Source organism: Stegodyphus dumicola, chromosome 1 (assembly GCF_044657685.1).
Source record: "Stegodyphus dumicola isolate Sdum_Otavi_A_Nest chromosome 1, ASM4465768v1".
Taxonomy (NCBI): domain Eukaryota; kingdom Metazoa; phylum Arthropoda; class Arachnida; order Araneae; family Eresidae; genus Stegodyphus; species Stegodyphus dumicola.
Window position 1 is genome coordinate 9,132,845 of NC_140768.1, and position 235,403 is coordinate 9,368,247.

Genomic DNA, 235,403 nt, shown 5'->3' on the forward strand with positions numbered 1-235,403 from the left:
TGACTTCAGTTTCACTTTTTCGTTTGCCAAACATTTCTAAAGATGGATATATTTTCTAGAAAATAACACACAGGAACTCATGAACAAGTAGTAGCTTTTAATTCTTACTTGTTAGAATATTAGGTTAAGAATATATTCTAAGAATAAGACGTGTAATAAAATGCTCTTAGAATGTTTACTGACAATAGTTATCGTCTGCTTGTTTACTTTAATACAGCCATGGTTGCCAGATATAAATACTAAAGAAACATCTTTCATTGAATGGTTAAAAAGCACAAATTAAAAAAAAAAAAAAAAAAAAAAAATCGTCATAACTTTAAAAAATGGGAATTCGATAATGCAAAATTTAAATAATTTCAAGTAGAGCCTTAGTTTCAACATGTTCGTGCCTACTCAAGATTTTCTGAATCTTAAACTTATTAAACCCACAGCCACGTACAAAAATTATATATGATGAATTTAATAAACATATAAAAAGTCATTAGTCAGATATTAAATAACAAATATTTAAATTCAATTAATGTTTAAATTTTAAATTAGTAATGTAAAGATCGTAGCAGAAAGGTTATATATTATAAGAATATTTTAATAATTAATTTTCTAGAATTATATAATATTTTTTAAATAAATACAAATAGAAAATAATGTTTAATCATGTCTTGCGACGACATTGAATGTTTTAATTCAAATACCATTTTTTTTATCTGGCAATAGTTTTTACCGAAACAGCGCTTCTAGTTTCGAAGTAAACTGAGTGTGGTAAACTCTGTTAAAGTTTTGAGTGAGAACATGTTTGTTTTTTTATTTCAAAATCAAAATTTATGTAAACATGGACGTATTGAGAAGTTATTTTCGCTATAAATACGTTCTTGTAGCTTGTATTATTGTGACTGTAGTTGGTATTATTTCACTGGAATATGTGTGTACAGAGTTAGCCTGCCCGTTTAAAAGTTGGACATATTCCCACTTAAGTTCCAGAAATTGGAATTCATTAAATCTGAAGCATGTCGTTGATAATATGGGAAAGCCGGTGTCATTTCTCTCCCATCCTCTTATTACAAGTTCCGATAAATTTGATAAGAGTAAATTGTCTTTTGAAGATATGTTGAAAGAACCAAACTTTGAATTTGATATCGAAGTAAACGACGTTATTGTATTTTTGCATATTCAGAAAACTGGAGGTACTGCATTTGGTCGCCATCTTGTGAAGAATCTAGAACTTGAACAACCATGTTCATGTAAAAAAGGTCGTAAGAAGTGTAAATGTTCCCGGCCACATTCAGAAGACAAATTGTGGTTATTTAGCAGATACTCTACTGGTTGGAAATGTGGTCTTCATGCAGATTGGACAGAACTTACTAATTGTGTTGACAGTGCTATGGATCAGACTGAAAAAGAGTCTTCCAAACGAAGGTATGATGTAAATTTCTGTATAAAATAAAATTGAAATTAAGAACTAGAACAATAAAAATGTAATGCATTGTAAGGGTTAATTATTGTCCTTTGTACCTCTTAAATTCCATCTCACCTTTCTGTTTTTCCATTTAGTGAATTCTTTAAAACCTTTGCATATCTCAACCTTTGTTGTATTCATTAAAGCCCCGTTCACATGCAACGCTCCTTCGCACAGCTGCCATTAGCAAGAGGAGAAAAAGGAGACATGAAAGAGTTTCGCCTTTAGGACCCGTTCAGAAGACCACCGTCTTTCTTCTCTTTACACCGAAGCCTCTGTGAACAATCATGTCTCCGAATTGGCACATTTTTAATACTGTTTACACATTTTTAACATTGTTTACGAAATTACAGATTACAATTTTGTAATCTGTAATTTCGTAACTGGTACCTGTACTTTCGTAATGGTTCCTGAAAAATATATGCTTTTTAATTATTATTATTATTTTATAAGCTGTTATTTAGTTTACTCTTGGTGCTTGTCGCTATGGTTAAAAGATGGTCATGGATTTTTAAACTACTTCCTGATAAGATGTAGAACTCAAACTTACCCAAAATCCAGCACACACTTTCCAAATTTTTTCCCATGATTCAAATTCCCCGCAACCAATTACATAATAATAGGATTTCCATAGCATTCAACTACTCAGATTGTCATAAATGAGACAGCAACTTGGCAATAAATGAAACAACAATTTCGCGATAATAATACAAGGGGTACCCTAAAGTCAACTCTAACCTTAAAAATTTTATAATAAAACCTGTATTCCCCCCCCCCATGAGTCACAAGGTTTTAAAAGTTAAAAACACTAAAATGTGAAAAATAATCTTTAGCTCTCATGGCAGTTGGATTAAAATTTCTTGGGCTGTTAACAATGATTTATTTTAAATCAAAATTGTCAAAGAGATTTGAATGAATTTAGTGTAATTAATTGTTCATACATATGTCATTTTGATTCTGTCACTTTTTTTATTTTAAAATTCCATTTCACCTTCAGTATTGAGATAGCTAAGATATATAAGTGTATTTATATGTGTGTGTGTATTGGTTTTTTAGTGCATTTAGTAAAAACCTTGTTAGTAAACAGCAATTTAAATGATTATGTATGTATTATTTTTTATTATTCTTTATTTTAAAACAACATGATAAAACTACATTAAAACATTGTTAAAATCAGAACTTTCTTATGTGGCCGGTCTGCTTCATCAGCTAGATCTGAAAGAATGGTTTGACTGTTGACTGTGATTGGACTGTGGGAAGTTAGTTGCAGCTTTTATCTATAGTTGATGGCTGCTTTAAAACAACTGGCAGTTCAAATTGTCTTGTAGGATTTCTGTAGATTTGTGGTTTCAGCTAATGATGCAAAGCATCTGTAAAAGCTTCATCTTTAATAATGTCTTAACATAATTTTTTAACATGTGAACCAGGGCAATTTTATTTCGCTTTAATTCAGTTTTTAAAGAAGGAAGATTTGTTGCATAAAAATGCAGCTTGCATCAAAATTCATGCCATAAGTTCACTTTTTTTTTTTTTTTTTTAGCAAAAGGAAAAAAAATTAACTCAAAATTTCTAGTTTAAATGCTATGTAATTGCTTTATTATTCAATATTTCATGCTGCAAACAGTCAATGTATCCAGCACTGGAAATAAAATTTTGTGAGCAAATGATTACGCATTCACTTTTGCTTTGAGCATATCTGCATTTGTGGAAATAATTTCACTGTGTATAGCATCTTTTAATTGACTTAGGAATGACAGATTGCTGGTATACACCCAAGGATCAGATAGCCCCAACCAAAAATCTAAAGCCATCAAGTCTCTAACTGAAGAGGCAAGGCAGCATAGCATAAACAACTACAGTCAAAAGTCATTAATTCGGACACCAAAATTCCGGAATGATCTATAATCCGGACCTCAAAGCTAAAAACTTTCGGTACTTTTCTGTTTCGCTGGCGCAAATCTCGCCAAGCAGACTTTATTGGCGACATCATACAGTATACACATAAAAAAATATTAAAAAAATGTTAGTTCTAAAAATTCTTTTTTTTTTTTAAGGCATAAACATTTTAATATCGCTTAAAATTTTACAAAAAGCCAATAAATAAAGACAATAAATTTGTAAAAAGACATTAATTTAAGAATTTACTATGCTTTCATGGTTCAACATCCTGTTTCGCCGGTTCATATCACGTGACCCCAAGCGATATCATTGCACGTAAACTACTCTACAAAAATATAATGCTCTCAGTAATTATCTACATTAATTTCAAGTTAAATTTTAATTTGGAACACAAGTTTAAATGCAAGAAATACTTCAATTCGTACGAATAGCTTACTCAGAAATTATGTAAAACTGCAGTGCTTTACTTCGCTAATGCATTCTCATTAGAATTGATGAATTAAAACCCTTGACTTTACGTTTTCTATATTTTCGGCTTCGGGTAAGCGCTGTGATTGCATCTTAATTGATTTAATTACCGAAAATGGCCTTAGACATAAAACTGAACTATCTGAATGAGGCGTAAAAGGTTACCAGTGAGAATATTCGTTTGGCATCAATTGTACCATTATTGGCGACTTTATCGCTTGCCCCGGCAAAACGGAAAAGTACCAAACTTTCTGCGCATGCGCCACGTTGACACATGCGCATAGGCATTTACGTGTGCACGTAAGACCTTTACGACCGCGCATATGCATGTGCACAAGTGCAGAATACGTTTTCGCGTGCGCGTTTAATGTATAACGGATGCTATAAGCTAAAATGATCTATTTCAGTTAATGTTGATAATTGTGTTGTTCCTTAATCTTCGAACTGGATCTGCCTTATTACTTTTTTCAGACTGTAAGAGCAATTTTATAAAAGTAAACTTGAACTTTCGATTATGTCAAATAGAATTTCCGATGCTAGAGCTTCCAAAGGATCTACAAAACGAAAGTATGTTTCGATGTCCATCAAACAAAAAGTGGAATTGCTGCAAGAAATGGATAAAGATATGAAGAAGGTGACAGAGAGGTTAGTGAAAACGAAAAAATTTCGATTGACAAGTTAGTCGGTATTCTCGGCACAGCAATTACGGGACTTGAACAGCGGAACTTTGTAACTGAACAAGAAATTATGTCAGTTTATAGAATTAAAGAGAAAGTATTATCACATAAAACGAAGCAACTTAAATAACTTACATTGAAAGAAATGTTTATAAAGTAAACAAATAAATATTAAGCTTTTTTTTTTTTTTTTTTTTTTTTTTTTTTTGTAAATTTTGATACCCTTTAGATCATAATTGTTCTTTATTTCATAAATTACAGTTTCATATTTTTAATTTTAGAATTTCTGCATGTCATTTTACCAGATTTAAACTGATGATCTATAATCCGGAATCGCCGAAGTCCCGACGAGTCAGGATTAATGACTTTTGACTGTAATCAGTTTCTCAGAACATCAATTTCTCAAGTGCTGTTATGTGAAAATGCATCACGGGATTTATTACGTGAAGGGGTGCACCATCTTGCATATTCATTTCAGCAAATGTGATATCATAGTCTCCTGTAGCATTTTCAATTGTATTTGTTAACACTTCCACACAGTAAAATGTATGCTTCATATTAGCAAATAATGTTTACAATCACTTGTGTATCCATGTATCAGAAATTGTTTTCACTGTGCAGTAGTGAATTCCTCTCACTTACATGGATATTACTTAGTTGCACTGATTGCAACTTTCAGAAATAAAATTGCAGCACTACGTTCGCGATTCACAGCTCATAAATTTGATAGATTTGTTCTTCCTGTTTTCCAGACTCTGCTAAAACCACTTGTTGAATGTGCTTCTAGAGTCTCTATCCTTACTGACACACAGTTTACGTAGGAATCAACCAACAAAAGTCTGCTATGTAATCTTTGGCTTGCTGCAGGTTTTTCAGCACTGTCACAGTTATTGGCCCTTATCTGCTTCTGTATATGAAATTATCATAAAGCTAGAACAGCTAATTCTCCACTGTACCATTAGTGGTTCACATACTCCATACCATGTGTAAGGTGTATATGAACCACTTTCAGTCATAGTGGGCTTTGTCATAATCAAATTAATCAAATCAACTCCGTTGAAGTAAAACAAGTATATCAGTAATACCAACCTCGATTTTTAGTGAGTCATCATTAAAGTCCATAAACATAAGTCGTTTCTTAAAATTGAAATTTTGTAGGTGAGCAACTTTCCATGCCTGTGCTTCCAATGTGCAGTTCCATCTATCAGTGACAATTTTAATTTATATAATTTAACTTGAAAATATTCCAGTTAATTACAAGAAATTTGGTGCAAATCACACAGAGAGCAACTTACTGATTTTATATGAATATCTAAAATTTGTAGGACTTTTGGTGTACCCGGCATCAAATTTTGGTGCACTTAAGTTAAAAAATTCTATATAACATACAGAATTTTGTAACTCAAGCTGTCTTATTATTTTCCATTGGAGCTCAAGTAATTTTTTATTCTAGATACTCAAGTTCAGTAAAATCAATGTTAACTGTAAATATGTTCTTGATTTATGTGCTTAAATTAATGATGGATTAGTTAAATTTTGCACTTTTTATATTCTAGGTACTTTTATATCACATTATTACGAGAGCCAGTTTCTCGTTTTCTCAGCGAATACAAGCATGTGCAGAGGGGAGCCACTTGGAAGACGGCTCGTCATTTGTGCGGTGGTCGAACTCCGACAAAAGAAGAGTTACCACCGTGTTTTGATGGAAAAGATTGGAGTGATGTAACACTACAGGAATTTATGAATTGTAAATCAAACTTAGCAATGAACCGTCAGACCAGAATGTTGAGTGATTTGACACTAGTAGGTTGTTACAACCACTCTGTAATGACCCAAAGGCAACGAGAGATCATTATGCTTGCCAGTGCCAAACAGAATTTACAACGAATGGCATTTTTTGGTCTCTGTGAGTATCAAAAAATTTCACAGTATTTGTTTGAAAATACATTTCACTTGAAGTTTTTACAACCATTTCAGCAACTAAATGAGACACGAAGTAGTATGACGATGAGCGAGATAAGTACTGAAGATCTGAAAAAGATCCAAGATTTGAATAAGCTAGATATAGCACTTTATAATTTTGCAAAAGCTCTATTAATGGAAAGGTATAAGCGTTTAAAAAATTCAAAACCTAACTTAGAAAATGAAATAATTGATCAGATATTTGATTCTGAAGTTTAATATGAGTTTTTATTATTATTATTTATTTAAGGAAGCCAGAGAACTCATGTGAAAACATCATCTCTTTCTTTTTTTCAATTTGACTTATTCATAATAAATATACATATTTATTATAAAAACATGTTCAAAACTAACACATGTGGTCTTGCATTATCTTGATGGAAACCTTTTTGCACCTGAATTCAGTTCAATGTTTTTCCTTGACTAGCAGCGTCAATCTGAACACCTGGATCGTATGGCAGTCCCACCAGATACAAAGCATGTTCTTTTTGTTATTCAAATTATGCTTTGTGACACTGCTGATGGGCTCACCGGGTCGAGACCATCCCTCGTTTTGGCCTGTGTTGGTGAAGTAAATCCACTTTTCATCACAAGTGACAATCCAGTGCAGAATTTTATCCTCGCATTGATATTCAAGCAGATTAGTGCAGGCCCGAACATGCTTGAATCAGCTTATGCAGCATCCAGTTATTGAATTTGTTAATGCGATGCATAGTGCAACTAATGGACATGGCACTAATGTCTAACTCCTCAGCAAGCTCTCGAGTGATTGCATACTGATCTCCTTCCACAAGTTCTTGCAGTCAGGCCTCATCAACATAAGTAGGCTGGTCACAGTGCTCTGCTTCTTGAATCTTATAGTCCTTGTTTTGAACCTTCTACATTCTGTAGCTGCCTTTTTGTAACAGAAGTGGAAATGATGGTTCTTATCTGGTAGTGTGGTAATTCTATTTCAGACACCTTGTACTTAATGATAACGATATTTTTTTATAAATTTCACAACACGGTGTTCTAAAGCAAGTCTCTTTCAAATGCCAAAAATCATTTGACAAAATATGAATAAACATGCCAGTTCAAACTGTTTGCGCAGATGATATTTGTCGTAGCAGAAAACTTTCATTAAAATCTGATACAACCTTTTATTTTGTTACACTTTTGTTCTTAAATTTTTATTGTTTTTGTTTGCTTGTTAGTTTTTTATTGATGTTAATTCATAATTCCCTTGTATCCTTTCTTCATTTTTAATTCGTAAATTATTTCTGAAATCAATAATTTGTGTTTGTACGTATATCTGTAGACATTCTGTAAACTTGCATATTCTACTTTGAAAAGACCAAAAGCAAGTTGTTTTCGAATTCAACTGATTATTAATTATCATTTTGGGGTTGCATTAGTTAGAAGTCATTTATTTGATTTTCAATTTAATGAATGTTAAGTTTCAATCTAAATTAATTCTGCATTTACTTAAATTTAACAATCATTTTATGAAAATCATTACATTCACTATATAATTTACAAAATTCAATTCAAATAATTTTAAAGTTTTAGTCACAAAATCAGTATGAATGGTTTTTTTGTTTTCCTTGAACTGGAAAATGGAAACACAGTAAATATTTTTCCATTAAAGGCATACCATACATTTGCAGCATTATATTAGTGCCTATATATATTGCACTATATTTGCAGCACTATATATATTGACTTATTTCTTTCTTCATAGTTTTGGCTGGATACTTAACAAAATGGAATGATTAATAACAATATATATATTGCACTATATTTGCAGCACTATATATATTGACTTATTTCTTTCTTCATAGTTTTGGCTGGATACTTAACAAAATGGAATGATTAATAACAATAACAAATAAACATTTTCTAATGTTATAACAAAATCTTCTAAAAATCCATTGTGGGAAAAAGAACTACCCAAATCCAGTATAGTGGTGACTGCCCTACCGATAGGCCTGGAATTAAATCTTGGAGAAGGTGTAGATGTTTGTAAGCAAGTAGTATCTGTGAGGTAAGGGACAATTAAAATGCACAGTCAACTTATAAGTCTTCTCAAGAGGTTAGTGTCAAGAGAAAAGGGGTGGGAGACTCTTGGATTACTCCCAGGGATGTTATCCTTTAAAACAGGGGTGGAAGCTTAAGAGTTAGGGAGCTCTGGAGTAATTACCGTATTTGACAGCATATAAGACACTTTTTTTCTTAAATTTGGTCTCAAAAAAGTTACCTGCGTCTTATAGGTGAAGGACATAGGTTAACTTTCAATACTGAATGCTATTTTTAGCCCGAATAAAGATCTAGACACACATAACTTTTTCTACATGTGTGTGGCCTAAATAAGGGTGTGTCTTATATGCCATCAAATATGGTATATACCTACAGAAAATGCACATACCTTGCTTCAACTTGTATGTATTGTGGAAAAGCATGGCTTATGTTACTTTTTTCTTTTTGTGAGTAAACTTTCATTAGTGTGCAAAATTTTGTGGCATCTGTTGGTTTTAATGTATGGATGATATTAGGTTGATTTTAACGCAAAACAGTTTAAGGATTATCTGCCTCTGAATTGGGATGCCTTGTGAAAGACTTTTAAAAAGAAACTGTTGTATTGATTCTCGTTATGCATGAGGAAATTCATGAAAACTCGTTGTACCCAGCTCATTTGCTGGGATTTGAACTTGGGTCTAATTAGGACTGTTCTGTGATTTTATCCATTGACCATTGGTTAGCCAATAATAGGGGCGAGATAACAAGGAATTGGCACATACCACTCTTGTGTTATTATTCCAATCAACTGTTGTGTTATGATTAATTTGAAGCAAGCTCAGTAAATGCTAATTCAAGTCATTGTAAGTAAATGAATTGTACAGGAGTAGCAAAAGGAATAAATGATAATCTTCTTGAAAAGTAACTGGGTAACTGATATGGCTTTAATATAAATGTACCATGGTTTTAACCAGTTGATAAATTAATTTAAAGGACTGTAAATGATTTGTGTATGATCTGATCCATAGTTGGATTAGCCTACACAGAAAAGCCTCTAATGAAAAGTATAGGCTTAATATTCTTTCCTTAGCCACGACAAACGCTTCTTTTTAAAGGTATTTTTGCTTTGTATAGCAAGTATAATTTTAGCTTGGATTATAAAATGTAAAAGCAATTCAACTTGGTTATTTTTAAAAGTATATATATTTTTTTTTACTGAAGTACTATAAGATGATTAGGCTTTTAATCCAAAATTTTGCAGTATCTAAATGTCTTTTGATGATAAAAGGTACAGTTAATATGTACATGCACGAATATGTAATATTAAATTATTCTTTTCTACAGTCAGTTTGTTCTAAAGCTCACCAGTTTTAATTTTTATTAATAATTAGCTGTTACCCAGCATATGTTGCTGTGCTACATAAAGAAAGTGTTTGAGTTTTAATTCTATTTATTGAAATGTATTTATAAAATGACAGTATTTTTTCATTTTTCCATCTGTTGCAAACACGAATAAATCAGGTTTCCCAATGTTTGAGCAGGCCACATACAGCTACCCATGTGAAAAGTGTGCGTTTTCCAAATTTAGTCCACAAACTTCTAGTGATTGTCCTTGTACTCTGTTTATGGTCATTGCAAATGAGAGTTGCCCAGGAAACTGCAAACATTTAAATTCGAATAGCATATCTGTCGGAATCCTTGGGATATGCAACTGTTGGCATGTGTTACAGTGCTATTTAAAGGAAAGAAAGTGTTTGTGTTAAATTCTGTGTATTAAAGTGCTTTTGGATATACAGTCAAAAGTCGTTAATTCGGACCTCAAAGCTACAAACTTTCTGCGCATGCGCTTAAGACCTTTACGAATGTGCGTTTAATGTATAACGGACGGTATAAGCTAAGCTAAAATTATCTAATTCAGTTAATGTTGCAGATTACGTTGTTCCTTAATCTTCGAATTGGATTCGGCTTATTATTTTTTGCAGACTGTTAGAGCAATTTTATAAAAGTAAGCTTGAACATTCGATTATGTCAAATAGAATTTCTGATATATATTTACTAATACGTAAAGGATCTACAAAGCAAAAGTATGTTTCGAAGTCCATTAAACAAAAAGTGGAATTGCTGCAAAAAACGGATAAAAGCATATCCTTTGTTTATCTAAACTTTAACGTTTGTTTATCTAAACTTTATCTTTAACGCCACAGCGTGGCGAGCAATGAATTGGAAGTTGATCTGTCAGCACTATTCTTATCTTCAGGGCAGATGTTTTTATTTTATTTGGCTAATAATTCCTTACTAAATATAGTATTTCATCTCGATGTACTCCATCTTTGATATGATTTAAATCAAATTCCTTGTCATTATAAGTAGGTTATTGAAAACGAAAGAATTTTGATTGACAAATTAGTCGGTATTCTCGACACAGCAATTCTAGGACTTGAACAGCGGAACTTTGTAACTGAACAAGAAATTATGTCTGTTTATAGAATTAAAGAGAATGTATTATCACATAAAAAACGAAGCAACATAAACAACTTACATTAAAAGAAATGTTTAATAAAGTAAACAAATAAATATTAAGCTTTTTTTTTTTTGTAAATTTTGATACCCTTTAGATCATAATTGTTCTTTATTTCATAAATTATGGTTTCATATTTTAATTTTATAATTTCTGCATGCCATCTTACCAGATTTAAACTAATGATCTATAATCCGGAATCACCTAAGTCCCGACGAGTCCGGACTAACAACTTTTGACTGTACAATATTTTTGGTTTTCCATGTGGTGTGGCTAGTTATACTATTCCATCTGTACAGCACATTCCTGGTGCTTCACTCTTAAATTTGAGGGCTCTGCAATATATGATTAATTTCATAAATTTTTCCAACAGCCACACTTAGACAAAGACTGTAATCATAATTAGCTTTATAATGGAATACACCTAGCTTTAAATCAGCAAGCATGTAGATCAAGCAGTGCATACTTGAACATTTTCCAGTCTTACTTCCTATTGCTCGTTTGTTTTTGAAGCTTGTGTTGCCTTTTTCTTTCGTGCTTAAGGTGTAAATCAAGCAGTCAGCTTTCGTTTTTGTTGAATAACTCATTTCACAGTGAAAGTAATGCTTTTTGACAGCTATTACGAGTTCAATTTCAAAAAGCAAACAAATGAATATGATGCGACAACATGCATGTTAAGGCATGAAAAAAATAAATATTTTGTGCTTTGCTGAATTATAACACACTTTAATTTGGACGTTGGCAACATATTTCTCTTAAATAGACGAGTTTGTTTATTAAATTCGAGACTAATTTTTTTTACATCGCCAAGTTTTCTGATTAAATTTGAACCATGTATATATCTTATGGTTTGCAGAGTCAAAGCTTTCAGATTCCGAATTTTTAATCAGAAGTTTGTTGCAGAAAAATAGAGTTGAGTTGCTAGAGAAATTTTGCAAGTCTACCTTTCCCATATTTTCATCTGCATTCAAAATGTTCAAATTTTTATTTAACATTCAAGATTGTTTTATGACTAGCAACAATAACCATTTTAAAAAAGGAGAAATATTTGAATTTTTTAATATTTTCTAAAATTTTCATTTCAAAAAAAGTTTTTATGGTTTACTTTTTTAAAAAAATATCACACTATAATCTAATATGGTCTCATAACATAAATAATCATACAAGTTTAAAAAAATTTTTGGAGATGGGAGAGAGTGTTATAAAAACATAATTGAAAATTGAGGCGATTGTGAATAATTATACCAAATGGAATAATAAAATTAGTTTATTTTAAAAATTTAATAAACTGCATAAAAATTGTAGATACCTCTTTGACAGAATATTCTTAAATGACAATTTGCATGCATTGAAACATAAATTTTATTGTTAATCATTTTCAACAATTCTATCATAACATCAATCTCAGATTTATGGATCTCATATTTTTATCAGTAGCCTCTTAAGCCTTTGAGTATTATGACCATTTATTTTACCAGTCATTAGATTTGTTACTTGAATGTATTACCTTGTTATTTCAAATGATTTCTTCCTTATTTTCTTTAAGAATTAAACAGTATAAAATAATCATATAAATCTAGTAAATAAATTCCATTTAATCAAAAATAAAAGGCTTAAAATGGTTGCTTTCATATTTTAGTACATAATTGGAGTTTTACTATATTATCTTTGCACTTCAGTGTCAGAATTTGTTTCTCGAGAATGAACTATTTAGTGTTCTAATTCATGTACATATATAACAAAATGCAATTTTCAGACTCTTTTACATAAGCTCTCATCAGTGTAGGAAAATTGTATTGTTGCATTAATGACAGTTTTGGGTCCGAAGTTCTTCACTGGGTAGGTAGCTGACCAAAATATGAATTTTGTATACAGAGATATCAAATAAGTAAAAAAAAAAAAAAAAAAGTTACATTTTTGTAATAAAACTTACTGCAAATATATTTATGTAATTATTTTTATGTATTTTTTCTATTTATTCATGCAGGCTGTGAAGTGTTTGTATAATGTATTCTATTAATAAAATTAATTTCATATTAAAAGAAATATTTTGTGATAGTCTTTTACAGAAATAATTTATTACGATGTTAATTTTTATTATTAATGTGTCAATAAATATTTGTAAATGTTGTAGTAGTTATTTTGAATCAATAAATTTTTCTAAGAAGAACACTTGTTGACATTGGAAACATTTTAGCAATTTTTCCAGAGTGAGCAGTACACCTCTCTGTGATAGTCATTTGTAGCTCGGAGCCCTCAAGGATTACTGTGTGCCTTACAAGTTAATAATACTACATTTAAAACCATCCCCAGAAGGAAGTTATAACCCATCAAAAATGCTGCTAGCTCTATACGCATTTCCATCAAACTAGTCAACTTGTTTCCTCAAAACAATAATCCTCACTTTGCATAACCAACTTACCCTACGATTGAAGATATCTTGGGAACAATGATACTTATTAAAAAACGAAAATAAGCAAAAGTTTGCACTTGCAAAGCTCTATCATTTAAAAAAAATTTTTTTTTTTTTTCGTTTTGCCTATAACAGAATCGAAGTTAGCATTCCTAATGTTAAAAAATGTAACATTTGATCGAAGATATTTTCGAATCTGTTATAGTTAGAAGCAAATTAGAGTAGCCAAAATGTTGCATTTGAAGAGCTCTTTCATTTGCAAAAAGAATTTTCATTATACCTATACTAGAATGGAACGGTACACCTTTGATCGAAGATATCTCGGGCACTGTGATACTTAATAAAAAAAAAATTGATTATGCCTATAATAAAAGTTCCATTGGTGAACCGTCTACGTTGTACATATGATCAAGCATAACTCGTGATCTATTAAAAACCAAGAATAGCTAAAAGTTTGCAATTGAAGAGATCTTTCATTTGCATATATAATTTCTATTGTACCTATAATAGAAAGCAAACTAGTTGATATACCACTTACATTGTACGTATATAAACCAAAAGTAGTGATCTAATGAAGTTAGACTTATGAATTACGTGCAAATGTCTGCTCTTAAATAGATGTAGTTAGAAAGAAAGAAGGATACACTTGAGCAAACATATTTACTATTAAAAGTATACAGGATACCATAGCAGCTTACCTATCCAATCTTATTCAAATGATCATGTACTGTACTAATTGGAATATTTCGACTGTCCTAAATTGCCTAACTTGGATTATCAGCAATATTTCTTTAAACAGATCCTTGTATACAGAGGATGCAGGGTCCAGAGTGCCATCATCTTCAAGCTCGGAATCACCACGCTTAAGTTCTCAAACAACACTTTGTCGTATAAAGAACAAATTTTACAAGCAGTCCAACTAGCATTTTTTCTTTTTTAAAATAAGACAGCATAATATGACGAAAATAATTTTGGGATTCTCCATTCTTATCATTGTATTGAAATAAATGTTACAACTCATGATAGAGTTATGGTATATGAGCAGAAAGATCGTATTTAAACTACTGTTTCAATCAACCAGACTCCTTGTCTGAAGTAACAAAATCTTTAGAAGAAAACAGTTTTGATTTAAAAAACTGAGCATAACTTGGTCCACACAAACCAGTTAACTTTAAAAAGTAATTCACAGAGCTTCCTCATAAACAAATAGCCCTCAAGAATTAACTCAAAACTTTATATTTGTTGCATATTACAAAACAGGCAGTTGAGATTTTTTAAATGTTCCACCTATGCTGAAATTTAATTGTTCGCTATTTACAGCAACAAAAGACTTATCGCAAGGAATTTTTTAAACCTTTACATTAACCTTAATACAAAATCAGTTTCATAGAAATATTCTTAATGAAAGGAATCTTTACGTCCTAAGAAAATATCCATTATGCTTTCAGCTTAACTCTTTGATGGTTATGAACACGTTGAGCTCGCAATCGAATCGTGCTTCATAATGCGCACAAACGAGTTCCTCTCGGGAGCAAGATTTCGAACGAAATGGTTTAAAATGAGCACTACTCGCGTAGTGAAATTTTCTTCCAATGCGCACTGACGAGCTGAGCTCGTTTGCCATTATTATTCTGCATTGATTATGTTACAAAGGAATCTTACTCGCGAAATTCAATTAGTTTTACTGTCTACAGATGGCAGTATGGGTTCCATGAATTTCTTTTCATAATGAAGGGGGAATTTCTTTTTTACCTTGTTCTTTTTGTGCGTATTTTGGCACATTTTTTAGAGTGTTTGTAAAGTAAAATGGCTCAAAAGCGAAAGTTAGATATGATTGTGATACGGAAAGCTTATCAAGTTTTGAGTCTGATGAAGACTTTGCTCACAGTATTATCAAGCTCAGAAGACGATTCAAGCGATGAGGAAGATTTTCCGAATGTTCGACTGTGGTGTAAAATTGATTCAAGTTCTCATGCTCCTAGTCAATTTAGTTTTACTGGCGATGGGGGCATGAAAGCTTGCGTGACAAATATTTCTGATCCACTAGTGTACTTTTTTACTGTTTTTTACTGATGAGATTGTAAATCATATTGTTACTGAAACCAAAATTTTTGCTGCTGAAAATTTAAATAAATTTAACAGTAAAGAACATTCCCGAACTCATCATTGGAGTGAAACTAATGCGAATGAATTCAGAGTATTTCTTGCAACATTAATTTTGCAAGGAATAATCACTAAACCAACTGTAAGAATGTATTGGTCAAAAAGAAAGTTAATTGAAACTCCTAGTTTTTCTAACCTCACGAGTTCGAGAAGGTTTGACCTTATTATGCAATTTATTCATTTTGATAGGAATAAAAACACTGCTTCTTCTCATCCTCAGCCAAAACTTTAAAAAAAAAAATATGTACCATTTTAAATTACTTACAGAAAAAAATTTTGAAATTTTATACACCTGAACAAGACATATGTATTGATGAAAGTCTATTGCTGTATAAAGGGAGACTTTCTTGGATAATGGATATGTGTGGTCTATTATAATTTATGTTGATAAAGGCACAAATATATCTGAAAAAAATAAAAGAATGTTTGTTTTCTAATCAGGTAGTTTTTCACATTGTCTAAGCCGCTATTAAACAAAGAATACTGCCTTACTATGGATAATTACTACAACTCTACCGAGTTAGGGGAAATGCTATTGAAATCTAAAACTGATTTTTTTGGAACATTAAGAACGGAAAAGATCTACCAAAGGAACTGAGAAAAGCTTAAAAATAGAGACTTACTTGCCTATCAAAGAGGTAAGATGATGATCATGCGATGGAAAGACAAAAAATATGTTAATTTTATAAGCTCAATTCATAATCCTGAAATCGTAAAAGTTCCAAATAAATTGAAAAATGTGGAAATAGGAAAGCCTTAGATTATAATAATACGATGGGCAGTGTAGATCGCATTGATCAGCAAATTAGATACTATCACGTAACTCGATCTTGTCAAAGGAAATATTTCGCTATTTATTGAACATAACAATTTTTATTGCTTTTCAAGCTGTGAAAAAAAAAGGGGGAATAGAAAATCAATTTTGAAATTCAGAACTGAACTAGCTGAAAGAATTGTTGAAAAATATCACACTCACAGACATTTGAAATCAAAACCTGCTGAAACAGATTCAGCACGCCTTTCCTGATTATATTCCACCTGCAGAAAAAAAGAACCTACTAGACAATATGTGGTATGTTGCAGCAAAAATGATGCCAATGGAAAAAGAATTAGCCGTGAAACACATACTTACTGCAAAGACTGTAATGCCCCATTATGTGCAATTCCATGTTTTAAAGTATATCACACACAAGAAGATTTTTAGGTAATTACTGTATTTAATTGCTTCATAAAGTTTTACAATAGTTGTATTTATTTAGTCCTGTCAATTTAACATTTGTCTTACATTTATAATTAACTATTATTTATATAATTGATTACAATCATTTATAATTTACTATTTAATAATTATCATTTATTAATTATGTTAAGTATGTAAAAACTGTTATTTATGTACTACAAATACTTTAAGAAATTTTTTTAATTCATGAGGCGAGCTATACGGCATCGCCAGAGAAGGGTGACATTTTTGGAAGAACAGCGGGGGAAAACAGCAGCCACTTTCGACTACTGCTCGCTTGTAATACTGCACAAATTACGAAAACGAAAACTGCTAATTTCCCTAACCGTCAAAGGGTTAACAGTTAAAAATGCGTTTAAATGTGAAATTCTTTCATGTCCAATTATTAGATTTCTCTTGGAAAAAGGATATGTTGAGTTTCAGCTTTCATTCTGTCCAACAGATATAGACTAGCAAAAACCTTTTTATTAAAACTGAAATTACGAGTGACAATGATAAGTACTTAAAACTGGAAAGTAGTAAATCAGTATTTAAGGCTAGGTCCTTAAATACTGATCACTGTCAGAACCTTCATCATCACTAATGAAGCGTCTAGTTTGTCTTGGTTTTCTTTTGCGTGTTTTTTCTTCTGGCTCTTCATACATATCACTATCACCTTCATAATCACCACCTGCAAAAGACAGATCTCCATCTTTCTCTAATCTCTCTCTTGCACTTGTAAACACAGATTGTAAAACAATTGAATCTTCATAAATAAGTGAACCTTCAACATTATAATTTTGGGCATTTTTGCAAAGCAACATGAAATCAGCTTCCAAATCATCCAAAGAACGATATCTATGTTCTTTAATGCGGTTTTTAATTTTCTGCAGATCTACTGGTTTCTTTATGACTTCATAATAATCTGGTAATTCACGTTTAGATGGCAGTTGCATAAATGCTTGACTAAGAACACGTCCATCACTGTCTTTATAGTGGATCACAATATCTAAAAGTTTTTTCATCTGTACTGTCAAACGAGGAGGATTAGGCTGCATCTTTTCCATAGGTGGCCTGCCACGTCTTTTCTTTTTACATTCAGGCTCTACATCCGGATCTATATCTTTTTCCTTCTTTCTTTTCTTGCCTGAAGATGTGCCAGGTGTTGTTCTCTTCTTCTTAGTTTCAAGTTCTTCCAAATTACCTTCTTCAATAGCTTTCAACCATTGCTTGTCAGTAAGAGAATCAGAATAGTCTACTTCTTTTCTTTGACGAGAGCCACGACCAAATAATTTATCCTCCTCTTCTTCATTAGTCAATCTTTCAACTTCAGCATCATCTTTTATCAACCAAGCAGGAAGTTCGTCTTCTTCCATCAAACGAGGTTTACGTTTAGGATTCTGCGCTTCTTCTCTTCTACGAGCTATATCCATTTTTTGAAATAATTCAAACTCGTCTTCATTTCTAGCAATCATCTGATTAATAGTTTCATCATCTGGAACTTCATTTTCTTCTTCCTCATCAACTTCATCTTGCGCAAGAATGGCTTGTAAAAATTGATGACGATCAGTACCAGTAGATTTCTGATCAAACATACCTGCCTGGATAACTTTTTCATCTAAATTCAATTTATATTTGGCAGCAGCAAGAATACGTTCTTCCACAGAATTGACAGTTACTAATCTGAGAACTCTGACTTCATTTTGTTGCCCAATACGATGAGCTCTATCTTGAGCTTGCAAATCTTGATGAGGATTCCAATCAGAATCAAAAATAATAACAGTATCTGCGGCCTGCAAATTCAGACCAAGACCACCAGCTCGGGTACTTAATAAAAAGAGAAAATATGGTGAATTTGGGTCATTGAAAAGCTCCAAAAGGTGCCCTCGGTCTTCTGCTTTAGTAGTGCCATCGAGCCTGAGATAAGGATGCCCCCTATAACCTAAATAATCTTCCATTATTGTCATTAGTGTAGTCATCTGACAAAACAGTAAAATACGATGCCCAGTTTTGTTCAATTTAGGCAAAATACGATCAAGCAATTCAAATTTCCCAGATGCTCTGTATAAATCAGGTCCAGAAATCATTGGATTAGATAAGCCAAGGTGTTCAGCATATGCTTCTTCTATATTTTGAAACATAAATGGATGATTGCAAATTTTACGTAATTGCATAATAGAATTCATTAACGTTTTTGCTCCACCTTTACCTTTTTTATCTTTCTCTGAACCATCTGTCAAAAGAACTCCTTTTGTTTGCATATGTCTATATAATAAACGCTGCAAGGCAGACATGTCACATTTTACAACATATTCAACTTTCTCAGGAAGTTGGGATTCAACTTCTTTCTTAAGACGTCTTAACAAAAATGGTCGCAATACTTTATGCAAACGCCGAATAATCAAAATGGTTTCTTCTTCATTCAATTCAACTTTTTCACCAGTAGTAGCAAAAGGAGCATTAAACCATTGTTCAAAAGTGTTGCAACACTTGAAAATGCTTGGCAGCAAAAAGTTAAGAAGAGCCCATAATTCAGGAAGTTTATTCTGAAGTGGTGTTCCAGTAAGTAACAAACGATGTGGAGCAGTATAGTGAGTATTCAGAATTTGAGTTAGCTTGCAGTGCTGGTTTTTCATCCTGTGTCCTTCATCAATGATCATATATTTCCAGCGAACTTTAGCAAGAATAGCTTTATCTTTTATTACATACTCATATGTGGTCAGCACAACATTAAATTTTGTAGCTTTCAAACTTGTTGCAATCTGACGCCTTACATTAGGAGAACCTTTGTATGCATACTTAATCACAGATGGGGCCCAACGATCAAACTCTAGCATCCAATTGGACAATGTAGATAAAGGTACAATGATGAGATAAGGACCATGTACTCTTTTCTTTTCAATTAAATATGTAATTAAAGCAATTGTTTGTATAGTTTTACCCAAACCCATTTCATCAGCTAAAATTCCGTTTAAATTATTATTATACAAAGACACAAGCCATTCCAAGCCTTTAATTTGATATTCTTTCAATTTACCATTAACCATAACAGATGCTTGCTCTTTAACCTCTTCACCAATTGCATGAGCAATGTTATAATAATTTTGATATCCACCCATGTTCATATATTCATCATCTTCAGCAGTTGCTGAATTCAGAGCTTGTTTAGCGTCTTCTCCAGTTCTTTCTATTGTAGTTTTGGGTGGTTTTGGCTGTTCGTCTTCTTCTTCAGAATCTGATGAATCATCATCACCTTCCTCATCATCATCACTTGCTTCTCGAGGTGCAACTTCATATCCTGGATGCATTTCTAACCATGCTTCAAGCTGACTTGCTAGAGGAGCATTTGCACCTGTCAGTGTTTTGCCAGTAGCTGTCTCAATGACATTTACTCTGAGGTCACTCTGCTGAGAACATTCATCTAATAAACCTTCTTGAAGAGAATCATTACCATCTGGATTTTCACCTTGTTGCTGCTTCTTTTTCTTTTTCTTCTTTGCCTTTCTCTTTTCTTTCAGTTTTCTCTTTTGTTCTAACTTATGCTGTTTGACCATATCAGTTAAATTATGTATATACTCATCTGTTTGAGAAAGTAGAAATGCAAGACGTTTATCCTTCTTTTGATCAATAAGTTTACGGTAACCTTCTTCATCTTCTGCCATTAGACGTTTCATTCTCTCTTTATCAATTCTTTCTTGTTCTTTCTTTTGCTCACGTTCAGTATTAGCATGATAAGTAATTACAGCTTTGTTAACTTTGCCAATTTTACCCATCATGTTTCGATGATACTCCTTGAAATCTTTAGCATGCTGTAATACAGCATTTAAATATTCTTGATGCTTCTGTCTTCTTTTCCGTTCTTGCTCTAATTTCTGTTGTTTCTCTAATTTTTCTGTAATCCTTGCTTCTCTTAATCCTTGTCGTTTTACACGCTTGTATAATTTAGGATACAATGCAGTTTCTAAATTAGAGTCTCGTCGCATACAACTAACAACTTCCGCTCTTATTTGTCTTTGAAAATTCAATAATCGCAAGCCAATTAATTCACTCATAGCTTTGGTACGAATATCTTCAGAAAGGTCACCAGGTAATGCTGATAATTCTTGTATGCGGTGAGCAATTCTGGCTGCTAATCTATTTTCTCTTTCCTTAAGAATTTCGATAGGATCTAGACCCTGAGGTTTTGCAACTGGAGTAATGCGGTTCTGCTTTTGTTGCTGCAGCTGCATCATAGCAGGAATAGGCACAGGCTGAGAATTGGTTGGTCCTTGTGGACGATTTTGAGGACCTTGCATTGCCATAGCTGATGCAGGTGGTGGAACATTTCCCATCTGAGGGTGCTGAGACGGAATCTGGGCTGGAGCTGCTTGCTGAGATTGTGGTGGTGGCATTGAAGACTGAGGCATATGGGGATGCATGGGCTGTGAAGGTGGCATCTGTTGAGGCATCATTCCACTACTCATATTTTGGGGCTGTGGCTGAGAATGTGGGCCTGGTCCTCGAATAGGTTGAACAGGGGAGGGTGCACCGGGAGGCCTTTGGGAATACACAGGCTGATTCTGCATTGATCTTTTACCTTGAAGTGCCATAATGATACTATCTGGAACAGGCTGATTTCGTGATAAAAGTCTATATGCCATAATTTGAGCTCTCAGCTGAGATATTTGGGCTTGAGTCAAAAGAGAAGGTTTTTGGTTTGGAGCAACTGAGGGTTGATTTGGCATTGGACTGCACACTGATGGTGGAACTGAGTTACTGTCAGGGTGAGGAGATCCTTGTGAACCATTCATTGGACCTGGTCCATAGCCAGAATGTGAATGATGAGGTTGTTCATTCACTTCCATATCTTGAGGCAAAGGATTTGGTCCAGGTCCCATATGTCCTTGCCCACCGGGTGCAGAATGGGAAGCAGACTGATGGTAATTTGATGGAGAAGCCACATAGTTTTGAGAATGTTGCTGTGCATTTACATGCGACTGAGGTCCCATATGGGATGTATTTATCATGGTATTTTGATTTGATGGCATATAATTCATATTTGTTCCTGAAGGTGAAGGAGGAGGTGCCATATGCTGTGGTGGTATCTGGTAGCCCTGATTACTTTGCATCTGATTTTGAGATTGTTGTGGAGGCACATTTCCTACAGTATGAGGAGATGGTGGCATTTGTGATTGTTGAGGGGGAGGATTACAGTTTGCATTTACTTGCATACTATGAGGACCAATTTGTTGTGGAGGGGGAGGAGGCCCCATACTAGGGCTAGGTGCTCCTGAGCCAGGATGCTGGCCAACACCAGGACTATGCCCGCCTCCAGCAGAAACTCCAGGACTTGGAACCGTTTTTCTGGAGTTAGCCATGGCCATTAATTGTGCATATCTTGGATCCTCCTGCATGCCTTTTTCTTCCATTGTATTAATAGCTTTTTGTAGCATATGCAAATTATCTTGAGGATACGGCTGCTGCTGTGGAGGAGGCTGCTGCTGTGGGGGCATATGCTGTGAAACTTGTTGTGGTGGTTGTTGCTGCTGTGGAGGCATCCCACCTGCAGGCATTCTCATAACTTGTTCTTTATTTGACATATCGAAGATAACTGATATTACATCACTCAGATATTTCCAAAACCTGCAAAATAAAATATGTTCATGAATATATCAAAAAATATGTTGCACAACAAATAAAGATTCATTGTGTCATGAATGATAAAATGAAGAGTGTGAGTTAAGTACATTTAATAATAATAAACTAACACTAATCACAGCTAAAATGATTATAGCATAATTATTTATATCTTAAATAAAAGCATTATTTAAAAACCACAGTGTTGGTTATGATGATTAAGCTGACTAAAATTCTGTAATTAATCATTATTGACTACTGAACCATGTCAATCAAAAACATAATTTAATGCTACGACATAACCTTTGCTCAAAGGGAAAGAGCTGCCTTGAATTTATTTAAAGCAAAAATTCCTTTTAAAAAAATGCATCATCAATGTCATGCCCAAGATTTGATGTTCCAAAATGTCACGCCTGAGTTTTTTTTTTTTCGTGCATCATAATGTTGTACCCGAACATATATCGAGAGACATTTATTTTGGCTTCAATTCAATACATGACAGCACTTTAGGGAAGGTTTCAAAGGATAGAGATTTACGTTCAAAGTGCACAGCATTTTTTGTTGCAAAATGGCACCCAGTTCTTTGAAATGTTAAATAGATGATTTAGATTCTTCATCCCATATTCCTCCTACCCTTACGAAAAGTGAGCCTGCAAGACAGTTTCAAAGTTTGTTGTTCAAAAAAGGAATAAAATGGGAAAAACATAAGGAAGCATGATTGTGGTATACTGAGTGTGGAGTTGGTTTGTGCTTGGTAAAGTGTTTCCAGTCATACCACACAAAACTGAAATACTAAACTACTAATAGGTATTTATTATTTTAGAATATAATGCTCCAATAGAAACGATTTTTAACACTGCTTAAGCGAATATGCAGTGGCTACAAAACCTTAAAATTTATATGCATGTAATTCAAAATATCAATTTTTAACTATTAAGTATATTTTATTTTGTACTAAACATTTGATTTTTGGAATACAAAAATGACAATTTATGTACCCAAATCATCAAGACAGTTAAGTGAGAACTAAACACTTATAATAGCGCCCAAGGTTTGAGGAAGGAGAAAAAAAAAAAAAAAAAAAAAAGGTTATCAAAGTGCATACATAAATTAAAAATAAATGATTAAATATGTTGATTACACACTCAATTATGAATCACATACTACTCAAGAACCAAAATAAAAATGTTTCACTTCAATATGGGCACATTTGATACTCAGCACATAAGTATATATATATATATATTCAACATGGCTTGATAGATTGTAGGGTTTATATTTATTTTAACTAACATTTATTTTAAGTTTAAACTATCTTTCCTGTCAAGCCTTACTTTCCCCTGGAACTGCCAATGCCAGAGTATGTAAATTTTAGTAGAACGCGCAAGGATTCAAATTATCAGCAGAAGTATTCTGAGTTAAATAGAAATGAAACGAGTTCGAAGTGTGCTTTCTTGCTTCACGAGTGTGGAAGTGGCTAGTTAGAAATGGAAGAACCACGCGTTTCGGCCTGTGTACTTGCCTCGGCCAATTGTTAATCTTTCAACGTAATATTCAGAGTTTGCTGAATTATCAGCGGTATTGTAAAACGCGGTGAGGTTAGTTACGTTTAGAGAGCCTCGTAGTTAGTTACTTGTTAGTATCTCTTTTTAGTTTCTTATTTTTATTTTACCGCCGGGTCGGCGTACTTTGTGAGCGTGAAGAGCATGCAATTGTAATTTCTAAAGTTGAATAAAAAGGGACTTAGACCCTTCTCAAGACTCTGTCTAATTTCCAGTTTTCTGCAGTCACCACTTTGTTGCGTGCAGGTTGGAAGCGCGCAACTTTACAAGATAATAAAATAATCATGATCTACTAAATAATTGAGTTCTCTAAGACAATATATCAACTTATTAACTACTGGATTTTCATGTGACTGAAGGCCTTCAATGAAGCTGAAATTAATTAAATAATATGTTTAAGATATACTTGTAAATTTGCATAAAGTTCTGTTAACTAGAACTAAAATACTTAATCAAAAGACGAACAGGTTAAAATATTCGCATAATACAGTCAAAAGTCGTTAATCCGGACTCGTCGGGACTTCGGCGATTCCGGATTATCGATTTTTCCGGATTATAGATCATCAGTTTAAATCTGGTAAGATGGCATTCAGAAATTACAAAATTAAAAAAATATGAAACCGTAATTTATGAAATAAAGAACAATTATGATCTAAAGGGTATCAAAATTTACATAAAGAAAAAGCTTAATATTTATTTGTTTACTTTATTAAACATTTCCTTCAATGTAAGTTGCTTCGTTTCATGTGATAATACTTTCTCTTTAATTCTATTAAACAGACATAATTTCTTGTTTAGTTACAAAGTTCCGCTGTTCAAGTCCTATAATTGCTGTGTTGAGAATACCTACTAATTTGTCAATCGAAATGTTTTCGTTTTCAATAACCTCTGGGTCACTTTCTTCACTAGCGGAAGCGAATTATAATGACATAATGACGAATTATAATGACATAATGACGAGGAACTTGATTTAAATCATATCAAAGACTGAGTATATCCAGATGAAATACTACACTTAGTACGGAATTATAAACCAAATAAAATAAAAACATCTGCTCTGAAGATAAGGATAGTGCTGACAGATCAACTTCCAATCCCCAGTGTGAAATTGATAAACAGATTTCGGATTTCAAAACATACTTTCGCTTTGTAGATACAAATTAATCGGAAATTCTATTTGACATAATCTTTCTAATCTATCATAATCTAATAATGACGTTTCTGCCCCCCCTCTGCCGCAGAGCAGCGTGAAATTGATAAACAGATTTCGGATTTCAAAACATACTTTCGCTTTGTAGTAAATATATATCGGAAATTCTATTTGACATAATCGAAAGTTCAAGCTTACTTTTATAAAATTGCTCTAACAGTCTGCAAAAAATAATAAGCCGGATCCAATTCGAAGATTAAGGAACAACGCAATCTGCAACATTAACTGAATTAGATAAGTTTAGCTTAGCGTATAACTCCGTTACACATTAAACGCGCATGCGCACAAACATATTCGCAGCTGTAAGGGTCTTATGCGCTCTCGTAAACGCCTGTGCGCATGCGTGAACGCGACACATGCGCAGAAAGTTTGTAGCTTTGAGGTCCGGATTATGGGTGTCCGAATTAACGACTTTTGACTGTATGCAGGAAAAATACATTAATCCTAAAATTTTCAAGAATAAAACAATAATGACAAATACATTTCAGATTTTATTAATAATTTTATTCAGATTAAGCTTTTAAGAATGCCACACATTCTTTGATATGCATAAGATGCTCAACAACATGCAACAGGTGTATTTGACAATATTTTTCTTAGTAAGGTATTAGTATAAAGAAGTCATAGTATTAGTATACAAGAAAGACATGTGGTACCCACATCAGCGGTATTGTAAAACGCGGTGAGGTTAGTTACGTTTAGAGAGCCTCGTAGTTAGTTACTTGTTAGTATCTCTTTTTAGTTTCTTATTTTTATTTTACCGCCGGGTCGGCGTACTTTGTGAGCGTGAAGAGCATGCAATTGTAATTTCTAAAGTTGAATAAAAAGGGACTTAGACCCTTCTCAAGACTCTGTCTAATTTCCAGTTTTCTGCAGTCACCACTTTGTTGCGTGCAGGTTGGAAGCGCGCAACTTTACAAGATAATAAAATAATCATGATCTACTAAATAATTGAGTTCTCTAAGACAATATATCAACTTTTTTGTTTTTAAACACAGTACTTTTTTATTGCTGATGTCAGGTTTGACCACTATAACAGACTTCAGTTAAATATGTTGTGAAACATTTATTTAAGCAGTAAAATTTAACAGAAATTTCTCATATACAAAAAGAGTTTATAAATAATATTCACAGGCTAAAAGATTACATATAGTGCTGTCAGAATAAAGAAAAGCTGATTTATTATTCAGATAATTCTTAAGTATATGCAAGAATTTATTTATTCAGGACTCAGATGAACCTTATGCAGGAAATAAACATAAGTAACTAAAGTAATACAATGCAGGCTTGAACTCAACAGTGTGCAACAGAAACAGCACAAAATTTAACAGAACAACATGTCTGTAATTGTCAATCTTATTTACATCATCAATAGTGTACAGAGGAAACTAGCTGAGCAGTAAACTATACTTAACTGATATTACTTTAGAAATCTGTAGTATGGTTTTAAATGCAGAAAATATTGCTACCAATAGTGACAAAAAGCTTGCTGAGAACAAAACAAAACAAAAAAAAAAAAAAAAAAAAGATTGACATTTAGTGGGTATTCTCAACTTAGCAATTACAGAACTTTGTAAGTGAGCAAAAAATTATACGTAGTAACTTGAACAACTCACATTTAAAGAAATGTCTGATAAAGGAAATAAATAATGAGATTTCTTTTCTTAATTTTTGATTCCCTTAAGACCATAAATACTTCACTGTTTCATACGTATTATTCTATATGTCATCTTACTAGATGTAAAATGATGATTTAAAACTAGGAAAATTCTGAACAGCCAACGTTAAGTCCAGATCTCAGACTTCCTAGTGTAATTCTTCGACATATCAGAATATTAAGTTCTAAATAAATTCAGTTTTAATATGGGTAAAGTGGGATGAAGGAGACAGATTTAAAACAACAAAACCATTCGACTGGTTAAAAAAATAACAATTCTGAGTAATTACAGAGAAAGGGAGAGTCAGTGGTAAACCTTTGTAAAATTTTTTAATGAACTACAGTAAACAGATTTTTGAAAAAAAAAAAAAAAAAAACGTACTTACACATTAGTGCAACCATAGTGGTACAGTTTTGGCAACTTTTTAAGGGGGCAGGAAGATGACTTAAGACTGCAAAAATTTGTTTTCCCGATTTTTTACTTAAAAAAAGGGGATTGAAAATACATTTTAATTATAAATTTATCCAAAAAAATTATAACAAATCTACTTAAGCTTTTTATTTGTTTTGTTATAGAGAGACAATCATTTTAACACATTCAAAGCAAATGTTCTCTTAATGATTTTAACAAAATATTTATTTCTCAAGAACTTTTATCTCTTTCTTCCACTGCAGGTTAATCTAACCTGGTGTGGTTAGATTAATGTTAGTTGCATAATTACAACTGAATTTTAGGGGGAAAAAGGCCATTTGTTTACAAAAAAAAAAAAAAAAAAAATTACAGGACATACGACAACAATGCTGTTTGTTAAAAATAAAGGATTGTTATATATATGGGTGCCAGATACCGATGCATTTTGTAAGTATGGAGACTTCCGTTACAATGACTGCTCTAATATATGCAGACTATTCAGAAAGTAACTCACATTTTATAATTTTTAAAAAATGTGATGTGTACACCACATGACTTCCTTGTATGGAATATTAAATTATATGCATTTTTTCTTGCATTTTGTTTAAACTTATTGGATTTAATTTTATCTACTTTGCCGACAGTGCATTCTTTAAAATTCACTCTATTTATTTACCATAGCGACACCCTGGCGCTAGGTTCACTTAAAAATATTAGATTTCTTTCATATTATAACTCAGAATGCACAAAATTTGTATCATTTAAAGAATTATCTAATCATTGCCACATGTTCTATTCAAGTACTATAATAAAGCTAGAACAATGTATAAAAGAAATTAAGCAAATAAAACAAAAAAGAAACAGTTTTTCACAGACGATTGAGTATTTCTCATTCAATTAATTCAGTTCTCACTTCGCGGCAAGGCAAAAATACATAAAAACTCAAAATATATCTACTAAAAATTACTAAGTATTAAAAATTAAATTATTAAAAATTAAGTAAATCTTAAACACTTATTTCCTCGAAAAAATTCCAGAAAGGATTACGCATGATTTAAATTGCAATAATAAATGAAGGCGTTTATCTTTGTTGTTGCAAAGCTACATTTCTCTAGATTGGCAACAAATTCACTACTCAGCTGTTTCAAATGTAAACAAGCAATGGCCGCCATAAAAATAGGCTTAGCGGCACTTAAACAACTTTAAAATTGTTAATAATTCTAAAAATATTGCATACAGATTTACTAAAGGCGTAAAACCCTTAACTGGAAGATAAAAACAATATAATTCAATAATGTTTAAAGAAAAAAATGTACAATTTACAAACATATAAGAGTAAAGAAACTGAGATCACTGAGCTGGGTAACAGAGTGAATATATTTACAAACGTTTCGCGCGGCCGATTGAAACCAAAATACGAGGTGCACATCTACATGTTATAGTAGTCCTATATACAAAATTTCAAAGTTCTGAGGCTACTCGTTTTTGAGTTATGCGAGATACGTACGTATGTACGTTCGTACAGACACCACGAAAAATTCTCTTCAGAATTCATTTTAAAGCAGTTTTTTAGTTTTTTTGGAGGAAAAGAGTCTTTTATTCTGTCCTTACGTACAGATATCACGCAAAAACATCGTTAAATTGCATTCAAAAGCGATCAAAGTGGATATTTTTGTTGAAATATGCTGCCTGAAGCTTTTCGCGATTACAATACTTCCTTTTTACTTCGTAGAAGGAAGTAAAAAAAATTAAAGTAAGCATTTTTTATTACTTAAATTTGAAAGGAACTTTATTCAGCTATTTTTTTTATACAATCTCTGTATACATTTAAGACATTTATCATAACAGTACATAAACTTGTTAATTTTATCGTCACAGAATGTTGCTGCCTGTACTTCAACCATGAACGGATGCTTACATGCAGTTCCTCGTCATTGTCAAAGTGCTATGCTGCAAACCAGGTCTTCATGAGTGGAAACAAGTGGAAATCGATAGGAGCAAGGTCCGCACAGCACAGTGGAAGATCAAGTAACTCCCATACGAAAGCCATTGTGCTTGAATGGCCGCGTGAGGGTGTTCATTGTCATGAATTGGAAAAAAAAAAAAAAACCTTGGAACTCAACTTTCCTTGACACTTGTTTTATATATCACTCTTCTAAATTTCTTTAATGTTTCACAATATCTCTCACTATTTACTGCTTCACCACATTCACATTCATTTTGCCACAAGTTATGAATTTTGCCAAAGTCTCATCTTCTGTTACAACACAATTGAGAAATGATTCACCATCTTTGTGGTACATCTCCAGAAATGTCAGAACTGCCGTCATGCTCTGCATTTTGTGGCTTTCCGACAAGAATTTTGGTACCATCTGGCACAAAACTTGTGACAGTCTAGATCTTTCATAACAACACCAAACAACAACATTCATGAAATTGAGAAAACTCTAATCAGAGCTCTGATGGTGGTTTTTGTGAATCTTTTCATCAATTTTCTCTACCAGGTCAGCATTAACAGTGCTTGGCTGGCAACTTCGTGCTTCTTTGTGAACATTAGTGTGGCCATTTTTAAACATGATGCATCACTGTTTCACTCCGGCTTCACTCATTACATCATTTCCACATACTGTACAAAGTTCCCGATAAATTTAAATTGGTCCCTTTTTTTTTTTTTTTTTTTTTTTTTAAATCTTATCACTGATTGAACTTCACAAGTGGCAGGATTTTCTAACCACATATTTTAAACATTTACAATGAACAAAGCAGAGGAAACAATACCACTAATAATTACAACTGCATACATACGGATTCAGTAGACATTCCAACACTAAATGGGGATGCTAGCACTCACTGCGTAGCAGGGAAACGTAAATTATTTTCTGAACAACCCTTGTATTAAAAAAAATATGATTTTTAACTAGATTTTCCATTTATATATAAATTTTGTATTATTCTATTATCAGGACCAGATTCAGAAATGTATAAGTATGTATGCCAACAATGATGCTTTTAACTATTTAATTTTCTTCCAAAATTTATCCCAAATTCAAAACCATATACAGTCAAAAGTCGTTAATCTGGAACTCAAAGCTACAATCTTTCTGCGCATGCGTCAATGCAAATTTGTGTTGATGCATGCGCATAATACGTTTATGCATGCACATTTAATGTATAACCAACGGTATAAGCTAAGCTAAAATTCTCTGATTACCTATTTCAGTTAATGTTGCAGATAGCGTTGTTCCTTAATCTTCGAATTGGATCCGGCTTATTATTTTTTGCAGACTGTTAGAGCAATTTTATAAAAGTAAGCTTGAACTTTTGATTATGTCAAATAGAATTTCCAATGCTGGAGCTGCCAAAGGATCTACAAAGCGAAAGCTTGTTTCGATGTCCATCAAACAAAATGTGGAATTGCTGCAAAAAATGGATAAAGGCATATTCTTTGTTTTTCTAACCATTCTGAAATCTGTTTATCAATTTCATGCTGCTCTGCGGGGAAGGGGAACGTCACGGAGCATAATGAACTGGAAATTGATCTGTCAGCACTATCCTTATCTTCAAGGCAGATGTTTTTATTTTATTTGGCTTATAATTCATTACTAAATGTAGTATTTCATCTCAATGTACTCTGACCTTGATATGATTTAAATCAAATTCATTATAAATATCACGAATACACATCAAATAGTTTTCTGGTTGCAATTTTCTAATTTCGACTAATGTATTCGGCGTAATGTATGCTTTATGCAAGCATGCGTTGAAAGAAATGTTTAATAAAGTAAAGAAATAAATATTAAGCTTTTTTTTTTTTTTTTGTAAATTTTTGATACCCTTTAGATCCTAATTGTTCTTTACTTCATAAATTACAGTTTCATATTTTTAATTTTATAATTTCTGCATGCCATCGTACCAGATTTAAACTGATGATCTATAATCCGGAAAAATTGATAATCCGGAATCGCCGAAGTCCCGATGACTCCGGATTAAAGACTTTTGACTGTATAAGCTAAATGGGAGACGATCCTGTAATGTTTAACCATGTTGCCAAGCAGAGAAAATGTGTGGAATATTTTCCAATCAAATCACTGTGTCCGGGGGAGTATCAAATCACTTTGTCACTAAATCCGGGGGAGTGTTAAATCCCTTTGAAACCAGATGGCACTGCCATTGCTACTGAGTGCAAACAAATTTTATTATTTTACTTTCTTTAGAGTTTGCTTCAATGGCAAAGCAGAGAGTGAGTGTGGAAGCCTGAGTGTCTTTCACAAATTAGTAAAATAATGATAATGATATATTACAGTTTAGTCTGTTAATTAGTTTAATTAAGAGTTACATTCCACTGAAACAGCCAGACCATTTTCAGTCGTCCTGTAGAGCCGCAGCGATATCGGCTAAGTAAATAATTTTTGTTTCTATGGAATTTGTGTCTGTAGATTACAGCCAGTTGCTGAAAGAAAGGGGTAATTAAAAAAACCCTTAAACCTTCATTCACTATTAACTGCTGCATTTAGTACATTTTGAATTAAGTTTGTGTGATAATTTGATATTATTTGTAAGTGTAGTGAAAACAGCTACGAAATTGAAAGATGTTCTAACTAAAATGAGAACTCAGAAAACTATCTTATCGAAGTTGCAAAAGAAACATTTTGAGCCAGATTCAAGTGTTAGTAATTTAGAATTGTTAAAAACTAAATTTAATAATTTGCAAAACGAATTTGATAATATTTTCGATTCCATTATTAATTTAAGTGGTGAAGAAAATATCGTCAATGAGCAAGATGAAATCAACAGTAGTATTGTTGATATAGAATTTCAAATAAATAATAGACTGTCGAAAGTTGTTAAAGAGAATAAGTAGAAAATATAGTAATTTCTGGAAATTTTGCTGTGCGTTTACCTAAAATTTCATTACCCACATACTAATAATTCATTTTCAGGAAAAATGCATTCTTGGCTTTCCTTTAAGGATATTTTTAAAGCGAGTATTAAACAAAACCCAAATTTATCAGATGCTGTAAAATTGCTATATTTGAAATCAGCACTGAAAGGACATGCCTTTAAAATTATCCAAACGATAGCTATAATGGATAATAATTATACGTTAGCATGGTCTCTCCTTGAGGAAAGATACTCAAACCCTAGAAAACAATTTAGTTGTTACAAATTGTTCTCTAGGGAACAGTAGAGAGTAGTAGCAGAACAGTAGGGAACAGTAGTAGAGAGTTCTCTAGGGTAGAAACTTGATCAGAATACTAAGTTATGGTGGGAAAGGAAGTTAAAGAAAGAAGAAATAGCAAGCATCACAGAGTTATTAGAATTTCTAAAGGATCACGCAAAAACATTAAATGCTTCTAGAATTCCAGTAATGTCTAAAGTCAGTCAAAGGTTTCTTCATTGGTTACATGTGTGACTGAGAAACGTGCATTTATTTGTAAACTGTATAATGTGGAACATAAACTATTTAAATGTCCTGAATTTCAAAAATTCAGCTTAAAGGATAGAGTATGTAAAAAAGCATAACTTACGTTTCTGCTGTTTTGGAAATTATGGAGTGAGAAATTGCCCTTCAAATTATTCTTGTCGGCTATGCAAAAAAAAGCATAATTTGTTGCTGTGTTAAGAACGAGAAAAAGTTTCGATTCCCAAAATAGAAACAGTTGCAAAATAGCGTCTCCATCGGATCAAAAGTCAGACGCCAGTCAGTCTATGAAAACCCCGAAACTCAACTTTCACACCGAGCCATTCATAAATAAGGATAATGAGTGTTTTATGACAGCTAATGTAAATAAAAATTGTAATGCAGTTAATAGAGTCCTACTATGGACAGCAATTGTTTATATTAAGGGAAATGAAGGCGAAATATTTCCAGCCAGAACCTTGCTTGACAGTGGAAGTATGATACATCTTTGTTCATCAGAATTAGCTGAAAAGCTTTATTTGCAAAAAGAAAATATAAACTTATCAGTAGGATGTTTAGCTGGGATTTCAACAACAGTGGAAAGTCAGTGTGGTTATTTTAAATAGAGAAAACATGTACAGTCATAAACTAGATTTTTTTGTAATTCTGAAAATTACTCATTTGATGCCTTTTAGACAAACTGATGTCTGTAATATCGAGATTCTGCAAGGAGTTACATTAGCTGATCCAAACATTCACAAACCGAGTAAAATTCAGTTTCTTTCTTGGATCCCAAACATTTTTCGATTTAATACAATCCAGGCAAATTTATGTACCAAATACAAATTTAGTGTTACAAAACTCAGCATCTGGGTATTTAGTGAGCAGCAGTATTGAAGATTTACCACATGAGAAACAAACAATGCATTGTGGGTTAATTTATGACAATGCCGAAGCACAGTTGAAGTTTTTTTATTTGGAATCAACTGGTATTAGAGATGATCCTAATTTTTACGATGAAGATAAAGTATTAGAGATATTCAATAAAACTGTTAGTTTCAAAGATGGTTATTATGTTATTAGCCTACCCTGGATGAAAAGTTGGGAGGATTTAGCTGACAATTTTGGTGTCGTCGAAAAAAGAATAAAGATCTTGATGAGGAGAATACAGCATGATAATGCGTTATACTCAAAATACAGAGGAACTTTAGAAGAGTACCTAAGGGATAATATAATACAATGAGTATCTGATTCAACATAACCAGTAAAGAAGCCACTATTTTATATGCTGCACCAGGCAGTTTATATAGAAGAAAGCATTATGACAAAAATGCACATTGTATTTTATGCGAGCTCACGTGAAATAGGTAGTTTGCCCTTAATGATTGTTTGTGGCCTGGAATTAATTTGAATCAAAATATATTTCACTTTCTGATATAGTTTAGACTTAATAGAGTTACTATCTTAGGAGATATCGAAAAGGCATTTATACAGATCATGTTAGCTGAGAAAGATCGAGATGCAGTTAGATTTTTATTTGTTAAGAATATTGATACACCTTTACAGAATACTGAGGATTAGCTAAAGGTGTATAGATTTAAGCATATGCTCTTAGGTGTTAATTCCATTCTCTTTTTTGTGGCGGCAACTACAAACCTGTACATCCAAAAGTACAGAAACGTGTATCCCGATACCTTTCAAATTCTTGATACATATATATATGTTGATGATCTTGTTACAGGAGCAGATGATGCATCAGAAGCCTTAAAAATTTCAAGGAAAGCAAGGGAAATTATGAGTGGAGCTGAGATGAACCTATGCAAATAGGTTCCAAATGTAATCATTTAAGGCCAATTTACACCTGTCGGAACAGCTCATAGCGAGTCGCTCGTCAGGGCGCCTTGAACCTAGTGAACGGACCTGTACTCTAATAGATTGTTTACACCAATCAGAGTGGATTGACAATCTCCGTTTGTTTACAAAATGGATACGGGCGTGGCAGCTGCAGTGCTTGAAGTCCACGAAGCAGTTTCAAACGAATGAATTTCTGTTCCTGGGGGGGGGCAGTAAGAAGAAGAAGAAAAGGAAATGGGTATGTGACTGGGTAGCTTGTAATGATGAATTAGGAGTATCAAATCAACTATTAAATGAATTTCAGGACGAGGATGTCCAAAGTTCTAAAAATGTTATTGTATTTCAGATTCAAGATATTTCAGATATACATTCAATATATTCTGTAAATATAATTGAAATTTATTCATTTTCAAAATATATTCATTAATCAATTTAAAATAAATTCAGTTTATTGAGGGAAATTAAAAGTAAATCAATTTAAAAGAAACTCAGTTTATTGAGGAAAGTTATTTAGTCAACTGTGGTTACTGAAATGCAAATTAACAAAAGACATAACAGGTAACTTAAAAAATTTACATTCCTTTGTTGATCGTAAAGGAATAATTCGTGTTGGTGGTCGTCTTGAAAAAGCTTCTTTACCATTTTCTCAGAAATATCCTGCAATCCTCCCAAAAAATTCTAAGCTAAGTAAGATTTATTTTTCTAGTGTGCACAGAAGATTATTGCATGTTGGCCCTCAAGGACTACTGAATGCAGTACGTTTGAAATTCTGGCCATTAGGTGGTAGAGATTTGGCACGAAAAACAGTAAATCTTTGTGTGATATGCTTTAAATGCAAACTGATTTTTGTCTTCATAGATTATGGGTAATTTACCATACGAGAGAGCTAATAGATCACCCCCATTTAGTGTTTCAGGCTTGGATCTATGCGGTGCCTTTTATGTAACTTACAAGCATCAGAGAAAGGGTATGTTAAATAAAATTTACATTTGTGTATGTCTAAGTTTTGTGACCCGAGCTATTCATCTTGAGCCTTTGTCAGATTTGACTTTTAGTGCTTTAATTGCCACTCTTAAGCATTTCATGGCTAGACGTGGCAAATGTGCAAAAATATTCACTGATAATGCCCTTAATTTTGTAAGAGCAAATTCTTTGCTGAAGAAATTTTACAAGGTAAATTAATTTTCCTGACAAAACTATTCCTGACTAAACTGGCCTCATATTTCCCGTCCAAAAGAATAGACTGGAACTTTATTCCTCCATTTCGGAGGGCTATGGGAAGTCGGTGTAAAGTCCGTAAAGCATCACTTAAAGAGAACGATAGGAAATTTACATTTTACGTATAAGGAGTTTGAAACTATAATTGTGCAGGTAGAGCGAATACTAAATTCGAGACCTCTTACACCCATTTCCAATGATTCTGATTGTTATGAAGTTTTAACCCCAGTCATTTCTTAATAGGTAAATCGATACAGACGATTCCAGAGCCAATGATAATCGGTTTAGGCAGTGGCAGAGAACAACAAAAGTAGTTCAGATTATTTGGAAGAAATTGTCAAATGACTATTTAGAAACTCTGCAGCAGAGAAACAAGTGGATGACAGAGAAAGACAATATTTCTGTTGGTACTATGGTACTCGTCAAGGAGGATTATCTGCCAGTTTGCAAATGGATATTAGGTTGGGTTATTAAAGTCTATCATGGATCTGACAATAACGTAAGAACTGCTAAAATCAAAACAAAATTAGGATAATTAAAAAAAGTGCTTCCTATAGAAAACTAAAATATTTTGCATATGCAAAAGGACCAGCGGATGCTAGCGCCATCTCTCGCTGCATAGTGGCGAAACCTAAATTACTTTCTAAACATCCCTTGTATTAAAAAAAAAAAAAAAAAGGTTTTAACTATATTTTCCATTTATATAAAAATTTGGTATTATTCTATTATCAGGACCAGATTCAGAAATGTATGCATGTGTGTGTGTGTAAATAAAACATATTTTTAAATATAAAACAAACATAGTTTTTTTTTTTTTTTTTCTATAATTGAAAGGTAATAGTCAACAAAAGAACCTGCCTGTGGATGAGTATCTATATTTTGTGAAAAAGTAATTTTAGTAATTTTCTCCCAAAATTATGAACTTTATGAAAAGCAAAATGCCATGAGATGTAGCTGAAATGTGTAGTAAGAAACAAAGTTACATATAAATATGTGTTTTTTTCTGCGTACGTCATAGAAAAATCTAATACATGTAAGAAACAGAAAAGGATGTCATTATTTATTCTTAAGTTTTGTCCTTTTATGGAAGTTTTCAAATGTCTCCTTTTGGTTTAAATTAAAAGTAAGTTACTTGGTGATTACTTCTACCTATTTAAATTATTTAACCCTAGAATACTAACCCTTACATTTAGTACAGTAATACTAACTATGCGTAAAACATAATTCTTGTATACGAGTATACATTTGAATTCTACTCAAAAATTTATTTATTAAACATATCTACATAATAAAATTCAGCAAAAGCATACTTAATGAGTAAAAAAGGAAAACAGGGAGAAAGGAAAACATAAAAATGAAAATTATACTAATGTATTGCTACAAATTAAACAGAATTTCTGCCGATGTTCGCCGCATATTGGCTTTTTACATTTACAACAATATGTAGTAATATACCTTCGTTTAAAATATGAACAAGAACAATATTTTTTAGGCGCTTTCTTTGCATATTGATGAGCTTGTGTTCCTTCTTGTATGACTTCGTAATCTTTATGAACGCTTTCGTCACTTATGACATTTTCTATTATTGAACATAAATACTTTGGCATAGTTGGAGTTTTAAGTTTATTTATATGCCATTCTCCAGTAAGCTGTCGATGTAGATTTAACATATATTGCAATCTTGATGATGGCTTAGCAGAATTTTGTTTAGTGTAGAAGTTGTAAGTATATGTTATATACGAATTGATGCATGCCATATTTAGCATATTATAAAGAAAACATAAAGGCCATCTACGTGTTTTTGTTCCACAATTACTATGGTGACACATTTAATCGAAAGTATCAACGGCTCCTTTTGATTTGTTATAGTCACATACAACTTGAGTTGTCAAAGTTTTATCATCAATTGATGGTTCTTGATATGCCGATGATAAAAGCAGCATGAATTTGTCTACTTTTTGTTTATATGATAGTGCGATTAAATCCTTATGAAATAAAAAAAGCAAAGTTCCTATGTAGAGACATTAGGTATTTTTTTTTTAAAGCAGGAAAGATGAAAAATGAGAAACGCCTTCGCCGGGAATCGAACCACGGACCTCTGGAATACGCGCCCAGCGTGCAGCCCACCACACCTTAAAGGCATGCTAGGAAAGCGGGAGAAATATCTTATATACTCCTACTTTTAAAGAGCGACTGGGGTTTTATGAGAACCCAATTGCCAAATCCTGCATGTGGAGAATTATTATCCACTACCCTTTTAGTTTGGAGGCCACTGTAGACATTAGGTATATTTTTGGAAGCAGGAAATTGAACCACAGACCTCTAGAATACACGCCCACCACACCACGAAGGCATGCTAGAAAGGCGGGAGAAATACCTTATACCTGGAGCCTTTTGTAGAAATTTTATATCAACATATTCTTCTGGAAATTCACTTTTGTTCTTTTTTACAGTACCTATTACAGTCAAATGATCTTCATTTAGAAGTGATTGAACTAATGGTACATTTGTAAAGCAGTTATCCATACTTATATTTCTGTATGAATTTCTTAAAGTTTTAATTAATTTTTTTTTATGAAATAATCAGCAACTGGTTGCTTATTTGGGGCAGTTCCTTTACCCAAATAAGAAATTGCATCAATCATATATTTTGTAGTACTATCACACATCATCACTAATATAAGTCCATATTTATCTGGTTTGGAAGGGATATACATCTTAAATGGACAATTTCCTCTAAATCAATATTAATTTGTTGTTTTATTCATTTTTTCAAGAAGCAAATTTTGAACACACATGAAACATTTTATTTAAAACCACTCAGCAGCATATGCGATTTCTTCTCTTCTTTTGGCCATTTGTTCTCGTATATAAATTGTATTTTAAACTGCTTTAGGTATATTTTAATTAATTTAAGAGTTTAATGTTTGTTCAAGCACTATTTCAATAATGCTACAGTCAAGAATTTTATCATTTTTACTACACCGCCTCTTTCTGTACGTATCTTGCGACAAATGATTACAATTTTTGAAGCAGCATAGCAAATGAAATATTTGCCAAGCTCAATACAGTCAAAAGTCGTTAATCTGGACGTCCATAATCTCGAATGATCTATAATCCGGGCCTCAAAGCTTAAAACATTCTGCACATGCTCATATGCATTTACGCATGCGCGTTTAATGTATAACGGACGGTATAAGCTAAGATAAAATTATCTAATTATCTATTTCGGTTAATAGTGCAGATTGCATTGTTCCTTAATGTGTGAATTGGATTCGGCTTATTATTTTTTGCAGACTGTTATAGCAATTTTATAAAAGTAAGCTTTGAACTTTCGATTTATGTCAAAAGAATTTCCGATTCTGGAGCTGCCAAAGGATCTAGAAGGCGAAAGCACGTTTCGATGTCCATCAAACAAAAAGTGGAATTGCTGCAAAAAAATGGATAAAGGCATATCCTTTGTTTTTCGAACCATTCCGAAATCTGTTTATCAATTTCACGTTGCTTTGCGGGGGGGGGGGGACATCAATGAAGTGGATGTTGATCTGACAGCACTATCCTTATCTTCAGGGCAGATGTTTTTATTTTATTCAGCTTATAATTCCTTACTAAATGTAGTATTTCATCTCGATGTACTCCGTCTTTGATATGATTTAAATCAAATTCCTCATCATTATAAATATAACGAATACACATCAAATAGTTTTCTGGTTGCAATTTTCTAATTTCGACTATGCATATTGTATGCTTTACGCATGCACACGTTGAAAGAAATGTTTAATAAAGTAAACAAATAAAGATTAAGCTTTTTTTTTTTTTTTTTGGTAAATTTTGACACCCTTTAGATCATACTTGCTCTTTATTTCATAAATTATAAATTACGGTTTCATATTTTTAATTTTATAATTTCTGCATGCCATCTTACCAGATTTAAATTGATGATCTACAATCCGGAAAAACCGATAATGCGGAAAAAACGATAATCCGGAATCGTGCAAGTCCCGACAAGTCCGGATTAAAGACTTTTGACTTTATATGTATATAAACTTGTCAGTTTAAAGAAGAAAAAAAATTCCTAACTTTGTATTTAAATAAATTAGTTTATACACACAAACAGAGTTTACTGATAGCTGCATTCATATTTAATTAAACTGATTTTTTTATAAGTTACTGAAAAAATTCAGAAGTAAAAAAAAAATTAAGCACTGAAGGTGTATAGCACTTAAAAAGCTGTTAAAATTTTTAAAAGCATTTTTATACAATTTGTTATCATCAGATCATTTCAAAATTTCTTTTCAGTGTAGTAAGAGTATTAATGTATTTTTCTAGTAAAAAATTGAAAAATCAGTAATTTCGTCAATTTTGGGGTACCAAGTCCTGTTAAAAATTCATACACATTCCTAGTAGCACTGATTGTATCTTTTCATGTATTCTTTAGCTAAAGGGCTTGCAGACCCCACAATATTACAATATTTCATCTACAATCTGAAAATATATTCTTGTCCAACTGAATGCTAATCTCTAATATACACATAACTTTTCATTTTCACAGACTTACGATTACTATCGATGCATTTATTCATAATTATTAAATTAACTTACAATTATTATTACAAGTGTACTTCATACACACATAGCAATGCCTTGCAGTGTAATTTGGCTTTGGTCAGCCCAAATTCACTATTTAAAAATTTTTTAAAAAGGGAATTAAATTTTAATCAACATTTAAAATGGTTGGTTTAATCCTAGTATCCGGTGCACACGGGATTTGGCTAGTTTTGGCGACTTTAGGATGAGCAGTAAAAACTGGACATATACGATGAGTAGTAAATGGGTCATTCAAAGAATATATATCGTCGTATACATAGATCTACTCATCATATGCATAGTATATACTACGGTTATAGTGTATAGTATATACATAGATGTTGTTTGGGTCATTTTTGGTGTTGGCGATAATTTTCAAAATCGCGCCAAGGCTGAACCGTATACTAGGATTTTACCAAATGGTTTGATTGTTTTTCCCCTTTCTAAAGGTCACTCTTTTTATGCAGTTTCTGGGATTTTCCTTTACATGAACAGATCATTCATTCTGGAGCTAACAGCTATCATTAAAGGAGGTGGAATCATTAATAACCAAGCAAAAATTAAACAGCAACTTGGTTTCAATAAGATTATGTCAACATAATTCACACATGAATCATGTCAAACCCTAATGAATTAAATAATGAAACCTATGTTAACACAGATTAACTATGAGCTTATAGAGAATATGAGGACAACTTAGATAATGATGAATGTTATTTGAAGTGCCTAATTGAAAATTAACAGCTGAGTAACCACAAAAATTATTGAATGCTGAAACATTTTCTCAGCATATTATGGAAGTTAATATTAAACGTAGACTTACAATTTGCCATTAGATAAAAAATGCAATTCCCTGCAATAAACACATGCATAAAAATGCTAGAGAAGAAAAATGTTCATACATCGATACTGCAACATTGAGAGGGAGAAAAAATCATACATTTTTTTTTAATTGCTTCTAGGATTAATTTTTGTTATGTATTTGGTACCTCGATTATTTCGGCTGAATAAATTACCTAAGCTATGAGAAGTGCTGCTAAACTTATTTATTATATTTTACCACAATATTACTCAGCCTTTCCCCCCCCCCCGATTATTGTATGTTAACAACTATATGTATATATATATCAGTCGCAATGCTAAGTAGTTTGGTAACAAATTAGGAAAAAAACTATAAATTTTGAACGGCATTTGCTTTCTCGAAGCAACCGTAACAAGTGAATATTGAAACATTCTTAGAAAATTTTATTAAGAATTCAAATAAACGATTTAAATGTTGCCTATACCTCCAAATCAAGTTACAAACCGCTTACATAGTAACTATAGTAAACGATTTTCTTTATTCTCTCACTAGTAAACAAAGAATTTTAAAAAATGACCTTACCTCCTAAATTAAAAGACGGTATTTTTGGAAACATTTTTATTACAAAATGATGCAAAGGTAACTTACATGCTTCTGAAAAAAGCGCATGCTACAGTTTTACTTTAACGCATGCAAAATTTTTTATATTATTTCAGAAATTAAAAGAGACCGAGTTTCAAAAAAGAAAAGACTTTTGCTAGACACTACGACATCACCTACAATGCTTCGATCATTTATGTCGACCTAACAGAGTTCCTAGCTGTGAAACAACAACGTGAGAGTAAGTAAATAAACCGATACACAATTAAATCTATTTGATGATGAAAATCATAACATATATAACCTCAACTTACCTTTTAATGGCACATCGGGAACGACGCCATGTTGAATTTCCAAATAACACTGTCAAAAAATTCAATATATTAATTATGAAAGTTTACACCCTTACAATTTAAAATCGAAAATGCCATAATATTTGAAAACAGAACACAACAACAGAAAACCGTATATATGTTCATAATACTTACATCAAATTACATTGTTTAGCAGAATACATAAATCTACCAAAAAACGTCTATATAATTATACATATTCTTTGGCTCTCTACTTCCTCAACGACAACGCACTTGTTGCCACCTTCAGCAAAAATATCGTCACCCGAAATTGAGTCAAAGTTATGTTTTCGGTATCAAAATTTTACATTTCTTTTAAACTTTTTCGTTTTTTCTTAGTATATTTATTTAGTAAGAAAGCATGTAATCTCAAGATAAACTACTTTTTTCATACCAGCTACTTTATCCTAGTTTTAATTCTTACCTAAGTATCAGTTATTTTCGATTTTATTTACTAGTGATGCATATTTATTTGAAGCATATTGATTTTTTTAACTATTTATATCATAAGAAGTTAACAGACAGCTAAAGAACATAATATACTGTTTCAGTTTTTAGTCTATTTTCAACAAGGAGGTTAGAATAGAAGGAGGGAAGGTTCAACTCAAACGGTGAAGCTTAGCGGCCATCTTCCTGTTATCACCGTGACTTGTGCAAGGAAGTCTGTCATTGCAACATTTTTTTCTTTTCTTTTTGAAGCATGTCAGCTTGTATTTCATATGGATGCACAAATAGATTCTCGAAAAAAATTGCGGGCATTATTTTTCACACGTAAGTATTAATTTTCTTATTTTATGTAATATGACAACTATGTCAAAAAATATCACGTCATGTGGTTTTCTTTCCAGATGTGAAAAAAAGGACTTAAAATAGGTTATTTAATATAACTATAATCAAAATATATTAAATACATTTTAATGTTTCTGTTTATAGCTGGTATCTTCGTTCCTTAAGATACAATGCTATATGGTAGGATTTAAATTGTATAATTTGAAGGTTTTAGTTAATTCGTTTTATAACTTTCATGAAAAGTAAGAAATCAATTGTTACTATTTTTATTAATTGTAAAGGTGTTAAATAAAGCAATGCTTTTCTTTATATATTAATTATTATTCATTTTTTTAAGTTAAGATAAACTGTTCTGTTATTAAAAATTTTTTGCATAAACTTACAAATTTCTGGGCAGTATAGTGATAAAATTAAATAAAATATTTACACAATTGAACATGTGGAAAGATGTATCCAAAAACTTATATAGGTGTATTTCTGTAATTTAACTTAATTAAAGGCAGTTTCTTTGAGATTAATAAATATGAAATGCGCATAAACTGAAATCAATGAATTCACATAAATCTGTTTTATTTTATTAAGATTTATTTTCTAACCTAAGCAAGTTCGTGAAATATGCAGAAACATCATTTTTTAAAGGCTTTAGTGTTATGCGCATGCATTTAGATTTCGAACTATTTCTTAATAATTTGCTGTACATAGTAAATTATGGATATCATCTTTATTACTTTAAAACGAAAATTCAACAATAGCGAGGGATTTCATTATAAATTTAACATATTTTTACTGGAAAATAAATGCACGGAACAGGTTAGAAACACGTACATGTCACTGCCGTAATGCAATGTTTTGAAGTCACAAACATGGACGCCGCTTGTTCGGCGGAGTTTCATTCCCCGATAGTGGAGGAAACCGCGAACCCTCCCTCCTTCCATTCTAACCTCCTTGATTTTCAACTGTTCTGTGGAAAAAAACGCAACCTTGTGTATGTGTGTGCGCGCGCGCGTGGTATTTTCTTTTTTTTTTTAATGATAAAATAACTCTGTGTAAAAAGTTTTTTATGTTTAATTGCATGTTTGTAAGAAATTTGCTGTAGCAAAACAGCTATCGCTCTAGACTTATCGCTCTATGACTCTATGACCTATCGCTCTATAACCATAAGTGTCGTCTGCTTTGAATAAGAAGCGGGAAATACTACCGTGATAAATTGAAATCTATCAAAAAAAATTGCTGAAAGTTTCCACTATCTTATAAATTGTTACCTAACTTCAGAATATGCGTGCCAATTTAAAAATGTAAAGATTAAGTTTTTGTTTTTTGCTGAATGATTATCATAGTCTGTGCGAAAGAATGTCATGTCTTATTAATGCTACAAATGTCAAAAGTGAGTGCTTATGTGTAATATTCTGTATGTTTCTGCGTTTCAAAATTCTGAAATATTTAAAGTATTAAGTTATTAAATTTTATGTATCATCTTCTGGGATATGTTTTAAATTCTGTAAATGCTGTGTTTTGGGTATTATAAACTTTATTTTTCTCTCTTTGGCATTTTTTTTTTTTTTTTTTTTTTTTTTTATAATATTGTTTCTGTTTTGTGGTTCCAGATCATTTTAGAACTTCTGAAGTTCCAATACACACGAATAGAACTCACAGAAATTAAAATATGGTACTATTTTTATTATTTTGGAAATATCCTAATAATGAGGATCATCTTCTGTCACATAGTATAATTTCTTGAATTTAATTTTGTATTCCTTTAATCTAAGAGTTTGCCATCTGTTCTAAGTAGTACAAGAAAAATATCAGGAAGATTTTCCTCACTTTGAATATGAAGCTTTTAAATGGAAGGTTGAATTCAAGTCAGGAAGGAATAGATTATGAGGCTTTTCATTATGTGTTATTTGGTCAGGACTGTGTGCTGCTTTTAGACTTTTTAGGAAAAAAATTAGTGACTTATAAACGGCAGCGAGATTTTTAAGGTTTATTGAGTAAAGTATTTCTTTCAGAAGTCATATGAGAGAGGGGGGAAAAAATTATGTGATTACTTTTTGGATATTGTGAAGGGTATTTAATGTGAAGCATTTAAAATTTCAGTTTAGAAAATGTTTTTTTAATTACGTGAATAATAGTCTAAATGTTATTTTTATATAAAGAAAAACTAGGATATTTATATAAGAAAAATAGGTTTGAATAGTAGTTTGAATGGTTGATCAAAATTTATACATTGTGCAAGTAATCAGTATGTTTAAGAACATTAGCCATATTCTATGCTCTTTCATTGCATAAAATAATTTTGGTGAGTCTGATCACCAAAATTCCTCGAATTGTAGCAATAGACCAACTGTTTTTGTAACCACATTTTAAATTTCATGTTAAAGGTTACAAGATATCATTTTCTAATTTTGCTGACTAGGTACAGTGGCCGCTTTTGCAAAGAATTACCTAACCCCTTAATGCACCAATAAAAATTCAGAAAGGTTTTTATTATTATTATTATTATTATTATCATTATTCTTTTTTTAATTTTGGGTTACTCTTTGGGTTGTTTCTACACACATACACACATGTGCTGAAATTCCATTAACATGCAATTCGGGCTGTATTGCCAAAGTAAAAACTGCTGGAATAACTGGCCTTAATTCTGAATTTTTGTTTACAATTTTGGAAGCACTTCCGCAGAGAACCCGGTAAATGTAAACATCACTAATTTTGGTGATAATAGTTCAAACCTGGTAACCCAGCGCATTCATCCTATTCGCTTGTTTGAAGGTTGCAACCATTCCAAAAATTCAGAAAAAATAACGTTTACGATTAGCCGCGAGCTTGGCGAGTAAAAATGCAAGGGCGCCAACAGGTTCTTTCCTGAAACGGTTCTCTGCAGATGCAAACCCACAATTTTGCTTGTAAAGAAAATATTATAAATGATCTGATAATAACCGGCTCTACCTTAATTCTGTTTTCATTTACTGAGAGAAAATGTTCCAGATCTTTTAGGCATGCATAGATTTGTCCAAGCTCTGTCTCTGTTTATATTTCTGTAATTAATCTTTCATTCAAATCTAAGATCACAGAGTTAAGAGGTTACAATTCATTTTATTTCTATTTTCATCAGTACTAATTCTACGTAATGTGATCATATTTTCTTTTCTCTAGCCTGTGTTTAAATATGAGATTATATTCTTGCAATTTTAATGCCCTAGGTGTTAACATTTTTGCATTTAACTTTGTCAGGGCTGTGTGGTCTGTGAATATTTTAATGGGTTTCTCCGAGAGACTGAATTTTTTAATTGCACATAGATGTGCTCATGCATCCCTCTTAGTCACTAAATAATTATTAATGTTAATAACTGTTTGACAGTTCTTTATAAAAATTCATGTGAATACAGTCCAAGAAACAAAGCTGGCTTTTTGGCAGAGTTATATGTCAAAAAGTTTATAATCCACTCTCTGTTCTTTTGGGAAAAACTACAGGTAAAAATACCTCTATTTAGCCAGTATTTATTTTTCAACTTTTGACTTTATATTTCACGGCCAATTCAAAAAGCTCATTTAAATGGTTTTGGATTTCTAATTTCAATAAAACCTTGAATTTTCGGCAAGAAATAGTAAAAGCACTATTTCTAGGATTTTATGTTCATCCTATCTGCCTAAAACAAGTTTCAAATTCCAATTTTTCTTATAATAAATTTTGTCAGGTCTTTGCTCTCCATTAGAAATTTAGGAACTACTCTTATATATGCCCTCGCTTGGCGGCAAATTTCTCGCCAAGTATTTTTGGCGAGAAACTCCATGGTGCCATTTTACTATCTAAATTTTTGTCTACATTTTGAATTTTAAGCCTAAAATGTCTCCAAAAAGGTGTTTTTCGCACATGCAAAAACCACATTTTGAACACAGAATTTAAGCTAAAAATTCAAAACAAAAAATTTATATAGCAAAAATGTCAAGTTTCTAACCAAAAACATTTGACAAGAATCCATGTACAGAGCAATATGTTTTAACTTGAAAAAAACACCACAGAATTGCACAATCTATGCAGCGAAGGAATTTACAAACTACCTAGCGTAAACACCTAGCGTAAATAAATTAAAATAACAACAATAAATTTCAAAGAATACGATGTACACAGCATTCTTTTTAAACTTAAAAAAACATCTACAAATTGCATAATCTAGGCAGTGAAAGAATCTACAAACCACGCATGCCTCGCTTTAATAAATTATCATAACAACAATAAATTTCAAAGAATACCATGTACACAGCATTCCCTAATTAAATAATTCATTCTTACCCCTCAGTAAGTATATAAAATAGCCGTTCCTGAAATGTTATTCTGTACTAATCATGTTTGACATTAAAAAGGTTAAAGATGTGAATGAAAAATAATGTCTTGTTATTCACTAAAAGTAAGCATTATTTTATGTATGAAGGTTAATTTAAAAAAAATAATGATGTTATTACATTTATTTAATTATCATAATGAGTAGATGCTTTTGTTATTATTGTTTATGATCTAAAATTGTGTATAATATGTAAATAAATACCTAAACTGAGATTAAAAATTACTTTAAAAAAAGCTGAGGAAGAAGTTTTAATAATCATTAATTGAAATTATTATAAAAAATAGCTCACTAATAATTTTAGATATAAATATAAGCTAGGGATGTGAGAGTTCAGAGATTAAATAGATAAGGAATTAAAGAGCAGACAGAGATGGTGAAAAACTACCATATTTCCCCTCTCCCGAGATTGCACCAACAGCTAAGTGAATATTTTGCTGAACACTGGTAGTTCTACCTGGGTTCACTACCAGGTGAATGGGCTAGCTGCATGTGCAGTTTCATGATTTTTCCAATATGTAATGTGGTTACGAACCAGTTTCCGTTAGAAGATTCTGCACTAAAGCATCTCTCCCCTTAGAACAATAGCCCTAATATGCTTTTCCATAATCACATAAACCAAACCCATCTCACTGCCCCCTCTGGCATATGATACTGAGATAAAGAGGACAATAGAAGAAATGAGGAAAAGATACTCCTCCACAAGTAACAAGGGGGAAGGAGCATTCTAGCATTCTTTCTGTTATAGTGGCATTTTAACTGTTTTACCTATTTCATTAGTGTACTGAGAAATAAATGATCTTTTTCTTCTATCATCCTTTGAAATACTGTATTATACTGTTTATTCAGGGCTTAAATTCAACTGGAGCCCAGCTAAGATGTTTCTTATGAAATTTAATTCCAAATTCAACCTCAAATAAAATTAGATCCGATGTTTTACAGTCAAAAGTCTTTAATTCGGACGTCCATAATCCGGACCTCAAAACTACTAACATTCTGCGCATGCGTCTACATGTGCGCTTAATACCTTTACACATGTGCATATGTCTTTACGCATGCTTGTTTAATGTATAACGGATGGTATAAGCTAAGCTAAAATTATCTAATTATCTATTTCAGTTAATGTTGCAGATTGCGTTGTTCCTTAATCTTCAAATTGGATCCGGCTTATTATTTTTTGCAGACTGTTAGAGCAATTTTATAAAAGCTTGAACTTTTGATTATGTCAAAAGAATTTCCGATTCTGGAGCTGCCAAAGGATCTACAAAGCGAAAGCATGTCTCGATGTCCATCAAACAAAAAGTGGAATTGCTGCAAAAAATGGATAAAGGCATAACCTTTGTTTCTCTAACCGGTGTGGGGGGGAAGTCGCGGCGCGCAGTGAACTGGAAGTTGATCTGTCTGCAATATCCTTATCTTCAGGGCAGATGTTTTTATTTTATTCGGCTTAATTCCTTACTAAATGTAGTATTTCATCTCGATGTATGCCGTCTTTGATATGATTTAAATCAAATTCCTCATCATTATAAATATCATGAATACACATCAAATAGTTTTCTGGTTGCAATTTTCTAATTTCGACTATGCGTATTGTATGCTTTACGCATGCACACGTTAAAAGAAATGTTTAATAAAGTAAACAAATAAATATTAAGCTCTTCTTTTTTTAAGTAAATTTTTATACCCTATAGATCATAATTGCTCTTTATTTCATAAATTATGGTTTCATATTTTTAATTTTATAATTTCTGCATGCCATCCTACCAGATTTAAACTGATGATCTATAATCCGGAAAAACCGATAATCCGGAATCTCTACTAGTCTCTACTAGTCCCGACTAGTCCGCATTAAAGACTTTTAACTGTATTTTGTTATTTAACATAAATATGATAATTTATTAAATTTTTTTATCTTGTTGCATTTTATTGAATTTTAATTATTTATTATTTTAATTGTTAATTTTATTAGTCCAAAGGGAGTTTGTCCCTGGAGGACTATTGTTTTCGTTTTGCAATTTTGCGTTGAATCGCTATAAATGTCCATTTCATTTTTCAAACTGTTGCCACCAAATGTTAGAGTCTTGCATTATATTTGAAGAAATTAAATACTGAAAAGTCTGCATAAATTTATGTCTATTTCTCGCATTGTGATAAAACAACGGTACCTAGAGCCACCAACTTTTCTATGACTTAATCCTACTACTAATATGGGGATCTGGAAACCCAAATTTGAAATTTGGAATTTTTTTATGATCGATTTCATATTTTGTAAACCTTTAACCAATTTTTGATTAACAAATTCAAAGATTTCAAAGCAAGTAATGGCAATGTTGTACAGAAAAAACATTTTTATCTCCTGTGCATGATCTAAGTAGCAGAAATTCTAAAGATATGCTCAATTTAAAATTATTCTGCAATATTGCTCTGGAACTGAATTTTATGGTTTAAGTACGAAGAACATGATACAGTCAAAAGTCGTTAATCTGGTCTCGTCGGGACTTTGGCGATTCCGGATTATTGATTTTTCCGGATTATAGATCATCAGTTTAAATCTGGTAAGATGGCATGCAGAAATTGTAAAATTAAAAATATGAAACCATAATTTATGAAATAAAGAACAATTATGATCTAAAGGGTATCAAAATTTACAAAAAAAAAGCTTAATATTTATTTGTTTACTTTATTAAACATTTCTTTCGATGTAAGTTGTTTAGGTTGCTTCATTTTTTATGTGATAATACTTTCTGTTTAATTTTATAAACAGACATAATTTCTTGTTCAGTTACGAAATTCCGCTGTTCAAGTCCTGTAATTGCTGTGTCGAGAATACCGACTAATTTGTCAATTGAAATTTTTTCGTTTTCAATAACCTCTGTGTCACTTTCTTCGCTATCAGAAGCGAATTATAATGAGGAGGAATTTGATTTAAATCATATCAAAGACGGAGTACATCGAGATGAAATACTACATTTAGTAAGGAATTACAAGCCAAATAAAATAAAAACATCTGTCCTGAAGATAAGGATAGTGCTGACAGATCAACTTCCAATGAATTGCACGCCGTGGCGCCCCCCTTCCCTGCCGCAGAGCAGCGTGAATTTGATAAACAGATTTCGGAATGGTTAGATAAACAAAGGATATGCCTTTATCCATTTTTTGCAGCAATTCCACTTTTTGTTTAATGGACTTCGAAACATACTTTCGCTTTGTAGATCCTTTACATATTAGTAAATATATATCAGAAATTCTATTTGACATAATCGAAAGTTCAAGCTTACTTTTATAAAATTGCTCTAACAGTCTGCAAAAAATAATAGCCAGATCCAATTCGAAGATTAAGGAACAACGCAATCTGCAACATTAACTGAATTAGATAATTTTAGCTTAGCTTATACCGTCCGTTATACATTAAACGTGCATTCGTAAACGTATTTTGCGCATGTGCACACGCATATTCGCAGCTGTAAAGGTCTGCGACGCAATGCATGCGCAGAAAGTTTGTAGCTTTGAGGTCCGGATTATGGTTGTCCGAATTAATGACTTTTGACTGTATTTAATAAATAAAGGTAACACACAAAATGTTAAAAAACGCCCCTTTGGACATAATTTAAAACCTGAAATCCTTCAGATTTTTTTATTTATATTTTTTATTTTATATATATATATATATATGTTTTTTTTTTTGTTTTTGTTTTTGTTTTCTTTTTTGATGGCCTTATGTGAAACTTTGGCACTTCCGATTTTAGAAATCAAGCCCTAATGTTTTCTGGTGGTTCAGTGATTTCTGATTATTTTAAATTGGCATCAAAAAGAAAAAAGTAAATGGATAAAGACTGGCTGTGTAATAGGAAAGTTTATGAGAAACCAATTTAAGTGTTTCATATGCTGTTTCTGTAATTTATGTATGTTCATTATCTAACTAAATAAAGAGAACTCTCTTTTTGTTCTATTTCTTGCTTTAGAGCACTGTGCCTCACTACAAGAAGTTTGGCGAGATCTCCGTCAATTTTTATGTTCGGCAAATTTTGTTGTTGAATACATTGTTTTACAAATATGTTGTTATATATGAAATGCCCCTTTTTCTTTTGAAATCTAATTTAAATATAGGCATTGGTATTCAAGTTGATACCATATAAAAGAACTCTTTTTATAATTTCACACGATTTTTTTTCCATTTATTTGGGTTTTCTACCTTGAATTGCATTTTTTTATACACTCAGTTATTCGAAATTTGGAATTTCTTGTACTATCTGGATAGTCAAACTTTTCCTGTACTTTTAATTTTTAATTTATATAGCTGATAATTTATGTGATTATTTGCAATATTATTTTAATTAATGAGATAGATGTAAAGTCATATATTAGGTATATAATACACAGTTGTTCAGTTTTATTTTTTTGTGTCAGGTTTAGAACTATTTTATTAAATTACTATATTTTTCAGAATTAAATTCAAATGATGGTTTTTAAAAAAGCAGCATTTGTTTAAAACTTAATATTAAAATTAAATCACATATAAAGAGAATCATTATTTTTTATAAACCAGAATAACTAAAAGATAACTATATAAAAACAGAATGGATTTAAAGGGATCTTTTCTTCACATCGATTTTTTTTTTTTTTTTCAAGCCTTTCTTGTAGTGCACTAGTTTTATCAAGATAGAATTACAAATCATGAAACTTTTATGGGCAATAATTACTTTTAAAACAAGGATATTATTATAAAAAATAAAAGCAATACATTTAATTTAACCCTTTGACGCGCGTGATATTATTTTTATAATTTTTTTAACTAAAAACTCTAGAAATTGAATATTATGATCCTAGAGACAAATAATATATGAATTAAAAAAATCTACTCTTGACATTGTTCTGTGGGTGGTGGTCGCACAGTGAAACCACCGCACGTCTAGGACTTTGAAACTTACTGAGGTAGTAGGGAAAAAAAACCTACCTTTCTCCGTGCACGTTTCCAATAAATGACGAAATTTATGAATTTTTTTTTAAAAACGTATGTAGGAATTGCATAACATATTTTTGACATTTTTTTACATTATTTATTATGCGCGTTTCCAATAAATTTACGAATTTTAAAAAAATGTATGTAGGAATTGCATAATATTTAATTTTTTTACATTATTTTACAAAGTAAATCATCAGAAAAAATTAAAAAATAAACGTTTGTGTAATTTTTCTATAGCAGTGAAAATATAAGTACCTACATTATAAGGACGTTTGACTAAATGGATTAAAAAACTCAGTAAAATAAAGATTTAATTTTTTTTTTTTTTTTTTTTTTTTTTTTTTTTTTTTTTTTTAACTTCAAAGAGCAAATATTTTTTGTGACACTGTTCAAAGCATGTTTTGTCTTTTTGGTATATGCATAGACCCACCTTGTACGTTTCTCACATGTATCTTCTTGTATGAGGTTTCTTCCTTGTGCTACAAAATGTACACTGCCTGTATCTAAAATTCACTGGTATATGTCCAGTGTTATTTAATTTCTTTTCATTTGGCACATGAAATTTGTGGTATTTTTTATGTTAATGAGGGGGGGTTGGTCTTTCTGGCTTTGGGACGGATCATTCGTTTCCCATTCATACTTGTTTTATTCGTATTTCGTCCCAAAATATTCAGGAAATATTTTTAATTTAAATAAAACTTTACGCAATTTCTATTTTTAATTATAGCAAAGTATATTTACATTAAATATAAACCACAGGAAATGATTTATAAAATCACAATACTAGTTTGGGGAACAAGTGTGTTGAGGTGAGAGAAAAGTCTCTGGAAATGAAAGATCTTTTTACTGGGCAGGTGCATGTATTGTTTAGTAATAAAATAACTCTGTGGTTTCATACCCCCTTATCTGTATCCGGGTAAAAATAAACATTCCTATTTGGGAAGCAAGCAAACGCCATTGTGAAGAGCAGAGCAGTGGTTTCAAGGCGCGACCACCGAGCCTTTAGAGCATTGTTAGTATTGTGACACAATGCTCTAGTGGTGCAGTGGTCGCGCCCTGAGACCACAAAGCAAATGCCATATATATAGAGGCTTTTTTTTATATATGTAGTTTGATTATTGCTATTTTTTATTGTTTATGATAGAAATCATGATGTGCGATGAATAACTTTTGAAATTTAAAGTTGTTTATATTAATAAAAGGAAGCTATTTTGTCTCATTGAAAACGAATTTTAAAAGGCATCCGATTTGAAGTACTAAGACCTAAAGCATGTAAGATTCTGCAGTCATTTTGTGTTATTTAGAGGTAAAAGATCAGTAATCAATTGATTTTCACTCAAAAATTTCGGAACGAAGAGGAGAAAAAAATTCGAAAATTCGTGGTTTCAGGGCGCGACCACCGCGCGTCAAAGGGTTAATGGTAGACAGTAGGCAACCTTGGTGCATATGTCTATTAAAAAAAATAGGGTGTTTTTTTTTGGGGGGGGGCTCGTATGTCTTGCGGTACAACAGGAAAGATCTCAAAATTGTTCCGGTGCTAAATATCATGTTATATACTGTAGTTAAATTTAATGAGATAAATCTTATTTTATGTATGCATTATATTTATTTATATACTGAGTTCAAATAGATAATAATTATCCAATGTAGTAAGCACCTATATTTTAATATTTTTTATTAAATTTGGTGATAGTTTTTGGAAAGGCTTTCCATGCTTTATCCAGGATTGCAGATGACTTATACATTGAAGCTTTACCATCAGGAGTAAGTATATTTATATATATTTTTTAAATAGTACCATTTGAAATTTATGTAATAGTTTTCATTTTGCATCTTTGAAATTATTTCTGCAAACTATTACAAATTTATTTTTGTCACCTTAGCTTGTTTTCCACACGGTGAATGCATCCAAATCTGCATATGCATGTTTCACTTTTAAACCTGAATTTTTCATAACATACAGAGATGATTTAATGGAAAAACGAAAAGTTTTAATAAAGGTAAATTTTCCTTTATTGAATTAGTAATATGTTTTCTGCAGATGTATTATTACTAGTTTAAATGCATTGTTTGTCCTTTAAGCAGAGTAAAAAGGATTCCTTTGGGGGAATGCGATATTTTCTTCGAAATCTCAGGTAGACAATAGTTTTAGTTCAAGGTGAATTGTGGATATTTGTTTTTTGTTATGCTTTTGGTGAGAAAGTGAATTTGGCAGATTTCTGCCAAATTGGCATCAGTGGCTGCAGTGCCATTTTAACAGTCATGCATTAGTAGTAAAATGTAACTTTATCTTGTAATTTTTTTAACACTTTCATTATGGATATTTCCTTTTTCCTGAAATAACTGAATTGCAGACTTTTCGTCATTTGGCAATTGTCAAATTATAAAATCCATCTTGGTTCCTTCTTAAAAAAAAATCATTGAGATCAAAATCCCTATGAGATTTTGATCTCAATGATTTTATGACTTGCCTGGATTGAAAAAATATGAGTAGCATTGTTTGGTGTGGTTCATAGATAAGGTTTCTGTCGTTGGTGCTCTTGTGCACATTTTTGCTGCTGTCTCATCAACAGAAAAATACTGAAATAATTTTTTAGAAATGCAGTGATAAATCATGTGTCTAATAGATTGGACTAGGAAAGGAAACCCTTTGAAAGGAAAGCTCTTTTGAAAAGTCTTTATGAACCCTTTGGAGGAGACTACCATAAGAGGACCACTTTTGAAAATGGCCAATATTTCTGAGAACATAAACAAACATAATGCGATCTCTATAACAGGACCATCTCTATAGACATTCAGAATCATGTAGGACTGTGGATGGTTATATTAGAGAGTTCATTGTAGTTTAAAAGTCTCACGTTCATTCATCCATCATCAGAAAAATAAAAGAATTGCTTGATGGAATAAAGAGGAACAGTTGTCAGCATCAGGACTGTTTCTAGTAGAATTTATGTAGCAGTAAAATATCTAGGTCCTTTTGATTGAAATTTCGCTGATTATAAAAATCTTCTAGTCTCTTAAATTTTAAATTGTTCTTTAATCCCACTGAATGTTAAACACTAAAAAAGTTAAAAACACATAAAAGTTTTTGTTCACTCTTTGTGATAAATTCACATATCTTCATTTTTTGTAGCTGTCCATATATTCTACATATATTTTAATAACAGACATAAATAAATTGATTTGTTTCTAATTGCTTTTAAAGCTTTATTTTGCTTACTCTATTTTTTAATATGTCATCTTTAGTCAACTATTTATTGTTATGCAAAATCTGAGACTGTGTCATTATTTTGTCCCTTCTGTTGAGGGGAGGGGGAATTGATCATTTAAGATGGTGGCATTAAGTGAAAAGTACCATAAATTTTGATGATTTTTAACATAAACTATATTTTTTACATACAGGCATGTTTGATGGCTTTCCGTTCATTACCAAACCTGGAAAAAAATGTGGAAAAATGTTTATTTGATTTGAATAGTATGACAGATTTTTTGTTGCTGAAGTTTTTCTGTAAGCATGGTAAGCTAACTATTTCTGATTCTTTCTTATACGTTTACTCATTTTACTTGCACACAATTGTGTGTTTTGAAAATATTTTAATGAATGTCATTCTGTTCTTTGATGAATAACAGATAACTGAAATTATACTAGCAATATCTTTAACACAGAAAAATACTTGTAATATTGAGGGAAAATATTGTTTTTCTTTGTCAGTGTTCATTACTGATAGAGACCTTTTTTTATATCAAAGATAAAACACAGTTTATCTTTATGCTACTTAAGTTTGACAATTTGCATACAGGCCTTTTTATATTGAAGGAATTAAAACCTCTGTGATATTAGATATTTTCTGTTCATCAGATTTCATTGTATTTCCTGCATTTATGAGCATTTTTTATTCAGAAAATACGACCAGACATTTTGTAAAATGTAAATATTGTTACAGTAATTTTTTTTTAAGCAGATTAGCTTGTTTGCCTGACAATTTCCCAACACCATAATTGCTCAAGCCTATGATTCTCTTAATTTCATTTTCAGGGAGAGAAGGCATAAAGTTAGGATTACTGAAGTGTTCAGCTTCATCAGATATTCTAAAAGTAGAATCCCTTTTTACTAATCATAAAATGATTGACATGTGTATTTATACTTTTAATGATAATTTGTTAAAAAAATATTTTCTAAATTCCTATATCTTCTCTTAAAACAATAATCATATTTTAGTGTATAATTTCTAATGTATAATTACTCTGTTAACTATCATTTGGCTGTCGCCTCTGTGTTTTAAAATGGGCTGAAGATAGTTCAGCATTTGTTTTTTTTTTTTTTTTTTTTTTAACACTTTTTATATGCCATACATTGAAAATGTTCAATTTGCTCTTACAAGTTACCAGTTTCTAAAATTCTGTTGTCATATTTAGTAATCTTAGAGAACTCCAATTTTAATGCTTTTCATTTCTCAATTTGACAATGCTTTTCTCCATGTTGATAGATATTACAGTTGCTCCTGCAGACAATGAAACTATGTGGCTCTTAAGCTTGAGTTTGCTTTTCTTCAGAAATTTGTATAAAATAATTGGAAAAGAATAAACTTTGTGAATTAGTTAAGCTAAAATATCTCGCGTACTTTTGAACTCGTATATTTTTATAGTGTTTAGTAGTCAGCTTTCTTAAGCCCACTTTCTTAGTTCATGTTACTGTCATTCGATGATTTAGAAGGAAAATGGTTGTTTTGTGATTTAGAAAAACTGAATTTTAATTGTGCTATAATTTAAAAGTATCGAATCTATAAGTAATCTCTGGCCCCTTAAATATAATTTGCTTGCAACAAATAGTAATTTTATTTTGGAAATATAATTGAATTTTGAAACAGCATGTTTCTTTATCAAATAACATTTTATTTCTTAAATTGCAATGTATGTGTATCAATTTCAAACTGTCAATCTCTGCGTTGATAATAAAAGTAACATATCAAATGAGAGATAATTCTATTTCAGTAAATTACTATGATTGCCATTTTGCTCTTAGAACATTTAATCGCCATCAGCATAGTGCAAAAGACAAAGACCAATGTCTTTTTAAAAAATGCAGTCTATTTTTTCCTCTCGCATTTATTTTATTTTGGGCAGTTTTCTTTACTGTACTTCTATTTAGCCTCCTTGCTTCTAAATAGCCACTATATAATGTCTTAAAAGATTTGTTATTCCTTCTGGGAGACTATTTTTATTCAAATCTCATATGGTTTGCATAACTACTGCAGAGTTGCCAACGCTCCCATTTTCTGACCGTATTCCCACCAACTCGATTAACATATTTCTCTCAACTTTCTCTTATTCTTAAAATTCCCCACGATTTTTATATAGCTTGGCTTAATACTTCATTATTTGCCCACCAAAAAGTGATTTTTGGTGTCTGGAAGTATTTGATTTTCTCTAGATGCATATAAAAAAGAACTGAAGTCATTTCATCACCGAGATATGGCATGTTTCTGCTTTGTGTATGAGAATCCGAAACACATGTCCGAAAATGTTGTGTTCCAGTTCTCCAATGAGAATCAAGCGCTGCTGCGGATCATCTAGTATATATTAACAAATAAGCACAAAGCAAAATCAAGGTTCTTTATCGATTGATTGTTATTGATCAAGGAAGAAAGAGAAAATTAACCTAGCTATTTTATTCCCAACATTTGTGTATAATGGATTAAGGTGCGTATTTTGACATAATATTATCATGATAAACCAGGAGTAAGCTGATCAAAATGGAGGCTTATATTATGCCTTATGGAGGCTTTTACCTTACAATAGGTGCAGCCACATACCTTCATGCAAGCCTGGTACCAGATAGCAAGAGAAAGGAATGTTTTAATCAGTGGCCACCTGACTTTCTTCAGTCGATTTGTTATTGAGAAGAGTAATGGAATTGATTGGACTGTAATTACAATAATAAAATAATTAAAATGTAATTATTTTTCACTTTAATGGAATGTTAGAAATAATTACATACTAGCTATTCATAAACCACCATATTATTACAAGGATAATACTTTACTTGACCGGTAGAAATCGTTTAACAAACAAGAAAAGGGAACCATGAGTTATACAGAATGTTCAGTGATTGAATCAAGTTTACAGAAATTGAGTGTTTAAGAATTTTGCAGCCATCATGGCTCTATTTTTCTGCCAATAGAATTCAGCTATGGCTGATGAATTCCAATTTGTTCATTCAAATTTGAATTCTTGTTCTTTTTTACTTCAATGTACGAAGTAAAAAAAAGATATTGTAATTGCAAAAGATTTTTGGGCTCATATTTCAACAAAAATATCCATTTTGACCGCTATCAAATGCAATTTAAAAATGTTTTTGCATGACATCTGTCCTTAAGGACAGTATAAAGGGCTCTTTTCCCCAAAAAAATTTACAAAACTCATTTAAAATGAATTCTGAAAAGATTGTTTTGTGGCATCTCTCAATCTCGCATAACTCAAAAACGAGTAGCCTCAGAATGTTGGAATTTTGTATGTAGAACTTCTATAACATGTAGATGTGCACCTCGCATTTTAATTGCAATCAGTCGCACCAAAAGTATATAAGTATATGTATATATATATAGAGAGAGAGAATTTGTTACTCGGTGAGCTGTTTCTTTACTCTTATATGTTTGTAAATTGTGCATTTTTTGCTTTAAAAATGGTTGAATTATGTTGTTCTGGTAAAGATTTTTATGCCTTTAGTTAATCTGCATGCAATAATTGTGGAATTATCAACAATAGAAAAGTTTTTTAAATACAGCTAAGCCTAATTTTTTATTATCATGGCGACCATGTTTGTTTACATTTGAAACAGCAGAATAGTGGATTTGTTGCCAATCTAGAGAAACTAAGTTTCGCAACAACAAAGATAACGCCTTTATTTATTATTGCAAATTAAATCATGCTTAATCCATTCTGGAATTTATTCAAGGAAATAAGTGTTTAAAATTTACTTCATAATTTTTAATATAGACATTTTGAGTTTTTATGTATTTTTGCTTTGTCGCGAAGTGAGAACTGAATTAATTGAATGACAAATACTGAATCGTCTGTGAAAAACTGTTTCTTTTTATTGTTTGTTTAATTTCTTTTATACATCATTTTAGATTTATTATAGTATTTGAACAGAACATATGGCAACGATTAGATAATTCTTCATATGATATAAATGTTGTGCATTATGAATTATAAAATGAATGAAAGTGAACCTAGCGCCAGAGTGTCACTATAGTAAACAAATATAATGAATTTTAAAGAGTGTGTTTATTCTATTGTGGTTTATGCACTATTAATGAAGTAGATTTCATTCAATCCAATAAGTTTAAATGAAATGCAAGAAAAAATGCATATAATTTAATATTCCATACAAGGAAGTCATGTGGTGTACACATCAGATTTTTTCTTAAGAATGCCTCACTGTATTGGGAAAATGAACAATGGCTCAAAAGTTTTAATCATGCACTTCATTTATTTAATTTTATTTGTATCTTAATAAACATAGGTGCTTCACCAGTGGCCGACTGATTAAAACCACGGAATACTATTAAGTTAACATGGCTTGAGTTTGATCCCAGGTGAACAGGTTGGCTGCATGGTTTTTCCCACATGTAATATGAATATGAGTCAGTTTTCCTTAGAAAGATCTCCATAAAGGCATCCCTCCTCTTAAGCAGATAGTCCTTATGTCTTTGCCATGTTCAAATTACCTAATCTAAACATACCTTAATAAAATATATGTATTTAAAAAACTGCAGAATTGTTTTTTTAATTAAGTGTAAATTTCAAATTTTGCTTTTATTAAGAGTATTTAGTAGATTTGAAAGATCTGAGAACTATTTAAGTTCTGGATTTAGATTTGAGAAAGTTTATGATTCATATCACCTTTAGTATTTTTTAAATGCCTAATGAATGTTAATTAATATATTAACTTTAAATATGTTACTACACATTAAAAAATTGCCACAAGTAACTCTGTGATGCTACTTTGCCACATGAGGTAAAATAGCTAACCATAACTGAATACTCTATGTTTTTATGCAAAGAAACTCATGTTCTTTATAATAACCATGGCGATATAAAGTTTCAGTGCTAAAAACTGATTGGTTGAAAGGCGAACAGTCACTTTTTCAGAAGGAAGGAAAATAATCATGTGTTTTTCTTTGAATGATAAATAAAATAGATTTGTTTAAATGATTGGTTGTCTGAATCGAGAATTATGTGATAACACTTTAACAAATCTAAAAATAGACTTGAAACATTGACCTTCACAGTTAAAAGTTTTAGGAACTATAACTAGTACAACACGGTGTGAACAATATTCTTATAAACCCAAATGCAATAAAATTTATTTAAAAGAAAAAAAAAACTCTTCAGAAATGCAAATAATTTTATGTTGTAAAAATTTTGCACTAAACTTATGATGATAAAAATGGTTATGTACTATTTAAATTAAATTTCATATAATTTTCTTTAGGTATGGTGAAGGTGTATCAATTACATTTTATTGAAAATGAAACAGTCCAAGGATCCTTTCCTAAAACTGGCTTCCTTTGCAAGTTGACAGCTTCATCTAGGTAATCTTTTGTTAACTATTTTCCAAGTCATTCATTTATAAAAAATAGAAATAAAAAAAAAATTTTAAAAAAAGTTGTTGAAAACTTTAAATGTTTTCTAATTGCATTCATGTTTTTCATATTCATTATTTTAATAATCTCACATTCCTTAATATTTTTAGATTGCTTCATGATGGGATACAAAATTTCAGTAATTCTGTGGAAGAATTGACTTTAACGGTGTCTTCAAATAAAGTGTATCTTCGAAATTATGTTGATGATGAACCAGGTATTATATTGTTTTATAAAATTATTTATGTATGATCTTAAGTGACCAGTTGCAGATTCTCTGTCAATGCATGCAGCTCAGCATGGCTATTTTTTTTATGATTCCACTCCAAAACTATTAAACCGCTTTGATGAGCTTTTATGAACAAGGGAGGCTGCATCTCTCCCTTCAGGTTAAAACACATCGAGAATTGCAGTCAGGCTGTATCTGAACTTGTCAGTAAACAGTACACAGCCCTACTCTTCTTGGGTACTTTGACCATGGCTATGACAGCATCTTAAATGAACCCATTTTGAAGATAAAATGAATGCCACACAAACCGTCAATTTTCTTGCATAAGTTTAATCTTGTGAATCATTCATAATATAGTAAAATGGCTTGATTCAAGCTCTTGTGGAAGCCTAAATATCTAAAACCAACTATCTTGTAATTTTTCATCGAGTTATAGATAATTTAACATGCATATTTACAGCACTGAGCATTGACTGAAATCTTAAATAGTGATTTAATTTTGATGAGCAGTATACTGTAGGTGAAGCAAGTAAGGCAATGTATAATGCTGAATTATTCTATGACTGACCCTTCTTTTAATTTTTTCTCAAAAGTTTCTGTATGGTTATCATCAGCATCAAGCACATTTTTCAAGCATCTGGCAATAGAACAGTTATCTTTTTAAATTTTATTCAGGACAGCAGCATTAGGTTTTGACAAGGCTGCAGTAAATGTTTTACTTTTCTAATAATAATGATATTACTTATCACTTCAACCACTTGTAGTTCCATAGTTACAAGTAGCCTATCTAGCTATTACCCTTTTTACCTTTATACATTACATTAATTTTGTATCCTCAAAGCTTACATGAATTTCTTCACAGCTGAAATTAGAGCATTTCAAACTGAGTCAATTTCCTCTCAAATCTAGTATATTCCTGATGAAAACCAGATTATTTGAACTCAAAGAAAATTAGAAGAAACTGAATATGAAGTTGATAAAAAACAACCAGTACATCTTTCTAAAAATTCCAGGTTTACTGAGTTTATTGTAAAGAGAGAATATAACAGTATCCTATATGCAGGAGTGGCTGTCTAATATATTGAAAATACACAGTAAAACCAGCAAAACAAATGAAAGCTCAGTTGCCTAGAACTCCACGTTTCTGTGTAATTGATGTGGTCTTCATTGGCCTTGCTTATGCAAATTTGTAAATGACGTCCAAAAATCATACATTGGATTGTTCACAAGCATTACATTTGAAACTCGTTTCCAGTATATGTTATTCAGACAACATATGCGCTGCCAAAAATTTGAAATATTTTACAGCATAATTAAAGGAGCAAATTTTCTAGCAAGAGAAGACTTGATCTGGAAATTTGCCATGGTGGGGATGGTTCCATGAATGCTTTGTAGAAAGCATTAAAGAGCCGCAGCATAAAATAATAGCATTCTGTTCTCAAACAATACAATTTCTTGGGAAAACAAGGACATATCTGATGACTTTTTTAATCAAAAATAACTAAAATTGAAAACTAGTCTTTTTTTTTTTTTCCCCCTGTACTTGTTGATGAGAGCACCAATATACACTGAGCTTTTTGAGATCAAGTCTTAATTTTTGTTTTACCTTAGTATATGTGAAGTTATATATTAATTCACTCTAAAATAGTTATAGATGTAATGTTTTACTGATGTGCAACACTATTTCAAGCATGCATAAGATTTTAGTGTGAGCCTGGATCTAATCAAGAGTCAATAAATTTATCAATTCACTCCCTCCCTTTTTTTTTAAATTTTTATTTCTGTTTTTGAAAAGCAATTTTCAAAGTAATAATGGCACATTGATAGCATTATGTTTTGGCTTAAAATATATGTGTCATTACTGAAGTTATTTGAAATAAATAATGCAATACTCAGTCTTTGTAAAATAATATTGCAGGAATACCGTGAGGGGGTCATAGGTCTGAAAGGGGAGATTTGGGATACAAAGTATGTGAAAGGAAAATGGCAGAAAACTGCTGATAATGCAATTAGATCAAAATGTCCAATTATGCAGTATTTAAAAAAATAAAAATGGCATAAATTAAAAGCTAATATGTGAATAGTTTGATGAAAGCAAGAAAAGACTGTACACCTTATTTCCATTTTAGTTTAAGCCCTCAAAATGTATAAAGCAATAATATCTAATGAATAAAACTGATATTACAATGTAGCCCAGAGAAGACATTACTATTCAAACTTTATAAAAATACACTGAATATATCTTATCATTTGATTTAGAGAAAAACTCTTTATTCACTTTCTAGATCCTAATAAAGTTGTACATACTGAGCTCACTTTAGAATCTGAAGAATTTGAATCCTTTGAAGTGGAGAAGGAAATGAAAATCACGTTTTGTCTAAAAGAGTTGAAAGTAAGAAATTCTATTTCATATGTTTCCCGTTTTGTTTCAGTCCCCCTCCGCTGACTGTGTAATGGTATTATTGATTTGTAAGTTTAATATTGCTGCTGTCCTTTACAGTTTTTAAGCTGACTTGTTCCTCCTGACTAATGTGTGTTATAGATTAGAATTAAATTGTAATGCACATAATAATAATAATAAAGGTTATCTAATTTTAGCATTTTAAGTAATAAAAGTAAAATATTAAAAGAAGTTTATAGGAAATATAAGTTTAATAATAAATAGCAATAAAGCCTTTTTTATCCAAATAATTAAATTAGAGTAATTTATGTAACAGGTATTTTGGGGGGTTAAACTTTACAGCCAAGCTAGTTTTCATAAAAAATGGAAATATTTCTGTTCTGTATGCTGTTTTCTATAGCATTGTTTTGTAAATATTTTGTTGAATATAAACTTGAAAATTTCACTTTCGGTTGTTTTATTTTCATTAATTTGCATAAAAGAAATAAGGTGTGCTAATAATTACGTAAATGTTAAATTTTTATTCTAGTTGTCATTTTTAAAATATTAAGCTTTATCTTAGCAAAAAAAAAGATGAAACTATGGAAATGTGTGATGAAAATCAGTAGGATTGTAATTGTAGATAAATACTAAAAAAAATAAATAAATAAATAAAATAATTTTATGTAAATCAGAAAAAATAATTAAAAACTCATAATATCCCTTAAACAGTGCAGTAATTTTTATCACAGGAGAAAAGACAAAATTCATAACATCATGATTGTATAAATTTCATGGTTGAAAAATAATGCTAAACCTTGACTGAAATTTTTGCCATTCTATGAAAGTGTTTTTGAGATGTGCGAGTGTTGGTTGCTTTGTGTATAACAGAGTCAATGCTTTGTTTTATGTTTTTTTTATGTTTTTATGTTTAAATTTATTTTATGTTTAAATTTAAATTTACCTTAAAAGTTTTTATTCATTGAAAACTTAAAAGATTGTGCATTGCCTCAGCCAGTGAGTTTTTTTTTTTTTTTTTTTTTTATTCTATTTAATAATTAACAGTTTTTGAATTTGTACTATTTTGTAATTAACATTGCTGCAGTTAGCAAATTTCTTAATTGATATTTCAGGATTACCACCTGGAAAATCCGAAAAATGAAAATAGATCAGGGAAAGTCAGTGAAAATATGAATTTTTTTTAAAAAGTCAAGGAAAATTAGAATTAAGACCAGAATGTCTGAAAAGTTAAAAAAAGTGTAGATTAGTCATCTCAAATTAATAAAATGCCTATGTTTTTAATAATTATCTGCTTGTTAGGCTATCTGCCTGAAATAGTAATTATAAAAATAAAAAATATATAAAGCTTTTAATGAACCCATCTACTATAATTTTATAAAAATATTTAATATTTATAATTAGACATCTCATGATTTATTTTTTATTTAAATTAATCCGATTAAAAACATGTCTACAGACAGATAGATGTAGATACATACAAAATCTATTTACAGATTCTTCATTGTTTAACAACAGAGATGTAACTAATAAACAAAAATTGTCTGTGTTAGTAATGAAATAAGTGAAGAGTTACCATACTCTTAAGTGTCTTAGTCTCTGTGTAAAATATTATACTGAGCTCATGTCTGATATTGTATTATTTATTATCCACAACACTTCTCTCTACTTGTTATTGTCTTTCTATTGTTCTCTCTATTTTTAATGTAATTGTTCCCTCGCCCATTTTTTTTAAATGTCTTTCAAAGAAATATAGTGTAATTTCACTGTATTGTGTAATTATATATTGCAATAGATAACCATATTATTTTAAACTTTTCTAATCCAGTTTAATTCCTAGCTTCTCAATTTTATTTTCAAATCCTACAGAAGTAATATTTATTATGAATGATGTACTGTTATAAACTAGTTTTGCAATGCAAACTGTTTTTTCCAACATTAGAACTTTTTGTATTACCCCATATGGAAACTATTTAGCAGGAGATAAATGGAAATACAGTCGAAAGTCGTTAATCCGGACTCGTCGGGACTTCGGCGATTCCGGATTATCGATTTTTCCGGATTATAGATCATCAGTTTAAATCTCGTAAGATGGCATGCAGAAATTCTAAAATTAAAAATATGAAACCGTAATTTATGAAATAAAGAACAATTATGATCTAAAGGGTATCAAAATTTTCAAAAAGAAAAAGCTTAATATTTATTTGTTTACTTTATTAAACATTTCTTTCAATGTAAGTTGTTTAAGTTTTGCTTTGTTTCATATGATAATACTTTCTCTTTAATTCTATTAAACAGACATAATTTCTTGTTCAGTTACAAAGTTCCGCTGTTCAAGTCCTATAATTGCTGTGTCTAGAACACCGATTAATTTGTCAATCGAAATTTTTTCGTTTTCAATAACCTCTGTCACTTTCTTCGCTATCGATAGCGACTTTTAATGACGAGGAACTTGTTTTAAATCATATCAAAGACGGAGCATATCGAGATGAAATACTACATTTGGTAAGGAATTATAAGCCAAATAAAATAAAAACATCTGCGCTGAAGATAAGGATAGTGTTGACAGATCAACTTCCAATTCATTACGCGCCCGCCGCGGCGATCCCCCCACCGCACAGCGTGAAATTGATAAACAGATTTCGGATTTCAAAACATACTTTCGCTTTAGATCCTTTACATATTAACAAATATATATCGAAAATTCTATTTGATATAATCGAAAGTTTAAGCTTACTTTTATAAAATTGCTCTTACAGTCTGCAAAAAATAATAAGCCGGATCCAATTCGAAAATTAAGGAACCACGCAATCATCAACATTAACTGAAATAGATAATTAGATAATTTTAGCTTATACGTCCATTATACATAAAACGCGCATGCGAAAACGTATTCTGCACTTGCGCACACTCATATGCGCAGTCGTAAAAGGTCTTACGCGCACGCGTAAACGCCTATGCGCATGTGTCAACGCGGCGCATGCGCAGAAAGTTTTTAGTCTTGAGGTCCGGATTATAGATCATTCCGAATTATGGGTGTCCGAATTAACGACTTTTGACTGTACATTGTGATTTTCGAAGAAGCATGGGTTTACATAAATGATTGCTACTAAGTATATTTTTTTACGAAAAATGAAGAGAAAAAAATTACAAACCTTATTCCGTAATGCAAAGAAAGTTTGAATAAGGGGTTTCTGTTTGTCTCAGAGTTCTTTTACACTGGAAGAATTAAAAATAAGAAAAATGGAGGGAGAGATGTTCAAATCAACTCTATGTACTATCAAGTGAAAGTTTTGCATCCAATATTTACAGAAGCCATTCCATTTCTTTATCCCAGTGACTTTCAGAGAGTGAAACTTTATCAAGACAAAGCAACAAGTTGTACTTCAAAATGTACCACTGCATTCCTTGAAAAAATGAATACTGATACAGTTATTACATACTCTTTCAGTGTATTCCTGCGAAGTCCCCTCACTTTTCACCTGCAGACTATTGTGCCTTTGGTCTCTTGAAAAAAAGTTTTTTTTATACCCACCATAATTGATGGACTGGAAAGTAGTGGAAGAGGAATGGAAATCAGTATCTCTGGAAATTTTATGAAAAGCCCTTCTATTGCAGAAATCTAGATGCAAATTTATAATCCAGAAAAAAAAAAAGGCTATCAAATCGAACATTTAAAAAAATATATTCTTTACATTTTAAACATTTATTAAAGAGCCCTGAAATCATTCCAAAAATGTATAAATGCCATATGTAGGTAAATTTTAATGCATGTGCACATATATGTATCTAAATAAATTTAAATACAGATCAAACATGATGTAAAATAATGTAAATTGGTTTATAATGTGTGAGACTTTTGTATTACTATAATCATACAAGTATATTAATTCCACAGCATTCATAGCATATTTATTCAAACACTTTCTAAATCGATACCTTGTAACCCTTAAAATATAGTAAAAGCTGAGATGATTTGGTTGAGGTACAAGCTTCTCATTCTACTACAAACTCGTGCAGATTTACTTGCTTTCAACAATGTCTTTCATGTACATCATTTTGTCCTTTTCTTTCACACAAATGCATACTTTCTCTATATTTCTGTGCAATACAACCCACCCACTTTCATACATCAGTCTAACATAGCTTTCTTCCCTTATTATCTCCAAAATCATAGAAAAAAGTAGTTGTATTACCAAGTACCAAGATTTAGTACTTAAAATATCTGCAGAAAACATTAAAATCATAACTGTTTCAGGTAAAATTTTTATCCATAAGAAAGATTACAATCATTGAACAAATTCAAATCAAACATCTATGCAGTTTAATTTAAAATATATTAAATTGTTTTAATTAAACTGCATAAGCAGTTTAATTTAAAATATATTAAATTGTATTAATTAAACTGCATAAATTAAAAATTTCTGTGTTTTAAGTATCTTTTCCTCTCAAAACGGGTTGCCCTGTTGATCATTTAGCTATCAGTAGCATCACCATCAGAGATGGTAAGTTTTCTTCGAGGGAGGAAAAAAAAAAAAAAAAACACTGGTTAGAAAAAATTAACTAATTGTTTAATTTTTTCATAATTATATTATTATGTTTGTCTTTTATTCATATGAAGTACTGTTACATTACTATTTTGTATATTTTAATTTTCTGTATGATTTAACTATCATCTGTATGCTTTCATTAACCTTTATGGGTAATATGTACACATATCAAATTGAAACTTAAAGTTGAAGAAAACAATATGTATTGCAAGCTGCAGTCTAAAAATAAGCTTTAATACTGATCAGAGATGACATAAAAGAATGAAAATTTAGTAGTTCATATTATGAGATTTTTACATCACTGGAAGCATACAAATGAAGGTTGATAAAATAATTTGCTTTATTATTATGATGGTAATTTTACTGTTGACCTACATGGAAGAAATCCAGCCTTTACCATATCAAAATTCTTAACCCCTTCCCATCTCTGTAATTGGTCTAAAGTATCTGTCAATCATTAATCAAATACCCTAAACTCAAAGAGATTAAAACTGCATGTATGATCTCGCATATACTTTCCTCTCTTAACACCAAGAGCTTCAGAACATAAGGATTACCAATGTCGGTACGTTCGTAGCTCAAAATTGTTTTCCCCAAGCCTACACTGCATTCCACCCTAAAAGGATGTTGTACGGAACTTTTTCATTATATTTTGTTTTAAATATCAAATATATAACCTAATTATAAGTTTTAAAGATCTATGTGTTCATCCTATGTATGCAAAGTTGCATTCAGAAGGAATTTTATGAATGAAGGTCCAGTATTCTATCTTTCATAACTAATAGTTTGATTTCATTGATAGGATTAAAAAAGTCATATTTCAAACATTTAATAAAGAGACGGCTGAAGATGTTTTTCTACCATGAGCATCACATGTAAGAAAGATCTTTCTAGAGCTTCATGTCCTTCTAATTTAAAAGTTTGAAATAAGAACATTTCTATTGCTACCACATATTTGCCCTTCCTCCCTAAATTCAGGCATAACCTTTCTTATATTTTTCAATTAAGAACTTATTTAGTTTTAAATTGCTTAAAATTATCTCTTCATAATATCATAATTGTGATACAGTTCTAATATATGAAAATATTTGATCAAATATAGTGAAACCTCTCGCATTGATCATAAACCTAATACAAGCCTTTTAAAGTGGCCAATAAGTCAGAGAACATAAACAAACATCATCTCCGTAATATCACCTTCTCAGAAAATCAAAATCATTTGGATGATATGTGATAATTTTAGGGAGGTTTCACTGTATAATTTGAAAATGCTATTAAAGCAGTCTGTATAGTTCTTTTTTAAATTTATAGGCAATACTGAATTTCTGTGAAGGCTTCAACGTTCCAATCACAATCAAATGTCAAGCTGGAGGAAAGTGAGTACTTTCTATTCATAATGGTATTTTTATAAATATCTGAAAATTTTGTCTTAAAAATATAATTGAAATAGATAAAAAATGTGTTAAAAATTAAGACAAATGTTAAAGAATCTTTAAATTTATTAGTTTTGAGGTACAATAAACCCTTGCCATGGAGTTATGTCATAAATACGTTTCATATATGGGAAAATCATGTTCCGCAAAGTTAGTTCCCTGTAGAAAAATCTGGTTATGTATAATTCAGATTAAAAAAAGTATGTATTTGGTGGTAAGTATAAAACCTCTACATTTGGATGCAGTGTTGTGAGTGCCTTGGACCATTAGGAGAACTTTTAAGCTCAGGTTTTGTTTTTTTCTAAGTGATATTTGATTTCTTAATGGATGAATTTTCAAACCAGTCTTAAAAATGGCTATTGCAACCAGGGCTGTGGAGTCGGGTAGATTTTTTGGGTAAAAGGAGTCGGTGTTGGAGTCACTAAAAAACATGTCGACTCCGACTCCAGTTTTTGTTGGACATTTTGAATTTGAAATGAAATTAAAGTGAATTGAAAAAAAAAAATTAATGACAAACTGAGTTAGTATTTTTATTTATGAACTATATACATTAATAAATAGTTATTTTCTATTTTATTGACATATTAGTAAATAAATATAAGGGAGTAGGATGGATGTGATATTTGCCATTATTGATTAAACTGATTCATTTAGTTACTAATCTCATTGGTGAATTGAGGTAAGCAGGAAGAACTCCCAAAATTGATGCCATTCTTAGGAAGTGAGCAGGAAAAGGAGCAACGCAATGCAGAAGTACATATCTGATGATATAGTGTTTGTTAGGATTAAGAACTTTTTCAGAAGATGTAAATAACCCTAATATTTCACTAACAGAAAGACTGTGGAGTGATCTTGCAGAACTGGAAATCCTTCTTTCAACACCATATATAGCCACCAAAAAGCTACTATCTGAAGAATTCACAAGAGGCAAGACTGGAAAAATGCGATGTTTGTTCTTTCTGAAATGGAGGAAGGAATCATTTTTTCAATGAAGAAATGAGAAACTGGTTTGTTAGACAATAAGTTCGCACTGGGTTCAATATATGTAGATAGAAGACTGAATTTTGTTGGATGACAAACAAATTTAAAAGGCAAAGAAAGCCGTCAATGAACTTTCATTAAGAATGAAATTATTCTCAGAACAACTGGAATATTCAAATCAGGACAGTCAAACTGCAGATAATGCAATTGAATCTCTATCGTCTTCTTTCAGTGATGAATTAGATTTTGAGAAATGGTTTTGGATAATATTGAAAAGGCTAAGGCAAAGCGAAGGAAAATAAAGAACCAAGAGCCTTTAGATATAAAAATAAAAAAATACAAACAAGATTTATACACGGCCTTTGAAGATATAAATAAATATGATTGCTCTTACAAGACACCTGTTTTAGAACTTATAAAATTCTAGCCTGAAAAGTTAAAAAAAGTAGCACTAACAGTAACAGCTCTTCCTCCTACTCAAGACAGTGTGGAAAGACTCTTCTCAGCTCTCACGTTCATCAAATTGGATCCATGGTCCTTCATCAAAGATCTTGCTGATGCTACACTGTATCTTAGAAATTATTAATGCCAGTTCTTCCATTTCATAATAAATGCTAATTAATATAAAAAATTTGCTAGGCATTAATTTTTATCTGTAGCATCTACTACTTCTTTTATATTAAAAAAATAAGCTGTACCCATGCTTATATGTTTACATATATGTGAAGGAGTCGGAGTCATTAAAATTCCAGGAGTCGGAGACAGTCATTTTCCCTACCGAGTCCACAGCCCTGATTGCAACACGGCCAGCACTCTGTAACGTACCGCATATAATTGAAATTCTCTCATTGCACAAATTAAATGGAAAAAAATTAAGAAATGGCATATACGTGAAATTACATTCTGCAAGTCTGCGTTCAGCAAGGGTTTATTGTATTCTAATCATTTTCAATAACCATCATTAAGTTGTTGGATTTTGAGAATAAATTTCTACTTGATGAGCCTAGTGTGGACCCTGCAATGAATTCTCATGGATTTAATGGTTAATGCAATCACTTTTGTCATCAGTGTGAAAAATTCATGTCATGCATATTACATCTATCATCATACTTGGAAATATGACATGTTTTATTCACATATTACTTCTGTCATCAGTCTTGGAAATAAGATTTTAATATGCATTCATATTGTTACCATCAATCTGAGAAGCATGATTCATCCCTGTATTCATATTATTAGTCTTGGAAGCTTGATTTCCACCTGCGTATATGTTACTTCTGTATGTTATTCTACCTTCGATTTCTACCTGCAACGATCTTATATATATATATACACACACAGGGTAGTTAAAATTCCACTGTAGCTGTAAAAAAAGAACAACTGCTCAGAATGACCTGAATATATGTGAAGCACTGGAGATTTGTCTGGTGAAAGAAAAAAAAATAAATCAAAATTTTATCAAAATAAAAATCTGTTTTAAACTGTCTGTAGACCAGAAACCACATAAAAAGAAATCGGTGATTTGGTTTTAATGGCCTATAGACCTTCTTAAGAAATGTTCGACATGCCGTCCACCATTTTCCATCATGAGCTGAAATTGTAAAATAGCCTGTTTCATGACAAGGTGCATCTGTGCTGATATTGTGAATGTGGTGCATAATTTGTGTCTTCAGTTTAGCTAATTGCACCACTGTGAATGACATTTTTCAGGTAATCCCAAAGCCAGATGTTACAAGGATTAAGGTGGGGGTGATCATAGTGGTGATGCTGTTGGAAAATGATGGCTGATAATTATGTCATTTCTGAAATGGTAAGTAGTGGCTTACACAACATATTCATCTTGCAATGTGTTGAGGAGCATCAACTTGCATAAAAATTGTGCTACCCACACACGCTATAAAGTGCTGAAATGGTATGGTTGTGCAAGAGATTCATACTGTTTGCCATTGACAATATAGGTAACAGACCCCCAGTATCTGCTGGAAAAAGAATAGACCAATAAGAAACATTGTCATAAATCTACTCCACATATTGACCTTTTCAAAGGCTGAGGCGATTGCTGTGGTGAGAATACATTATACTTTGTCCACATTTCTGAATTTTGAATACAGAGGCTGTTTGTACACAATTTTCATTGCAATTACAGAAATATTCTATCTATAATTTTTATATTTCAAATGTTCTATTAGATAACCCTTATTCTTCACTATCTTTATACAATGTAATTTCTAAGGCAATAAAGGCTTATCGGAAGGGGTATTTTATCCCATTGCCTTCGAACAACTTTCCTAAGGAAATTCTAAGTTGATGTTTGAATAACCTGCTTTTCTGAAAGAAAAAAGTCTGAAAGAACAAAAAAAAAAATTGGATGAGGAAATTTAGTAGGGGTATAACCGTAATACTAGTGAATTACTATAATTAGTAGCGAAGTATGACCTTGATACTTGTTTCATTTTTTATGGGAAATTATCAGTAGATTTGGATGTGTCGCTACTTGATTTGTCTTGATGCAGTTCTATTGATTGATGGCAGTGTGTGTGTAACGTGAAGGTATTTCATATTTGAAAATTGGGCATAAAACATGTTTCTGATCATACATGGAGTTGATCTTTATATATTATCTATCATATGATCACATCACATACATTTTTCTCCATTCTCTTTATTTTTTAATTTGCAATTATATGAAAAACCAGCAACAATCATACATCTCTAAGAAAAAAAAACTTTTTTGAGATTCCTTGAACCATGTTTTAAGATTTTTCTCCTCTTTGATGATAATAAATGGATCTGTCTCCCCCCCAGTCATTATATATACTCAAGATTAACCTACTGTGACAACATTTTTTCCATTTTTGCCCGGATAAACATTTCTCATAAAGAATTCCGCAGCATGTTTTGCATTTCGGAGATATGCCATGGAAAAAGATGATACACATTATGTTTTTTCACCTTTTTAAGATTCAAATCACTCTAAATGAATCACTTTGTTTACAGTTGATACTGAGCATTTTAATGATTTTGCAGTTGTCCTTTGAGTTGGCAGATTTTCTTTTAACATTACTTTACAACTTTTAACATTTTTTCTCCCTTGGATACGTATTTGGAACAATTTTTCCTTTTGAGGCTAAATTTTGACGCTTTTTTCCTTTATTGTTAACAACTTCTTTAAAAGTGACATTTGCCTGAAAACAAAACTGTCAAGTAGCAGGTGATAATTTATACTTTCAAAAATATAGTTGCAGTCAAAAAAAAAATCCAAGCAGAAGTTTTTTTTTTTTTTTTTTTTTTTTTTTTTTTTCTTACAGGAAAGCAAAATCATGTAAAAAAGGTGCAGACAGCCTCTGTATTAAAAGAACCTTGCAGCTGGAAATGAACTTCAACCATCTACAAACTGTTCCATGGCCATGCATTTTGTACTTCGATCAAAGCAAGAAATTGTTTTTCATGTTGGCAGGTCACTGGGATTCCTGTACCATGTGTAATTTTGAATGAATAGCATTGAAGGATTAATTTTATTAACCATGCGGATAGGCATGTCTAAAAGTCTGGCTATTCACCTTGCACTGCATGTTCCCATACCACTACTCAACTTTTCTTGCACTGCTTTAGCCATATCTTCTATTGACATCAAAACAACGGCTTTCCTCCCTCTTCCAGATCTCATGTTAAATGAATCGGTCTCTTCAAAATAATGAATCACCTTCCACAAACCCTTGATAGACATTGGACCAGAGCCATGTCTTAAACCCATTAATGTCTGGAACTTCTCCAAGGCAGCTGACACAGAGTAAAAATGCTTCACAAGCAGAACCCAATTATTCATTGATAGAATTCCCATTATTCTGAGATGCAGAATAGTGGGAACTGTATGCACCCAGTGTTTTTATTATAAATGCAATGTGTGGTGTGCATGTCTTTTTTTTTTTTTTTTTTTTTAAATTAGCATATCATGACAAATACAATGCCATCTCTTTACAAAATTTCTACTTATTTTTTCCATAATACAAATTCCCATTGCTGTACATATATTCAGATCAAATTTTGGGTCATTCGGACCACTGTTTCTTATTTTACAGCCTCTTGAAAATGGGGCTTTCATTATAATCACCCTGTATTACCATGCCTTTGTTTTATTTTTTTTTTTTTTAATCATTGTTCATTTCATGACTATTGATTTTAGGAAAGCTAATGCAAGTTTTCTTACTGTTATGTTTAATTTATGAAACTTATCTGATAAAAGGTTTGGTGTAGAATTTTAAAGGTTACATTATTTTCCTAACTGTGTTGTCATGTTGTTTTTCTTTTGAATCAATCTGCAAAAATGTTGTTCTGCTTTTTTAAAATTATTTCAAGCAAATTTAAAATTTTCTTTTTGATCATTCCGATTTATATTATTCCAATGTACTTTTTTTTATCATTTGAGTTATAAATTAAACAGTTGCTATCTAGAACGTGCTAACCCAGTGGTTCTCAACCTTTCTTGCCCTAAGCATGCATCCCTTTCACAATTCCTAGAAGATCAATACCCCCTCCTTTCCAAAACTCAGAAAATATGTATATACATTTATTTAGATACAGATGATTTTTTTTAATGTTTTGTAAATTAAACAACAGAGAGTGCAGAAAAGGTTGATAAATGCCAAAACTTGAATAAAAGTTGTTTTTTTATACACTTAAGATGAAACTAAATACTTAAATAATTCCTTAACTGTATTCAAAAGTTACAAAGTGGAAAGTTTTATAAATAAGTTTCTGGGTTAGTCTGTTTTTCTTTGAAAGAATTCTTTGGCACAGTTTGTGATTAGCTTAAATGCAGAACACTGTAACAAAATACTACAGAATTTTGTTATCTTATAGCTTCAGGGTTCTTAGCTAGACATTTTTAATGCTAGATGAAGCCCCTTCTCTAAACATATATTATATTCAGCAGTTGTTGAAACAACATCTTGCAAAAAAAGCTTAATGTATGTTCTTAAAAAGCTTAAAGTGTTACAAAATATGAAATCAATAATTATATTGCCAGCAATCTGCCAGACTTAAAAGGTAGAACTGCACACATCAACACAGTCAGCTACATTTTGTAATAAATTTGTTGCTCGATTTTGGTCATATGCATTCAGAAGTATTTTTAGTCTTCCTAGAAGTTATCTGGAACATATTTTTTGACTTAACAGTAATGATATCCAGCTTATGCTAAAGGCCATATGCCACTTACAGCAAGATTAAAAAAACCTACTATTATTGATTGTGGAGTTTCTGATGCTCGTAGATTTTAATAAGAATTTCTGACAACATGCAATACACATGTACACAATGCATATTTCTCATGGCATTTAGTTGATTTTGATTAACTCTTTAACCTATGCCCCAGTAATCTCACTATCTATTGCAAAGTACTATTCAAACAAAATGCAGTGAACCTTTTTGTTGTGCCCACCCCTGACAATTACTGTCTACCAGCATCTGTGTGAATATAAATTATATCTGTACTAAAAATGAAAATATAAGAAAAACACCTCAATGGGGAACCAGAATCATCTGAAATTATGGTGATCTTAAAAAAATTCACTAAGCAACTTGCAACATCAGCACTAATTTTAAATTGGCCATTCCTTGAACAAAAGGCCCACCAGCGGCTGAGTGGTAAAGTCGCTGAATACTGATAGTTTGGTCCGAGGTTCGAATCCCGCAAACGGGCGGGCTGCATGGGCGTTTTGGTGGTTTTCCCCATGTGTAACGTGTATACGAGCCAGTTTCCCTTAGAAAGTCCTCCAGGAAGGCATCCCTCCCCTTAGGCAGATAGGCCTAGTGTGCTTTGCCATAATTAAATACACCACCACCTTGTACAAAAGTTGATCATCACTGGCTTTATGATATCAGTAAATATTTTAGTACTTTTCCAGTTTGGCAGCAGTTAATAACAAATGTAAATATTTAAAAAAAAAAAAAAAAAAAAAAAAAAAACCTCTGAAATAGCAGTGCTAAACCCTAAAAAATATAAATCTAAAAGTTACATTATGCCCAAAAGGGTTTTTTTTTTTTTTTTTTTTTTTGTGTGTGTGTGTGTGTGTGTGTGTGTTTGTTTGTTTTGTGTGCTGTTTTTATTTATTAAATATCAGCACTTAATCCATAAAATTCAATTCAACAGCAGTATTGCAAAATAATTTTAAAATGAGCATATCTTTAGAATTCCCGATACACACCTTGTGCGCTGGAGATAAAAATTGTTCCCCCCTACAGTAATGCCATTGCTCGCTTTGAAATCGTTGATTTTATTAAATTTAATAAAAAATTTGTTAGTGTTACAAAATATGAAATCAATAATAAAACAAATTTCAAATTCGGATCTCTAGATTCCAGATGCTTCATAGGAGGATTACGTTATTCAAAATTGGATTGCTCTAGGTAATGTTGTTTTATCACAATGCAACACATTTGATGGCAGCAGTTTGAAAAGTGAAGTAATGCAAAATTCCAAAACAAAATTAATAGCTCTTCTGGGCTAACAATTCACAATGCACTGTTGTTTTATAATATAATCATACATGAGTAAAGAGAGTGTTTACACACTTTTGTAAGGATTTTGCAAAGATTTTTATATAAACAAACCTTAGAATTTATTTTCGAATATGTTCAGCCTGATAGCCCTTTTGTTGAACTATCATATTGCATCTTGATTTCCAAGGTAAAAGTCCTTTTCTTAAAACATCAAGGATGATTTTATTCCACTCCTCCTTTATAATCTTTCAGACAATCCAATGTTTTGGGATGCCGCTTACAAAGAGCTTGTTTTAAAATTCCAAATGCACAATAATTCATAGGAAATATATCAGGGAATTTGGGTGGGATGCATTTAAAGGGAATAGCTTTAATTCTGGTTTCATTTCTCATTTTTTCAAAAAATAGAACAGTAGATTTTGACTGGAGTCTTATCCGGATGGAATTTAACCCAGTGAAGATTGTTTGGATAAAAAAATGGAATTTCTTTAAAAATAGGTGTTAAATCATATTTCTGATAGCAATCCAAATTAATTTTGACACTTTTTTCTACTTTCCTTATTTCAAGTTTTCTGTTATAAGACAATCCGGTAATAGCCATAAAACCTTTAGAAAAACTTTCCTTGTTTTCTCTGAACCAAGATATTAAGTCCTTTTTCTCCTCTTTTTCGGTAGTAAATAGATATTTTTCTATTGCAATTAGATAAGTATGTCCAAGTCTCATCAATTGTAACGATATATTTCCATTTTTCATCTGCCAAGTAATTTTCATATAGCAATCTGCATGTAGTCTTAAGGTGAAAAACATGTTTCGGCGTTTGGCAATGAACATCATGTTTTTTTTTTTTTTTTTTTTTTGATTAGTTTTAAATCAGATTTTATAATTTTGTCCACAATTCCTACAGAGATGTTTAAAGATTTTGCAATAGCTCTTTTGGGGGATGGATTTACCTTTAAAACATAAGATGTGACTTTAGATTTAATAAAAGCTGTATGTACCCTTGTTGGGTATGCATTTTTTGCCTTTTCCTCAGTAATATGTAAACTTTGACATTTCTTTCCTTTCATATGAATTGTGTTACAGTCAAATGTCGTTAATCCGGACTCGTTGGCGATTCCGGATTATAGATCATCAGTTTAAATCTGGTAAAATGGCATGCAGAAATTCTAAAATTAAAAATGTGAAACCATAATTTATGAAATAAAGAACAATTATGATCTAAAGGGTATCAAAATTTACAAAAAAAAAAAAAAAAGCTTAATATTTATTTGTTTACTTTATTAAACATTTCTTTCAATGTAAATTGTTTAAGTTGCTTCGTTTTATGTGATAATACTTTCTCTTTAATTCTATAAACAGACATAATTTCTTGTTCAGTTACAAAGTTCTGCTGTTCAAGTCCCGTAATTGTTGTGCCGAGTATACCGGCTAACTTGTCAATCGAAATTTTTTCGTTTTCACTAACCTCTCTGTCACCTTCTTCATGTCTTTATCCATTTTTTGCAGCAATTCCACTTTTTGTTTGATGGACATCGAAACATACTTTCGTTTTGTAGATCCTTTGGGAGCTCCAGCATCGGAAATTCTATTTGACATAATGGAAAGTTCAAGTTTACTTTTATAAAATTGCTCTTACAGTCTGCAAAAAATAATAAGCCGGATCCAATTCGAAAATTAAGGAACAACGCAATCATCAAAATTAACTGAAATAGATAATTAGATAATTTTAGCTTATACCATCCGTTATACATAAAACGCGCGCGCGAAAACGTATTCTGCGCTTGCGCACATACATATGCGCAGTCGTAAAAATCTTACACGCACGCGTAAACGCCTATGCGCAGAAAGTTTTTAGCTTTGAGGTCCGGATTATGGGTGTCCGAATTAAAGACTTTTGACTGTACTTATTTTTTGTGTTTAAAAGCATGCTTTTTTATACCTTTTTAAATAACTGAATAAGAGTATTTCTCTTCGGACAGCGCAAAAATATAGCCTTTGATTCATTGTTTATTTTTCAGAGACATTTTAAAGAAAAACATATTTTTAATGCTGCAGGTGACAATTAAACCTTATTCCAATTTGTATTTTAAAATTAATATTTAAATTCATGGAGAAAATCAAAATCGTTTAAAAAATTTGTAAACACCCTCTGAGAAAAATATTACAGAATTTTCACACTTTAGAGAATTATATGAATATTTTGTTACACTTAACTATGTGATTCATTGATCCACCCTAGAATTTGGAAATGTGTCTTCTTTTGGCATGTTTGTGAGCTGCAACTCCATTTTCATGCTGGGCTAGTGTTAAAACATAACTTCTTCATATGGTTATTTGAACAAAATGACGGATGTATTTTGTCTTGCTGAAAACTTTTAAAGTCATTCTTCATCTTTTGGCAGCCACCAAATCAAAATATCCTCAAAAAGTGAACAAGTAGTCAAAATCTTGCATAAAAGGCATGTTTAGATTGAAAAGTAATGAGTCACAATGTTTGGCACAGTTTGCAGGGTAAAGTCACTAACATTGGTGCATTGCATTCTTGTAGCTCGTTCCCAGAAACATATGCTCACTCATTTTAATGACTTTGGATTCACTTGTCCATTCTACAAAAGTTTTTAAGCTTAATCTGATACTCTGTGTGTATTAATGCTTGATTTTTGTATTTATTATAGGACTTTGCATATCTTTCTAGGAAATATATTCCTTCAACATTGCTTTTTTCATTTAAATAAATAATGGTTTTGAAGCAAATGTAGTTTTCTGATAGAAATTTTGGTCATAGTCTAAAGACAAGATAGACTGAGTCTAGAAGATCTAGTAGACATAACTCTTAAGATTTAAGAAATTTGTTTACAATTTTTATTAAAATGTGTGTTTATTTCTGTTATTCCTCCAGACCAGTAACATTTAGTATAAGTGCCTTAAAGGGAGTTGATGTGCACTTTGTACTAGCAACTTTAGCAGATAGAGACACACAATCTGTATCATCAAGCATGTCACTTCTAAGGACTTCTGTTGCACAGTGCAGCAAGGACAGAGACAAGTAAGTAATTTTAACTTATTAAAAAGGGGAAAAAAATCAAGTGCAGTTAAAAACAACTGCATTAAACTGTAAAAATGTAATTTCTTTAACCATCGCAACATTCTTGGTCATATGTGTTAAAAATAAAATTATGTTTTTCTATAATCTGAAGTTTACAGATTGCTCTCCCCAACTGTTTTCTTTTACTTGCTTACATATTATAATTAATTTTCAGGCAGCTTGAATTAGATAATAAAGAAGAAAATGGTATTTCAGCCAATCATAGTTCTGATACTAAGAGCAGTGGAAATATTAATGCAAGTGTTCAAAGGTTACCCAAATTTGCTAAACAAATCACATTTAGTGATGATGATGATGATGATGACACTGATGATGATATTGTAATAAATCCAGAGCCAGTGCCAGCTGATCATTCGGACCAAGATGAAGTGCCTTCAACACCTCCACATAAAAAGGTATTAATTTTAAAATATATTTGGGAAAATGTTTCCATTTTTATTCAAGATATTACTTAAATCCATAAACATATAAAATTATATACATGCACACTATTAAAAGGTCACAATATTTCAATAAATACAGATTCGTAAGGCTCTTAATAGTATTTTGCTCATCTGACACTTCTGTCTCCTCTCCTCCCCCCCCCCTTTTTTTTTGTGTGTGTGTGTGTGTGTGTGTGAGTTATTAGGACTTTTTTGAAACAGGAGACATGAAAAATGAGCAATGCCCTTGCCGGGACTCAAAATTAGGACTTCTCAAACATGCACCATTGTTGTTTGTGTTGCCATATAACTTTGTTGTTCATGATAATTATTCAGTCTCACAATCGGAGTTTTATATAGAAAAAATAAGGGCAAATTTGTACATAGTAATTTTAAGAAATTTTCTGCTACTTTAGAGTTTATTATTTTTACATAACAGTGTTTGTCATTATGAATAAAAATCAAAACTTACTGTGAATCAAGTAGGCTTAAGATTCTTTCATATTATAAAAGTCTATCTGCATCAAAAATAAAACTGAATGGTAATAATGTGTGTGTGTGTGATTATGGCAAAGCCTCGAGAGCTATCTGCCTAAGGGGAGGGATGCCTTCGTGGAGGACTTTCTAAGGGAAACTGGCTCGTATACACATTACACATGGGGAAAACCACGAAAACGCCCATGCAGCCAGCCCGTTCGCGGGATTCGAACCTTGGACTGAACTACCAGTGTTGAGCGGCTTAACCGCTCGGCCGCTGGTGGGCCCCTGGTAATAATGAAATTTGGTAGCATAAATAGCAGTTCTAATACTTTTTTAAATTTTATTCAAATTTTTGTCATCTTCAACATTTTGTTATTTTTCTATTTCTATTATGTTCAATAAGAAAAGGCTGTAATTTTAATCAATTTACAGTTGAAATTTTTTATAAACTAAATTTAAATTTTGTTGAACAATATAGATTCTTTTTTATTTGGCGACAGTAGATGTATCATTTTACATTTAATGGTTTATTCCATGATATTACTATCATGGACTATCATGGAATACTGAAATCTAAAAAATGTACTTTTTTTGGCAAGCAAAAAATGTCAGAACTGAATATTAAAAAAAGTAACCTGTTAAAAGATTTTGCATTTATTTAACTTTCTGAGCAACATGGCCTAGCAACTAGTATGCAGTCTGCATAAAAACTGCATTGTGTACATATTACCCAATTATTCAAAATATTTTGCTCTTCAATTTTCTCTTACCCAATTACCTCTTATAAAGAGAAAAAATTTCTCTTACAAAAGACCTCATTACTCAGAACATTAAGATTATCACAAGGAAGTATGACATTTTTATATTTCTGTTTGTTGAAAGGAGTATGCTGTAAATTTAAAAAAATTCTTCTTTTTACAGTTTCGTTCTCTATTTCTGGGTCTGTCTCAAGCAACATGTGCATCAATGGCTGCAGATCCAGATGAAGTCCTAGTTCCAGATAGTGATGATGAAAAGTAAATTATTAAATTTTAAATTTAATGTATATTAAAGTTTTAAACAAGACCATTGTAATTGCATTTTTATGTTTCTATCCTTTAAATGCATACGGAAAATGAGAAAATTATCTTTTGAGTTAAAAAATCTTTCTGCAGCAAACAAATTTCATTCAATTCAATAATTTTTAAAGTAATAATGAAAAATCTGTTAATTCAATGTTTGTGCAAGCATTGGTTTTGATTCTAAAAGAAAATAAGGTCACTGAACGTATGTAAAGTGTAGAGATGTGTAACATACATTTAATTTCACAGAAATAATATACTGGATAGCCAAGTGATACATTTACTTGTCGGAGGTATTGGTAGTTATCACTTGGCTTGTCGGATTTTGTGTAGTGCTTGCTATGGCATGATAACAAATTGTTGGCTATTTCTATCATCTCATGTTACATACATTATAGAAGGAGCTCAATCGTATCATTTGCATATGATGCCTATGACAGCAATTTAGAGAGATAGAAGGTGTCAAGAAAAATAAAGGAATATTAAAAGGTTTAGTGAGGGGACTCTTTATTACTTACAAAGCACAACTGAATTCTGGGTATCATAAATTCAGGTATTTGAATGGTGTAGAGATCAGAAAACTGTTTGAAGCATAACCTTTCTTTCATGGATTTGAAGCACAACATATTTTACATACTTGGCCACCATTAAAGTCGCTGGTTTGGCTTGGGTTCTGTTCCAGGTGGACAGGTTGGCTGCATGGGCGTTTTCGTGGTTTTCTCCATGTGTAACATGGACACGAGCCAGTTTCCCTTAAAAAGTCCCGCATGTTTTTTCATAATCAATTAACTCATTCATGGAACTTGATTAAGCAAGCATATGCAGGTGAGGTACTTTCAAGAAGTTGTGTTTCTGAGTGGCACTAAAGATTTTGTGGAGCCAGAGATTCAGTGCAAGATAACTCCAAAACTGAACACCCATCTACAGCACATACCTATGCAAACGTGGAGCATGTAAGGCAGTTATTGCAAGACCGTTGAGTTATTGCATATGATATCAGAAGAACTGAATTTGAAACGTGATGTGTGTCATAAGATTTAGGGAAACTTAATGCAAGAATCATCCCTCACTCACAGATGAACAGAAAGAGGCTAAACTATTGGATAGAGACAGATGTGATCTCACATTTGAGTCAAAGATCATTGAAGCTTTATCAGTATTACTGCAGACATCCAACGGGCTGTGACAAATAAGCTTGCAAGCATCACAGTTGAAGATTTCCCTGCTTGCTTCCAAGTCCTCAAATGTTGGCAGTTACGCATGATGCACTACTTGGTAAATAGATTTTTTTTTTTTTTAAACCTTTGTTCTGGAACTTTTCTGACAAAGGATGTATATACATATCTGCAAAGAAATTCCTTGTAAATGCAATATGCAAAAAGTCCAATTTTGTATTAAATGAAACCTAAAAATTTGGCACCTTGAAATTCAAATCTAATTAACAATTTTATTTATTTGCAAGATCCATGAAATGAAAACAAAAACTAAATACTTGAAATTACTTTATTTCCCATAAAGAATCATCGCCATGCTTTCTATATATAAATACATCATTCAATACCTTTCACTCATATAAAATTTTTACTCCTATACCAGTATTTTTATACAAGGTCAATGGAATAATATATTTCAGATTTAAAATAAAATTATATACAGAAAGTTGGAAAAAAAATAATTACACTTAATGAATTTTAGTAATTAATACTTATTTTTAGTAAATTAAGGGAGAAAATTAAATTCACAATATTTTTTAATTATAAGAAAAAGAAATGTAGAGCTCACAAAGCTATCAACTATTATAAGATACCACATTCAGTATTAGGATGAATCTTTAGAACCCAGGAAACCTAAAGCTCCTCCTGTTAAGTATTAACAGTAATGATACATTTTATCAGCTTATTAAAATGCTGATACACATGTGTGAAAATATATGTGCATTTGACATAAATCTTTAATACTGTACGATTGTGTATTTTAACTATCTTTTTTACCATTATTTATTTATTTGTATATATGCATCTATTTTTCTTTTAATTAGACAGACTTAAAAATTACTATAAATAACCATATACATGTAAAATAGGAAAATAAATCTATTAAATTAGTAACTTAATTAGCAACAGCTCTTTAAATTTCTTCGTTAAATTTTTATATGTCCTTCTCCTAGCATCTCCAATCAAAATTTCTCTCAACTGCTTCATTTCTAGATCAATCCATACATATGACTGTTCTGTGTTTACATATGACATCATCTGTGTTTTTTGCTATAAATTACTAAGAAATTTTAAATAATATTAACAGTTTCGAGCTAATTTTCTTGATAGATTCTTATAGCTTCATTTGTAATCCTCATTCTCTAATTCATACTTTAAATAAAACCATAATTGTAATAAAATAGCGCCTATTATTCTGATTACTCTCAAAGATAATTCTTTAGTAAAAGTTCAAACAATGCTGATGATGTAACTAATTCGGAACTTGAGCCGAAACTTTCTCTGGATGAGCTTCCATATCAGATAGCTGCGCACTTTAGCTTCTACCTTTCTTCTACCTTAGAAAAAAAATCTTTCAAAAATAAAAGATGCGTTTACGCACAGCACAACCGTTGGCATTCACCCTTCTACTACGCAATTATGCCATCACAACCTGGTTAACAATCAAAGTTCATTCCATCACAGGAATGCAGGAATTTATTTTGAATGAAAATTATAAAAATTTATTCTGTTTTGGAAAACAGTCATGTTTTATAACTTATAATGTGTAATTCAGTAAAAACTCATCAATAGTTTTTTTTTTTTTTTTTTTCCCTCCCAGAAGAACATTTAAAACTTTAGTGGATGAAAAATTTTTCTACATCAGAACTTCCCGCCACTGTTACCTTTCAAATTTTCAACAGTTCTTTTAGTTTTCATGTACATCCCAGACGGTGTAGTGGTTAGGGGAGTTGACTGCGATACCAAAGGGCCTGGATTTGAATCCCAGAGAAGGCATGGTTGTAACTATGCGTTCCTTCAAAGGAGGCCCACGTATTAGGAACCTCCATTATAAAGTGAGCACCATTTCTGGCCTTAGTAGTGGCCAAGCAGAAATCGGCTGATGGCCCACCATTGAGGAAAAAACAGTTCTTTCATGTGTATTAAATGTCTTGTTGGTTTATGTTTATAATACGACATAGAAGTATCACATTTATCCTTATGTACTTGAATAATTTTCACTTTTAGAAATAAACTGATTCATATCATCAGAAAAGCATAATAGTAAAAATGCACTTTATCCAAAATAAATTAACAGCATTTCATTATATTCTAAGAACAAATCAAAAAAATAGAACTTCTAAACAAGGCAATTACTGGTTATAAAATATTCAACCCTCAATGCTAGAATGTATTATACATTAGCATAAGTCTCACATTATTCTTTCTAATTAATTAAGCATCCATATTCTTGATTCCATTCATATTAGCAGACTGACAAAACTTCCATCCATCCACTAGGGATGTCAAGTTAAAAAAAAAAGTACACATCTGAGGTGTTTCAAAAACATGATTTCACAAATAAATTTAATTAGTATGTAGTCAAAATATAGAACAGTATTTACATAGCTTTTATCAAATATTTCTTTTATTAAACTATCAGCTTATGAAGAAAATCATTAAAAAATGAATCTGCCTTACTAGCCACACCTATCCATCTTCTGATAAGTCTCATCTAGACTGGATACGAATCTAGGCTGGACAACTGCCATGAGACCCTATTTTCAGTTCACTGGATATGCTTAATAGTTGACAGCTTTGGTTTTATAATACCAATGTTAACATAAATATAAATAAGGACTGCTTTGCCAGTTTACAAAATATAATTCTTTAACAACTTGATTCTGCAAATAAGCACTTGTTAACTGACTTGTTAGGAAGCAATATAAATATCTTAGTAAAACATTGCACAAACTGAGCGTGAATACATCAGTATTCATTTGGTCCCTTGTGCTTCCTGTTTAATGTTCAACGTAAAGAAAAGCTTCACTGACCTAAAAAAATATTGCTAGATAATACTAGAAATTGTACGTTTAATAAAAAGTCAGACAAAGAAATTGATAAAAAAATGACACCCTTTAAACATAAAAATACTAATAAATATACTACAACCTTACAAACTCTGATTCTACATGATTTATAAAGCACAATGAAACCTCTCATGAAAAAGAAAAACATTAATAAATAATGGTGTTGAACATTATCAATAATCATACTATAATTACATCTACAAAAGAATAAAACTGTCTAAAACTCTGGTTGATTTCCTAGAGAGATTTCACTGCACTCTTTAAATAATAAATGCACAAATATTAATTGGGAACGTTCGTTGATTGTTGAATATACCTATCACATGAACACACGCTATCAACACTACATGCAAACAAGAAGAGTTCCATACTAGTTGATATAACTGCTCATAAAATGATGAAACAGATGATACAAAATGGGCATGATGTTAAACATATTCCATTAAACTATACAATGCTAAATTATAAGTAGTTGTTGCAGATAATAACATTTTAAACAAAATTTTGCGTACTCTTCTTTCAACCCACTGCAGTGACAGATTTTTTTTCTCAATATTGCATAATCTCAGAATTCTGCTCATTTTCATTACACTAACTTTACAAAGAGAAAATGTCCTATGCAGAAATTTCTATAAAAAAATAAAATGTAAAGAAATAAATCCGTAATCATACTGAAATCAAACCACAGGTTACAGCTAAATTTAAAACCATCTGAGCTGCTCGGGTTTTTGGATCTGTCACGAAAGACCTCAAATTCAAAAAGCCTTTATAAATAGCCTCAATAAATTCAAAAAGCCTTTATTTATTATTTTGTCTTCTTATCTATTTAAGGATAAAAAATTTTTAAAAACTCAATTTCGTAGCTGTTTATTTACTAACAAATTATATTGATAATTCTTAAAATGTTTATGTATTTGGTGACATATGAACCATGAAAGATTTTAATAATAAAATTCTAAATTTCAATTGCATAGCAAATATTAACACAATCACTATCACATGAAAGCTATAGTGACTAATGACAGAGTTTTCAAATTATGCATTACCAGTAAACATTCACACTATCTGCTTGACACCTTATCGATAATGGCATTAACACATTTTTTATCATAAATGACTTCAACCATTTCATTTATTCCTATCCTGAGGAAAACCTTTTCATTCAATAGGAATCATGCTACTAGCTTAGCAAGTCCTTATTTAGAGCATTATCATCACAGTATATAAAGATTTAAGGTAAAGCTAACTTTTAAGCTCATATAAAATGATTAAACAAAGTTGGGAAACAATGCAATGAAAAATTTTTACTTTCAACTTTAATATACTTAACATCCATAATCACTTTGCTTAAAAACTGCCTGGAAATGGATCTTTATTCAAGGAAACCAGCCTTGTAGACACGAGTGACAACTTAAATGCCCATACAAATATACATGTAGTGCATGAAAAAATTATTTTTGTATTATTTTCAGTTCACGTACAGCAAATCAGCCTTTCCAAATTTCATTAATTTTGAATACTTCAAAATGGAAATAATAAAATTATACATTTTATTTCAATTTCTATAAAACAAGGGAAGCGTAACAAAAATAACGGTCTGATTGGTTTTCGTGAGTTCAACAAAATTATAAAAAGTATAAACTGCACGTTAATATGCATCACTAAACAGCAAATAACTATTACTGTATTACTAAATTATCCAACAGCTTCAGAAAATTTTGTATGTATTGAATTTAACATGCATAAAGAACAACTTTTATTTCAATGAAAACATTTGTTTACACAATTATGCAAATGAACTGAACTTTTATTTCATTTAAAAGAGTCCAGAGGTTATCACATCTAGTGACAGTCCCTACTAGACGGAACTATTCTGAAAAACGAGATTCTGATAGCACTGGTGTAAAATAGGAAGATTTCTAGAAAGAGCTTCGGTTGAAGCAAAGGTCCCGCCTAGCTACAGAAACGATGTACCTGCTATGCGGGATTTTTTTAAACTTCGCGGGAAATGTTTCGGCTTGGAGCTTTGTCCCACTTAAAGATCAAGCAATCAGACAAAAGTTCTGGTTCTGAAGGATCACATGATCCGAATCTGAGCGATAACCAATTACTGTTTGACATTCAAGTCTTTGTAGTAAGTGAAAATGGTAACCTAGCTACATGGGTTTCCTGGAAATGTGCGGGTTCTGAGAATTGTCCCTTTCGACATAAAGTCCGACGTAGCCGAAATATAATGCGATTGGGACCTTAAGAGTGATTATGAAAACATTTGTTTACACAATCAGAAATGCTGTTATAATAGTGAACAAGCTTTCAAATACTTTAGTTAATTTTTAATTATAATTTTTTACACACTTAAAAGAAAATCACATATTCTAAAATTTCACCTGTAATTGTATTTTAAAACACACATTTTTTTTTTATCTCAATATATTTTTTGAATGACAGTCAATTCCCAATTAACTAGTTGCAGATAAACTAGGCCCTGTCTAAAAGTTCTTTATAGCACAATGAAAGAAAAGCTGCTATCACAAACCATCAGCACAACAAAAGTCTCAAAAATACAAGAATGAAGACAAAACTCTGTGCAGCAGTGACAGATGGCATCTGCACGATAAACACAAAAAGTTCCAACTGTAATCTTTACACAAGTGTTAATTCAATGACATTTTCAAGTTTCGTTATAAATATCCGATATCCGAGCATTCAATATCCGGAATGATTCAATGTCTGAACCACCAGCCTTTTTTTTTTTTTTTTTTTTTTTTTTACAAAATTATGGAATGGAAAATCCAGAAAAAAAGTCTCATAAAAGTGATTTTTCTGCTGACTAAATGAAATTCCTGTATGTCACTTTCAAACAACCGCAGGCTAGGGAATCGCACCATACAAACAACAATAGTTTGTCTGACATAAGCCACAACCATATTTTCGGCCCTTAAGCTGTTGTGAAGTTCGGGGAAGGAGAGATTAATATTTTTTTTTTTTTTTTTTTTTTTTTTTTTTCCATCTGATAACTGAAACTCCAAGATAAATTTGTTTGGAGTGTGATGTTGCTAATACTGGTTTTCTTTTGTTGACATAACAATGAGAAGAAAGAAAGAATTAGATCTAGAAGAAATGCATTTAATGTACCTAATTTCACTTTTCCTTAACTAATTTGATCCAACTTATTATTTTTTGAAGACTATTATTATTACAGCTATCTAAGTTCAAATTTTGATTACGTCCAAAATATTTCCTAATTCTGGAGTTGATTACGGGGCTTGCAAAGCAAAAGCATATTTAATATTTGTCTTCGAAAGTGGCATTGGCACAATTTGGGCTTAAAAAAGTGCGATTGCAAAATTAGGCAAAACAACAACTTTGTTTTGTCATAAATTTTAAATGTTATAGAAGGCAAAATTTTCCATTTAATAGAATTTGTGGAGAAGTGATAATAAATGCAGGTTATATAACAGAAGTTTCCTATTGTAATGACAATGTTCCAAATAGCAATCAAATAATGGACTGCAAAATCTGTAGTATGGTTTTAAATCAGATAATTTCACTAATGATGGTGAAAAAAAGACACTATAAGGTCACTGAGAATAAACAACTCGATTGATATAGTTTAGTGGAAATTTTTAACACAATTACAGGATTTGAATGATGGAATTTTGAAAATGAACAAGAAATTATGTCTATATAAAAAACTACACAGAAAGTAGTAACACAAAAAATGAAAACTTATGTTGAAAGAAATGTTTAATAAAAAATATTTACCTTTCTTTTTGCAAATTTTGACTCCCGTAAAATCTGATAATAAAAAGGCTTCTATGAAATAATAAATGCTTCATTATTTTGACTATATTATTGAACAACTATTTTATGTTTTCAATTTTATAATTTCTACATATCATCATAGATTCTGATGATCTAGAATCTGGAAATTTCCAAAAGCAGTCTCAATGATTCTGAATCTCGGACTTTGCAGTGCATTGTTCTTTAATGCCACTTATAATTTAAGAAGATAGCAACTGATTTCTAATGATAAACAGAAGAGTTTCACTCTTTTCCTCTTTGTTTTAAATATTGATTTAATTTTCATAGTCAAATGAACTTATAAATCTGCTTAAAAGTACAGGTAAATTGTTGGTAATATTTTTATATTGATAAATATGGAGTATTCCTCATTCCTGCAATTTTTTGAACACCCTCCAATTAACCATTATTTTGAGTTAACTGCAGTTAATGTCCCCAATTGTATATTTATCTGAAGAAATAGCTACAATTCCATGTATTCCAAGAGCAAAAACATACACAAATTAGATTGTTAAAAAAAATTACATGAAGATAAGCTCTCTTGTTTTAAACTGTCTTCAATTCAAAATCCAGCAATTTTAAACATGCTAAGAATATCGTGTAAAATTTTAAAAAGTTATTTAAATAAAGAATTTTATAAAACAATATTTTTCAAAAATTTTAGCAGAAACAGGAAGGAGTACATATGTGAAATTTCATTGGCCTAAATTCCCATTTTCATACAACTTTTTCAAATTAGTTGGATTTGCATCAGTTTCTATTAAAAAATACACTGAATATATTTTTCTGATTTTTCCCGCACAAAATTGGCAGGTTTGATACACTGTTAATGGTCATTTTTAAAACTGTTTCATAATTAGACAACTGATTTGCATGTAAAAGGTGATTTTGCACTGAAGACAACCTGATTGTTTGGAATATGATTCATTCCCCCAGGACAAATACAGTAAATATCTTAATCTAAGGTTAGATGGATGACATTTACCATATTAACATTTGAACCATTTCACTACATTTAATGTGTATACATATTTAAAATTTGAGGGTCCTTCCCAATGAACTCATGTAATATACTCGCTTCACATCACACACAATAAAAATACATTAAAAATAAGCCTTTCTGAAAATTAATGAGACTTGTAGAAATGCTAATGATTTTAAAATTTGGCATATAATGGTATAGCAAGTCTCGTATCACTGATGTGCAATAATTTTTATCACATTAAGAATTTAACAATAATTAAATATTTTTGAAATTTCATGAATTTCAAATAAACACCTGCCAAATTTCAGTTTTTCCACAATCATTATTTGTCAATAAAATTATTAATTTTTTTAAAAATTTTAGTTAATAAAGCCTTCATATGTTTAAAATTATGATTAACTAAAATGTGAGTTTTTATCATATAAAACTGTAATTCCACGGACCTCTAAGTATTTTGGGGTGAATGGAACCACAAACACTGTCGCAGCTCAACAGTTCTTTCCTAAAATTATAAATCTGTTATAACGTGAAAGAAAAATTTGTCTGGGTATGATATAATGTGTGAACACATTGTCCACTTAAAGGTAAAACTGATCTTGCATAACGGCATTTTAATACTGCCAGAATTTTACAAGTTAATATATACAAGTAATTGTCTAAAAATATAATGCTTCTTTACAAACATTAGCATATATAAGGCTTATTACTGTTAGTTCCTTGTATTACTGCTTCATCTCTAGTACTTGATTAGGAAATATTAATGTAAATTCTTTAACATAAAACTATTAGTACACTATGAATATTTTGCGACATTTTACTACTTAACTACGATTGACCCTGCAAAAAAATTACTACCCTATATATAATACTAAACTTAAGTAAAGTCTTCACAGGGAGATGCAATCAATAAAACAAAAGATTTATTAAATTTACTGGGAAAGTAAAAATGCCAATATGCATGTTTAAAGATTTAAATTTACTACAGTGAGTTAAGATTATTAAAGTTGATAATGGCAATATTTTCTATTATTGCTTTTGCAGTACTCTGTTGTCAAAATAATAAACATTTTGAAACCTGATTATATTAAGACATTTTGCTTTCAGTTTTGTGAGAAAAGGCAGGTAGTAATAAAAGAAAATTAAATACATTGATAAAATTAATAAAACATACATCTAACAGATGCTATGAAAATCTCAATAATAATAAAAAGTAGCTCTTCATTTATTCTACTAATACTTTCATTACTGTCTAGTGTCCAAAAGTATTTTCCTAGCATATCTTCAATCTGAAATACCATTTACCTACATTACGATTAATTTAAAAGAAAGAAAAAAGTTTTTAAGCTTTCATAATTATCATCCATGGTCAGAACAACTACGCTGGGCAATAACCGCAGGTATAGGAGCACTTTCATTAAACAGATTAGTAACAGCAGCCAACAGTACAGTAACATCATCAGGTTTACCCCCTAAAAGGAAAGTCAATAAAACATCAAATAATGTATTTATATAAAGTAAAACATAAATTATGAAACTAATACCAGTTTAGTATAGACTATATAAAATATAGTTTAAAATAGTACAAACAAATATCAAAAGTCATGGTAAACTGAAATAGTTGTGCTGGTAGTAAAAGTTTGATTGAAGTACTTTTGAGGTTAAATGCGCTTATGAAGTTGAAACTTCTTTTACACATTTCAGTTTTAAGCCTTTAATAATTTAGTACCCTAATAAATGAATGTTTTAACAGATACAACTAGAACTAACATGCCAAAATACTGAGCTTTAGATGTATTAAAAAATGCTAGAAGTTGCAATGTTATAAATTACATGAACATCACATATATAACATAGAATTATTAACACTGAATGTACACAACAAAATACAAACATCTTTGTAAAAAGCTAACAAAAAAATTATGTTACGATTTCACAGAAATAATTTAAGAAATTTATTTTAGTAAACTGAAAATAAAAATGAGATTATGTATTTCATTCTAAGGTCAAAATTAATAAAAAATCAGAAATTCAGATACATTAAAAATAAATTTTATTGTTTCATTAGGCTGGGAAAAATGTTTTGCAAATTTTTATATATGGAAGGAAATAAAACTAACTTGTATAGGGTTGAAATAAACAGATGCCCTCCAAAATACTCTCACTTGCTTTAGAAGAAAATGCATATCTATAGCCTAAACCAGAAATTTTGAAACTTAATACCTCCTTTGTCTGAACTTTTTCCTGGTTATTTCTCTCATCTTTTCTTCATGCACATATGTGTATGTATCACACACCCACATGTGCATATATATATAACAGAAATTTAGCATATGGGTGAAGAAAAGGAATGATACTAACTGGTGACTCTTCCTATGAGCCCTCATCTACCAAAAGGCAGATGTGGACTTTCAGATCATCCTTGTTTTAGGCATAGTTTATAGCAGAAAACATAGTGAAGCAACACAAGGGCTCATGTGACACATCATTTGTTCAATGATTTCATGTAGACCTTGCACAAATAAAATGGGGGTACAATTCTATATGTCTCGTTCGACTGAATTAAATTTAACTTGTGTTTTCCATGTCTCAAAAGTGTGACTTAGGATATATATTAGATTTATACATAGCATTCTGACACAGGTATTTTGACACGAAATCAGACTTTTTCAAATAACATACCAAATTTTTTCCATATTTTAATTCTATGATGCAAATTATGCCTAGATATTAAATTTGGAAATTTCTGGTAAATGTTTTTGAGAAATTTAAAAATTTATCTTGGCGCATTTTTTTCAGTTTGTACTAAGAATAATTCAGCTGGTGAAATTTTTAATTTATGGCAACCTATTTTCTTTTCCCTTTCTCACTGTGCACGAGTGGAGGGGGGAAGGCACATCAATTCATTCTTTCAAATAATTTTGATAAAGTGCGTAAACCACATTTGGCATTTTTAATCGCTTATAACAAATATGCCAAATTTCAAAATGTGCCGATATGTAAATTCATGTATATCTAGGGAAATTTTGAATAAAAAACTAATTTTTTGAAGATATACTTAGAAATACTTCTACTTTAAGATGGTGGTAAAAATGTTACAGTTTATAATTCAAAATCTTTTTCAAAAATTTATAAAAATTATTTAAAAATACAAATTTGTAAAATAAATCATAAAAAATGAGCGAATTTTATTTGCAGTGAGTGAGTGAGAGATTATGGCGCAAAACCAAAGATGATCATAGCGCGCCAAACACGAGATGGGATGATTACAAATGATGAAATTAAAATACAATAATTAAAAACAAGTATACAAATGTACCAAATCCAAAGGATGAAGTCATATAAAAACAAGTTAAAAAGCACACATTAAAATTCAAAACACAGTCTTCAAAACAAATTACATTAGATAATAAAAGCCAGTCTCTTTTAAATAATAAAATAAATTAATATTGACCTCTCTTCCGATTAAACGGTCGAGAGGTAAGTCACAGCTATTAAAATATTTCTGACGAAGACTATTAATACTTGGACACTCAATTAAAATATGACGGACAGATAGACAAACATTACAATTTGAACAAACAGGCTCATTCTCAGCTTTTAAAAGGTAGTTATGTGTTACTCTAGTGTGGCCAATTCTGAGGCGAGTCAAAAGAACTTCCTCCTTACGATTTTTGGTTAATTCCCAATGCTCAATTCTAGGCTTTACATGTCTTAATTTATTTTGAAGCTGAACATCCCAAAGTTGCTGCCATTTTTTTCGGATCTTGTTTTTCACAACACAACAGATGTCTCCAAAAGGGATGAGACGACTGGACAGTTCAACAGCACATTTCGCTGTGATATCTGCCAGCTCATTCCCTTTTATTCCCACATGCCCGGGAACCCAGCAGTACAGGACTTCATATCCACGACCTGTTAAGTTTATATGTAACTTAAGAATATCCACTATTACTGGATTTTGAGTGTTAGAAAAAGCTTCTAATGATTTAAGCGCACTATACGAGTCTGTATAAATTATAAACTTTTTGTGGCAGAGCCTTGAGATGTACAAGAGACTATAATATATCGCAGTTAGTTCGGATGTTAAGACAGAGAAATCACGGTGCAAGCGTCTGCCCTCCATGTGATCTTCAATTACAAATGCCATCCCAACATGATCTTTTGACTTGGATCCATCTGTATAGACTGGAAGATAACTGCTATATTTGTGCCTGTGCTCAGCGAAGAGTTGTCTGTATACGATCTCGTTAGTGCTTGCCTTCACGTGATGTTTGAAAACATCAAGAAGCTGAATTCACGAATTTTCTCAAGGTGGTATTTCAAAGTTCTGTACTGCTTGGGGGCGCATATCAGAGAGGGAATGTTCCTCAATGATAAGGCGAACTCTTAAACGAAAGGTAGGAATACAGGATGGACGTGTTTCAAATAATGTATTACACTCATTATCAAGTAAGCATAGTTTATTAGGATGTTCAGGTTGAGATAGAATATTAAAATATTGCAAAAGGTACAATTGCTCACGCCTCAGATAAAGTGATGGTTCGTTAGAGTCAACATATAGGCTCTGGACAGGAGAAGTCCTGAAAGCTCCTGAACAAATCCGCAGAGCTTGATGGTGAACAGGATCCAGTTTTAACAAAACAGATGAGTGAGCGGATCCATAAACAACTGAGCCATAATCCAGTCTAGAGCGGATAAGCACTCTATAAATGCGAAGCATGGAGTAACGCTCTGCACCCCAGGAGGTGTTCGCCAACACTTTTAAAATATTTATGTTTTTAGACACTTCTTTCTCAGGTTTAAAACATGAGAAAGGAAAGTCAATTTTCGGTCGAACGTCACTCCTAAAAATTTTACTTCAGGCGCAACTGGAATAATTGTACCATTCAGATATAACTCAGGTTCAGGATGGAGACCACGCTTCCTACAAAAGTGCACACACACAGTTTTCTGTTTTGAAATAGTAAATCCCTGTTTGTTTGACCATTCCTGGATCTTATTCAGAGCCATCTGCAATTGCCTCTCTATGTATCTCGTCTGCCCCTCGACAGCTAATCTGTAAATCATCTACATATAGAGATCCCAAGATGGTGGGAGGAAGTTCTTTTAGTACAGAGTTTATTTTTAGGCTGAACAGCGTTACACTAAGCACACAGCCTTGAGGCACACCCTCTTCCTGTTCAAAAACATTCAATAAAGCAGAGCCAATTCTTACTTGAAAAGTTCTATTGTACAAGAAATTCTGAATAAAAATTGGTAAGTTGCCGCTCAAGCCACTCTCGTGGAGATCGCGAAGTATACCGTATCTCCATGCCTTATCATAAGCTTTCTCAATGTCAAAGAATATTGAGACAAGGTGACTTCTTTTGACAAAAGCTTTTCGAATAGATGTCTCTAAAAGAACCATATAATCTACGGTCGTTCTTCCCTTCCGAAAACCACTTTGATAAGGTGATATAATATTATTCTTTTCCAAGAAGTAGACTAGGCGGCTGTTTACCATCTTTTCAAACAGTTTGCATAGGCAATTGGCCGATAGTTGGAGGGATTCCTTGGGTCTTTCCCTGGCTTAGCAATAGGAATCACAACAGCTCTCCTCCATGCACTGGGAAAGGTACGCTCCTTCCACACTCTATTGTAAAGAGTGAGAAGGGCATTCAGTGACTTATAGGACAGATGCTTTAGCATTTCGTAATTCACGCCATCAAGACCCGGAGAAGACCTATGTGTCTGCAATAAAGCTCTCTTTAATTCAAGCATAGTAAATGCTCTATTGTAAGGCTCAGATTTGGAAGAGTTGAATGCGATGGGATTTATTTCAGAGTGCTGCTTCATAGAGAGAAATGCAGGTGAATAGTTTCTGCTGGAAGAAACGGCAGCAAATGCCTCACCAAATAAAATTCATGAAGAATTTTATTTGGAATGAACCTACATTTTGAAATGTAAAAGGAAGAATCAAAAAAGTTTAATTAAAAAAAAAAGACATACTAATAAATATATACCAAATTCAATTAACATGGAGCTAAACTTTTGAGAGCTAATTTTTTAAAAACTATTCGTGCGATTTTTACAAAACTTCGCACTTTGGCATAATCCAAGTTGTAGAATCGAAATATGGAAAAAAATTTATATGTTATTTTAGAAAAGTCCGATTTTTGTGTTAAAATACCTATGTTAGAATAATGCTACATATAAATCTAATATACATCCTAAGTCACACTTTCGAGACATGAAAATGCAAGTTAAATTTCGACAATCGGCCCAATAGAACAGGAGAGATAGAACTGCCCCATTTTCTTTTGTGTACACATATTTACATATTTAGATAAAATGAAGCTGCAGATATGAAAGTGAAGACAAGCATAAGGGAAAAAACAAGATTACGTTGATGGACCTTTCATGAATCGTTTCACAGAAACAAACCTATGTCAAACTACTTATAGTCAGTGGTTTCATTGCTCAGCTACAGTTAGGTTTTCATACCTGAAACGTGTAATTTGAATCAGCTTGCTAATTGCAGCTGGTGTTGAATATATCACCACTTTAGTTATTTATTTATTTATTTATTTTATCTTTGCCAAATTTTCGTTATATACTCCATTCACAGTTAGCATATTTCTTATTGGCTGATCTGAAAATCCCTGCATTTTCCCACATCAAATTGTATTTTCTTCCAATTATTTTGTTACTGCTAATAATAACAATTAATCTTGCTCAAAATAGATGCTTTAGTACGGTCTTTTCTACTTATGCAGCATAACTCTAGCACATACTTTGGAATAATTTTTGTTCCAGTGCAATGCTAAGAATGAAGAATCCAAAAGTTCGTTTTTGTTCTATTATGCTCTTTTATTATAAAAAGGGGGGAGAAAGCAAATGAAATTGCTTATAAAATTTGTGCTATGCACAAAAAAAGTGCTGTTTTTCTGATGACACAGTTTGAACGTGCTTTTAAGAAGTCATGAAAATTTCAGCCTAAAAAATGATGCCCACTCTGGAAAACTGTCCATCAGCAAACCAGAATCTGTTAAAAGAAGTACTGTTGAAAATTCATGTTTTACAGTTCAGGAACTAAAGTAAGAATAAATATTCCGAAAAGTACAATACATGATCATCTGAAGAAGACTGGGTATGTAAAGTTGCTATGATGTATGGGCACCTCATACTTTAATGGAGTAGAATATGCTTGCTTGAATTTCAGCATGCGATTATTTGCTCAAACAAAATAAAGAAGCTCCTTTTATGAATTAGCTCGTAACTGGAGCCGATAAGTGAATAATATAATGAATACTATAATCATGTTATGAGAAAACCTAAAAATGCTCTGTGTACAGTGGAACTACAAAGGAATTATATACTATGAATTGTTGCCACTAAATCAGACAATATTATTTAAAAGAATACATAAAATACTGTCCCAAATGCCAGTCTGCAGAAAAAAATGAAAACACTCCTTTTTGAAACATTACTAGGGAGAAGATACCATACAATAATATTATTAGAAAAAGATCATAGGGTAAGTCAAAAGAAAATCCTCCAGTAACATCGAGACTACTGCATCCCAATAAAGTAATGCTTTGTGTAAAAATAAACATAAGAATTTTAACAGAAGAGAATTTATTGGAATTCATGGACTGGATCAATTATTTTACAGCCACATGTTACTTCTGGTTGTTTATGGTTGATTTATTACTTTCGTGTGAAGATTTAAAAAAAAGACTATCTCAATATTTATTACATATTGCAGTTCTGTAAATTTCTAAAACCATTTCAATAAAAATTGCAAAATGTTATTGATGCACAGACATAAATGAAAAAAATACATCACCAGCTCATTAAAATTTCAAAGCTTTTTATAGGCTTTTGTTTTTAAAATTTCAAACATATTAGCCTAAAAACTAATCTAAGCATTTTCACTCTTGCATCAGTACTTATGAATTGTAGCAAAAGTATGTTTTTCATACATTTCCCTTACATTTCTAAATTACTTAATTTTAGAAAAGAATTACCTAATATGTTTATTCCATTTTCCCAAGCCCGTTTGGCAAATGGTGACAGGTAGTTCGCATCAAATGCTAAACGATGTGCCAGAAATGCAAGAGTATTCACCATATTCTGCATATTATCCAAATTGGGATCCTTGAGGGAAAATTATTAAACATAATAAGTAAGTAAATTATATAAAATATATTTGCATTCTTGTTTTATCTATGCACATTATAAATAAAAATGATATAATATAAATATTTCTTAAATGCACCAAAAATATCTCATAAAAGCACATTTTTAAAGAATGAAAATATCTTAAAATTCTTACTCTGAGATTTGCTAACTGTTGCACGATGACAGATTCGGGAAGATTGTCAAATAAGCCATCTGTTGCTAATAAAATAAGATCTCCTTCTTCTATTGGCACTGAAGAAGTGTCTGCTGATTCAGGACTAAATGCAAAAGAATGAAAAATTCTTTCAATTTACATAACCTATATTACTTCAAGTTACATGCTGAATTATTACATCCATAATTCAGCGAATAAATGATGGATAAATACTGTACAAAAATATAAACTGCTTAACAAAAAAACTGCGAAAAACTACTGTATAAAATATGAGCTGAAGTTTTATACATAATTCAGAAATAAAATGAATTAAAAAATCCAGTATTCCATCAATTATTATTTCAGAATTACAAATACAGGGTTATGGCAACACATAATTTAAAAGAAGTTCTTATATTAAATACATTTTAAAATATGGAGGTGAAGGATTTCCCTATCATGAAACCTGAAAGGTTATATAGTGTCGAACATATGGTACTGTACATATCCAAATTTGTATAAGTGAAACATAAAATTTAAGAAAATTTTTAAGATAATTTATTAATGATAAAAATTTGAAATGGAACAAACTTACACAATCAACTGCTGATGAGAAAATGTATGAAATTCACAGAATTACTGTAAACATAAAAATAGGTAAAATCTCAATACATAAAAGTATTTAAAACAGATTCAAATTGATGGATAAAAATCAATCCCCTTTAACCCTCTCGGCATTATGGACACAAAATTCTGTGTAAAAGGGTGGCTTTCTTATTCATTACACGTGAAAATTTATGCTAGTAGGTATCCAATTTTAGGTTGGGAAAATTGGAAGAAAAGAAATCAAAGTACAAAATGAGAGAGTTGTTTTCTTTTTCGTTTCAGAGAAAATGTCGGGGCTAAACCCATAATGCTCAGAAGGTTAAATACTGAAATAAAATTAATGTATTTTCCAATTAAATGGTCAACACTTATATACATATATATATCAGAACCCTTAAAATATTTCACATGGGCATTTTATCAAATGTGTTACATCAACAGCACATTACAATTACAGCATACGGGTTCTACGGGTTCACTCTCTTTTAACAAGCAATTGTGCACTGCTTGAGAGTGACAAATTTGGAGACGAGTTAAAAGGACATCTTACTTCCAATTTCTGTTTACCTCCCAACATTGCACCTAGAGTTTTATGTTTCTCAATTTATTATTCATTTGCATGTTCCATGATAATTGCCTTTACTTCGACTACTGCAATGTACATCAAGGGAGACAGCCAACTACATAATTCATTTAGCACACTTTACTATGATGTCTACTAGCTTGTCACCTTTTATTTTTACATATCCAGGAATGCAGCTGCGAAGAATTTGGTACCCATGACTCCTGAAGTCCAGATGCAGTTGCAGAACTTTTATAACTACAGGATCAAAGAAACTTTCTAATACTCAGTTTTAGTGCACAAATGCGATATAAATTTTTATTGGCATAGTTTCCATATAAATAAAAAAGCGCAATAAAACGCAGTTGTTTCAGCAGTAATTAGGGAGCAAGCATTATGCAGTCATCTGCCCTCCATATGGTTTTCCAATTGCAAACAACATTTCTACCTGACCAGCAATTTTTCAACCATCTGTATCTATCACAATATAACTGCTTATTAATGTCTGTGCTCAAGAAAATCTTACCTGTATACTATCTTGCAAATGTTTCTCTTATTAAGTTAGTGGAAAACATTCACAAAACAAATTTCTAGATTATCCAAATATGTTATATATAGATGCTTTACTGCCTTCAAATCAGACATGCAATATTTTTGTATCATTGGCTCAGCCCCAACAGGCAAGGGATGCATATAAAGAAGATAATAAAAAGTAACAACAGCCGTCAAGCAAACAGTGGTAACTAGAAAATGGTCAGGTTGTGACATTATACTAAAATAATAACGAACAGATGACTGTTAATATCCCAAATGAAATGATAGTTCTAAGCAGATCTAAAGCCTCTGAATAGAAGATGTTCTGAAGGCTCCAGAACAAATCTGCATGGCCTGATGATGAACAGGGTATAATTTTAATAAAACAGAAAACTAGCAATCCATAAATAACTCAGCCATAGTGCAGTCTACAGCAGATGGCAGTCCTAGAAATATAGAGCAACAAGCTAAGCTTTACACCTCGGAAGAAATTGGCCAGTACTTTCAGAATTCTGAAATACTTCTTCCTCAAGTAAAGGACATTAGGAGTAAAATTGGCTTTAATCTGAACATCACTAAGAACTTCACTGCAAATGAAGTTTTGCTTCCTACAAAAGTACATGCTTATGTTTTGAAAACAACAAATCCATGTGTCTCTGACCATGTCTCAATTCTACTCAATTCTGTTAGAGCAATTTTAAACTCTGTCCCAACATACCTTATATCTACATCTTGGCAACTTATAGGAAGTCATCAACATATAATGATCCTGAAGTAAATAGTGAAAGTTCCTTTACAACAGAATTTATTTTTACTTTGAAAAATGTAACATAGAGAACACAACCCTCAGTTACACCCCCTTCTTATACAAAGGTTATCTGACAAAATAAAGACAATCCAAGTCTGTGCCTTAAAAAAATTCTACATAAAAACTGGAAAGCTGAGGCATTAAGATCACATAAAATATTATATTATATTTTTTATGATAAGTATATTTGTATAAGCATATACTGTTGTAAATTTTTCTGTTTGATATGTTATACTTAAATATTTGTGCTGACTCAACTTCATCTGTACTTGTAGATCTTTGAAAATGGACACCTTGATAACAAGGAAAGGTCACAGAAAGCCAGATAATTTTGTTTTCACTACTTTTTTCAACAAATTCTCAACAAAAGCAACATGAAAAACTCATCATACTTTTTCTGCAAAATGCATCTGTTCTGTGTTAATACCCTTAATATATTTTTCATTTTATCATCGGCCTTTTCTGGAATTTTAACCATTAAAATACCTGCCAACTCTACAAATAAAAACCAGATTTTAAAAATTCAGAAAATAAGCATAAAGTGAATTTTCCAAAGAACACCTACTTTTGTATCTAAGTATTTTGAAAAAACTGCTCAGTCAATTACATTATAAAAAAATTAGAATAAATGAAATTAATCTGAACATGATTACAACAACTTTTATTTTTGCTTAATTCAAAAGTTCTGTTTATCATATACATTATCTACTTTGAATTTCAGAATTAAAATATTCAAAAATCATAAAAATGAAAGACAAAGCTATTTTAAAACACTACAGATGGTTATAAAAGTACTGTAATTTTCTTTTTCTGAAAAACTCAATAGTAACATACTGGTGTTATTTTAACAACCCTGTCATAATATATTTGTTAAGAAAGTCATGAAATTCACATTAATAATTATGAAAAAAATTTTTTTTTTTCCCAAATCATTTAAATTTACAAGAGACACATATGTCATAAATTTTCTCCAAGACGACCACTCATAGCTCTAGATGATTTTAGCTTCCCATGAAAGAATAATTTTCATTATGGATAGTTATCTACATTCCCACAAATTCATGTCATTTTCAGAGACAGTTAACATCATATATCGAATTTATTAAAAATTTGTTCCTCAAAACATTGCTATAAACATAAAATGATACAGAAATGCTACAATGATGAAAACTTCTTAGAATCAGTTTCAGAGTTGTAACTTTTTTAAATTATGTAGCATTTTTAATTTAATAAATTATACTTTTCTTTAAAGCATTCGTAAATGTAGGTAGTACATATAATACACATAGTAGGTATGAAAACTTCTTAAACTCAGCCTTAGAATAGTAATTAATGAAAACTGCTATTCTAAGGCTGAGTTTATTACTAGAAAAATAACTTAAAACTAATAAATGACTTAAAACTATCATATAAATCAATAAATAATACTAGGGAAATGAATAATTTTCATTAGAGTAATATACAGATGGAGGACAAAATAATGCGAACACCTGTGAAAAAGTATGACTTATTTCACACCTGCAGTACAGCCGTGCCACGTGCAACATAAGTCTGCCACCTAGTGAGTGTGAAGAGGAAGGTATCATTCTCTCAACAGCAGTCACCTGCGTTGCATGCTTCAATGGAACTGTCTGTGAGAAATTGAAATGTCAGGCCTGTGAAAGTTCCAAAAAGAAATGATAGTTGGAGCGCATTTAAGTGGAGCATCGGTTATGGAAACAGCAAACCTTGTGGGGTGGGCAAGGAGTATGGTATCAGCTGTTATGACAGCGTACACAAAAGAGGGTAAGACGACATCTTCAAAGCACAACAATGGCCGAAAGTCAAAGCTGGCTGATAGGGCTTGAAGCGCATAGTAGCCCGAAAGCACAAGCAATTGTTATCCATGATAACATCCGAAATGAACAGTCATCTCCAGGACCCCGTTTCAACAAAAACTGTCAATAAGGAACTTCATGCTACGAACATTTATGGCAGAGGGGCAATTAGTAGACCCTTGGTGACAACAACTAATGCTTTCAAGCGACGTCAATGGTGCAGAGATCACAAAGGCTGACCCCCACAGCAGTGGCAAAAGGTAATATGGCCAGATAAATCGTCATTCACCCTATTTCAGACGACTGCATGCGTTTATGTCTGGAGAACACCCAAAGAAGAGTTTGACTGCCTCTTGCCGACTGTGAAGCATGGGGGGGGGGCTACTATTGTGGTATGGAGTGCGATATCATGGCACAGTCTTGAGCCATTTATTATTCCGCATGGGAAGATCATATCCAATCACTATCTAAGCATTCTAGGATATCATGTCTATCCTTTTGTCCAGACTGTATTCCCTGGGAGCGACCCCTTTTTTTCAAGATGACAACACCCCTAGCCACACTGCTAGATGCATTCAAGAATGGTTCGAATAGGAAGACGATACAATGGAACATCTCGCTTGGCCCCCCCTCAGTCTCTGGACTTGAATATTATTGAACATTTATGGGCATATTTGGAGTCCAAACTTCATTCCCGATTTCCACCTCCATCCAGACTTTTGGAACTAGAGGTCACTCTGCAGGAGGAATGGCTTAATATTCCTTTAAATATTGTCCATGACCTTTATGCATCTATCCCACGTCACATTCAATCTGTACTTCAGTCAAAAGGTGATCCAACCCCTATTAATAAAGATTTGTGTTTATTTCACAGGTGTTTGTATTATTTTGTCCTACATCTGTAATTAGCAGACAAAATTACAAATAGTAATTAATCATTATTCGTGTTTAGAATAGACATTGTAGTGACAGATTTTGATAACAGGATTATCTATCAATTGTTGATTTTCATAAAATTTTTTGGCCAAGCTGGTAGTAACAAGTCCTTAGTAGTTCGACTTTTATTATTTCCAATTATTTCACAAGTGTTCGTATTATTTTGTCCTCCATTTCACCTTCCATTTATCAAGTATATTTTAATTTCTTTTCAATAAAATATTACATTTAATATTTAATAAGAAATCTCATAGAAAACAACATAGTAAAGATCTAAAATAAATTACCTGTCACTATGAACACCGGTAATATTAGCTGGAGGTAAACAAAGTTGAAATGGAGTGTTAAAAGTGTGCTGCTGTTCTTCTGATCTATGTACCACTTCACCATTACGCATAACCAAGAAGCCACTATCACCGATATTAGCAGTATACAACATCTGATCTGTTCTATTTAAGACAACAACACATGCTGTACTACTACCTGAAATTAAAATGTAGTATCTTAAAATTCATGTGCCTTGATCTCAATTTACCATTCTATTTAAAGCTGATAATATAACCCATTATAGAAGAGGGATAAAATGGGATCTAGAAAAATGTTACTTGTATTTTATATGAACCATTAAATAAAAAATAAATTTCAAAATAACAATCAATTTAAAATACATTTTTAGAATAATAATCTTCCCCCAGTCTACCAAAATCACTTTAGTGCCACTTATGTTTTTAGCACAATATGCATTAGTTTAAGTTAACTAGCAGAGAAACTATCAAAAATAGATCCTAAAGTCTCGCAATTTTTTATCGAAAGAAATGTATAACAATACAACATAAAATGTCCATTTTATTTGTACAAACTGTACAGAACAATACAATAATCACAGCATTATTATTATTGTTATGAATTTTGCATTTAGATAGCTAATTCTAGTAGAATTATAATAAATGTGATGTACATGATAAATTTTAAGGGAAAGCTATGCCGAAAAAATAAAAATATAAGAGCATGTGAATTTAACATTGAATAAATGGATATCTCTTTTAATTGTAATGAATTTGAATATATGTAATTGACTACTGTCTTAGCCGTAACCGTAATTCCATCGTCTCGTTGGTTTCCAGAAATCTCGAGAAGCAAAGATATTGCTAGCGATTGAACGCTTTAAAAAGCTGAAGAGAAGAATCTTAGCTCAGTTGTTTAGCTAGCTAGCTACTCTTGTTATTGTTGATGGGATTAGCTTTCTCTGTGCTGTGCTTTGCATTCTATTTAACATTTTTTTGTAGTTTAAAGTATAACTACTGATTATTACTGCATGATATTGTGAACACTTGTACATTTCCGAGAAAAATTCCAGCATTCTGTTATATTTTTTTTCACAATAATAAATTTTATTAACCTTTCATCAGACTTGTGCATTCAATCTGTTATAAAACTGTACACACGCAACATTATGTAAATAATCAATATTAGTTTAAAAAAATACAACAAAATCTTTTACTGATATTGTGCTATCATTAAGCACAAAAAAAAAAGGGAGATAAAAATAAGCTAATTTTTAGATTAAATTACATTAAAAATCTTTTTGATGATAATGAGACAAATCCGACATTTTTTTTAAATCAACACTAATTCTCACAAAGTTAAATCCTAGATGAAAATTTCTAGTGTGAAAACATCTTGCATTGTTAAAAGCAAGATGCGCTTGCTTTTAACAATGCTCCCAAAATTTTTTCATTTCAAGTCGGGGATATGTTAGGGACATTATTTGATTTATATTATTTGATCAATTTCCTGGTTACTCTAACAACAGGAAAATAAACATTCATTTTTTGTCTAATTTACAGAGATTTGGCTTAATTCTCCTTGTGTTCTTATTATTAAAAAAAAAAAAAAAAACAGTCAAAAGATGTTAATTCGGACACCCATAATCCGGACCTCAAAGCTACAAACTTTCTGCATATTGTCACATATTGACACATACTTACACGCATGCGTCAATATGACGCATGCGTGTAAGCCCTTTACGGCTGCAAATATGCGTGTGCGCATGCACATAATACATTTACGCATGCGCATTTAATGTATAACAGACGGTATAAGCTAAGCTAAAATTATCTAATTATCTATTTCAGTTAATGTTGCAGATTGCGTTGTTTCTTAATCTTCAAATTTGATCCGGCTTATTATTTTTTGCAGACTGTTAGAGCAATTTTATAAAAGTAAGCTTGAACTTTCGATTATGTCAAATAGAATTTCCGATATATATTTACTAATATGTAAAGGATCTACAAAGCGAAAGTATGTTTCGATATCCATTAAAAAAAAAGTGGAATTGCTGGAAAAAATGGATAAAGGCATATCCATTTTGGGGGGGGGACGCAGCAGCGCACAATGAATTGGAAGTTGATCTGTCAGCACTATCCTTATCTTCAGGGCAGATGTTTTTATTTTATTTGGCTTATAATTCCTTACTAAATGTAGTATTTCATCTCGATGTACTCCGTCTTTGATATGATTTAAATCAAATTCCTCGTCATTATAATTTGCTTCCGATAGTGAAGAAAGTGACACAGAGGTTATTGAAAACGAAAAAATTTCGATTGACAAATTAGTTGGTATTTTCGACACAGCAATTATAGGACTTGAACAGCGTAACTAAAGAAGAAATTATGTCTGTTTATAGAATTAAAGAGAAAGTATTATCACATAAAACGAAGCAACTTAAACAACTTACATTGAAAGAAATGTTTAATAAAGTAAACAAATAAATATTAAGCTTTCTTTTTTTTTTTTTTTTTTTTTTTTTGTAAATTTTGATACTTTTTAGATCATAATTGTTCTTTATTTTATAAATTACGGTTTCATATTTTTAATTTTATAATTTCTGCATGCCACCTTACCAGATTTAAGCTGATGATCTATAATCCGCAATCGACGAAGTCTCGACGAGTCCGGATTAACGACTTTTGACTATATTAGCTTCAACAGCTATTAAAGTAAATGCTGTTGAGCTGAGTCATGATTTTAGACTCCCTTTTTTTTTGCTGATGTGCTTGCTTTTAACAATGCTCCCAAATTTTTTTTATTTCATGTCGGGGATATGTTAGGAACATTATTTGATTTATATAACTATCAATTTCCTGGTTACTCTAACAGGGAAATTTGAATGATAATACTTAAAAAGCCACACCTGAAATTATTATAATATATAAAATTTCATTCATCATCTATAAGCTTCTGCCCATATTGGGATGAAATAAATGCCTTCTAAACTTTGAAGCCCCCTCCTTGAATTTCTCGACCTCTTATATACTCCGAGAGTATTTTTATTCAATTTATTTATTTATGATTTTTAAATGAGATCAGTTTTAACTTGATATCTTCTCTTTTTGAGTAGCTCGATGGACAAAAAGGTCTGACTCTTCAGAGAACTTTTGTTTAAAAAAAAAAAAAAAAAAAATTCATATTCTACTAATTTCTTTTTTGGATAAATTTTTCCAAATTTTTTATTCTGCGATCTTTATACAGTTTTGAAACTAAATAAATAACACGACATTTCACATGGTTCCAGCAATTAAATAACACTGCTATTATTCTGAAATACATAGCATCTAGAAAAATTCACCTATTTACCTACTAGCTCACAGTTAGTCAATAGGATTGTCTCATTCCTATCTGGGACAATTTCTGACAAGCCTAAATTTTTCCTAATAAATTTTACGAAATATTTTTTATGATAAAAATTAATTTATATGTCTCACGATAGTGATTTTTTTAAAACTGAGTCATTGCTTAGTCCTCGATTAGCATTTTGTTATTTACAAGCATTTGTTATTTACTGATTTACACTTACCTACTATCTGATCCTTATTTTCTTTTAGTTCATAATAACTATTAGCTATAAGATTTCCAGGACTTCTTGGATTAAAACGTCCAGTCACAACAAGTCTTTCACAAGTTTCCATCAAACTGTATGAAAACCGTGAAGGATCAAACCCATAGTCTCTCCACCCTCCAACACCATCAGCTACACCTATAAAACGTACAAAATTAAAGTTTTTTTCCCCTCCTCAAAATAAATTTAATAATAAACATAAAATAAACTAATTCTTAATCTAAACAAAAGAAAACTGCATTTTCACTGTACTGCAGTTTCAGAAACAAATGATATATAAGCAAAATACATTTCTTATTAACCATTTGCACTCTAAATCAGTTACTTTTTATTTATTTCTCCTATTAAATTACAATGAATTAAAGGAAAATACATAATTATTATAATCATGAAATTTCCTAATTAAATTTTTACCTCAAAGATGTTACTTCTTCATTCTGGAATGCAATCCTATCCATAATAAACAAATGTTGCATAGCATTTTGCATGTAACTTCAATATTATGAAGGCCAATGTTCAATACTACCCAGAGTTAATGATTAACTTAACCTTTCCTGGATTTTTTAACTTCAGACCATAAATATTATAAATCAAAATAAGCTTTTCACTGTTGGAAGGAAAAAATATGAAAAATTATCTTAGAAAATTCAGTCTTATGTCCTGAATCCAGGATTACAGAGAAATAATAAAAACCATGATAGTTACTAAATGCAATTTTTGTATTGCAGAGGTTAGTTCTGAATTTTATTATACGAGGTTGGTGAAGTGCAGAAGGTTGCCACTGCAACTGCCATGCTAAGAGGTCATGGGTCATAAGGTCATCAGAAAGAATCTACTAGGATCTTCTAGTGAGAGTTACAAATTTGATGCATTTAAGGTTGCACTGTTAAGAGTATTTCCTCATCTTAGAGACGAAGTTGGAGTCGGGGGTTATACGGTAAATATCATATCGGAACAAACAAACCGCCTCTCAGATTCCAATGAAAAAATAGTTTTGGTTTAATAAATGAAGAACTGCCAAATAAGAAAATCATATTAACAAAATCAGTATAGTGGCTTTGTTAAATACAAGGAAGGGTGTAGAGTAGTCTAGTGGCTGAAAAGTTTTTCAAGAAAAACTTTACAAAGTGTAGGTTGTGGGAGGCTACAGGAACAACAGTGCAAATATTGTGAATTCATTAAGGCATGTGATGCTGAATGTGCAAGTTCAGAATAAGCAGCAGAAGGTGATATTTTTTGGAAAGCATATTTAGGAACTAAATCTTTTTAAAGCAGCTAGTGTGTGAACTGATTATTAGGAGGATTCTAATGAACTGATTCACCAATGTAATCAGAGACAAAACATGTAAAGAAAAAGGAAGTACAGCCACTAGCTTTGGACTTTAAAGATCCTCTGATGGAGAAGAAATGGCTAGAACAGCTGGTAAGTTAATGAGACTTTAGGATTACTCCATGTGTGAGTCCCAAAACTACCCAGAGAACAGCCCCACACAAATAGAGCAAAAATCCTATCAGTACGAAAAGGTCAAAGAAGACACAAATGGGAAACATATTTCAGAAATGAAAACAAAACAATCCACACAAGTAGACATTACACTAGCCCTGTAGATTTATGTAGAAAGAAGAATAATTCACCTGTCGCCAATTTTAAGGCATGCAAATTTCCTATCAATTACAGGAAATTAAACAGTACAACAATATAGCCTATTTACCCCTTACCAATAATTGAAGAAATAATTATAAAAATCAATTATAAAAATCAAGTCCACAAAGTATATGATCACACTGGACCTCACTTTCAGATACGAGTAAAACCTGAAGATCAGTATGAAAATGGCATTTAATATTAAATCAGGGACGTATAGATATCTCATGATGGCATCTGGCATTTGTAGGGTGTCTACTAGATTTCAGACCACCATAAAGGCATGTACTAGGCAAATTATTTATATATTTGGATGACAGAAGTCATTAGTAACACAACTGATATGCATACCCAGGATTTACACAATGTTTTTATGCTTTTAAAAGAAGCAGGTTTAAGAGTGAGAGTAAAAAAAAAGGTGTGAAAGTGAATCTGCAGTCAAAGAACTTCAGTACCTGGGATATGAAATATCAGAGCATGAAAAAAACAGAAGAATCAAAATTACCTGCCACCAAACACTGCCACAGAAATCAGCATTACTTTTGGGTTTGTACTCATGTTATAGAGAATTCATTAAAAGAGTCCTTCAACTTCAAAAATAATAATAATTATAACAATTTATCTTTTACATATTTTTATCTACATAATATGTAGAAGATAAATCTTAATTTAAATTAGCAATAACCTCTTAATGCTTAAATTGATTTACCCTCTCTATTCTAAAAATAGTAATCTCTTTCTGCACTGCCTCATTTCGAGACTAATCCATGTCATATGACATAATGATGTAAATAGAACTGAAATTCAAAAAGCCAATAATAATTTTACAGCAGTATTAATTATGCAATCAAAATACACTAAGAATCAAAACTATATTTGTCTGAATTCAGATTTCATCCTGAACATAATGCACTTCCTTTCTCTATACTTCGGCCTAGCAGGACTGCTACTTCCTTCTTACTGCAAACTAAGGAAAATTTAAAAATTGTTGGAACACACACAAATAATGTGCCAGGTTGTGCTGCTCCATTCTTACTGCAAACTATCAAAATGTCATTTTGAAATAGACACAAGTAGTGTGTCAAGATGTTTGTAGCTGTAACATATTACTGAAGTAAAAATATTTAATCTGCTAAGTTCCTCTTATTTATCAAACACTGATAATGAACAACATATATGCCATCAATATTGCTAAGTTTGTTTCATTCTATATATATATTGTTAATTATATTCTGTTAACATCATTATAATGAAATATATTCATAATATATATATTATGATGTACATATTCTGTACAACAGTATGAAACTATTTTTTTTTTTTTTCATTAACATGAAAATTCCAAGTTATAATTTTTTCCTTTTTTACATCCTAAAAGATTCATTATAAATTCAAACACCTTTTTAAATACATATTTTCTAAATAAAAATACTACTTATCAAACAACTTATTAAGTACTTCAAAGTAAGAAATAAAAGTTATTATTTATTTGACTGAAATTACACCAGGCATATTTTTGAGACAGTAAACAATGGCTGACGCATGGCAACAACTGACTTGACGCCAACTTGGCAGCATTTCCAAAAAAAAAAAAAAAAAAAAAAAATGGCAACTGTTTAAAGTTAGCAACCACACCCTCAAAACTAGCCAATCATTTTCTTGCATCAACAAGGGTGCTACCACTTAAAAAAGTAGTTAAATGGAACATTGATTACACAATGAGAAAAACCTCTCGACTATCATAATCAAATTTTGACCTTCAGAACTTCAGATAAAATTCCACAAATGTTGTTAGTTGACATATTTAAACTTTGAAACAATGCTATATACTTCATTAAATGAAAATATTGATAATAAGTACTGTTTAATTAAATGAAAATACTGATAGAAGCAAAGTAAAAATTTCAACAACTGAAATTTTGCTTTATTTCATTAATTATACATTTATGTAAATTAACATTAAAAATATAGCAATAAATCTTGCAAAATGATACACAGGGATACATAAATTAAAAATTTTGTTTCATGGAGCTACATGGTGTTTTTAATAATTCTATTTAAATTTTAAAACATTAATTATAAATATCAAAATATGTCTAATATTTAATACTTGAATTTTTTAACAATCATTTCAGAAACCTAACCTTTGTGTGAGATATATATATTTCACAGAAACAGAACTAGTCCTATTCGATTAACCCCAGCTACACATTGAGATCCAATTATAAGGATCATAAATTCTTCTAGGTGAAGTAAAATTTAACTTGTTATCAATTAATGCATTTTTTATCGATTTAGATATATAAAAGTATAAATTAATAATTACTATTTAAAACTAGACCATACATTTTTAAAAAGCAATTCACTAGTTGAAAATGTACAATATACAAGTTTATCTACAATACTTATATACTTATACAATATTTATTTTAAGGCAATCAAGAGAAAGGATTGTGTGTTCAGTTCCGTGGCTTATATAAATCTTCTCTAACTACATAAAATAATAAGTTCATCACAATATATTTATCTGAAAATGGAAAAAAGAATTATAAAAAAGATATTGGAAACTGATGTATTACTAACAACAAAGCTCTTTTCAGACATTTTTTAAAATCCACAAAATCTTCCATACATAATATTTATCGGTCTATATATATTTATTTATTTATCTATAAAACCAATTTATTAAAATCTTCTATTTATAACAGCAAAGACAAAGGGAAAATTAACCTCCACAAATAAAAACTGCATTGTTTAATTCTGCTCAAAAAGTATATTTTATTGTACAAAAATAAAAATATGCTATATCTAACTGCATAATTTTCTAAAATGTAATATATGAAAATACGAAATCTCACATTGTGGCAAAATACATTACAAATGTCCTCGAAATGCACTGTCCCTTGAATAGGTATAAATCTAGGAATTTTAAATTAGTAAAAGATGAAAAAAAATTATAATTTATAAAAGAAAGGTGGAAGCTGCATGTAACTTTAATGATATTTTAACATGCTGATGGCAGCACGGATATTCATTGTTCTTTTCGTGCGGCGGCGCTTGAATTAGCAATCCGTTTCGTGGTCTGTCCATTTTGTGAATCTCCCTAGTGAAGTAATAATAACAAAAAAGAAAAAAAAATTTTTTTAATTCGTACAAAGGATCTGCGAGGAAGACAAGAAAGTGATGCAAAGAATGCTATAAATACTTAGCAAGCCTAAAAGGTACTCAGTACGCCACAAATAGAGCAAAGAAAGTAACAACATATTGCGATAATTGTAAGGGCAAGCCGGCACTTTGTTTAGCCTGCTTTAAAAAACTGCATAGAAAAAATTAATAATTATATTTAATTTTTAAGTTACTTGTTTTGTATTGAATGTTTGATTATACTTTTGAAATGTTAATATATACTGTTGAATAATTCAAATAAAATATAATTTTGTACTACATATTTTTTTTATATACGAGCATGATCTATCGGCGAGTCATGCTGGCCCGTGAAACAATTATGCATGACCCACCGGTGGGTCATGCCGGCGTCAACGTGTTAATTTCAGTGTACGTATTTTATCGTAGTAACACGTAATTTTTGAGGTCTTAGATAGTAATTTCATTAATATAACTTTGCATCATCAGCATCTTCATAACAAACCTACTGAAGAACACAGTTTACTTTTCAACATTCCCCATTCCCAGCATATTTGTTGATCAAGTTCTTTGATTTCTACATTATTTTTGGTGACAGCTCTCCTGAAAGATAGTAATCGTAAAAAGAATCTTTGCCAACAGATAAAAGACAACGTAATTATTTATATTTTAGAGTTATCCAGATGTATTGTTATTCTAATTAATTATAATCACATAACAAAAATTCTTAAGTCATTATGTCATCTTTTTTTTTTTTTTTTTTTAAACGAAACAAGTGTTTCTTATAATGAATGAACTATAAGATCATAAATCTTTCATAACAAAAAAACCTAATGCAAATGTTAATGACACTGTACTTATATAATATCCACACAACTTGATGACTAAAGCCGAAATGCAGCGAGTTCAGTATTTTTAAGTAACAGATATTTTAGTTGTTTCACTTAAATTACTACCACCTAGTACTTTTTGAATTGATATGGCGTCATGCTTACATCACAAACCACCTATTCTGGACATGGTAAGTACAACTTTACCATAACAAAGTATGTTAAATGGACACATAATTTTAATTTAATTTTTTTCCCTACTTAAATATTATAACCAATGAAGTAAGAAAATTTATTAAACAAAAAGATGACAACCAAAACATAAAATAAATAGTTTTTATAAATTTAATCTGAAAGAAAGCTGTAAGCACTTTTATAATTTTTAAATATTTAGATCTATAATAGCTACCCTTTAAATGCATAACTTCTATTAAAACAAGGCAGACTTAAGAATTCAGGTAATTTCAAATTATACTCCAAATCATACCAAAGGTATGATATGATATCAAAAGTGGCTGATTATTCAATACCAAAAAGCTAAATCCTTATTTGCAATTTCGTATTTGTTGAATAACAAATTTTCCCAGATACACAACACACACTTATATGGATGGAGAAATGGAAATAGCTTACCAAAAAAAAAAATCTTTCGCTTAGCAAATTGAGAATTTTCATTAAAATAATTCAGTATTACAAAAAAAAAAAAAAAAAAAAGTCACGATTATGAATAAACGCATTTTTGTATATTTAAACACTTTCATCATATACTTTTCAGATATAAATGTAACAATGTGGTCATTAATAAGCTTCCGAACTGAATAATATCGTATAATGTGCACTAACTTCATACGTAATTACTCACATATATTTACATGCCAGTTCTCTTTTAAACTTCAAGAAAACAACTAGTTTCAATTCCTAAAGTATCGAAAGAAAATTTTTGTAAATAAATGCTTTTTATTGGATTAACGGAAACTAAAAATTAACTTCCAAATCTTAATTTATTACCGACTTTAAAAACATTACTAACCATACTACTAGCAAAGGACATTCATTTTTTCTTGAAGGTCACAGTCTGTAACTTCGTGTATATATAGCGATTCTTAAGTACAAGGGCTATTCTTTTTAACATAGACAATTACAGAAAATCAAAATTGCTTATACTAATAAGTAACGACTTACCTAATACATCAGCTGTTTTATACCTTGCAAAAAAACTTGCATCGTCCCCATAGCGTCCTCTACTTAGCCGTGCCGAAAATCGTGAAGAAACTTTAGGAAAACCACAAGCTGCTGTTAAAAGTCTGAAATCTCTTTCTCTTTTCCTATTTACAGCTGCTTCAGTGCTGCTGGAATAATTATACACTCCATTAAGTAGAGCACGAGTTAAAAATCGTCCATAAACAAGTACGGACTGCATTCTATCAGACAGTCCATAACATTCCCCTCGTTGGAAGGAGATCTCACAGTGAAATTTATTACGGTTTCATTCGCTTTACTATTGCGCAATATTGGTTTAAAAGTTTTCATTAAACACTGCACTATATTTTCATAAATCTTTTCGAAAACTAAGATCACACAGTCAGATGCGCTTTCATTCACATTTATTCCCACACCACGTGGTACGAATATATTATATAATATTACGCATTACATTCGGCAGAAACTCAATTAAAAAAAAAAAAACACCCGAATTAATACGAATAAAAAATAACCCCGAGATTCAATTAAAATTAAAAATATGTTAAACTAAATTTAAAATATCATTTGTTTCAAAAGAAAAAAAAAATAATCTCTTTTCCACTAAACTTTACAGAGATTCATTTTTTCAATAAATATAAAGGTTACTTAGATTTAAAATGTATTTAAACTAACACAGCGGACAAATGCATTTCTGCCAAATTAATCATATTTTTCATTTTTCATATATCTTCCCTCATTTAAGGTTTTAATGTAAAGAGACAAAAAAATACTCAATACGACTCATATGGAGATCTAAACCACAAGTGCTTTGTGAATATTTAATTAATTCTTCTTTTTTATAGCCAAGGATGTTCTTTATTTTCTAGCAACTTTTGGTAGACTGCTTTTTAATGACAAATCTAAGGAGCATCTGCTAAACTAAATAATAAAACGCATTCATAAGCACACTATTACTGGTTTTCATGAGTAGCTCAAAATGCCAGGGAATACTGCTCGAAAATCATTGCATGCTGTAGCATTTTAGAATGTAATCTGTGAACGGCACCAGAAATACACAAAAGAATTTATTTTATAATTTTTGCAAGCTTGCACTTTGTTGTGCATTATATTCATAAAAACGTTTCGCTGGTCAAACCAGATACCTCTTTCTTTCTAAAATGGAGAATTAAAACATCCATTGTGGATTAGATTTAAAGAAAATATCGCCATCGGAAAAGGTGGCTTCAGTCGTTGGAAATTTATGAAATGGCGATTAGGTGTATGATAAATAAAGGTTTTCTCCTCGTAACAGGAATCTTTTTTTTTTCCCTCATATATAACAAAATTATGAAATTGTTACAAACGCATCCTTCAAATCCTACGGGTGCAAAAACTTAACACACAATAAGAAGTGCACAAACAAGAGTCGCTATCGTTGCAATCTTAATAGATCTGTAATTTTGGTTTACAAGAAAAATGAATGGTGTTAGCGAGCCGCCGAATGAGAATAAAGAACCTTCAAATATTCAAGAAACGAACGAAGGTACATTTAATGACCCAGAAAGTGAACTTGAAGTAAATGAAACTTTTGAAAAGAGCCAAAATGATCATTTAAATAAGACTCTATTATGTTCATTCTTGGAAAAGCTGAACCAGACACCAGTGGAATCAGTCGAAAATGGTGTTGATGTGAATGAAGATAACGAAGATGAATTCAAAGATGAGGACGGTGTTTGAAAATTTCCCAATATTTCAATAAGAGGGAAATATTTGGAAAAAAAAGCTGTTATTTTTCTTCAGAGTTTTGTCCCGTCTACCATCGAACTGCATCGAAACTGCTATTAGTGTATGTTGCACTTAAAATTCAGCTAAAAAAAAAAATCAGAAGTTTATAAAATGTGTGTTAAAATGATTTGAAATTCATTAATATACACTAGTTCAGTAGAGAAAATTTGATTACAGTTTGTAACAAGTTGTGATATATGTCTAAATTACGAAATCCATTGCATGCGTAATTGTAATAAATATAAATAATACAAATTGTTCAATATCGTTGAAAATTTAGATTATGTGAAATTGATTTATTTGAAAATTATAAATCATTCTGTTTTTGAGAATTTTAAGGTAGCAGTATATAAATTTTACAGAATAACATAGATTTTACATGGGTGTTTAAATGTGTATACTTTTTTAATTGTCAAAAATTCATTTTGTAGTGTGAAACATTCTCATCTAACAGTGTATCAAAGGGGATAAATCAAAAATTTTTGTACATGAAATTAACTTGTTTCATCAGATTACGTATAAATAATAATTTTGTGTTTTCGCTTGAAAACGGAATCAGGCTAAGAAATTGGTGAAATTAAACAGAAAAACCAGTTAATAGGCTTTAAGACATTCCCCCTCCCCAAGTAAATTAACACAATGTTTCTTCTGTGGTTTACATATTATACTATTATACTGTCTGTTTCTGCCAAGAATGTTACTTATAGCACTGTGATTGGAAAATAATCTGTATGCTTTGCCTGCTTGGCAACACTTTCAACCTCTGAATGTTCGCAAAAAACATTTTTGAAAGAACTTATGTTCAGAAATGTATGGTATCTGTTTATGTTTATTTAATTGAATATGGTGCACTTAAGGGGTACCCTTTAAATTAGTGGTTATTATTTCACCCCTTCTCTCATTCCCTCTCCTCTTTTTCCAAACTCAATGAATATGTATTTACCTTTATTTTCATACATTAAAAAGTGTACAAATTTATGATAAATAACCAAAACATGAGTAGTAGTTTTTTTTTTTTTTTTTTTTTTTTTCGATATTCATGAACTAAAATTAAATAATAACCAAGTAAATCTCTCTCTGGTTGAGAACCCCTGCTTTAAATTCTTGACAAGCATTATTGTAAAAAAATAATACGAATTGCATAATAATGTATTTAATAGAATTTCAACCCTGGATATTTTTGTAACAATGCTTATATTTTAAGATAGCTATTGTGGATAGTATAGAAAACTAGCAAAACTTCCATTAATGGATAGTTTCTAAATTTGTAGATGCTGAAAGCAGACCACCAAAAGATTCTCTCACAGACTTGATTTGGTTCCATGACTTGCACAAACAATCAACATTTAAATGCGATTTCTAAGTGGAAAAAAACCCACCCTGCAGTCTTCCCATTTAGATGGCCCTACTTGTACTTGGTTTGTGTGCATGCATTGCGACTTTCGGTGATGTAACAATTTTAATAGCCAGCAGTGTATTTTTAGTATTTCAAGTTTTAAAAAATGGCAAAAATTATGTAACTTGTTATTTTTTAACATATCTGTATGTATTAGTTGATTAATAACCTGTAGCATTCAAACTGTTGCTTTTGATATATTTCGATAGGATTAACTATCGATAAAAATCATAGCTTCAGTCACAGTAAATTGTTTGATGCATACATAACACGTATTACAAATTACTGATTTGTTATCGATCTTCATGCATCTATTTTGATTTTCTTTGACATTGATAAATAAGCATAATGCAATAGTATATTTAATATTATTAAGTGCCAAGCCTGTTTTTTGCCTCTGTATATTTAACTCATGATATCCAGTTTTATTGATAAGCTGACGGTCAGAGTTTCGTATAGAATTTGACAGAATATAATTTCTTAAATTTTATATCACAGTAATAAATATGTGGCCTAACAAAAGTACACTGAGAGTCATCAATGACTAATGCAGCCTGAAAATGTGTCAGTCAGAATTGATCGATGTGGTCCAAAAGGAAAGTATAGTGTTTGTCACCGGAGACTGACATGACTCATCGTATTAATTTGTCAGCCTTTGTGAAAAATAAAATTGGGTTAAGTATTTGCACCTGGATATTTTTCAACAATTTGTATTCTTATTTCTAAAGCAATACAGGTTCCTAAAATTTAGGATGCAAATCGATAATTAGGATCATAGTTCTTTAAGTACACAGAAGTGGATAACGTAATTACAGCGGTACCTCATATAACAAACCAAATCCAATTCAGAATGGCATTTGTTACTCTAGTTTTCCAAAAAAACTGAAGGAAAATCACAAAAACATATTATTCAAAAATTAAAGTAAGTTAATGGGTTAATAATAGGTAGTAATGTATAAATACAAAAATAAGATGTTTTATTTTCAAAATTAACTTATGATACGTTTAATTATTATGGAATGTGATTACCTTGTACAGCAACGTTCAAGGGGCATAGCTAGAGGGGGGGCAAGGGGAGGCATCTGTCCCCGGGTGACAAACTGATGTTACGAAATTTTAGAATTAAATGTTTTCCATCCTTGGTAAGCAGTAGGGGTCACGAAATCTTCAGTTGTCCCTGGGCACTGAAAACCCTAGCTACGACTCTGGCAACGTTTGATGCTGAATTCCTTTTAGCTCAACAATGGCCACTGAATTGGCAAGCCTCTTCTAAGTGCATCAGTCTGAGGATATTTCAGAGCAGCAACAGTTTTACAAAAGCATCCCAGATATGCCCAAAAGGATGAAAATCTGGACTGAGTTAGCCATTCCATGTGCACTGTTCTTTCTTACTAAGGAATTTTTCTGTTATACAAGCCATATGCAGTGCATGCTACCCTAGCATTTTCTCTGATTGCACTACAGTCAAATACCACCGGAAATCCACGTTGGCTCTCGGAATATAAATATTCAGGTTATAGGATCCGGAAACACAACTAGTGCTGCCTTTTTTTTATTCGGATATTTTGTGGATAAATTAAAAATATTTTTAATTTCAGCCGTTTTTAATACAATATCAGATTAGAAACTCACTCGTGATTTTACTGCTTGCAACGTTGAAAAACGTAAACACGTTATATTGACAGTAACGCAAAAAGTGCAAATTCTGCAAAAGATGGAAGCAGGTGCTATTCCTCGTTTTATAGCAGAATGGTATGGAATTGCAACATGATTGTGTATGATATACCGAAAAATAAAGAAAAGCTGTTGAAATTTTACAGCAACAGTGATTCTAACACCGGAATCCGAAATTGAAATCTTTTTACGAGGCGAAATCGGCAAACCTCGATGCTGTGTACATATAATGCAATGAATAATATAATCAATTTATATATGTAATAATAATTTAATACATATAATAAATTATTGCAATAATGTATATAATAATTTAATTAAACATATCTAATACGCCTCATTCATTTTGCACTTTTAGTCCGAATATTATGCTTTATCTTTTCTGCCTTGAAATCCGAAAAATCCTAAAATCCGCGCAACCTCCGGTCCCAAGCTTTGCAGATTTCTGGAATTCTACTGTATATATAGAAGGTCAGTTATTTCGATAAAACCAACTACAGAATGTTTTCAAATTAAGATAAACGATAAAAATTTCAATTGTGCGCTTCTCATGTAAGTTGATGAAAATATGAAAATAAGGATAAATGATAAACAATGTGCTTTAGCATCAAAGTGAATCAACATATATTCTAACAAGAGGTTCTCAAAAGTAATGCGAGTACAGCTCCCTTTTTCATAACTTGCCATTATATAATATTAAGAATTATATTACTTGCCATCTCTATTTTTACACATGACATACACCTAAACACAGACTAAAACAAATTTAGCCTTGCATTTAACATGCTAATAACAATAAATCACAATATTTGCTTTTTTGGGGCATTTTTTGGACCATGATAATGAGTCATTATGGAAGTCTGCATTCACAACCTTCTCCAATTCAGTTTATAAGGCTGTGGTAAGTAAACGTCCCACCGACTGCATTAATTTTTAAATGTCAATGGGAAATTATTTTCCCACCTATGATCTGTTAATAATAATAAATACTAATGACAAATTTGTTCACATAAGGGTAACAATGAAGGTTAGTGTAGAGTCAAGATGTCTATACGGGGGAAGGGGGGAGTAATTTCCTCTTGTGTGTTATTGATAAGTTCAAGTTTATGTCTAATTCTTAAAGGTAGGTAAAATTTTGAATTATATTCGACCTCCAATGGAAATCTCTAATTTGTTGTAGTCAAATTATTTTTTGCACTTGCTATGGAAATATATAAAAACACAAGAAATATACAGCAGAGAAATTTTTTGCCCTCCCAAACGATCCTGAAGATTCAAGACAACAATGCACATGATGAAACAGATGAAGAATTTTCAATCAAGGAAAATGTTGATGATTTACAGCCAAGCAATAGTAAAGGTACAAATAAAGCAACCAAAGAAGTGGACATGAACCAAAGAATTGATTCAATGTCCAAAATAATTTTAGTGACACTGAAGAATACAATGCAAATGATGAAGATGAGGGCTGGTCTGATGACACCAAGCATTTTGATTCCCATGTTATTTGTATGGAAAGAGAAGGAATTATCAATTCTAGTCTAACACAAACCAATAGAGAGACTTTTCCCCCAAATATTCAGTGAGGAAATTTTTATAACATATTGCTGAGCATAAATTTATATCCCTTCATTCTCTGGAAAGTAAGTAGAAGAGATTCGGAACCTCAAGAACAATTAATTTTCAATTTTGCCTAGCACAACTTATTTCTGTATTTTTCAAGTCACAATCGCAAAGGACGCCCCATAAGGTCCTGAGCAGCAAGAAAATGTTCCAGATGATGTACAGTTGACTAAAGTTAGTGACCATATGCTTGCTTTACAAAAAACATATATAAGTTGCCGTTTGTGATCTATGAAAAGAGAACAAGATAAATTTGTACAGCTTGCAATGTCTCACTATGTGTTGATCTCTGTTTTCTGAAATTCCTAAATTTTTTAATACAAACTATATCTAATTTATAATTTCTTTTGTAGATTTTAGTATTTACAAATTATAAATTATGAATATCATGTAATTCAATATAAAAAAAATGCAAATCGAAGATGTCCTACGTTTGAATAGCTACCCAGCGGGCAATGGGAAACATACTTCCTTCCCACCCCCAAAAAAAGAGGGCTTAAAAATCAAATTCATTTTAGGTAATAAGCTAAATGAATTTCAATTTCCTTTTATACACTGGTCTCAATCCTAAAAATATTTTAGCATAACATTACTAGGAAAAAATGGCCCTTAAAAGGGTTAACTAGAAATACAGAATAGTGAAATTGCAAATACTCCATAAAAAGGTAGTTAAAAATTGTAAAAAGTAATGAGATTTGGAAATAAGCACCTTTTCAAGATGCAGTTTGATTGCCACAAAAGAAATCTAATAAATAATCGAATAAGGAAATAAAAGCAAATAATGTATTCTGGCTATTATTTTAAAATAGCTTAACCCTCACAGCATTACAGGTTTCACATTGAAATTTAATTTCAAAGTTCTCTAAAATATCAGAAAGAATAAAAATAATTTTCTTAATTATAATTCCAAAATGACACTTTTCTTTTACATCCAACATGAAATCAGAACTTTCATGTGCTCGCAGAAATTTTCATGTACCGAAATTCCATAATCCTTGGAAGGTTAAAATGAAAAGATCAAAAAACTGACAGCAATTTAATCTTTGCAAAACTGTGCCAGAATATATGAAATTCTATACCTTGTGGAAAAATATTGCAGTTATTTTAGCACAATACAAAAGTACATATTCTATGTGATAATATATAAGCTACGCAGACATAATATACAGTAGAAATAATGTAGTAGTATAATCCAAGCAGTAATTAATTTTACACCAGCTGGCAGTTAAAGAACTGAAATAAATTAAATTTTAGACATACAATTTTATTAGCAGCAGAACTGAACTCGGATAATTTGATACATTCAAATTCTAGAAAATTAGCTGTCTATAATGGGAATTCTTCCTATGGATAACATTAATAGAAGACACTTTTTAAGCTCTTTCTACCAATAAAAGTAATACAAATTTTCCACTACCTCAAATTTACATCAGTAATTCATTATTTGACAAACTTCCGTAAATATCTTCAAATGTGTTTTCCGATTCATTTCCAGTCTCATCAGTTAACCCCTTAACTACCGCGAGCGTATATATACGCCTTGCTCAGCCGATGCGTTAACTGCCCCAGATGCGCAGCCGATGCGTTAACTTTGCGAATAATTTTAGGTGTAGCAGCGCAAAGCAAATGATAGCAGTTTGGAAGGACGTATATATACGCCTGGGGCAGTTAACGCATCGGCTGAGCAAGGCGTATATATACGCCCGCGGCAGTTAAGGGGTTAAAGTAACTGATGTGATAAAGATATGTTATTCATCAACCATCAATTCCCTTTAACTTTCAAAGTTTTTCAAAATATTAGAATTTTATTTAATGCCCTCTTGCATAAGACCTGTTAAACTTCAAGGCAGTTAAGTGAATAAAATAACTTTAGGCATAAAGAACTTGATTATAACTTCGAATGACAGACTTCAGTGTTTTGCAGATGAAACTGAGAGAGTATTTTCTTGATCTAAGACTACTGAAGCAAAAAATTCTTTAGTGCATCAAATCATAAGTGAAAATTTGCTTTTAGTGATGAAAATCTTTCTTTTCTATTTCACCTATAGGAATTTAGCAGTTAATTTTAGTGCATATAGTACTTCTATTAGATCAGTTTAAGTATAAATTGCAGGTTTGTTTTAAAAAAGTTTGATTAAATGCTGAAATTATTGGAAATAGAACAAAATAAAAAAACTTACAAATGTTCCTGGCTATTTGGAAGTATATAATGGTAAAAAAAGTTAATTCTTAAACCTAAATAGAAAATGTACAAATCTAACTACACTAGGCAATGCTATTATAGTTCTTTGAATTCTGCCAAATTTCAGCACTGGCTATCAAAAGCTATAATAATTTCTAGAAGAGAATTACATATAGAATATTAGCAGCTAGTTGTTTTAAGTATTTCTAGGTGAATAGATTCATATACAATTCTTTTAAGAAAATTGAAAGTAAAATCAAAGTCCTTATGTGAAAGAAGATACATTAGTCAAACTGGTAACTGTCTTTTCATTTAAAATTACAGGTAATGTTCACATTACTTCTGTACAATATAGATTTTGCTCAAGAACCTGATATTACATATTTACAGGGAACAATCAGAAATGCACTGACATTCAAAAACCAACAGACAAAGGATTTTTTCCCTCATACATATTTTTTTAGCTGTATTTGATTTAAACTTATTTCCTTGAATTATTCCAACTTAAATAAAAGATCCCTCAAGAAAAGCTGAAAATGACATCAAAAACTGCAAGTTCTGAAACTAAATATCCCATTTTCTCGTATAGGAATCAAACTTCTTGTATTTTTTTTTATGATGAGTATAAATCTTTCCCAAATATATGTATAGGAACCAGGAGACCACATTAGATTTCATTACTTGTCCTAAATTTCTTTTGTTTTAAATTTGATATTGGTAAAACATGAATAGTCATTTAAAACAATTCTACAATCAAAAGTACATGACAATGAACAAAGAAGAGCAGGGAAGTGGGTGGAGATCAAAACATTATGACCAGTACTTACAAACAAACTGCATACCTGCAACTGGCCTAACCATGCATGCCACAAGTTCTTGGTAGATGATTCGATGCATGTAGTACCGAATGTCTAAGCAGTGTCACATAGAGTCGATATCCAACATGATGGCATTTGAGCTCTGAGCTTCCGCTCCATGACATCCCAAATGTGCTCTATTGGATTTAAATCTGGCAAGTTAGGTTGACAGGATATTAACTGTAATTCATTCTTATGCTTCTCGAACCATTCTAACAAAATTCGAGCCTTGTGACATGGCGTATTGTCCTGGTGGAAGATTCCATTTCCAGTTGGGAAGACAGACACCCTGTAAGGATTCAACTGATCCGCAATTATATTCAGACAGTCCGCAGCTTTCATGGTTTGTTCTACCACAACTAAGGGTCCCAGAGCTGCCCATTAGAATGTACCTCAAAGCATATCATCACCATTGAGCTGTGTATGACCTGCTGTACAGGGGGGAGGGGGAGCAACTGTCCGTATATATGATTTTTCATGCATCATGCCATCTTCCAAATGACATATGACCATCAGAGTGTTGAATGAAAAATTGGAATTAATCAGACCAGGCAACTGTCTTCCACTTATCCATGGTCTAATCTTGATATTTCTGAATTCACTGTAGGCTTAGTTGACAATGACACTTTATTAACAGAGGCATGCAAGTTTATCGTCTGCTTAACAGTCCCATATCCAAAAGTGTGCGCTGAACTGTGGGTTGCAAAACACTCGGACCTGCACTGTACTGGGCTTTCAGCTGAGCCACTGTCAGGCGCCAATTTTGCTGAATCGAACGGAACACTTTACATCCTTTTTCTTTGATGATGCAGGGGCGTTTGCTGCTGGTTTCACTGTCATTTATCCACTTTGCTTAAACACTAACAAGAGCATATCGTGAACAACCCATCAGTCGCTCAATTTCACAAATAATCGTTCCGAGTCTTCGAGCCATTACAATCTACCCTCTTATCAAATTCATTTAAATCAGCAGCCTTTCCCATTACTCATAAAAACGATTCCTTACCTTCTCCAACAGCAGTTACATATCATTCTGATTTAATCATGTGTCCTCTACATCACATAGACAAGTTCACTGAAAAATGTGCAGACAGTCATAAAGTTTTGGCTCATCAGTGTATACAATATTCATCCAAATTACAAGATAATGACAGAAATCAAATGTAATTTATACTTAATGAAAAATTAACAGAAATTTGTACAAAAGCATTAGTTCATATAAATTACAATGTCTGGCAATTGAATATTCTCAAATGTTCTCGTTATTTTCTAAAATTTGCACAATAATTAGTGCGCGGAGTCAGCCAACTTACAAAATTCAGTAGTTTCTAAGATCTTAAAAAATTAATCAGTTCACAACTATGTGACTACACTGGGGTTCTATTCAGTGATTGTTGCTTTAGAGTTTGCTGTTAATGATGTTCTGATATTTTTGGTTCCCAAATGCTGTGATTTTATTTCAATAAGGTGTCGATGTCTTCTTATTAATTTGGCATAGTTATTAATCCTTTCCAGTGTTTTTTGACTGATGATGAAAATTTTGTCTCAAACATAAAACCTTTAATTGTCAAATTAATTTTAAAAACAGTAAAAATGAAATTATACAATAAAATTAATAATTAATGCACATACTATTGCTGCAAAAACTTAGTAGTGTACCATACACTTTCTACCTCTTTACCACATGCTTTCATGGTTAAATTGGAAGCACTAGCAATGAAAAGTCTGGCTCAGAGACCCAGAAAAGGAACAGTACATTTTTCACATCTCCTGCCTCAAAACAAGTCAAACAAATCACTATAATGGTGCTAACTAAAATGTGGTGGAACATAATTTTCCCTGCCAGGATTTGGCGGCTAGGTTCAAAGCCCTCTGTACCTTTGTGGTGTGACTGGATGTATAGCTAGCAATAAGGAGGTCCAGATTTCGAATCCCAGCGAAGGCACTGTACATTTTTAATGTTTCTTGTTCCGAAAAGGATCTAATGATTCTACATACTGATGTAAAACAAAATTGAATACAAATATTCACGGACTAAAAAATTGAATCCTTATGTAAATTCTATAAATAGCTATATAAAATTACAAAAATTTACATGAAATAAAACTTGATTTAAAAAATTACGCTGACGATCACTAAGGGTTGGGGTGGGAATGAAACTTTGCCAACTTAAGCTTCATTAATTCAACTGAAAAACACTGTCATTAGTAAAGGATAAAAATTAAAAACCAGAAGATGTACTGAAAAACTGGAAGATTCAGTAACTACGGTCTAGAAAAAACATCCCCTTGTTTTGAGATGTCTGGTGCGTACGTGGAGAATACTATAATACAATTACCTAGATTTCAGTTCAATACCTGAATATTTCAACTAAACACATTGTAGCTTAGAATGTGTAAGTTCATCAAAAGATCTCAACTCGTGTTTTATGATATAAAATCCTTACTCACACATATAAATATATGTAAAACTTCATTCATAAAACATACTAAAAATTAGCACCCCAGACTAAACTACCTCCATTTTAAAACTACAGCCAAAAGTCGTTAATCCGGACTCGTAGGGACTTCGGCGATTCCGGCTTATCGATTTTTCCGGATTATAGATCATCAGTTTAAATCTCGTAAGATGGCATGCAGAAATTCTAAAATTAAAAATATGAAACCGTAATTTATGAAATAAGGAACAATTATGATCTAAAGGGTATCAAAATTTGCAAAAAGAAAAAGCTTAATATTTATTTGTTTACTTTATTAAACATTTCTTTCAATGTAAGTTTTGTTTAAGTTTTGCTTCGTTTCATGTGGTAATACTTTCTCTTTAATTCTATTAAACAGACATAATTTCTTGTTCAGTTACAAAGTTCCACTGTTCACGTCCTATAATTGCTGTGTCAAGAACACCGACTAATTTGTCCACTAATTTGTCAATCGAAATTTTTTCGTTTTCAATAACCTCTGTTACTTTTCTTTGCTATCGGAAGCGAATTATAATGACGAGAAACTTGTTTTAAATCATATCAAAAACGGAGCATATCGAGATGAAATACTACATTTGGTAAGGAATTATAAGCCAAATAAAATAAAAACATCTGCGCTGAAATAAGGATAGTGCTGACAGATCAAATTCCAATTCATTATGCGCCCGCCGCAGCGGAACGCCGAGCAGCGTTAAATTGATAAACAGATTTCGGATTTCAAAACATACTTTCGCTTTAGATCCTTTACATGTTAACAAATATATATCGAAAATTCTATTTGATATAATCGAAAGTTTAAGCTTACTTTTATAAAATTGCTCTTACAGTCTGCAAAAAATAATAAGCCGTAACCAATTCGAAAATTAAGGAACAACGCAATCATCAACATTAACTGAAATAGATAATTAGATAATTTTAGCTTATATGTCCATTATACATAAAATGCGCATGCGAAAACGTATTCTGCACTTGCGCAGTCGTAAAAGGTCTTACGCGCACGCGTAAACGCCTATGCGCATGTGTCAACGCGGCGCATGCGCAGAACGTTTTTAGTTTTGAGGTCCGGATTATAGATCATTCCGAATTATGGGTGTCCGAATTAACGACTTTTGACTGTATAAAAACACGCAATTATAGTTAAAAGCAATACTCAAAAACAGCATCTAAGGTTGAAAATTTTCTTAAATTTTTTTATTAACAGTTTTGGTAATTAACAGTTAGTCTTCTTTGCCAGTGACAGATGTCTTTCCACCACGGATACGACCAGTACGACGGGCAGCAATGAGACCAACCTATTGAAAAGTAAGAATTAGTAACAGAAATAGACATTTTTCTTATTTCATTGACTTACAGTGATTGAATTTTAATGGTTAGTCTTTTCCCACAATAATTTATGTTCAATTATTATATAATTTATAAATGTGTATAATTATCATTTTACACAATAACACATTTAAAAGATTTTTATAGGAAAACTATAACATACATGTATTCCCTAAAGTTAATATCCCCCCCTTTTAAATGGCAGATAGACTTGTTCAAATTAACTGATGCAAAAACATTCTGGTACTAACCAATTCATCATTGTTGAGTATAATGTGGTAATTAAGACATTTAAAAATATATGTAGAAAACATTTAAAAAGTCATATATTGGCAGAAAATGTTAATTAAAACTGAAAATGAAGCATATTTTGTAGGCTTATTAAAACAGGTTAGAAATGCCATATTTTTATACATGTAAGAAAAAATTGTAAAGCAAAATTCTAATTTTGCAATAGTTCCTTAATTCTATTTTAATTCAGATATTTTCCTTTCTATCCTAAAAACAGTACTCACTTATGTCTTTCTAAACTGTATCACTTCAAACTTAATACCCATCAAATTATTCTTATGTAAAACTCATGATGCAAGTACCTTAATAAGGCTTCAGCCAATAATAATTTTAGAAGCTTAAATATTAACTAATTAGGATAAAACAAATAAAGATGATTAATTTTACTCTAGAACAGCCATGCCTAACCTTTTAACTTCTTGTAGACATGCTTAATGAAGATATATTTGGCCCACAGAAATTTTGTCTGCCATCAGCAGTGCCAGCTCGTAACTTCCAAAACAAGTAAATAACACAACTGTGTAGGTTTCAAATTTGCTCAATGTGTACTTGAAGTAAATGAGTGATTCACTTGATTCATATGATGAGCTGTCATTGCCTAACATTAATGTTGGCTGGCAAGCCATAAAAACATAGTGTCAAATAACCCAAACATCCATTTTGAAAGGCAGCACTGAACTCCGATCGGAACAGTAAAATCAGCAGAGTGGGGTCTTGATATTTCTCATGTGCTTCATGAGCTACATTAATATTTTGCTTTGGGCTGCATACTGCCCACGGGTTGGACAACCCTGTTCTAGATCAAGAAATATATTGCCTTAGGAAATGCCACTTCCTACATTTTTTTAAATAAAGAGTAGTGCCTAAATCCTTTGGCAGTCATGCAAATTTTAAGTGTATCACATGATTTTCTCAAACTTAAACATGCATAAAATAAAACAAGCACAAACAAATTATACATACCTTGCGACCAGCAGAGGCATCTCTCCTTACAGTTGAAGCTTTACCAATATGTTGATGGTTACCACCACCGTGAGGATGCTCAACAGGCTAAAAGATATAAATTTAAGCTTAAAATAGTGATAACTACAAATTAAATAAAAATATAAAAGCAGCATTTACATATTAATACACTTCAAATCAAATTTTCCACCAGCTTATGCAGTGAAAAGGTTCTGAAAATAAATTAAATTTCACTCTTATTACTCCAATCAGTTTAAGCATGATAAAGAAGGAGTTTAAAATGTTAGATTAGTCAACCACAAAGAAAAGTTATCAGCAAAAATTTAAATATTAGGATTTTTTTTTGGGGGGGGGGGTAGAAACGGCAGTTCAATTTTTGTATTCAAATCTCAGTTTATTATATAATACAGTTTTGCACTTAATTGTTCTGATAGAACTGTCTAAATGAATCATGAAAAGTTTAAGATGCAGAACATAAAATCATGTACTCAAAATAGCAATGCCAGATATTTGCTATGGTATTTATCTTATAAATTAAACCAGTGTGGAGACTTCTGAAATTATTTAATTAACCCCTACCTTCTCGATCCTGTCAAAATGACGGGGTGAGGTTTCGCCCTCTATTTTTCCGGGCCGGAGAGTTCGAAAGCAACGTGCTAAAAAGATTAAAACCTATTCATTTCTTTTGCCTGGAAAAAGTTTCTCATTTTACACACCAGATGGCAGTACCAGGATAATATTTGTTACAATTAGAGATAGTTTATTTTAAACTAGATGTCAGCACTAATTAAACGTATATTTATGCTATGTGTTTTGTAATTATGTTAGCTCAGTCACTCAGTCATTGTGAATGCATGTGGTTTCTGTTCTGTGATAAAATATACTTATATTTTTATTCTGTAAATTATGAAGTCAGAGTCAGATAGTGAATTGGATTCTGATTTTAGTATAAATGGATCTGAAAGTGATTCTGAAGTAACTGATTTTTTTGAAAGTTCGGTTAGTGAATCTGAGAGCAGTGATGATGGATCTGTTCTGTTGCCTGGACGAGCATGGACTAAAATTGTGTCTACTTCAGCAGATCACACACCCCCATATTTTAAATTTTGGGGAGCACCAAAGGTAAATATAAATTTTGATCCAAGTTCTGGTGTCTTACAATATTTTTATTTTGTGAATGACAATTTAGGGAATCTCATCATTTCGGAAACATATGCCGAACAATGCCAAAATTCTCCAGGATTCCGCTTATCCAAAAATAGAGAACCTTAGATAACTGCCACAAAGGATGAAATTCTTAAATTTCTCAGTATTGTTATTTTACAAGGTATTGTAAAAAAAAACAGATACGAAAATGTCTTGGAGCAAAAAACATTCAATTTCAACACCTTTTTTTCAGACGCATAATGCCTCGTAGTAGATTTTACGAAATACACAAGTTTCTGCATTTTGTAGATAATGAAGCTTTTGATTATAACATACATCCAAATCCCAAGCTGCATAAAATCTGGTTAATGTTTACACAACACCTGAATTAATTGTTTCAAAGAGCTGTAACTACTGGACGTGATACTGTAATTGATGAAACCCTCATGCTTTTCAAAGGTCGTTTAGGATGGCGACAATATATATGACGAAAAAAATATCCCGTTTTGGAGTAAAATCGTATTTGTTATGTGAATCAAGTTCAGGTTATACATGGTCACAAATTTTATATACTGGAAAAGGTACAGTTTTTGACGCAAAATATAAAGTTCTGCCCCAATCAATTCAAGTTGTGATGTCACTTATCAAGCCTCTGCTAAAACAAGGATATTGTCTGATAACAATTTTTATACCTCACCAAATTGGCAGACATCCTTTTAAAATTTCAAACAGACACTTATAGAACTGTGAAACTAAACTTAAAGAAAAAAAAAAAAAAAAAAAAAAGCCTCAAGAATTAATAAAAAAGAGAATCACAAAAGGTGAAAATGTTGTTTTTCGTCGAAGTAAAGTTCTTGCTATGAAGTGGAAAGGTAAAGATGTTACAATGCTATCTACAGTTCACACAAATGACATGGTAGATGTGCAGTGTCATAACAAAGTTGTCAAAAAACCTACAATTGTCACAGATTACAATAAAAATATGGGAACGGTAGATAATGTAGACCAATATCTTGGAGATTACTCTATTGTTCGAAAAAGAGGAAAGAAATATTATAAGAAAATATTTTTTCATTTGTTAGACCAAACTATTTTGAACTCGTATTTTATTTACAAAAAACAGGGCAGAAAAAAAAATCCCATTTGATGCTTCGTTTATCTTTAGTAGATGAACTTTTTGAAATGTATCAGTCATCAGACATCATTTCAAAAAGAGGCCGGCAAGCTTGGAGGATAATCCAAATCGTTTGATTGAAGACATTTTATTAGACAGATACCCCCAACTAATAAGAAATGGCAACCACCAAGAGAATGTAAAGTTTGTTGTTCCAAACGAGATGAAAACAATAAGAGTTGTAGGAAGGAAACTCGGTACTACTGTCCAGATTGTGACGTTGGCCTTTGCATCTCATGCTTTGAAATTTATCACAAGAAAAAATTACTAAGCTTTGTTTATATTATGCATAAGTTTATTAAAATTTTCTTTTAACGTTTAAAACACATATTTCTGAAATTTTCCTGGTTTACTGGAAAACCAACATTCAGTCAAAATAAACCTGAATGTTGGCTTAAATTTTCAAGCTAAAAAAAATCCAGAAATTGAAAATGAATACATATATATTGTACATACATTTATTTCTATACAATTTTCTTCAATTAAAAATATTGGTAACCGTTTTCTTGAAAATTATTCGATCGTTAAGGGGTTAAAAAAGAATTATTCAAAACATAGCCCGACATTGGATTTTATTGGATCATCATATGCAAGTTTTGTGGGGGGGGGGGATTTAGTTTGATAGGACATGAAATCTGCATATTGAATATAACAGCAGGTTCCTTACTCAAAAACTCAGGAAATTTTTTCAGCAAAAAAATTTACTTTGAATGATAAAAACTCAACCAATTTTTTAAAAGAAATTGTCAAAATAATTAGATTTTATACGGCTGATAACAACTGAGACAGATTTTACATTTTACTTTAAGAAACAAGAACGGTAATTTTATTCACAGCAATTGCCATATAAGCCTATTTCGAGTACAAAAATTTTTCATGCAATGTGTGCTTAAGAACATTCACCTTTCCATCAAAGTAAAAAAATCTGATGTTTGCACCACATGACTTCCTTATACGAACTATTAAATTATACGCATTGTTTTCTGCATTTCATTTAAACTTATTTCCTCAAATTTATATATTATTAATAATATATAAATTTGAGGAAAAGAATATTTTTCATTCAATTAATTCAGTTCTTACTTTGCAACAAGGCAAAAATACATAAAACGTCAAAATACTTTTATTTAAATTGAAAAATATAAAACAAATACATTTAAAACAATTTAAAGATTAACTTTTGCAATTAAAATTACAGTTTCTTTGCAAAAACAAGCAATTCAGTCAGCAGGTAAGAAGGCAGATTTATTGCCACACAAAACTTAAACTTTACTTTTGTTCTCATTAGACACTCAAGACTAGAAACACTAGAAACTGACTTATTTCAATTGATGAATTGCTTTCAGATAGTGAATACAATACGGATCCCAGTACATGTGCAAAACATGCAATATTGGGTTGTGCTTTTTTAAAGGTGGTGTCCCTTTCTCCGAAAAGTACCACAACAGAAAAATAGACAGAAGTGTAAACATGAAATGTAAATACATATACCCAAGTTACTTTTTCCTATTCTTACACATGTAATCATCATATAACCAAGAAGAGCATCAGTATCAGGAACAGAAGTGTATAAGTTCTACAATAGGTTTAAATAAGGGTGCCAAAGCACTGAAGATAAACCAAAGATCAGGTGCCCTTTAAAGAATGAAAAATATGAAAAAAATTCATTCGTTGGTAAAAGCTGATAAATGTGTAACAACTCGGCAACTTTGAGACATGCTCAGGATAAGAAAAATAAGCTGTAGGTTAATTTTAATTGAAAATGAGAAAGTCTGTGCTCGATTTGTGCACTGGATTTTGACAGAACAGAGGAAAAAAGCCAGATGCTGTAAAGATTTGCTGACTTGTTAGACAGGGCAACAATTTCTTAAAGGGTATCACAGTGGGAGATGAGACCTGGTATCTATAATACAAGCCAGAAGTGAAAAGACAAATTGCATATTGAAAAGGACCATCTCCTCCCATGCAATTAAAAGGGGGGGAAGTATAAATGTCAAAATCAAAGATTAATGATTAAATTTTTTGATTACAAAACTTATTCATCATGAATTTGTCCCTGAAAATCAATCGATCAGTATTTTTACAAGGAGGTGGTTCCCACCCCCTTACTATTTATTATTAAGAAACAGGAAAAAATGAGTTAAGATGGAACTTTTGATTCTGGGCAATGGTTTCTTTTATAGTTATTATATTAGGCTTCATACAGCATTGTCTGTACAACAGTATCTTGACAAGCATTTAACTGCAGTGATAAATCATCCACAATATTTTTTCAACTTATCGGCAGCTGATTTTTCCTTTTTCTGAAACTGAACATAAATGGACAGATATGAAAATGTCTCGGTTATTGAATCAAATGTTATGCAAGTTTTACTAATGAACACCTATCAACAGTTCCCCCCCCCGATGGCCTGAAAAAACATCATTAAAATTACATGAAATTAACTCCTCTGATGATTATTTTGAAGGAGATAAAATTATTTTAAGACTAGTAATCATTTTCCTTACTTGTAAAAAATTGTTCGGTTACTTTATGGGCACACCCTGTATAAACACACAGGTAAAGTTACGCAAAGATGCTGGTTAAAAATATTGCACAATAAGCTTTCACTGTTTTACGTGCCTCAAAGAACTACACAAAAACATAATGGCACAGCATAAATTCAGCACATACACATTATAATTAAATTATTTAATCTGCATATCCTTCCTTTAAACTGTTAATTTACTGCTGAAAATAAACCACCTTAATGTTTTTTCAGCATTACAAACCTTGTGCTATACACAATTAAAATTTTGATTCCTTTTTTGTCAACAGAGTGCCAGTTGTAATTGTGCATTACATTTGGAAGCATGTTCATATTGTTGTCATGAGTAGCTATGCATTGACAACACTGTGAATAAGCAAGAAGAATGAACATCAATCTATAGATTAGGCCAAAAGTCACTTTACCATTTAAAAATGAAATTAATTTTTTTTTTTTTCTTTTAACATTATAAAGTCCCCATCTTGGAGATGTTGACCCTATATCATTAAAAAATATATATAAAATATGTAAAAAAGAAGTCATTTTTTAATGGTAGTGATTTTCAGCCCCATCCTGTAATAATTTTTTCCAAGCTTTTCAGTTGCTTTTTTTATTCTAATGCAGATCTTTTTTGCAGAAAGAATCAACACGGATTAAATGATTTTCCAATTGCCACATAATGAACAGCATTAAGCAGTTAAATGTTCTTAATCTGGATTTAATGAAACAGTCAATCTTTACATGAAGCTGTATGTGTGATCACGGTAGCAATCTTGCAAGATTTTGTGCAAACATTTTTGCCTGGCACCTCATTAATAGAAAAGAATGGAAGTTTTAACCACAATTTTGCAAACTGTTTTCATTAAATGATATATATATGATGTCATAATTTTGGGAACATAGATCATAATTAAATAATCCAATTGTAATGAAAATTCGATACATTTCTACGATTCTCATAATGAAATATGATAAAATGCTATTTACATTGATTCTTAAAATTAAGACACAGGCACTTTAGACAGGGAAGCAAAGTGAGGAAATACTAGCAAGGTAGGAGCTCGCAGAAGTGACATAATCAGCTGCCAAGGTATTTTATACCACAGTAGGTGCGATTTTAGAGATAAGCTATGATTGGTTAGTTATTAGTTTTGGTTACCCTTTTCAAGCAGTGTTACGTAACGGCGAAAAATCTCGAATTTCGGACATCACCAAATCTAGAATGTTAATTTTGAAGTCTCCAATTATTTTTCAAAGCAGCTACCATATTTTGTAATATCTTATATTACAATGGCTAAAATAATATAAATGTATCCCGGTAATACTCACGTTCATGGCAACACCTCTGACTTTAGGCCATGAATTTCTCTTAGCTTTATATTTATGATAGGCACGACCGGCTTTCAGAATAGGCTTGTCAATACGTCCACCACCAGCAACAATGCCTAAAAAATTATTTAAAGGTGTGAGGTACTGTTCCATTGTTAAATAATAATAATATAATGAATAAAAAACTTTCAGGATGAAAATTTACTTATTAAATAATGCTGTAGTGTAATACTGAAATTAATATTAAAAGCATGTTATTTCTAGAAAACTATAAAATCATTGTAAAATGAAACTCCGAGGACACTATTTCCTACACATACTTTTCTTCTAAATCTTCCTTCAAAATTTTTACAAACTTATATATCATTACATTTGAGCATTTGATATCATTACATTTGAACACATAACATGCAGATTTCTTTTTATAAATAATCATTACAATGGTGTGATAAAAAATCTCACTAATGGATCGAAAAATACATCATATTTGTAATTATGCAACTGCAAACAGTTTTAGAAAGATTAACAGACTGGAATAACGTACAGAAAATTCAAATATTTTCCATATGCATTTCTATTTAGACATCCCAAAGAGCACAAGAAGTATTTTAAAAATACAATTTATATAAATGATTACCCAAAATCTACTACAACAGTTTTAAATTAAAGTTATAAAACATCTTAGTTCTAGCATCATTTTAAAGTGTCTTGCATAAAAAAATTATCATGTGCGTTATTCAGAGAATTAATCTGAAATGGCAAATAAAAGTTTTAGACTTTTTTTTTTTTTTTTTTACCTCAGAAGGGCTATTAATTTCAAAACGGGATTTTGAGTGTCGAATCACTTTTCAAACTACTACAACCAAATATTATCGCCATTTTATATTTAAGGAAATTAAACAATGAATAATCTGCATGAATGTATGTTTCTCATACTGTGAAAAAACAGTGGTAGCTAGTCATCAAATTTTGAATAACATAGTCCTCCACTTGAACATGGATATCTGGAAGCCCAAATGTTTTGTTACCTATACCATTACCACAGATTTCAAAGACACTGAAAATTCATTATTAGAGACAAATTAAAATGTTTATGCATATGAAGTATAATTTTTTACAGCAGAACCTCAAATACTAGTGCAAATGCTGGAGGTACCTTTCAGCCTTGATACCAAAAGCCACAGTCATTTAAAAACTAAAATATTAGATCGAAATATAAAATTTTAAAATTAAACTAAGATTGGAGTTCAAGCATTAAGACAATTACTTTACTAAATGTTTACTATCTGTCTACCACAAGAACAAGATTAATTTTTTAAATGAGCATCTCTGAAAATTGTATTTTAATTTGCCATTCTGTGCACTTAATACTGAATCTAACTTTTGAATACTTTTTGATTTTTGCTTTAAAAGTAAAATACTCATTAAAACCTCATTCGCAAATAACAAACTTTTACTTGACTCTAACTAAAACTAACTAAACAAACTTGACTCTAACTTTAGTGTTTTTTGTAGTAATTGCCTTTAGTAGACAAACCGAAGAGTCATTTTTGTGGCACAGACAGATAGAACTTGGATTTCTAGATGACATATTATTGTTCTTGGATACTCAAGATTTTATATAGCTTTTATCATGTTTCACTTCTTTTTTTCCATTAAAGGTCACTCACTGCACCAAGTTAACTCTCGATCAGGAATTCTTTCAGAGCATTTCATACATACATGTATTTATAAATTTTTCTTATTCCGGCCCCAATAACAGAACAGCACCTAAATATGCTTTCAAAGTTTACATTAAGTATCTTTAAAAAAAAAATCTGAAAGGTTTCAGATTTTAAATTACATCCAAAGGGACTTTTTTAAAGTTTTGTGTGTTACCTTTATTTATTAAATATCATGTTCTTTGCACTTAAAACCATAAAATTCAGTTCAATAGCAATGTCGCAAAATAATTTTTAAATGAGCATATCTTTAGAATTTCCGATACACAGTTTCATGCACTGGAGATAAAAAGGTCCCCCCCCCCTCGGTAGCGTTACCATTGCTTGCTTTTAAATCGTTGAGTTTGTTACTCAAAAATTCATTAAAGTTTAAAATATAAAATTGATAATAAAACAAATTGCAAATTTCAAATTCAGTCTTTCACATGCCCATATTCGTAGGAGGATTAAGTCATTCAAAATTCGATGGCTCTATGTACCGTTGTTTTATCACAATGCGAGAAATATACATACATTTATCCAGATTTTCCATTATTCAATTTCTTCAAACATAATGCAGGACTCTAACATTTGGTGGCTTCAGAGACAAAGCCCCTTTGGACTTAAAAAAAAAAAAAAAAAAAAAAAAAAAAAAAAAATAATAATGAATAAAAAAAAAAAAAAAAAGAGAGAGAGAGAGAGGAATCAAACCATCTCTTACACATACTGTTTGTCTTTAGTTTTTAAAAAACTCATTCAAAAATACTTCCTTGATTTGTGAATTAATTTTTTTAATATTTTCCCTCATAACTGATTAATAGATCAATAACTGGCCTTATTTCATTTTTCAGGTACAGACAGCATTTGAACGCTTTGTCACCTCTCCACTCTCCAACATTTCTCTATTCATTTCATTCAAGACACTACAGCCAGATTTACAGGTCCCATTTTGTTTTTTCAAAGCTATTTTTTATGAAGTTACAGCTGCAGAAAACAATACAATAAAACTGTTTTCAGTTGGATATTATTTAACAACAAGGACAATAATGGTATTTATAACTAAAAGCCAACTTTAATAACATATGGAATGGACTTTAAGTCAATTTTTTCTTAAAAACAAATTAATAAATAACCAAGCGTAGTGGCTAAGAAATAGTCTATTGATAATAAAAGTATATTTTCATGTAATGACTGAAGTAATTTAAATATGCATTTAATTTTGCAATAAGCTTAAATATTATTCAATTGCTAGTACACAAATTTAAACTTCGGCATGTGTGTGTCTGTGTAAGCTTCCTTTGCTAAACAATAATTTTGCATTACATATTAACAAGTTATATAACAAAACAGTAAGTTTTCATAGCACTATGGATTAAAAGTTGCACTTCACATGTTAGATGAAGATGACACATACTCAAAATATACTCTTCGCAAAAACGAATGGCAATACTTACCAACCATGGCTCTGTTAGATGATGGTAAAACTTTTTTTGCTCCTGATGGCAGTTTAACTCTTGTTTTCTTAGAGTCTGGATTGTGAGAAATGACAGTGGCATAATTACCAGAACCCCTGGCTAGACGACCACGGTCACCAGACTTCTCTTCCAAATTGCAGATGATTGTACCTTCTGGCATTGTACCGACTGGCAGCACATTTCCTACTTGAAGTACAGCTAAAGGCAGAATTTTTGAATAAATTATACTGATTCTATTAAATGCAGATTAATATAATTCAACATTACTTTTATACAGGTCAATTTTCTAGCAGCTAGTATTTTCAGCCTTTTTCTGTTGAGAGCAAAGTAGATGTTATCAAATATAAATGGTGAGAAAAGTTGCTCAAAATATAAATAGTAATCCTACACCAGAAGATGCGCCATTACTGCTTAAAAATATAACCATACATAAGAAGTTGAGAAAAGTATTAGAATTTTATGAATTGAATAATTAAATTCATTGCACATCTATACAATCCATCATATCAGTTTTGAATTTATAACCCACCTTTCTTTTGGCTTGTGTCCCATTTTAGTGCATTAAAACATATTTTCACATTGAAATTATATGATCAAAATGATACATTTGGAAGAATTTAAGGCAGGCACTTCATCACTTTGCAACTGCTGAACTGTAAAATCTATCTCAGTTCCTAGGTCAAAAAGTTAAGTAATGAGTAAATCTCCCATTAAATATATGCCTCAATCAAAATATCTTCTTGATGAATGGCATAATTTGCAGTGTAAGGCAGCTATTACTGGCCAGGCTTGCATACATTTTGGCTGCAGCCACTTCATCTGAAGAAAACCATTTTACCTCAAGTGAAATAAATTTAATCAATTCCAATATTATTAGCAAAGAGAAGAAAAAATGTAACAATGTACTCACATCAACAGAAAAACAAAAAACAGAAGAAATTATGTAGCAATTTCCTAACAGAAAAATCTGACGCATACACCATATAACTTCCTTGTATGGAATATAAAATTATACGCATTTTTTGCTGCATTTTATTGAAAATTATTTTCTCAAATTTCATTAAAGATATATTCTCATTCAATTAATTTAACTTTACGGCAAGGCAAAAACACGTTTTACAACTAAAATTACAGTTTCTATGCAGAAACAAGCAATAAGGCAGATTTTACGGTGCACAAAACTGAAAGTTTACTTTTGGTCCCACTCAGCAAAAAGACACTTATTAACTAGGATAAAAACTTTAACTGGAAGACAGGAACAACCTAATTCAATCACTTTTAAAGTAAAAAATGCACAATTTACCAAAATATAAGAATAAAAAAAAAGCAGCTAACAAGAGCCAAGCACAGAATGGGTATATATACACTTTCCGTACAGCCAACTGCAACAAAAAAGGGAGAGCACAATTGCATGTTATAACAGTCCTATATACAAAATTTCAACATTCTGAAGCTACTGTTTTCGAGTTATGCAACGCATGAAAAAATCCTTTTTGCAACACATTTTGGGAAAGTCCTTTATTATGTCCTTACGTACAGAAGTCACTCAAAAACATCATACATTGCATTTGACAGTGGTCAAAATAGACATTTTCGTTGAAATACGATACCCAAGAATTTTCATGATTACAACACTTCCTTTACTTTGTACAAGGAAGTAAAAATGTGACAACATACTCAAATGAGTGATATCTTTTAATAATGAGCAGTTTAATATTCAATTTTCAGCAGAAAATTGTTTAGAATATGCCAAATTACACATGAATGCTTGTTAAGTATTATACATTTCTAGTACTAATACCACCATAGAAGGATGACAAAAACATGTTTGCTCAAAGCATTTTGTTTAAAACAGTGTTTTCCATACGCCTTTATTAGGAAGTGAATTGTCTCGTATAAGCAGCAATACTTGAGAACAGGAAAATACTTTATCTTAAGTGGAATTAGCAATTAAAAATGTTACATTTATAGATTAAGAGAGAAAGAAGTACTATGAATGATTTACAACACTAATTCTAGTGAACATTTTTTACTTGGGAAAACTTTCCTAAAATTTTACTTAAGAAAATTTCCTAAACTTTAATTCCATACAGTAATTTAAGCATTAACAAAATCATGAGGATGAAAGAATTATCTCTGCTCCCTAGACTACAAGAAAGATTCAAAAATACAGCAACTCTGAATTGATACTAACTCATGAGGGCATATACAGGAACATCAGCCCACTGCCAAGGTCACCGCTAATTGCCTCTAATTCCTTTTCAGAAATCTACAAAATTGTTTGTTACTTAATCTCTTAACTATGACGGGAAATTATTAACCTTTCACTTCCTAGTACCACTGTTTTTCATACAGGTGTACATAGTTATGTGATGTATTGGGGGGGGGGGAAATAAGTGCTAGTTTTACTTTCTAAAAACTGTTTATTTTCACAAAATAAAGAAAAAAACAAAAGCACAAAATTTAATGCTTAGAGTAAAAGTATAATAAATGTATTATAAAAATGATGTTTGTATAATTAAAAAGATCCCTCAAAATAGAGTTTAGATCAATTTATTTTTAGACCAGTAAAATGTTATAACAAAAGCACAATATTTAATGCTTAGAGTAAAAGTATAATAAATGTATTATAAAAATGATGTTTGTATAATTAAAAAGATTCCTCAAAATAGAGTTTAGATCAATTTATTTTTAGACCAGTAAAATGTTATATCAGGTTTCAGTGTTATACCTTGTGAAATCAGTATACCTTAAAAAAAAAAAAAAAAAAAAAAAAAAAAAACATTATTTTGACTGGTTGATTGCTCCGATTTTTTTCTTGATTTTTCTTTTGAAGGATATTAGTTCATATAATGGTCTCCAAAATGGTTAGTTTCAGTAACAATATGAAGCACGAGCAGTTCATAAAAAATTAATTCAAAAAAGATAAGTTTGTTTGAAACATCCATTACATCTTTCTTTATTCCTGGCACATACTACAACAGTAAACAAAAACGGAAGACACAGAATTAAAGAAAATATGTTTTACTCAAACAAAAACCAGAGCAACTACGTCATTACTTTCGCCATTTCAGAAACATTCCCCTCTTCTCTGAAATAGTATTCTCCTTCGCATACTCTGTCAAAGTCACTCTGGTGTTGCTTTGCAAATAATTTTACTGGTAGCAGCGCAAGCAAACGAGAATATTTCGGAAGGGCATATACATATGCAAGATATAACAAAATATGATAGTTGTTTCAAAATATAATTGATGACCTTAAAATTAACATTCTAAATTTGATGATCTACCCCTAAATTCATCTCTTCTCACAGGTTCCAGAGTTTTCTATCTTACGTAACGTTTTAATGCAGATACCTCGTGTCCAATCAAATTAATTCTAAACCAAAACTCTGAACTGAAACTTTTCCACTCCCAGTCTTCTTCCTATGAAAGTACTATAACCTTTCCCCTTTTCCACGTTAGCTCTCCTGTTGGTAAGACGCATTTCATCCATGCTGCTGCCACTTACTTGCTTAAGATGACGTCGAACTTAAAAATGGGAGTTATTCTATTCAAATATTATTAAGAAATATCTTGTCTGAAAAAAAATTATTTGATACGCATTGAAAAAATAAACATTGTGATTTTTCAAGATATATTGTGCTAAATTGCGTCATCATGCTTTCCACTCTGCCACCTTCAAGCCACTACGGTCTTCTCGGTCATCTACGCAGTATCGTAAGCTGTTGAGAGTTCCACTGCTTTCATCTACGCATTTGAAATCATTACATATATACGCCCGGAGCAGTTAACGCATCAGCTGAGCAAGGCGTATATATAGCAGCAGTTAAAAGGTTAATTTAGAGGCAAAATTACTGAAGCTAAATACGCTTGAAATTACATCCTGTAAACAGGATACCTATGTGCTTTATGTCACTCTCAATCTAAAATCCAAAACATTTATCATAATTCAACAATGAAATCTTTTTGTTAAGCACACAATCTATTTTTTTTTTTTTAATTACTGCCTGATTAAAGCATCCATTAAGTGCCGAAACTCGCAAACTCAATTGCCTAATACGTAACACATTAGTTGATGTATTTGAAAAGGCTTATACTAAGTAGCCTCTTTAAAAAGAAAATAAGTATAAAACTAAACACAATATATTTTAACATAACATTTAAGATAGAAGTACGCATAGCTGCCAAACTTGAAACCAGAAGTTTTCTGGAGATTTTCGCCCTGCATGGCAATACCATTTAGGGAAAAGTCCGAAGTGAGTTAAAATCACTATGTTACGGTGAAACACCGAAATCTGGAAAATGTCGACTTTCACTGGTGAATGTCAACATTCACATAGTCGCTTGGTGTATGTCCGAAACATTTTCCAAATACTCTTATTTCTGACTTACACCGGTAAATGTCGACATTCATCATGTGCTAATGGTGAATGTTGAACATACTTTCTTCTCTGTAATTCAGTCTCGAAAAAACGCACTTGAGACTTAAAATAAAAACTTAAGAACATAAGAACTTAAAACACATGGTACATTCAAAATGAGATAGGAAAATAATAGAAGTTAAAAACTTACTTAAATATACAGTACGTTCTAAATGAGAAAATAAAATAACAGTAAAAAAAAAAACTTACTAAATTATGTGATTCAAATCTTATTTATTGCAACAACGTAAACTATTAGGACACTTTGAATTACACAAGAGGCCTTGCTTTTAAAACTGCATTTATTTGTGGAACACTTCCTTTTGCAATGACAGCATGTACATATACGAGGGCCATCCAGGAAGTAGATTACGTTTCCGTCTGTGTCCGCTAGGGGCGGGGCTAGCGCGGCCATCTTGGGGTCAGAGCGTTGCGCAGCTCAGTCTGCATCTAGCCGTGCTAGTGAGAGGTTCGTGCTGTGCTCCGTTCAGATACTGTGACGGTTTGAAATGTCTGCGTTAATTGAAAATCCCGCGAGCTGCGCTCAGTAATAAGGTTTCTGACTGCAAAAAACTGTAAACCGATAGAAATCTATCGGCAGCTTCGTGAAGTGTATGGGGACAACATTATCACTGAAGGTGGAGTGCGTCAGTGGGTCATAAGATTTCAAAATGGCCGAACCAATGTTCACGACGAAGATCGAAGTGGGAGACCCAGCATAGTGACCGCCGAACTTCTCGAAAAAGTCGATGCTAAAGTCCGTGAAAATCGAAATTTCACAATAACGGAACTTTCTTTGAGTTTTCCACAAATTTCGCGAAGTTTGTTGCACGAAATCATCAGCGAAAAGCTTGGTTACCACAAGTTTTGTGCAAGATGGATTCCAAAAATCTTGACAGAGGACCACAAAAATCAGCGAATGGCTGCAGCGTTGAACTTTTTGGACGCTTACCATAAGGATGGTGACTCTTTACTCGATCGCATCGTTACTGGTGACGAAACATGGGTGAAACATGTGAACTGTGAAACGAAATTGCAATCAATGCAGTGGGGGCACACAAGTTCTCCCCAAAAACCCAAGAAATGCATGCAAACAATGTCGGTAAGGAAGATGATGGCGACTGTTTTTTGGGACAGAAAAGGTGTAATTATGGTGGACTTCCTGGAAAGAGGCACTACAATAAACTCTCAAAGGTATTGCCAAACTCTCCAAAAACTCAGAAGAGCAATTCAAAACAAGCGCAGAGGAATGTTGAGCTCTAAGATCTTGTTGATTCACGACAACGCCCGGCCCCACACGGCAAATGTCACTCGTAAAGTTCTTGAATCTTTTAAGTGGGAGTTGTTTCCTCATCCGCCGTACAGTCCCGACCTGGCACCGAGCGACTTCCACCTATTCCCAGCAATGAAGAAGTGGCTGGCTATGCAGCGTTTTGATGACGACGCACAGCTGCAAGAAGAGGTAACGAAGTGGTTGAAGGCGCAGGCGGCCGAATTTTTCGACGAAGGAATTTCCAAGCTCGTACATCGCTACGATAAATGCCTTAATTTGTATGGTGACTATGTAGAAAAGTAGTATTTGAGTGTGGCTTTCATCTGTATATAATAAAATTTGTTTCCTATACTTTGTTTATTTTTTTATTCCAAAACGTAATCTACTTTCTGGATAGCCCTCGTACTACTCTCTTTTCGACCTACACAAAAGCATATCTGTGATTGTCGACATACACCGATGAGGATCTGAATGTAATGCAATATTCGATCTTTCACCGACGTATTTGGTTAATGTTGACATTCTCCGGTGAAAGTCGACATTCTCTAATTTCGGTCTTTCAAGGTAAGAACTATATAAAACAGATTACTGAACTATTTATAATGTAATTTTGATGTATACTGTAAGTTATATCTTTCTCCCTACGTTTCTCAAGTTTTTTACTGAAAAAAATCTGAGTACGAAAGGAAAGTTCTTATTTATCAAATTACTTTTAACATGACGGAAATAAAACTAATAATGAACGTACACACTATTGTGTGAATAATTTAGCAATGTACCATTTACTGGCACAAAGTTCTACAAATGTCTACATCAGATCAAATAAAATTAATGAGAAAAATTAAGCTAAAAAATAACTAAGAGTGGGAGAAAGACACACAATGAGTTTCATAAACTGAATTTATTGCTTTGAAATATTTTCCTTAGTAAAAGCTAAAAATTAAAAACCAGGTCATTCGGTGATCTACCTGGAGAGTTAGCAGCTATGAGTATGTAATTTATTTCTTCGACCGATTCCCAGCGATTTACATTTTTAATGTTTTCATTTAAAACCAAGCTAAAAATTGAATGATTTATCATTTTTTAAATATTATTTAGGACATATAAAACAGAGAGAGACCTTTTTTCCCACAATAGATGAACTGTCCTGTGTACATTCCTTCTGCAGCAATAAAAAGTTCCTTCTTTTGCTTGTATCTGTATGGATCCCTAAAAACTACTACAGCTAGAGGTGCACCACGTCCAGGGTCATGAATGATTTCCTTCAAATATTTAAAATAATTACACACAGAAAGATATTACAAAGATTAATTTTAAAATGTCATATAAGTAATGGTAACTCTTTGTAAAATTAAAGATGGATAAATCTGAGATAAAAATATTATAAAACATAACAGCATCTATGCTGTTATAAAAAAAATTTCCTTCCACCAATACGATGGATGCTTTATACAGACTTAACTGGTTAAAGCTTCAATTGCTGATAAATCAATTTAAAAAGTGGGGTGCGACGGACACAATTTATGGTTAAAATCTGCATTTGTAACAAGAATTCAACTCTTGAGCTTTAAATCAAATGCCATAAGGTAATACATTTTAAAAAATGAATGAATTAATGAGTAGAACAAAGAAAAAAAAATTACATCTTTCATATAACATTATTATTAAGCTGGTAGAGGCCTAAAATTGACATTTTCTATTGATTTATTATAGTTCTTTATTGATGAGACTTTTCTTACTAACAACTGCAAATTGTATAAATATATTTTTACGAAATTGTATTTACATAAGTAATTTTAGAAGAATTAAAATTGTTGTATTCCACGTGCAATGCAGCGCGAGACAAATTTTAAGAGAAAGCTATAAAGGAAAAATAAGAATACAGGGGCACACACATTTAACTTTGAGTAAACAGATATTTTGATAATTTGTATTGAAACTGAATAAACGTAATTGATTACTATGTTAGTTGTAACCATAATTCCATCCTCTTATTGTTTTCCAGTAATTTTGAGAAGCAGAAAGTGCTAGAAATATCTCTAGAGTTCTAATATATTTCTTTTCATAAGAATAAATTTTATGAACCTATTATCGGACTTGGGTATTTAATCTATTACTAACTGGTATGCATGCTACAATATGTATACATTAATACAACTGCTTACATATCCATAGAAATTTATAAGATATTTTTCAATACAAATAAAAGCACTTAAATGGCAATTTCTATACATTTCACATACCACATGCAGGAGTGAGATTTTTAGTTCACCAACAGCATAAGACTGGATAAGACCAAAGGCAGAACTGTTGTTACATGAAACACGATTAGGGCCCATACAGTGAAGTGAGCCTAGCCCAAAGCAAAGAATTTAAAGCAAGAGTAGGTAAGTGCAATCATTTCATGAACAGAAATCTGGTAATACAACAGAAAACAAAAATTGTGAAGAAAATGCCACAAAATTAATACTAAGATTGCTGTTATACCAGGTGGTTTAACTTTGATGCTACAACATTTAGACGGAACAATGGAATAACTGGATGACGAGTGGTGAAAAGTCATATATGAAATATGCAGCTATGTGGGTGGCATTAGTTGATGCGCTGTGCGATTCCGTGATCAAATTAATCAAAAAGAGCCATGCAGCGAGCCTGTTTGCCTGCAATCAAACCAAGGTCTGAACTTCAAGTATTCAGCGACTTACCACTCAGCTGCTGATGAGCCAGAGATAATTTCTCCATGACATGAAAACCTGACATTGACACTATTAGTAAGTGTTGAAAATGAGTTGCGCTTTGTCTGTTTAATCCAGTCAGGCTTCTAATAAGCCACTAAAGCCTCAGAGACAATTTGTTTTGTATTACATTTTACTACCTGTAAGAAGTACCCTTTTTTTTGGGGGGGGGAGTATTTTGTGTCCATAGTAAGGATTAATGAAGTTCACCTTAAAATGCACAGATATAAGTGGTTCTTAACCAGGGGTATGTATTTTTGTGGGTGCAGGAGAAGCCCCGACCTAACCATAAAAATTATTAAATATCATTTATTAAATTTCTTATAGTAAAATAATTGAAATCTGCAATAATGTCCCCAATACTGAAGCTCATAAAAATTGGTAGCACCTAGCTCACTTATCGGTAAAAAACACAGAAAAGAGCTGGTGCCAATGGGTATACACTATGCTACGAAAAGGCATGAAACGCTACAAACGAATGCGAACAGGCAGCTAGGTGACGGCGAAAAGAAAAAAACTTTGTGGGAATACAAGCGTGACCTTTGATAAACCTCGATACAAGCGGAGAACGTTATCCCGGTTCGCGCATGCGCTGAGTTCAACATGTGCTACTCCAATGAAATCTACGGATTCCCAGATTTGTATCTGCATCTACTGCGCCTGTGTTAGGTTGAGTCAACTATTGTGTCTGCGACATGTGTATTGTGTATTCCGAGTTGTCCAGAAACCTCTTGAGACTAATACATTCTTAATTGCCCATTCAAGCCGAATAGAATTCAGTGATATTACAAACGTAAGAACATTATATATATTATATTACATTCTTTCTAAATAATTAAATCGATTATAGTGAACCCCACTATGTCAAAAAAACGACAATGGAACGATAAGTATGCCGGTTATGGATTTATCTGCACAAGCGAAAAAGATGGCATGCAACGACCGCAATGCATCTTGTGTTCCAAGATATTTTCAAACAGCAATCTCAAACCATCAAAGTTATTAGAGCATTTCAACAATGTGCATGGTGGCGAAAAAGCGCATAGCATGAACAGCTTGAAGTCAAAGAAGGCTCGGTTTGATATGGAACTATCCTAAAATTGTGCGGACCAACAATTCAAAAACCTTTATTAGAAAAGTCATATCAAGTGGCATATTTATGTGCAAAAAAAAAAAAAGAAACCTCACACGATCGCTGAAGAGTTGATTAAACCTTCTTCTTTAATTATTGCTAAAACAGTTTTAGATTCGGAAGCACATAAAAAAATCCAACAGATTCCATTATCGAATGAGATTATACGATCGCGAATACAAGATCTCAGTGAAGATATTTTAATGCAAGTAATTGAAGACATAAAAATAAGCATGCAACTGGATGAGCCAACTGATGTTGATAATTGTAGCCAACTTTTGGTATTTGTCAGGTATGTGAAGGAAAAAGAGGTGATAGAAGAATTACTATTTTGTGAGCCACTGGAGGTGATTACGAGAGGAATTGATATTTTCAATCGCATCAAAGATTTTTTTTACTAAATATCAATTACCAATGAATGTGATTGGCTCAATATGCACTGATGAAGCCCCAGCAATGTTAGGAAAAAATTCAGGATTTTGTTCACACATGAAAAGAGAATTAACGGAAGTTATAATAATGCATTGCATGTTGCATCATCATGCCTTGCATCGAAAGCATTGCCAGAAAGTTTAAAACATCTAACTACAGCAGTAAATGTAGTAAAATACATCCGAGGGCGCCAAGGGGTACCCCAAAATATATTTCTACCCAGAAAATAAATTGAAAAATTTGAATATGTTGTCAAATAAGAGTTAAGTAAAACTGCAGTATGCAAATGAGTGATACTGCAATCGGAATGCTTAATCTGCGAGAAGCATAAAATTGCATGTTTGAGAGAAAGACTGTAAATTTCGCTGCGATACTGAGAAAAGAAATTTAGGATAGACAATTTGTAACAATTACCTCCAGGGCATCATTCGCCTGAAGAATTGCAATGGAGAGTTATTCAGAGACCAGCATCAAAACAAAGTCAGATACAAGTCGCCACATGGCTAAATGAGAGTCCTGTGGTTCATAGATTTTGGAAATAATTTCTAACCAGATTCGGCATCCAAGATATTCAGACAAAGACCACCAACCACTACGGCGGGCGCTGATGACCGATATTTTTCATGTGTAGGAAGGAACAGAATAGAAAAGGTTGGTATCAACATCAACCGCGCGTAGAAGGCTGCCTGTTATGCAAAACAATCAGCCACTTGCATGCCGCTCACGTCATTTTATAGAAGGGAATGTAAACACATCCACTGGATGGCTGTTCTCTTTGTGGACAAGTTCAGATTTAACTTCTTAAGCAATAGTAGGCATTATATGGAAAGGATATGGAACCTGTTAGCATCCATCAAATAATTGTGAAAGAGATGCATACAGAGGAGGCAGTGTCTGAAGTGGATGCATCTCTTTGAGTGGTTGCACAGCCCTCAATGTCTTTCTATGTGGAACTCTGAATGCTCAGGACTTATCCTTGATGTCTATGTGCACCCTTATGCCAGAAAATTATTAAGTGATGATTTTCTGGTATAGGATAACACTAGAATCACATAGGGATGATTATTTTCAGCAGCAAATAACTCAGCACATGAGGTGATCAGCTCGATCACTGAACCTAGCATATAGCTGCTCTCAGTCCTCTTTCTTCAGACCCCTGCCACACTTGCAACAGCAATGGTTCTCACTTCCTGTAGAACTGAAAGACCATATAATTGAAAGCATCACACACTGCTTTATGTGCTGTATTGATTCTAGAGCATATCAAACTTCATACTGAAAGCAATTTTCCTATACCAAACCGATACAATTTGTTCATGTTATACATATGCTAATATCTATACTACAACTGTCTGGTAATTTCTTTTAATGTGATTTTATACCTTATTATATGTTGTATACCAGGGTTTCTTTAACTGTTGGTCGCCAAAAATTTTATCAGTTTTGATATTTCTGTAACTTATTAAAATAATTTTACAATTGCCAAATACTTTTACACATTCTATCTGAAAACAAATAAAGATAAGACAATACAAAGAAAAAACGAAAACGTTTCGACGCTTTCTTTTTATAATATAAATATTTAGGCTCTAGTGTAGAATTGGGTGCAACAAATTTGGCTGCCTGATTTTTTTAAAGTGAAAATAGCCCAATGTATAAATGGACAAAGTTAAGATGGTTTAATCCTAGAATCCGGTGCACAAGGGATTTGACTACTTTTGGCGAATTTATGATAAGCAGTAAACAGGACATATACGATGAGTAATTAGTTATGGGTCATTTTGATGTTGGTGATAATTTTCAAAATTGCACCAAGGCTACACTGTATACTAGGATCTTACCATTAAGATAGTTAACAATGACTAGTTTGTGCAATTCTCAGATTTTTTTTTTTTTTTTAAGTGAAAATAGATCGACGTGTACATACACACTGAGTTTGTCCCATTCTTCGACTTCTAATTTTGGTTTTGTGTAGCGGCTATCTTGAAACTGTGCTTCCGTGGTGCCAAAAAAAAAAAAAAGAGTGTCCTACCGTAAACTTATAACACTTAACGAATTATCAGACCAAGGCCCGATTTACATGCTATTTAATTATATTACAAATAGAAAAAACATGTGCCACTATGTGTCACCTTTTTCGCTTTTAAAAAGTCATGAGATCAAGATTAAGGTCAAATGAATTTGCGATTTATAAAACATAAAATGCACAAAACAGTCACATTTTGCTTACACCTATTCAAATAAATTATATAATAGACAACCGAAACAAATGTCACTCAAATGTTAGCAGATATTAAATACTTTTTCTTCCTATAATAAATGCAATAATCTTAACGCTTTAAATCATTATTTAACCTTATGGACTTATCCAAGTAACATAGTCGTAATCTTAAACCTAAGACCCAAATGAACACATATTTTGCTAAAATTTACGCTCATGATACAAACACCATGGGTACCTAAATTACGTTAATACAACGCAACATTTAATTAATACTACTATAACAAAAATAAGAAAATATGCCGCTCGATTTTACCGAAAGCGCCATTTTTCGGATATGCAGAAAAATTTTTTTAATTATTAAAACAAAAGGATAAAAAATTTATAATTAAGCTAAAACATAATTACTTTAACAATTCCTTTAATATAGCCATGCCTTTCTGCGAAATCTACAGCACGTAATTTTGGTGCTCCTTTCCGATGTTTGGTATGACTTTTAAACACACTACCAGCACCTTTCCTCTGACTCCTAATTACACGACCCATGGCTAAAAAACATTAAATAAGTATAAGTTTCATTTCTAAATTATAGATTTGATGATTACATTATACATTTTTTATTAAATACATTACCTAATCTTCCACGTGTTTACTTCCCCAACCCTTAAAGAATGAACAACTTGAAGTCTTCTTTACTAATACGAATTCACTTCGTTTCATTTCATTATGCTTCGTTATTAATTTCACACAAATATTTTAATTATGGTAGAATAGTAAAAGCAGCATCAGTTAAAATAAATAAGAATTTGAAAATACTCATTTAAAATTATAGTTAAAATACTGACTAAAAAATTTTATGTTCTTGGTTTTAATTCAATTTCTGTTCCTCGAAGATGGTATATGAAAAGCTCTCTAATTATGAATTACTAGAATTTTGCATATTTTTTAAATACTAAACACTTGAAAATATAAGACATTACGTCACAGAGCTAAATACGTTTTTATGAGTACATTTTGAATGGAAAAATAAGGAAAATTCGGTTAACGACAAAGGAAATCCTGCTTGTTTGGATCATGGAGAGAGGAAGGAGACAAAATGCCTTTTTGAAGCATGGTTGTTAATTATTTTAGGCTTAAAGATTCATTTTCAGTGTATTTAATGAACTATATTTACTCATATAACCTTTCGCCCTTCTTCTGCTCACTATTTCAGGCCCGTTAGCAGCCGGTAATGTCAGTAATGTCGATTTATGAGTTCGATCTGGAGCTCGAATCCCGGCGAACGGGCTGGCTAACTTGGCGCTTTTGGGTTTTCTCAATATGTAACGTGTATACGAACCATTTTCCCTTAGAAGAGCCTCCACGAAGGCATCTTTCCCTTAGGAAAATAGCCCATCAATACTTTGCCATAATCAAATAAACCAAACCAAACCATCTTTTCATTATTATCACTCAAATACCGGACTTGTTAGTGGGCCTTATGATCACGAATTACTCAAATCTAATTTGCATGAAAACATACAATTTACTGATGAATTAATTCCTCATCTGATTTTGAAAATTAATAATGAATTTCACTCCAGTGTTTTTCGTAAATCCTTCGCTGTCCCCTGTCTCACTGACACATTCTCTCTGCTCATCTATGCTAAATATTATGTAATTATTAATAATACATAATATTTAGCATAGATGAGCAGAATATTTAGCATAGATGATCTATTAATAAAATCTTCAGTCCTAATCATTTGTTTAGGCTATATAAATGTGTGCAATTCATTTATTCTCCATTCTTGTAACTTTAACAAAAATCTTAAAATCCCTTTTTTTTATTTCAACTGAACTACTCTGAAAAGTGTTGTTGATCAAGGTTATGCTGTTACCGTAAATCAACGTTATGCTGTTACCGTATCACAGCTGAGATAGATAAAAGGAATAATCTTCCGTGCAGAGAAAAACCTTACCAATACGATAAGACTAGAGAAAAAATAGACGAGAATCATGTCGAAATAATGCTTAAAAATAAATTAATAATTCCCACAAGTAATCCATAGGCTAGTCCAATAGTTCTGTGTCGGAAAAAGATTACCTTACTTACATTGTAGCATTACACTGTCGATTATAGAATGTTTAGTAGAATAATAAAATATCCTGTTGACTCCTACCTATGATTATGGAAATTATTAGCAAAACTTAATCAATAAAGTATATAACAACCCTTAATTTAACGTCTGGATATAAGGACTACATTAAATACGTATAAAGACTGACGACATGCCAAAAAACGGCATTCAAATCACATTATCGGGCTTGTATGCATTTCAAAAACTACCATTCGAAACATACGGTGCTCCTACTACGTTCCAAAGAATCATGGGCATAATATTTTAGTCCGTACTAGGTAGATAAACATTTATATATTCAGATGACATTATAATCACTTATAACAAGATGAAAAACTGACACTAAGAATCTGCATGAAATTTTTATGCTTTTAAAAGAAACGGATGATGCGAAAAAAAAAAGGGTTTAAAAGAAAAGAGTTTACGAATGCTTAAAATTGCAAATTTATCGCAATGGAATACAAAGTTAATCGAGTTTGAAGGATTGAAACTGATGAATACAAAATAACTTAATTAAAAATACTAAACACTGTCAACTATCAAATAGGCAAAGAATCTAGCGTCCTTATAGGATGCTCTTTAAGGACTTCCCAAAAATTACAGAGCATCTGTTAAAAGAGTTTCTCTAATGAAATTGTTGGAATTGATTAAGTAGAACAACATCCTAGATATCAAAGAAATGTGGCATTTGTGGCATTACACTGTCGATTATAGAATGTTTAGTAGAATAATAAAATATCCTGTTGACTCCTACCTATGATTATGGAAATTATTAGCAAAACTTAATCAATAAAGTGTATAACAACCCTTAATTTAACGTCTGGATATAAGGACTACATTAAATACGTATAAAGACTGACGACATGCCAAAAAACGGCATTCAAATCACATTATCGGGCTTGTATGCATTTCAAAAACTACCATTCGAAACATACGGTGCTCCTACTACGTTCCAAAGAATCATGGGCATAATATTTTAGTCCGTACTAGGTAGATAAACATTTATATATTAAGATGACATTATAATCACTTATAACAAGTTGAAAAACTGACACTAAGAATCTGCATGAAATTTTTATGCTTTTAAAAGAAACGGAAGATGCGAAAAAAAATGGGTTTAAAAGAAAAGAGTTTACGAATGCTTAAAATTACAAATTTATTGCAATGAAATACAAAGTTAATCGAGTTTGAAGGATTGAAACTGATGAATACAAAATAACTTAATTAAAAATACTAAACACTGTCAACTATCAAATAGGCAAAGAATCTAGCGTCCTTATAGGATGCTCTTTAAGAACTTCCCAAAAATTACAGAGCATCTGTTAAAAGAGTTTCTCTAATGAAATTGTTGGAATTGATTAACTAGGACAACATCCTAGATATCAAAGAAATGAAAACTAATTTTGCTGGTAATAGTTCATAACGTTCCAAATGGATATAATTAGTTTCATTGCGAAGATCGTAATTGAAAATTATTGCGGATTTACTATTTATAAAAATATTATTTTAAAATATAGGACTCCAGTTAAAGTGATATCCAACGATGGTCTGTAATTCTGCTTCAGATTTTGGAGGAAATGAGCGCCTGCTTTGACATAAAGCATTTTAAGATGATTCTTTAGCTACCATTGTCAAACATTACAAAGCAGATAAACAGAAAAATAGTTAAAGTTATTTGCAGTTATGTAAAAAGGTGCCATTTACGCTGATATAGCTGCGTCAATGAACTCGTAGTCTGAAGTACCCGATCGAAATATTGTCAGTTTGGGGACCAAAACAGCCAATACTTAGTAATACCTACGTAAATACGTAAATATTGTAAAGATAACTCTTGACTAATAGATTGTAGAGTTGGATGTCTGTTATAACAATACACAGAAAAGGAGGACTGCATTTGCCTCAAAAATAACATAATGTTAGTCCATTCGTTTGACTAGCATCTCCTCTCATCAGTGTGTTGTTTCAGATTTTATAAAATTTGGCAATGATTGTGGGAATAGTTACAATTAATTTGCAATATGAAGCATTATCCTGATTGTATGTACTATGATCATAATACAATGCTTTTCTTCTTTCATAATTTTTCTGAAATTACTTAAAATTGCTAATCAGCTCCTCTCTTGACGAATAGAAAACGAATAATCATTTCGTTAAGGGTAAGACTATGCAACATTATTATTATTATTATTATTATTATTATTAAGATGAAACAAAACTTTTACATTATACACTCCTTTTCCGCTTTCCTTTTTTATATTTTAAAATTTGTAAGACTTTTTTTGCCAACTTTTGGATACTAATGGACCATTTATACTTAAGGCCCAATAGGGCTTTTTACAACTCATTTTAAAAGAAGTTTCAACTCAATTTTTTCTCCAATTCGCTATCTCTCCATTGAAACCTTACTGAAATCAGATATTTTGCTTTTTGTCTTGACATTTCGTTGTCCATCTTTAAATCTTTAAATCATCTTCCAGTACACTTTATTCTGTGGCAATATATACTATCAAAAGATGAATACTACCTTTGATTTTTGACTACATGGTTATTCTCATGCAAATGGTACCGAAAGATTTGAAGTTGGAATTCCTATGGAACCATCTACCATTACTTACCTTTTAGCCAATTCAAAATTGCTCTCGTCAAGGCTATAAAAACTGCTTTACAAAACTTACTTGCTCTACATGACCCTCCTTCATAGATTGTGATTCTCACTTATTCTAAGACAACTATTTTGGCTACTGCAAATCAGCACAGACTTGTAACTAATCAGAAAGATGCCGAATGCTGGATTTTTTTTTTATCGTGGCCTTTCCGACTGGCACAAAGCCCACCAGCGGCTGAGCGGTAAAGACGCTGAACACTGGTAGTTCGGTCTGAGGTTCGAATCCCGCGAACGGGCTGGCTGCATGGGCGTTTTCGTGGTTTTCCCCATGTGTAATGTGTATACGAGCCAGTTTCCCTTAGAAAGTCCTCCACGAAAGGCATCCCTCCCTTTAGGCAGATAGCCCTCGTGTGTTTTGCCATAATTAAATACACCACACCACACCACCGACTGGTACAAAAGAATTGATTCTGCGGGATTCTTTCCCATTGTGGAATCCCTGTTAACGAGGCTGCAGATGCTTTTGCAAGCAGGAGCTTACACATCCGAAAATCTGTATGTAGCAGTTTCATTCAACGAATTACATTCTCCAGTGCTCATCAGAATTCTAAATATTTACTCTCTTTTAAGCAAAAAAAAAAAAAAAAAAAAGCGGGTATTCAACTCAAGAACCTTCTATTATATAGGGTAGCTATCAGAACAGGGTATCAACTGAAATATAAAGCTACTGCTGCTTTTCGTTTGATTGTGGACAGTACTGCCTTTTAGATTATTTCTTCCAATTTGGAACTGTATATAGCTCGTAGGGCTACTTTTGTGGGAACGCACCCATAAACGACCCCCCTCCAATCTAGCATTATTTTTTATTTACAATTTTGGGCGGTTCCGAAGCGCTTGATGAATTTTTTAATTTTATTTATATGCTCCTGTTTTTGTTATCTTGTATTTGTATTTTGCAGTGTATCTTATTGTTAATTGTATGTATGTCTTACTCCTTTTTGACCACAGGCCTTCTTTCTACTTGAATTTTCGAAAAAAAAAAAAAAACTTTTATGCTCTAGCTTTATGAATGCACTAATGCTTTTAAACTAAATGATTTATCCAAATTCATTTTTGAAGCAATAATTTCTTGGTTTATATTTGAGGATGTAATATAACTATTTCAACTCTTTAATATGTTACCCGATGCGGGAATGAAAATGTTTATAACGCTCATGTTTTCTTTTTTGAATATCTCAGCCAAGTCGCGCCCAATGCTAAATGAAGGCATCATCATACCATAGATAAATATCCTTTGGCACCTTTCATAATAGTTCTTGCATCAGGAAAACAGCTTATTTTAATTGGGAAGTCAAACAACAAAAATCAGTGTTATATTTGCAAACTTTCACAGGACTCGTTTGGATGATTTTACCGAACCATCATCCTCAGCTGTCAAAGTGCAAATGACGTTCATGTGTACTTTTTTGAATATTTTAAATATATAAAATCATTTGCACTCCGACAGCTGAGGAAGATGGTTCGGTAAAACTATCGAAACTAGCCCTGTGAAAATTTGCAAATATAACGCTGTTTTGTTGTTCGACTTCTCAATTAACACTTGTTCGGTGTGTTATTTTACCTTAGTTTATTTAAACTAAACTTTTGAGACGTTTGTCGTCAAATGAAGACTAATGAGACTGCCTCTTGACTGCAAAATGGTCGCGCAGTCTTCCTACTCAAGTTTTGCCTTTTAATTAAGAGCTTCCACAAAAAAATTACTGTCTATATGTGTTTTCTTGAAATGGCGCCTTTGCGCGGAGCACACTCTGAACACCCGTATATGCGGGGTGTCTTTGCATAATAGTGAACAAGTTAACTCTAAGAATCCTTCCGTAATGTACACTTACACCTGATTTTTTTTTTTTTTTTCCTTTAAGAAAGGGTGTCAGAAAATTATTTTATTCGCAATAATTAGCATTGTGCCTCCCAGTCGGTATAGTGGTCAGGGAAGCTAACTGCGATGCCGAAGGGCCTGGGTTCGAATCCCGGAGAAAGCATGGTTGTAACTGTCCGTCCCTTCATAGGAAAGGCGATGGTGGCCCACCTATTAGGTGCCTCCATAATAAAGAGACCACCACATCCGGCCTTGTATAGATTAATGGACTGGGTTACATTCGTAATTGTTCACAATCTGCCATTGGAAAAAAAAAAATAATAATAATTTGCACTGTAGAGTCTTTAGGTTATTTCGAAGCAGGAGACATGTAAAATGAGCAATGCCATCGCCGGGGCTCGAACCTCGAACTTCTCGAATACGCACCAAGTGTGCTGACCATTACACCACGAAGGCATGCTAAGAAGGAGGGAAAAATACCTTGTAGCACGTTGCCTATTAACACGTCGTAGTGTGTTTTTACAAAACGATCAGTACTTTCGTTTTCTTCCTCCATTTGCAATGAAGAATAATATTTATAACACCAGATTTGTCATAAATATTAAATAATTTAATTTAAGAAACATTATCTATTCGTAAAAATTAAAATTGAATTACAAATAAATGATTAATTATTGCTGCTTACAGCAATGGTGCAAGAGAATTATTTAAATTAAATTTAACTTTACTGTATTCTTTTAAATAATTTAATAATATTCACACCAGTTTTGCAATCTGTGCTATAAAATTCCTCTTTAACTCATCTTTCTAACTATGCAGTTGATATTGTATGTTTCGAAAGACCCTGATACATGCGTTACTAGCATCAAAGGTGATGGAGACAAATCGCTATTTGTATTATTTTTTACGTTTATGTATCATTTTTCATCAAATTTTTGTTGATTTTTTTTTCAGACTACATGCGGTGCACTTTTATCATTTAAATTATACTTCTCATCGATTTGCATGTTGAACAAGCTGCTATAATTTAAAAACGCAAACATTGTTAATGAAATGTATCGTGAAAATCACATACAATAATGTAACGTAATCACATACAATAATCACACACAATAATGCACATACAATAATGTAATCACATACAATGATGTAACGTATAATGTAACTAAAAGTTACTCTATTTTCAGCACATGTTACTCTTCGACTTGTTTAGTTTTAGAATTATTCTATGACTTATTTTGACTGAATCGGAAAATTTCGAGAAAAAAACTAACGAAATTTTGAATCATTTACATCACAAGAAAAGTAATCAAAAAGTATCAAATTTCAGTGAATACATTACATATACGTATTGCGGCAAGTTTTAGGAACTAAATAAAATGAAATTAAAAAAATGCTTTTTACTTCCTTGTATGAAGTAAAGGAAGAACTGTAATCTCGAAAATTTCGGGTATCATATTTCAATGGAAATAAACATTTTGACTGCTTTCGAATCCATTTTGACTCATTTTTTGCGTCATGTCCGTATGTACGAGCAGAATAAAGCAGTCTTTCTCCTAAGTGGATTGTAAAATTTGATTATTTTTTTTTAGACGTCTGCACGTATCTACACTTCGAAGAAAACAAAACAAATCCAAAAAAAAAAAAAAAAAAAAAAAGACATAATATCTGAGATTTTAAATTATGTCCAAAGGGGCGGCGTTTTTTTAACATTATGTGTGTTACATTTATTTATTAAATATCACGTTCTTCGCACTTAAACCATAAAATTCAGTTCAACAGCAATATCGCAAAGTACAGGGTGTTTATCCCATTATAATATTTAAGAACTCATAAAATAATAAAGATAGATTAAAATTCATAACATAAATGGTTAGTATAGACTCAAAAAGTTTCATGACCCTTGTCGATGAACTTCCATGTGTGCCCCTTTCGTCGCACGGAGAATATCAAGTCGATATTCAATTATACGCCAGGTACTGGCAAGCATGTTGGCATCCACAGAGGCTATTGCGATTGTAATTCTGGCTTTTAGGTCATCAATGTTCGACACTTTCCTCCTGTAAACGTTATTAAACGTTTAGATATCTGTTTAATATCTGTGTTTGCATTATGGATTTCGTTTCTGTGAACCACCATAAAATCTGTGCTTTCTCTAGTGGTTTATGCATTCTCCTTTATATCCGGTTGAATAAAACATCACATACAAAAATACTAGAACAAGCACATCAGAAGTAAACATAACATTGCAATAGTTGCCAGAAACAAAAGAGAGAAAAATGCAATTAATAAGCAGACGATATTTAGAAAAGTACAGATATTTAAACTGAGAAATGAAATTATCTGAAATTAACCACACGCGCAGACGATATTTACAAAAGTAAAGATATTCAAACCTGAAAGGGAAAATATATAAGTTATTCCATCAATAAATGTCAAAAGTTTGTTTATATCTTCATTATTTTATGAGTTATTAAACATAAAAATTGGTCCGAGACTTTATAAACACGCTGTAGTTTTAAAATGAGCATATCTAGAATTTCCGGTACACAAACTCGCGCGCTGGAGACGAAAATGTTTTTTTTTTTTTTTCTTTTCTTTTCTTTTTTTTTTTCTGTACAACTCCATGTTTTTTTTTATTTTATCTTTAAATCAAAAATTCGTTAAGTTTTACAAAATATGAAGTCGATAATAATACAAATTCCAAATTTCAAATTTGGGCTTCCACATGCCCACATTCGTAGGAGGAATACGTCATTCAAAATTCGAAGGCTCTATATACCGTTGTTTTCTCACAATGTGAGAAAAATACATACATTTATGCAGAATTTTCATTATTTAATTTCTTCACATATAATGCAGACCTCTAACATTTGGTGGCAACAATTTGAAAAGTGAAACGGACATTTGTAGTGAACCAACGCAAAATCGCAAAGCGAAAACAATATTCCTTCAGGGATAAAGCCCCTTTGGACTAAAAAGGTGGAGCAGTTCTTTATCTCCCGTTCTACTAGGCTGATTGACGAAATTTAAGAAATTTAAGTTGCGTTTTGAGAGGGTTAACTAGGCGGGAAAAAAGGTGTTACTTCGTTAGTTGCTCGTACCAAGTCGCATCGGTATCAACCGTCCAGAACTTCGGTTCTAACTAATGTAAGTATTAATTATTGTTTTGTTTTAAAATAATTGTTGTGTTTTTACATTGTTTTTATGTTGTTGCATTTTAAAATATAACTAAGAAATACATTATCGCCTTATCCTATAAAGCAGCCCGCAATTAGACAAAGCAGCGACTTAGAATAAATTTTAAATTTACATTGTATTGTTATAACATAGATATTTTGACACAAAAGCAGACTTTTCTGAAATGGCATGCCGATTTCACTCTATATTTTGTTATACGACATTAATTCAAAATTAGGCACAAAAGGGCGACCATAATCGTTGCACACTTTCTTCAAATCCCAGAAAACTCAACGCAGCCAGACATTTCAGAAATCAAGAAACCGAACTGAAGCCTGAACTACCATTGTTTCACGGCTTTAGCCGCTCAACAACTGATTGGCCAAAGCCTGAACTACCATTGTTTCACGGCTTTAGCCGCTGAACAACTGATTGGCCTGAAGAAGAGAGAGAGATCTGAATCCTGTCTGCATACGTATTTTCTTCAAAATTAGTTCTAATCTGGGATTGTAATTTACTAAAATTTTTGGATGAATTTAAGTTTAACATACAGTTCACAAAAACAAAGACTAATTTATGACCAAAAAGAAAAAAAAAAAAGTTTTGTCAGATTCTATCGAAACGAGAAGAAAATATCTTCAAAGCGAATATCATTCTAAGGTTGAAATTCGAATAATTTTAAAGCTGATCTGTTTCACTGCATTTGTTATTTACTAATGCAGTTTAGAAATTACTCGTGACTTGCGAAAGAATATTTCGGTAGAATGTCTTTTTTATTTTCTTTGTCATTTTAGCTTTATTATCAAGCATTAATTTCTTCGCACTTACGTAGCATACAGTTCAAGAGCAAAATTACAAACATTTTAAAAGTAGTATATGTTTAGAAGTGTTGCAATACCTTTTTTTTTTTTATTATTATTTTTTCAATCTTTTCTCAGTTTCTTAGTGTTAAGTTTTACTTACCAAGCTGACTTTACAAACTTTTTTTTTTCTTTTTATTTTTAATGTTTTGTGTGGTTACTTTATTCAATAAATATTATGGTTACGCCACATAAAATTCGATTCGGCAGCAAAATCTCAAAATATTTAAAAACAGCATATCTTTAGAATATCTGATAAAGAGACTCGCGAGCTGAAGATAAAAATGTTTTATTGCGTAGAGTGTTGCCACTGTTCGCTTTAAAATCGTTGCGTTTGTTAATCAAAGCATCATTAAAGTTTTAAAAAATATGAAATAGGTAACAAAACAAATTCAAAATTCGGGCTTTCAGTTGCTCATGTCTGGGTGGCGAAATATGTTATTCAAAACTTGATGGCTAATTATTGTTGTTTTTTCACAGTGCGAGATACATTTCTACATTCATGCAGATTCTTCATTATTTATTTTCTTTAAATACAGGACGAAAATTCTTAGTGGCATCAATCTGAAAAGTGATACAAGGCATTTAAGTGTTTCGGCGCAAAATGCAGTTTCGAGACGAATATCCCGTTCGGGACTAACATCCATTTAGGACTAAAATTCCAAGTCCAAAACGGACAACTAAGTAGTGATTTTAAAAATCTGTAAGGTAAAGATAGATGCTTGAATGAATTTCTAAATTTCCAAGAAATTCCACCTATTTAAAAAAAAAAAAAAAAAAAAAAAAAAAAAAAAAAAAACAGAACAAGGTAAAGAAATGAAAAAATATTTTAAATATTTGATTATACAATAAAATTCCCACTGCTATAATAATTGAAACTTAATTTTAAAAGCAATTTTTTTACGTTTGTTATGTTTATTGCAGTAATTGAAATCGAGGGTTATTTAATCCACTAAAAAGTCACTAGCTAAAATACCAAATATTTCCTTCTTGTTTCTAAAATATTTTTTTTTAACAGGCAAGTAATCAAACTAAATTTCCTAATGATAAATTCTCAAGATAACGAAAGAAAACTATAGAATTTTAGGAACCCTTAGAATTATAAAGGCAATTACATTTTCTGTAACCCTAAGTCTAGTAGACTTAAAATAAATAAATAAATTAAGTAATTAAAAAAAAAAAATAAACAAAAGCTTAAAGATTTTAGTTTTTAACATTTTGTGTGTTACCTTTATTTATTAAATATCATGTTCTTCGCACTTAAACCATAAAATTCAATTCAATGGCAGCATCACAAAATATTTAAAAGAGCATATCTTTAGAACTTCCGATACGGTCTCGCGCGCTGGAGATAAAAATGTTCTTTTTTTTCCCCTGCACAGTGTTGCCATTGCTCGTTTTGAAATCATTCAGTTTCTTAATCAAAAATTCATAAATACTTTACAAAATATGATTAATAAAAAAAATTCCAAATTCCAAATTTGGGCTTCCAGATGCCCATATTCGGATGGAGACGTACGTTATTCAAAATTTGATAACTCTAGGTACCGTTGTTTTATAGCGGTGAGAGAAACGTAGATAAATTTATGCAGATTCTTCATTATTTAATTTCATTAAATATAATACAGAGCTCTAACATTTGGTGGCAACAATTTGAAAAGTGATTCGCCGTTTATTGCGAATCCACGCAAAATGGCAAAACTAAATTAATATCTCTTCTGGACAAATTGCCCCTTTGAGCTAAAAAAATGTTTTTCCTTCCCTCCCCCCCGAAGGCCAGATTTTCTGCCCGTATAGGATTTATCTTCTCATTTCAAACGTTACGACTAAAAACGAAGTTGTAAGTAAAAATTGTGTAAAATACTTACTAATCATTCGAATTAGTGCCAAAACTGAAATATTTTTTATAACTTATGCCAAAAAATATATATATATATATATATATATATAATGAAATTTTTTTTTTAAATTTTTATGCATGAGAAGTTTCTAAAATTGCCAATTTTTTTTAGGTAATTGACAATGGGACACCCTTGCCTAAGTGTCTGAAACAGAAAATAATGGTAAAATTCTATAACAACACATGCTTTGGAATCGTATGTATATTCTATTCTTCCTTTTAATGTTTTCAAATTCCTTTTCAAAACAGTTTAAATATAATTTCGATATTTCATCATAATTATTCTGAAGATAGTACTCAGATATAGCGCGCTTGTACTCTGGCGCCGGTGCAATCTTTGATACTAAATTCTACTGCCCTGGGTTTCGAAAAGTTAAAAAATAAATAAATAAAATAAAAAATAAATTCCGCCCCTAAATTCTGCGCAGACCCTAAATTCTAAAATTTTCTCATTCCTAAATTCGATTGCCCGAAGCTTCACATAATTCTAAAATTTTTGCCGCCCGCTGCAGCAGCGATTTGAAACAAAGGTTGAAATAACATAAATATATAATTCATGACAACAAAGACCATTACAGTTAAGTTTAGTGAATAAAAAAATGAAACATTCAACAGTGCAACAGCTTTTTGAATCTAAATATCTAACAATGGGGGAAAAAAGGTCTATTTTTTTTGTAATTGGAATTGTATCTATTGTATCTTTTGATGGTTGTATAATGCGCAGTTTAGTTTTAGGTTTGTTAGCAAATTTAAGAAGCCAGTTAACAAAATAATAGAAAACAAAATAGTTTTAACCCGGAACACTAGATGACGCTATCAGTTAGACATCTGAAATCCTGTTTGCCCAATTTAAAATTACCGAAATAATTCTGCTGTCAAGCACTAGATACCGCCACAATACTGCAAGATCTAAGAAACTCCCAGTTTAAAGTAGCGAAATAGTTCTACTGTGAAACACTAGATACCGCCACAAGTCGCGAGGTCTAAGAAACACACGATTTAATATATCGCTTGTTCAACGTTCTTGCTGCCACCCAGAGGCATAGGCGCAATTATATTTCTTAAATTTTATTATGCCAGAGCCACTGCTGAATCAACCATTAAACAAAATAAGCACATTCTTAGGGCAGGGGTGTCAAACTCGCAGACCGCGAGCCGTATGCAGCCTCTGAAACAATTTTATGCGGCCCTCAAATGAGTTTCAATTATGTATTTGTTGTAAAAAAATAATGAAACACTTAACAACGCAACCCGGAACACTAATAACTCTTGAATCTGAATATTCAGTATCGGGAAAAAAAAAAAAAAAAAAAAAAAAGTCTTTTTGTTTCGTAATATAAATTATTTTGAAAATATGGACGCATGTCTTATCTTTGATGGTTGCATATTTCTCATATTAGTGACGTATTGGCCTTATACTTTTACAGCCATAAAGAGTGAGCTTACGAGTCAGACTGTTACTTATGGAAAAGAAGTAGAATGAATAGCTTGAAGCTTTGTCACTGTATGCGTGTCTGCTAAGCCATGTGACTAAACTAGCACTGGTTTAAACAGGATTCCTAGAAAAAGATCCCCGCTGGTGGCGAAGTTCCACCTAGCTAGGGAAACGATGTAGGGATACGCGGGATTTTTTCAAACCTCATTGAAAATGTTTCGGCTGGAGCTCTGTCCTGGGTGCGTAATGGCAAACTGCACATTGAGTTGATCAATGTTAACGAGTTTCGCTTACTGCGCATGCTCAATGGTCTACCGTTGGCATGGGAGGAAATGCTGGCGACTAAGCATAAGCAACCCTACACAAGCCTGTTCATCATGTAGATCTTATCGACTACCGAAATTTGTTTGTGCTCAATGCATTTGCTTCTGTTTCATTTCATGTTTGTTTATTTTGTTCATAAACGTTATATTTACTATCAGTTATTTATAATAATTTCATTGACTTTAATTCAATAATTTAAACTGAATTTATTCTTTAATTTGTTGAAGTGTATACGAATGGAACGTTTGGTAAATACGCAATTGCTTTTATTCCTCAGAAGTATGATTCAACTAATAATATCCTATCATGTTTCCTATTTTGTAATCATTCTTAAACGAAAATTTGCTTATTTTACAATCGATATTTACACTATAAGTAATGAAGCAACTTACAACCCAACAAGTTTTAAAACTCCGAACTGTTTACGCCCAGATAACAGAATATTAACCACACACCATATTTCTCTTCTTTTAAAATCATACCAAAGCCATAATTGCGCCAAATTCTCTTCTGGGCATGCGCAGTATGCGAAATTCGTTTAGCATTGATCAACTGAATGTGCAGTTTGCCATTACGCGTCCCGGGTAGAGATCGAACAATTAGACAAAAATTCTGCTTCTGAAGGATCACGTGATCCTAATCTTAGCGATAATCGATTACTGTTTGGCGTTCAAGTCTTTTTAATAAGTGAAAATTGTAATCTAGCTACGTGGGTTTCCTGGAAATATGCGGGTTTTGAGAACTGTCTCTTTCGACGTCCAGTCCCGCGTAGCCGAAACAATGTGATTGGGACAACTACAACGAGAATTGCGGCACATAGATTGTCTCGCTATGCTCAATCTGTGCAATTCTCTAATATTTTGTTAAGCGAAAACAGATCGCTGTGTATTTGGAAAGAGTTACAGAGTAAAAAAAAATACAGAAAAATTTGGAGCTAAATTGTTTTGTTTTTTAATGACTTTCTTAATCCTTATGTAATAATCAAATTTTGCATTTGAAAATGTATTGAAAACCACTAACTTGCAACCAACAAGTAACTTTTACCTTTCATCTGTAAAACAACTGCCAAGGTGATTGCGTAAATACGTAAGTACCAGAAACTTGAACTTCACTTGATTGCTCTATATTCTTTGTAGTGCATATTTTTATTATGTTCTTTGTATTGCGTATTCTTATGTATTGTATACCAAGAAAGATATCAACTTTGCCTCGACGTCTTTGTGGATTTCTTTTGTGTTGGACATAGGTTTTTTTTATATTTTTTATTGTTTTGTTTTTGAGAGAGCAAATGGCAGCTAAAGAAACGATTTTTTATCAGTAGCTGCATACTAAATGTGTATAATATGTACCTGAATGCTATGCAAAATCAAATTTACTTTGAACACTTTTATACAACTTCTAGAACAATTACATTATTAAAATAGTCAAAACTTTAGAAACAAAATTCGCATATGCAGTGTTTTTTTAGGGAGGGGGTCTGAACATGAAATTCACGTAGCGAAAACAATCGTCTTTTTCTGAAGTGTTAAAATTACGATTTAAAATCGTTAATCAATAACTTTTAAAAATGCTGTATTGCTTCGAATTTATGCCCCAGTAAGATTTTAAAACTGGAAGTGTCCAAAGTTTTTGTTTCCTGGTTTGGCAACAAAAAGTTACTTACGAATTTCGTTGTTGCTCGGAAAGAATGAAGTGACTTCAGTCATATTGAAATATTTTAATATACGTTCTTTTCAGGTGTGCACAGAATTCATAAATTTTGCTTTGGTCTCAGCTTTAATTTAGTTCATTTTATTTTCAGTTTTTCAATACATAGAACTTCTAAATATTGCTTTGGCCATAGCCCTCCAGCAGCACTTATAAACTTTGCTTTGGCAGCACCCACTGGTACGATAGTACATGGCTTAAAAAGTTCTTTCCCTCCACCCTTCGTTTCAAATTATTATAGTGTCCTTATTTTTGCCTTTCAATATATGTCAACCTTAACTAAAACGTTTATTAAAAGAAGATCTATGAACTTCGATGTTCTGGTTACGTTTCCTGTTAATCCTAACGGAGAACTGCCATAGAACTCAAGCTTACGCAAAGATAAATTATTAAAACAGGAGGGTAGAAAGAAATCGCCTGCAAAGGCGGAAAAAGGGGCGTTTGATTTGATAAAGCAATAACCATTATTTATTAAGAGCTGTGTAATAAAAAAACCTCAAATATTCCATAATTCAAATCTCGTTTGGGATAAGCTGTTTAACAAATACTAGGCAGTATCAGATTTCGTGTCGTGGATATCGCCTGCCACTCCTCTCTGCGCATGCGCGGTACATTTAATCTGTGATTGAAACGAAAGATAACTTGGGCCTTGTACATAGTGGAGCAGATTTATTAAAAGGGAAACAAGTCAATTAACTTACAACTAAACTCTACTTGACAGGTCAATGGTGAAGACTGGAAGTACAGATAAGAGTATGATGTCGGTAGCGAAAAAGAAAACTGAGATATCAGATTTTGCCGCGGGATAGAACAAGGGGAGATCGTGCCAGATTAAGGGAACTTTTTTTTGACCGAAACAGAGCAGAATTAGATTTTGATTTTGTAAATAATAAGAATAAGAAAGATTTAAAACAAATGATTCCATATCGAGTTTGGCTTTAGAAACATAATTATAAATTTTAATACAGCTTCAAATAATCATAAAATTATCAGTTGGGAATATTGCACATTCTGTTTATTTTTAAATTATGCCAATAAGATACAGCAACATTTAAAATTATACGATAAATTAAAGCAGTATTAAATGCTAAAATTACAGTCGGACTTTTGTTATTAATTGAAAACGCAAATTTCAGATTGATTAATAATTACAGTAAGGTGAGTTTTGGCATTCTTCTTCATTTATTCGTCGAGTATGTGTTTGTGCCCATGAGCAGTCGAGCGGTAAAGTTCCTGAACAGTGGTAGTTCGGTCCGAGGTTCCAGTCCCGCGAACGGGCTGGCTGTATGGGCGTTTTCGCAGTTTTCCCCACGTGTAACATGTTAATACGAATCACTTTCCCTTAGAAAGTCCTCCACGAAAGCATTCCTCCCTTCCGTGTAGTGCCTCAGGGCGGAACACGTAAATAATAACAATAAAGAACATGTGTTCGTTTAAAAGATTTACAATGATGTGGTTGTAAGAAAGTAATACTGTAAATTATTCTAAATATCGGAAAACAAACAAACAAACAAAAAAAAAAAAAAAAAAAAAATACAAATTTAGTGTTTTGTCTCGGATCTGGTGGCCCACCAGCGGCCGAGCGGTAAAGACGCTGAACACTGGTAGTTCGTCCGAGGTTCGAATCCCGCGAGCGGGCTGGCTGCATGGGCGTGTTCGAGGTTTTCGCCATGTGTAACTTGTATACGAGCCAGTTTCCCTTAGAAAGTCCTCCACGAAGGCATCCCTCCCTTTAGGCAGATAGCCCTCGTGTGCTTTGCCATAATTAAATAATCCAATCCTCTCAGATCTGGTACCTCTTTCTTGATTAAGTTTGTACGAAATGTTTTTGCTGGATGCTCAGTTTGATAAGAAAAATTTGATAACTGCTGCTTTTGTTAACTGGTTTATTTTATTTAATTATTTCGAGGGCTATCTGCGAAGGAATGCTGTCGTGGACTATTTTCTAAGGGAAAATTTATCGTGGACTATTTTTTAAAGGAAACTGTCTCGTACACACATTATACACGAGGAAAACTACGAAAACGCCCAAGTAGAAAGAGGGTCTTGATGGTGTGGTGTGGTGGATTTAATTATGGCAAAGCACACTAGGGCTATCTGCCTAAGGGGAGGGATGCCTTCGTGGAGGACTTTCTAAGGGAAACTGGCTCGTATACACGTTACACATGGGGAAAACCACGAAAACACCCATGCAGCCAGCACGTTCGCGGGATTAGAACCTCGGACCGAACTACCAGTGTTCAACGACTTTACCGCTCGGCCGCTGGTGGGCGGGTCTTGATGGGGAACAGCAAACGAATCACTCCAATTTTTTAGCAAAGGATGAATCGGAACCAACCCACGTCTGGAACTGTTCGAGTTGCAAATATATATTACCGCATTTCTCGTTGTATAACGTGTACCGGTGTATATCGCGCATCTATAATTTCAAGCTATATTTCTTACATTTTAAGTTTATTCGCCGTCTAACGCGCATCCAATTCTTCACGAAGAAACCTAAACGATACATGCGCAATGGTAGTATTTTTTTAGATCACTTATTCGAAGATTTTTCCTAGCCTTTCGAACAACCGTATACCGAATTTACAAAACGTTAACAGTATGCGTGTGGGTTAAATGCTTGAGGGAGTAAATATTCCTGCAAAGAGGTGGATTGCAAAAGAATGCTGTTGTAGGATTCGAAAAAATCTGATGTGTACACCACATGATTTCCTTGTACGGAATATTAAATTATACGCATTTTTTTTTTCTTGAATTTCATTTAAATTGATTGGATTGAATTAAATCTACTTCATCGACAGCGCATAAACCACAATAGAATAAATGCACTCTTTAAAATTCACTATATTTGTTTACTATAACGACACTCTGAATGCACAAAATTTATATCACTTGAAGAATTATCTTATCGTTGCCACATATTCTATTCAAATACTATAATAAAGCTAGAACGATGTATGAAAGAAATTAAGCAAACAAAACAGAAAAGAAACAGTTTTTCACAGACGATTTAGTTTTTCTCATTCAATTAATTCCGTTCTCACTTCGCGACAAGGCAAAAATACATAAAAACTCAAACTATCCGTATTAAAAATTACGAAGTAAATCTTAAACACCTATTTCCTAGAAAAATTTCCAGAAAGGATTAAGCATGATTTAATTCGCAATAATAAATGAAGGCGTTATTTTTGTTGTTGCGAAACTTAGTCTCTCCAGATTGGCAACAAATCTAGAATTCTGCTGTTTCAAATGTAAATAAATATGTCCGCCATGTTATTTAAAACTTAACCGCACGTAAACAGCTTTTAAATTGTTGATAATTGTACAAATATTGCTCCCAGAATTACGAAAGGCATAAAAACCTCAACCGGAAGATAAGAACAACATAATTCAATCATTTTTAAAGCAAAAAATGTACAATTTACAAACATATAAGAGTAAAGAAACCGAGATCACTGTGCCGAGTAACAGAGTAGATATATATATAAATATAGTATTTATATACGTTTGGTGCGGCCGATTGCAACCAAAATACGAGGTGCACATCTACATGTTATAGTAGTCCTATATACAAAATTTCAACGTTCTGAGGCTACTCGTTTTCGAGTTATGCGAGATACGTACGTACGTACATACGTTCGTACAGACGCCACGAAAAATTCTCTTCAGAATTCATTTTAAAGCAGTTTTATAATTTTTTTGGAGGAAACGAGTCTTTTATTCTGTCCTTACGTACAAATATTACGCAAAAACATCGTTAAATTGCATTCGATAGCGGTCAAAATGGATATTTTCGTTGAAATATGCTGCCTGAAACTTTTCGCGATTACAATACTTCCTTTTTACTTCGTACAAGGAAGTAAAAAGGAGGATATAATTTGGAGTAAGAATGCATATCCAACCTGAATGAATTCGTGGAATTAGGAGTAAGATGCAGTCATTTTAAAGCCGTGATTTGAAGTGAAAATCGAAGTCTTTAGTAAATTATATTTGCTTTATCTGAAATACAGTTTGATCTAGTGTTCCTTTGAATATAAATATGGCTTTTGCCAAACGAAACAAACGTAGTGCTAGTTCAAATGCAAAGGCATTCAATTCGCGAAAGAAAATGGAAATCGTGCTTCAGCAAGGATATTTGACGTTGGTGAAAGACGGAACGGATGATGATTATTTATTACTAATGGATCAGAGTAAAAACGAATGTGAAGCTGAAACAGAATTCGATGATTCGCCTGAAAATATAACGGAAGACGAACTTTTCATTTTATCCGATAATGAATATTTTAAAGTTCATAATTTATGCCATTTCTTTCAAATAAACAGTATTTAGATACACTGCGTAAAATATAAATTGGGGACAGTTCTGTATCTCCCGTTCTACAGGGCCGATTGACGAAATTCAAATCGCGTTTTTCACGCCTCGAAAGCGCGACTTAGGATATTATATTAGATTGATATATAGTATTGTTCTAACATAGGTATTTTGACACAAAAATGGGACTTTTGCTGAAATAACATATAAATATTTTTCCATATTTCGATTCTACAACTCAAATTATTTCTAAATATTAAATTTTGTTAAAAATTTGGTGTGAAATTTACAGAGATTTAGAAATTTAACTTGGCTCATTTTTTCACTTTGGCCAAGAATAATTCACTTGGCAGACTTCTTAATATATGGCAACCTATTTTCCTTTCCCTTCCATTTTGCAGGAGCGGAAAAAAAGTGACATCGTTTCTGTTTCAAATAATTTTAACAAAATTACAAAAATCTGAAAAGGTTTCAGATTTAAAATTACGTCCGAAGGAGAGGTTTTTTTAGCGTTTTGTGTGTTACCTTTATTTATTAAATATCATGTTCTTTGCACGCAAAACATAAAATTCAGTTCAGTAGCAATGTCGCAAAATAATTTTAAAGTGAGCATATCTTTAGAATTTCCGATACACAGTTCCGCGCCCGCTGGAGATAAAAAGTTCCCCCCTTCCCGCCGTAGCTGTCTTTTAAATCGTTGAGTTTGTTACGTGTTGCCATGGCTTAGAAATACGTGTTGCCATGGCTCTCTTTTAAATCGTTGAGTTTGTTACTCAAAAATTCTTTAAAGTTTTACAAAATAGGAAATCGATCATAAAACAAATTCCAAATTTCAAATTTGGTCTTTCACATGCCCATATTCGTAGGAGGATTACGTCATTCAAAATTCGATGGCTCTATGTACTGTTGTTTTATCACCATGCGAGAAAGAGACATACATTTATGCAGATTTTTCATGATTTAATTTCTTCAAATATAATGCAAGACTCTAACATTGAATGGCAACAGTTTGAAACGTGAAAGGGACATTTATAGTAAAAATCGCAAAACGAAAACAATAGTCTTTCAGGGACAAAGCCCCATTGGACTAAAAATGCCTAAAACACATTGTGTGTGTGTGTTTGTGAGTATGGCAAAGCCTCGAGGGCTATCTGCCTAAGAGGAGGGATGCCTTCGTGGAGGAGTTTCTAAGGGAAACTGACTCGTATACACGTTACACATAGGGAAAACCACGAAAACGCCCATGCAGCCAGCCCGTTCGCGGGATTCGAACCTCGGACCGAACTACCAGTGTTCAGCGACTTTACCGCTCGGCCGCTGGTGGGGTTAAAACACATTTGATGCTATCGCTTTCAACAAATACGCTTTCAACAAATATTTATTTCAGAAATTTGAAAACGCGGCAATATATAAATTCACGTATATCTTCGCAAATTGCGAGAATTTTTTTTTTTTTTTTTTTTGCAGGTATGCTTAGAAATACGTCTACTTCAAGATAATGGCAAAAATTTCATAGATTATAATTCAAAAATTTTTTCGTAAAATTTATACAAATTATTTTTAAAATAAATCATAAAAAATGGGTGAATTTTATTGGGAATGAACCTGAATTTCGAAATGTGAAAGGGAGAATCAAATGAGTTAAATAAAAAAAAAAGAGAAATTAATAAATATATACCAAACTCAATTAACATTGAGGAGCTAAAATTTCGAGAGCTCATTTTTTTAAAACTACTCGTGCAATTTTTACAAAACTTGGCAGTTTGGTGTAATTTGAGTCGTAGAATGGAAATATGGAAAAAATTGGCATGTCATTTCAGAAAAAGTCCGATTTTGTATCAGAATAACTATATGTTAGAACAATGCTATATATAAATCTAATACATATCCTAAGTCGCGCTTTCGACATGAAAAACGTAAGCTGAATTTTGTCAATCGGCCCAGTAGGAACTGGAGATATAGAACTGTCTTTTTTTTTTTTTTTTTTTTTTTTTTTTTTTTACGCAGTGTTCCTACCTACGGGTAAGTACCATCGGTTAGAATGGTACTTACCCGTGGGCATATTTCACAAGTGCACATCTGTGTAGCCACCGAGGGTGTGGCTTCTAGGATGGACCAATGGGCATCCAACAATACTTCTGTCATGTCACATGAACTTTCGTCGCGTGCTTTAAGATTTAAGCAAAATGGTTGAAAATATTTTGCCACGCAATTTTCTGTAGAAAATAATTAAAGTATTGTCGATTTCTTCTGAAAGTTTGCAAATGTGAAGATCTCACTACCTGATTGAAAGAATTTAAAATGAATACAAACACAATTCGGATACTCCGCAAAAAATATCCATGTGAAATATTACTTAATAAGTGGTAAATAAGATGAAGAAAGAAATATGTGACAACATTTGAGCCCAAATGCTATCTTTACATAAAACTATGCATATGAGAAAAATATTTACACCAATTATATATGTATATAGAAATCAGCACTTTTTATTGCAGTCTATATGAAAAAATATTTAAAAAAAAAAAAAAAAAAAAGACAAAAAAAATCTGAAATGTTTCAGATTTTAAATTACGTCCAAAGGGGCGTTTTTTAACATTTTGTGTGTTACCTTTCTTTATTAAATATCATGTTCCTCGCACTTAAACCATAAGATCCAGTGCAACAGCAATATCGCAAAATAGTTTTAAAACGAGCATATCTTTAGAATTTCCGATACAGAGACTCACGCGCTGGAGATAAAAATGTTTTTCTGCACAACGTTGCCATTGCTCGCTTTGAAATCCTTGAGTTTGTTAATTAAAAATTCTTTAAAGTTTTATAAGCTAGGAAATCGATCATAAAACAAATTCTAAATTTCAAATTTTGGCTTGCACATGCCCATATTCGTTGGAGGATTACGTTATTCAAAATTCGATGACTCTATGTACCGTTGTTTTATCACAATACGAGAAATATACATACATTTACGCAGATTTTTCATTATTTAATTTCTTCAAATATAATGCAGGACTCTAACATTTTGTGGCAACAGTTTGAAAAGTGAACCGACATTTATCCGTCCGACGCAAAATGCCAAAACGAAACTAATAGTCCTTCGGGATTCAAATCCCTTTGGACTAAAAAAAAAAAAAAAAAAAAAAAAAAAAAAAAAAAACTATACACTTGAATTTTCTTAATCCACGGGTGTTAAGTAAATGCATAATATTCGAGGCTAATTATAGCTTGAGTCATTTTCTCGATAAGCTCATTGGTCCAATTTCGAAACTCCTCCCTCAGTGGCTACGCTGATGTGCACTTGTGAAATATGCTACCCGTGGTATATATACCATGGGTTTGCGTTTCTTGTTTAATTCAGCTATTAAAAATAATATGTATAATATTCTTCTTATGAACACTGAGTTTACAAAGAATAAAGAAAGATATTATTTAATGATATATGATAATTTTTATATCGGAGTTCCATTGGAATACTATTTTTTTAGGGATTCGGCAAAAGTAACAAAATGTTGAGAACCCCTCTTTAGCCTGTTCCGGTGTGGTCCTTGGGGAACGACTTTACGAAGTGAACACCCAAACTCTGCTGATGGAGACGCCAATCACGGAAGACTGTCACAGCGGGAGCACTCCACTTAACAACGAAGAAAATACATAATTCGGAAACGATGATTTTCTCGTCTGTTGGCCATTACATGGTCGGTGAAAGTGGTCTTGGAATGTGTTATCGGAGCGCGGTTCTTCGATCCGCCAGTTTTGTTCAAAGGGGATGAGGTGATAGAATAGGGGTGGCCGAGATGTATACAACTATGCATCGGCTTACATGTATTAAATACTTCGCAGTCTTTAGCTACACTGCTATGGCAATACTGAGCAACAAGGCTCTGTGATACAGAATAAATTTTGTTTTACTTTAGAAACGTCTTTATGAGATTCATAGAAAAATTTCGCAGAATTACGTAATATTACGTTATGCTGCCATGCATTTAATCGCCTATAAGATAGTGGTAAGTACTGCTTTTACTCGAAACGTAAGGTGATTAATTTATCTTCGTGATGACCTATCACAAGCCAATTCTAATGTTGTTGCCATTGAGAAAGGTGTAAGATCATGACTATCACAAGCCAATTCTAACGTTGTGTTTGCTCAATGACCTATCACAAGCCAATTCTAACGTTGTGTTTGCTCAATGACCTATCACAAGCCAATTCTAACGTTGTTGTCACTGAGAAAGGCGTAAGATCATGACTTTTTGTTTCAAATTTAATCAGCTTGTAACTTCTAACAAACCGTGCAATCTGAAAGCAATAAACGCGTTTTTAATCTAAAAGGGGACGTCAGTCCCCAGTGAGATATTTCTCTCGACACGGTATTTTGCGTCGAAATACTTCAATGCGACGTATCACTTTTAAAATTGTTGCCACCAAATATTATCGCCCTGTTTTATATTTGGAGAAATTAAATAATGAAGAATCTGCATGAATATATGCATGTTTCTCACACTGTAAAAAAAAAAAAAAAAAAAAAAAAAAAACGCTACCAAGAGCCCTCCAATTTTGAATAACGTTATCCTCCACTCGAACATGGGCACCTGGAAATGGGGACACATAATAAGAAAACTGAACAAGCCCGAGTTTTGAATTTTGAGAGTGTTTTATTATCTATTTCATATTTTGTAAAATTGTAAAGAGTTTTTGATTAACAAACTTTGTAGAGACATTAGGAATTTCCCCCTCCCCGAAGCCAGAGAGATGAAAAATGAGCAAACGCCTTCGCTGGGAATCGAACCGCGGATCTTTGAAATCCCGGCCTAGCGTGCAGAACCACTACACCACTAAGGCACTCTAGTAAAGCGGGAGAAATACCTTATATACTCCCCTTTTTAAAGGGCGATTAGGGTTTTAGGGGCCCTAATCGCCAAATCCTGGGTGTGGAGAATCATCATCCATCACTCTTTTAGTTCGGGCGCTACTGTAGAGACATTAGGTATTTTTTTTTTTTGCGCCGGAAAGATGAAAAATGCGCGATCGCTTTCGCTGGGAATCGAACCACGGACCTCTGACATACCGGCCTAGCGTGCAGAACCACTACATCACGAAGGCACGCCAAGAAGATAGGAGAAATACCATATATATATATATATATATATATATATATATACCCCTTTTAAAGGGTGACTGGGGTTTTTAGAGGACTCAATGGCCAATCCTGGGTGTGGAGAGTCATCATCCACAACCCTTTCTAGTTCGGGTGCCACTGTAGAGACATTAGGAATATTTTTGCAAGCAGGCAGCATGAAAAATGAACGATCGCCTCCGCCGGGAATCGAACCACGGACCTCTGGCACACCGGCCCAGTGTGCAGAACCACTACACCACGAAGGCACGTTAGGAAAACGGGAGAAATACCTTATAACTTAACGACTTCAACGCGAACAGCGATGATTAACTTAACGATTATGATGACAACTTAACGATTTCAACTTGGTATAAATATCTTACAAATCTCCAGCGCGCCATTCTGTCTCTCAGGAATTCTAAAGGTACGCTGTTTTTAAATATTTTACGATTTTGCTCTCCAATAGAATTTCATGGGGCAAAAGCGCCAAGAATGTGATATTTAATAAATAAAGTCAATACAGAAAACGTTAATAATAAAAAGACCAAAAAAATTGTAAAACTATCATAATAAGAAAACTGAACATTGATATGGTGAACTGAGAAAAAATAGGAAAAAACCAGAAAATGTTTCTATGTCAACACTGCATGGGGAATTCTAAACGCATACTGCTATGCTGCTTTTAAAATTTTTGAAATTTTGCTGTTAACAAACCCTTTTGAACGACTGTAAAGATCTGAAACCTTTCAGATGTTTTAAAAAGTAATTTATATCTGTACGTATGAGCTTATTAGTCCAAAGGGATTTGAATCCCGAAGGACTATTAGTTTCGTTTTGGCATTTTCCGTCGGACTCATAAATGTCGGTTCACTTTTCAAACTGTTGCCACAAAATGTTAGAGTCCTGCATTATATTTGAAGAAATTAAATAATGAAAAATCTGCATAAATGTATGTATATTTCTCGTATTGTGATAAAACAACGGTACATAGAGTCATCGAATTTTGAATAACGTAATCCTCCAACGAATATGAGCATGTGGAAGACCAAATTTGAAATTTGAAATTTGTTTTATGATCGATTTCCTATTTTTTAAAACTTTGACGAATTTTTGATTAACAAACTCAAGGATTTCAAAGCGAGCAATGGCAACGTTGTGCAGAAAAAACACTTTTATCTCCGGCGCGTGAGTCTCTGTATCGGAAATTCTAAAGATATGCTCGTTTTAAAACTATTTTGCGATATTGCTGTTGCACTGGATCTCATGGTTTAAGTGGGAGGAACATGATATTTAATAAAGAAAGGTAACACACAAAATGTTAAAAAACGCCCCTTTGGACGTAATTTAAAATCTGAAACATTTCAGTTTTTTTTTTTTTTTTTTTTGGGTATTTTTTAATATTTCAAACCACTGTCTCATTTGGATTTAGAACTTCCCCGATTTTATTAGCCGCTTCATTACGACTACGTCATTTATCATGTTTACCATTGGGAGAGTGCATGAATATGCTGAACAGTGGCAATTCGTTTTGGGTTCGGTTTTATCTGCCTAAGATTTTTGTCGTCTGCCACCGAACGCGCGCCAATTTCCTTTGGAAAGTCCCGTACAAAGGTATTCCTGCTAAGTCAAACAGTTTTTGCGTCTTTTGTCACATTCCTTAGCTAAACAACCGTTCAATTTATAATCACGCTATAAGGTATATTTTTTCCCTCCTTCCAGCATGCCTTTGTGGTGTAAATGTTAGCACACTCGGCGCGCATTCGAGAAGTTCAGGTTCGAGTCCCGGCGAGGACATTCCACATTTTCACTGTACTCTTGCTATAAAAATATCTACCTAATGACTTTACAATGGCGCCCGAACACACACACACACACACACAAAAAAGGTGGTGGATCATGTTTCTTCACCACCAGAAGTTGGCGACTGGGTTCCTTAATCCCCAGTCGCCTTTTAAAAGGGGAAATATATGAGGTATTTCCTCCTTTTTTTCTGGATGCCTTTGTGGTGTAATGGTTAGCACCCGGTGTGTATTCGAGAGGTTCAGGTTCAATTCCCGGCGAAGGCATTGCACATTTTTCATGCTTACTGAATTAAAAATAATCTAACGACTCTACAGTGGCGCCCGAACTAAAAGGTGGTGGATGATGATTCTTTGAATTTACTACCACCAAGATTTGGTGATTGGGTCTCTTAATCGCCAGTGCCCTTTAAAAGGGGGAGTATATAAGGTTATTTTCTCCCTCCTTTCTGCATGCTTTCATGGTGTAACGGTAGCGCACCCGACGCGTATTTGAGAGGTATAAGTTCGAGTCCGGACGAGGGCACTGCTCATTTTTCATCTACTCTTGCTTTAAAAATGCCAAATGACTCTGTATTGGCACCCGAACTAAAAATGGTGGTGAATGATAATTCTTCACCACTAGGATTTGTAGATTGGGTTCCTTAATCACCAGTCACCCTTTAAAAAAAAAGTCGGGAAGTATATAAGGTATTTTCTCCCTTCTACCAGCATGCCTTCGTGGTATAATGGTTAGCACACTCGGCGCGTATTCGAGAGGTCAGTCCTGGCGAGGGCATTGCACATTTTTCATTTCTCCAGCATATATATATATATATATATATATATATATATACATATTTGTAATAATAAAATTCCATAGTCAAGAATACACTTAAATTTCCAACTGTATGTTCTTTTTATTTTTAATGTCGACGTTCTCTTATTTGAAAGTACGTGGAATTAAATCCACAGCCCCGTAGTCAAGTTGTTTTTCCCGCCTTTAATACGCGTACAGTTATAGAACGTTCTGGAAATATTTAAAGCGAAGTGGATTGGTTGACGAGGCTGACGTCATTTCTTGGAAGCTCCGCCTTTTCAGAGGCTATAAAAGGACTCGCAAAGGAAAATCGGGAGCTTTTCTTAAATGTCACGATGCAGTAAACTTCAAACAAAAGGTTATTAGTAATTCTTTTTTATTTACTCCGGATATCTGATTTTGTAACTGCTATTTCTCCTGAATAATAATAAATGGATCCTGTTTTTTAAATTTATCGTCTGATAATTTGAGCTACGACTACATCTATATTTCTTCAACGATCTATTTATTCTGGACAAAAGCTGATACATCATATATATATATATATATATAAACGTAATATTCATGACGCATATATATAAACGTAATGACTCTGTGACGTGACTTGGAAAATGTTGCCATGCATCTTCCACGCAATTTCATAAATACCGACATTTTAAGTTTCTGTCTATCGGTGTGCCAACAATATTTTTAATAAGATTTTTAAAGTTTTTAATAATACATCTAACTGATGTAATTTGTAATAAATGTATTTTATACCATATCCAGTCGGTAATTTTTATGGACATCTGCGGTATTACTGATATTAACAAAAATTATTTCTTACGTATATATACGGAGGCAGACAATAGTTCCTTTTAGCATGTACAAAAACAGTTATTGTTTTCGGTTACGAATAAAAATCGTTATAAATAAAGATCAGAAACACAACAGAATAGTTTACTAATCAACGATGCGTAATAGCTTTTATTTTCCTTCGACATCTTAAAAACGCATTGTGCATCAGAATTAGAAATTGATTCATTTGAGAAAGTTATTTTATCTGTACGTTTTAGTACAGTTTGCAATAATTATTATTTTATATTGTACGTGTGGTCCAAAAAATACTTAGGCTAATTATCTTAAACTAATGGACTAATTATGGTTTGCTTAATGATTTTTTTTTTTTTTTTTTTCTCCCGAAGAAAAGAGACCTTTGTCTGACCGCCCTCGAAATCTGTAACAGCAGAGGTTGTCAACAAAGAGGAATTTTATATACTCGGGGAGGGGGAGATGCGGTGAGCCTTTTATTTAGCTGTTAAATGTTTAGTTTTAGTTCATTCATGAATATATATATATATATATATATATATATATATATATTTAAAAAAAATAAAAATAATAATAAATAATAATAATAATAATAATAATAAAAACTACTTTTATTCAAGGTTTGGTATTTATCAACATTTTTTACACTTTTTCCTGTTTAATTTATAAAACATATTACAAAAAATAAGCTAAATTTAAATAAATGCATACGTATTTTTCGAGTTTTGAAATTAGAGGGTGGGGAATGCTCGTATAGCAATGGTAAAACTGGTACACGGGGCAAAAAAGATTGAGTATTTATGCTATATAATTTAATTTAAACTGCAGGCCAAAGGAGATTTTTTTAAGTTTTACATTGGCGTATTCCCCCCCCCCATTTGAAAAAAGAAATTTTTAAATTTAATTTTTTACTCAAATAGCAAATTAACCCAGACGGGCTATTGATTTCGTTTTGGCATTTTGCGTTGCTTCGCTATAAATGGCGTACCACTTTTCAAATTGTTGTCACCAAATATTAGAGCCCTGCATTATATGTAAAGAAATTAAATAATGAAGAATCTGCATGAATGTATGTATGCTTCTCGCGCTGTGAAAAAAGCAACGGTACCAAAAGGCATCGAATTTTGAATAACGTAGTCCTCCACTCGAATATGGTCAACTGGAAACTCAAATTTGGATGTTGTTTTATTATCTATTTCATATTTTGTAAAGCATTTACCAGTTTTTGATTGATAAATTCAACGATTTCAAAGCGAGCATTGGCAGCACGCTACGGGAAGGGGGGGGGGAATTATCTCCAGCGAGCGAGATTGTGTATCGGAAATTCTAAAGATATGTTCTTTTTAAATGATTTTGCGATACTGCTGTTGAATTGAATTTTATGTTTTAAGTGCGAAGAACTTGATATCTAATAAACAAAGGTAAAACACAAAACTTTAAAAAACTCCCTTTTGGGCGTAATATAAAATCTGAAAGCTTTCAGATTTCTTTTTATTATAAACCTTTCAATCAAAATCATTAATTTATTTCTGTGTTTTAAATTTGGTTATGTGTTTTAATTTTCTGAAATTTTTAATACTAAACTCTTCTTTGAGATGTTACATTGTTATCTGCAATTTTACGATTCATTTTACCCCCTCCATCCTTTTCTTTCTGGCTATTCGCTACTAGTTACTGAACCTTTGAAAGCCTCCTGATAGAATATATATTATCAGAAATATCATCATTACCAAGTGGCAACAGGGATACGTTATTGTCTTTGTCAAACAAGTAAATAGCGGTACTAATTTTTGCCGAACCCTAAACGATTGTTGATGAGGAAGGGATTCTGTTGTTTGACGAAATCTGTACGCAAGATCTAACTTGTCACAGCGGGGTGCAGAAAGTGAAAAATCCCGTCACTCCTGTGGTCTCGCTCGTCACGGCGAGCCCTCCCGATCGTCTGCCTTTCTATCATTTATTTGAAAGGTAAAACGCAACTGTAACCGTGTCTTTCAAGCCTTTTTGCTTTGACGTGCACTGTAATTGCTTTTCGAAACAGGACGACTTTCTTTTACTTTCTTGGAGCTGCGATTTTCAGGTACAGAACAGCTACAATTATCTGGAATGTACGTAGCAGGAAATTACCTTTTAAGTCAAACAATATCAGGCTCGTTTTTAATTTACTTAATTTGGCAACAGTGCCTTTTACATTAATTTTAACATTTTAAATGTTAAAATTAAGGTGAAATTCAAATTTTTCGGATTGTTAGGTTGGGCATTGCAAGCTTCTAGTTGTGCCGAAATTATAATTTTATTTTATTTTATTTATTTATTTTTATTTATTTATTTATTTTTTATTTATTTATTTATTTATTTATTTAATTTTTTTTTTATTGTTAGGTTGGACATTGTAAAGCCCTAGTTGTACAAAAATTAAAATTTTTTTTTGATTTTTAGGTTGGACATTGTAAGAGTTGTGCAGAAATTAAAAAAACTTTTTTTGGATTGTTAGGTTGGATATTGTAAGCTTCTAGTCGTGCAGAAATAAATTTTTTTTGGGGGGGGGGTTGCTAGGTTGGACATTGTAAGGCTCTAGTTGTGCAGAAATTAAAGAAAAAAAAAAAATTGGAATTTTTTTGATTGTTAGGTTGGACTTTGTAAAGCCCTAGTTGTAGAGAAATAACCTTTTTTTTTTTTTTTTCCTTTTTTTTTAAGGTTGGACAATGTAAGAGTTGTGCAGAAATTAAAAATTTTTTTTGGGATTGTTACGTTGGACATTGTAAGCTTCTAGTCGTGCAGGAATTAAAATTTTTGGGGGGTTGCTAGGTTGGACATTGTAAGTTTCTACTTGTGCATAAATTAAAAAAGAAAAAATGGGTTTGTTAGTTTGGACATTGCAAGGTTCTAGTTGTGCAGAAATTAAAAAGGAAAAATTGGATTGTTAGGTTCTAGCTGTGCAGAAATTAAAAAGAAAAAATTGGATTTTTAGGTTGGACATTGTAAAGTTCTAGCTGTGCAGAAATTAAAAAGAAAAAATTGGATTGTTAGGTTGGACATTGTAAGATTCTAGCTGTGCAGAAATTAAAAAGGAAAAATTGGATTGTTAGGTTGGACATTGTAAGATTCTAGCTGTGCAGAAATTAAAAAGTAAAAATTGGATTGTTAGGTTGGACATTGTAAGATTCTAGCTGTGCAGAAATTAAAAAGGAAAAATTGGATTGTTAGGTTGGACATTGTAAGATTCTAGCTGTGCAGAAATTAAAAAGGAAAAATTGGATTGTTAGGTTGGACATTGTAAGATTCTAGCTGTGCAGAAATTAAAAAGGAAAAATTGGATTGTTAGGTTGGACATTGTAAAGTTCTAGCTGTGCAGAAATTAAAAAGAAAAATTTGGATTGTTAGGTTGGCCATTGTAAGGTTCTAGCTGTGCAGAAATTAAAAAGAAAAAATTGGATTGTTAGGTTGGACTTTGTAAAGTTCTAGCTGTGCAGAAATTAAAAAGTAAAAATTGGATTGTTAGGTTGGACATTGTAAGGTTCTAGCTGTGCAGAAATTAAAAGGAAAAAATTGGATTGTTAGATTGAACATTGTAAGGTTCTAGTTGTGCAGAAATTTAAATGAATGTCCTTCACACGTTACTAGAATGGCAAGCGTCTAATTTACCCAATATTAATTATAATAATTTATCTAATTAAACCCTAGAGTCTAATTTAAGTTCTGCAAAGGTTAAAATATTCTTTTAACATAAGATTATATTCCTCCATAATGGTCTGATGGAAAGCAGAAATTAAGACGCGATTTTGTGCGCGAATGCTCATATCTTCGAAACTACAATGTTGCAATCAATTTAAATACATCATTAGATATATGGAAGAGCACATTATCAATATTGTTGCGTTCTACGGGTTCGTGGATTTCGAGCAAGTGAAGATAACACTTAATGGAAGATTCAAAACGCAATTTATTCGCTAGTATTACACAGGAGAGTTTCAAAAACACGTTTACAGACGTCGAAAAACTGCTATAAACACGCTGAAAGAATCAGCTTCACAGCCTTCAGGCTACAACGGTGAAGATAGTTTCACGACAAAGCACTAAAGTACAGCTCCCGACTCGGTTCGGTTGCTCTTGAGCTAATATCTGGACTCAAGGCACTACTACTGAACTCAGCATACTACTCAAGATACTCTCCTACTCTGCCTACAGGCAGGATATACATAACCCATGACCTGCCTTCCAGAATATTCTCGGGAAAACCGCTAAGAATGCGTTCTCGCTCCATCTACGGCATATGGCCAATTCTATCGCAAAACCTCGCCAAATGGGAGTTAATTCACACTCTTCCACATAGTGCCCGTTATTTCTCAGCTTACCGCAGAGTCAACAGATTGTGTTTATTTGATTTTTAAATCTATTTAGGTATACCGATGAAAATGAAAACAGTAACAGATAAAGGCTTTTGTCAGACCTGAAGATCTGACAAAAGCCTTAATCTGTTACTGTTTTCATGTTTATCTGTTACTGTTTTTCTTTATCTGTTACTTGTTTCAGATACTCAGGTCTGACAAAAGCCTTTATCTGTTACGGTTTTCATTTTTTTTTTTTTTTTTTGAGATTTCAGTGTCACATTATAAGGTATTTTCTCCCCTTCTTACAGCATGCCTCCGTGTTGTAACGGTTAGCACACTTGGCGCGCATTCGAGAGGTCCAGGTTCGAGTCCCGATGAGGGCATTCCTCATTTTCCACGTCTCCAACATCAAAATAAACTAATGTCACCACAGTGGCGCCCGAACTAAAAGGTGGTGGATGATGATTCTTCATCACCATGGTTTCGCGACTATGATCCCTAATCCCCAGTCGCCCTTGAGAGAGTATTTAAGGCATTTTCACCCTTCTTTCTGCATGCCTTCGTGGTACCTAAGGTCTCTACAGTGGCGCCCGAGCTAAAAGGTGGTGGATGATGATTCTTCATCACCATGGTTTGGCGACTATGATCCCTAATCCCCAGTCGCCCTTGAGAGAGTATTTAAGGCATTTTCACCCTTCTTTCTGCATGCCTTCGTGGTACCTAAGGTCTCTACAGTGGCGCCCGAGCTAAAAGGTGGTGGATGATGATTCTTCATCACCATGGTTTGGCGACTATGATCCCTAATCCCCAGTCGCCCTTGAGAGAGTATTTAAGGCATTTTCACCCTTCTTTCTGCATGCCTTCGTGGTACCTAAGGTCTCTACAGTGGCGCCCGAGCTAAAAGGTGGTGGGTGATGATTCTTCATCACCATGGTTTGGCGACTATGATCCCTAATCCCCAGTCGCCCTTGAGAGAGTATTTAAGGCATTTTCACCCTTCTTTCTGCATGCCTTCGTGGTACCTAAGGTCTCTACAGTGGCGCCCGAGCTAAAAGGTGGTGGGTGATGATTCTTCATCACCATGGTTTGGCGACTATGATCCCTAATCCCCAGTCGCCCTTGAGAGAGTATTTAAGGCATTTTCACCCTTCTTTCTGCATGCCTTCGTGGTACCTAAGGTCTCTACAGTGGCGCCCGAGCTAAAAGGTGGTGGATGATGATTCTTCATCACCATGGTTTGGCGACTATGATCCCTAATCCCCAGTCGCCCTTGAGAGAGTATTTAAGGCATTTTCACCCTTCTTTCTGCATGCCTTCGTGGTACCTAAGGTCTCTACAGTGGCGCCCGAGCTAAAAGGTGGTGGATGATGATTCTTCATCACCATGGTTTGGCGACTATGATCCCTAATCCCCAGTCGCCCTTGAGAGAGTATTTAAGGCATTTTCACCCTTCTTTCTGCATGCCTTCGTGGTACCTAAGGTCTCTACAGTGGCGCCCGAGCTAAAAGGTGGTGGATGATGATTCTTCATCACCATGGTTTGGCGACTATGATCCCTAATCCCCAGTCGCCCTTGAGAGAGTATTTAAGGCATTTTCACCCTTCTTTCTGCATGCCTTCGTGGTACCTAAGGTCTCTACAGTGGCGCCCGAGCTAAAAGGTGGTGGATGATGATTCTTCATCACCATGGTTTGGCGACTATGATCCCTAATCCCCAGTCGCCCTTGAGAGAGTATTTAAGGCATTTTCACCCTTCTTTCTGCATGCCTTCGTGGTACCTAAGGTCTCTACAGTGGCGCCCGAGCTAAAAGGTGGTGGATGATGATTCTTCATCACCATGGTTTGGCGACTATGATCCCTAATCCCCAGTCGCCCTTGAGAGAGTATTTAAGGCATTTTCACCCTTCTTTCTGCATGCCTTCGTGGTACCTAAGGTCTCTACAGTGGCGCCCGAGCTAAAAGGTGGTGGGTGATGATTCTTCATCACCATGGTTTGGCGACTATGATCCCTAATCCCCAGTCGCCCTTGAGAGAGTATTTAAGGCATTTTCACCCTTCTTTCTGCATGCCTTCGTGGTACCTAAGGTCTCTACAGTGGCGCCCGAGCTAAAAGGTGGTGGATGATGATTCTTCATCACCATGGTTTGGCGACTATGATCCCTAATCCCCAGTCGCCCTTGAGAGAGTATTTAAGGCATTTTCACCCTTCTTTCTGCATGCCTTCGTGGTACCTAAGGTCTCTACAGTGGCGCCCGAGCTAAAAGGTGGTGGATGATGATTCTTCATCACCATGGTTTGGCGACTATGATCCCTAATCCCCAGTCGCCCTTGAGAGAGTATTTAAGGCATTTTCACCCTTCTTTCTGCATGCCTTCGTGGTACCTAAGGTCTCTACAATGGCGCCCGAGCTAAAAGGTGGTGGATGATGATTCTTCATCACCATGGTTTGGCGACTATGATCCCTAATCCCCAGTCGCCCTTGAGAGAGTATTTAAGGCATTTTCACCCTTCTTTCTGCATGCCTTCGTGGTACCTAAGGTCTCTACAGTGGCGCCCGAGCTAAAAGTGGTGGATGATGATTCTTCATCACCATGGTTTGGCGCCTATGATCCCTAATCCCCAGTCGCCCTTGAGAGAGTATTTAAGGTATTTTCTCCCTCCTTTCTGCATGCCTTCGTGGTAGAGGTGGTGGATGATGATTAGGTTCGAGTCCCAGCGAGAGCATTGTACAATTTTCAGGTTCCTGACATCGAAAAAAATTGTAATGATTCTACAATATGTGTATAGTTGTGACCTATGAGTGCTAATTCTTCTTATGGAGAAGAAGAAAGATTTAGAAGAGAAATAATATAACAACAGACTAATAGTAAATAAATATCTGCAATTTTTAATGAATAAATAATTTAACAAATTTAAAAATTCGTTAATTTTACAGGAATATGTGTAAAATTAGAGACTATAGAGATGCGTCACTGTAGACACGTTAGGTTATTTTGATGTTGGAGACGTGGAAAATGAGCAATCCCCTCGCCGGGACTCGAACCTGGACCTCTCGAATACGCGGCAATATGTGTAAATATATATATATATATATATGTAATAATATAATTCCATAATCAAGAATACACTTAAAATTCTAACTGTATGTTCTTTTCATTTTTAATGGCAACGTTCTCTTATTTGAAAGTACGTGGAATTAAACCCACAGCCCCGTAGTCAAGTTGTTTTTCCCGCCTTTTCTACACGTACTGTTATAGAATGTTCTGGAAATATTTAAACGCGAATTGGATTGGCTGACGAGGCTGACGTCATTTCTTGGAATTGCATTTCCTCCTGCTAAGACATTTCTTTTTGTCTTTTTAGCTTTATTATTAAGCATAATTTTCTGTGCACTTACGTCATATACACTTCAACAGCAAAATACAAATTCGTACAGCATAGCAGCATATGTTTAGAATTCCGGATGCAGTGTTAAATGTTGGCATACTTTCTTCTATTTGTTTTCAGTCTTTCTCAGCTCATCGTATCAATGTTCAGTTTTCTTACTAATATGGCTTACAAAAGTTTTTTTTTTTTTTTGGTTTATTTTTATTATTAACGTTTTGTGTGTTAATTTTTATTTATTAGATATCACATTCTTCGCACTTACGCCCCATAAACTTCAACTCAACAGAAAAAATCACAAAATATTTGAAAACAGCATATCTTTAGAATTTCCGACAGAGAGTCTCGCGCGCTGAAGATAACAGCATTTTATTCTGTTCAGTGTTCGTTTTCAAATACTGTGCAACGTTCGCTTTCAGATCGTTGAGTTGGTTAATCAGAACTTCATTAAAGTTTTACAAAATATGGAATTTAAAAATCGAAATTCGGCCTTCAGGTGCCCATTGTTCGGGTGGAGGACTACGTTGTTCAAAATTTAATGGTTTTAGGTACCATATTTTGTTCGCAATGCGAGAAGCATGCATATATTCATGAAGATTCTTCATTATTTAATTTCATTAAAGATAATACAGGGCGATAGTATTTGGTGGCAACACTTTGAAAAGTGATTCGCCGTTTGTAGTGGACGACGCAAAATTCCGTTTCGAGACTAATAGCCCATTTGGGTTACGCCCTTTTTGCTAAAAATATTTCTGACTCACATTCCTTTACTGTATAATCTTCCTTTATTCTAAATTAGTAAATATGTTGGCCACCCTGATGGTATAGTGGTTAGGGGAGGTAAACCGCTGAGTTGGCTTCCGACCCAGGTATATATATATATACATATATATATATATATATATATATATATATAGTAAGTTAGCATTACTAGCATACTACCCAATCAAAATTCTTCTTCAATATGAATCTAAGCACAGATCGACACTGCTCCGTCTTTTTTCTTTGTGCTCTTATTATGACATATATATACATATAAATACAAACTCATATACAGATATATACGCACTTACATACATAGATATTCCGAAACAAATAAAAGTATACATACTCTCACTCATATTGATATATACACCCATACATATACGTTATCATGATAGTTAAACTTTACAGAAAGCATGCCATTGAGGTACGCGTGATCCTTAGTATAAATTAGGCACCATAAAAAAAAAAGATATAAACATGTACAGATACATTACAGCATTCAGATACAGTACGAACTTTATGTATGAGAACCTGGCACAGCATAAATACAAAATTACATACTGAACATACATATCACATACTCTGTTGCTGACATATTAAACTAGCTTATATAGACTTTTATGACCACTATTTTCCAGCGTCAGAAGAGTAATTGCTAGTACAGTAGTCAATTATTGTTTTCAGTTTCCGCTGGGCAACTCCATTAATTCTGGAACCAATTTGGCCAGAATCTGGCTTCTGGTTGCTTGAGGCTGTTAAGTGCTGTGTGTGGGCAGGAGAACACAAAATGGTCTGGATGACCCTCCTACCCACATTCACAGTTACCATTCTCTCTCAAGCCAAAGCGGCAGAGGTATGAAGGAAAGGGCCCATGACCAGTGAGGAAATACGTCATGTAATTGCTGTTAGTTTGGATTGTTGTCTTGACCTTGGGAATGGGATTGTAAACACGTCTCCCTGTGGAGGCTTGCCATATTCTTAGGAGCTGATGGAATGTCCGACTCTTTAGGTCCGAGACTGGCCTAAGGGTCGGGACTTCTCGCAAAGTGGATGAATCCGCTGCTTCCTTTGCGACAACATCTGCTCTCTCATTTCCTTCTATTCCCGTATGAGCGGGCACCCATATGAGTGAGGGTCTTTGCGAAGCAGGCATGTGTGTTAGAATGTCTCGAATGCTGCTGACGATAGACTGCGAGAACCAATGCCAGCTATCGCAGTGAGGCTTGAGGCTGAGTCTGTGTAGATGATATTGGGCACTGTGGGATTATTCGTCAGGTGGAGAAGAGCTGCTCTGATTGCTATGAGCTCCGCCTGAAAGACAGAGTTTTCAGAAGCGAGCTTTCTTTTCCACTCATAAGTTAAAGCTCCTCCAGAAAAAATACAGAATCCGCTTCCCGTGCCCCTGGAGAGCCATCAGTGAAAACACCATTTGTAAATCCCGAGTCCTGTGTTCTGTTAAAGTAGATAGTGTCCACAAGGTTATTTTTAGCAGGGTGGCAGAGAGCTTGCGGTATGTGATGCTCATAATCAGTATGGATATAAATTTGTCCCCAGAGACTTATGGTGTGTCGTAGTCTGCTTACCTTAACCACTGCAGCCTCTCGTTCAATTAACAAGTCCAGAGGCGGAGTGCCTGCGATAATTTGTAAGGCTACCGTGGACGTGGTACGATAAGCCTTGCAAATGAGGAGAAGCTGGTGTCGCTGTATAGAGAGTAGTGAACGTCTCATTTGGGAAGAGATGTTAGTTCCCCAAATAGCAGCGGCATACAGAATAATTCTTTCCACCACTGTCTTGTACCATATTCTAAGCAAGTGAATTGGTTTACCCCATCTTAACGAGGTTGTTGATCGCATGGAAGTAGTCAGTCTATTGATTTTTAACTTTAAAGAAGAGATGCGTGGTTGCCATGAAAGTCTATTATCTATTACTACTCCTAGGTATTTAAGTTGTTTAACACATTTAATGGAAGACCCCAAGAGTTTAAGACAGGGGTTTTTACGTAATGGAGAGCCTCGACTAATTATGAGTGCTTGTGTTTTAGGCACCGAGAGTTTCAGTTTATGCTCTCTCACCCAGTCAGCAAATAAATTAAGGCTAAGTGGTTAGGGAAGCCTGCTACGGTACCGAAGGTCCCGGGTTCGAATTCCGGAAAAAAACATGGATGTTTGTAAGTGTATAGTGTCGGTGCGGCATGGCGGCAACCTAAATATGCGGCGAGCCGAAAATCCTCTCGTGTGAATTGGTGGAATGGAAGAGGGATGGAAGACCCCCCCCCCGGGGTGCTCTTCCTCAAAACTGGGGAGAAGTCCAATCTCTCTTTAGAGTAGCAATCATTGTTCCATGTAATAGGGACAAAACAACAACAACGATAAATATGTTACGTTATAAACCCTTTATTAGAATGGTGTGTGTGTGTATTTAATTATGGCAAAGCACACTAGGGCTATCTGCCTAAGGGGAGGGATGCCTTCGGGGAGGACTTTCTAAGGGAAACTGGCTCATTTATTAGAATGAATTTAACAGCCGTTAAAATGTATGTTATACAGTTCTAGCTTCCTTATTATTTTAAATAACGAAAGATTTAAAAATGCAAAAAATAAATTAATTAATAAATATTAAATTGGCTGAAGTAAATCCTCTGTAAGACGACTATCGACGACACCAGATAATTTTGGTCTTCTTAGAGAGCTAATGCTCAACACGGGTGTTCAGGTAAGTCCTCAGATATGCTGGACATTTCCAGAGATAGTCGTTTTGGGGAAGTGAACAGTAGAGGGGAGTGTACGGAATCGTTTTTTAACACTAATTTTTGTAAGACATATCTTAATTTTATAATAGTTGGTTTAAGTTTATGAACCTTTTCTATATCTTCTAGCTTCAGCTTACAATTCCTTACCACAATGAGTTTTAAAAATCGCGTTAAATGCAGATGAGAAGTAGAAGGTATTTTAGTCAAAGTTCCACTGACTTCGAGAGAGAAAGTTAGGATTCGTGAATAGCGCGCGTTTGTCTTTCGGCTACACCTCTCTAACTTTTACTACGCTCGGCGCCGTATTAGGTGTCTTTTGATAGCTTCGCTGGTTAATTTAATATTACTGGTCAGCTAGAACTGTCTTAGCTTCGGTTAAATCCCTTTAGTTAGTCCCAAATGGAGGCTTTATTGTACGCCCTGAGAAAGGGGCCATCTGTATATCTTTAGTTCGAGCAAATAAAGGATAATTAACCCTGAGTTTACGTTTATGTAAAAGCACGTTCTGACTTAAGCAATTATTCGCTTAGTAATTCACCAGGTTCCTCAACACTTAGTTTAGTAGAATAAAAGCGAGGAACACAACACATTTATTCAAATCTTGGATTGTTATGTTTTTTTAAGATTTCGGCTAATCTTTGGAATATGGTAACAGGTAGTTTGGCGACACTTTGGTAAGGCGATAAAGGTTACTAGCAATAGTCTGAGAAGTACACAGTTCGTATCACAGATTATTTTGTCTCAGAGAAATGAGAGATCATGAGACATGCCATGTGACATTTTCCGGAAAATTTCAATCGTGATTTTAGCTAATAAGCACTTGGAAACAATTTCGCTGCTAAAGTGCAGAATCGCCCACTTATTGGTTCGCGCTTTTTACAAGAGTAAGAAGAATTGGATTTTTGTCCATTTTCTTTGACTTTTTAAATGAAAATAGGTCGATGTGTACATGGATAAAATCAAGAGTGTGCGCAATGCCATTTTTGTGCAATTCTGGAATATTTTTTTAAGTGAAAATAGATCGACGTGTACATCTGGATACCGTGTATGAGCAATTCTTAAAAATGCGGCAAGCATTCTGCACTTTTTCCCAATTTCGCATCTAATCTTCTTCATGATTAAGCACTTTTGTTCCATAAAAGTTCTAGCATAAGCGTAATTCGGCTAGCAGATTGGAAATAATTTTGAGGGGAAAGAAAAAAAAAAAAAAAAAATCTGAACTGTTTAAGATTTTAAATTACGTCCAAAGGGGCGTTTTTTTAACATTTTGTGTGTTACCTTTCTTTATTAAATATCATGTTCCTCGCACTTAAACCATAAGATCCAGTGCAACAGCAATATCGCAAAATAGTTTTAAAACGAGCATATCTTTAGAATTTCCGATACAGAGACTCACGCGCTGGAGATAAAAATGTTTTTTCTGCACAACGTTGCCATTGCTCGCTTTGAAATCCTTGAGTTTGTTAATCAAAAATTCGTCAAAGTTTTAAAAAATGGGAAATCGATCATAAAACAAATTTCAAATTTGCTCTTCCACATGCTCATATTCGTTGGAGGATTACGTTATTCAAAATTCGATGACTCTATGTACCGTTATTTTATGACAATGTGAGAAATATACATACATTTACGCAGATTTTCATTATTTAATTTCTTCAAATATAATGCAGGACTCTAACATTTTACGGCAACAGTTTGAAAAGTGAACCGACATTTATCCGTCCGACGCAAAATGCCAAAACGAAACTAATAGTCCTTCGGGATTCAAATCCCTTTGGACTAAAAACTAGCAGGTTGCTGTAGCAGCGTTGGTCGCCAAATTTTCGTCAAAAATCGCCAAGTTACCATAATCCGAAGATTTACCGAGATTTATAAATTCGGATAATTTTAATCCAGATAACTGGAGTACCGTTGTACACAGTAGTATTTCCTGGAAATGGAGGCGAAGGAAATCCTTAATGAGGTTTCGCAGAATCCGCGAAATTGTTTCGAAGGAATATCGATGTCCGATTTTGTCTCTGTTCGATGTTTTCAACAACGCATCCATCACACATAAACGACTGTTTGCCCACACGATTCTCATTACTCGTCATTATATTCATGGAGACAAATAGACGCTCCGTCTATTATTCTTTCGTGACCCACGTGACAGCCGGCAATAATCGCTCTCCCTCATTTGCATCCATCTATCCTAACTGCAACCGCATCGGAAAAATAAACAGTGGGCTACTAACTTCTGTATGACAGCTTCGAAAAGATGTCTGTTTAAGGCGAGTGGTATCCTCCAACGAAGAAGAAAATTCTTCGTCAAAAAGGTATTCCATAAACAGGTGACAATCCAAGCCGGTAAGTAGTAGGAGTTTACCAAACCGTCATTATCCCACACGTGCTGGTGGTTTGGGGGGGGGGAGGAAGGAGAAATTCTCTGGTAACGGAAGAGGGACAACAGACGACAACAAAGCCACTTCAGGCCTACGCTGCATGTTTTGTTTTTAATTTTTTTCCCAAACTGAAAAATTAGGGATAATTTTTTGTTACTCGTCGTCTCGCGGCGTGGGCTGCCAATGGGACTTTGTTAATAATAATAAAAGACTTGTGGGGTTTTCGCGTTAATATTATTACTTATACGCTTCCCACCCGCTTTCTGCTTTTCTTAATGTACCTTTGTTTTAGCACAATACCTCGCCATCCGTGGGTGGCATTTTATTGGTTGATGTTTCTGTCGTCTAGATCCATCATCCTTGCTTCAACTCTTTGGCAAAGGCCGTCCAAGATATTCTAAACTTCCAGCTTTAAATTCTAGCCTCATTACTGAATTAAAAAAATCTGATGTGTACACCACATGACTTCCTTGTACGGAATATTAAATTATACGCATTTTTTCTTGCATTTCATTTAAACTTATTGGATTGAATTACATCTACTTCGCCGACAGCGCAGAAACCACAATAGAATAAATGCATTCTTTAAAATTCACTCTAGTATTTGTTTACCATAGCGACACTCTGCCGCTAGATTCACTTAACAGTATTATATTTCGTTCCTATTATAACTCATAATGCACAAAATTTATATCATTTAAAGAATAGAATTATCTAATCGTTGCCACATGTTTTATTCAAATACTTTAATAAAGCTAGAAGGATGTATAAAAAAAATTAAGCAACCAAAACTAAAAAGAAACAGTTTTTCACAGACGATTGAGTATTTCTCCCTCAATTAATTCAGTTCTCACTTCGCGAGAAGGCAAAAATACATAAAAAATCAAAATATCCATATTAAAAATTACGAAGTAAATCTGAAACACTTATTTCCTCGAAAAAATTCCAGAAAGTATTAAGCATTATTTAATCGGCAATAATAAATGAAGGTCTTATCTTTGTTGTTGCGAAGCTAAGTTTCTCTAGATTGGCAACAAATCCGCTACTCAGCTGTTTCAAATGTAAAGAAGAGCAATGGCCGCCATCAAATTAGGCTTAGCGGCACTTAAACAATTTTAAAATTCTTGATAATTCTAAAAATATTGAATACAGATTTACTGAAGGCAGAAAAACCTTAACCGGAAGATAAAAACAACATAATTCAATCATTTTTAAAGCAAAAAATGTACAATTTACCAACATATAAGAGTAAAGAAACTGAGATCACCGAGCCGGGTAACAGAGTGGATATATATATAAATATATTTATATACGTTTGGCGCCACCGATTGCAACCAAAATACGAGGTGCACATCTGCATGTTATAGTAGTCTTATTATATACAAAATTTCAACGCTCTGAGGCTACTCGTTTTTGAGTTATGCGAGATACGTTCGTACAGACGCCACGAAAAATGCTCTTCAGAATTAATTTTAAAGCAGTTTTATAATTTTTTTGGAGGAACGGTGTATCTTATTCTGTCCTTACGCACAGATATCACGCAAAAACATCGTTAAATTGCATTCTATAGCTGTCAAAATGGATATTTTCGTTGAAATATATTGCCTGAAACTTTTCGCGATTACAATACTTCCTTTTTACTTCGTACAAGGAAGTAAAAACCGACTGCTGTCGCAGATCTTAAAACAGGCTTCTTACTGTCCTTAAAAGTCCTTAGGGTTTTCTTTTAAATCTATTTTTGGTCCTTAAAAGTCCTTAATTTCGACGAAAATCGGTAGAAGGTCTTTAATTTTAATCATCTGAAATTTCTATCTGGTTTTACGACTGCCATTTTAAGTGCGAATTAGAAATATTTTTGGCGATTCACTGATAAATATGGTTAATTTTTTAATAGGTTTATGAGTTATAATTTGTTCCCATTTCTAATATAAATAGTGGGATACTCCAGTTTCTGAGGAAGAAGTGAAACATAAACATTTCGAAATTATTTCATATTTTCTAAAACAATTTTTAAACTCTTAAACAGCTTTTCGCTTTTGGGATGTGAATTCTTTTATTAAGCGTTCTAAATATGGCGACTTATCAACATTTTGGCGATTTTGAGATCAGCTTCTATAGAAAATTTTTAATTCTGAGATTTAGGAATTTTTTGCCGATATTTTTAAAACATTTTAACATTTATAAATTTCACTAAAATAAAGGTAATATATTGCAATTATATTTAAAAAATAACATTGAAGTAAAACATTGTTATTTTTCGCTGTCATATTATAAAGTTCCATTTTGGCCTCATATTATACAGTATTTTGAATTCGAAAAATAAACAAGGTAAATGCCATAAAGCACAATTTACGAAACAGTTCTTAGCAAAAGAAGCTATGTAATTAATTAAAAATGTCTTCATTATTTTTTCATGGTAAGAGTTTTTTTTTTTTTTTTTTTTTGTGTGTGTGTGTGTGTGTGTAATTTTCTCAGAATATTCAGAATTCTCAGATTATACATCAGTTTTCTCTATAAAATTAATTTTACGCTTTTTCCGTCTTTTTTTTTTTTTTTTCAAAATATTTGTGGTTTTATGCTGTTACAGATTTGGCAGGGGAAATTTTTCTCTTTGATTTTAGACATTGCAAACTGGAAAGTTTAGAAGGATTTGAGAGCAAGATTTATAGACCCATGGTTCTAGAAGATTTCAGAAAATGTGACAAAATGAAAAATGTCTTTATGGTATTAAAACGTAACAGATGTATTCTACAGAAAGTCTGCGCTGAATTTCTTACTTTTGGAGAACATCCAAAACATAATGAAACATAACAATGTTTGAATGAAAAATGACAACATAATATTTGAATGTTTTACTTCTGATACTACAATTTTTTTTTTCTTAACATGTTTATCTTTCCTTTATTAGGCCAAAGGTGCTTTGTCCCTGAAGGACTATTGTTTTCATTTTGCGATTTTGCGTTGAATCACTGTGTATGTCCGTTTCACTTTTCAAATTGTTGCCACCAAATACTATCGGCCTGTATTATATTTGAAGAACTTAAATAATGAAGATTGTGCATAAATGTATTAATGTATGCTTCTTGTATTGTGATAAAACAACGGTACATAGAGACATCAAATTTTGAATGACGTAATTCTACTGCGAATATAGGCATCTGCAAGACCAAATTTGGAATTTGTTTTATTATCGGTTTCACATTTTGTAAAACTTTAACGAATTTTTCATTAACAAACTCAACGATTTCAAAGCGAGCAATGGCAACGCTACACGTAAAAAGAACATTTTTATCTCCAGCCGGAAATTCTAAAGCTTTGCTCATTTTAAAAGTATTTTGCGATATTGCTGTTGAATTGAATTTTATGGTTTAAGTGGCAAAGAACACGATATTTAATAAATAAAAGTAACACGCAAAACGTTAAAAAAAAGTTCCTTTGGGCGTAATGTAAAATCTGAAAGCATTCAGATATTTATTTACTCGTATTTATTTTGTTATTACGTATTTTTGTTTTGTTTTAAACTATTTTTTTAAAACTACTTATGGAACTTGCCACTTATGACATAATTTGAGTCGTCGAATTGAAATACGAAAAAAAAAAAAAAAAAAAAAAAAAATCTGATGTGTACACCACATGACTTCCTTGTACGGAATATTAAATTTTAAATTATACGCATTTTTTTCTTCCATTTCTTTTAAACTTATTGGATTGAATTAAATCTACTTCTCCGACACCGCATAAATCACAATAGAATAAATGCATTCTTTAAAATTCACTGTAGTATGTGTTTACCATAGCGACATTCTGTCGCTAGATTCACTTAACAGTATTATATTTTGTTCATATTATAACTCATAATGCACAAAATTTATATCATTTAAAGAATAGAATTATCTAATCGTTGCCACATGTTTTATTCAAATACTTTAATAAAGCTAGAAGGATGTATAAAAAAAATTAAGCAACCAAAACTAAAAAGAAACAGTTTTTCACAGACGATTGAGTATTTCTCCCTCAATTAATTCAGTTCTCACTTCGCGAGAAGGCAAAAATACATAAAAACTCAAAATATCTGTATTAAAAATTGCGAAGTAAATCTTAAACACTTATTTCCTCGAAAAAATTCCAGAAAGGATTAAGTATGATTTAATTGGCAATAATAAATGAAGGCGTTATCTTTGTTGTTGCGAAGCTAAGTTTCTCTAGATTGGCAACAAATCCGCTATCCTGCTGTTTCAAATGTAAACAAGAGCAATGGCCGCTATCAAAAACATTATTAGGCTTAGCAGCACTTAAATAATTTTAAAATTGAGGGTAATTCTAAAAATATTGCATACAGATTTACTAAAGGCATAACAACCTTAACCGGAAGATAAAAACAACATAATTCAATAATTTTTAAAGCAAAAAATGCACAATTTACGAACATATAAGAGTAAAGAAACTGACATCACTGAGCCGGGTAAAGAGTGGATATATATATAAATATATTTATATACGTTTGGTGCTTTATTGGTGCTGCCGATTGCAACCAAAATACGAGGTGAACATCTACATGTTATAGCAGTCCTATACACAGAATTTCAACGTTCTGAGGCTACTCGTTTTTGAGTTATGCGAGATATGTACGTACGTACGTACATACGTTCGTACAGACGCCATGAAAAATTCTCTTCAGAATTCATTTTAAAGCAGTTTTGTAATTTTTTTGGAGGAAAAGAGTATTTTATTCTGCCCTTACGCACATATATCACGCAAAAACATCGTTAAATTGCATTTGAAAGAGGTCAAAATGGGATATTTTCGTTGAAATATGCTGCCTGAAACTTTTCGCGGTTACAATACTTCCTTTTTACTTCGTACAAGGAAGTAAAAATAGTTATGTAAAAGTAGAAAAAGTCCGATTTCGTGTCCAAATACCTATGTTATAACATTGCTATATATAAATCTAATATATCTCCTAAGTCGAGCTTTCCAGTCGTGAAAAACGCAAGTTAAATTTCTTCAATCGGCCCAGTAGAACGGGGGGATATAGAACTGCCCCCCTTTTTTGGTGTAAGGTGTATATTCGAAAACACATTTGTTGCGTGTATAATTTGAATTATTGCTGAATTATTATCTATGGCTGAATTATTATAGAAATGGGTGGTTGTAAACATATATACAATTGAAAATAATATTCCCATCTTAAGTTGCGATTTTCTGCATTTTAATTCATACCACTTTCTGTCATTCAATCCAAAGAAAAAAATCGCTAATACTTATATCAAATCATTGCTTTATTCTGTAGAGCGATTAGGAGTTTTTAGGAGCAGGAGATGTGAAAAATGAACAATGCCTTCTTCGGGACTCTAACCTGGACTTCTCGAATACGCGCCGAGTGTGCTGCCGTTACAACACGAAGGCATGCTGGAAGGAGGGAGAAAATACCTTATATACTTCCCCTTCATAAGGGTAACTTGGGATTAGGACCCAATCGCCAAAGCCTGGTGTTGAAGAATCATCATCCACCATCTTTTAGTTCTTGCTCCGCCGTAGAGTCATTAGGAGTTTTGAAGGCAGGCGGAGATATGAAAAATGGGCAATACCCTGAACGGGACTCGAACTTGGACCCCTCCAATACGCGCCGAGTGTGCTAGCATTTCACTACGGTCAGATTTGTCAATGATATCAATAGGATTATTAGATTATTCAGTTATGGCAAAGCACACGAGGGCTATCTGCCGAAAGGGAGGGATGCCTTTCGTGGAGGACTTTCTAAGGGATTGGCTCGTATACACGTTACACATGGGGAAAACCACGAAAACGCCCATGCAGCCAGCCCGTTCGCGGGATTCGAACCTCAGACCGAACTACCAGTGTTCAGCGTCTTTACCGCTCGGCCGCTGGTGAGCCTCTGATATCAATAGAAAATGATATTATGATTCTTCAGACGCAAAAGATTAAAAATTTTGTAGCTGCTAAAATTAGAAAAAAAAAAAAAAAAAAAAAAAGTGTACCTGAATATCCTAGTCGCCTATCATATACACTAGTCCAAAATGGTTTGTAATTTCTTTTTTTTTTTTTTTTTTTCTTTTTGAGAAAATTGTCTACTTAGATTATTTGCTTTTAACTTGTACTTACTATGCTAAATAAATATAAATTTCTTGGAATTAAAAGCATTTTAATTTGCAAATTATTGTATTCTGCAGGAGTTCCGAAATGCAAACCTGCACGAGGGTATGCAGTATTTCACTTCGAAAAAGATTACGATATTTACGATACAATACTAAAATTTACGATAAAATACCAGCTTATAAGAATATCGATTTTGAATCCTCCTTAGTCCCGAAGAAAGGAGGATCAAGATATGGGTGTTGATAATGATATTAGCAATTCTCATAGCCCTCGCGACGAAAGGTTTGGTTTATTTAATTTAATTACGGTAAAGCTTCGAGGGCTATCTGCCTAAGGAGAGGGATGCCTTCGTGGAGGACTTTCTAAGGGAAGTTGGTTCATATAACAACGTTACACATGGGAAAAACCACGAAAACACCCATGCAGCCAGCCCGTTCATGGGATTCTAACAACGGACCGAACTACCAGTGTTCAGCGACTTTACCGCCCGGCCACTGGTGGCCTCCGCGACGAAAGGGACACAGGAAAAGAAAGTGAGAACAAATATTTTAAGGAAGACACAGCAGGTTTGGTTCTACGAATTGAAGATTATCTAGAGCGGAAAAGGGCTGATAAAGTCCTGCTTAGAAGCGAAATATGTACCGTAGGCTTAATGGCAGACCGCACATTGAGTTGAACAGTGTTAAACGAACGTCGCATACTGCGCATGCCCAGAAAACAATTTGGTGTAATTACTATGTTGGCGCGATTTGAAAAGAAGATAAATACGGTATATGGTAGATGTACCGCCATCTGATTGTAAACAAATCTGGCGTTTAAATCTTCGTAGAGTATAATGTAAATGTAAATTGATTACTGTGTTAAAATACTATTTTTTTGCTGTACTGCTCAAACAACTAGAAAGCTGAAATTATTGCGAAGTAATGTGAAGCAGTGTTTGCATTCAAAATGTAAAATGTAATACCTATGAAATTCTGCACATTCCTTTGGAACTGTACAAATTTTCGTTCAGAAAAAGACTGAAATTTAGGATATATTAGTTGAAAATTTATTCATTATACTTTTAAGCAATAAAAACAATTCGGGATTTACCATACGTTCCATTCGTACATACATAAAGAAACACTGAGGAATATAACAAGTGCTTGCAAATAACACTGAAGAAATTTTACAATTCCTTAATGCTAGTTATTAAATTCTTTGAAATGAGAAAATAAAAGCGCGAATATACGCTAACAAACTAAGCGAAATACTCCAGTTTACAATTACTGAATTATAGCATGTAAACAAATTACATTTAAATAACGAATTATTACGAACATATGTTAACAAATATTAAATGCACTGTTATTGACAAATTACTATGAAATATATATTAGAAAAATAAGCAAGTGCAATCGGTATGGACGTCAAAATAACTAATAAGCAAAGTTCCACAACATTGCAGTTGTAAACATCATTCGAACACACTTGACAGCCATGGTGATCACGAATAAGCTAGCGTAGGGTTGCTTAGTCGCCAGTATTTCTCCCCGCGCCAAAGGTACACCATCAAGCATGCGCAGTAAGCGAAATTTGCTTAACATTGTTCAACTCAATGTGAGGTCTGCCAATACGCGTACCGTAGTGGCCTAGTAGACGAAGCCGGGTATTAAGACGAGGAAGAAGTTCGACAAAAAAGCGAAGAATTGCATATAAGCTTCTCTTATGACTCACTCTAACTGAAAAAATACTTCTTAACACGTTCGCTACCAACGTGTTATCTCATAGGTCGAAGTTTGTGTTTAGTCGCCAGCTACGAGCTAATTCGTAGAATGTTTTTGTTTTACGTACGCTACATACGATCAAACTCATAGTATTTTCATGTTCTTCGAAGGTATGACAGTTTGGCGCAATTCAAGATATTATAATTAATATAAAAACAAAGTAACGTCTTCTTTTATTATTGCTAATTAATTCATTCTGGAATTATTATTTAAGTTATTAGATTGCTTTTGCGTAGAAACTGTAATTTTAATTGTAAAAAGAAAATCTGAAAGGTTTCAGATTTTAAATTACGTCCAAAGGGGCGTTTTTTAAACGTTTTGTGTATCATCTTTATTTATTAAATATCATGCTCTTCGTACTTAAACCATAAAATTCAGTTCAAGAGCAATACTGCAAAATAGTTTTAAATTGAGCATATCTTTAGAATTTCCCATACAGAGTCTGGCGCGTTGGAGATAAAAATGTTTTTTTTTTCTGTACAACGTTACCATGGCTCGCTTTGAAATCATCGAGTTTGTTAATCAAAAATTCGTTAAAGTTTTCCAAAATATGAAATCGATCATAAAACAAATTCCAAATTTCAAATGTGGGCTTCCAACATGCCCGTATTCGCAGTAGGATTACGTCATTGAAAATTCGATGGCTCTATGTACCGTTGTTTTATCACAATGCGAGAAATATACATACATTTATGCAGATTTTTCATTATTTAATTTCTTCAAATATAATGCAAGACTCTAACATTTGGTGGCAACAGTTTGAAAAGTGAAACGGGCATTCAGAGTGATTCGACGCAAAATCGCAAAACGAAAACATTAGTCCCTCAGGGACAAAGCCCTTTTGGACTAATAACATAAGAACTGTAAAAATAACAAGCAATTTATGATAATCTTTGTTATAATAATTGTTGTAAAAATAATCAATCTTTGTTACAAGCAACCGCCAACTACGAATATACTCGTTACGAGTAAACCCGTAGTTGGCGCTGTCATGAAACATTTTATGGCAAAAACCTACTGCGATATAACGCGTATAATTAACAAAGCAATTAAAATTATCTAAATTCAGTATCTTTGCCATAAATACATGTTTTGTATTTTTATTTTACAGTTAATTAATTAAAATTTGTTGGCGTGTCCGGAACCGTTTTTGAAAATGTCGCTTGGCGGCGAACGTGTTGAAGAAGATAAAATCTTTTTCTCTCTCGCTGTAATGCGGGACTTGATGCAAATGGAGACAAAGACGAAGCCTACTAAAAACGCCATCACTCTGATCAATGAAATGATAAAATTAGGCGGATATAGAAAAATCATCTTTCACGATGCGCTCGATAGATAAAGCTATACTCTTTTGATTGGAGGAGGTATTTTAATATATCTTCGTAACACGACGGATGTAATCTGCAGAGGTTGATTGTTTGGTAGATATAAAAAATTTGATGTGTACACCCCATGACTTCCTTGTACGGAATATTAAATTATACGCATTTTTTCTTGCATTTCATTTAAACTTATTAGATTGAATTAAACCTACTTCGCCGACACCGTATAAACCACAATAGAATAAATGCATTCTTCAAAATTCACTTTGTTTACCATAGCAACACTCTAAATATTATATTTCGTTCATATTATAACTCAGAATGCACAAAATTTATATCATTTAAAGAATTATCTAATCGTTGCCCCATGTTCTGTTCAAATACTATAACAAAGCTAGAACGATGTATAAAAGAAATTAAGCAAACAAAACAAAAAAGAAACAGTTTTTCACAGACGATTGAGTATTTCTCATTCAATTAATTCAGTTTTCACTTCGCTACAAGGCAAAAATACATAAAAACTCAAAATATCTGTATTAAAAATTACGAAGTAAATCTTAAACGCTTATTTCCTCGAAAAAATTCCAGAAAGGATTAGCATGATTTAAATAATAAATGAAGGCGTTATCTTTGTGCTAAGTTTCTCTAGATTGGCAACAAATCCGCTTCAAATGTAAACAAGAGCAATGGCCGCCATCAAAAACATTATTAGGCTTAGCGGCACTTAAACAATTTTAAAATTGTTGATAATTCTAAAATATTGCATACAGATTTACTAGAGGCATAAAAACCTTAACCGGAAGATAAGAACAACATAATTCAATCATTTTTAAAGCAAAAAATGTACAATTTACCAACATATAAGAGTAAAGAAACTGAGATCACTGAGCCGGGTCACAGAGTGGATATATATATATATAAATATATTTATATGCGTTTGGTGCCGCCGATTGAAACCAAAATACGAGGTGCACATCTACATGTTATAGTAGTCTTATATACAAAATTTCAACGTTCTGAGGCTACTCGTTTTTGAGTTATGCGAGATAAGTACGTACGTACATACGTTCGTACAGACGCCACGAAAAATTCTCCTCAGAATTCATTTTAAAGCAGTTTTGTAATTTTTTTGGAGGAAAAGAGTATTTTATTCTGCCCTTACGCACATATATCACGCAAAAACATCGTTAAATTGCATTTGAAAGAGGTCAAAATGGGATATTTTCGTTGAAATATGCTGCCTGAAACTTTTCGCGTTTACAATACTTCCTTTTTACTTCGTACAAGGAAGTAAAAATTTGAAACTTTGCTCATAACCAGTTAGTTCAGGAGACTTTCTTGAAAGAAAATTCTACCACTGATCGTTAAGAAACGTATGTAAGCTTGGATTCCAACGAGAAAACTTTAAACCAAATCTATAGAAGATCTGTCTCCATTATTCCATATAAACTAAACAAGATCCTACAACGAACCCGACGAAATCTTGCACAGCCGTCAATGAATTAATTACCAGCACAGAAGAAGGGGGGAAACAATACATTGCCTTTGTGATTTTCCTTATGATCAGCATTATGTATTCAAGTGTTTGGAATCAGATATCAGTTTTACTGAGTATGGTGCTGTACTTTTCTGTTTATGTTCACTTTAAAGTACTCAAGTCTGTATTTATTCCTTCTCTTCATGTACTAGGTCAGTTCGTACTTGGCTAGGATTTAGACTACATAGCAGTACTTAATGATCAGTTTTATGTATTATGCTTATCAGTTTTATTTTTAGTTTTCATGTATTATGTATGCATTTTTAAGTGTTATGTATGCAGGCATTAGGGATCAGTTTTCTGTATTTCTGTACTCAGTATCATGTTAGTTTTTCACTTTAATATTCAGTTTTGTACTTATGTATGTATTATCCTGTCTGCAAGTACTACGAAAGAAAATGTAGGTGAATGGTTCAATTTGTAAAACAACTACAGTTTAAGTATGCGCAAAGAACTAAATTATGCAGGAATTTGTTATCTTAGTGATAACAGGTACCCATTCTTTTAAATGTTCTTACATAAGAGTCAGGCACATGGAAAGTAAACTGCGTTAAATTATGTTTGGGCGCTAGGATTTTTTTAATCACCTTTTAATCTCTCTCTTTATTTATTTATTTATTTATATTTATTTATTTATTATTATTATTTTTTTAAGTTTACTATGTGCAATAATTTAATAGGTTACAACTTTCCTCCATGCAGGACCAACGATTTCACAGAAGCCCCATAAAGATATGACAGTTGTGTCGGGATAAGCACCCGCATGTAGACATTTAGCAAGTCCAGAAAATCCACGGCAGTTAATCTTTCAGGCAGAGTCCTCCTATCTTTACTTTATCTAACACAAGTTTCTGTCTATTCTAACAGCGATTCTTAACAGTCTTTTGATTGCTTCTTTGCTTAATTTTAAGTAGTCCCTAACAAGATACTCTCCGTACAATAACATCCAAGCTTATATGTAGACTTTATGAGGCTCTTAACCGTCTATTCGGCTGCGTTCCCGGAGCAGGGTGGAGCAGAGAGTAGATGGTTTCTGCCAGGAAGATAACACACTGTGAGGCTAAGGCCAGGTCAGTGGTCTTCCTTGGTGGCGCTCACTCACTCACTAAGAATTTTATAAAAGCCTGAATATTTGTAGATGGCATTCGAATATGGAAATCTTTAGTAACTTGGCAGTTCGTTATATAGTGGTCAGGTGATCCTATTTGTCCACAAATACAGATGCTTGTGTTTGCTATTTTAAATCTTTCAAAGTGTTCAGAAAATGGTCCATGGCCTGTGATATACCGGACTATTTGGGGATTTGTAACGGGTTCTTTTAAATCAACTTTTGGAAAATATTCTAATGTTCTTTTTGCCTGTATCACTAGCACTCCATTCATGTTGCCATTTGAAAAGTGCAGTTCTTATGAGATTTCTTTTTAAGCAAGATATCGGCCATGATATTAGTGACGTAGCGAAGAGGCGGGGCAAGGGGGTCATAGTCATAATAGTCATAATACAGGGAAGACCCAATCCTCCTAGTCCCACTGGACCATATGACCATAAAGGGTCGACCCTCTCAAGACCACAAAAGGAAAGAAGAAAGAAAAAGAAGCTAATTAACTAAAAAAATTGGAGGTTAATTAACGAACTAAAAATAAGGAAGAGACATACAAACAACGAAGCACAGCACGAAACATTCGAAATCCAAAAACAATTAAAAACCCCACGGGCAAACAGAGTGGCGGAAACTCTCAAGAAACATTCATTCACATGAATTTTCGGAACAGGCACAGGCGGTCCGGGGCAAGGGGGTGTATGATGCCCCGGGCGTCGCTCGCAAGGGGGCGCCAAATGGTCTCCAAACAAAATTTTCCGGAAAATTTCAGTTTTTATTTTGAGCGATTTCTGGAAAATGTACTTATATTTAAAATTAATAATCACTGTAATATAATTAATTATTTATTCCCTTGTATTGCTTGATAAAATGTGTAATAAAATATTTGCAGTACCTCAACCAAATATTTCCGTATACAAAACATTCTTTCTGACCACTTTATTTCTCTAAAACAGAGATATATTATTATTATTATTATTTTTTTTTTTTTTTTTTAACGAAATGCACGGATAGCTCCCACTTTTTATTTTAAAACGATGACATGACCTTGTCCCGAATTTCTCAAACATATTCAGTTTCCAGAAACGGATTCCATAGTCTGGAAATGACATTTTGGGAAACTCCTAACGCTTCCGCTACAAAGGATTGCGTTTGACTCTCCTGTAAACGAGTGATGGCTTTCCTGGCTACCGATTCAACTAAGTCATCTTGCTGAGACATCGTATATTCATTGCTACAAAGCATTCAACGCGTGCCAATTGGTTTTAATCTCCTACTACAAAAGGAATGCTGCAGGTCGCTCCTTACTCCTTATCTAAAACGCATAGTTTTCGACGTCACAGACTAAATTTGCATGTTCCCAACTTTGTAAACATTATAATTTTCCTTTATAATCTCTTCTATTTCCTTTTCTTAAATACAGGGGTTGGACAAAAATATGGAAACACCTTTAAAAAAACATGTTTCTTTGCTTAATATGGTGTAGGAAACCCGTTGGCATCCAAAACAGCTTGCAGTCTTCTCGGAATGAATAAATACAGTTCCTGTATGTTTGCCAAGGGAATATTATACCATTCTTCCTGCAAAACGGTGGCAAGTTCAGATAACGATGTTGGGGGTGGATAACGAGAACGCAATTTCCGTTCCAATGTAGACCACAAAGGTTCGATAATATTCAGGTCTGGTGACTGTGGTGGCCAGGGGAGATGGGACAACTCATCCTCGTGCTCAGAAAACCAGTCCTGGACAATGTGAGCTGTGTGAACAGGGGCGTCTTGGAAGACACCATCACCATCGGGGAACAAAGTTTGTACCATGGGATGAACTTGATCGGCCAAAATGTTCACATAAGTCTTGGCAGTCATGTGCCCTGACACAGTTATCATGGGGCTAGCAGAGAACCACGATATGGCTGCCCAAAGCATAACAGAACCCCGCCATGTTTCACTCTTGGCAACAAGCAGTCTGTATTATAGGCTTGAGATGGCGTTCTCCAGACGTAAACTCGGCCAGAAGTGGGGAACAATGTGAAAGAAGACTCGTCAGACCATATTACTCGCTTCCACTGCTCTATAGTCCAGGCTTTATGACTTGAACACCACCTTTTCCTGTTACGGGCATTAGCATCACTGATGAGTGGCTTCTCAATTGCAGCACGGCCAGCAATTCCCTGTTTATGAAGCTCCCTTCTAATTGTTTTGGTACTCACAGTTCGGTAACACAACATTCATTTCAGCAGTAACTTTTGCAGCTGTGGTCTTCTTATTTTTCGTCACAATTGCCCTTAATGATCGTCTGTCACGATCACTCAGGACGCACTTTCGTCCGCGCTGTGATTTAGCAGATGATGTATTTCCGCTTTTCAAATATGCAGAATAAATCTTCGATACAGTACCTCTTGAAACACTAAACACCTCGGCTACGTTGCTTACGGAAGCACCTACCATACGTGCTCCAACAATAACAAGTCTGTTATTTCTTACATAATGCAATGACAACCTCACATAACAGTACTTCGACAACAACTGAACTGTTTAGCACATTTACGAAGTTGTATAGGTGCGTCAGTAGTCAAAAACGCCAGCGCCACCTACATATTTCATTAAAATCAATCTTTCTTTACAAACATGCATTTCACAAGGTGTTTCCATATTTTTGTCCATCCACTGTAGATTGTTGATTTTATGGTTATTTCATACCGAGCCATAATATCCCCTAATTGTTTTGAGCAGTGAATGTGACTGCAAGATGTTCTAAAACTCCATTACAGATCTATAGAGAAAATGTTTTTCTAAACCTAAGAGTCGCACTTCAAATACTTCTTACTATTTCATTATCAAATCCTAGCTATGGACGTTCGTTCAGCAAATTAAAATAAATTTTGACACATTTATAATCAACGATGGGACAAGATCCTCTAAGTCATCTGGCATTTTTAAATGTGGAAAGAGAAGAATTTGAAAGATGAAGTAATCGATAAATTTGCTTCATCCAAGGCAAGAAAAATGTATACATAGTAATGAATTATATTATTGTATTATAATATTCTATTATTATTAATAAATATATCTACTTATCTATAATATAAAATTTTAATTGTTTAAAAATTGTACTTTTTTAGAAACAATTATAAAAATATGTAAAATAAATAATACTTTTTTTAACTAATTCTAGATCATCGTATGTCTGATTTTTCCGCCGATACAGATACATTTCCGAATCCAATGCTAGTGTAGTTAGGTAGTGACTATTCTTAATATATTTTAGAGTATTTTATGGCAGATTCAGCATTTTAATATTATTTGCATTACTTTTATTACGAATATATTCTTTACATTATATTACTATAAGTGTTTTTTTTGTGGGGGGGGGAGAACGTATTTTGCCCCTGGCGTCAGTTATGCTTGCTACGCCACTGCATAGCATATCTATTAAGATAGCATCTTGTCCCATAGAGTGACTTCGTTAGAGAGACAGCGATTCTGACTAGCGTGCGTTTGCCTTTTGGCTACACTCTCTCTAAGCTATTACTACGCTCGGCTGTATCTCAGGTCCTTGATAGCTTCGCCAGCTAATATGATATTTAGAGGCTAGTGGAGCTCAAGTGCAGGCTTTGCTGTACGCTTGAGAAAGGAGCCGACCCTTATTTTGAATAATAAAAGGTAATTAACCCTTCTTGAATTTTACGTCTCTGTTGCCGAACTCAAGCGATTATTCGCTTATCTGTTCACGAGGTTCCTACACATTTAGCTGTTAGATAAAGAGTGGAACTCCACAATGTCTGAGCGGCATGGGAACACTCAAAATATGGGGCGAGCCGAAATTCCTCCCGAGAAGTTGATGGTAAGGGAAGAGGAGGTGGGAAATCCTTGGGGGGGGGCTTTCTCTCAAAACTGGGGGTGGAAATGAGTTAAAATCGTGCTACCACCTGTATGGTGTCAAGGCTCTTGCCAACGCAGACGAATTTGACACGATGAATTTTCTGAGCTTTATCAGGTGAGATTGGTAAATTTTAATTGGTAATTTGCGGCTTTCCTGGTAACCAGGTAGAACGCATTTGTAAAATTCCAGCATACCCACTCTAGTGTATTTTGCTTTAAGAGCTCAGTAGCACTGAATTTCTGTTAATTCCATCAGTGAATGGGCTGGCACTTTCTCAGCGTCTGTTGAGGGAAATATCTTTGTACGTTAAAATTCTTTTCAGAATCCGAGGATATATATATGTTACCGGCAAAGTCTGAAATCCGACATTCTATAGAATCCCTAGGCATTGTAAAAACTAGACGGCAATGTATGAAACGATTCATATTTCCCACATTTCCTAGGCATTCTGTAGAATGCCAAATGAGAAACCGGGAAAGTATGAAATACATTTCCGGTTTGTTTCCGAGGATGTATATATGTTACCGGCAAACACTGAAATCTGACATTCTATAGAATGCCTAGGCATTGTATATAATGCCTAAAACTAGACGGCAATGTATGAAACGATTCATATTTCCTACATTTCCTAGGCATTCTGTAGAATGCCAAATGACAAACCGGGAAAGTATGAAATACATTTCCGATTCGTTTCGAAGAACCAAAACTATACTTACCAGAAGTTAATAAATGACTACAAAAAAGGAGCCGCTGAATCGCTAGGAGTGATGTTTGTGGAAAACAAAAGTACATTCATTTACCTTGTTAAAGAACGCGTCAGTACTATACAGTACTACGTGACGGACGCTAAGTTATTTCCCGTACTTCATGAAAACACATATGAGTACTGGACGCGGATGACGTCAGAGAGTGTTGAAAGAAATTTTAATCAAATACAAAAAAGTTACGAGTAATGATATTGAACTGTACAAGCACTTTTGTGACCCCAGCCAGAAAAAACAAAAAGGTATTAAAAAGGGCATTGTTTTGTGTAATTTATGATTGTTTTTGAATTTAATTTCCGTTGTCAGGTAGGTCTTACTGATACCCAGTCTCCAGCCAGATAGAAAACACAAATTTATTATGTTGCATCAAAGGTCATCTCACTTATCCTTTTCTTTTGTACATGTTTCGGATAACAGTTCTTTTAATGGCAATCTTTCATTAATTTTTCAAAATAACATTTGTATTTTTGAGGAATGAACGTCTTTTAAATAATACCCTTATCATGAGTTTTTTTCATACTTTAGAGCCTTTGTCATTTTATAGAATTCTCTAGTATTATATATAATGCCTAGGCATTCTATAGAATGGCGTCGTTCCATACTTTGCGGTAACGAATACACCCTGATATCAGTTTTTTTTTTTAAATTTCCAATGGCAGATTATGAGCAGTTACAGCAAAAATACAAGAACAAAGAACATAGAATACAGCAATACAATGAGAAAAAAAAAAGCTGCAATAGAGTCCATTAATCTAACATATCTCTTGCTTCCCAGTAACGCTCGGCGAGAGAATTCTTCCGCAGAGCAGGACAGTGGGGTAGATGTGCGGCATCCATCACATCTCCAGAGCTGCACGGAGTGCATATCGGAGAAGGAACAACTTTGAATCTATGAAGATGATATGGTAGGCAGTCATGTCTGGTGACAAGGCTGAATTCAGCGACCGCTCTACGTCTTGGGCCATTACACAAATTCGGAACAGCATTCTTCCAAGAGTTTTGAGAAACACGATGATAGAGATCTTCCTGAGCACGTACTTTGGTAGATCGTTTAATAAGGTCCCTAACAGTATGGAAAGGCAAAGGACGAGAAATATTCTGCATGACTAAAAAGCACCCTTTTTTTGCCAAGAAGTCGGCTTTTTCGTTACCTGGAATCCCACAATAGGCAGGAATACACTGGAGGACAATAGTTTTCTCAAGTGAAGCCAGGTTTTGTAGATAATGTCGACAATCCAATATGTCCTGTGATGTGGGATTTTTATCTGAAACGATAGCAACCAGAGCAGCTCGGGATTCACTGAGTATGACACCTCTTGAGAATTTTTCCAAGTGGCATGGTAGCTGGTACAGAGCTGTGCGAATCGCAGCAATTTCACCGTCAAACGCAGAACCTTGGCCCACAGGGATGTAGAAAGAGAAAATTTCGGAAAAAACTCCGGCACCTGCATTAGGGCCATCAGACAGGAGGGATCCATCAGTGAAGATCCGAAGCCACTCTGGCTTCAGGGTAAAAATTATTTAATACATCGAAAGCGAGGGCTCTCAAAATAGACGGATCCGTACTACGTTTCGTTACTTTTTGACCCAGATCAAGACTAATCCAGAAAGATTTCAAATTTATTGGATTTTGAAGTGGAACAAGTAATTCTGATTCATTCATTAAACCAAGTGAGTTTTTTAACTGAAAAACTCTCTGCAGAAAGCCCATCTGGGTCTTTAGATTTCTAGTCAGATCTTGATTGATTTCATTCCAGAGTGAAAGACATTCAGGCACTCTAAGGATCTTTTCCCAGAGAATTAAGGCCCTCTCTTGGATTACGGTTCTTAAGGGTTTATCACCAGTTAACCCTTTAACTGCTTAAGACGTGTTTAAACGTTTTTGGAATTTCTTTAAAAATGCTTAAGACGTGTATACACGAAGCCCGAATTTCGCGAAGATTGCTTAAGACGTGTTTAGACGACGCGATCTAGTCTTCCTTCCCCTACCTTTCTGCAGGCGGCTGTCAGTTGACACAAAAGTCTTAATAGGGAGTGAAGTCTCTTTGAAAAGAGCACTTTAGGAAAAAGTCCTTAGAGTGAAGTATCTTTCTCAGACAGCAGGTATGTATTATCTGCGTGCCAACTAAAAGTTTGCGAAAGAAGATAAATCGTTTTACAACTGTTTGCCTTGTGGTACTTTATACAGATGAAAGTCAAATAGAATCCGACGTTATTATAGTACATTGCCGAATTTTAGTAGAAACAAGAAAAAATAAGAATTGTAACGGAGGACGCCTTTATGCCTATATGTTATAGAATCAAATATTTGATTTTTGTATTGAAAAATTATTACAATTTCTGATTCGTCAGGAAAAAATATAAAATGTTGCAATCAGCTTTCTTGTTTGCCTTCGTATTTCAAATAATTATCGACAGGCTAAGGGTTGTCATAAACATGGCGTCAATCGGGGTGGTCTTCACGGCTCCAGAACCCTGATATCAGATGAAACGTCAATTTTTATTAATTTATTACAATTACGTACTTTTTGTTACCGTTCTAAGAGTGAACAGAGGGCCGAAGAAAAATCAATGAAAGAACCACATACGGCCGCGAGTTTGACATTCTTGTTCTAGAATGTTATAATTCAATGTGATATTAAAGCCTTTTATTTTTCAGTTTCTGATTTTCTAAGAAAATAAGCAACTTAAAGACAATAAACGCATTTCCTAATATTTAAACATTTATTTTATTTCATAACAATATTTCTAAGTGTTATAATTTAAGAATGCATTTAATTTGCATTCTGTTCAACCGATAATTTTTAAAAAGTTCTTTACCGAAATGTTCATTACAAAATTTCTTTTACTTGTTCCCCCCGCCCCCCACTTTAAATGCTTCTCTCTCTTTTTTCCTTATTTTTGTTTTCCTTCCTGTGCAGGGCTCCGGGCTGTCGTCTCATTACTATAGATTCTGTTAATTCAGTCAGACAACTTGAGTGACAGATATTTGCTTGACGCCCAACGGTAGCCCAGTGGATTGAATCACTGAATCACTTCTCTTGTAAGGATTCATTCACTCACGCATTCATTCATTCACTGCTTTTTTTTTTTTAAGCCAAAAAAAAAAAAAAAAAAACTTTTTACCTCTTTCTTATAATCGGGTTCAACAGCAATTCACGCCTGCTTGTTGACTACACCTGCTGCTAATTCTTTAACTAACACTAACAGTAAGGCCCATTGTGAAACAAATATTCTGGATTTAACATTCATTAGCCCAAAGGGCGTTAGCCCAGAAGGGCTATTAATTTCGTTTTGGCATTTTGCATCGAAAACGTTAAACATCGGTTCACTTTTCAAACGGTTACCACCAAATATTACAGCCCTGTATTATATTTGAAGAAATTAAATAATGAAGAATCTGCATAAATGTATGTACGTTTCTCGTATTGTGATAAAACGACGGTATCTAGAGCCATCCAATTTTGACTAACGTACGTTTCCACCCAAAAAACCCAAACCTGGAATTTGTTTTAGTATCTATTTCATATTTAGTAATACTTTAACAAAATTTTGATTAAGAAAATCAACGATTTCAAAGCAAGCAATGAATGGCAACATTGTACCGGGGGAGGGGGAACATTTTTATCTCAAGAGCGCGAGACTGTGTATCGAAAATTCTAAAGATATGCTTATTTTAAAATTATTTTGGGACATTGTTGTTGAACTGAATTTTATGGGTTAAGTGCGAAAAACATGATATTTAATAAATAAAGGTAACACACAAAACGTTGAAAAAAGCCCCTTTGGGCGTAATGTAAATCAGATTTTTTCCCTCTTTTTTTTTTTTGATATTTATCATGCAAATCTGTAATTAAACTTTTTCGCATATTCATCTGTATTTTAAGACTGACAGGCCTTTAAAATTTTGTAAAGTTACTATTCCTTCCCCCCTACTACTGCTGTTCCCCTACTACTGCTGGCCAAGGGTGCAGTTAACTTTTCCATTTTTCTTGCTTCAAATAGTTAAATCTCTTCAACCCTTGGACTAATCAGCAATTTGCCGCTAAACCTGTGTTGCTAATAAATATGCCACTTCGCCTCTTATACATAAATAATTAATCTACCTTGTATTTTCATCAACTAATTAATAAAATCTACAGGTAATTCCTCTTAAAATAATTCTAGTCATACCTGTTTATTTCTGTACCCTTTTTTTCCGAATATAAAATTGTATAAACACATAATAATAAACCCAACACTGAAAAGTACACTTCCATTTGAAAGGAAGATTTTTTTTCTTTCTCAAGACAGAACGAGATACATTCCGCGAGAAAATAAGAGTGGACTTGTTTGTTTACATTAGCTGTACATAAGTCACGTGTTCTCTGAGGTCATCTACATTAGATGTACATAAGTCAGGCGATCTATGAGTTCATCGGAATGTATCTCATTGCGTAAACAGATAATAATGAATGAAACACTGAAAAATGCATCACCGTTTGAAAAGAAGATGACCTGTTAAATACAACATTGTAAATCAATAAAGGAAATATCTAACAGAGGATTTCAGTTGGTATATTACTATAAAATTCCATCGCTACAACCAGATTTTATTTTTGAAACAAAAAATAACGTACACAAGAACTAGAGCTAAAAATTAGTTAGAAATTTATTTCATTTATTATGATAACATTATACATTAACACCAGTGGAAAATTATTATAAGACGCACGGGCAAAATGATTTTTAAATGATTCACTTCATTACGTCAATGTAACGGAAAATATATGGAAGTAGATTTTTTAGCTTTGTGAATTGGTAGCGAATTCGTATTTCACCACAGTGTGAACATATTGCGAAAAGAACATCTTCTTCAAGGTGCTAATAACACTGGGTAAGGCTCAAACAGCCAGAATTTGGCCATTTGTATATTAAAATGTTTCTAAGATGACGATGATTTCAAACAAATAATTACCGTAGAATTTTGGTTACGTTTACAGTTACGCGATAACCAGAATTTCCAGGTGTTTTTTCAGCTCAACACCTTCTTTTGTAAGCACTCCAATTAATATTTAAAGAAAGAACACATTGTAGAAGAAGTGTGTATGCAACTGTCATTGCGCAGATCAACTTCCGAAAATTCATTTTAAACGGAAACAGAACTATTCTGTATTCCTTGCGCATTTTGGGATCTCAGCCCAGATGCGTTTTGCGAGCGACGCCTAATTCCATTTTCAGGCCTTTTTCTGCGGATTCCGGTGACAAAGTGGAACGTTGTCGAATGTCGTTAACAACGATACTCCTTAATCGTTCCAGAATGCCTGTGATATTATTTTTATTTTTTGCTTTGTTTCATTCCCAACTTCCCTAAACATTTTTTTCTTTTTCCTTCTTTATTTAGTTATTTATTTTTCTTTCTTTTTTAGGAAATCATGGGTGGCAACCTTTTTGCCACTTAACCCTTTTTGCTTCTTTGTGTTGGTGGTTTTAAGCTCTTTTTTATTCATTAGCTGTCGGTTTGATTATTGTGTTGTTCTGGATTTTTTAGGAAAGGTTGCCACCCTGCGAGTCTAAATTGTATTGATTGTTGCGCTCACTTTCTTTTTTCTTGCTCACTCCACGCAGTGATGGTAGCAGCAGAACAGCTAACCTCGGGCGCAGTGCGCAGGCGTAGCGGTTTAAATTGTTGTCAGTCACCCCCAAGTCAAAGTTGAAAGAAAAGGATTTTCCTAGTATAAATATTCACTTTACTTAACAAGATGTTATATATCGTTCTTGGGCAAGTCGAGATGAGTTTTAAACACGCTCACGTCATTGTACATGTATTACAGTTCACCATATATAGTTATACATAAAAAAACACGAACACAGTTTTGACGTTAGAAATTTCTTCTTAATTTAATTTTCATTTCTGCGGCAAATCAATAATAATTTATATATATATATATATATAAAGAAGAATGACTGTGTGTGTTTGTTCGCGATTAACTCAATCTAGCTATCGTCCCCAAACTTTCTACCATTCTTTTGTGGGTCAGGTCAACTTCCACTTCCCCCCCCCCAAAAAAAAAACTATAGATACTAATTAAAAACTCTGAAAACGCTGTTTTTCGTCCTCATTTTTTCGAGTGGCAACAGTCTTACACGCTGGAATTAAAAATCTGTTTTATTTTGAGTTGTTGCCACTGCTCGATTTCAAATCGTAGAGTTTGTTAGTAAAAAAATTCTAAGCTTACAATGAAATAAAAATAGCATTTCCAAACATTAAATACATTATTCCCGATTCCAAAAATTCGTAGAACGCCATTTCGACTGTTCCCATCTTCCTGACTGTTCTTCGACTTTAATCAGCCGAGATATTAATTAAAAACTCTGAAAACACTAATTTTTGCACCCATTTTTCTGAGTGGCAACAGTCTCTCTTGTTGGATATTTCGAAAAGTGTTGCTACTGCTCGATTGCAAATCGTAGAGTCTGTTAAGCAAAAATTTGTAATTTTTGTAATCTATATATATATAAAGAAGAATGTTTGTTTGTTCGTGTTATTATATTTTTTTTCGTGTTTGTTTGTTTGTTTGTGTTATTGTATTTTTATTTATATATACTATTTCTGATCAGTTACGATCCATTTTTTGCCACATTTAATCGACTAAAATTGAATATAGGTGAAATATTGGATGGAACTTGAGCATTTACGACCATTTGATTAGAAAGACGAAAATCATTAAAAACTGCATGCCATTGTTGCTGACATAATCAGAGAGAATTACTTTATTTTGCTATGGAAATTTTTTATGTGGAATCCATATTGCATCAGACTGAAAAATGTATGACTATGAATCGTATTTTTTGCATCGTTATTAGAGAAGGATTACATCGGTATCGTTCTCTCTGTCATCAGATACATTACTCTCAATGTAACTTAACTGGTATCGGGTACTCCGCTAGTAATGTTCTTTTACTTTTTGTTGTAGTCTTTTTATTTTTATCACTTTTGAACTGAGCTTCTGTTCATTCAACATCATCTTGATGCCGAACAACTTCCAACCAGTAACCAGTAAATTCTTTGAACTGGTCTTAACAGTATACTTGATACTGTGTTTACACGGACGATTCTAACTTTAACGTAGTGCTTTGGGATTAGTTTTATCAGCTCACTCTGATAAAACTAATCCCAGAGCACTATTTCCACCAAGTCTACGTCAGACACTCCAACTTCTCAATATTATTCAGAAATACATTATGAGTCAAGGGAACTGGACCCCCTAATCAAGCCAAAATGTCGAGAGCTGATGATCGCTTCACAGTCAAAATAGAACTGTTTGAAATTCTTCGAAATCACGCTACGGTTTCTCCAAAACTTTCCTTAGCAGTTGTTTAAAATTATCTATCATTTTCTGCCTCTGAATATTGCAATATTTTCCACATCTTATGAATACTATAGCAACAGAAGCTAGCTGATTCACGTCATAGAAAGTATACCCTCTTAATTTAACCTCACAGTTTCCCCCCAAATCACCTGAGTATCTTTATACGAGTTATACAGAGGGTGTTGAAACATTTTTAGAACGATTCAGAGGCTGTGTAATTAATGTTTTAAATGTAAAGAGTATTTTTTTTATTTGTTTGATCTGATAGGCCTTGTTTTTGGACTGCGTTTAGACGGCAGCGTAAAGGGCATAGAGGTCATAAGGGCTAATACGGGATAATAATAGTCATAAGGGCATAAAATACGGGAATTCCGTTCCCACTTGCGAGTACGGGGTGTAAGCCGTGGCCAATGAGAGAAGCTAAATTTGCGCATGCGGGAATGTGTCTACAACTTTCTCGCGTTGTTCTCCTGCTCGATTGATTTCCCGCGTTCGCTCTGCTTGTTTTGTAACAGCGAAATCTTCTGTAGAACGCCGCTTCGTTTTAGTTTCGCTCTGACTGGTCGACGCTTATCCCAAACTTGGCGTAAAGTTGGAAACTTTGAACCCTATGCCACGAGCCCTAAACCAGATTTTGTGACGTAGCACAGACTAGTTGCCTTGGCAACGGAGCTCGGCTTTAACCACTTATGCCCTTTACGCCCCCGTCTGAAGGAAGCTTAAGTGTACGAGGTATGATACACACACACACACAAAAAAGAGACTAAATGTGTAGCTTGAAAAATAGTGGAGTTGACAGCAACTGTTTTGGGGACGTCATCCCACGCACCTCCTCTATCCATGCGGCCAGATTCGACTTAACCGATCACACCAGTTGGGAGTACTGCGTCATTGAGTGAACAGCGAATCAACATCAAGTTTCTTGTAAAACTTAAAAAATCAGCCACGAAAACGTTTCAGATGTTAAGGTTTATGGAGATGATACTTTGTCTCGCGCACGTGTGTTTGAATGGCATAAGCGGTTTTTCAGGGAAAAGGGACAAACCACGCATGTTAAAACCAAAATTCAAGGCAATGGTTGTCTTCTTCGACATTAATGGGATTGTAATGATTGAGTGGGTTTCTAGTGGTCAGACTCTTAATCTACTATAAACTTAAGTATTAATAAGACTTTAGGGAAAAAAGGGGGAAATTAGGGAAAAATTAGAGAAAAAAAGCCACAGTTGTGGAGTGATGGATGGCTGTTGCACCAGGGCAATGCGCCCGGTGACACTGCCCTTATCTGTCAAGCAGTTTCTGAGCAGCAAAAACATTACTGTGATGGGGGTACCCTCCTTATTTACCTGATTTGGCTCCATGCGACTTTTTCTTATTTCCTAAAGTTAAATCTTGCTTAAAGGGAAGCCATTTTACCTCAGTTGTAGAGGTCCAGGCAAAAACGGAGAATCTCCTGACGGGCCTTCCAAAAACCTCGTTCCAGAACAGTTACCAGCAATGGCAGCACCAAATGCAGAAGTGTGTGAATGTTGAAGTGGACTACTTTGAAGATGATAATGTCACGGAGAACTGATTCTGTAAGTGCAATGATTTAGGCTTGGGCTTAGAAAAATCACTCTTTTTAAGAAATCAAAGATACAGTTGTCCATAGATGAAACATCAGGGAACTGCAACACGTTGAAAAAAGATATATATGCAGTATCTGTATCAGTCTTCATTTCGTTCAAGGAAGGCGGTGGTACTTTCTGAAGAATGATTTGCTGCTTTGTCTTGATGAAGTTTCACTCTTTGAAGGTCATTATTATTGTTATTATTGTTTATGTGTTCTGCCCTAGGGCACTACATTAAAGGGAGGGATGCCTTCATGGAGGACTTTCTACGAGAAAATGGTTCGTATTAAGACGTGACACATGGGGAAAACCACGAAAACGCCCATGCAGCCAGCTGTTCACGGGGTTCGAACCTCGGACCGAACTACCAGTATTCAGGGACTTTACCGCTCGCTCGCTGGTGGACACTTTGAAAGTCATTGGGATAAAGAAATAGAATTTCTTCTGTAAATATCAGACGTAAAACTTTCGCTTGATAATACGTTAAATTAAAGATAATATGTTGAGTTCATTTTAACATTTTTCTCACTCTTCTTAACTTCTTATTATAAGAGAATCCTGCGACAATCATAAACTTCTTGCTGAAACAGAACCAGTTTGAATACTTTTTTCTTTTCGTTTCCGATAATAAATAGACCATTTTTGATGCAGTCATTTACGTAAACCCATGCTTCATCAAGAGTCAGAATATATTTCTATTTTTATCCTTCTAAATAGTTTTCATACAAGGTTCTACAATTTGTTCTGCGTTATTACGTTTTTCAGCTTTTTCAAGTTGTAAATCTTGGTTTATTATTTTAGTTATTGTTCCTAAAGATGTATTTAAAAATGCTGTAATTGATTTCTACAACTTTAACAAAAGTGTCTGAAGAAAAACTTTAGGTGTAGGAAACGAACTTGAGTGTAGTGTATTAATACATTTTGCATTCTCCTTTGTTGATTCGAGAGACTTGTTTTCACAAACTGAATTACATTGTTTATTATAATCATTACTACCTGTTTAATGTTGCTCTGGACGCATTACCGTAAAATGCCACGAACAAAACACATACTTCGCTGAAATCTTACGGTTCTTTGCCAACATTAAACAACACTTTTTGTACAAAATAAAGGAAATATTGTAATCGCGAAAAGTGTCAGGTGTCATATTTCAAAGGAAATATCCATTTTGACCCTTCCCGAATCCACCTGGACGATTGTTTTTTGTGATATCTGTACATACGAGCAGATTAAGGAACAAAGGAAAGAAAGTAAATACAAAAAGGATTTTTTTCGTGATGTCTGTACGTATACGTATGTATTTCGCATAACTCACAAACGGTTAGCCGTACAACGTTGAAATTTTGAACCAGGGAACTGATATAACATCTAGTTGTGCACCTCCCTCTTTTATTGCAGTTGGCAGAACTAAACGTATATATATATATCCAATGCCTTACTCGGCTTGAAAGTCCTTATCCGGCCTTTATTTTCACAGTCATTGTCATATACTTCCAATTATAGAAGACTCTTGTTTTAATTCATTTTTAAATTAATTTTTTCATACCCATTAAGTACTCCCTCACGTTTGGATTGCTAGCGCTTTTGTACTAATATTTTTTAAAACAAAAATTCATTTTTACTTCCTTGTACGAAGTAAAAAGGAAGTATTGTAATCGCGAAAAGTTTCAGGCAGCATATTTCAACGAAAATATCCATTTTGACCGCTATCCAATGCAATTTAACGATGTTTTTGCGTGATATCTGTACGTAAGGACAGAATAAAATACTCTTTTCCTTCAAAAAAATTATAAAACTGCTTTAAAATGAATTCTGAAGAGAAATTTTCGTGGCGTCTGTACGAACGTATGTACGTACGTGCGTGCGTACGTACGTATCTCGCATAACTCAAAAACGAGTAGCCTCAGAACGTTGAAATTTTGTATATAGGACTGCTATAACATGCAGATGTGCACCTCGTATTTTGGTTGACATCGGCCGCACCAAACGAATATAAATATATTTATATATATATCCACTCTGTTACCCGGCTCAGTGATCTCAGTTTCTTTACTCTTATATGTTTGTAAATTGTACATTTTTTGCTTTAAAAATGATTGAATTATGTTGTTTTTATCTTCCGGTTATCGATTTTATGCCTTTAGTAAATATGTGTGCAATATTTTTAGAATTATCAGCAATTTTAAAGTTGTTTAATCGCCGCTAAGTCTTTTTTTAATGGCGGTCATTGATGTTTACATTTGAAACAGGAGACTAGTGGATTTGTTGCCAATCTAGAGAAACTTAGCTTCGTAACAACAAAGATAACGCCTTCATTTATTATTGCCAATTAAATCATGCTTAATCCTTTCTGGAATTTTTTCGAGGAAATAAGTGTTTAAGATTTACTTCGTAATTTTTAATGCAGATATTTTGAGTTTTTATGTATTTTTGCCTTCTCGCGAAGTGAGAACTGAATTAATTAAATGAGAAATACTCAATCGTATGTGAAAAACTGTTTCTTTTTTGTTTTGTTTGCTTAATTTCTTTTATACATCATTCTATCTTTATTATAGTATTTGAATAGAATATTTGAATAGAACATGTGGCAATGATTAGATAATTCTATTCTTTAAATGATATAAATTTTGTGCGTTATGAGTTATAATATGAACGAAATATATACGTTAACTGTTATATAATTATTGGATTATATAACAGTTAACTTAGTTTCCGTTATATAATTATTATATAAGTTAACTGTCATATAATTATTAATACTGTTAAGTGAATCTAGCGCCAGAGTGTCGCTATGGTAAACAAATACTAGAGTGAATTTTAAAGAATGCATTTATTCTATTGTGGTTTATGCGCTGTCGGCGAAGTATATTTAATTCAATCCAATAAGTTTAAATGAAATGCAAGAAAAATTGCGTATAATTTAATATTCCAATACAAGGAAGTCATGTGGCGTACACAGATTTTTTTAATTCATTATTTTGTGTTTTATTTTAATTGTTAATGCTTTTCAGTGAGTTTTCCATTTTTCTTGGTTGACTTATTTAACGCCATCAGATTCTGATTTCTAATAAAATCTTCCTTCTTTCATTGTTAAATTTCTGTTGATAATTAGAAAATCATTCTACTTTGGTTTTTCATTCATATCGACTGTTTAGATCTCAATAATATTGTTAGTTGCTAAGAATTTCGTATTTTGGTGGTGTGGTGTATTGAGAATACGGCAAAGCACACTAGGGCTATCTGCCTAAGGGGAGGGATGCCTTCGTGGAGGACTTTCTAAGGGAAACTGGCTCGTATATACGTCCCATATGGGGAAAACCACGAAAACGTCCATGCAGCCACCCGTTCGCGGGATGCGAAATCGGACCGAATTACCAGTGTTCAGCGATTTTACCGTTCGGCCGGTGGTGGCCCTTTCGTACTTTTATAGCTAATGTTGTAGAATTATACTTACAATTGTTTTATTTTCCCGTGCAATACAAAGCGTGATAAATTTTAAGGGAAAGCTTCGTCGAAAAAGTTAAAATATAACAGCACATGCATTTAACATTCAATAAAATGGATATCTCTTTTATTTGTATTGAAATTGAATAAATGTAATTGACTACTGTGTTAGCTATAAGCGTAATTCCATCCTCTTGTTGGTTTACAGAAATCTCGAGAGGCAAAAAATTACTAGAACTCTCTCGCGACCGATTGAAAGCTTTAAAAAGCCAGAGAAAGACATCTCAGCTCAGTTGTTGTTTAGTTAGCTGCTGTTGTTATTTTTGCGATTAAAGTGGATTAGCTTGCTCTTTGCATTGCATTGTATTCTAATGTTTTTAGTAGTGTAAAGTATAGCTACTGATTGTGATACTGTACGATTATCACTGAGGAAAAATCCAGCCTTCTTATCGTTGTGATAAGAATAAATTTTATTAACCTTTTATCGGACTTGTGCATTCAATCTGTTACGAACCCATAAGCTCGCAACAAGATTATAAACAGAGGAATGAATATGATTTCTTTCACTGTCTGAGTACTCCACTTAGACTACAAATCCCTTCGTTATCACCATAGAACTGGGAGGGAAGCTGACTTAAAAGCAAAATTTATAAAGCAATAAAGTCATCAATATTTGTGTTGTTTCCACAGGAATTTGCTTATCTATCAACAATACTATACAATCTTTAATCCATAAGAAATATTTTTAAACATACTATTCTTTTTTTTTTTTTTTTTTTTTTTTTTTTTTTATGTGTATTATACTCTATCTTTTCGTTTTTTAAAAATCTGAGCTACATGTATGCATGAGTAATGAGGGTAAAAAGTAAACACAGATTTATTATTTTTTTTTTTTTCTAATGACATCTTCATTTGAAGTATGGGGACGTAGAAGTTGAAAATACATTCTCTTTCGATGTTAGGTTTTGGTTTAAATGTGCATTCCTCATCCGCAAATTTCAAAAAATAAGCAAAACAATCAAACAAAAACGTAAGAACACTAGCGATCGGTGCTGAAATCTGTTTGCACTTGCTATATGATTGCCAGATGCCAGTTTCTATTTAAGGCTAAATAAATTTTTATTCATTTATTTATTATAAAATAATTCTAGTAAGTACATTATTTTATCACATAAACATTTTAGAATACATAAAAAATATTTGAAGTCGCAAAAAGTATCACAAAGTGATGATGGAGTAGCAAAAATTTTGCAAAATCGCAGAGACATATATTTTAATCGCACAGGTTTCTCAAAAGTAGCAAATTTGCGAAAAATCGCACCATCTGGCAACACTGCTATAATTCAGTGCCTCCAAACGGTACGACTCGATGGAATAATAAGAGCTCTAGCACGATATTTAGAATTTGGTTGTTTTTCAACTGATTTAATGTTACTTTTTTTAATTACTGAAAAATTTAAAATTCATTCTAAACCTGCTGATTAGCGCATTAGATACTATATACTTTATATGACCTGAAAAATAATAAAACGGAATTAATATGAATTTTCTTCTTTTACAAAACAACCGGAAGACAGATGATGAGAAAATGGTGATTGAGAAGACATGATTGGTGTTTACATCACATTTGAAAACTGGTTTGTTAGTTTATGTGGTATGTGTGGATACCATAACATTTATTAAAAGAAGAGATTATTTATTCTACGGTATAAAAATGATTAAAGAAATGCATCCATTAGGTAAGTTTTTCAAAAATCTGAAAGTTATTTTCAATTTAATTTGTCGTTTTCATACTTAAAAGCAACTGAAAAATCCAATTTATTTCAATTTTGCTATTACTGTTGAATAATATCAAATTAAATTGATTTTCTCTTGAATTTTTTAATTTTATGCGATCATTATTATGCTAGTTTATGCTGTAATTCTTGTTATATAATGCAAAATAATGGAATTATATACAGGGAATCTTAGGCAGACGAAAATTCCATGCTATTGTAGCCATGAAACGTCTCATATTTTATTGTTACTGAAGAAAACATTCCGCTAATTTAACATTAACACACCAAAAATGATTTCAAACACTTGTTCCATGGCAGTTTTAATTTATTTTTACAGAATTTTTATATTTGAAAATCTCTTTAGAATGATTCTTAAGACTAATTCAGAAGTCAAACAACAAAAATCAGCGTTATATTTTCAAAATTTTCACAGTAATTTTGTTGTTTGACTTCTGAATTAGTATTTGTTGGCGTGTTTTGATTTTTAAGAGTTTTGGGCTAAAGTGCAGAATCGCCCACTTATTTTGATTGACGTTTGTTTGGCGCTTTTTACAAGAGTAAGATTTGGGTTTAATCCTAGTATCCGGTGCACATGGGATTTGGCTACTTTTGGCGACTTTATGATGAGCAGTAAAAACGGGACATATACGATGAGTAGTTAACGGGTCATTCATAGAAAATATATAGTTAAACATAGTATATACTATGTTTATATACACACATAGTATATAGTGTTATAGTAAATATATATAGACGTTCTTTTTTGGTGTTGGCGATAATTTTCAAAGTCGCGTCAAGGCTGCACCGTATATTAGGATTTTACCAAGAATTGGATTTTTCGTCAATTTTCTTTGACTTTTTAAATGAAAATAGTCGATGTGCACATGTATACCGAGTATGTGCAATTCTTAAAAACGCGCCAAGCAGTGGGCGATTCTGCACTTTCCTCGAGTTTTGAAAGAGATTTAATTCTTTCTTGTTGCCACACAGTTTTAAAAACTTAATAGCAATGCTTCTTTTAAAGCGTGTGGCTCTAGTGTAGAATTGGGTGCCCCTTCGATTAGCGACAATTTTTTTGTAAAATTTTGGCGATGAAATCTTATTTCTGGTTTCCATGATAGTGTAACTTTGCTTTAGCTTCCTGATTTTTTTAAAAATAAAAATAGATTGATGTGTACATGGACAAATTTAAACAGTGCGCAATGCCTAGTTTGTGCAATTCTGGGATTTTTTTTTTAAGTGAAAACAGATAGATGTGTACATGGACACAGAGTTTATGCAATTCTTTGACTTTTTATTTTGGTTTTGTGTAGCGGCCATCTTGAAATTGTGTCTTCCTGGCGCCAAGAAAGAATCGCCAAAAAACAAGGGGCACCCAATTGTAAACTTTTACCAAGCGTGTTCTTATGTTTAAGAAAACAGATATTATACTTCAGCAATAAATATACTACCGGCAAAGAGTCTTTTATTTACATTTTAACTTGGCGACACATTTGGCGGTGTTATAAAACGGTCCGCCAATATTATACGCATATAGAAAACGAACTCTACTTCTTCGATTTGCTAAACACGGAAAATAGTAAACACATTTTCGGACTCCAACCCCTTCCTCGTGCAAATCTAATAGTCTATGAATGAACCATTAAAGAACTGCCTATAAATGAGCAGGGCTAATCCTGCATTTTAACGCTGAGTTCCGCTTTAGAATGTGTTTCGAAGATATTCCGCTAACATCCCGGAATTTGCATTCCGCTAACATCCCGGAATTTTCAATTGAGATAAATTTGTTAGTGTCGCTGAGTACGGTTTCTGCAAGATTAGAAATACACTCAATAACCAAATAAATCCAGCTTTCTAAATTTACGTTTTTAGGTTACTCAAGTGTGCTTCCAGGATAGCGTAACCTCTGAATTAAAACCACCGATGCATTACTTGGCTAGTAAAAATTTCTGGCGTAAAACCTCTAAGATTATATACCCCCCAAAGTCACCAAAAGGGCGATAAAATGCTAAATTTGGTTAGCTCTTATTTATCTCTGATGCTAACTTATGGCAATCAATCAGCTGTTTATTTTTTACCGCCGAATTACTCTTAAGTTCCATTTCATCATAATGTTAATTTGCGCTAGCATTTGGAAATTTAATATGAAAGATAGTTGAATTTGAGAACTTTTCTCGTTATGCGTAATTTCACGCTCGAAAAGTATGCATGCATCATCGCAGGTTAATATATGTTTATTCTGCAGTTAAAGGAAACAAATAAAATTTTTGAATTTCGCATATGGGTGAAAATCAAATTGTATTTTAACCAAAAAAATTCATAATGTAGATTTTCATAAAAGTCGACCATTTCATCGCAATGTTCAGTTGCATTAGCGAAAGTTGCTAGATAAGAAAAACAGTTGGGTTTAATTTTTTTTTTTTTTTTAGTAATTCGTGGGGGAAAAATCACACGAAGGAGTCCTTGAATGGATAACTAATTGCTTCAAAGTACGAACACTCATTTTATAAAGAATGACCGGAAACTTTTGCAGCATAAATCATTAACGTCGACAAGTTTAAAATTTATTTTGACTCGAAATAGGAAATATACAAGCAATACGGAAGGATATTTTCTAAATTCATTAAAACTGTTACAAATCTTCAACTGCGAATCAGGAAATAGAATAAATTTATGTTTTAATTTATCTTTATTTCTTTTGCCTTCTTTTTGGTTAATCTTTGGATTATGGTAACTTGGCGATTTTTTGGCGAAAATTTGACGACCAACCCTGCTACAGCAACCTGCTAGTTTTTGTTTGGACGCCATTTTGTTTTCACGAAGTAAAGGCATGTTTTTTTTCTTTTACTCAACATTTTTTTCCAACAATCTGAATTACGCTTATGCTAGAACTTTTATGGAACAAAAGTGCTTAGATGCGATTAGATTAGATGCGATTAGATGCGAAGATTAGGTGCGAAATTGGGAGAAAGTGCAGAATCGCAAACTGCTTGCCGCGTTTTTAAGAATTGCACATACACGGTATCATCCATCTACACGTCGACCTATTTTCACTTAAAAAAACATCCCAGAATTGCACAAAAATGGCATTGCGCGCACTCTTAACTTTATCCATGTACACTGCTAATGTCCTAGCTAGTAACCTTTATCGCCTTATCAAAATGTCGCCAAACTACCTGTTACCATATTCCAAAGATTAGCCAATTTTTCTTCTTATATTTGAAATTTTACTGACCGGCTGCTCCTTCAGGAATTTTAACGCACCACCATTTTGAGAATTGTTTTTCCTCTTTACCCGCCGGCTTGGTAAAATTCTTCAACATCATTAAAGGGTACCTTCTTATGAAAAAGACCCGGACACTTACTATATGCATAAAATATATTTACGATATGCATTAAATACTTATTTGTTAAAGAACTTCCCGAATTCTATTCCAGAGTTTCGTTCTCGGAAAACAGAATGAAATTAAATGATCTGAAGAACTTTAAATGAATTATTTTTCGAAAATATTTTAAAAGCAGGATCATGTAGGAATGCTTATCTTTCGAAAGAAGATATTTTGATGAAAGACGCTTATTGGATAACGTATTATTAGTGAAATACTGTATTTAGAAAGCTATGACGTAACTGAATTAAAACTGTTGGCGGAATATTAAACTGTAACTGAGCGAAACGGGCCAAGGTATAGCTCTACAACAAGAATCATGCTTCTTTCATACATGTACAATTAATAACTGCAGTAATGCAACTGCAGCACATATTTTGATAATAAATACATTTGAAGCCTCTTATGACAGTCATTTCTAGAAGTGAATATTCAAAAGTCACGTTCTGTAATGCAGTTACCTTCAAGGAAGAATAAAATCATTTAGAACCGGGGGGGGGGGTTGTTTGGGTGGCTTCGCTGTAACATCTAAGTGATTGATAAAACACCAACAAAAACGCACTATTTGTTTCAAATGATAAAATATGCTTAAAAAAAGTGTTTCTCTCCTTAAGCGCCGAAATTGTCTATATTAGCGCGAGATTTTATTCTAAGAGAACGTGATATGCTTGGTGAGAAACAAGGGTACTTACGTATTATCGCAACCAGGTTGGCGCTATTTGTAACTTTGAGTAAAAAAGTATGAATAGAAAGAAAATGTACATTTATTAATTACAGATAATTTTTAATACAGTTTTTTATATTATTTTGTTTTAAAATATAAAATAGCAATTAAACCCTTCCGGTTTCGAATTTGAATAAGTTGAACCCTACTTACGGCTTTAGACCCTACTTACGGCAACCCTACGTGTTATACGTAGTTTTGTAAAAAGAGCATGTGGAGATTCACAAAATTTTCCTGCATTTTCGTGCAAATTTTTGTAATTTATGAGAAAATAGCAGTGTACATGGATAAAGTCAAGAGTGTGCGCAATGCCATTTTTGTGCAATTCTGGGATGTTTTTTTAAGTAAAAATAAGTCGACGTGTACATGGTTATGGCGAATACAGTTTTCAATCAGTGCTAAAAGCAATAGCCAAAAGATTTCCGCCTAAAAAATAATTCTGCAACTTATTCAAATTCGAAACCGGAAGGGTTTAATTGCTATTTTATATTTTAAAACAAAATAATATAAAAAACTGTATTAAAATTATCTGTAATTAATAAATGTACATTTTCTTTCTAATCATACTTTTTTACTGAAACTTACAAATAGCGCCAACTTGGTTGCGATAATACGTAAGTACCCTAGAATCTTTACCCCTTTTATATAACAATCATTTTAATGAGGGCCAACCTTGTACGAATCTCAGGTCAGTAATTCTTTATGTTGTTCATTAAGGTTTAACATAACCCTTTTCTAGGAGCGAATTTCTGGCCTAAGTGAATATAGTTCGTTGATTTCCTTCAAATAGTTGAGTCAGAGTTGAAATTACTTCAGAGCTCTCAAGAGCCCGGATCTAGTACTTCTCATTTTTTGAGAAAATCGTAATTCTAACTGAAGCGCTTCGGATCTCGAATTAAGATGAACTTCGGTACTTAATTTCGAGCGGAACTCCAGATAAGACCAAATGCGATATTTTATTGTATCATTAAATCACTTGTCATTAATTTCACTTAATTTATTAAATATTTATTTATCGCTTTGAATTTCAGGGTACCTCTTTGTTACCAGCTGCCCCCAACCATATTTGGGGATTTTAGATTTGCACCAAGATCTCAGCTATAATTTCGCCAAGCTCGTGAAGAGCGAATATAAAAATAAACAACACAATATATAATAATAACAATATTACGCATATGCCGTTTCCTAAGAATATTTTTTAGAATCCTTATTGCAAGGTCATAAATTTGGAAGCTGCTTTCAACAATTCATTAAAATTTTTGCAGCACTTTCGCATATACTAAGCTGTTTGTTACACCATTTCATGAACGTCAACTCCTCTGCCCAAGAGGGCCCACCAGCGGCCGAGCGGTAACGTCGCTGAACACTGGTAGTTCGGTCCGAGGTTCGAATCCCGCGAACGGGCTGGCTTCATGGGCGTTTTCGTGGTTTTCCCCATGTGTAACGTGTATACGAGCCAGTTATCTTTAAAAAGTCCTCCACGAAGGCATCCCTCCCTTAAGGCAGATAGCCCTCGAGTGCTTTGCCATAATCTAATAAACCAAACCAAACCTCTGCCCAAGAATACATAAATCTAGTAGCAGCGGCGAATGATATTCTAGAACCGCTGAATCCATTTCCAACACGGTGGCGCTTCTTCTTTTTTTTGCAATTTTTAACACTGGATCTCAAAATGGTTTTGTCGTTAACATAAAGCTTCTTCTTTTTACAATTTCTAACACTGGACTTAAATAGTTTTTGTCGTTAACATAAAGCTTCATGTTTGATTTTCACATACTTGTTTGTGAAAGAGTTTGTACTCGTCAGGTAAAAGACCTCTTGAAAGAAGTCACCTCTCTCGCCTCAGGCGACTTCTTGAAAAAAAATGATATGGCATCCACCTCATTACTTGGTTGGTAAATTAAAGATTGTTAACGCCATATTCACGAATAAAAGCAATGAATATATTTTTTTTTTAAATAAACACTGCAAACTGGAAAACCTCAATAAAAATGAATAATATAAGATCCCTCAGGGGGCTCACTTTTGTGAGTACGGGTGTGGCAATCCCGAGGTACCCTAGCCCTTCAGGGGATCATCTTCTTGGTGAGACGGGTGTCACGATCCTGGAGCCCCAGTGATCTGTCCTCTTTTCCGTCTCCTCTCCTCTTTGCTGGAACTTTTTCCCTTCTCTTCTCCCTCGTGGTTTCTCTCTACGGAGTTTGGGGCTCGTCACGAGAGACTGGAACAGCCCTTGTCTCTAGTCTTCGAGTGGCGAGAAAACTGCCCACGTGTTTGCCGTGCGTGGAGACCCGTGTCGCTGGAAAGGAGGGTCCTGGTAGTTGAGGGGCGAGGTACTGTCCCCAACACACTACTTTGGCCTCTGCTTCAGCTAAACGGGAGGCACCTTAGTCGTCCTCACGGGTGTCAATCGGCTGGTCACTAGTCCTTGTGTCAGTGGCTTGGGGTCAAGCTCTCGGGAGTACCTGCTTTCGGGAAAGCCGACTGTGGGGCTTCAGTTTGCGTATAGGTCCGGCTAGCCCTAACACAGGAATCTGTGTTCCCTTGTTGGGCTCCGTGGTGGGCGGGGCCGTCGGACCCGAATCTTTATTCTTTCACTATGGCTTCTTCTCATATCTACTTAATTAAAGATTTCGAGGTAACTCCTGTCATTCAAACTAGTTCTGAAACGTCTACAGCTAAACCAGTCAGTCAACCTAGTTCTGAAACGTATACTGCTAAACCAGTCACTCAACCTAGCTCTGAACCATCTACTAATAAACCAATCATTCAACCTAGCTCTGAAACGTCTACTACTAAACCAGTCACTCAACCTGTCACTCAACCTAGTTCTGAAAATTCTGCAAAAAAATTACGGACAGATGCAAATAAAAAAAATCATCACAATAGTCCCCGTTTCCTAGTCATCTCTAGTCCTTCTGGCGAAATGCATAAGATGTCTCCTTTCGTAATAAATAAATACATCCAGTCTTCTATTGGTGAGCCGAGAAACATAAAGCGTCTCCGCTCCGGAGACTTGCTTATTGATACACACTCAGCCACCCAGTCTGCTTCTTTACTTCAGATTACTAAACTTGGGCAAGCGAATGTCACTGTAACACCCCATAAGTCACTGAACTATTGTCGTGGTGTAATCTCAGAATTCGACCTTCTGTATGTTTCTGAAGAAGAGATCGCTTCTGAGTTATCCGAACAAAATGTCTGCGGTGTAAGGCGGATCAAGATGCGTAAAGAAGGTAAGTTGATAGACACGAAACACGTGATCCTTACCTTCAACACGCCTGATCTGCCTAAGAATATTAAGGCCGGATATCTAAATATTCCTGTAAGACCTTATATTCCAAACCCTATGCGATGTTTCCAATGCCAGCGTTTCGGCCATTCTAAGACGTCTTGTCGTGGCAGCCTCACATGCGCCCGATGCTCACAGATTGGCCACGATTCTGATAATTGTACCGCTGCGCCTTTATGTATAAATTGCAAGGGTGACCACCCAGCATTTTCTCGCTTGTGCCCAAAATGGAAATCGGAAAAAGAAATCCAGACTGCAAAAGTTACTAGGAACATCTCTTACGCCGAAGCCAGAAGACTAGTCCAGAGCACACAGCTTCGACCAAATTCATCATACGCCAGTGCTGTTAAATCATATCGTACAGTCGCCACCCAAACATCAATAGGCACACAGACCCTACCAAATAAAACCCAACCGTCTACATCCAACAAGAAAAAAGAAAATGCAACTCATATAGTACAAAAGAAAGAAACAATTATTCAAAGTAAGCCGAAAACTGCCACACAAAAAATATCAAATAAAAATAGAAGTCGCAGCAATAGCTCTCTTGATGACATGATTTCTGAATCTGCGGATTCAGACTTTATGGAAGTGGAAGAGGGTCTGGAATTTCCCAGGCATTTACTTCCACGAAAAACAAAAGAACAGCACAGGAAAAACAAAAACCATTCATAATGGCCACCCTCGTGTCATGGAACTGTCGCGGTTTCCACCGAAATTTGCTTGACATCAAATCTATAATAAATGTGTACCATCCTGTGTGCTTAGCAATACAGGAAACAAATTTGAAACCTGAACACCATGCAAAACTTCGGAGGTTTTCTTTCGTCAGGAAGGATAACATTGCAGGTGAGCGTGCCAGTGGAGGTGTAGGTCTCCTCTCCTCACTGGATTATCCCTCAAATGTACTTCCTTTGACGACATCCCTCCAAGTTGTCGCTACTCAAATAAATTTTGATATTATTGTTTCATTTGTTTCTTTGTATTTGCCTCCAAATGAGCACATTTATCAGCAAGATTTAAATAATCTAATAGAGCAGCTGCCTGAGCCTTTTATCATAATAGGAGATTTTAACGGCCATAGTCCACTCTGGGGAAGTAAAGATACAAATTGCCGAGGAAGACAAATAGAGCAGATGATCGAAGATCATAGCCTTTGTCTCCTAAATAATGGGCAAGATACGTACTTCCATGAGCCTTCAAGGACATTCCACGCTCTCGATCTTGCCATCTGTTCACCATCTCTGTTGCCATTTTGCACTTTTAGTGTCGGAAATGACCTGTACAACAGCGATCATTATCCTATTTTTGTGTCTCTTGCACGAAGAGGAGCAAACCCCGTGTCGAGAGTCCCTCGTTTTATCCTGGACAGGGCAGACTGGGAACTCTTCTCTTCCGTTGCAGAGCTGACAGAGGAAATGGTAGAAGGTGTGCATATCGATGACGCTGTTGAAGCTGTTACTAATACTATTATTCAGGCAGCTATGCTTTCGATTCCTAGAACATCAGGAAAAACACTAAAATATTCGAAACCATGGTGGAATCGCGACTGTCATGAAGCACTGAAAAAACAGAAAAAAGCATGGGGTATTTTTCGTAGATATCCTACTCTGCGAAACCTCATAGCTTTTAAAAGAGCCAAAGCAAATGCACGGAAAGTAAGAAGGCAGAGCCAGAGGGATTCCTGGATTTCATATGTGTCCTCAATAACATCCTCTACGCCTAGTAAGCGGGTTTGGGAAAGAGTTCGAAAAGCATGCGGAATGTACAAAGACCACTCACTTTCCTTTCTGGAAAAAGATGGCCGAGTGATTAGCTCCATAGAAGAAATTGCAAATACAATTGGTGAGACATTTGCTGCCGTTTCTTCCAGCCGAAATTACTCACCTGCATTTCTTTCTATCAAGCAACGCTCTGAGAAAAATCCCATCGCTTTCAACTCTTCCAACTTTGAGCCGTACAATAGAGACTTTACTATGGTTGAACTAAAGAGAGCTTTGTTGCAGACACATAGGTCTTGTCCGGGTCTGGATGGCGTGTATTATGAAATGCTAAAGCATCTGTCCTGTAAGTCACTGAGTGCCCTTCTCACACTTTACAATAGAGTGTGGAAGGAGCGTACATTTCCCAGTGCATGGAGGAGAGCTATTGTCATTCCTATTGCGAAGCCAGGGAAAGACCCGAGGAATCCCTCGAACTATCGGCCAATTGCCCTTACCAGCTGTGTTTGCAAACTGTTTGAAAAGATGGTAAACAGCCGCCTAGTCTACTTCTTGGAAAAGAATGATATTATATCGCCTTATCAGAGTGGTTTTCGAAAGGGAAGAACAACTGTAGATAACATGCTCCTCTTAGAGACATCTATTCGAAAAGCATTTGTAAGAAGAAGCCACCTTGTCTCGATATTCTTCGACATTGAAAAAGCTTATGATAAGGCATGGAGATACGGTATACTCCGGGATCTTCACGAGAGTGGCTTGCGCGGCAACCTACCAATTTTCATTCAAAATTTCTTGAACACTAGAACTTTTCAAGTAAGAATTGGCTCTGTTTTTTCGGATGTTTTTGAACAGGAAGAGGGTGTGCCTCAAGGCTGTGTGCTCAGTGTAACCCTGTTTAGTTTAAAAATAAATTCTGTACTAAAAGAACTTCCTCCCACCATCTTGGGATCTCTATATGTTGATGATCTGCAGATTAGCTGTCGAGGAGCAGACATGAGATATGTAGAGAGGCAACTGCAGATGGCTCTGATTAAGATCCAAGAATGGTCAGACAAACAGGGATTTACTTTTTCGAAACAGAAAACTGTCTGCGTGCACTTTTGTAGGAAGCGAGGTCTCCATCCTGAACCTGAGTTATACTTGAATGGTACAATTATTCCAGTTGCGCCTGAAGTAAAATTTTTAGGAGTGACGTTCGACCGAAAATTGACTTTCCTTTCTCATGTTTTAAACCTGAGAAAGAAGTGTCTAAAAACACTAAATATTTTAAAAGTGTTGGCGAACACCTCCTGGGGTGCAGAGCGTTGCTCCATGCTTCGCATTTACAGAGCGCTTATCCGCTCTAAACTGGACTATGGCTCAGTTGTTTATGGATCCGCTCGCTCATCTGTTTTGTTAAAACTGGATCCTGTTCACCATCAAGGTCTGCGGATTTGTTCAGGAGCTTTCAGGACTTCTCCTGTGCAGAGCCTATATGTTGACTGTAACGAACCATCACTTCATCTGAGGCGTGAGCAATTGTCCCTTTTGCAATATTTTAATACTCTATCTCAACCTGAACATCCCAATAAGCTGTGCTTACTTGATAATGAGTGTAACACATTATTTGAAACACGTCCATCCTGTGTTCCTACTTTCCCTTTAAGAGTTCGCCCTGTCATTGAGGAACTCTCCCTCTCTGATATGCACCCCCAAGCAGAACAGAATTTTGAAATTCCACCTTGGGAAAATTCACGGATCCAGCTTCTTGATGTTTTTAAACATCACGTAAAGGCGAGCACTAACGAGATCGTTTACAGACAACTTTTCGCTGAGCACAGGCACAAATATAGCAGTTATTATTCGATATACACAGATGGATCAAAGTCAAATGATCATGTCGGGATGGCTTTTGTATTTGAAAATTACATAGAGGGCAGATGCCTGCACCATGCTTTCTCTGTC

The 235,403-nt window shown here is 32.9% G+C and overlaps 5 protein-coding genes across 6 annotated transcripts; 2 read left to right on the plus strand and 3 right to left on the minus strand.

Moving 5' to 3' along the window:
* The first annotated feature begins 726 nt into the window (after positions 1 to 726).
* Positions 727 to 13,105, plus strand: LOC118199620 (heparan-sulfate 6-O-sulfotransferase 3-B-like). Its single transcript, XM_035371512.2, has 2 exons — positions 727 to 1,413; positions 6,054 to 13,105. The coding sequence occupies exons 1-2, from the start codon at positions 830 to 832 to the stop codon at positions 6,676 to 6,678; spliced, it is 1,209 nt and encodes a 402-aa protein (XP_035227403.1). The 5' UTR covers positions 727 to 829; the 3' UTR covers positions 6,679 to 13,105.
* Positions 13,106 to 17,233: 4,128 nt separating this feature from the next.
* brm (ATP-dependent helicase brm) lies at positions 17,234 to 42,280 on the minus strand. The gene is made up of 3 exons (XM_035371511.2): positions 42,175 to 42,280; positions 42,001 to 42,049; positions 17,234 to 22,389 (listed from the first exon to the last, which is right to left on the minus strand). The coding sequence occupies exon 3, from the start codon at positions 22,344 to 22,346 to the stop codon at positions 17,325 to 17,327; it is 5,022 nt and encodes a 1,673-aa protein (XP_035227402.2). The 5' UTR covers positions 22,347 to 22,389; positions 42,001 to 42,049; positions 42,175 to 42,280; the 3' UTR covers positions 17,234 to 17,324.
* A 1,396-nt stretch (positions 42,281 to 43,676) lies between these two features.
* Positions 43,677 to 81,945, plus strand: Rad9 (cell cycle checkpoint control protein Rad9). 2 transcript variants are annotated; one of them, XM_085812573.1, is made up of 11 exons: positions 43,677 to 43,836; positions 53,825 to 53,895; positions 54,015 to 54,131; positions 55,534 to 55,648; positions 60,629 to 60,728; positions 60,890 to 60,996; positions 63,294 to 63,400; positions 69,268 to 69,332; positions 79,772 to 79,918; positions 80,133 to 80,373; positions 81,802 to 81,945. In XM_085812573.1, the coding sequence occupies exons 1-11, from the start codon at positions 43,692 to 43,694 to the stop codon at positions 81,898 to 81,900; spliced, it is 1,314 nt and encodes a 437-aa protein (XP_085668699.1). In that variant the 5' UTR covers positions 43,677 to 43,691; the 3' UTR covers positions 81,901 to 81,945. The 2 variants fall into 2 exon arrangements, with proteins under 2 accessions (XP_085668699.1, XP_035227399.1); XM_035371508.2 differs by having other exon boundaries at positions 43,746 to 44,212.
* Positions 81,946 to 83,430: 1,485 nt separating this feature from the next.
* Positions 83,431 to 115,508, minus strand: LOC118199617 (protein phosphatase PTC7 homolog). The gene is made up of 6 exons (XM_035371509.2): positions 115,073 to 115,508; positions 108,230 to 108,409; positions 104,661 to 104,856; positions 99,111 to 99,234; positions 98,803 to 98,932; positions 83,431 to 92,262 (listed from the first exon to the last, which is right to left on the minus strand). Exons 1-6 carry the CDS (start codon positions 115,308 to 115,310, stop codon positions 92,150 to 92,152), a joined length of 981 nt encoding a protein of 326 aa, XP_035227400.1. The 5' UTR covers positions 115,311 to 115,508; the 3' UTR covers positions 83,431 to 92,149.
* Positions 115,509 to 128,232: 12,724 nt separating this feature from the next.
* Positions 128,233 to 151,992, minus strand: RpL8 (ribosomal protein L8). Its single transcript, XM_035371510.2, has 7 exons — positions 151,847 to 151,992; positions 151,622 to 151,761; positions 145,814 to 145,955; positions 138,977 to 139,195; positions 135,823 to 135,938; positions 129,646 to 129,732; positions 128,233 to 128,360 (listed from the first exon to the last, which is right to left on the minus strand). Exons 2-7 carry the CDS (start codon positions 151,757 to 151,759, stop codon positions 128,286 to 128,288), a joined length of 777 nt encoding a protein of 258 aa, XP_035227401.1. The 5' UTR covers positions 151,760 to 151,761; positions 151,847 to 151,992; the 3' UTR covers positions 128,233 to 128,285.
* Between the last annotated feature and the right edge of the window lie 83,411 nt (positions 151,993 to 235,403).

What these genes read in the sequence shown, in the direction of transcription:
- LOC118199620 (XM_035371512.2), top strand. Translation starts at nt 830, where the DNA reads ATGGACGTATTGAGAAGTTATTTTCGCTATAAATACGTTCTTGTAGCT. An exon ending in AAAGAGTCTTCCAAACGAAG is followed by an intron (nt 1,414 to 6,053) that starts GTATGATGTAAA and finishes TTTATATTCTAG; the next exon opens with GTACTTTTATATCACATTAT.
- LOC118199617 (XM_035371509.2), bottom strand. Translation starts at nt 115,310, where the DNA reads ATGCAGTCCGTACTTGTTTATGGACGATTTTTAACTCGTGCTCTACTT. An exon ending in AAATAAGGATCAGATAGTAG is followed by an intron (nt 104,857 to 108,229) that starts GTAAGTGTAAAT and finishes TTTTAATTTCAG; the next exon opens with GTAGTAGTACAGCATGTGTT. An exon ending in AAATGGAATAAACATATTAG is followed by an intron (nt 92,263 to 98,802) that starts GTAATTCTTTTC and finishes CTTTCCTTTTAG; the next exon opens with GGGGTAAACCTGATGATGTT.
- Rad9 (XM_085812573.1), top strand. Translation starts at nt 43,692, where the DNA reads ATGGACGCCGCTTGTTCGGCGGAGTTTCATTCCCCGATAGTGGAGGAA. An exon ending in AAATGTCAAGCTGGAGGAAA is followed by an intron (nt 69,333 to 79,771) that starts GTGAGTACTTTC and finishes TTATTCCTCCAG; the next exon opens with ACCAGTAACATTTAGTATAA. An exon ending in CAACACCTCCACATAAAAAG is followed by an intron (nt 80,374 to 81,801) that starts GTATTAATTTTA and finishes TTCTTTTTACAG; the next exon opens with TTTCGTTCTCTATTTCTGGG.
- RpL8 (XM_035371510.2), bottom strand. Translation starts at nt 151,759, where the DNA reads ATGGGTCGTGTAATTAGGAGTCAGAGGAAAGGTGCTGGTAGTGTGTTT. An exon ending in ATATTAAAGGAATTGTTAAA is followed by an intron (nt 145,956 to 151,621) that starts GTAATTATGTTT and finishes AAATATTTGAAG; the next exon opens with GAAATCATTCATGACCCTGG. An exon ending in ATGCCTCTGCTGGTCGCAAG is followed by an intron (nt 128,361 to 129,645) that starts GTATGTATAATT and finishes ACTTTTCAATAG; the next exon opens with GTTGGTCTCATTGCTGCCCG.
- brm (XM_035371511.2), bottom strand. Translation starts at nt 22,346, where the DNA reads ATGTCAAATAAAGAACAAGTTATGAGAATGCCTGCAGGTGGGATGCCT.